A 273095-nucleotide genomic window follows, 5' to 3' on the forward strand; every position below is an offset into this window, starting at 1 on the left:
CCCGTCTGGAGCAGAGGGTGGGTTTTCCTACTTCCAGCATAATCTTCAGTGGCTCCCACTAGGGCAAGGGCAGGTTCACCCGCAGCTCACTGTAAAAGATTCCGGTTCTCCTTGTTAGGGCTCCTCGGCGGTGCTGCAAACCCATGGTGTGTGCAGCAAAACCGCTGTGTGGACCCTCCTGGGTCCCTCTGCCACCTTCTCAGGGTCTGAGGGGCAGAGGCGGCGGCCCAGTCGTGAAGCCTGTGCTGCTCGCTGTGCCAGGAGTGATCAAGTCCTTGGTCTCTGACCCTGGAGTCCCTTGTCTTCTGCCAGTGTCCACAGGAGGACCCCTTGGCTGGAACACAGGGTAAACCTCAGCGCCTACACGGTTCCGGCCAGAAGATGACTTTGTAGCTAGGGGCATGAAGAGCTGGAGCCCCCCTCTCAGAGGCACAGCAGGGATAAGAGGAGGCTTGAGGAAAGAGGTAACGTTCTGGAATCATTGTGGAGCAGGTTGAGAGCTGGAGCTAAGCAAGGACAAGGCATCGGCTGGCGTGGTGACATGTCCCCTTCTACCCTGGAATGAGACACCGGGGAGGTGGCAACAGGGGAAGCTGCAAGGCGGGTCAGAGTGTGGATCCAGGTTGGGGGGGGGGTGTCTTCTGGGCAGAAAGCCGGGAACACAAGAAAATCTGGGTTACAATGAGAGTAGCCAGGGTCCTGGCTGGATAGGAAAGATAGTTTTGGGGGGAGGGCTGATCTGCTGGGAGACAGTGGAGGGTGGAGAGACTGCAGGCAGGAAGGAGAAGCCCAGGTGGGGGACAGGAGGCCCTGTCTGAGTGCGGTATTGCCTTTTAGGCACTGGAGGTGGATCTGAATCCTCAACACGGATGGGGGAGGGTCACCCCACACAGGACGAGAGCCCTCCCCAACCAGCCGCTGGAGTCCAGGCAGGTGGAGGCTGGGCTGCGTGGAGGCCAAGTCTGTAGGTTTGAAGAGGGAAAGCTGGTGACATTAATGGTAAATCCCTTTTATTTCATGAGGTCTGTGAGGCTTTCACTGAGAGGGAGGGGTAGGTGAGGGATTTGGGGGCTCGGAGAGAGGTCTGAGGTTTCATCCGCCACCAGGAGATGGGAGGAGGTGCTGTTCAAGGGCGATTGAAAACCATAAAGATTAAAAGATAAGACAGGAACCATCGGTTCTAAGCAGTGTCCATCAGCAGGGTAGCAAGTTGTAGTTTCAAAATTTGTGAGAACTGAGCCCGGATGACCCGTTCCCGACTGGAGGCAAGGCCTCAGGAAGCTTTGCGGGAAGCACTGCAACTGGACGGACGCCTGTGGCTGCACCCAGACTGGCCCCGATATGTAAAGAACCGGGGGGCGCAGAAAGCCAGTGGCCAAGAGCGGGTCCCTCTCCGGCTCGCAGTTCCTGATAGTTGGGCTACTTCACAGTCTTCTGACGTCTAAGGCCAGGACGCTGCCCACTGGAGACTACGGTGTCTTACTTAGACTGCTCACTCCCCAGGCGGCCCCCGCTTCGAGGCATGAGCGCCGAGCGCCCCGGCCCTTCCCGACCGCGCAGCCCCTGCTACACCTTACAGGTGTCTCTGGGATGCTGAGGTCACAGGCACGCAACGCCTGGGGAGCCTGGCCAGTCCCCAAAAGAGCGGGGTAAACAGCTCAGCGCCCCCACCCATCCCGTCCCGACAGACCCCCTCCGTCGTCCTCTCGAGCTCCACCCCGGGTCTGAGCCGCTGGGGTTTGCGCCTCCACCCCGCCCCCCTCCCCGGCAAAGGGCCTCGTGGGCGGCGGGAAGCCGCGGGCTGGGACCCGGGAGGGCGCAGTGCTCAGCCCACGCGCCAGGTGGCGGCGTCTCCCCGCGCCCCGCAGCCCCCGGACCGCGCGCGCCCGCCCGCCCTTGACGGCACCGGAAAGCGCCCTGCCCAGCCCCGGCTCGCGGCGTCCTGGGCTGGGCGCGGGCGGGAGCGCCCGCCGTCCAAGCCCCTCGGGCAGAGGGCAGCGGCAGAGGGGCGCGGGCAGCTCCGAGCGCCGGGGCCGCACTCTCGCCTCCGAGACCCGCCGCGCAGCCCCCGAGGGTGCGGCGGCGGCGGCCGGCGGCCCCGCGCAGGCAGAGAGGGAGCGGCGGGGCGGAGAGGCGCCGCGGGGCCGGCCGACTCCGGTAGTCCGGCCCGGCCACCCGGGTCTCTCCCCTCCGCCCGGGACAGCGGCCGACCGGACGCCCGCGGGCCGGGGCTGCATGGGGCTCCCGCGCGGGCCGCTCTTCTGGCTGCTGCTCCTGCTCACCGCTGCCTGCTCGGGGATCTTCGTCGCCCTGTACTCCTCGGCGGTGGAGTCGTACCCGGAGCACAGGTCCGGAGCCAGGTAGGGGCTGCCGCGCGGGACCCGTCGGGGAGGGCGCAGGGGACGCGCAGGACGCCCATTCAAGGGCACAGCGGCCCTCTGTTCCCAGCGCCTTGAGCCTTCACCCCGGCGTTAAACTCGTGCTGCCCGGGCTGCACAGCCTCTGCCAGGTCCGAGAGGGACCTCGGGCTGTGGGCACCAGCGATCCGCTCCCGAGTCTGGCGTTAACTTCCCTCCAGCCCTGATTAGAAACCCTTCCTATCGTCCACATTTCGCTGGGACATCCGAATCAGATAAAAACAGTCTCCTTTTTGCCACAAATTCTCTCTCGCCAACATCACATTGTTCAGACTCTATTTTGGGGGCTGGGACCCCAGGCTTCCGATTCCAACTTTGGCGGGCTCCGCAGCGGCGCTGCGGCAGGTCGCCTCTCCCACGGGCCCTGGTCTCTGGCCTCCCCACATCCGGCTCCCTTCTCTCCCCGCGCTCTGCTCGGCTGTTTACTTTGGTAAGCTCAGCCTGGGCTCGATCTATTGAAACGGCGGACAAGGGCCCGTTCTGGGCTCCCTCCAAACTCCCCTCCCTGAGCCGCCTCCTGCGCTCTGCTCCACTGCCTCCCGCTGACCCTGGGCACCGTCCTTTCATTGGAGAGCCTGCCTTGGGTAGGTGATGGTTCCAATTACCGAAGAAACCTCGAAAGGATTTAGCTTTACTTCTGGAGGGCAAACCGAGCTGTGCCCAGAGTCTGGGTTTGTCAGGCCGCTAGGGCACCTCGTGTGGAGGCCTCTGGGCCCGGGCTTTCCCCTCCAGCTGCTTTCCCACCAGCCCAGTCCTGGTTCCAGGCACAACCAATGAGAGCAAAATTAGTATCTGCTCTAGGGAAACAAGGTGAAAGGGCATCCAAAGTTGCAAAACAATATGAAACAGGCTTGCAACTGATTATCAGTCCAGTCCCTTTAAAACAAAAGGAGCTCCAGCCAGTGATACCTGAAGTTACTTAATCTCCTTGGTGTCAGAAACTGCATAAGGAGAAGGGCTGAAAAGGATTGAGGGTATTAAGAAAGGGGATCCTTGTCAAGTTTTGTGTAAAGATACTCTGAAATGCATATGAACAGCAACTGAAGGTAACTAATATAAACATATACATATCAAGTTTGCTAAAGTAAACATCCATTATACTGCAACAAAGCTTTTTAAAAGATCTTTCAGAGTTCCCCTTGTGGCTCAGCAGTTAAGAAGCCTGACTAGGAACCATGAGGTTGCAGGTTTGATCCTTGGCTTCACTCAGTGGGTTACGGATCTGGCACTGCTGGGAGCTGGGGTGTAGGTCACAGACACGGCTGGGATCTGATGTTGCTGTGGCTGTCATGTAGGCCAGCAGCTGCAGCCCCAATTGGACCCCTAGCCTGGGAACCTCCATATGCCACGGGAGCAGCCCTAAAAAGCAAAAAAAAAAAAAAAAAAAAAAAATCTTTCAGTGTCCCCGGTGGCCTAAACTGTCAAGGAGCCAGCGTTATCACTACTGTGGCTCAGGTCACTGCTGTGGTGCAGGTTTGATCCCTGGGTACTTTCACATGCTTTGGGCTGTGGGTGCAACCAAAAAACAAAAACACACAAAAGATCTTTCATCTTCTTCTTCTTCTTTTTTTTTTTTTGTCTTTTTGTCTTTTGTTGTTGTTGTTGTTGTTGTTGTTGTTGCTATTTCTTGGGCCGATCCCGCGGCATATGGAGGTTCCCAGGCTAGGGGTTGAATCGGAGCTGCAGCCACCGGCCTACGCCAGAGCCACAGCAACGCGGGGGGGATCCGAGCCGCGTCTGCAACCTACACCACAGCTCACGGCAACGCCGGATCCTTAACCCGCTGAGCAAGGGCAGGGACCGAACCCGCAACCTCACGGTTCCTAGTCGGATTCATTAACCACTGCGCCACGACGGGAACTCCTTTTTTTTTTTTTTTTTGTCTTTTTGTGTTTTGTTGTTGTTGTTGCTATTTCTTAGATCTTTCATCTTCTTTTTTTTTGTCTTTTTGTCTTTTTGCCATTTCTTGGGCCGCTCCCGCAGCATATGGAGGTTCCCAGGCTAGGGGTCGAATCCGAGCCATAGCCACCGGCCTACACCAGAGCCACAGCAACGCTGGATCCGAGCCACGCCTGTGACCTACACAACAGCTCACAGCAACGCCAGATCCTTAACCCACTGAGCAAGGCCAGGGATCAAACCCGCAACCTCACGGTTCCTAGTCGGATTCATTAACCACTGCGCCACGATGGGAACTCCGATCTTTCATCTTCTAAACAACTAGTACATGAGTTCCTGTTGTGGCTCAGTGGTAGCAAACCCCACCAGTATCCATGAGGACTCAGGTTTGATCCCTGGTCCCGCTCAATGGGTTAAGGATCCAGTGTTACCATGAGAGGTGGTGTAGGTCACAGACATGGCTCAGATCTGGTGTTGCTGTGGTTGTGGCAAAGGCCAGCAGCTGTAGCTTGGATCCCACCCCTGGCCTGGGAACTTCCTTATGCTGTGGGTGTAGCCCTTAAAAAAAAAAAAAAAAAAAAAAGTTAAAAATAGAAATCTAGTACAACCCAAGAACCTGTCCACATCCTTGTTGCTTTGGTGATGTTTGCACTGTAGCTAAACACCAGGAGTCAGGTCCAGACTCAGCCTCCTTAGCAGGTGGATAAGCAGGGTGGCAGGTGGGATGGAAATCTGACTGGTGAGAGGAGGCTGTGTGATCTCTGCAATGGGGGACCAAAAAGGACCTTAGGGGAGTTCCCTCGTGGCTCAGCAGGTTAAGGATCTGGTGTTCTCACTGCTGTGGGTCAGGTCACAACTGTGACGCAAGTTCCATCCCTGGTCCAGGAACTTTCATGTGCCTCAAGTGTGGCTAAAAAAAAAGAAAAAAAAAAAAAGACTGACAGTGGAGAATCCAGGCAAGTGGGGCACTGGGACCAGGCCAACCACACCTTCACTGGGGGGGACCCAAGGCACCTGCCTCAGGGGCCTTAGCAGAGAGACCCTCAGATGGTCACAAGCCCAGGGGGCTGGCAAGCTTTCCTTCTTTAAAAAAAATTTAAAAAAATTTTTTTTTGGCCACGCCCCACACGATGTGGAAGTTCTCCGGCCAGGGATCAAACCTGCACCACAGCGGTAACCAGAGCCACAGCAGTGACACCCCCGGATCCTTAATCCTCTGCACCACAAGAAAACTTATGTTTTCATCTCGCCGTTGCTATACATTCCACATTTCGGCTGCTTGCCAAGGGGCTTCTTGATTTCTGGGTTGCTACAGCTAGGCAGCCCATAGCAATGTGACTATTTTGTGTGCCGAAAGAGACAGAGGAGGGCAGAAATCAGAGTATAGGGAAAAATAAAAAAGTCAGACCCTGATGGACGTTGTCAGCCCCGGCATCTAAGAGAGTCAGACAGCAGGTTCTGGGGGAGGTCAGACCCCTGCTTTACGTCTGCCTTCTCCCTAGGAACAGCACATCATCTCGAGCTTTCTTGGGACCCAAGGCATCGAATTTCTGGATGAGCAAGGTACAGGGCCCGGCTACCCCACGGCGGTTCTGCACATCCTCAAGTGAGCAAGCCGGGAGGAGGGGAAAGACGAGAGCAAGTGAGGGCCTTCTCGTGAGACCGCTGGGTGGGAGCCCCCGAGAACCCCTGGGGGAACGAGGCCAGTCAGGGTTCCTCAGACCTGACCACGGGGGCTCCCTGCAGCCCAGCAGCAGAGACCGACTCCATACGGATCCCTGGGGTGTAGCCAGCCCAAACGTTCTTAGAAGTCTTGATGTATCTTTAGAAGCTCTGTGCATGTTACATTCGAAATGTCTCTTTATGGAAAAGTCACACTTACCGGCTCGGCGTGAGTACGCACCAAGCCCAGGGAAGGTGCGTGAGAACCTCGCGGGCCCTGCTCTGTCGCAGGCCACACTGATGACGGCCTGAAAGGGCGTCCTTCCCCCTTCGGCCTCATGGGTAGCCCAGTGAGGTGGCTTTTACAGACAGCAAGATAGTAAGATGGGCTGTGGTCAGGTCCGCTGCTCTCGGCACACGTGGAGAAGAGCTGGTGCTGGGACTCCAGCCTCTTGCTCGACCCCAGAGCCTGCTCTGAACCCGGGGGCCACGCGGCTCAGGCTCAGCCCCGCTGTGCGCCGCCGCTGGACAGGATGATGACCGCGGTTCTGGGTGGATTTGGGTTTAAGGGTTGTTTTTAACACCCAAGAGACCCACTGGAACTTGTTAACTGAAGCCTCAGGGAACAAGATTTCACTGCATGCAAGACGAAGGAACTGCCGGGCTGTCAGAGACAGCAAGTAGCCCTGGGCAGAGGGTAGGGGACCCCACCCCCCAGGCTTGAGAACAGAGGCCAGGTGGACACTTGACCTGCTGGCTGAAGAGAGACCTCACGCATCTTAAAAGTGCTTGACCAGGTCATCTTTATATTTCCTCAAGTCCTTTTCATCTCCAGCTGCGTGATGCTAACTGACATATGTCCTCACTTAGTTTAAGCGAAGGATCTGAGGTGGCTTTTGGATACATTTGACAAGGCAAAAACATAAAAAAGAATAAAACGAAGAAGCAGGTGAAGGAAAAAGAAAAGTAGGAAAATTAGACAATGTCAGCCAAGTGCATGAAAAATATGCCACAAGGTGTAAGAGCTGGGCTATCTAGTTGGCTCTCAGCTTCCTGGTGGCCCTAGCAAAGAAGGAACCTTTGCCAGTGTGTCCATGAGACAAAAGCAAGTCAGCTGTCCGAGGGAAGTACAGCCTTTCCTGATACAGAGACCTGAGGGTTTTTCTCCTGGAGTTTTGTAAAGAAGGCCCTGGAAAACATATCTAAGCTAAACAACGGTTGTGAAATCAGTGCAGTGTCTTCTTTGATGCTTGTTTTGAAAATGTGAGCTTGTTCCATGAAGACTGATATATTAAGCAATCTGAGAACACAATTTTCATGTGTGTTTATCAGATATTTTGTCAGCAAGAACACTGGTAAATGCAAAAAACCATTCCCCCCCAAAGGAAGCCACACAGGAATACGCAAAAGGCACACACACGCACACTTGAGGTCACCCTCTGCTTCACCCTGCATGCTGTAACGCGCTTTCCGCCACTTCATGATAACGCACAAGGTGCCAACCCCGACACCCACGTCCCCAGCAAGTGTCAAGTCTCTTCCAAGGTCAAGTGCCATATTTCTAGTAGTACTTAAATGTCTCAAAGCCAGTGAATGTATATAAAACTGCTTCAATCTTTCCTAGGTCCCTCCTCATTTTACGCATCACTGACCAAGTTTTTGAGGGCTAATCCCTTTTCCCCAAAGCCCTGTGGTTTTGTTTTGTTTTTGTTTTTGGGGGGGTTTTTTGGGGGGGCTTTTTAGGGCCCCACCCTTGACACATGGAGGTTCCCAGGCTAGGGGTCCAATCGGAGTTGTAGCCGCTGGCCACAGCCACAGCCACAGCCACGCCAGATCTGAGCTGTGTCTTCGGCCTACACCACAGCTCATGGCAATGCTGGATCCTTAACTCACTGAGCGAGGCCAGGGATCAAACCTGCATCCTCATGGATCCTGGCTGGGTTCGTCAACTGCTGCGCCACAATGGGAACTCCAGCCCTGTGGTTTTGACTGCACAATTTTGTGCAGTGGTTTTAGGTCCTCATATGTCACACAGCAGCAGAAGTGACTGTACAGCCCTTGCCCACACTGTCCTCTGATCAAACCAGTGGCTTAACAAAGAGCCCCCATCAGTGGAAAGAAGAGCCCTGCCCGGGCCACCGCATTCTGGGGTTCTTGTATGGGGGCTGCCGGCAGACAGGCCGGGACCTGCTGGGTGCATGGCCCCCCCTCCTCTAGGCCTCGATGCTTTCCTAGGGCTGCTGGAACAAAGTACCCCAAGCTGGGTGGCATGAAACAAGAGAAGTGGATTCTCTCACTATTCCAGAGGCCAGAAGTCCAAAGTCAAGGCGTCGCAGGGCCCTCTCCCTCTGAAGGCTCTGGGAAGATCCCCTCCCAGCCCCTCCCAGCTCCTGGTGGCTCCTGGTGTCCCTGGCCGGGGCTGCATCACGCAGCCTCTGTCGCCATCTCATGTGCCCTCTTCTAAGGATACCAGTCACAGAATTTAGGGCCTGCCTCAGTACTGTCCCATCTCATCTCAATTCCCTACATCTGCAGAGGCCCTGTGTCCACGGAGAGGTCCCATTCTGAGGTTGCGGGCAGACGTGAGTTGAGGGGGGTGGGGGACGCCGTTCAACCCATTATCAGCTCCAGCCAGAAGAAAGATGTCATAAACCTTCTCAGCAGCCCTCTCCCCATGCAAATGCTCCCACAGGGACTGCCAGAGCTGGGATCTGGATCCAGGCAGACAGATTCCAAAGCCCAGGCTGGACCTCCTCCAGCACCGGGCAGGCAGGTCTTACCATTTGTGGGGAAATGCCCCGAAGTTCCCCCTAAGTGTGAGGTGAAGTAGTAGGAGGCCAGAGCCATGACGCCCCAGAGATGTGGCATCCAGAAGGGCTGGGCAGGGTAAATCCAGAAAGCCCTCCGACCCGCACTAGGCTGCTGCTCTACAGGCCAGCTTGGCTTGCAGGTGGGGGGGAGAGGGGGCCAAGTCTGGAGGGGAAAGGGGAGCTCTTCCCCTTCCAGCCTTTTGTGGGGTCTGCTGGCTCCTAGGGAGGCTCCTACCCACCCCAACTTCCAGGAACAGCCCTCTTATCTTCTCACCCACAGAGCACATCCTGCCGACACCCACTTTATCCCGCCATTCAGCGGCACCCCCACTTCAGGGCCCTGTTCGATCTCTCCACTCCAGTGCTGCTGTCCGGGGGCCTCTTCACCCAGGAGCTCTGGGACCGCCTGGGCCAGCACAAAGCCCCTTATGGCTGGCAGGGGCTCTCCCGCCAAGGTAACCTGCGCCCTCTGGCCTCAGGCCATTCTTGCTTCCGGCCTTGGTGCAGGATGGGCCTCTCCGCCCTCACGACACCAAGATGTAGGACCCCCCCCTGCCCCTTTGTCCCCGGTGGGCCTCAGCGCTCAACACCGCTGTCTTGGGGCTCCTGGCCTACCCCCTGACTCTGCAAGCACTGCAGGCTCTGCAAGCACTGCAGGCTCTGCAAGCACTCCAGGCTCTGCAAGCACTGCATGGTCAGGGAGAGGGGCTTGGCTCTCTCTCTCCAGCCTGGTGCCTCCCTGGCATGAAAGATGCCAGTGTCCAAATTCGGGAGGGGACAGTGGCTGTGGGGCCTCGAACAGCCTGCTGACGGTGGCTGTGGTGGGGACCCGCCCAGGGCACTGTCCGCATTGTCTGCCCCTCACCTCTCGTGTGCCTCAAATTCTTTTCCTTTGGAATGCAGAGTCCTGGGAGAACTAGTTATGTGAGTTCTTGAGACGGCTGCGGGCACACCCAAGCCCGGCGCCCACCATCCTCTCTTCGGCTGTCCTGACCCGGACTTTCCTTTCCCCTCCACGCCTGCGCCCCCAGGAGGGGCTGGTACCCGGCCTCGGGCAGGTGGGATGCCAGGAGCAGTCTGGGGAAGGCCCCAGTGACCCGCTCTGTCCTGCACCCCCAGCCATCGCCTCCACCCTGGGCCTCCTGAACGGCTCTGAGAGCTCCAGGCTGTTCGCCGTCTCCAGGCAGCGGCTTCCGCGCTGCATCCGGTGTGCTGTGGTGGGGAACGGGGGCATCCTGAATGGTTCCCGCCAGGGTCAGAACATCGATGCCCACGACTACGTGTTCAGGTATGTGCAGCAGGGGCCAGGGAGGCGGAGAGCTGCTCCCCAGCCCGGAGCACCCCGGGTGAGGGCCGTGGGCGGAGGCAGCAGCCGCCTCAGGCAGCTCAGCAGCCGGGATGGGCCGCGGGGCCCTGAAGACGGCCAAGGCGAGCCGGAAGGGAGGAGCGGCCAGGGGCAGCTCTGCCCACCTCACAGGGCAACCCCTGGGGTCTGGAGGCGTGGGGATGGGGCTGGCGACCGGGCACTGGGGGTGCCGTGGGCAGGGGGAGGGGCAGGACCCTGCGGTGGAAGGAAGCCCACGGCGGCCTGGAGCCCGAAGCGGGCTGACGGGCCTGCGTTGGGACCAGACTCAACGGTGCTGTGACCAGAGGCTTCGAGGACGACGTGGGCACCAAGATCTCCTTCTACGGCTTCACCGTGAACACGATGAAGAACTCCCTCCTCGCCTACGCCCACCTGGGCTTCACCTCCGTGCCGCAGGGACAGGTGAGGCCCTGAGGGGCACGCCGCTGCCCCCGACCATGGGCGCCCTTGTTTCCCGACCTACCCGGTCCCCAAGCCCCAGCCCAGTGGAGAGGGAGGTGGCTCCAGGACCTTGGGCCCACAGGACGGAGCCCCTGAGCAGGAGGATCTGGGCAGGGACGGTGTCCCGTGGTTTCAGGCAGCTGCGGACAGCTCTGGAGAGGCGCAGGAGTGGGTCATGTTTGCTGAAGGCTTGTGGAGGGCCAGGCACTTGGGAGAGGCCACGGCAGCCCCGCTCCTCTTACTGGTGCGGGCACCAGGGCTCAGGGCCCCTCCGTTCAGCAAAGCGGCGGTGGCGGCGGGGCGGATTCAGATCCAGACTCCCCCACCCCCCAAGGCGGGAGCAGAGGTACCGAGGGCCTCCTCTGCTCCCAGCGCTGAGCAGTCATCCCAGCAGCCTGTTTCCAGATGGGCAGCGGCTCCAACCAGGCCCACCCCCCAGAATCATCAAAACCCAGGCCCCTCTGAGCCCAGGCCTCGGGTTGTTTCCCTCTCCCCACGCTGCCCGCTAGAATCGTGACATGGGCCCCCAGCAGCCCTGTGCAGGAAGCCGAGGTTCAGAGAGGTTGAGGACCGTGCTCCGAGCTCGCTAATGGGGAACCGGATGCCTGCCGCCTCCAGGGTTGTTCAGCCACTCCCAGTTGCTGTAACGCCGAGCTTCCCTTCTAGAGCGGGTGGTAACCACGTGCAGCGGGGAGGTCCCAGGATAAGGGTTCTCGGGTGCTCGAGGTTCTAGAAGCTTCCTCCTCTGAACAGGGAATTGAGGAGTGTCCTAACGACAGTGTCCAGGCACCGGTAAAGGCCTGGCTTAGCTTGGGATGGAACCCAATGAAGCAGCTTCATTTCTGGTGTAGCCACAGAACCTGGAGTCTACAGTCGCATCATGAGTCACCCCCAAACTTAGCAGCTTGACACCACAAAGATGGACCATCTCACAGTTTTAATTGGATCAGGAACTCCAAGCAGCTCAGGGTCTCGCAGGGGTAACAGGACTGATGGCCGCTGTCATCAGAAGGCCTGGCTGGGGCCAGAGTCAAGATCAGAGACAAGATCAGTAGCACAGAGTCCCTGAGACGGGGCAGCCAGCTCCACCCAGAGCGAGTGGTCCCAGAGAGCAAGGAAGCTCCAGTGCCTTTTCTGACCTGGTCTCCAAGGTCACACAGCCTTCCTACCTCTTTTTTCTGTCCATCAGAAAATTCCCATTCATTAGTCACTAAGTCTAGCCCACACTCAGGGCGTGGCAGTGAGCTTCGCCTCCTGAGGGCAGGAGCATCAAAGGGCTTGTGAGTGGGTGCTGAGTCCACCAGGTCCCTGAAAAGTGGGAATTACAGGCGCACAGGGAAGTGCCCCCTGGGGGCAGATGCAAGACTGGGCGGAGGGCCGTCCACTCTGAGCAGGGGCTCGACGTGGTCCTGGTCCTGCTCTACCGGGGCTGTCTCTCTGCTGCCCCACAGGACCTGCGCTATATCTTCATCCCCTCGGACATCCGAGACTACGTGATGCTGAGATCGGCCATTCTGGGCGTGCCGGTCCCCGAGGGCCATGATAAAGGGGACAGGTGAGGAGCCACACGGGGGACAGGACATGGCAGTGCTGTGGCGGGCTCCCCTTGCTCCCAGGGCCCCCTGTCGGATGGGAAAGGTGGGTGAGGGCAGCAAGAAAGTCCCCAGGAATTCCACAGAGCACTGGGGGGTTAAGCTCTTTTTCCCTACCCCCAGGAGAGACCCGGTAACGTTGCTGGTCCCCCAGGACCCTCCTGATAAGATGGCATGTGGGTTCAGGGGGCTCCTTTCTAAATGGAGCAGGCAGGCCTGGCCGCTCAGCTTGGGGCTGCTGCCCCCATAACCAGCCCAGCCGCCCAGCTGGCAGCATCGGCAGGGCCCGTCCGCAGCTGGCTGTGCTGTCCTGTTGAGCACATTGTGTCTGGGGGCTAGGATCCATTCCACTCATCCTGGCGGGCACCCTCCCAAGACTGCCCATGAAACGAGAGAGCAGGCAACGTGGGCCCAGTGTCCTGAGCAGTGGGAACAAAGGGCCCTCTGTCTTTCTCCCCCACCTTCCTGGTGGCAGCAGGCCTACGTCCAGCTCTCTTGAACCATGTCCTGGCCTCATCTGAACCTTCTTCCTTTGGTGCTGAGACCATTTCTTGTCTCAGTCAGGTCCTTGGGAATCTATGTCATGCCTGTGGCCACAATGACCAGCCCTCCTCTCTCGGTGACCCCAGGGTACCTGCCCACCAGCTTCTGGTTGGTCCTTAGGGGTTAAGTCCTCGGAGACCAGGCCAGCTCCACCCCCACCCCCACCCTCCTGATTACCCAACAATGCTTGACACTAGCTCACAGTGCGGAAGCTGGTCAGGAGGGTGGGCTCTGTGACACAGGCGGGACTGGGCTCTTGGGGGGGCTGGCTCAAAGACACCCGGTGGACAAAAGCCTCCCCAACACCAATGAACTCCCCTCCCATACCCCTAATCCGTCCCCCACCCAGTCCCCCTCCCAGTCCCGATCCAACCACGTCAACCCGCAGCCCTACGCCAGCTCCGGCGGCTCAGGCCCTTCCCCATCCCCCACCCGGGGGTCTTCCTCCCGCCCGCCCTCTCACCCCGCTACCCCGAGTGCCTCACAGCCCTCTTCCAGGGCTTCCTCCCTGACTCCCAGCCCGCACATCCAGCCTCGAGCGTCAGCCCAAAACGCCACTCCGCCCACCTCCAAATCTCCCTCCCAATCAGGCTTAAAATCCCTGTCTCGAAATTCTTCCCAGACGCCCCCGGTGCCGGGCGCCAGGTCGCCCTCCCACAGCCCTGCCTCCTCGATCTCCTACATTGGGCCCATTCGGGGCATCCCGTCCTACATCGCCCCCTATGTGCCCCGCTTCCTGAAGGAGCCCCCCTTTTTCCAGCCTCCTACATCACCGCTCCCCCAAAACCAGTGCTTCCCCTGCGCCTTCCCCTGCCCTCCCCGGACCCGCGAGCGCACGCCCCCCAAGTCTCTCTACTTCCCTCTCCTCCCAGCCCCTCCCCACTACCCCCGGGTCCACAGCTCCTACCCCACTCCTCCCGCTCTGTTCACGCCCCCCTCCTCCCTCTCCTACTCCCCGCCCCCGAGCTCCTGGTGGGGGGGAAGCCACACGTGGTCCCCACGGTGCTGCCCGCCACCTTCTACACGCCCTTCTCGCGCTACTACTCCCAGCCCCGTCCCTACCGGTCCATCCACCGCCGCCGCCCCAGCGCCTTCCCCCTCTCCTCACTCCCCACCGGGCCGTACGACAGCCCTGGCCGCTCTGTCCACTTCTATCGTGGGTCCTAGGCCGCAGACCTACTTTGGACCAGAAGCCTCCGCCAGCAAATTCAAGCTACTCCATCCAGACTTCATCAGCTACCTGAGAGAGAGGTAGGTCAGGTGCGGGGGGAGGGTGTGCCTGGGGAACAGCTCCCCTTGCCTCCCACTTGCACCCCCACCTCCAGCACTGCTCCAGCCCCCACGCTGAAACCCACACCCAAGCCAAGTGCCAAGAACGCCTTGGAGACTTACACTGTTTCACTTACTAGTTTATTTAATAAGCGACTTGATGGGGGGGGGGAGTCCATCAGTCCTGGTAGACAGGAAATGGACAGGGAACTCAGCAGGAGGTTAACCCGAGGACGCTCACAAGGCATCAGCAGGTATAGGGGGACAATAGGAGTGGGCCTAGTACAAGCCAAGGCATCACTTTCAAGCCCAAACAGCCTATGCAGAGCCACCTTGGGAGGAGCCTGGGGAACAAGTGCCCTCAGATCTCAAGCCCCTCTCCTCCCCTCCCTCCTGCTAGGGGTTCTCAGCAGGAGCCTGGACAGTTAGTTGTCCTGGTCTGGAGACATTTTTTGTTGTCACTAGGTAAGCGTGACTGCCACTAGTGGGCAGAGGCCAGGGATGCTGCTGAGCATCCCATGAGGCCAGTCCCTACAACAGAGAACTCTGCCCAAAGTGTCAGCAGTGGCACAGCTAAGGACCCTACAAAGGCCTGGAGGCCAGCATCCCTAGACACACAGCAGGTCTGGGAGACAGACTGCAGACCACTCACCAGAAGGGGCTGAGAAGCCAAGCGATGTGTGAATTCAGGGCTGAGGCCCAGGCTGGTGGTCCCCAATCCGTGGCTTCCCTTTAGGACTGCCTGGGGGCCACTGAATGCAGTACACATGCACACACACGCACCATCTCACCAGTGATTTGTCACCGGACCTGTGTGCTCTGGCCTCATATATGGCTCCTGCTTGGCCAAAGTGTGGAAGCAGAAACTTAGGCTGCTGGTAAAATAACCAGGCCACCGACCCCCTAGGCGTTGTTTCCAGGGAGTGGGAGGAATGGGGAAGGGCCTCACTGGTGCAGCTTTAAAAGGGGCTGTTCCTTTCTCACCCCGTTGCCTAAGGTGTCATTTCAACCAAAGATTTTTGCATGTAGTTCATCTAGTCTCTTCCCAAATAGGGGGTAGATTGGCCAGAAATGCTTGTTTTCCAAACCGCCTGACTTGATGTAAGGGTACAACCATCCAGCTAGTCTGTAAGGCCAACAACGTCTTGAGTTTTTTTTTGTTTGTTTTGGTCTTTTTAGGGCCACACCCACAGCATGTGGAGGTTCCCAGGCTAGGGGTCAGATCGGAGCTGCAGCCGCCCCTGGTGTACACCACAGCCACAGCAACGCCAGATCTGAGCCAGCATCTGCGCAGCTCAGGGAAACACGGGATCCTTAACCCACTGAGTGAGGCCAGGGATCAAACCTGCGTCCTCATGGATACTAGTCAGATTCATTTCCATTGAGTCACGACAGTGACTCTAAGAAAGTCTTGAGTTTTCTTTCCTTTTTTTTGGTCTTTTTGCCATTTCTAGGGCCGCTCCCACCCACGGCATATGGAGGTTCCCAGGCTAGGGGTCCAACCGGAGCTGTAGCTGCCGGCCTATACCACAGCCCCAGCAACGCGGGATCCGAGCCACATCTGCAACCTACACAGCTCACGGCAACGCCGGATCCTTAACCCACTGAGCAAGGCCAGGGATCAAACCCGCAACCTCATGGTTCGTAGTCGGATTCATTAACCACTGAGCCACGAGAACGCCAAAAGTCTTGAGTGGTGATGCCTCTTTTTGCTTCTAGGTTTCTGAAGTCCAAGTTGATCAATACAAAATTTGGAGACCTATATATGCCTAGTACTGGGGCCCTCATGCTGCTGACAGCTCTGCATACCTGTGACCAGGTAAGAGAGCTTCTTTTAGGAGCCCACAGCAGCAGAGAAGGTGTGCACAAAACTCAACTTGAGCCATGATAATGTCCCCCACATGAGGCTTGTCAGCTAAGACCTGGGACTCCGGGCCTGTAGCCTGTGGGGCACCAGATCTCCAACTGCAGGAGTGATCTATTCTAAGGAACAGGCTGGGGGAAGTGCTCTCCAGGGCCCCTTGCAGGACAGTCTCCTGGGGCAGCCTTGCCTTTCCTCTCAAGCCACCCTCCCCAGGTTTGCTTCTTTCACCTGCTCTGGCCCAGGGCAGCCGCTCTGCATGCTGAGGCCTGTGTTACCCAGTTGCTCTTGGGAAAGCAAAATCTTCTTAAAACAGGTGAGCAGGGATGTATTTTTATGACATTCTAGAACAGAGGTGGGCGGCCTTCCATACACGGAGTCTCTGAAATCACTGTAGGAGACACTGTTGATGGGGTGGTGCCCACATAAGCCACACAGAGAGGTTGAGAAGCAATTGCCAAGGAAAGTGACCCACGCTGAATCCAGCACAAGAGCAGGAGGCTACTCAGGGCGCTGGTCTCCTTTTCCCGATTGTAGCAAGTCTCTTGTCCGCCGTCCCTGATGGAACAGGGTAGTAAGGGGTTTTCTGCCTCCGTCTTGAGCTTAATGACGACGACTTTGGTGTCACAGACCAAAAGTTCAAAACCCAACCCAGCTACTCACCAGTCTGTGACTGGACACACACGTTTAGGTAATATCTACCTAGGATTTCTAGGGCTGGGGTCAGAGAAGGTGCAGAAAGAGCACAGTGCCAGAGGTGAGGATTGCTGCTTGCCCGCATCTTCACCAAGTCACCTAGGGAGGGGGGAGGCTTCCTGAATTCATGTCACCTTACAGGAGTCTGCACTACTAGAGGCCTTGTAAGTGCTAAATCAGTGACTGTCCTTGTCCAGGTTAGTGCCTATGGCTTCATCACAAGCAACTACTGGAAATTTTCTGACCACTATTTCGAGCGAATAAAGAAGCCGCTGATATTCTATGTGAACCACGACCTGTCCCTGGAAGCCACCTTGTGGAAGGACCTGCATGAGGCCGGCATCCTCTGGCTGTACCAGCGCTGACCCAGAGGCCCCCACCCCCCCAAGATCTTTGCTCCTGCAGAGCTGTGGCCCCTGGCCCCTCAAGTGGCCAAAATTGCCTGCTTGTTTTTTTCAGCCTGAAGGGCTCCAACCATCTTCAACATCCTTCTCCCCTCCAGAGGACAGAGTGGATCTCTAACTGTCACTGAAACGTGTCTCGGGGACATCCCACCTTGTCCTTGGCCCAAGACTCCCCTCTGGTCTGAGAGAGACAGCCCAACCCGGTCAAGGAACAATGGACTGACTGCTCTGCCGCAAGACACCACTCAAGATGAGACTGTGGCCCTCGTGGGCATGAGGCACAGGCAGAGGCACTCCGGAGCTAAGCATTTCCAAGGCAGCACTGGCCCTGAGTGACAGCAGGAATCAGGGTCTCAGGTAACAGATGAAGCAGAAGCACATGCACACTCCCAGCCCTAATCCTCCCACCAGCACATCCAGCCTCACAAACTCAAGGACAATGTCTTAACAGCCCGAGAAGAGGACCGTCTTACTTCTGCCCCATGATAAAGTGGGAGCACAAGAGGCAGAATGTGATTTGCAACTAGGTAATTGCATAAATGGATGACCACTGTCTCTGTGTGTTGGGGAAAGGTGTGTACCATGCAGGATGTTTAGCATGGAGCATTCAGCATTCAAGAACCAAAGTGAGTTCCCGTCGTGGTGCAGCAGAAGCGAACCCGACGAGGAACCATGAGGTTGCAGGTCCAATCCGTGGCCTCCCTCAGCAGGTTAAGGATCCGGCGTTGCTGCAAGCTGTGTAGGCTGCAGACGTGACTCGGATCTGGCGTGGCTGTGGCTGTGGCAGGCAGCTGTAGCTCCGATTAGACCCCTAGCCTGGGAACCTCCACATGTGGTGGGTGCGGCCCTCAAAGACAAAAAACCAAAAAACCCCCTTAAGAACCACAGGAAGGTTCTGGTATTTGATGTAAGTCAACTGTGCAGAAGGCTACTTGCCTCTGATTAAAGTCCCACTGGAGAGCTATTACCACCTTGTCACCAAAAGGATGACATTACCAGGTAATGAGCCCTCACTATGGGCTGCTGATCATGGGTTCAATAATCTGAGCTGACAGGCAGTTTTATTTTAGACCATGGGGGCTTCTGTAGCAAGTGTAAACCACGTTACTTAGGCAGCTCCTTAGGCAAATCTGGGATTTACTGTCCTGATGCCTAGTCTGTGGCAACAGCCTGCAAGACAGCAAAAGGGGTGGGGGATGTCTCCACTGGGCTGGTTGCAAGAGTCCCTCACCCCCAAATCCGGCCCCTGTGTGGCTTTAAAGGAATAATCCTATCAGCATGTTTAATAAGAGAAATGAAATCAAAATACAGCTACTTTACTAATCGAGAGACTTATTAACAGAATGGACATTTAGGCTTCAACTCAAGCAGCAACTTGAGAGGGCACAGCTTCCCAATGCCTGGACTCTTTGTCAATCCTCTTTCCCTATTCCCATGACATCTGTAGTTACCAAAACCCCTCAACCCACTCGAGGGGGTATAAAAACACTTCGGGGAAAACGTAAAACCGAGAGCATCCTTCTCTGAAGGATTAGTCTCTGAATCCTTCCTTCACATAAGAACGTGCTATGTCACAGAATAAAACTTTGACATAGGCCTCAAGCTGAAATCCACAGTGCTCTTAACTCAGTTTTTAAAAATTTTTATTTGTTTCAAAGTTAAACCCAAGACCACTGACTTGATAGGAAATCCACGGAGCGCGTTCTCCGGCTAAACACCTGTTTCCCTTTAGTCTCCCCCCCCCCCAACACGTTGATCTCACAATCCCTTCGCTTCACCACCGCTGCAGTCCCAGCACCGCGAGCTGTACCTCAACACACCTAAACCGTGTTGTTCTGAATGTTCTTAGTTCTACCTAATTTCACTAACTGCCCAAGATCTTCCGAGATAAAATGTCTCTGACTACTCCCAAAGATGAAGTTCAAGTAACTCTTATGTTCTGTCTAGGGTCGCACCCACGGCACACAGAAGCTCCCAGGCTAAGGGTCGAATTGGAGGCTCCAGCCCACGCCACAGCCACAGCCACGCCAGACCCAAGCCTTACCCACAACCTACACCACAGATGAGGGCAACACTGGATGCCCAGCCACTGAGCAAGGCCAGGGATCAAACTCGAATCCTCACAGAGACTATGTCAGGTTCTTAGCCCACTGGGCCACAACAGCAACTCCTAAACCCTTAAATGATTCTCTTTGGTGGGGGAGGGTATCTTATAGGCAGTAGCAACTAGCTCCTGGGGCTGTGCTGATCCCGTCTGGCATCACAGGGAGATACCTGTAAAACCAAAGAAGAATCATTTGATGCAACAGCCAACTAGGTTGACTCAAAAGTGAAGGTTAACTTGAAAGAAAAAACTAATTTAGAGAACGGCGATCCCAGAACTCATTCCAAGCAACCCATCATTAGGCCTGCGTGTGTGTGGAAGGCACAATCAGACTGATTCAGTGCAGGCATGTAGGTCCAGCGCTCCTTTCTGGGGTTCAGGGCTGAGGGCGCAGAGTCCGGCCAGTGGCCAGTACAGGATAGCCATCAAGTCCTGGGACAGTCACATCGATCCCCCTCTGGATGAGAGACTTAAGGTTCCCGTGCGTCCCACAGAGCAGTCAAGCCCCCTCCGCAGCCAGCCGTACCCCAGCAGGCAGACGTCCCCACTTACTCACACGTCCTTTCGCACTTTGGTTTACCTCAGGCCTTAAGCTACGGGTCCAGTTTTCAGGCTCTTTAAATCTCACCCTAAATGTAGCTTCCTTACTGACCGAACAAATATGTGACCTTGGACATAAGAGCTGCACACGCTCCCCAATTTCAACAGAAAAGAAAGAATGTGTCCACGTCAAGCCTGGCATTTAAATGCAAACAAGGCCAGACACCATCCCAGCCCAGCACCACTCTGCTACTCTCTCGCTCACGTACTGGGCAACCCAGCCCCCTGCTGCCCAAGCTGCCGCCCCTTGCCAGTCATGCCACTCTGGGAGCGCCAACAGCAGGAGAGCTCCCTGGTGTTGGCAAAGCCCCAGGAAGCCAAAGGGCTCTGCCAGTGCCATGGTACCCCTCCTTTTCTGAAGGTCAGGATGTGGTAGAGGGGGCAAGAGGTCAGAATGCCAGAGCAGTCTCGCTGCCACAGTGGGCATACGTCGGCCATTCCTGGCTGTTTCAAAGAGCCCATTCATTTTCTTGAAATGTGTGACAAGCACTCTTTTCATCCCACAACAAGAGCATAAACCAAATCCAGGCCACTTGCCCATTTCTGCCCCCCTAACAGCCTGTGCCCTCTGAGCCATTAAACTGGGGGACCTAGAGCCTGACAGGGCAGTGGCGGCACTTGTCTTTAAGGTTCAGAGGGACAGTGCACCAGGACCAGGGTCTCAGCAGGGTAAGCGCAATCCCCTCTGGAATCCGTTCGACTTGACCCCTTATTAAGCCTCGACTGCCATTAAGAGCACAGCGCCAAACCCTGAAGCCTCAGAACAGATTTTCTCCCTCAGTCGAGCCTTTCAGACAGGGATAACCAGCCATCACAGGCTTGCGGGGCTGCTCGGGGCTGCTTCGGGACACGTAAGATGGAAACAGAAAGCTTACTAGTAACAGCAGGAGAGGAATCGTTTCACTTGCTCCAGGCAAAACCGTTCTGCCTCACACTGCAGACACCTAGCAAAGAAAACAACCTATGTCAAAGCCTCCAGGCCACTGAGCACAACCCAAAAGCCAGGGCAGGGGAACCAGGCACACTCCTCCCAAGCCTGTTCCAAAGGCCTCTCCAATTACACGCACAAGGGAAATTCTGCCTTGGGTCCAGGGCAGCCAGCGGGGTACTGCTGCCAGCGTCTTCTTCCGGAGCTTCCTTTTCGGCCTCAAACTGAGGCTGACACTGTACCTGGTGAAGATAAATTGCAAAAAAAACCCGTTCAAGAAGAGATACAGGTTCTCACTTTTAAATTAGGCATTTAAAAAACCACCACCATCAAAAAAAAAAAAAAAAAAATTGAGAAAAGCAGGCCTGAATTTTCCATAAAACAAATCTGGGAAACCGAGTCTCAGACATCCCAGCTCCACAGAAAGGCCTTTCTGAGCGCCTTCAGACAGGGATAACTTCAATCATCACAGACTCAGCTCCCCCATCTGCCAGCCCACGGCAGACATCCAGAGAACACGCAAACTACATTTTCCTATCAAGTTCTGCTTTCTTTCCTCCGGGAACTCACCATCTTACCCACTTCATTAGCAGGTGCTTTTCCCTCAAGGGTGAAACTGTTAACTGGCGCTCGGCTGGAGCCAGTGTCCTAGATTTGACACACGGACAGCTCCTGCCCATCTAAAGCCAGGGTCTCCTTCGGCACGAAGGGTCTCGCAGCCGAGGACAGAGTGTAGATGCTCTTCCTAGTGTCAGGAGAACACCCGAGACAGCGCAGACCCCTCCTTTCAGGCTGGAGGCCTGTGCACAGAGTACCTGATGTCGAGAGCAACCGACATCGGACAAGGTCGCTGCGCCTCCACTCACCTCTGCAAAACAACCCTGCAGAGCAACCAGGTGGCTTTCAGTTCTTTAGGACAGGATTATAGACCTGCCTTAAGAACTACTTAAAATAACCAGTACTGTAATCTTGCTGTAATAAACATCCCTGAGCTAAAAATAGATCAGATCATGGAATTCCTCCATCCTCCCTCTTAAACGGCCACACACCCCTCCCGGGCTGCACTCTACACTCTAGAGCCATCTCTTCTCACGATGGCTGGAGGTGGGGACCAGGAACCTGTATGTGTTAACTCTGCAGGTGGTTCTGAGGCACAGCCAGGTTTCAAAAGCACCACGCCTCTTTTTCACAAACAAGGGTTTCAGCCCTACTGACATTCTGGGTGAGCAGCCCTTTGTAGGGGGGCTGTCTGTGGACTGCAGGACTCCTAGGGCATCTAGAGGATCCCAGCAGCACCTTCGGCCCCTGGTTGAGAACAACTGGTCTAACTAACTGGCTGTTCAATCACATTTCAATAAAACATATATTGAATAAAAATAATGGCCCCTCCCACTCACTAAAATCAATTGGATATATATCCACGGCCCATTAAAAAAAGAAAAAAAGAGTTCTTGTCGTGGTGCAGCAGAAATGAATCGACTAGGAACCTTAAGGTTTCAGGTTCGACCCCTGGCCAAGCTCAGTGGGTTAAGGATCCAGCGTTGCCGTGGCTGTGGGCTAGGCCGGCAGCTGTAGCTCCAATTCGACCCCTAACCTGGGAGCCTCCATATGCTGTGGGTGCAACCCTAAAAAGCGAAGAAAAAAAAAAAGGAAAACCTAGTTGTGTAACTGGACAAGCGAACTCACTGAGCTGCTTACCCAGGAGCAGCACGGGGAAAACAACAACTTCACACAGGGCTGTAACCGACACTGCCTGTGAGACAAGGCAATGGGGCCTTGCAGACAGTTCCGCACTCCTTCTCTCATCCGGACAGTAACAATCCCGGGAGGCTCACAGATCCCTGAAATCTGAGAGACTAATACTTAAAGGGATCATGACCCCTGCGACTCTGACAAAGAACAAAAAATAATACCACTTACACATAAGATTTCATCACGAAGATCCTTACACTCACCGTTTTCGGATGACGGTTTTCATGGGTCTTTTTTCAAGTCTAGAGCCAACATTTTAATCTGAAAGAGAAACACGGATAACACATTTCATTCCAACAGAAACAATCTTGAGATCAAAACAGGTACTTTAAAAAAGTTGAGCCTCAGCACATGAGAACTCCTCACAGAAGATGTCCTTTCAGACAGGGATAACTTTAAATCCTCCTCAGCTCAACCAGTAACATTTCTAATCTCAGCAGACCCGTCCAACTCTCCAACCCTCCCTTTCACGGACCCTGGGCGCAATAGCATTCATTCTGGTTTCAAACAGTGACACCTAGTGGCCTCAGTTACTCCGGCACAGACCGTCCTCAGGCCTGGATTCTGAGAAGGCCCCTAAGTGTCAACCCAGATTCACAGAACTGAACTTAAGAACAGAAGTGTGAGGCGGCCCCGTGGGAGAGGCCTTCACACCAGCCTCGCTTTCTCAGTTCTGGTGCCCACCCAGGTCCCGCCTGCACCCGTTCTTACTCACTTCAAGGCTCCATTCGTCACTTTTAAGGTTCAACCTGCAGGTCTGCGTCTCACCGTTGCCGCAGATGCCACACAACGGCCTGTGGGGAGCGAAAACAGGAGCATGCTCAGGGTCGTTGTAAAACTACGGCTTCCCAAACAAGGTCTTACTAGCCCGCCGATTACTCTCGGGAGAATTAAATACAAACTGATGGGGGCTGTCCTCGAGGCACTGCAGGAGGAAGTCAGGCATTCAGACGTTAACCCGCTTCATGGGCATTAAGAACTGCCCCCGCCAACAGGCCCCCCGCAGGGACCTGGGGACCAGCAGGCCTGTTGGGGCTGCAAGCTCGGCACCGGGTGGATGTGAGGCCGGGGAGGGGGGGGACAGCTTGGAAGGCTCCCTCTCCCCCCAGGAGAGGTGCGCCGACGCCAAAAGCGGTCTTGGGCCCTCTCCCCTCCGCAATAAAGCCTCGCGCCTTCTCCTGCCCCCGGGCGCAGCTAATCCTCGCCAACACCCCGCTGCGGGAGAGAGCTGGTTTAGCGTCACCATTTCGCCTTCGAGCAAGGCGAGGCCACGTATGCTACCTCCGTGTCAAGGGAGAACCCGTTTTCCCCCCTCCACAGCCTTACCGCCGCCAAAGGCAGGAGTTTGCCGGCCTTTCTCGGACACCGCTGAGGCCGCCATGACTCCAGCCACGCGGCGGTTCTCGAAAGGAGGGCGGAGCCGCGCCCGAGCGCAGGTCGTCTCCGCGGTCTCGCCGGAGCTCTCGCGGTGCTGCGAAAGGGCTGATGGGAAATGTAGTCCAAACAGCCGCACCATCAGCGCGGATCTGCAGCCGGGGCAACTTGGTGGCCGCCACCAGGGACAGCAGAGAGCCCGGCGTGGGAGGACTGCTCTGTATAGAACCACGGTCGTTAGAAAACGAAGATGGACGGTCGTTTCAGCCAAGAAATCATTTGTCTTCTGAGTGAACAGGCTGTCCCTGGCCGAGACCGGGTCGGCGGTGGGGGTCACAGAAAGTTCGAGGGGAGAGGGTCGGGGAACTGAGAGCCGGCCGGATTTCGTTCTCAATTGCTCTGCGGTTTTTATCTGGGGCGGGCAGGGGTCATCTGGGGTGGCTGATTGCGTTAGTGAGGGAAAGGGAGATTCCCGGGCCGTTGTTCGATGTCCGGGTCAGTTGCTCTTGGTCGGGGCTGGAGTGGTGAGGCGCCGACAGCAGAGGGCGCCCGAGAGCGACGGTCCGCGCCGGGCTGTAAATCACCCGGAAGTGAGGGGCGAGCTCCGAGCCGCGAGTCCGCCACAGGGGTGTAGCTTTGATTCCAAGAAGGGGAAAAACCTTTAAATTAGGAAAGAACCGAGACTAGTGCAACACTCTCCCCTACTCCTAGTGTCATTTTCCAGGCAGCCACCTGGCTTCACTCTTGAAATAACAAAGGGGCAAAACAACCGCTTGAGTCAGAGCCAGCATGCACACGTCTTTGGGGTTTTTTAATCTTTTTTGCCTTTCTAGGGCCACACCCGCTGCCTATGGAGGTTCCCAGGCTAGGGGTGGAATGGGAGCTACAGCGGCCGCCTAGGCCGCAGCCATAGCCATGCAAGATCCGAACCGCATCTGCAACCTACACCAGAGCCCACGGCAATGCTGGATCCTTAACCCACTAAGTGACACCAGGGATTGAACCCGCTACCTCATGGTTCCTAGTCAGACTCGGTTCCGCTGAACCACCAGGGGAACTCCCACACCTCTTTGGAAATTAGTTTAAATGTGCAACACTCCGAAGCGGATTCTGCATTACTGTTTCCGACTCTTCATTCTCACCAACCCTTGAGCAATGATCTCAGTGGCACTTCGTGGGGATTAAGTTGTTCTGAATATGGTAATACATTGCGGGGACACTTATTTTCAAGTTACCCCATTTGTTACTGTTTGCCTCCCTTAATTTGATTGTGAGCTCTTCAAGGCAGAAGTCTCTTTTAATTTGTTTTTCTTTTTAATTTCCTCACTGGGCCTGGTTGGTATTCCGCTGCCTCTGCTCACATTAAGTACTTGACAAATATAATCATTAACTCACTTTGCAGTAGCTTCTTTGGGTGAAGTTGGCCCTTAAATTTCTCTGCCTTACCCTCGAAGACAGGTTATTTTGTGTAATGCCAAAAGAAAGAATGAGTTCTCTGTCTGCAAACTAAATGCCTTTTGTTTCAGACTGGAAGAGAGACTTGTACGTGTGGGATTTGCCGAAAGCTGCTTGTGTGTAGGCAGCAGATCTGCTGCAAGCAAAACAATAATGATAACTAATGCTTCATTGCATCTACTGTGTGCCACTCACTACCTGAGTACGCTGTGGATATTACTTTGGCTCATCCTCACCACTGCACAGTGAAGCTCTTTCTCACTACCCCCATTTGACAGATGAGGAAAGGGAGGCATTGAGAGATGATGTAGGAGTTCCCGTCGTGGCGCAGCGGAGACAAAGCCGACTAGGAACCACGAGGTTGCAGGTTCCATCCCTGGCTTCACTCAGGGGGTTTAGCATCTGGTGTTGCCGTGAGCTGTGGTGTAGGTCACAGACATGGCTCGGATCCTGCATTGCTGTGGCTGTGGCATAGGCTGGCAGCTGTAGCTCCGACTGGACCCCTAGCCTGGGAACCTCTATATGCTGCGGGTGCAGCCCTAAAAAAAAAGACAAAAAGAGAGATGATGTAACTTGCCCAGATTCATGCAACTAGGAACTGGTGGGGTCAGGGTCTGATCCCAGCCCGTGGAGTCTGTGCTTTTACCACTCAGTTAGACTGCACCCTGTGTATGTACATAAAATTGATCTTACTTGTAAGGGTTTTTGGTTTGGGGTGGGGTCAGGGGGAAGGAAGAGGGTTTTTGTGTTTGGCTGGGTGGTTAGGGAAGAAACTAGGGGAGAGGAATGGGAGACACCTGTTCTGTTTCCAGCCACTTTACGCAGGAGGAGTGAGGCTGAGAGGCGTCAGGAGCTGCTCCATGGGAGCCTGAGGCTCTGAGCTCTAAGAGGGTGATCTGGGGTCTCAGACTAGTTGGCAGCCAGTGTGCAGCGAGGGCCATTCATCACAGCTGGGGAAGGACCGCTGTGCCCGAGGCCACAGTGTAGCTTGCACACCTGACAGGGCACTTAGTGGAACAGCAGCCGGCTCACGCGGATACAGGGTGTCACGGGCTGCTGGGCAGTGGCCAAGAGGCTGGAGCTAAATGCAACCAGAGCCCTTGTGCCCAAGCGTGTCAGGTGCGCTGCGTAGGCAATCCAGAAATAACTGGCAAAGACTTCAGAGAATGCATCAGATTCCTGAATGAGCAGGCAAGGGCTCAGAGCTCTCAAGACAGCAGTGCTACTGTTATTAGTTGTGACTTTGCTTTTGCACTCGTGGCTCATGAGGTCGAGGACATCTGAGTATTAGGTTATTCAAGGCCGGTGTGGACCTATATTTATTACCTGGAAAGAGTCACAATCTGGCAATGAGTGACAGAAGTAGATCACAAGCTGAACAGGGCAGGAGTCCCCAGGGCTGTCGTGGGACCTTGGCTCGAGCGCAAAGGGGAAGCCTGGTCAGCTGGCCTCCTCTGCTCAGGCGGTCAGCTCCCCGTGTTCCACTCACTGACTGGTATCCAAACCCCACGCTAATAGAAAACAGTCTTTGAAATATCGAGGTTAGTTTCTTAACCTGGAAAGGAATCTTTCATTTTGTATTTAATTTTTTTTTACTTCACCCACGGCATGCAGAAGTTATGGAGCCAGGGATCGAACCCACACCACAGCAGCAACCCGAGCGACAGCAGCAACAACACCAGATCCTTAGCTGCACCACTGGGGAACTCCAGGAATCTTTCATTTTATTTGCAAGAACATGAAGGAGGGCAGTTATATCCCAAGCCGTTTGCTGCTGACGTCGGGAGGAGTTGCTCGCACAGCGAGCAACTCCCAGTCATGTCACAGCGGGTTCACCGTGTGCCAGGAGCTCTTGGTCCCCAGACCCACAGCTGTCCTTCCTTCATCTTAAGAGAACAGGACAGACCTACCAGGCAGCTGTGTGCTTCAGGGGAGGCAAGCTCTGCCCTGAGTGGCGAATCTTGATTAGTCTGCACCAGACCGATATGGCAAATCTATTCCCAGAGTTATCACTGCAGCTCAGCAGGTTACGAACTCAACTAGTGATCAACCCGCGTGAGGATGCAGGTTCAACCCCTGGCCTCGCTTGATGGGTTAAGGATCCGGCATTGCTGTGAGCTGTGGTGTAGGTCGCAGACGTGGCCGGATCCTGCGTTGTGGCTGTGGTGTAGGCTGGTGGCTGTAGCTCCAGTTCGACCCCTAGTCTGGGAACTTCCATGTGCCACAGGTGCAGCCCTAAAAAACGAAAAGAAAAATCTATTCCCTTTGCCGGGAATCGTTTTGTGAAAGGGTCTGTCATGCAGATCTGCCAAGTTTGGTAAAGTTTTCTCGTTTTGAAAAAATAACAGCCTCAAACAAAACAGTAGCCTCTCTTCTGGCTTTGGGACATGGTGAAATGATTCTTGAGGCAGCCGCAGCCGTCTTGCATCCATGAAGACCTGCCTCTAAGCAGGAGCTGAAGGTCTGCAGTGGCAGAGCAGAGCAAAGAACACGAGTCCTTGAAGGTGCTTTTGAACTGCTGGAGAAGCGAGTCCTGAAGGCCCCTGCCTTTGATTCAGAGACAAATATTTTTACGTTTTAATACTTCTTAAAGATGGGAGGCGTCTTTTGAGCAATGGCATCTTAGTTTCAGTGAAATACAGAAGGTGAAATTTAAAAAAGACATCTTGGGAGTTCCTGTTGTGGCTTAGTAGGTTGCAAACCCGACCAGTATGCATGAAGATGCAGGTTCGATCCCTGGCCTCATTCAGCGGGTTAAGGATCTGGCATCACTGTGGCTGTGGTGTAGGCTGGCAGCTGTGGCTCCGATTCAACCCCTAGCCTGGGACCTCCATAGGCCGCAGGTACAGACCTAAAATAAAAAATTAATTTCACAAGACATCTTGCTGGTGACGCCATCTTAAGTTGGGCATTCTGTTAAGATCAAAGTCTTTCTAAATGAGATGATTGACATTTTCCAAAAAAATTTGTAAATGATTATCCCCTGGAAGAATGGGTCATGGCAAAATAAAATGAATTGACATGATCAGATTACCCCCCCAATAACAGCCGGCATGTAGTGTTGATTCCGTGCCAGGCACTGCTCTAAACACCTTTCCCAAAAACGTCACTGGGGTCTCAGTGACATGAAAAAAGCTGCACATATTTCGTGTATACAGCCTGACTCTGAGCACCTGTGATTTGCTTTCTCGTTTGACTCTCCCAACAGCCCTGTCGTTACCCTCCCATTTTGCAGCCCAAGTGCAGAAAGGTGAAAGTGGGGGCCCTGAGAGCTGAACTCCAGGGATCCAGCCTCCAACCCTATGATCTTAACCTCGGCGCTGGACTTCCTGGAAAAATACGCTGTGACAGCGGAACGTTGCGTTAACTCCAGAAATTTTAATTCATCCAGCCCATGATAAAAGCCTAGAGGATTTTTTTCCCTTCGATTTCTCAGGTCTGTGGAAGAGGGCCACAAATCTTATTTAGCAGAAATCTAGGAAAAAGAAACAGAACAGCATGTACCCTATTTATTGAGACTAGATGACCTTCGGTTGCAGTGTTGACCAATAGCACGCATTCTACTCCCCTGCTCTGCAGATCTCATGCCTCTCATAAAATTAGTATTTAATGGATTTTTTTAAATAAGTGAATTTAGGGAATTCCCACTGTTGCACAGTGGGTTAAGGATGCAGCATTATCTGTGGCGGTGCGGGTAGCTTAAGGACCCAGTTAAGGATCCATAGGTTGCCACAGCTGTGGCTCGGATTTATCCCCAGCCAGGAACTTCCATGTGCTGCAGGTGCAGCCAAAAAAAAGAAAATGAGGAGTTCCCGCTGTGGCGCAGTGGTTAACGAATCCGACTAGGAACCATGAGGTTGCGGGTTCCATCCCTGGCCTTGCTCAGTGGGTTAAGGATCCGGTGTTGCTGTGGCTGTGGTGTAGGGCGGTGGCTACAGCTCTGATGGGACCTCTAGCCTGGGAACCTCCACATGCCGCGGGTACAGCCCTAAAAAGCCCAAAAAAAAAGAAAAGAAAATGATTTTGCAGAATATGTAATACTTCATTGAACTTTTTTTTTTTTTTTTTTGCTTTTTAGGGCCACACACCCACCACATATGGAAGTTCCCAGGCTAGGGGTTGAATTGGAGCTATAGCTGCCGGCCTACACCACAGCCACAGCAACTCCGGATTCTTAACCCACTGAGCAAGGCCAGGGATCGAACCTGCATCCTCATGGATCCTAGTCGTGTTTGTTAACTGTTGAGCCACAAAGGGAACTCCCCACTGAGCTTTTTTTTTTTTTTTTTTTTTTTTGCCACACCTGCAGCATGTGGCAGTTCCAGGGCCAGGGATTGAACCCACAACCACAGCTGCAACCTGAGCCACAGGAATGACCACCAGATCTGCTGCACCACCAGGGAATTCCCCATTGGCCTCTTTTAATACTCACTGTTTTATGATCACTTGTTTTCATGTCTGGCTTTTCCACTAGACTATGGGCAAGACAAGAATCAAGTCTTCACTCGTGTTTAACTCTTTAAATCATCTTTATTGAGGTGTAATTTACATACAATAAAATAAATCCTCTTTTTTTTTTTTTTTTTTTTGGTCTTTTTAGGGCCCCACTGGTGGTGGCATACGGAGGTTCCCAGGCTAGGGGTCCAATTGGAGCTGTAGCTCCCAGCCTACACCACAGCCACAGTAACGGGATCCAAGCCGCGTCTGTGACCTACACCACAGCTCATGGCAGCAGCAAATCCTTAACCCACTGAACAAGGCCAGGAATCGAACCTGCATCCTCATGGATACTAGTCAGGTTTAGTTAACCACTGCGCCACGATGGGGACTCCAAAATACATCTGTTTAAAATGTACAGTGTACAGTTCAGTAGTCCAATTAAGGTATAAACCTGTGCGACCACAACCCCACCATGATTTAAAACATTTTCATCACCCAGGGATCTTCCCGACCCGTTGACCCCCAGTCTCCACCCAACCCTGGCCCCAGGCAACCACTGATCTGCTTTCTGTCACCGTAGATTTGCCCATTCTAGAACTTCATAAAAAGGGACTCTTGTGTCTGGCTTCTCTCAGTTCCCCGCGTGGCAGCCCACATCAGTGGTTCATTTTCCTTTTTAACTGCTGACTATTATTCCATCCTATGACTATACCGCAATATTTGTACCCATTCGCATGTTGGTGGACTTTCAGGTTGTTTCCAGTTTGGAACTATGATTAATAAAGCTGCTGCTGTGAATATTTTTGTACAAATGTTTCCGTGGACTTAAGTTTCCATTCCTCTTGGATGACTTCAAGGGAAACTGCCAAACTGGTTTCCCCGATGGTTGTGACACTTCTACTCCTCCAGCAACGTGTTACAGAGTTACACGCGCTCAGCACCCTCTCCAGCGCCTGCTGTGGTCTGTCTTTAACGTCAGCCATTCAGGCAGGTGTGCAGTAGTATCTCATGGTGCTTTTAATCGGCATCTCCTACCGACCGCGATGCTGAGCATCCTTCTCTGTTTATTGCTCCTATGGATACTTTCTTGTGAATCAACGTATTAAACCCCCCCCCCCTTATTTTAATGGGCCTGTCTTACTGAATTGTAAAAGCTGTCTGTATCGTCTGCATGCGGATCCTTTCTCAGGTATTTGCCTGGGAGATATTTTCTCCGTCTTTCCAATCTCGATCAATTGCAGCTTGTCCATTTCGCTTTGGCGGTCGGTGCTTTGTGTCTTCGGTGGAAAGGAGTTTCCCTTGACTCGCCTTTGTCATGTCTGGCTTTGGATCCCATTGGTCTGTGTCCTCTGGAACACTGCCCTGAGCTCCGACGAGGCCTCCTCACCTGGGGGAGACCGCCGTGGTTCCCCCTCCCCAGAACCCGGGCGGGGAACCATCTGAGGTGAGGCTGAGGCGTGACGTCACCGTCCTGTGTGCTGCCTGCTGTCAAGTGACTGTTCCTTACGTTTTGCTCAGTCTTCTGGTCGTTTGTGGCGGCAAGTCTTAGTTCATGTCTGTATCCCCGGCGCCTGGCACGGAGACGGTCGGTCGCTGTCTGCAGATGCTGCGAGTCCTCGTTAGCACCTCCACACGTCATCAGCCGTGCTCTCTCGTGATTGGCGGAAGCCTTCCTTTAGGGCCTCGGCGCCAGCCCGCCTGGGTTCAGCGCATGCCCGTTAGATGGGGAGCCGGAGGGCCAGAGAAAGGAAGGTCACGTGAGGAGGCAGGGGCTCGACCGCGCTTCCCAGGCCGGATCTGGAACCGACGGCAGGGCGGGTACTGTCCCTGTCACTGCTGTCTCAGTCCACACACCTGACACGGGATCTGCGCATTGTCAGCTCACCGCGAGGCAGCACGTGCTAGTGAAATAAAGGAGCAAATGAATAAGTTAAATAGTTTCTTTGACTGCTCGGCTCCGCTGGCTTCTGCATATGCTCTTCAGTGAGCTTATGTGTTCGCCTAAGGATGGGACGGCCCATTCCTACAGGGGCTCATGGGTCGTGGTGGTCACTCTTGCTTTCATTTGCTCTCCACCCTCCAGTCTGAGTCCCCACTAGGGGGCATGTGCGTCCTGCAGGGAGCTGTGCAGTCCCGAAGTGCCAGCACTTCTCTCCAGCTTAAGTCAGTGGGTCCCTCTTGAAGCCACCTCTTTGGTCCCCACAGCCTGCACACGCTGCCACCACCCCCCCCCGCCCTTTCTCCACTCCCACGTCCAGCTGGCCTGCTGGCTGCTGTCCTCTCCCTCCAGGGCCCTGCCCTGGCTGAAGGAGGCAGCGCAGTGGCAGTGGCTGAGTGATGGCCTTGCTGTCTTGTCCCTGCCGGTGGCCACTGCTTCCTTCCTGAAAGGATGACAGATCCTGGAGAGGCCGCTCTCCTCACTCCCCTCAGCTGCAGGCAGAGACTCATCTTTTGGGGCTCAGAGACTGGTCCACCCTTGAACTACGGGCTGCTGAAGAGAGAGCACAGGAATAACCCTGGCAAACCCCGCCCAGCCCCACCTGCAAAGGCACAACCCGGTGGGCCTCAGCTCTGAGTCCTTGTTCCTGCAGGAGGGGTCACACTGGATTTCCTCACAGCCCCCGACTCCAGACTCCCCGCCCCGACAGCCTCCCAAGCTTTGGCACCATGTTGCCCGGGTGCAGGTCCTGGCTTTACTACCAGCTGTGAGTGACCTTGAGCAAATTCTGTGAACTTGGCTTTCCTTATTGGGTAAATGAGGTTAACAGCAGTTCCTGCCTCATAAATGAGACAATGCTTATAAATAAAGCTCTTGGCACAGTGCCTGGCACAGAATAAGTGTTCAAGACCTATTAGCCATTAATTAATAATATTAGTGGTATCATATTAAAATAAACCTCGGTGTAAGCCACTTGGCATTCTCCTTTTGAGGTTCACAAAGAAGCATCCCCTCCTCTTGGTGCCGGGCTTCTGCCTAACAGGGAGGCCCCTGCAGAGGGGCCCTGGGAGCCTGCGGGACCATTCGGGAACCCTGCTCTTGCAGGGTCCTCAGATCAGGCGCCATGCCCCCTCGTCCCCCAGGGCCTCTCTTCTCTGCCCCCAGCCAGGACCGTCCTGCCCACAGGCACACAGTCACACCTTTGAGATGGATGGGTACTATCCCAGGTCACCTCTGCACCCCAGGGTGACGCCCAGCAGCAACAGCCGCCGCTTCCCTGGTGTCTCTGCTCCACCCCCACCGCCTCATCAGCTCTCTGGCCTTGTCTGGATCTCCAGGAGAGACTGACAGCGGCCTGAGCCTGAGCCAGAAGCAGCAGACAGCAGCACCTCCCTGCTCCCGGCTGCTGCCCTCGGCCACCCTGCAGCTCAGAGCAGCCTTTCCCTGTCACTCAGGCTCCCACCAGCAGAGATTAGCATTCAGACAGAGGATGGAAAGCATGAGGGCAACGACCTCCTGTCTGCTCTGGGAGCTGAGATTCACTGGGCGAAGCAGAGCCCGCGGGGGTCGGGGAGCGGGGAGGGGGGGGGATCCAGGCCAAGACCTCCCCGCACTGGATGTTGGGGGGGGGTTCGAGGTGCCCAGAAGCAACAGCGGCACACTCTCTACCATCGTACCCGGTGCTGGCCCTTAGTCAGCGGCCCCCACTCCGCAGGGCCACCCTCTGCTGTCCTGTCATTTGTTTCAGAGCTGCCCATTGCCCAGCTGCCGTGGATGTGGAAAGACAGGGCAGGAAGGGCTGCGGGGAGGAGCTGAGGGACGTTAGCTGTTCTGAAGCTACTAATTATTCTGAAATTACGCAGCGTTCAGTAGTTGGTGGCTTACAAACACAATCACACGATCTCACACACACCAAACGCTTACTAAACGCGCCAAGCCCTTTCCACACATTATTTAATTTCACCCTCCAACAATCCTGTGGGGCAGGTTTACTGTTACCTCGTCTTAGAGATGAGGAAGCCGAGGCACAGGACCTTCGGGAACCTGCCCAAGGCCACAGGGGCAGGACGTGGTGGTGGAGTCGTGATTTCAACGATTTCAATGCAGTGCTCTGACTGGACTCCTGGCTCTCAGAGCTCATGCTATGGCCCAGGCCCCGGACCAGGAGTGACCCAGCTCTGACCCCCCCCCCCCGGTGGCTCTTCACCTCTCCCTCCAGGTACGGCCAGTCTACCAAACCCTGAACTAACTTTCCAGCTGCCATTTCCAAGCAGCTGCTCTTCCCAGGGAAACGGGAGGAAGGAGGACCCAGCCTCCTGGGAACACTGGGTCCACGGCTGGCTGCCGTGGGCTTCCCACCCACCATGGGGCAGGAGGGTGGTGGGCCGAGGAGGGGCCGCTTCGGCCCCGGGCAGCCTGCTGGAGACGAGCTCCAGGATGCGGGCGGCAACTCTGCAACAGGAGCTGCAAGCATACAGACTGTGCAGCGCCCAGGGCTGGGAGCGCCCCGAGCATACGAGGCGAGCGTGGGCCGGGCGTGTGGGGAAGGTGTAAACACAGGCTGCTCCCACCGAAGCCAGCCTGCTCCCTGGGGGAGCCCCTCCCGCCCAGCCCACATGGCACCCCAGCTGCCAGCGCCCGGCAGCCTCCCCTCCCACCTCCAGCCGCCCCTTCCTCCCCCTTTCCCGCCCTTCATCCGGAACTGATCCCCAGAGGAACCTTCACCTCCTGGGCAGGCTCTCAGAACAGGGCTGCAAAGGGGTGTCACTTTGTGGCCGTGCATCTGGGCTGTGAGCCAGGCCCCGGTGCGGTGGCGGCGAGGCGACCTTGGTCTGACAATTCCTCCCCCTCCGTGGAAGGAGACGGGCAACTTGGAAATGCCAAGGATGAAGTGACAGGAACCTGGCAAACAGACTGGACAACGGTCGCGAAGACAGGATCAGGGAACAGAGACCGAGCCCCGGGAACGCGGCCCTTGGCCCCCAGCCTGCGAGTCTTGTCACCAGGAAGGCTGAGGCCTCCCAGGAGAAAGACAGGCTGGGGCACCGAGACAGGTGGTGACGAACTCGTGGCCCATGTCAAGTGCGCCGTGGGTGGGGCCCCGACCGGTTCCGGCCCAGAGCTCCTTCCCTGGGGGCGACCCTGGCCGAGCCTCCACCCGGCCCTCCTTTTAGAGGCTCCCCCAGATCTGCAGCGGCCCCTCCCCAGCAAGCTGTGCCTCCTCCTCCCCCCACTTCAGAGTGGGTTCCCCGAGTCAGTGAGGCTGCATCTGGCCCTTGGCTGCTGTCTAGAGAACTCCTCCAGCTCCTCTTTCCTGAAAGTCAGGGTCGGGGGGGCCAGCCAGGCAGAGACCTCACTGCTGGGTGGGCAGGGGGGCTGCACGAGGGAGGAGAGCTGCATGTGGGGGGCAGGGGAGGGGCGCCCTGGAAGATGAACGGCCGCCAGGCAGTCGGCAGCAGCTGCCTGCAGGGTCTGCGCGCCTGGATCGCGGGGAGCAGAAGCGGAAATGTGCTTTTATCTCCGCGCTGGATTGTAAAGAGAGAGAACGGCAGAGCAGCTGGGGGCAAAGGAGGCCGCCGCTGTTACTGAGCAGTCAGCAGGCTGACAAAAACAAGTGTCGTGCTTTTTCCCCTCCCACATGCTACTGCCCATTTGGAACACAGGCACGTGTAGCGTGCAATAAGCGAGCGCGCGCGCACACACACACACACACACACACACAGAAAACACACCCAGGACAAGCTGTGAGTTGCTTCCAGCCAGCTGCAAGCAGACATGTCACACAACCAACTGGCATATCCTACTGATCATTTCGGCACAGCAGCCGTGGCAGGGTGAGCTCTGGGGACCAAGGAGAGGCAAATGTCATAGGAAGTGAGTACCACCCTCGCAAAGTGACACCACACAGCCCTGGACAAGCCAGGCCAGTGAACCGCTTTCCCCCCCACTGCCCTGAGCAGCTGCAAACTTCCAGGTGGTTTCAGGGAGGCCTGTGCTGTGGGGTCTAGGGTCTGGGTTCTGCAGCCTCCCTATGAGCCTGGGGTCCCCACTTACTAGCTGGGTGGTGCTGAGCAAATAAATAAATCTTTCTGGGTGTTTTCACTTCTTCTTCTTTTTTTTTTTTTTTTTTTTAGGGCTGCACCAGTGGCATATGGAGGTTCCCAGGCTAGGGGGCCAATCGGAGCTAGAGTTGCCAGCCTATACCACAGCCACTGCAATGCGGGATCCGAACTTCGTGATCTACACCACAGCTCACAGCAATGCCGGATCCCTAACCCCCCTAAGCTTGGCCAGGGATCAAACCCGCAACCTCATGGTACTAGTTAGATTCATTTCTGCAGCGCCACAGCAAGAATTCCTGTTTCCTCACTTCTAAACTGTGGATTATGAGCTGACCTGCCTCCAGGGTCATTGCAAGGCTTCCGTAGAGGAAAATGGGGAGCCCATCCTTCGTGAACTTGAACTATCACTGTCCCTCGGTTCTGGCCTCTCCACTCCCTGCTTGGTCCCACCTCTATCCTGGGTGTGGGGGTTGCCCCAGAGTTAAACGGGGACCCTAGTGTGTCCCTCACTGGGGCTCCTCAGAGGAAAGGAGCCTGAGCCACAGCTATGGCGACGCCAGATCCTTTAATCCACTGCGCCGGGCCAGGGATTGAACCCGCGCCTCCACAGTGACTTGAGCCACTGCAGTCAGATTCTTAACCCACTGTGCCGCAGCGGGAACTCCCAAGATCACATATAGTTCTCTTAAAACTAACCCTTGCCCAGTGGCCTGGAACATAACAGATTTAAGGTAGGAGCCCATAGGAGTCCACCCCTCCCTTAGCCTCCACAGTGCCCACAGAGCTGAAGCCTGGCACATCCTGCCGCCCTGTCCCCAGCCCTGCCCCCTGCCCTCCAGGCTGCGCACCCTGCCCTACCTGCCAGTCCATCCCAGGCCCTGGGGCTGAGCTCTGCCTGAAGAGGTGAGGGCTCACTTCAGAGGCTCTTCTCCCTAAAGAGGAAAATGCAGAGTCAGATAATCGACGCCAAAGACCCTCCCAGGCTTCCAGCCTTCCCCTTCCTCCCTCCCCCAAGCCCGTCGTTCACCCCACCATCGAGAAGCAGGAGCACCAAGAAGCCTTGGAGTTGGAGAGCAGAGCGCCACCCCTGCTGCCACCCGGAGCCAGCCCTCCATGGCGGCCCCAACAGGCCAGTCTTTCCTGTTAGCTGGGTTCCAAGGAGTTAATGGGCGACTGCTTCCTCCTGGCAAGGCCACGCCAGACCAGGCCTGGCCAGATGGTCCCAGATTTGGCCTTTTCTCTCCTGACAGGAGGTCCAGGCACATTTCATGTCTGTCAAGGAGATGGACTGTCTGAGGCAGGGACCTGTCAGTCTCACATCAGCCCCCAGCTGGGAGGACCGCCTGGAGCAAGTAATTTATATCTCCCTGTCCCTTGGCTTCCTGCGCCATGAACAAGAGATTTGAACTGCCAAAGCTTTGGGGCCATTGAGCCTTCAGTTCATGTATGCGAAACCTCTGGGGAAGGAGAAAGGGCTGGTCACCTAACAGCAAGGCAAGATCTGGTGTTTGCGGAACAGTTGCTCTGTGCTAGGGTTCTATCATCATTATCTCATTTAAATCTCCCCAAACCCTCGTAACCACTGTGATTAATGCCAGTTTACACATCAAAAGATTATATCATTTGCCCACAGTCTCTCAATGAGAGGGGAAGTAGGATTTAAACTCAGGCTGCCCCACTCCAGCTCCCCCCAAACGCAACAGGGAGGACCCTTCAGCCTTTGAGGGCCTCCTACGCGTGAGGCCCAGTCGTGTAAAACGATTGTTTTTACGTGTCAGCCCATTTCACCAGTGGCAGCAATCAGGCTCCCCGGGGACCCTCTCAACTAGCCTAGGTGTCCAGGAAAGGCATCACAGAAATGACCCTGTCTTCTGCACTTACCCTAAACTTCGAGGGGGGGCCTTTGGACATTCCGAACCTGGGGGAATCCAGGGACCGAGAAGTCAGGCCAGAGACAGAGGGAGGCCCCAGTTCTCGGCTCGCCAGGCTCCAGGTACCTAAGGGGCTCCGTGGGGTACCTCCCACAGCCTGGCAGAGAGTGGGGTGCACAGCGAGCATGCCTGTCCCAGCCGCCAGAGCTCTATGGGGAGCAGCCTCCTTCCAGACCCTGCAGTCCAAAGGCCAAGGGCCTCGCAGGAGCTTCCTGAGCAGAGAAGAGCACCCACGGGCGCAAAAGAGCATTTCCAACAGTAGGTTCTTGGTACATATTTGCCAATTTTCCCGTGTTGTGTCGGGCACGGATCTCCTGTCCTCAAAGGACACTAGGCACCCGGAGAGGGAGGAAATCCTGAAGTTCCCCAAACTTCACCCCCTTCTAAAGGCCACATGGCTTCAGCCTAGGCAAGAGTTAACTTTCTGGCCACTGGAGACAGCGTCCTGCCCGCAGGGGCTGCCCAGCCAATGGCACGCAGTGCTGATGACGTCATGCTCCTCCTGGGCCTCCTATTGGGGCCTGGACAGCGAATCCTGCCGGAGGTTCAGGCCGCGGAGCTGCTGAGCGGGTGGGGGCAGCGGCAGCGGGAGGGGGAGGGGAAGGCAGCAAAGCCACGCAAAGCGGCTTCTCCCTCACCCCTCTCTCCACTCCCCCTGCGCCTTCCAAGAGAAGGGACCCCGGGGACCACCTGCACTCGGACGAGCGAGGCAGAGCAGTTTGGGTTCCGAAGAGAGGCTGGGGCCTCCCATCCCCAACTGAAGAAAGCCCTAGGCATGCAGGGAACCGGGTAGCTGGGGCCAGGGGCACGCACACACGCACGTCCCCACGTACACCCCCCAGGCCTGGACAGGGGACAGCGGCCGTGTCCTTAGCAACACCCTCCCTCCCCCGCCCCAGACTCTTGAGTCTTACCTGCCTGAGGGTTGGAGGTCTGTTTCCAAACCGCTGCCCGAGACTGCCCCATCTACTCCACTGGACTCTCTGCGGGAGGGAAAGAGGCAGGCAGGGCTGTGGGCAGCGCCCGGACCCCCGCCCCCTCTCCTGCTTCTCTGCGAGACCTAAGCCTAAGCCACGTTGGGCTGTGGGACCAGAGGTTGTGCCCCGTGTCTTTGAAGAGCTCCAAGCGCCCCCTCCTTGGAAGGGGAGACTCTCGGGGGTGCCCCTTGTACTCCCAGCCTCCCGGGAGTCCATGCAGCCCCTGACCCCTGCAGTCCGCAGCTCGGCTATAACCCAGCCCAGCGGTTTCTCCCCCGCCCCAGCCCACGGCCCAGCCAGGTTCTCACGGTTGGACCCGGTTGGCGAATCGGCGGCGCCAGAGCATGGCCAAGGTGCTGAGCAGGAAGAGGGTGGTGCACATGGCTCAGCTGCCCCATCCCCTCTGAGACCCAGGCGCAGAAGAAGGCCAAGATGGCCCCTGCCAGCTCTCACGAGCCACTGCCTTTGTCCCGAGGTTCCTGCTGGCGATGGATTAGGAGGCTCAAGCTGATTAGCAGGGTCAGCAGACCCGACCTTGTGAAGACCGATTAACCTCACTGGGCCCAGGTTTTCCCCCGGCAGTGGGCAGCGGCAGGGTATCTTGACCTCAGTCTGCTCTGGGTGGGGATATGACTAAGCCCTGGGCTTGGCCCTCAAGGGGCTTGCGGTCTAGACAAACGCCCTGGCAAGTTAAACCGATGAGCACAACTGGGAGATCTAGGCGGTTAAGGCGCCTACAGAGCACTCTGGGAGTCGTGAGCATCAGGGGAAGCTTCAGAGAGAAGCCGGGTTGTTCTGAGTTTGCAGGGGCTCAAGGAAGGATGGGCCCGCGGACAGAAGACTCTGCCGGGGCTGTAGGCATGAAAGCGCCTGGCATGTTGCAGCAACTGGAAGTTGAGTATTGGTGGGGCAATGACGTCATGGGGGGGGGAGGAGAATATAGATGATGAAGCCAGGAAGACAGGAGAGGCCAGGGAGTGAAGGGCTGGCTAAGTGGTTCACTCCTGACCCCAGGACAATCTTTTCCACACACTTCTGATTACACGTCCTCTTCAGCAAAGGGCAGAATGTAAGTGTAATAGATACACACATCCACTTATAAATTATATGCTCTGTTACCGTGCAGACACAGTCCTCTACCAGCGACACCCATAGAACTTGTAAAGGATGAGATAAAAGCAAGCAGAAATAAGATTTCTCCTACTTCCTGTCCACTTCTGGGTGGAACCTCTCAGGGAGCTGTTTGGAAGGCCATGGTGCTGGCTCTGAGCCCGTCAGAGGAGTTGAGTGGGGGGACCCAGCACAGTGTCCTGGTCCAGGTGACGTGCAGAGCACAGATCAAAAGCCAGGACGTGGCGGAGTTCCCATTGTGGTGCAATGGAAATGAATCCAACTAGGAACCACTAGATTGTGGGTTCCATCCCTGGCCTTGCTCGTGGGTTAAGGATCTGGCGTTGCCGTGAGCGGTGGTGTAGGTCACAGACACGGCTCAGATCCTGCATTGCTGTGGCTGTGCTGTAGGCCAGCAACTGTACCCTAGCCTGGGAACTTCCATGTGCCAAGAGTGTGGTCCAAAAAAGCAAAAAAAAAAAAAAAGCCAGGACATGGGTCTGAGACTAGTGAAAGAAGCTGAGCCCACCAACCCTCCTCAATCCCTCTCTAAGACCCCAGAAGGGGGCACTGGATTTTCCCTCTCTCAGCTGAGCTCTGAGCCACAAGAGGCCTCTTGCCCTGGGTTCCAGTAAAGGACCTGAACGCTGGGCTCCAGCGAGGCCCGAGCTGGGGCTGTGCCAGGGCTCTCTGTTCTGACATAGGGTATTTTTTCTCGTCACGCTTGTGGCATAGGGGAGTTCGAGGGCCAGGGATCAAACCTGTGCCACAGCAGCACCCCAAGCTGCTGCAATGACCACACCAGATCCTTAACCCACAGCGCCACAAGAAAACTCCTGAAATAGGTTTTTTAAAATAGGCACATAAAGCAGAGCCAAAGAGGAGCCACCACCTCTTGCACTACTGGAGCAGTGGACACAGAGCTGGAAAGGGCAGGATCACCAGGGAGCCTTGGGGAGAACTGGACACACCCCGCATGCGTGGTCACGTGTTTCAGCCGCTTGCAGCCGCCGCTGTGGGCCTCAGGCTTCAACTGGGACTCAGAGGTGGGACCCGGCCATACCGGGACTGAGCAGCTGCTTGCAGGGTGGGGACTGGGTGGCTCTCAGAGACGCAGTCCCCACCTCTAGTCTAATGGTGGTCCCACCTCCCGGAGAAGAGCAATTCTGTGGTGGACACGGGATTCCATCCACAGAACCCTTCCCTAATCGGGGCCTTGCTGGCTACGATGTCTCCAGCGGCCTGGGCCTCCCGAGACTTCTTCACACCGCTCCCCCCCAACCCAGGTTTGGGGTGCCTGGGACTTTGCTCCGCCTGGGCTGGTATTAGGGGCCACTCGCCCCCTGCTTTGGGCCTGCCTGTGTCATTTACAAGCCACCCGGGGCCTTCTTTCTGAGGCCACGTGCTGCTCCGAGGGGAAGGAGCGCTGGCGGGAAGGAAAGGGGGGGCGCAGGCCTCTGGTGATCAAGTTTGACAGCCGCCCCCTCCTCATCCCCGCGGCGGTGTTTTCCTCTAGGGTTCTTCCTCTAACCCCTCCGGAGTCTGGGGTCCGGAGCCCGGGCGAGAGCGCCGCGGACCCCAGCGGCTGGCCCGGGAGAGGCCGGGAGCGAGGGGGAGCTCAGCTCGGGTCGCGGGCGGGCGGGCGGGCGGCCACGCCGCAAATGCCTGGCAGTGTTTGACTTCGAGTCAGTTCCCCGCCGCGGGAAGGGTGCTCACACGCACACGCCCCGACACCGCCCGTCTGGGGAGCGGGGACCGGGGCCCCCAGACCCGCACCCGCCGCGGCGCACTCCTGCGTGGCCAGCGCGGCCCTGCGCCGCGTGACCGCCCCCTCCTGCCGAGACCCCCGGCCCCCTCGCCACGCCCACGCCCCAGCCCCACCCGGCGGTCCAACTCCGCGGTGGCGAGGAGGGCGGGCGGGTGCCCGCCGCGTCGCCCCCACCCCGCCCAGCCTTCACCTTGCCGGAACTGGCTCGCGGACGCGGGCTGGAGGGGTTGGAGCGGATTTATTTTTTTTCGCATTTTTCCAGCAGACCACATCCCCGCCCCCCGCTCGCGGTCCCCCGCCCCCTGCACATATACCCTGCACAGACACACACACACAGACACACACACACACACACACACACACACACACACACACACAGAGCCGGCGCGCACAGACACGCTCCCTCCCTCCGGCGCGCTCTGCCACTCGCCCGCCCGCCCGCCGCGCACGCAGCCGGCCCCGGCTCCCCGCGCTCCGCGCTCCGCGCCCCGCGCCCCGCCGCCGCCGAGCGAAGCCGGGCTGGGCTTGGAGCTGCTCATGGAGAAAGTGCCGGGCGAGATGGAGATTGAGCGCAGGGAGCGGAGCGAGGAGCTGTCCGAGGCGGAGAGGAAGGCGGTGCAGGCGACGTGGGCCCGGCTCTATGCCAACTGCGAGGACGTGGGGGTGGCCATCCTGGTGAGGTAGGTGTCACCCCGGCTCGGCCGGGCCCGAGGACGGACGGCGGCAGCGGCTCGGGCAGAGGCGGGCTCGGCTCGGGTCCGAGCTGCGGCGCCACCTCCCCTGCTGCGATTGGGGCCCGGCCGGTCGGCCAGTCGGAGTGCGGGCAGCGGCGTGGGGCGCCTTGGGGTGGGCGAAGCCCCGGCCGAGGCTTTCCTAGCTCTGGGTGAGGGGCTCCGCAGGAACTAGGGACCAGAGCCAGAAGGAGGGCACCTCCATGCGTCTCCTCTTGCGACCTCACAACTCCGGCTCTGCCGGCCAGCCGTGCCTTCCTCACCAGTGACCCCAGCCCCCCAACCGAGCCGAGGTGGACACACATTTACCAGCCTCTCCAATGGGGGTGTTGGGGGCTCCCCATTCTAGAGACAGGAACACTGAGGCTCCACCAAGAAGGACAAAGAGGAGCAAACCCTTTCTCCAGCTCAGCCCCCTTCTGCATCCAAAGACTCTTGGAAGAACAGAGCAAAGGGCAAAAGAATAGAGGGCGGAGGGGGCAGACCCCAGAGGTGTACTTTTCCCAGCTGGCCCCTTCCTGCTCCCCGGACCCGGCCAGCAGGGAGCTCCCAGGTGAGGCGCAGGTGAATGCAGAAGCCTACTGTTCCTGCTGAGTTTAGGGAAGGGAGAGGCTGCAGGAGACAGGGCCCCACCCCGAAACCCCCATCTGGGGAGGAAAGGGGTCGTTCAGGCCCCTCATGCCCCAGAGGAATGCAGAGGAACTCTTAATCACACACCCACACGCCGGGGCATATACACACCATTCCTATACAGTTAATGTCCCCGAGCCGCACCAGCCCGTAACTGGTACAGCAGCGGCAGATCCATGCTGGCTTCCCACACGTGCTGATCCCTGGAAGTGCAGGCAGGGAGGCCCCAGACCACGCTCGCCCTCAACCCTCTGTCCTTGGCAGAGGGAAGCTGTCAAATCTGGGACAGATCGAGGCATCTCGTTGCGATGGGGTGAGACCTCTCTCGTGGAAGGGACCGTTGACGTTCACGCCTGTCTCCCAGGCTTGGCCCCCTTTCTGGCTCCTCTTTCTCTCCCACACTCTCCCGCCTGCCTCCCCCAAGCCTGGGACTTACCCAGCTTCATGTTGGTGTGCCCTGATTCCAACTTAGAAGCAGATTCAGGAGGAAAAAGAGCAAGACGCACTCTCCAAGAGTTCCAGGAGGATGTCTGAGAAAGGGACAGCTGTTTTGGCAGCTCCCAGGCCCAGAAGCACAGCCGGGGGTGGTGGGGAAGCCAGGAGGGGATTTCAGATCCCAAAGCCATCAGACACCGGGAGGTGCAGATTGGCACGTGCCAGCACCCACACAATCACCCGGTGGGTAGTGGAGTCCCAGATGCGCCAGACTGCCTCCCCGGAGGGCGGCCCTCAGCAGTGCGGGCCCGTGTGGGCCACCAGGCCTCAGGATGCAGCCAGGCACGCACTTGGGTCACCAAGAGGAAAGGAGGCAAAGTCCACAGGACCTTGGAGATTTTCTGTCCCGATGCCCTGCCATTTGCCATGAGGACAGGTCCAAGATCCGGCTCCCGGGGTACCACCCAACCTCCCCAGGAATGGGGGGTCCAGAGGCAGGAACCAAACCCAGAGGTGTTTTTGGAGAGTCTGAGACCTTGGCATGGTTTCCTTTCTCTCCCTGTGCCCCTCGAATTTCCCACTCCTGGCTCCTGAAGGGAACTGGATCTGGGCTGGGGAGGCCATTAGCCAGGGTTCAGGGGGCAGGGAGGGGCCCACAGTCAACCTGATAAGGCCTGTGATGGCAGTGAGGTCTGGCTGGCCGAGAACCCCAGCCACACTCCACCTGCCCCCACCTCCGTGTGCATGGGGGCCCGGCCCAGCCCAGCGGGGAAGAAGCCGGCCCAGCACCAGGCCCCCAGCCCCAAATCCCACCAGCCCCCCTTTCCTTCTCCCCCTCCTGCTGTCTGCCCCAGAGTGGGGGATGTGGGGGGGCAAGACTAAGCTTCTGGGGTGTCCCAAAGGCCCCTCCCCAGATCCTGTGCCCCTCAGTTTTGTCACAACCCCGTCCTGCCTTCAGGCACCCATTCACAAGGACAGACCCCACAGAGCCTGAGACAGTGGCCCTAGACCCTTTGATCTCCCCTCCTGCCTCCCCGGCTGGGCTGGGGCCAGCCGCACCCCATGCCGCTCCTCTGAGGAAGTAGTAGCCATAAGGGTGCTGGTGGAGGAGCTGCCCAGACCCCATGCTTCTTCCCCCTGCTGGGAGGAGACCAAGGGGGAACCCCCATGCTCTAGGAAGGCTCCCCACCCAGTTGTAACTGCCGCCTTCCCCCTCACACTCAGACAAGCCTGTCTCAGGCTCTCCTGAAAGCCCAGATGCCTCTGGAAGCTGAGAAACTCCCCGGGCTGACTGCTGAGGCTTCTCCCCAGGAGGGGAGCACAGACCTGGACTGGGAGGGTCAGGAGGGGCCGGCGAGAGAAGCCAGGATGCAGGGACAGGGCCCCAGGTTCCAGAATCCCCTGGCCCAGTAAACTGTCTTTCCTTAGGGCCATGGCATGGCACTGGGTGTAGAGCAGGGGACCCACTGGGTCCCAGGCCACCATCCCCTGGCTGAGCAGCCTCGGAGGCAGCTTTGGGGAAACCATCCGAGCAGGGGCTGCCCAGGTCCTTCCTGGTCCTGCCACCCACTCTGCTGGGCAAGCTTGGGCATCAATTCCTAAACTAGAGCGTGGGGATAAAACAGTGTCAACTTCAGGAGGCCGTGGCAAGGATGAGATCGTATAACTAAGTGTTCCGTGCATCTTTCCCGTTGTTTCATCAATAGTAAAATGGATGCGATACCCACGCTGTTGTGACATTAAGTAACCAGTGGAGGGGCTTTGCATGCTCGCTACGCACCAGCCAAACAGAAACTATTGTTTTTAGGAGCTTCCTGGTGGCCCACTGGTTAAGGATCTGATGTTGTCACAGCTGTGGCACGGGTTCGATCCCTGGCCTAGGAATTTCCGCATGCCACGGCCATGACCAAAAAAAAAAAAAAAAAAGAAGCATATATATATATAATTTTTTATTGCAATGTAAAACCACGAAAGTCTGAGGTCCCCATTTAAATCCAGAGTGGATTTTTTGTATCTGTCCTTCATGACGCTGCTTCTACAGAGAAATCCATGGATTTTCAGACTCACCGCCTCATTGGTCCGCGCCCGTGCATCTGAGAAGTGGAACGCGGGGGTGTGGGGAACTCCTCTCACACTTTGCAGATAGGAGGTGGTGAAGTGATTTGCTCAAGGTCACACTTGGCCTCCGCGAGGGGCCCTCCGGGCTCTCCACGCAGACTGTGTCCCGGTCACTCCTCCGCCAGCCTCAGCCCTGTTGCCTGAAGGGCTGGCCCAGGCCAGATGCTCTCAGTGCATCTGTTCCTGCTCATGGATCTAAGACCCGAGCCCTGGCCAAAGGGCTGCTTTGGTAAATTACCAGCCTTCTCTGATGCCAAAGGGGGACCCTCCAAAGGTGTGAAACCACCCGAAAAAAAACCTGGATCCAAGACCTTCTATACACTCTCTGAGGCTCCAGTTAGGTTACGTAAGTCCCGAATGAGTCTGATCACGTACCTCCCACCCGGGTTGGGAACGAGAGAGCAGATCTCATCACCAGCCTCCCGCAAACCTGCAGGGCCCCGAGCCAGAACGATGGGTCAGAGGGTGTGTGAGACCCAGACTCTGCCCTTGGGCTGTGGGACCCGGTCAGACTGCGGAGAGGGAAGAAGCCGGGAAAGGTGGCAGGGAACCCGCGAATGGTCTTGGAGGGAAACCAGTGGTCCTGGGCCAGGGTGGGCACGTGGGGAGAAGCACGGCCAAACCAGGGGAAGGGGCAGGAGGGCGGGCCACTCTGGGGGCGGGCAGGCTGGCACGCGCCAAGTTGGAGCGAGGGGCAGAATGTGGACTCGGTGCTGGAGGAATGGGTGTGAGACAGTTTGGGAGAATCCTGGAATCCCAGGTGAAGGAGTTTAGACTTGGTCCGGTAGGCAACCGGGAGCCATGGAATGTTTTTGAGCATGAGAGCGACCCAGTGAAAGTGATATTTGGGGGGAAAGAGACAATTGCAGACAAATGGGAGGGGGCGGGAGGCGAAGGCCCTGGGGTCTGTGCCAAGAAGTGCACGGGCTGGTTGGAGAGGTGATACGTGTGGATGGGAGGCTGGGAAGGACTCCCAGAACCACAGTAGGCAGGTGACATCAATCTATATCTTTAATTAAATCAACCGATGACCACTGACTGCAGGCTGAGGAGGAGGCAGGGCAGTGATAAGAGAAAGGAATCAGCTGTGAGGAAGATAAGTCTCATTTCTTCCCCTCCGCGCCACCTAAGCTAAGTCACCAGGGCTTCACTTTGTTTGTAAAGAGAGGTCTGACTTTATCTGAACAAAGGGTGGCATTTACCGAGCCTCCTGTGTCCACACTCCACCCAGGACTCCACACGCTGCTTCTCATTTCATTCCCACGACAACCCACGGCAGCTTACATTAAGATAGGAACAGTGATACCCAGGGAGTTCCCGTCGTCTTGGCTCAGTGGAAGCGAATCTGACTAGGAACCATGAGGTTGTGTGTTCGATCCCTGGCCTCACTCAGTGGGTTAAGGATCGGGCATTGCCGTGAGCGGAGGTGTAGGTCACAGATGTGGCTTGGATCTGGTGTCACTGTGGCTGTGGTGTAGGCCGGCAGCTATGGCTCTGATTTGACCCCTAGCCTGGGAATCTCCATATGCCGTGGGTGTGGCCCTAAACAGAAAAAAAAAAAAAAAAAAGAAAAAAGGATAGGAACAGTGATGCCCATTTCATGGATGAGGAAACTGAGGCTCTGAAAAGTTAACTTGCCCAAGGTCATCAGGGCCTGTGAGTCCAGACCTCAGGCTCTTACCCTCTCAGCTGGGACGGGAGCAGGTCTCGAAGGGTGTGTAGGGTTTGGAGAGGGGACAAGGAACAAGGAGGGCAGAGGCCTGGCAGAGGAAGCTGCCCGCCTGAGCCAGTCTGGCGGGGAGAAGTGGCAGGGACCTGGGGAGAGGGCTTCATGCGGGCCGGCTCGGCCAGAGGAAGGGTCTGTATTTGAAGGGCAGCTACGGTGGTGGGGTGGGGGGGGTCCCGCCTCTCCCTCCTCTCCCACCTCTGCATCCCGCCATCGTCTTGGCCACTTCAGGGTGGGGTCTGAGGCCACCCCCCACTCAGTGTTCCCCTCCTGCCAGGTTCTTTGTGAACTTCCCGTCGGCCAAGCAGTACTTCAGCCAGTTCAAGCACATGGAGGATCCCCTGGAGATGGAGCGGAGCCCACAGCTGCGGAAGCACGCCTGCCGGGTCATGGGGGCTCTCAACACCGTGGTGGAGAACCTGCACGACCCCGAGAAGGTGTCCTCTGTGCTCGCCCTCGTGGGCAAGGCCCACGCCCTCAAGCACAAGGTGGAGCCCGTGTACTTCAAGGTGCGTGGCCGGCCCTGTGCCGCTCCGGAGCCCCCCAGCTCTGGGAAAGCCCCCGGGGCAGCAGAGGTGACCACTGGCCCACCTGCCTCTGCCCTGGCGTGGCTGTGACCGGGAGGGGCAGCGGGGTAGGCACTGGATCTCGAGGGTGTCTGGTTCCCAAAGCGGTTGGTTGTGTCACCAAATTCGCCCTGGGCCACGTGAGGGATAGAAGAGATGCTGGGGGCTCTTGGGGGTGCAGGGGGCCAGGGGGCCCTGCACTCAGCCCCCGCCCCCCTTCTTTCTTTCACCCCCAGATCCTCTCTGGGGTCATCCTGGAGGTGATCGCCGAGGAATTTGCCAACGACTTCCCACCCGAGACGCAGAGAGCCTGGGCCAAGCTTCGCAGCCTCATCTACAGCCACGTGACCGCTGCCTACAAAGAAGTGGGCTGGGTACAGCAGGTCCCCAACGCCACCACGTGAGGAGGCAGCCTCCCTGCCGCGTCCTGCCCGTCCCCTCGGCCCCTGACCTCCTACCTCTCCTGGCACCCAGGGGCTGACCCCCCGGGGCAGGAACACCTCCAGGAGGGTGGCTCCGGGCCCGACACAATTTCAGAACAGGCACGATAGGAAAAGGCCCCACGCTCATTCTCCTCGGGGCAGAGCCATCCCCTTCCCGAGAACCGGGGAGCCCTCAGGACACCCCGGGGACCGAGGCTGCCCGGGCAGGCAGGCTCGAGGGTTCCCGGCAGGAAGGCGGGAAGCTGGCTCCTCAGGGCCGGAGGCAGCCCTGGCCAGCTCTGGCCACTTCCTCCCTGGGTACCAACCACATGGGGCTGTTTTTCGTCTCGTGCTGATCAGCGCTCCCTCCGCCTCGGCCTCCACCAGGCTGGAGCCAGGAGAATCACGAGGACACGTGCACGTGCCCCAGTGCACTCGGGGCCCACGTGCGTGTCCCTCCCACGCACACCAGCCCCGGGGTTTACAGCAGGGCTCAGGTTCCCAGTTCTGGGGCGCGGGCTCCAGGAGGGTGGCCGGCCTGGTGACTCCAGCTGACGCGGAGCACGGGGGGAGGGCTGGCCCCCAGACGTGGCGGCTGGGAACACTCCGGCCTCCCGGGGCCCCCAGGGGGCTGGGGCTCTGGGAGCTCAATGGAGGGGCGGAGGCAGGGCCGCAGGAAGGAGGAGGGCGGAGGCGGGAATGGGAAGCAGGGGTCAGCCAGCGGCTCAGGACACGCGATGGAGAGAAACTTTCCCAGCAGTTTCCCATGGAAAAGGCAGCGTCTCCTCCCGGGGCTCGAGCTGGCCCCGCGGAGCCACCGGACCTCCTGCGCGCAGGCATCCCCACGCCGCTCGGCAGAGGCGGTCCCCCGGGGGGCAGCCTGGAGCGGCCAGGCCTCCCGACCTTCCTGCCGCTGACCACGCTGCCCCAGCTGGCTCCCGCTCCCTTCCCGGTGACAGCACCTCCTCAAGAGAGAGAGAGCAGAGCCCCCGAGAAGTGCTGGCTCCAGCCAGGCAGCTACTCCAGCTGTGCACAGCTGGCCGGGGCCTCCCCAGACCTCAGGGTGGACGGGAGGCAGGTGGGTGATTTTTACCTGCCTGGGGTGGCGCTGGCAGAGCCGGGGGAGAGCTGCTGCCAGAAGCAGCCAGAGGGTCCAGGGAGGGGTGAGGGGGGAAGGGGGCTTGCCCTCCCACGCCTCTCCCTAGGCAGCCTCTGCCGCCAAAGATGAGTTTGTTTACAGCCAGGAGACAAGACTTCCTGCTTCTAGAGAAAAGGGCTTTTTTACAGGGGCCTAGAGGGACGGGGGAGAGAGCTGGCCAGTGCAAGCCCCTGTGAATCAGAAACACATGGACAGCACTTCCCGACACGAAGCCCTGCCCCCTTCCCTCTCTTGCCCCGGCTGGACCCCAGGGACCTAAATCTCGCCAAACCCCAAACATTAGCAAACCGCTGAGGCCTCCTGCCTGCCCGTTGCTGCTCCGGGTGGCCTGAACGGACGTGGGCTACAGTGGGGACTGGTCCGGGGGGCTGAGCACCCCCACGTTTGCGTTACCCCAGCTCTGAGCCCTGGGGGATTGTCCCCTCATCCCTTGCCACACTGCCCCACCTCCGGTCTCCTGGGGGCAGGGGTATGACCTCCCAAAAGGCTGGGTCTCCCTGGGCCCCGGGGCCCGCAGACCCAGCCACTGGCAGGGTCCAAGTGGGTTTGGAGGGTGGGAGGGACTCACTGGGCAGTCCTAGGAGGGCTCCCTCCAGCCTCTTATCAGAGATGCAATAGTGGACCAGACGCCACTGTTTATGGGCTGTCTCTGCTCCGGGGGTGTGTGGGTGTGTGGGTGTGTGGGGGAGTCAGGAGGGGGTGTCGGGGGGGGAGGGAAGTGCAAAGAGAAGGCCTAGGAGTGGCCAGAGGGGGTGCCACGCTGAGAGGACGAGCCTCTTGAATTAAAGAGAAAAGAGCTCACGGTCCTTTGCAGTTCGTGAGACACTCGCAGCAGTTCCGTCACTCAGTTCTCACTGCGGTCGGCACGGCAGGGTCACATTTCAGAGAAAAAGATCTGAGGTTCGTTCGGATGAGCCAGTGGAGGGCACACGGCAGGATCCTGGCAGAGGAGGGCCTACAGGCTGGTCTAGTGGGCTGCTTTCAGTGGCCCCGCGTGGGTCTCAGGGCGGGTAGTGTCCAGCCTTGCCAACCCCTGACCCCTCTCCCTCGGCCCCTCTCCACCCCGTCCCTGGTCCCACTCTGTGGCCCTAGTAACCTGTCACCTCCATCCCCTCTCTCGTCCACAGCCCCCCAGCCACGCTGCCCTCTTCGGGGCCGTAGGACCCTCTCTCTCCTCCCCCGTTCCTGGCAGCACCTTGAGCAGAAGGCTGAGTTCTGAAGACCCTCCACCTCTGGGTGCCAAGGAAGCTGGAGGAATCCCTGACTCGTCTTCCCGGAAAGACGCCACCTCCGCCTCGGCCACAGTCCCCCTGGAGCCGCCGGGAGGTGGCTCTGGCTGCGGACCCCAGCTCGGGGGCGCGGCGGGTGGCCTGTGGGGGTGGGGGACCCTTCCTCCTTGAAGAGCCGGGCACACCCTTCTTAGCTTTTCTACTCACTGTTAGAGACGCAGGCGAGCGGCTGGCAGGAAGCAGGGACAGGTCTGTGAGTCACTCGAGGAACAGAGCAGCCCTGTTTCTCTCTGCCTGGCCGCACGCAGGTCTCCATGTCACTTATCTAGAGCACCACGCACACACGTCTACCGTATATCGGATATATTCTATATACAATCTATATAAATCTCTCTATATATACACTGCATATCTATACTGTGTATCAGTGGGGCCCAGGGGCACGTGTAAGGCCTCGTTCTGCCCACCGAGGGGTCCTGGCAGCTTCTGGGCAGAGACCAGAGGGTTCTGGCAGAGATGGGAGGGGGGCTCCCACATCAGCCGAGAGGACCTGGGCAGGGTGGGAGGGACCCAGCTTGCGGGCTGAGCACAGCCCAGGGTTCTCTCTGACCAGCTCCCCTCCTTCCTGCTTTTCCACTCCAGGCAAAAAGGATTTGGCTTTCCCTACCTCTGCCCCCCACTAAAGGGCGTGGCTCCCTGACTTGCCCCCAAACAAGGGCAAGGGCAGACAGAGGGGGCCAGAAGTTCTGGTTGCAGGATGACCGCCCAGGGGAGGGGCCAAGGTCAAGAAGCCTCAGAGGCCGCCCGCTCCACCGCCTGTGTGGCTAAGACCGCCCGGCAGGAGGGGGTCCAGGCTGCGGTCAGAGGGGCCTTCCCTCCCCGGCCCCTCCCGGCTGCCGGCCGGCGGTCGGTCCCGTCCATCCATCTGGCTGGCGTTGCTGGGGAGCCCTCCACGTGTGCCCCCTGATCACGTGCATCTCCCTCCAGGATATTCTGCTGCTGTGGCTACTGTGCCTGTGTCTCCCCTGTCCCCTCCTCGTGCAGCCATCTGTGTAACGGCCTGTCCTCCTTTTGTAGTTTCTGATGTTTGTAACCAGACCCAGCCGTGTCATTAAACAGACTCGTTCTTCCTGTGTCTGTGCAGGCTCATTTGGTCTTTTCCTGCCACCTGCCCCTCGCCTCTGTCTCTCCCGCTTCGTTCCGGACTCGGAGCTCTGTCTTGAAAGGCTCCCCCCCTCCAAAGGTCCCCCTCACCTGTGTCTCAGCCTGGGCCGGTCCATGGGGCCCTTTGCCTGGGGCTCAGGGCTGGAGGAGGCCTCGCCTGCTTAGTCGGGAGCCACTGGGCTGGGGTGACTCTGGGCTTGGGGTGGGGGGAGGGGCGGGAAGGGAATCCGTGCTTGTTTAAAAAAGTCCAAGGGCTTTTAATCTTTTGTTGTGGAAATCTCCTCCCTGGCGAGGATAGGATGCGAGAGGGAGGAAGCATGAAGGAGCTGATCCGAAGGGAGGTGGGCCCTGCTGGTCTCAGAGCACAGCCACCCCAGAATCCCACCTTGACCTTCTTGACCTGAGCTGGGCGTCCTGAGCCGGCGAGAGCTGAGGCCCATCCTGCTGCTCCTGGTGTCTGAGAAAGGAAGTCCAGGAGTTCCCGTCGTGGCTCAGTGGTTAATGAACCCAACTAGTATCCATAAGGACACAGGTTCGATGCCTGGCCTCGCTCAGTGGATTAAGGATCCAGCGTTGCTGTGGCTGTGGCTGGCAACTATAACTCCCATTTGACCCGTAGCCTGGGAACCTCCACACACCACGGGTTTGGCCCTAAAAGACAAAAAAAAAAAAAAGAAAAGAAAAGAAAGTCCACTCTCACCGCCTTAACCCCAACCCCTTCCCTGAGCCCCCAGCCCCTTGTATCTTCCACCCCACAGCCAGGCCTGCCCACCGCCCCCACCAGTCAGCAGCAGCAATTCCCCCGAGGAGGGACCAGGAGGTCACCACCCCCGGTGGGCTCAGGAGAAGCAGGAAGCAGCCTCTGCCCCTTGGGAGGGCTCCCAGCTGCCTGGGAAGGCTCAGCCGACACACAGGATAAGTCTTGTCTCCCAGGCTGTGAACTCCTTGAATGCAGGCTGCGCAGCACAGGAGCTGGGTAGAAATCCAGAGAATAAATAAATACCACTCTTAGAAAGCAAGACCAGTACCCGGGGCCAAGAGTGAGCTGCGTGCACTGACACGGCCATGAGAGCAGAGAGGCCAGGCTGAGGACGTGGCCTTTCCAGGGAGGCTGCGCTGCAAGAGAGCTCTGGGCTCTGGCTCAGACTGTCTCCCAACGTCCCAATGCTGTGTGACCTTGGACAAGTCACTCAGCCTTTCTGAGGCACGGTCACCTCTAATTTTTTTTTTTTTTGCCACACCCATGGCACATGGAAGTCCCCAGGCCAGGGATTGAACCCGTGCCACAGCAATGATAATGCCTGATCCTTAACCCATGAGGCACCAAGTCAGACCAGCCATCTGGTCACCTCCGATTTAAAATAGGAGAGAAAAAAAAAAAAAGAGAGAGAGAAAAATATAAAATAAAATAGGAGAGAACATGAGGCTTGTCTCGTGAGGTAGTTACCAGGAGCAGGAGGATGCAGGCCACAATGCCAGGGACATGGGAACGCTCAGGACAGAGGGACCGCCAGGCCATCCGAAGCGAGAGATGGGAGGAGGAGTGGGGGTGGGCTGGGCTGAGCGAGGCATCTTGGGAGACCTCTGGGTCCTGGGCCTCATGGCCCCTGTGGGGCGCAGGCTGAGTCAGAGCCAAGGCGGGTGGGGGCCGCAGGGCTGTGAGGACTGAGAGGAGAAGGAGCCTCTGTCGTGGGGGGTGGAGGAGAGCGTCTGGGAAGAAAGCCCCCTCCCCATTCCACTTCAGGTGGCTTGAAAGGGGGGAAGGGGGAGTGGCTGTTGTGGCTCAGCGGTAAGGAACCGACCAGTATCCATGAGAACGTGGGTTCCATCCCTGGCCTCGCTCAGTGGGGTAAGGCTCTGGCGTTGCCATGAGCTGCTGTGTAGGTCGCCGACGCGGCTCGGATCTGGGGTTGCTGAGGCTGTGGCTGTGGCTGGTAGCTGCAGCTCCAGTTCGACTCCTAGCCTGGGAACCTCCATAGGCTTTGGGTGCGGCCCTAATCAGACAGAAAAATATAAAACAAAACAAAACAAAAACCACAACGGGGGCGGGGCGGGGCCTCAGAGCTGGACTCATTCTGGAATGCGGCCCTTGAGAAAGGATCTCTCCACTGCCCACCTGGAAAGAGAGGACATTGGCATAAGTGATTCAGCCCACACCTGGCCAAGGGGTGCTGTGAGGGGGGAGGTGGACAGGGTCCAAACAGGAGCAGATGCTGGGCAGGGGCCCCCTTGTCCTGGTGGGCTGCAGGGTACGGGACTAGCGCCTGGGGTTTTGTTTTAGTGCCGTCAGCTCAGGGATAACCTTGTCTCCGAAGAGCGGAGCAACTGGGTCAGCTCCCCGTGGCCTGCTGGGGCTGTGAGTGATGGGGTGTCAGGAACAGGGGGTGCAAAAGCTGTGAAGCTCCTTCCCGGCCAAGCGGTCCCAGCTGCGCAGCCCCACAGCGCCCCCTGCTGGTCATACCGAGAACCTCACCCAGGAAGCCGCAGCCTGAGAGGCTGTCTGAGGTACCTTCCTACTTGTCTTCCTGTGGGGCTCATCTTCCTCCTTTGCTTTGAAAGAGGTAGTGCCCCAGCAGAACCTGTAGCAAAAAGAGAAAATGTGGGCTCCGTATGTATATTTCTGAAAACATTCTCCCATATTTGGAACCAGGTGGTAAAAGTTAATAAATACTCTATTTTTATTTTCATTTCCCAGATGAATTCCTTCCTTCTTCCTTTCTTTCTCGTTTTAGGGCCGCACCCATGGCATATGGAGGTTCCCAGGCTAGGGGTCTAGTCAGAGCTACAGCTGCCGGCCTACACCACAGCCACAGCAACTGGGGATTCAAGGCACGTCTGCAACCTACACCACAGCTCACGGCATCACCGGATCCTTAACCCACGGAGCAAGGCCAGGGATCGAACCTGCAACCTCATGGTTCCTAGTTGGATTCATTGACCACTGAGCCACGAAGGGAACTCCAAGAGACCTCAGTTTAGAAGCAGCTCAACTCTGAACACAGGGTGGGCGAGTGAAGGTTAACAGTCAAGGAGCAGGGTGGGGGGTAGGGTTAGGTTTATCAAGAGGCACCATTGGGAGAGGACGGTCTGCTTAAATGACCTATCAGGGTTCTTGCCAAAGGCAGCCTGGGGGCTCACACAGCCCCTGGGGGCAGCGCGTTGCGGAGGATGCGGAGCTTGAGGCGGGATTCTAGCTAAACCAACTGAGCAGGATTCTCCCCCAAAACGGACAATGCGGATGAACAAAGCCAAAGGTGAGGCCTGGTGGGCAGATCAGGCAGCGTGAGTAGAAGTCGATTCTCACTGTCACTTCCTCCCTCTGGCCACAGGGGGGCAGTCCTGAGTAACCGCAAGGCGCCGGCGGTCAGGCCTAGCGCTGGGTCCGCCAAAAGGACGGGTCCCTTGGAAGGGGCGACACTCACGGCCCAGAGCGTCCCCAGAGCCCATGCAGTCATATGGGGGCCTGAGGAACCCATCCCTCTGCCCTGCCTCTTTCGGCCCTTTCTTGCAGCCGATGTGGGGCATGTGGGTGGGGGAGGGGGCGGGGGTGGGGGAGCCTCTCGGGGCAGGTGGGAAAGTGAGCTCTTGACCTTAAGTCCGAAGACAGAATGTACAATCCTGTTCACTGTTACAAACAACAGTTTGGTTATGCAAAGACAAAAAAAATGTAACCGCACTGTAGAAAAATTTAGAAAAGAACTCACCCGTAATCCATCACCCGCACCCCATCTTCCAGATGTCTTTTGTTCGCATTAGAAACTTTATGATGCTTGAAATTTTTATACATAGCTTTAAAAATAGCACTCATGGGGTTTTGCAGGATTACAAAAGCACTCTACGATCGCTGCAGGGAATTTGGGGACAAAAGAAAACACAAAGAAGGAAAAAAAAAAATCACCTGCGGCTCCTCCAGGCAGAGGCCACCACTGTTAGTGTTTTTGGTCCAAATCTTTGCAGCTTCTTCCCTGTGCTCGTGCATATTGCACTCAGCGTGTATATATTGTGCTTTATATTAAATTGGGATCTTTTTTCTTTGACCCAAGCCACAGCAGTGACAATATCAGGTCCTTAACCGGCCGAGCCACCAGGGAACTCCTTAAGTTGGGCTCCTATAGTACATGTTGGTTTTAGTGAGATCTTGGCTTACTTGGAAACTCCTGGTGCTTGCACAGTAAACAGTTTATGTCGGGGTCACACAGTGATGGCAATGACAGCTGCTCCATGATGGCACCCGTGCGGGGGACCTGTTCCTGGGGATTCTGGCTGGTCCCCAGTTTGAGATGACTCAGGGAAGGAAGTCACTGTCTCCTCCCCATTCTGTGGCTTCCACTCTGGCCCCCTGCCTCCTCTTCTCCACTCAGTGCCCAGAGGATGCTCTTTGGTGTGTTGAAGACTCAGGCCTCTCCTCACCCCATTCAAACCCTCTGCAGTTCCCCCCAATCATAGACAGGAGCCAGAACCTTGGTCTGGCCCGCTGGGTGGCACGGTTTGGCCCAGGGCCCATCTCCCCAGCCTCATTTTTTTTATCTGTGTTCTAGCCCCACTGGCCTCCCTGTTGTTCCCTGGAGACAACTGCACATTCCTGCCCCAGGGCCTTTGCATCTGCTGTTCCCTGGGCCAGAATGCTCCCCTTCCCCCACTCCGTCATCTGGTGGCTCTCTCCCTCCCTTCACTCAGGTCTCTGCTCAAATGTCACCTCCTCAGAGAAGCCTTCCCTGACTACCTCTCCAACAAGGCAGCCCCATCCCTCACTCTTTGCCCTGATTTCTGTTTCCTGTGGCTCTGACAAGGACCTCACAGTGCACTTTTGGATCATCCGCTTCCCTTGTTAGCACAGCCCTTCCAGGAGGGTGTGGAGCTCACCTGTGAGAGCTGGAGTAGGATGCAGTGAGCCAGGCCCTCGCCTCAGGGGCAAAACTTCAGGAGGCACCCAGACCCCCAAGAGTCAAGAGAAATCATGTTTTCATGCAGTATTTTTGAAAATAGAAATTATGCCCACAAAATCCAGGATGACAAAATATCAACATTTCAAACAACGGCAGGATCTGTTTTCCTTGCCCTTTTATCCTGTTTAGAGATCCAGCCACAGCTGATACTATGAAACATTCGCTGAATAAATTAAGAAGTTGGGGGGAGAGAAGGGAGTTGGGCCGAAGCAGGAAACCTGAAGCAGGTGGGCCGGGACTGGGGGGACAGGTGGCGGGGGGGGAGGACCCTCAGAGGAGCCAGGCTGGGAGCCCTGGGAAGCACCCTGCCCAGGGAGGTAGTGGGCAAGGCGGCCAGGTGGGGCCCTGAGAACAGGGCAGGGATCAGAGGCAGTGCGTTCAGTACCCGAAAACTGGATGTGGCTTTTTGGTGGATGGGGAGCCAAAAGCTACAACCAAGCCAAACAGCGGGAGAAGGAAGGATTTATTATCCAAAGCGAGTAAAGAGAACACCATAGATCTTTCCCCAAGCAGTGTCTCCCCAAGAGCAAAACTGGGGAAGTTTTTTTGTTTCCTGTTTTTTGGCCACTCCTGTGACATATGGACGTGACCTGGTCAGGGACTGAATCTAAGCTGCAGCTGCAGCAATGCTGGACCCTTAACCCATTGCACCACAGCAGGAACTCCTAAAATTGGGGAAGTGGTTTTTTTTTTTTTTTTAATTTTTATTTTTAGGGCCACACTCATGGCATATGGAAGTTCCGAGGCTACGGGTAGAATCAGCGCCTTAGCCGCCAGCCTATGCCACAGACACAGCAACGTCAGATCTGAGCCACATCTGCCACCTACACCATAACTCATGGCAACGCCAGATCTTTAACCCATTGAGCAGGGCCAGGAATTGAACCTGCAATCTTATGGATACTAGTCAGGTTCATAACCCACTGAGCCACAATAGGAACTCTGATACAGATGTATGTTTTCTTAATTGGGGAAATTTCGAGCTAAGAGTCATGCACAGCCATGAAGGGACTTGAGCAGAGGAGAGGTCAGCATTACACTGGGGCAAAGTTTGACCAGCTTTAGTTGATGAAATCACAGGGGTCAGAAAAGGTCAACAGCCTGATTCTTTAGGTTCTGGTGAATCAGGTGGTTGAGCCCTCGAGGGGGATTTATATTCTACAAAACAGGAGAGGGACGGAGTTCCCATTGTGGCTCAGTGGTTAACGAATCCAACTGGGAACCATGAGGTTGCAGGTTCGATCCCTGGCCTCGCTCCATGGGTTAAGGATCCGGCGTTGCCATGAGCTGTGGTGTAGGTTGCAGACGCGGCTCGGATCCTGCGTTGCTGTGGCTCTGGCGTAGGCCGGTGGCTACAGCTCTGATTCAACCCCTAGCCTGGGAACCTCCATATGCCGAAGGAGAAGGCCCAAGAAATGGCAAAAAGACAAAAAAAAAAAAAAAAAAAAGCAGAAAACTCAGCAGTGGGATGAAGATGGCGAAGGGTCAGAGGTGGTGCCCACCCCACACACACACAGCAAAATGGAAAAAATCTGCAAAACAGCTCAAGAACCGTGCTTCAGGCTAATTTTCAACTAACAAAACAGGTCCTGGAAGCTTTACAGGACTTAGGGTCTTTGCTCATGTTTCTTCTCTCGCCCAATAACCGCGGTTTGTTCCTTTTGTTCCCTTAAAGAGACCTGTTCAGGAGCGGGCACTGTGGCCAGGCCCGGATCCCAAAACAGCTTAGGGCACAAATGGCTTCTCTTATGTCAAGGAAGCCGCGCCTGCCTCCCTTGCTGCGGGACCCCGCCCTTCTCTGCTTTCGGGGGGGGGGTTCTGCGTGCGGGAGGGAATGGGTGGGCGGTCTGCTAGAGTGGAGGGTGCTGGTCGTTGAAAAGCTTGGACAACTTGTGTTGGTTTCCTGTAGCTTCTGAACCAATGACCACAAAAGGAGAGGCTTGAAAAACAGCCAACTCGTGTTCTCTCACCATCTGGGGGCCAGAAGCTCAACATCGAGGTGTGGGCAGGGGCAGCTCCCTGACGGCTCTGGGGGAGGGGCCTGCGAATGACTGGGGGTCCCCCCACCCCATATATTGAAACCTCATCCCCAAGGGAACAGCGTTTGGAAGTGGGGCCTGGGGAGGCGATTAGTCAGGAGAGTGGAGCCCTCGAGATGGATTAGTGTCCTTATCAAAGGGACACCAGGAGTTCCTGTGGTGGCTCAGCGGTAATGAACCTGACTAGTATCCACGAGGACGAAGGTTCGATCCCTGGCCTTGCTCAGTGGGTTAAGGATCCGGCTTTGCGGTGAGCTGTGGTGTAGGTCGCAGATGCAGCTCAGATCCTGCATTGCTGTGGCTGTGGTGTAGGCCAGCAGTTGTAGCTCCGATGTGACCCCTAGCCTGGGAACTTCCATATGCCGCAGGTGCAACCTTAAAAAAAAGAAAAGGGACAGCAGAAGTTCCTTGTCCCTTCTGCCCAGTTCCCCTCCCCGTAGCCTGTCTCCACCCAGCAGCCCATCAAGGCTCTCCAATCATGTGGCCTCAGCTCAGACCTGCCAATGGCTTCCAGGTCTTGGATGGGCCTAGAAGACCCTACAAGAGGAGCAAGTGATGGGGGGGTTGAGGAGGCGTGTGAGGGACCTGGCGGCTGGGAGTGAGGGGAGCTGGCGGGAGGCAGTCAGTGGTCACAGACCTCACATGCTGAGATGTGGGCCCAGGTGAGGCGCCCCCAGCTGGTCAGACCCCGGAAGCGCCATGGGGCCCAGTTCAGCCTGCTTTTCTGTGGAGGACTAAGCCCACCCCTTCTGGACCGTGGAACGGCCTGGGGGGGCCTTGAAACAGCGAAACTCCTCAGAATGAAACCACACAACTCAGATTGGGACGTGAAGACACTGTGGGTTTTTTGGCCTTTGATGGTCGGGGCCAGAGACTGAACCTGAGCCATAGCAGTGTCAACTCTGGATCCTTAACCGGCTGAGCCACCAAGGAATTCTGAATCTGCTGTTTTTTAATGAAGATCACACATGTGGCTCCAGGACTTGCTGAAGTTCAGGTTCTTTACATCTCAGCACAGAAGGAATTCGGCGAGAGGCAAAGAGATGGGTAAGAAGTAGATTTATTGCGAGAGATAGAATGTGTGCCATCTCAGAAGGCCAGGGGCCCCCACATATGGGCTGGTGAGTGTTTAGGAGCTGGGTGATTTCATAGGATAATGAGGAGAAGGATTATTTCAACTATTCCTGGGAAGGGGTGGGGCTTTCCAGGAATTGGGCCACTGCCCGCTTTTTGGCCTTTGATGGTCGGCCTGGCAACTGGCAAGGGGCCTGTGGTGTCACTTAGAGGCTGAGTCTTACCGAGAGCACAGAGCGAGGCTGAAGCTCCCCTGGCAGTTGATTCACCCACCATCTTGGGCCTCGTCAGTTGTAACCAGTTTTTGTCGTGGCCTCGACGTCTAGGTCATTCTTTCAAAAGCTTGTGCCCTGCCCCCTTCCCTCCTGTTTCAGGAACAGGCCACTTCCCAGGGACAGACGGTGGGCCGCACAACTTCAGACCAGCGTCAGGAGACCCAGGCTGGGTCTCCCCTGACCTCCTGTGCGACCCCGAGCAAGTCTCACCCTCCCGGTTAAGCCTCCGTTACCGCAGCCTAAGAGGTCAGGTGATCACTGGGGGGGCCCTGCTGGCTCTTGAACGGTTCCTTTTTCTGCGGAACCAAGAGTCTGCCTTGGGAGTTTCTTCAAGAGGCCCTGGGGAGCTGCAAGCCAGGTGGTGACAGCATCCCTACCAAGCACAGGAGGGGCTGGGGGAGGGCTGGGGAGGATCGGGCCCAGGAGGAAGACACAGACCAGGGATTTCGTTCTTTTTTCCCGTTTTTCCTTCCTTCGTTTCTTCCTTTACTGTTTTTTTCTTTTTTTTAAAATTATGTACACATTTACATAGCCTCATTGTAAAAGATTCCAAAAAGTACGCCAGGGAGTTCCTACCGTGGCTCAGTGGTTAACAAATCCGACTAGGAACCACAAGGTTGAGGGTTCGATCCCTGGCCTCGCTCAGTGGGTTAAGGATCCAGTGTTGCCGTGAGCTGTGGTGTAGGTCGAAGATGCGGCTCAGATCTGGTGTTGCTGTGGCTGTGGTGGAGGCCGGCAGCTGTAGCCCCGATTAGACCCCTAGCCTGGGAACCTCCATATGCTGCATGTTCAGTCCTAAAAAGACAAATAAAATAAAAGTACACCATCTCTCCAGGACCTGCATAAGGCAGTGCTCAAGGGGACAGGCTCCACTTGGCAGCTGCAAGGCCTTGAGCAGGTGACCTGAGTTTTCTGTGCCTCGGTTATTCATCCGTAAAATGGGCTGTTCGGAGGGTCAAACGAATAAGTACCGAATAAGTACCATAGAGGAATATAGAGGAAGCATCACAGCTTCAGACACAGCTGTCCACCCGCTCCCCTCACTCCTTTCCCCAGAGGCAACCCACCAACACATACACGCATGTCTCCCTGGTTCTCTTCCTACACCGTTGCATTCGCGCACGCGTCTGTGCGTGTGTGCGTGTGTGTGTGTGTGTGTGTGTGTGTGTACAGCTTAGGTAAATGGAATCATACTCGAGGCATTATTCTGCACCTTGCTTTTTTCAAATTTTTTAAAGCTTTATCGAGGTGTAGTTTATTTGCAAGGTTGTGCTAACTTCTGCTGTCTGCAACTTGTTTTTCCGTTTCAGCTGTGTCCATCTGTGTGGGAGGTTGTCTTAGTCTGTTCAGGCTGCTGTAGCACAAGGCCCTGGACCGGGTGGCTTACAAACAGCAGCAATGTGTTGCTCACAGTCCTGGAGGCTGGAGGTCGAAGAGGTGAAGCAGGTGCCAGCCTGGTCAGGTTCTGGAAGGCGCCCTCTTCCGGGCTGAGAAGTTGGCAAACTTCTTATTGTATGTGCCCCCCTGTGGCAGAAGAGGGCAGGGGGGGTGCTCGGAGCCGCTCAGGAAAAAGGCACAGATCCCACGTGTAAGGACTCTGCCCTCAAGACCCGACCACCTCCCACAGGGCCCACCTCCAAATGGTGCCACCTTCGGGGTTAGGCCGCAGTGTATGACACCGGGGGGAACCCACGTGTTCAGTCTAGAGCAGAGATCTTTCCAGCTCAGTGGGTAGAGTCTACCACATGCTGTAAAACGGCTGCCGTGTACTTCACTGTGCATGTGCTTTAGGAAAAACTCACTCACTTTTTCCCTCCACTCGGGCTTGCTTCGGATGCCAGACGTGTGGGTTTTCACACCAAGCAATTCTGACACTAACGGCCTGGAGTTAGCCCAGACCCCACACATCAAAGGCTCAGCCCCACAAGACTGCCCTCCCTTCAGACGCCAGTTCCAAGCACCGGTCCCCAGTTTACCTACAACTTCCGTCTGACTTGGCTGCAGATCAGAGGTTCCTGGGACACCTTCTTTGGGTGTGAGCATTTGCTGGAGGCTCAAAGAACCCAGGAAAACAGTTTACTCACTGTGGCCAATTTATTACAAAGGATATTTGTGTGTATACGTGGCCATGCCCACAGCATGTGGAATTTCCCAGGCCAAGGATCAAACCCACGCTGCAGCAGCAACCTTGAGCTGCTGCAGCGACAACACTGGATCTTTTTTTTTTTTTTTTTTTTTTTGTCTTTTTGCCTTTTCTAGGGCTACTTTCCATGACATGTGGAGGGTCCCAGGCTAGGGGTCTAATTGGAGCTGTAGCCACCGGCCTATACCACAGCCACAGCAATGCAGGATCCAAGCCGTGTCTGCAACCTTCACCACAGCTCACGGCAACGCTGGATCCTTCACCCACTAGGGAAGGCCAGGGATCAAACCCTCAACCTCACGGTTTCTCGTCAGATTTGTTAGCCACTGAGCCACGACGAGAACTCCAACTTTCACTCTTAAACATGCTGCAACAAACATTTTTGTGCTTAGAAGTCCTTAAAGTGAATTGTTCAGTCAACAGGTACAAACACTGTAAGTTTTTCAAGTTGCCTTGGGTACCATTCACACTTACAATAATTTACAAGGGTGTCCATTTACCCATATCTTTTTTTTTGTCTTTTTTTTGTCTTTTTTTGCTATTTCTTGGGCCGCTCCCGCGGCATATGGAGGTTCCCAGGCTAGGGGTTGAATTGGAGCTGTAGCCACCAGCCTACGCCTGAGCCACAGCAACGTGGGATCTGAGCCGCGTCTGTGACCTACACCTCAGCTCACGGCAACACCAGATCGTTAACCCACTGAGCAAGGGCAGGGACCGAACCCACAACCTCATGGTTCCTAGTCAGATTCGTTAACCACTGCGCCACGACAGGAACTCCCATTTACCCATATCTTTGACAGCACTGAATATTACACATTTTTAATTTTTTTATTCTTATTTATTTATTTATTTATTGCTTTTTAGGGCTGCACCCACAGCATATGGAGATTCCCAGACTAGAGAAGCTCCTACTTGGAGCTACAGCTGCCGGCCTAGGCCACAGCCACAGCAATGCCAGATCCAAGCCTTGTCTGCAAACTACACCACAGCTCACAGCCACGCCAGATCCTTAACCCACTGAGTGAGGCCAGGGATCGAACCTGCAACCTCATGGTTCCTAGTCGGATTCATTTCCACTGTGTCATGGTGGGAACTCCTTACGCATTTTCAAAATTGTTATTAGTGTTACAGGGTAAAATTATCGCACCATAGTTTTTAAAATAATTAAGAGATTTCTTTTTTTTTTTTTTTTTTTTGGTCTTTTGTCGTTGTTGTTGTTGCTATCTCTTGGGCCGCTTCCGCGGCATATGGAGGTTCCCAGGCTAGGGGTCTAATTGGAGCTGTAGCCACCGGCCTATACCACAGCCACAGCAATGCAGGATCCAAGCCGTGTCTGCAACCTACACCACAGCTCACGGCAATGCCGGATCCTTAACCCACTGAGTAAGGGCAGGGACTGAACCCGCGACCTCATGGTTCCTAGTCGGATTCGTTAACCACTGCGCCACGACGGGAACTCCGAGAGATTTCATTTTTTAGTACAGTTTTAGACCTACAGAATAACTGAGAAAACAGTACACAAAATTCTATATAAACCACCCCCGATTCCCGCAGAGTTTTCCCTGTTCTTACCATCTGTGTTAGTATGACACATCTGCTACCCTCAGGGAATCAATATCGATACATTATTATTACTGTTATTTTGTTTTGGCCCTGCCTGTGCATGCAGAAGTTATGGGGCCAGGGATCGAACCCTCGCCCCAGCAGTAAGAACGCCAGATCCTTAACCTGCTGAGCCAACAGGAAACTCTCACACATCCTTCCTACTGTAAGGATAGACCCGTTTAGTTATCCATTCACTTATTGAGGGATTACCATAGGTTATTTTTATAATTTTAGGATTCATTTTTTTTTTGGCCTTGCCCACGACGTGCAGAAGTTCAAAGCTATGCCACAGCAGTGGCACAATGCTGCATCCATAATCTCCTGAGCCACCAGGGAGCTCCTCATCCTGGTGGTTTTTATTTGCTGTTTAATGTCATTTATCGATGTCATTTACTTGAAAACAAAATTTTAAGTTATTAACATGATTCCACTGTTCATTTTTTTTTTCTTTTTAATGGCTGCACCTGCAGCATATGAAAGTTCCTGGGCTAGGGGGCGAATGGAAGCTGAAGCTGCTGGCCCACTCCACAGCTCACGGCAACACCAGATCTTTCACCCACTGAGCAAGGCCAGGAATGGAACCCACTTCCTCACAGACACTACGTGGGGTTCTTAGCCAGCTGAGCCACAATGGGAACTCCCACTGTTCATTTTATATTGTGCAATGACAGCTTTTAAATGCTAATGTGAAAGCGCAAAACTCACATGCAGAATCATCAAACTTACGCAATTGCTGTTTCATAGTTTGTACCCACATATGACTGTGTGTCATTCTCATTAAAACAGAAAAACGCTGCTGCGCAGAACTAATTAAACTGTTTTTCTTCCTTTTTTTTTTTTTGGCCACACCCATAGCATATGGAAATTCCCAGGCCAGGGATCGAATCTGAGCCTCAGCTGTGACCTGCGCCACAGCTGTGGCAATGCCTGGTCCTTAACCCACTGTGCCACAGCGGGAACTCCTAAACGTTTTATTTCCTGTCTTCATTCCACGGAGATGGATGTGGATATGGAGCTGGTGGTTCCCTCAGCACATCCTGTATTCGTCAAGACTCTGGTTTAATAAGTGTCTCTCTCACTGGGACTCCAGGAGATGCTCTGGATGTCTAGTGTTTGAGTTCCTGGGACCACATGACTTTTCATGAGCTCAGTGTGCTGGGATCACCAACCATCATTTTTCTTTTTGATGCTCAAATTGCTACAACTGGCCCGTGGTACTCCCTTCGAGCTGCTTCCTGTGTCCTCTTGACATGACTCCATTAATCTTTGAAAGCTTCCTTGCTTTCTGCCACAAACGAGATGTCCCATGCTTCCCAGGAACTTTCCCTGCCCCAGACCTGGGGTGGCCGTTTTTCCAGGGAGTCCTGGTTCCTGAGGTGGTGACTTCCTCGTAGGCACTGAGACCTGGATGCTAGGGCTTCTCATAGTTTTAGAAGGTTGGGCATCTTCTACATTCACTGACCATTTTTACTTATTCTTCTGCGAATTTTCTGTTCTCAGCCTTTATCCAACTTTCTCTTAGACTCTTTTGTAGGGTTTTTTGTTTTAGTTGTAGTTTTAATGGCCGCATCTGCAGCATATGGAAGTTCCCTGGCCAGGGATTGAATCTGAGACACAGCTGTGGCAACACTGAATCCTTTCACTCACTGTACCTGGGCCAGGGATTGAACTTGTGCCTCCAGTGACCCTAGCAGCTGCAGCTGGGTTCTTAACCTACTTCGCCACAGTGGGAACTCCTATATTATTTTGTAGTTTTAAAATTGATTTGTAGGGGCGTTCCCTGGCCTGGGAACTTCCATATGCTGTGGGCGCGGCCATTAAAAAAGCAAGTAAATAAAAATTGATTCGTAGGACCTCTTTTTTAGTTTCTAGATATTGATCCTTCAGTTACACTCAGTGGAAATATTTTTGGCTATATTTTACATTTTGGAAATCTGCCTGGCTTTTACCTTTGTCTAGGGTGTCTTTATGGTACAGACATTTGCAGTTTTTGCGGTTTTTATTGTCTTCAAACCCATGGATCTTTTCACTTATGGTTCCTGGGTGGGGTGTCTATTTCTAGGGAGGCTTCATTGCCTCAAGATTAGGCAAGTTGGAGTTCCCATAGTGGCACAACGGAAACAAACCTGACTAGGAACCGTGAGGTTGCCAGTTTCATCCCTGGCCTCACTCAGTGGGTTACGGATCTGGCCTTGCTGTGACCTGTGGTGTAGGTCAGATGTGGCTTGGATCCTGTGTTGCTGTGGCTGTGGTGCAGGCTGGCAGCTGTAGCCTCAATTCGACCCCTAGCCTGGGACTTTCCATATGCCGCAGGTGTGGCCCTAAAAAGCAAAAAAAAAAAAAAAAAAAAAAAAAAAAAAAGATTAGGTAAATTGCCTAAGTCACAGCTAGTTAATTAAACAACTAGTTATTGGTGAGCTGGGTATACCCGAGTATTTGTCACCAAAGCCAGCGCCCTTTCCCCGGCAGCTTCCCATGGTGGGGGGAGGAAAGACAGAGCAGCGACAGGTCTGCAGGTTGAGCCCAGCTGGGACAGGGGAGGTGTCTCGGGCTCTGAAACAACATTCAAAATCCATCTCCAAAGACCAGGCCTTAGCTGGGACTAGGATGACCCAGAGTGGGGGCCCTGATAAAGGGTGAGAACTGCATGTGTTTGCATTGAGGAGGCTGCTGGGAGGGAGGGGGGGGGAGTTTGAGGCTGCCATGGGGCAGGGGGTGGCAGCAGGAGGAGACAGTTGAAAAATATCCTTGGGGCCCTAAAGTGTGACCACATCAGCCCTCGGGACACCTGACATCCCAGCTTTTCCCTTGGGCGGGAGGCAGCACTCAGGGAGCCTAGGGTCTTACAGCACGGAGCGCCCTTATAGAGGGTCACATGACAAGCGGAAAGGCAGGCAGGATGGCAGGGAGGAGCTACATAGGCTTGAACATCTTTCTAATACTCACAAGCCCTCTGAAGATTAGAGCCCCATGAACTCTTGTGGCACAGCAGGTTGAGGATCCGGTGTTGACACTGCAGTGGCTTGGGTCACTGCTGTGGCACAGGTTTGATCCCTGGCCGGGGAACTTCCCAATGCCGCGGGAGCAGCCGAAAAAAAAGTGAGCTCCAGGCTTTAGATGGAACTGCCAGGTATTCCGGGAAGAAAGCCAGTGGAAGGAGCCGAGGAATTGTGGATTCTGAGTCCCCAGGTGGCTAACTGCAGGGTGTGTCTCTTGGTGCAGTACCTCTTACTGCCACTAGGTGACGACTCTGTATCATCAATGCCAGTTGTCGGCGCACGGGTGATGCTGATGGATTCCCTTTTCTAGAAAACCCTCAATTTCACCCCCCCACAGTCTATTCTTTCCTGACTTCATCCGCTTGGAGCCCATGAGTGAGGGGAGGTAAGCCTGGAGCATAAATGGAAAGGAACTCTGGGGTCTAGTGTGGGCCAGTTTCTGGAGAGAGGGGCTGCCTTTCTCAACAGTCCTCTCCGCCTCGTCTGGGTGACCTGAGTAGCCCTTTCCCTGGCCTCCCCATCTTCCCCCAAACCAGTCTGTCCTAAACACAGCCAGCATGACCCTTCTCATATTGGGTATGGTCCATGATGGCTGGACAGACTGTGGGCCTTGGGTCCGGCCCCCACCTCTGCCCCCTGCATCCCACAAACTCTATGGCCTCCGGTACCAGCCCTGAACCTTTCAGAACCTCCACAAAAAAGCTGGCATCCCTTCATTCAACAGAACTTCACTGTGTTCTAAAAATGCTTAAATCTCAGCTAACAAGGAGTCCCTTAATATTTTACTCCCCAGGATAAGGACAGGAACGTCCTTGGGAGGAAGATATCAGAGCCTTTCTGAGTTTGTGAAATTTTTTTGGGGGGGTCTTTGTGTCTCGTAGGCCGCACCGGCAGCATATGGAGGTTCTCAGGCTAGGAGTTGAATTGGAGCTGTAGCCACCGGCCTACATGCCACAGCCACTGCAATGTGGGATCTGAGCTGTGGCTGCGACCTACACCACAGCTCATGGCAATGCCCGATCCTTAACCCACTGAGCAAGGCCAGGGATCAAACCCATGTCTTCGTGGATGCTGTTGGGTTCGTTAACCACTGAGCCACGACGGGAACTCTGAGTTTGTGAACTTCTGACTTCAAGGTCCTTTGCCCTTTTCTCCTGGGGGTCACAATGTCTCATGTTTTGATCTGAATGTCACAAGAGGGGGTCTCAAGATGATTCGGCTGTGAAAGGAAGCCTGTCATTCTGCTGGGTTGGGGAACTGGCTGGTAGTTGCACCTCTCTGCAAAGCAGTGCATACAGAGGACGAAGCTTCTCGTTAAAAGTGTTTTTGATCAAAGTATAGTTAATTTACAATGTGTTCATTTCTGCTGTATAGCAAAGTGATTCATTTATACATATGCGTATATAAATATACACATTAAAGATTAATTTTTTCCATTATAGTTTATCATAGGATACTGAATACAGCAAGGGGGTTGGGGGAGGGATGGAGTGGAAGGTTGGGGTTAGCAGATGTGAGCTATTTTACATGGAGGGGATGAGGACAAAGCTTCTCACTTTAAAACTCCGAGTGTGTGGTTTTTATTCACAAAGCCTGCTTCCTCATGGTACAGCTCATCCCACCTACCTTGCAGCGCTGCTGTCAAGATTTGCAAATGTAATCGTATCTGAGAAATCCACTTTTCCCAGACGGCTCCGTAACTGTAAAATATTAGGATGCACTGTTTTAAAAACCCTCCATCAAGTGGAACAGACAGTTTTTGAAGGCACCAGCCTGCTCTGTCCCCCTTTGCCTGGCAAAGCAATAAAGGTATTTTTTTTTTTTTTTTTTTTTAGGGCCGTACCTGCGGCATATGGAGGTTCCCAGGCTAGGGGTCAAATCAGAGCTGTAGCTGCTGCCCTACACCACAGCTCATGGCAAAGCCGGATCCTTCACCCACTGAGCGAGGTCAGGGATCGAACCCGCATCCTCATGGATACTAGTCAGGTTTCGGCTGCACCACCACAGGAACTCCAATAAAGCTATTCTTTTCTCCTTCATTTAAAAAAAAGGGGGGGGGGAGGAGTTCCCGCTGTGGCTCAGCGGAAATGAACCCGACTAGGATCCATGAGGATGTGGGTTCCATCCCTGGCCTCAGTCAGTGGGTGAAGGATCTGGTATTGCTGTGAGCTGTGGTGTAGGTCACAAACACGGCTCAGATCTCAAGTTGCTGTGGCTGTGGTGCAGGCCAACAGCTGCAGCTCCGATTCAACCCCTAGCCTGGGAACTAATATATGCCACACAGGCAGCCCTAAAAAGGCAAAAAAACAAAAAACAAAAAAAACAAAAACAAAATGAAACAAAAAACCCCCAACTCTCCATTACTTGTAAGATTAAACAAAAACACCTTATCTTGATCCATCAGAGCCTCACACCCACCTGCCTTCCCAGGCTTGTCACCACCCATCACCCTCCCAACACTTCCTGTGATACAGCCAAACGTGGGACCAGAGGTTTCCCTGCCCATAACCAGAATTCCTCACTCCTGTGCCTTCTTGTTCTTTCCACCTAAAACTCCTCCTTCCTACCTGTCAAGATCCTCACTCCACTTTTAGGCCCATTTAAAAATAAACATTAGGAGTTCCTGTCCTGGTGCCGCAGAAGCGAATCCGACTAGGAACCATGAGGTTTCGGGTTCAATCCCTGGCCTCGCTCAGCAGGTTAAGGATCCAGTGTTGCCCTGAGCTGTGGTGTAGGTCACAGACGCAGCTCGGATCTGGTGTTGCTGTGGCTGTGGTGTAGGCCAGCAGCAATGGCTCCAATTGGACCCCTAGCCTGGGAACCTCCCTATACCGCAGTGTGGCCCTGAAAAGACAAAAGACAAAAGATAAATAAAAATAAACTTTAGGAGTTCCCGTCGTGGCTCAGTGGTTAACGAATCCGACTAGGAACCATGAGGTTGCGGGTTTGGTCCCTGCCCTTGCTCACTGGGTTAACGATCTGGCGTTGCCGTGAGCTGTGGTGTACGTTGCAGACGCGGCTCGGATCCCGAGTTGCTGGGGCTCTGGCGTAGGCCGGTGGCTACAGCTCCGATTCAACCCCTAGCCTGGGAACCTCCATATGCCGCGGGAGCGGCCCAAGAAATAGCAACAACAACAACGACAAAAGACAAAAAAAAAAAATAAATAAATAAATAAACTTTAGACTGGGTGTGTGTGTGTGAATTATAAAAATAATGCAGGCCCATGGCATGAAATGAAAAGCAAGTCCGTTTTTCCCCTCTTCGTGCTCTCTTCGTGCTCACTCCACAAACATACTTCCAGAGAGGTTTCTGTGGCTCTACCAGCATTTATATATATAATGACCCTTTAACTGTAGGTAAATGCAGTTACACTAAACGTGCCTCTTGCTCCTTGACACTTAACGCATCTAGGCTGTATCCAAATCAGCAGAGAGCGAGTGAGCTCCCCACTGTTCACAGCTGAGTGACATGACTGCAGATTATCCCCTGCTCTGTTTAATGCCCTGCCTGCCGGCTGGACAGGTGCTTGCTGTTGCAGCCAAGCCTGTGATAAGCAGCCCAGCACCTGCACGCTGGGCAGCGTGCCCTGTTTCTTTCTTTTTTTTTTTTTTTTTGTCTTTTTAGGGCCGCACCCGCGGCCTATGGAGGTTCCCAGGCTAGGGGTCGCATCAGGGCTACAGCTGCCGGACTACCCCACAGCCACAGCCACACCAGACCTGGGCCCCATCTGCCACCTACCCCACAGCTCACAGCAACGCTGGATCCTGAATCCAGGGATCGAGGCCGGGGTCGAACCCGCATCCTTATGGATCCTAGTCAGGTTTGTTAACTGCTGAGTCACAAAGGGAACTCCCCAGCGTGCCCTGTTTCTGATGGGACAAATCCATGACATCGGCCGCCACCTGGAATCCCTCCACTCCTCCTGGGGGCTCCTGCAGGACCACTCGCCAGAGTCTACCGTCGGATGGTGACTGAGTTAAGTCCAGCTGCTCGACCTCTCTCTCTCTCTCTGCCTCCTCTGTCTCAGCCCTGCAATGGAGGTGATAGAAAGGGTACCACTTCTGGAGCTGTCTCAAGGGTGGCGTGTGCTAGATAACGTGTTAGACCACAGGGGTCAGGGGAAGGATTCGGGACGGCTTGCTGCCCTTCCTGTCATTGTTCCTTGAGTGCTTCATCTCCCCGGCAGAACACCGGCTCTCCTCGTGGGGCTCTGGTCTTCTCTGTACCCCGCAGCTTCCCAAGATTTGGATGCTGTGGGTGCCAGATACGTGGTCCCCGCTTGTGCTCCTGCCGAGGGATCCTCCAGCTTCGGCCCACCCTCCACTCCCCAAAGCCTTTCTCTGGCTGATCTTCCTTCTCTTTACTCCCCACCCCCACCCCTACCTGCCCTCTCACCCCACCCCCCACCCCTGTCCAGGTTAGTGATAACAGGGGTGCTGGGGGGGTTCCTCAGGAGCTCTGCAAAGGATCAAGGTCTGGACCCACCCTGAGACCAACACCATGGCCAGATTCCTGTCCCCAGGCTTCCAGACCTTGCCCCTCTCCCCGGAGGCTTGAGTATCACATCAACCTCTGGTCCTCCAGGCTGGCGAGGCCTGCTCCAGGGGGAAGGCGAGATGATAAGAGCCGGCCCAGGGCTGAGAAAGGGACATCTGGCCTTGGGAGCTCAGCCCGGATCCCGCCCCCAACACACCCACCCACACAATCGTTTAGTTCATCTAGTCTGAAGGGGGAGGCTAGGCGGGTCCTTGGCCTCCAAGGAGGGAGATGGGTGCCCCCTGCCCCTGGAGGTAGTCAGACCCTGAGCAATCCTGGCACCAGCAGGGGTCAGCCCGGGCCACAGCTACCCAGTGCGTCAGAGTAGATGGGTCTGCACTTGCCTCTGGGAGCGGGGAGGTGCAGGAATTTTTGGCTCAGGCTGCAGGGCAGCTGCTTGAGGGACTCTGCAGGGGTGGGGCCAAGTGGACTGTGCCTGCCCCCACCCCAGGGAAGCAGCAGAGCTAGGGGAGAAATTGCAGCAGAGGAGGGAGATCAAGAGTCAGAGCAGAGCTTCTCTGGGCTGAGAGCAAATAGAGACTGGCTTGGAGGAGACATTGGGGACCTCCTGTGATAACAGTAAGAGCAGTCTGAGTTTCAACGGCAGCTGCTAACAATTAGAAGTGAGTACCCTCTAAGGGGCTTCTTACAAAAGCCCCATGTTTTTTTTTTTTTCCTTTTTCAGCCACGCTGGAGGCATATGGAAGTTCCCCAGCCAGGGTTCCCATACCAGCCACAGCTGCAACCCCCCACTACAGCTGCGGCAACACCTGATCCTTAACCCACTGCCCCACAGTGGAAACTCCTACCTCTATTTTATTTTAGTTTTTATTTTTACAGACTAGGGAAGTTTTCAGGCTAGGCGTCGAATTGGAGCTGCAGCTGCAGACCTACGCCACAGCCACAGCAACACTGGATGGGAGCTGCATCTGGGACTTTTCCTGCAGCTTGGGGCAACGCTGGATCCTTAACCCACTGAGCAAGGCCAGGGATAGAACTGCATCCTCATGGATACTAGTCGGGTTCTTAACCCGCTAAGCCACAACGGGGAACTCCGGAATCTCCAGATCTTGACATCTTTCCTCTGCGTCCGTGGCAGGAATCCATGCGAACCAAGATTCTGCCCCATCAGGAAGGTTCTGCGTCATTGGAGCAGAGGCAGCGCGGGTGTTTTACTGAGTCTGCCCTAAAGAAGATTCCTGTGACTCGTCTAGAGACCCCGCCGTCCACCCAGGCACCCAGCCAGAGCTTCTCCCAGCGGCAAACCCTAGGCACGCTTCTGTCATTGGCACCAGCTCTGGACTTAATGCCGAGGGAGGGTGGGGGCAGGGGAAGTTGAGTAAGACCCGTCCTCAGCCTTGGAAGGCGCCTCCGCCTCGGGAGGATGCGGAGGAGGGCGCGTTGGCGGTAACGGAGAGTCGCGGGCAGGGGCAGAGATGAGAGAAGGCTTCCTGGAGGCAGAAGCTGCAACAGGACTCACAGGCGAGACCTTCCAAATGTGTTTCAAGGAAAGGGTGAGGGCTAAAAGGTCCGGGGGAACAGGCTTGTTTGACCTAAGGATGAAGGCGCTGGAGGGAGGGTATGGGAGATGGCTGTTACTGGAGTGGTTTTTCTAGAGGGTTGACGTGATCGTGGCACTTCGGACCTAGATTTTTCTCTTTGTCGGGGGAGGAGAGGATGGCGCCCGGAAGACGAGCTCCAGCGGAAAATAGGGCTCTGCCCGGGCTGAGACACCACTGGATCCGTCGCTGGGCACCGCTGCCCCAGGAACCGCAGAGCAGGACACTGGCGTCCAGCGCGGACCCGGCCCGGGCCGGCCCGCCCCGCCCCGCCCCCCGGCACCAGGCCCCGCCCCAGGCCCCGCCCCCGCCCCGCCCCCTCCCCCGCCGCCCCGCGCAGGTAGGGAAGAGGCGGAGCGCCGGGGCCCCGCCCCCAGGAGCCACCGCCCAGCCGCTGGCCGGCGCCGCTCGGAGCTGCGTCCTGGGGACTTGGGGCCGCAGGGAGGTGAGCGCGGGGCAGCGGGCGGGGCCGGGCTCGCGGCAGCCGGGCGGCCGGTGCCAGAGGGGCCGCGGGATTGCGCCGGAGCACGCCTTGGGGCGGCGGTGCGCGGCGGCGAGGGGGCCGGCCTGCGGAGTTCTCGGGCCCCACGTGGGCCAAGCCTGGGGCCAGAGGCCAGGGCTGGACTTCAAGGGGCCGCTGGACCGGGTGTGCTGGCTTCTTGTGCTCGGCTGGGACGAGGCGCCTAAGGGGTTCGTGGGCCATGGGTCACCAGAGATGGGGGCATGACAATTGGGCCGAAGTTTAAAGTCCCGGGAGGAAGAGAGGGGACAGCCCTAGGGCCGGACCGCGCCGTCCCGCCTTCGTCCCAGAAGCGCCTGGAATTCATACCTTCTGCTCCCCTCCCCTTTCTCCTGGGTGAGCAGTCGCGGCCGGGGCGGGGTTTTTCGGTTCAGCCTGCCGCCGAGGTGGAAACAGGTGCGGCCGGGGAGGCTTCTTGCCAGGCTGGTCCAGAGCTCAGAAACTGGACCCCAAAGTCCTGATTTTTCGGCAGAGAGGCTTGGGAAGGCTGCCCCGCTCCGGTTCCCCCGGGGCTCTGCGTTAGGTTAGGGAGGGACTCGTCTTTAGGTCGCAGACTCTCTCCACCCCCACCCCCCCACCCCCCGCCAACTCCAGGGCAGAGGGGACCCTAGGTATCAGCCTAACTGGGTGAAAAGCCAAGGGGGAGGGCCTAGAGTTGGAGCCCCTGCGAGGGAATGTCTAAGGAGCGGAGGGATTGCAGGATCGACCCCACATGCGGCAGCTGTTTGCCAAATGGCTAGATTTAAGACCCTGTGTGGGTGGCTTTTGCTGGTCATATAAGGAGCCCAGCGGCTGTGTTATGTCTCTCACTCCCTGTAGGAAAGGCAGAGGGAAGAGTGGAAAGTGAAACTTGTTTTAGAGCAGTAGTCTTCAGCCGGGCATTTTTTTTTCCTGCCAGGGAACATTCAGCAATGTCTGGAGACCTTGTGGTTGTCACAACTCAGGGGAAGGGGCCAGTGTTGTTGCTACTGGCCGCCGGTGCATAGAGGCCAGGGAGGCTGCGAATCATCCTACGGGACGGCCCCCACCGCAAAGAATCCCCCAGCTGTCCATAGTGCCCTGCTGTGGTTGAGGGACCCCGGTGCAGCCCCTGGTCCGTCAAGTTCTGTATTGACTGCCCCACTCCCTGCCTCAGTTTCCCCAGGGGTTAGAGAAGGAACTTGGAGTATAGCCTAAATGAGATACATGGTTCCCAGCTTAAACCACGGGCCCTGCAGGAAGCCGGTCTGGGTGCTGTGGTGGGAGGAGCTGAGACCAAAGGGCTGCGAACTGGGGCCCTCTCACGGCTCTGTCCTGGAGTGCTTCACCCCCAGGGCGCTTCCCACGCAGGGGGGAACCAGGACAGCCCTGGAGTTCAAATATCCCCATAGGGTCTGGTGGGGGGGGGTGGTGTCTGTTCTCATACATTTTCCCAGCACTGGTTTGCTGAGGCGGCCGTGGACGCCTGGCACCGTGTGACCTGCTGTGATTTTTCCCTTCGGAATCCACACCTAACCCCTTGGGCACTTAGACCAGGAAACTAATATCCAAGGAATAACAGGATGCTAATTCCTCGTGGCCCCCCAGTCGACCTCCCTTCTGCGGTAAGAAGTGCCACTGTGCCACTGGGGACCCTGGGTTAGACAAGAGGCCCACGCTGGGCCCAGCTGCTGGTGGAGGGTGGTGCCCCCGCTCGGGGTGTTAGCTGAGCACCAGTGAAGATGGAGGGTACCAGGGCCGCAGGCCAGGGAGGCCCCCCCGTACGGGTGCCCCTGAGTTATTTGAGTTGGGCTCAAGGAGTGTGCTCCTGCTTTTTTGTGGTGGCGGGGGGCGGGGGCGGCTGTCACAGAGGGGCTGGGCGGGACGAAACAGCCCAGGCCACCAGGCCACCTCTTCCACTTCCCAACAGTAAACATTACCTCCCGCACCCCCGTCCCGTTCACTTCGGGACCTTGGCCTCCTGGCCTGGACCCTTTGGTCCCCTTGGGCACTTTCTACTTTAATTTTTGCTTTTTCGGGCTTCTTTTGGCCTTTTAACTTTAAAAATCTAATGTGAGACTTCCTCCCTTTCAGCTAAAAACAAACCAACCCATAATAGCGGCCCCCATAAAAAAAAAAAACCCATAAGAGTGGTCCCCATAAAAAAAAGCCCGTAATAGTTGCCCCATCTCTGTGTGCCTCTTAAGGCACCAAGCAGCACCCAGACTTGCATAGAGATGTTCAGGAAGTGACCTGGGCTGTCCATTCCCAGGCCCAGCCCTAAAGCCTTGTGCCACTTGCGGGCAAACAGACTGGCAGGTGACTCCTACCGGGCTCACTCATTTCTGCGCTGCATCAGTACCTGGTGTCACACACACACACACACACACACGCATGCGCAGGCTCACTGCCCAGGAGGGGACATCTCTCCCTCTAAAAGGAGGAATAAATCACATCACAAATGCATTGTGGGGAGTTCCCATCGTGGCTTAGTGGTTAACGAATCCAACTAGGAACCATGAAGTTGCGGGTTCGATCCCTGGCCTCGCTCAGTGGGTTAAGGATCCAGCATTGCCCTGAGCTGTGGTGTAGATCTGGCGTTGCTGCGGCTATGGTGTAGGCCGGTGGCTGCAGCTCCCATTAGACCCCTAGCCTGGGAACCTTCATGTGCCAAGGGTACAGCCCTAGAAAAGACCAAACAAACAAAAACAAATGTGGTGTGGGGTGGCTGGGGTTCAAGCCCAGCTCTGGGTCAGTGGGGGTGTTTTCTCTGTGGTCCGAGCTCTTCGCAGGGTTCCTGTCAACTTGCTGTGTAAACTCTTCCCCAGGCGAGACTCCAGATGCAGCAGGAAGTCGTGGGGTGAGGGTGGGGGTGGACTTGGATGAGCCACTTGGCACTTCCCTGGGGGCTGGGATGAACGGGGGCAGGTTGGGGTGGAGCAGGACGCCACATCAGGGGACAGGTCCTGTCCCGGCTGCCTGTCCCCTCAGGTTCCTGTGCCACCGGCTTTGGAGCAGGCCTCCGTGTCACCCTGGCCACCCGCGGGGATTTCCAGAGTGAGCTCACACATCTGCCCCCAGTCGCCTACCGGCTGGGCCAGGCTGGGAGAGGGAGGAGTGGCGAGGACACAGTGGAGGCTGGCCTGGCACGTGGTGACCAGGGCGGGGAGGCTGCCAGGCCAGGGCAGCTCTCAGGACCGGCATAAAGAGAACTTGCTTTCTTAATTTCGGGGAAGTCCAGACAGTTCCGGGGTCCATCTTCCCTCATTTGGTCGGTTGATCTGGGGACCCAGACGTGCAGTTCCCCAAAACTGCAGGAAGGAACGGGCAGAGCCCTCTAGGGAGGTGGCTGGAGTTGACTGGGCGGGCAGACCAGGTGAGCGAGGTGGCTGATCGGATGCTGGCCTGGAGGGTCAGGGGAGCGGTGGGCACAGGGGGTCCCACTCAGCGGAGCCTAGAAGCAAGGCCCGGAGGCTGGCAGGCACGTGGTCTCTAAGAGCGTGGCCAGTGCACAGTCCGAGCCTTCCTGTCCCCCATGGGGAGCACAGCGGGGTCCCACCAGTCTGATGACCTGGGGAGGGGGCTGCTCTGAGGAGTCCAGCGGCCACCCAGGGAACGCCTCGGCAGGGGCCCCGCTGCACCAAGAGCGCGGTGAAGGAGCGTCAGGGTGATGAGAAGGCGTCCGTGTGCCCTTGGCACAGACGCGTGGTGACGACAGAGGTCTTGTCTCACGGGCTGCGGGGACTGGGTGAGAACAGGCCGCGGAGTGGCAGCGCTGCTCTTATTCTGGAGCAGCCGCTGGGTCTGAGGTGGGGGAACCTCAGCGCCTGCGAGGCCCCGGGAACAGAGTGGCTTTCGATCCGGGAGTGGAGGAGGATCGGGCTGTGGGCTGCTGCCTCTGCCCCAGGGCAGCACGTGCGTCATGAAGGCGGGGGTGGTCCTGGCGGCCGTGACCCTCGGCCCTGCTCCCTCTGGCTGGGCCCCTTGGAGCCGGGAGCCGGGTAAGCTCGGTTTCTTTGCCTCCCACACCGGGGCCCCGAACCTGTGCCAAGAGCATCCTCGGGTGGTCCTGCCTGGTCGCCAGCGAGAAGCACCATTTCCCTCTCCTGATGGCTCTTCCCAGGTCCTGCCTCCGGCGTGGGCCCCGAGAGACCTGGAGGAGAAGGTGGGAGTCCCCGACCCATGGGTCGGGGCAGAAACGGGACTTGGAACCGCTGTCTGGCCTGAGCGCCGACTGTTAGCTCACGGCCTTATCAGCCAATGACATTGGTGAGATAAGGGGTGAGGATGGGCGAATGTTTGGGAAAGTCCTTAGATAAGCTGAGAAGTGCCACTAAGCGCTTAGGAGATGTCACTTCTGCTTAAGAGGCTGGGAGGGCTCATGAGTGTAAGGCCTGTGCACAGCACCCCCCCCCCAATCTTTTAGCGCTTTGCCTGCCAGTTCCAAAGTGGCAGGAAGCCACAGCCCCCCACCCCAACTATGCAACCTTGGACGGGACTTTACGTCTCTGAGCCTCAGTTTCCCCACCTGTCGAATGGAGGTCTGTACCTCGGGGGCTCCTGGCTCAGATCTGGAAACCAAGTGAGCGAGGGGAATAAAGGAAGCTGCCAGTGAGCGGCCACCGGTTGTGTGGCAGGCGCTGTGCTTTGGCAATTGCACGTCATCTCTGCTGGACCCCTGGAGGGGCTGCCTTACCCCATTTCATGGCAGAAGAAGCGGAGGCTCAGAAGTGATCATTTGCCCAGTCGCCGAGGGGGTAGTGGCTGTGCCAGGCTTTGAGCCCTGCCTCCCCGCCGCCAGCCCTCAGGTCTCAACAAGAGAACCCAGGGGGCACCAAAGTGGTGGGGGGATGGGGTTGGCGGTGTACAGGGAGAGCTCCCCTGGTCTGAGTGGCCTGGGGGGCCCGTGGGCCCCTGGCAGTGCTTGGGGCTGGGCCAGCTCTCCTGGGGAAGGAGTAAGCCCCAGGGCAAGGTTCTGGGAAGTCTAGTTTATTAGCACCTTATGACTGTTTACAGGCTGGGGAGTGTTTGCCTGGCATGTTCCCTCCCTGCTGAGGGCCCATCTGCGCCTCCAGGAGTGGGGGGCACCGAGGCTTCTGTCTGTGAGCGTGTGGAGGGGAGGGACCCAGGGCCTGAGGTCTGGCCGAGTGACATTGGGCGAGGTGCTTACCTTTGTACAATCAGCCGGACTTTGTCCCTCGGCTGTACTTACTCCCAGGGCAACCCCTAGCTAGTGGTGACAAAGTCACCTGGATTTTAGGCCCTTGGGAGGCTTCTTAGCATCCTATGCATAAACGCAATGAAGCTCAGAGATGCCAAGTGGCATGCCCAAGGTCACACAGCAGTTAGGGCCGGGCCTCTGACCCTGTCTCCCTCCTCTGGACAGTGTTTTCATTGTCTGGAGCCAGGCCACAAGGAGTGGGTGGACACTGGGTAGACCCCACCCTGGCGAGCACAGCACAGAGGCCTGCTTTGTGCTGAGGCTGGTCACACCTCAGTGTCAGGGAGCCCCCAGCAGGAGTGGCGTGGGCCTCCCATGTTCTCCCACTCCTGCTGCACCCCATCCTCCCCACCCCCAACCACTGAGCACGTGCCAGCCTGATGCCAGTTCCAAGGACCTGACCCCAACATCCCCAGAGAGGCAAATCCACAGGGGTGTTTGGAGTGAAGCCTGGTTCACACTGCGCCTGGGTCAGTGTGGTGCCCAGTGGTGAAAGATCCTTCTCCAGGATCCCTCCTGGGCCCAGAGCCTTCTGAGGCTACTTGGACTCCTCTCCTTCTGCTCAGGGAGCAGCAGAACTGGGACAGAATAGGCCACCTTCCCCAAGGCGGCCAGGCTGCTGGGCCGAGCATCCCGGGTCCCAGCCTCTGCGCTCCAGTCCCGCTGTGGTCAAGCTGCCGTCGGCCCCCAGGCTCTGGAAGCCGTTGCTGCTGGCCTGAGGTCTGGAAGGACACCTGTATTTCTGCTCAGCTGCCAGCTCCTTGTGTGCTTCCATCAGACCCCCAAGGGAGCCTCTCAGAGGGCACCATGGGGAGCATTGTGGCCAGCTGGGAACATCCGGTGGCACTTCCACTTCTAAGAATGCCTGTCCCAGTATATTGCTGGCACTTGCCACACCTCAGGATGTGGGGACGTGGGGCTTGGGCTCTCCCAGCTCAGCTGACTTGGTGAACTCGGGGTCCCCCGCAGAGGATGGGGCAGGCACCTCTCTGCCAGGCCCACTGGCATGTGGTCCTGAGAGAGCTTCTGGGTGGCCCAGAGGCGGGTTGGGGTCTGCATCACTCTATGAACATGGCAACCTGTCCTCCTTGTCCCCACACGCCCTTGGCAGCAGCCTAGCCCCAGGGCCTGCTTCCTGTGTCTGTGGTCACAAGCCACTCTTATCTGGGTCAGGAGGAGTCCAGAGCCTGGGGTCAGATGGGGAAGAGCCAGTGGGTCACCAGGTCCCTGAACCTGCCCCCAAGTTCTTCATCTTCTAAAAGTGAGTTTGAGCAAAGCCCTTAAAGGTGGAAGAGTAATCGCGGCCTCCCCAGGCCAGGGCCCTGGGGGAGGGGGCCTCCGCCCATGGTTGGGGCCCAAACCCACAGGTAGTTTCACTTTTCCCCTGCTGTGGGGGCAGTTGGGCTGAAGTGCGTGCCCCAGGGCAGCCTGTGAAGTGCATCTGCCAACTGGCACCTCCTGGGGAAGTGGGTGCTTGGTGGGGGGGGGGGCACCGCGCGAGCTCCTGCTGGCTTCTGGAGACATCGGCATGCCTGCCCCCCCTTCCCTGCTCGGGCGCTGAGGGTTGGTGGGGTCTGCAGCCTCCTCCGGGACCCCTAGCTTCCTGCCCTTCTGGTCCGTGCCTTTTTCTGTCTTCCCAAATCCCTCCTGACCCTCAGCCAGCCTCTCTCCTGCCCCGCGCTCCTGTCCCCGCTGGCTCTCGCTCCTGTCCCCGCTGGCTCTCGCCAGGGCCGGGAGGCTTGCAGGGGGTGAGTCACTGGCTGGGACGAGGCGGGAGACCGGGTTAGGTGACAGCCTTTACATAAGCTGCTCCTTCCGGGCCGCGTGGCAGGCCGGAGCAGCTCCCCCGCGGTCAGCAGAAGCCGGGCTTCTGCCGGGGATTGCACCCTGGGCGAGGGCCAGCTTCCTCTTTGCAGCTTTTCTGAAAACGGCCCGTCTCCCAGAAAGGGCGGCTGTGGGCAGGAAAATCGGGTTTCGGTTTCTGTGCCGGGGAAGCAGGGGAGAGAGGCCCCTTCCTCGCCCCCCAGCCTCCCCCTGACATCCTGTGATTTGAATGGTTCTCCCTTCCCTCCAGAGCCGCCGCCTGCCCGTGGGGAGGAGGCTGGGCCAGGTGGCGGGTTCTCTCCTCCCTGCTGGGCGTCCTCTAAGCTTCCTGACCACATCCAGTGCTTCATAAAGCTGCTTCCCCCTCCCCCAGGGCGGGGGGGGGGTGCTCCTCCCTCCTCCAAGGGCCCCTCCCTCCCCATTTCTGGCCACACACAGGCTGGGCCCTCATGTCTGGAACCAGGACTCCTGAAGTCCTCAGAGCCTAGGGCTTATGGGGAATCCATCCATCATCAGCGGGGCCAGCGGGACCTTCAGACACCTGCCAGCGTGTGTCGGCGGCGGGCAGGGGAAGGGGGTGCGGTGCTGGAGCCAGGCCTCTCGGGTTGTGGGCACCCCCGCCCAGGGCAGGTAGGGAGAGGGCCCCTTCCATCACCCTGCTTTCCTGTGCCCTGGCCGTGCCCCGGCAGGGGAGGCCTGGCTTACCCCAGCTCTGGCTGTCAGGACAGGGCTCGGCTGGCCGGTCCAGCCCCACCCTTTGTGGGAAAACCGGATTCTCTGGCGTTATCAGTGCATAGCTTCTCAGTCTGCGTTTCTGGCCTACGTGCTTGATCCTGGCTGCTGCCAGCTGTGTCCTACCCCTGGGTGTGGGGGCAGTGGGGTTCAGACCCTGGGTCAGGTGGGGTAGCTGGTGGCCGGGGCTGACTGGAACTCTGTGCTGCGCTGTTTCTTGGATGTGGCCCGCTCTGCCCCGAGCTGGACCCCTCCCTCTCCCCAGGCCCCTTTGGGGTCTCCTAGGTCCCCTGGGGCTGAAGGCCCTTTTCTGGGGAAGGGCCGACGGAGGCCGTGATCCTTGTGGGCAAGTGGCCGTGGCCCGGCCGGCTGGGGCAGGCCCTCAGACCTCGCCCCCACCGGTGGGCCGGGCACTGTGGCCGGCCTGGGGGTCTCAGAGAGTGGCGGATGTGACTGGGCCAGGAGGAAGCCTGCTCCCAGGATGGCACAGTTTCCTGTGCAGTGAACAAGCGCTTCTGGGGTGCGGGAGATAAGGGTTGGGCGGGGCCGGCGCCTGGGGCTCCAGCAGTTTTTCTGCCTGGTGTCTGCCTCTGGGCTCCTCCCCGCCTTGGACTTGGGTTACGCAGGTGCCCCGAGTGGGTCTGAGAAGCCCTGCATCTGCCCCAGGCACCTGCTACTACTGCACCCCCTCCTTCATTGTGCCCCATGGCGGGGGCTGGGCTTCTGGAGCACCAGCCCACTCTTTCTGTACAACTTGGGGGCGCACGATCTCCGGGCAGGCCCTTCCTCTGTGGGGGGAATGGCTGGGGGAAAGGGGTGTTTTATGCTGTATGTGTGGGCCTCATGGACATCAAAACTGGGCTGTCAGCTTGTCCAACCTCCTTGTTTTAACAGAGAAGGAAGCTGAGGCCGTGGGGGTCAAGCCGCTTCCAGGCCAGGGCTCTCGGCACTGCCCCATGCAGGTGGTTAAATGGTTCTCCTGGCTTCTGGGCTTCTCCCCCAGGAAAACATGCCCCGCCCCTGCCTCAGTTTTCCAGGGCTAGACTGCTTCTCTCTGGGACCCTCGAGGATTTCCCTGCGGCTGGTCCAATCTCCCCGGTCTTGCAGCCTTGGACTAAAATAATGGAGTTCCCGCTGTGGCTCAGGGGGTTAAGAACTCAACTAGTATCCGTGAACACGCAGGTTCTATCCCTGGCCTCCCTCAGTGGGTTAAGGATCTGGTGTTGCCATGAGCTGGGGTATAGGTCACAGACGAGGCTCGGATCCTGCGTGGCTGTGGCTGTGGCTGTGGCGTAGGCCAGCAGCTCCAGCCCTAAAACAAAACAAAACAAAACATCTAAGGAATTGGCCCAGATGCCAGCAGCACTGTGGGTCCCAGGCCAGGGGTCCCAGGCAGGGGAGGTATGGCCCTGGGGTGAGAGGGCTAGTTGGGGGTCTGGGCTGTGCCGGGGAGAAGGGGGAAGCAGGAGGTCCTCTGGGGCCCCATCCCGGGGCAGCATCCTCCCTCCTTGGCCCTGCGGGGATCCCGGACCTCGGATGGGGCAGGGAGCGCTCGGTAGAGCCTGCCCGGGCGAGCCGCTTCCTAGGCTGGCTGGGACTGTGGGAGACGGTTTCTGTTCAGGGTCCGTGGGGATTGACTGTCCGCCACGAACGGGGCTGACTCTGTCCCAGCCCGTGTCCTGCCCAGGGGCGGGGCGGGAACACCTACGTGGTGGCCATCTCCCAAGGGTGCTGTGAGAGAGCAGGTGAGAAAGTGGTTGGTGTGGACTGATGGTGACACAGCAGGCTTCCTGGAGGAGGCGACATTTTACCCTCAAAGCAGCTGGTCGGTGTTGGCCAGGCAGAGGGGTTGGAGCCTGGTGTGCCAGGCGCAGGGCCTCAGCTGAGAAGTGGGGGCTTGGGGAGCCGTGGGGGACGTTCCTTGTCTGGTGGGCTGTGAGGCAGGTTCTGAAGGGCACTGGTGCTGATTCAGGGAGAGGGGATGAGCTCTGCTTGGTGATCTTTCGTGAACTCAGGCCTGGCAGCCCCACATTCACCCCCCTGGCTTCTTCTGCTCCCTTCCCTCCCTCCTTGGTGCCAAGTTTCCAGGGCAGTGCCCACCCTGTGCCCTCTCCTTGCACCCTGGTCTCCAAGGAGGCCAAGCTGGAGAACTTTCCCTGCAGGGGCCCCAAGGTGGCTGTTGTCTAGGAGCTGTCCCCAGACTGGTGCAGAGTGGCGTCGGAGGCGCCAGCCAGTCCAGGGCTGAGTCCCGTCCGCCCTGGGGTGTGGGGGCGCAGCTCCCCGCGCCTTTGGGCAGAAGGAAAGGTGGCCGAGTCGGTCAAGCCCGAGGCAGGAAGTGTCCTGGTCCCCCGGCTCTGCTCAGATCCCTCTCTGGCACCCCCTCAGCACCCAGCGTTCCCTCATCTATAGACAGAGGACTTTGGCTGCCAAGTGAAAGGCCCGTTTCAGTACAGAAAGCCAGAGGGGTACTGCCCCATGGGATCAGAGGGGGCCCAGCCTCCTGGTCACCCCACGGCGGCCCCTGGGGTACCTCTTGGTAAGCCCAGGCCCCTGAGGAACACATTTTGTAAAGTGCTGAGATGCTCGCCCAGGTTTCCCTCCAGGCTGGACTCTGTCTCCTGGATAAGGGGCTGTCCAGCCCAGAGTGTACCCCAGCTTTAGGGAGAGGGGGCGCCTGTTTCCCGAGGAGACTTCACACCTGTAACCAGAGCAGCTTGAGTGCCAGCTGCTCCGTTTCCTGGCTGTGTGACTTTGGGCAAGTTACTCAACCTCTCTGAGGCTCCATCCTTATCCACAGAATGGAAGCGATGATAATGTCCACCTCGAAGGGTGTTTTGAGGGCAAAGTGGGATAATGCACATGAGGGCAAAGCAAGGCTTGGCCGCCTGGGTCCCTGCCCTTGTCCTGCCCGCTGTGGCCCTCAGGGTTCTATCAAGGAGGGCCTGAGGCCACCCTGGCAGAGAGTCCTCTGAAGAACTTCTCTAAAATAAAGGCACACCCTCAAGCTATTCACTTTCTAATCCTTTTATGTTGGGTGGATTTCACCTTAAAAGTGATTAATTTGAAGAACCAAGGAGTTCCTTGAAGTGGATTAAGAATCTGACCACAGGGAGTTCCCGTCCTGGCACAGTGGTTAACAATCCGACTAGGAACCATGAGGTTGAGGGATCCCTGCCCTTGCTCAGTGGGTTAAGGATCCGGCGTTGCCGTGAGCTGTGGTGTAGGTTGCAGACGAGGCTTGGATCCCGCGTTGCTGTGGCTCTGGCGTAGGCCGGTGGCTACAGCTCCGATTTGACCCCTAGCCTGGGAACCTCCATATGCCACGAGAGCGGCCCAAGAAATGGCAAAAAAAGACAAAAAAAAAAAAAAAAAGAATCTGACGACAGGACAGCCGCTTGGGTTGCTGCCGGTTCGATCCCTGGCCGGGCTCAGTGGGTTAAAGGATCTGGCGTTGCTGCAGCAGCAGCATAGCTCATATCTGGGGCTCAGATTCAATCCCTGGCCTGGAAACTTCCTTAAGCCACCAGTGTGGCCATAAAAAAGAGAGAGAGAGAAAAACCAAAACAGCAGGAAACACTTCTGAATCATTTGAACACTGCCTTGACTGTCTGACTTCATCTGATTGAAAAGAAATCTTAATCAGAAGATAGCCAGTAATGCCTTTATTTATTTATTTATCTTTTCAGGGCCGCACCTGCAGCATATGGAGGTTCCCAGGCTAGGGGTCAATCGGTGCTGCAGCTACCAGCCTACGCCACAGCCACGCCACAGCCAAGCCACATCAGATCCTTAGCCCACTGAGCGAGGCCAGCCATCAAACCCGAATCCTCACAGACGCTATGTCGGGTTCTTAACCTTCTGAGCAACAGCAGGAACTCTGGGTCCCGAATAAAGTCAACTATCCCGAGTAAAGTTCTGTTGAAACAGAAGAAGAAAGCAGAGACCGTCTTGATTTGGGGTCCCCAGCCCAGAGCACAGGTCTTTGGGTGGTTTCTGGGTTTTTAGGTGAATGTCCTGAGACTGCTGGCTTCCAGGCCCTCTGAGGTCCCCAGCTCAGCCCCACCAGGGCCCTGACTCCAGGGGAGGAAGACATACCTCCTTCATCCCTCTCCTGTGAAGCCGGCGGAGTGACCCCCGCTTTACAGATGAGGAGACAGAGGTCAAGAAGCCTAAAGATGCAGTGGTCCTGATGTGCCCCCCCGAACCTGCCCTCCCTTTCTTATAGGCTGTGAGCACCAAGGGAGCCGCCCTGCTTGACCTGGAGCCATCTGTCTGTCTTTCCATCTGTCTCTGCATCCATCCACCTCTCGGCAGAGCTGGCGGCTTGACCCCAGAGCATCTGTGCAGAGTGAGGAGAGGACTAGAACATGCTGTAAAGACCTCTGCAACAAGACCCAGGAAGCTGCAAGCTCAGCCTAAACCCTGAAGGTAGGAAGCTGGGTGGCTGAGTGGGCTGGACCCCAGGTACCAGCTGCTTTGCTTGCTCGTTTATCTGATTTTCAACCGTATGTCCTGATGCTACCCGTGGGCTGGCACTGTTCTAGCTGCAGAGATGCAGCTGTGAAGGAGGCAGAAAGAGGTTCAGCCAGAGAGGCGAGCAGGGCGACGTGATGGAGAGACGTGGGGGTGGGGCGCTGCTTCAGGCAGTCAGGGAGGGCTCCCTGGAGGAGGTGGCATTCTAGCTGGGAAATCGTTGATGATCTGATCTGGGGAGGAGGGGACCAGTAAGGGCAGAGGAGCACCAGCTAGAACGTTTGTTTGTTTTCTTTTTCAGCTGCACCCGCAGCATATGGAAGCTCCCAGGCCAAGGATCGAATCCAAGCCATAGTTGCATCCTACACCACAGCTGCGGCTGTGCTGGATCCTTAACCCACTGTGCTGGACTGGGGTCCAAATGGCAACGCCTTAGAGACAAGCCAGATCATTAACTCATTGCGCCACAGTGGGAACTCCGAGACTTTTTTTTTTAACCAGATAGAGTTCACATTTAATTTATGGACGTCACATAAAACTCATCCATTTAAAGCATACCGTTCAATGGTTTCTAGTATCTTCCTAGGTATGTGTAACTATCACTCTTGTCAACTTTAGAACATTTTCAGCATCTCAGAATGAAAGCCACGCCCTTTAGCTGTCACCCTTCCAACCCCTTCCCAGCCGTGAACCACGACTCAGCCGTCTGTCTCTATAGGTTCGCCTCTTCTAGGCTTGTATTTCGACCCTGGTGTATGTGGTCTTTGGTGTCTGGCTTTTTCTCACGCTCTCTCTCTTTCTTTTTAATATTTTTTTTGGCTTTTTGTCTTTTTGCCATTTTTGGGGCCGCTCCCGCGCCATATGGAGGTTCCCAGGCTAGGAGTCCAATCAGAGCTGTAGCCACCAGCCTACACCAGAGCCACAGCAACGCAGGATCCGAGCCGCGTCTGCGACCTACACCACAGCTCACGGCAACGCCGGATCCTTAACCCACTGAGAAAGCGCAGGGACCGAATCTGCAACCTCGTGGTTCCTAGTCGGATTCGTTAACCACTGAGCCACGACAGAATGCCTCTTTTTAATTTTTAAAATTAAAATATAGTTGATTTACAATGTTCTTCAATTTCTGCTGTACAGCACAGTGACCCAGTCATACGTATATAGACAAGCTTTTTCTCATACTGTCTTCCATCCTGTTCTATCCCAAGAGACTAGATATAGTTCCCTGTGCTGTACAGCACGACTCCATTGCCCATCCATTCTAAATGTCAAAGTTTGCATCTCCTAACCCCAAACTCCCCGTCCATCCCGCTCTTCCCCCCATCTTGCTTGGCAACCACAAGTCTGTTCTCTAGGTCTGTGAGTCTCTTCCTCTTCTACAGATAGGTTCATTTATGCCATACTTTATTTTTTTTAATTTTTCTTTGCTTTTTAGGGCCCCACCTGCGGCATATGGAGGTTCCCAGGTTGCAGTTCAAATCAGAGCTGCAGCTGCCAGTCTACACCACAACCATAGCAATGTCAGATCCAAGCCGCATCTGCGACCTACGCCTACCACACACAGTTCACGGCAACGCCGGATCCTTAATCCACTGAGTGAGGCCAGGGATCAAACCTGAGTCCTCATGGATCCTAGTTGGATTCGTTTCTGCTGTACCACAACAGGAATTCCTGTGCCATATTTTAGATTCCACATATAAGTGATATCATACGGTATTTGACTTTCTCTTTCTGACTTACTTCACTTAGTATGAGAATCTCTAGTTGCATCCATGTTGCTGCAAATGGCATTATTTCGTTCTTTTTTATGGCTGAGTAATATTCCATCGTGTGTGTGTGTGTGTGTGTCTGTGTCCATGTGTGTACCACATCTTCTTAATCCATTCATCTGTTAGTGGATGTTTAAGTTGTTTCCATGTCTTGGCTATCGTAAATAGTGCTGCAGTGAACATAGGGGTGCAGGTATCTTCTTGAATTGTAGTTTTGTCCAGCTCTGTGCCCAGGAATGGAATTGCTGGACTACATGGTAGCTCTGTATTAGGTGTTTTGTTTGTTTGTTTGTTTTGTTTTGTTTTTCTTTTTAGGGCCACACCTGCAGCATATGGAAGTTCCCAGGATAGTGGTTGAATCAGAGCTGTAGCAGCCAGCTGACATCACAGCCGTAGCAACGTGGGATCCAAGTCGAGTCTGCGACCTGTGCCACAGCTCACAGAAACACCAGATCCAGCGATCCAGCCCATGTCCTCATGGATACTAGTCAGGTTCATTACTGCTGAGCCCCGATGGGAACTCCTTTGAATTAGTTTTCTGAGGAACTTCCATCCTGTTTTTCATGGTGGGGACTGGGCGGAGAAGGGGGACCGGACAGACTTGGAACAAAGGCAGCTGCTACATGGCCCTGCCCTCCCCACCTTGGCCACACGTGCCCTTGCCTGGAGGGCTCCCGTGGGACTCTCCACGCAGCCTGTGCACACCTGGGGTGGGTGATGGATCTAGAGGCCCCAGCCTTGTGCGAGGGGAGGAGAGATCAAAACTGCCCCAGTAGGAGTTCCCACTGTGTCTCAGTGGTAATGAACCCTACTGGTATCCATGAGGACACAGGTTTGATCCCTGGCTTGTCCAGTGGGTTAAGGATCTGGCGTTTTCATGAGCTGTGGTGTAGGTCACAGACTTGGCTCAGATCCCGTGTTGCTGAGGCTGTGGTGTAGACTGGCAGCTACAGCTGCGATTCTGCCCTGAGCCTGGGAACTTCCATATGCCTCAGATGTGGCCCTACAAAAGGGAAAAACAAAAAACGAACAAAAAACACTGCCCCAGTAGCCTTGGGACATGAAAAGAGGAAACAGTTGAAGATTTGAGCAAGAAAAAGGTCACGGGGCAGAGTGAGTGATGAAATGGAGAGAGGAGATGAAACAGAGGGCGTTAATTAATTCTCGTGGCATCACAGGGGCTGTGGGGGTCGGCGCCACCAGCACGTGTGGAAAAGCCCCAGATGGGATGAATTGCCACCTCCCCCTGGCTGGGCCGTTTGGTGAGATCCTTTGAAATTCAAGATACACTTACTCTTCAATCCAGCCATTCCTGGGAGTTCCCTGGTGGCTCGGCAGCGTAAGGATCCAGCGTTGTTACTGCTGTGACTCAGGTCACTGCTGTGGCGAGGGTTCCATCCCTGGCCCGGGAACTTCCATGTGTGATGGGCGCAGAAGAAAAAAAAAAAAGAAAATCTAGAAATTCTACTTCTAGCAGTTTGTCTGGTGATACTCCTGGAACAAGCAGGCACAGCATAGGCCAAGGTCAGCGTTCATGTGGGACACAAACCTAAGCAACCATCAGTCTGGAAGCAAGTAAATCTGGGCACATTCCGCTCGGTGAAACCTTCCCAGGCTTCAGGAAGGATCCGGTAGAGCCGTCCCCAAGCGTCGACAGGGGAGGGCGTCCCCACTGTGAGCGTGTGTAAGACGTGCAGTCCGTATGTCCTTCCTGGGTGCAGAGAGACATCTGGACGGAGGCACGTCGAGCTCTTTTATCGTTAAGATGTATTAGTCTTCAAAGTTCCCACTGCCGCGCAGTGGGTTAATGATCGGGCTTGTCTCTATGGAGACACGGGTTCGATCCCCGGCCTGGCGCAGTGAGTTAAGGTTCCAGGGTGGCCGCAGCTGTGGTGTAGTTCACAGCTCCAGCTCCGGCTAGGATTCAGTCCCTGGCTTGGGAACCTCCATGTACTGCAGGTGCAACCAAAAAAAAAAAAAAAGATATAATAATCTTCCTTCAGGAAAAGAAAAAAGTATGAGACAGCTGGTAGTTTCACTTACCTTTGAAAGAGGAACCAGGCGGCCGTGGGGGACAGGGACCTGCGCGGTGGCTTCCTCATCCACCTGGGAATGAGGCTGAGCTGCCCCTTCCCTGCGCGCAGCCCGGGAGTCCCTCCCCCGAGAAGCTCCTGCTCCCCGCGCAGCGGTGGGCCCCTTGTTCCTGGGTTACCCGGGAGCCTTCGCCCCGTCCTCCCCAAGCCCTGCTCCGGGGACAGAGGCAGAGCTCTTTGGCCGAGGAAGCTGCCTTTGGGCCCCCAGGCGTGCCCTGGCCAGGCTGACGAGGGGACCTTGGGTGACGTCTCTTGCCCTCGGGTTCCTGTCTGGGTGCGGTCCTTGCCTGAAGGAGAGACACCAGAAATGGAGTAAGGTGGCAGGCTGGGGCCCTTTGGGACCTCTGCTAGCCTGGAATGCAAATGAAAGGCAAAAATAGACCATCTCACCTGACCCCACCCAGCCCGGATTCAGTCTGCTACATGGGTCAGTGTCCAGAGTTAGGTGTGAACAGACTTTCTGCAGGGGATTCTCTGTCCGGGCTGCCTGCCCTGGCTCCACCCTGACACCCTGGACTGTCCCCGTTGCCCCTCCTGTCCTGCCGCCTCTCAACACGACGGCGCCCCCCTCCCTGTTGCCATTCCAGCGGCCCTGCCCCCCCCGCCCAGCATGGCCTCCGAGGACAAGAATGGCGAGAGCATCTCCTCGGGGTCCAGCAGCCGCCTGCAGAGCCGGAAGCCGCCTAACCTGTCCATTACCATCCCTCCGCCCGAGACCCCGGCCCCCAGCGAGCAGGCCAGCATGCTGCCCCAGGTAAGGGGGCAGCCGGGGCTTGCTGCCCTGCCACAGGCCACCGCACATGGCACCATGTGGGCGCTTTCACTTCCCCAAGGAGGCCCCTTTCTGAACCGCAGCCGCCCTGTGACCCCTGCCTTAGGCTGCACCCCCTCCACGGGTGCCAGACATCCCAGGGTGTGGGGCCTGAACTCTGGAGCTCCGTCTCTCGGGGGGTGGGGGGTGGATAGGGAAAGCTTGCCAGTTGCGCCTGGGATCAGCTGTCTCCATTCCCTGCCCCGGCCCTTCTGCGGGAAGTGGACTGTCCGTGACCTGGGGGAAGGGGCGCCAAGCATCTGAGCACCTGCAGCCTGGCCTAGCAGCTCCTGTGGGAGAACGGGGACCAGTGCTCCATGCCAACCTGAGAACCAGTGCCAAGCAGCACAGGCTCCTTCACAGCCCCAGGGGGGCTGTCTCTGCTGCCCGCTTACCCCGAGGGCTCTTTCCATCCAGACCAGAGCTGGCCAGGGGATGTAGGGGAATGCATGCTGGGGTCATGGGACACAGGACACACCGGAAAAGGGAGAGTTTACACTCGGAATGAAAGCAGCTCAGGGGAGGAGTTCCCCTTTGACTCAGTGGGTTAAGAACCCGACTAGTATCCATGAGGGTTCAGGTTCAGGTTCGATCCCTGGTCTCAGTGGGTCGGGGATCTGGTATTGTGAGCTGCAGCATAGGTCGCAGACATGGCTTGCATCTGGTGTGGCTGTGGCTGTGGCGTAAGCCGGCAGCTGTAGCTCTGATTTGACGCCTCGCCTGGGAACCTCTGTAGTCCATGAAAAGGAAAAGAAAAAAGCAGCAGCTCAAGGGAGATCGGGGTTGAGGATTGCGCCATCTGGTTTTCACATCGGGGGTCAGAGTGGAGCCAGCCTAGGACCTGGGGTCCGCGCTGTCACATCCCGGCCCCCCGCCCTCCTCCCACAGAGGCCCAGGAACCCCGCCTACCTGAAGAGCGTCAGCCTCCAGGAGCCACGGGCACGATGGCAGGAGGGCGGCTCGGAGAAGCGCCCTGGCTTCCGCCGCCAGGCCTCGCTCTCCCAGAGTATCCGCAGGTGAGCACCGCCCCTGCGACCCGGTCACCCCCAGGCACCCGGCCACACGCAGGAGGTGTGGGCCAGCAGTGATGAGCCAGTCTCCCTGCAGGGCGGGCAGAAGGATCAGACCCTGTGTTACAGGCGGGGCTACTGCAGCCCAGGCGGCTCTGTGCCCCGCGGTGGGAAGCCAGAGGGGGGAGGCTGAGGACGTCCAGGGAGCTCAGCCCCTCAGGCTCTGTGCTTTATTCCACCGCTGCCCATCCGGTCACTGGGCACCAAACCAGGGGCTCAGCTCCGCCCCTCCCACGGCAACACACGTGCCTTGTCACCTCCCTGCACACAGGTGCCCTGTCACCTCCTGTCACCTCCCCTGCACACACAGGCACATGCCCTGCCACCTCCCTGTGCACACCCCGTCACCTCCCTCACAGACACGTGCCCTGTCACCTCCCTTGCACACACACATCCTATTACCTCCCCTGCATACACATGTGCCCTGTCACCTCCCTGCACACACATGTACCCTGTCACCTGCTGTCACCTCTTCTGCACACACACATCCTGTCATCTCCTCTGCACACACACACACACCCTGTCACCTCCCGGAGCACACACATGCCCCATCACCTCCCTGTACACACACGTGCCCTGTCACCTCCCTGCACTGGTGGCCTTTCTCGGCCTCAGTGTAGTCGCTCCGTGTCACACCCACCTGTCCCCTTCTGCTCCCCCAGGGGCGCTGCCCAGTGGTTCGGGGTCAGTGGCGACTGGGAGCTGAAGCGGCAGCACTGGCAGCGCAGGAGCCTGCACCACTGCAGCGTCCGCTACGGCCGCCTCAAGGCCTCGTGCCAGAGGGACCTGGAGCTGCCCAGCCAGGAGGTGCCTTCCTTCCAGGGCACCGAGTCTCCAAAACCCTGCAAGATGCCCAAGGTGGGCGCCGCCAGGGGGTGGGCAGCAGGTGGCCCAGGGGCCCGGTGAACCCTGCTCACCCCCTGCCTCCCGTCCAGATTGTGGACCCCCTGGCCCGAGGACGGGCCTTCCGCCACCCGGACGAGGTGGACCGGCCCCACGGCCCGCACCCACCGCTGACCCCCGGGGTCCTGTCCCTCACCTCCTTCACCAGCGTGCGCTCTGGCTACTCCCACCTGCCCCGCCGCAAGCGGATGTCGGTGGCCCACATGAGCTTTCAGGCCGCCGCCGCCTTCCTCAAGGTGAGGGCGCCACTGGCCCGCCTGCTCCGTCACCCTCTCCCTCTCTCTCCAGAGCGTCCCCCAGGGGCGCAGCCTGGCGTCTCCCGCTGCCAGGAGCAGGGGGTACACTGGGGCTCCCGGGCGGGGAGGGGCCTGCAGCCCAGCAGCCAGGCGCACATCCTCCCGGCCCCGGCTGGCCTGAGTGTGGGCAGCAACTTCGGCATCAAAGCATGAGCCGGAGAAGAGGTGAAACGTGCCGCCCCCACTCGCTGACCCGTGTCTTCCGAGCTCCTGTTCTGTGCTGGGCACGGGGGCTGCAGAGTGATCTCAGTCAACGTGACTGCTCCAGAAGAGCCCTTAGCTCGGGAGCGGGCGCGCGTCACTGTTCAGTGTGACAGGTGCTGGGGCCTGGCCGGAGGAGCGGCTGCCCCATCTTATCCAGGAAAGGGGCTGGCATCAGGGAGTGTGCTCGAGCTGAGCCTAGAAATATAAGGAAAGGTTTGCCAGGGCGGGAACAGCATTCTCAGCCGTGGGAACAGCCTCGACAAAGGCCTAGAGGTAGGAGAGGCAGCACTTCGGGGGAGTAGCAGGTGGTTTTAGTGAAGGGTGGTTATGAGGAATAGCAAGAGATGGGATCAGAACGGTGGGCAGGGGGCTGGTGTGCTGTGCCAGGAAGCCGAGCCTCGGGAGGGAGGCCGCAAGATCAGCTGTGGGGTGGCAGGTGCCCAGGCCAGAGCGCTGAGGTCACCAGGGAGAAGTGGAAGAGCCAGCTGTGGAGAGAGTGCTGCGCCCAGGGCCACGGAGGAGCTGGATCCCAGTCCCTGGCCTCTTGCAGACACCCATGCTCCGGGCGGGGTCCCACCTCCCCAGGCGGATGGGGCTCAGCAGACTCCTTTGGTGGGGTGGACGAGGGCCCTGACCTGGGCCTGATGCCCATGCCTCTGCCCTGGCCCAGGGGCGCTCGGTGCTGGATGCCACGGGACAGCGGTGCCGCGTGGTCAAACGCAGCTTTGCCTACCCCAGCTTCATGGAGGAGGACGCAGTGGACGGGCCGGAGACATTTGACTCCTCGTTCTTCAGTAAGGCAAGCATGGGGTGTGCGGGCCCTCGGGTTGGGGGCCCGGGGTGGGGGGCGGGACAGGAGCTCCGAATGGTGGGCTGGCCTCCATCCTGCCTTGCTAGGAGCCCCTGAGACATTCACAGGCCCGAGGGTGGGACAGGGGTACCACCTCTCAGAGTCCCCGGGCCCCCATCTTCAGGTCGGCAGGTCAAGGATGTGGGGTGGGAAGGGTGCCAGCCAGGAGAGTTGCCATCAGGGCCCCCAGACATGTGCCTTCCACCTTCTTCCCTCCCGAAGAGGCTCTCTGGCGTTGTCCTGCCCTGGAACTGTGCTGCTGGGGGCAGAGCTGGGACAACGAGTCCTCACACTGTCTCCTTTTGTGTCGTTCCCCCCCCCGCCCCAACCCCAGGAAGAAATGAGCTCCATGCCCGACGATGTGTTTGAGTCGCCCCCCCTCTCTGCCAGCTACTTCCGGGGCCTTCCCCGCTCGGCCTCCCCCGTCTCCCCGGAGCGGGCGCAGGTCCCTCTGTGAGTTCTGGGCCATCCTCCTCCAGGCGGAGGGGGCGGCACGGCAGGGAAAGGGCTCCGCAGAGGCCAGCCACCCTGACCCCCCTCGCGGGACGTGGGGGAGGGAGCACCAGGCTGAGACCGCTGTCCCTGCCAGGAAGGAGAGTGGCCGAGCGCCCGTGCCCACGGCCAAACGCGGCAAGCGCATCGCCTCCAAGGTGAAGCACTTTGCCTTCGACCGGAAGAAGCGGCACTACGGCCTGGGCGTGGTGGGCAGCTGGCTGAACCGCAGCTACCGCCGCAGCATCAGCAGCACTGTGCAGCGCCAGCTGGAGAGCTTCGACAGCCACCGGTGAGCCGCCGTCCTGGCCCGCCGGCTCCCCAAGGGCAGGGCTGGCTGCCACCCCAGAGAGCTGCTCCTAGGGGTGAGCGGGGGTGGGCACGGAGAGCCACCCAGAAGGGTCTGAGAGCTGCCCGATTCCCCTGTGCCCTCTCCTGAAGTGCCCATTGTTCAGCAGGCTTTTGGTGAGCACTTTCTATGGGTCGGGAGAGCAGGGACAAGTCCCCGGGGCCACCTACGAGCATGCGTGTCACCTGGAGAGGGTCCCTGGGTGTTGCTGCCTCTTCTCCATCCTCCCTGCTTTCTGGGCCTGTGTCCTCGGCTGGGCTGCCTGATGCAGCCCGTCAGCAAGCATTCACGGAGTGCCACCTTGCAGGCCCTGGAATAGCACGGAGCAGGGCAGGCAGGGTGGGTCAGAGACCAGTTAGAAGCTGTGACCATGAATAAGAGAGCTGGAGAAGATCTGCAAAGCCAGGCCGTTCTTGAAGAGTGTATCGTTAGCAGCAACCCGACAGACCCTGGGCCCCAAATTACAAAAAACTAAGTAATAGCAGGTGCGGTGAGGGGTCCTGGGGAAGGAGAGCAGAGGGGAGCGAACAGCTGCGGGGGAGGAGTACCCTCGGCATGAGAGGCGTGAGCTGGGTGAAGTGCGATGAAGGAGCATCCCAGGCAAAGCAAGCGTCATGAGCAAAGGCCCTGGGGCCGCAGGGAATGGCATTTGTTCCAGGAACCATGAGAGAAGGGAGAGAGGGTAGGGAGGCGGGCAGGTACAGGGACGCCTTGCGACCCATGGGAGGGGCCCGAGTTAGACTTTATCCCAAGGGCAGCCACAAGCCAGGGAATGGGTTTAAGCCGGAGAGACGGGTTGCATTTCAAGAGGAGTCGCTGTGGTGGAGGATGGGCTGGACGGGAGTCGTGGAGGGTAGGGCGCAGGTGAGCGCCGATGCCGGCTGGGTGCGGCTCGGCTGGCCGAGGCTCTGCTGACCCGAGGCCTCTGCCTGCAGGCCCTACTTCACCTACTGGCTGACCTTCGTTCACGTCATCATCACGCTGCTCGTGATTTGCACGTATGGCATCGCGCCCGTGGGCTTCGCCCAGCACGTCACCACCCAGCTGGTGAGCAGGGCTAAGGAAGGGGGCGCCACCCCGGGCGTCGTAGCCTCTCCCAAGGGGCGTCAGCCTCGTGGGCCACCCAGTGCCCCATGGTAGCCCCCTGGCCCAGGCAGGCGGGTGCTCTGGGCTCACCGCTACTTTGCCTCTTAGCCGCTTGCCGGGGGGCCCTTCCCTGGACGGAGAAACCCCTGATCCCCCTTTTTCCACCTGTGCGCCAGGTACTCAGGAACAAAGGTGTGTATGAGAGCGTGAAGTACATCCAGCAGGAGAACTTCTGGATCGGCCCCAGCTCGGTGAGGGTCCCAAGCAGGGATGGCATCTCAGCAGGGTCACCCCCAGCTGGGCAGGGAGGGGCTTGGCTTGCTGGAAGCTCCCCTCCTCCAGGGAGAGCAGCCAGGTCTGGACCCAAGCTCACCCCCCACCACCTCCTCCCCAGATTGACCTGATCCACCTGGGAGCCAAGTTCTCGCCCTGCATCCGGAAGGACCGGCAGATCGAGCAGCTGGTGCTGCGTGAGCGAGACCTGGAGCGGGACTCGGGCTGCTGCGTCCAGAACGACCACTCGGGCTGTATCCAGACCCAGCGGAAGGACTGCTCGGTGGGCCAGGGGCCCTCTGACCCTGCCAGTCCCATGCTGGTCCCCTGCGCCCCCCTCCCCTTGCCCCAGGCTGGGGGAGGGGCCTTCCGGACGGTGTCCACCCTGCCTCCCTCCTTGCTCTGCTCTCCCTGGCCTCGTGCACCCCTGTCCAGCACAGGGAGGGTGCCGACCTCCCCAGCTCCAGAGACGTGGAAGCTGGGTCTTGGGGGTGTCAGCTGGGGGGAAGGCTCTGGGAGGTGCCTCTGAGCCCTGGACAACGGGAAAGAGCCCCTGCCCTGGAGGGGGCCTCTGCCCACTTTGATGGGGTGACCTTGTCCTAGCTGTGACCAGCCTGCCTCCATCCTCCAGGAGACTTTGGCCACTTTTGTCAAGTGGCAGGAAGATACGGGACCCCCCATGGACAAGTCCGATCTGGGCCAGAAGCGGACATCAGGGGCCGTGTGCAACCAGGACCCCAGGTACAGTCCCAGGGGGACCCAGAGCTGAGCCGTCTGAGAAGGTGGGGTTGAGCGTCATGTGGTCTGTGCCACCCATGGCACGTCGGCTGGTGGGCATGGCAGCCCGGGGGTGCCACAGCCCTCATTTTGCCCTCTCCGACCTCTGCCATCAGAACCTGCGAGGAGCCAGCCTCCAGTGGTGCCCACATCTGGCCCGACGACATCACCAAGTGGCCGGTGAGTGTCTGGGGGTGGAGAGCGGTCGGGGAAGGGGGCATGGGGGCGCCGCGCCTACTGCCGCGCAGTCCGAGCCCCCGTCGTTCCCCTCCCGGCAGATCTGCACGGAGCAGGCCAGGAGTAACCTCTCGGGCTTCCCACACATGGACTGCCAGATCCGGGGCCGCCCTTGCTGCATCGGCACCAAGGGCAGGTGAGCTGGCCGGGACCTCTGCCCCCTTCCCCGTGGCTGTGGTTCCCCCTCCCCGACTCCCCCGGGGAGCAGATCCCTACCTACAGCAATGACGCCTGCCGTGGCGGGTGGGTGGGCAGGAGGACTCGGGCTCCTGACCTACGCCCCTGCCTCCCCGTCCCCAGCTGTGAGATCACCACTCGAGAATACTGTGAGTTCATGCACGGCTATTTCCACGAAGAGGCCACACTCTGCTCCCAGGTGAGGCAGGGCCCTGGGCTGGAGCAGCGGGCACGGCAGCCTGCTGGAGCCGACTTCGTGCGTCTCCTCCCCAGCAGGTGTCCGGTTCTGCCCCCCACATCAGGCCTCTGGCCCAGCCGGGTCCCGGGCACTGACCACACGCCCACCCGCAGGTGCACTGCTTGGACAAGGTGTGTGGGCTGCTGCCCTTCCTCAACCCCGAGGTCCCGGATCAGTTCTACAGGCTCTGGCTGTCTCTGTTCCTCCACGCCGGGTAAGAGACGCCCCGCTGCCACCCTCAGCCCCCGGAGGAGGTCCTGGGCCAGGGTGCAGCTGGTCCGACCTGCCAGACCCCACTGCTCCCAAGGTGCCTGGCCGGTGGCCAGGGGCAGACGAGGGGAACTGACGTCTGGTGTGTCCCCCACCCAGCGTGGTGCACTGCCTGGTGTCCGTGGTCTTCCAAATGACCATCCTGCGGGACCTGGAGAAGCTGGCCGGCTGGCACCGCATCTCCATTATCTTTGTCCTCAGTGGCATCACTGGTAACCTTGCCAGCGCCATCTTCCTCCCGTACCGGGCGGAGGTAGGAACTCAAGATGGGGCAGGGAGGGCCAGCCTGGGGCTAGCCAGACGGAGGGATGGCCCCTGCCATGTCAGGCTCAATCGTGGCCTGACAGCTAAGCTGAGGGATTACTGGTCAATCCTTCCATGCCTGGGCAAGAGGGAGCTGCAGTGCCCCTGAGTCACACAGAGATGGCACCTCCAGAAGGACCTTTCCAGACCCCGCCCCTCCCTCTGCTTCTTCTCGGCTTCATTTCTCCCTGTGACTGTGCCCACTGCCTGCCAGCAGGCCCCTTAGCTACCAGTTGAGCCGTACGAAATCGCCCCCTGCGTGACCGTTCTTGACGCACAGAAATGGCGATGTCTTGACCAGCTCGGCCCGACTCCTTCGGCTGGTTCAGTGTCTGCCCCTCCCCAACCCGGAGCGGGCTGTCCATCTTGCTTACTCTTCCTGGCGTGCACATAGTAGGTGCTCAGCGTTTGCAGGAGGGGTGGGTGGCACAAGCCTGGCTCTGGCCCAGCTGCCCCCACCCGCCCTGGCCCTTGGCTTAGGGGTCCCCACCCGGGGATGGGCTCACGGAGAGGATCCGGGTCCCGGGGCTCCGGGCCGGTTGTGCCCACGGCTCCCTTCGGGCACCCCCCCCCCGGCCCCTGGACGTGACCCTTGTAACCCCCCCCTCCACCGCCCAGGTGGGCCCGGCAGGGTCGCAGTTTGGCCTCCTGGCCTGCCTCTTCGTGGAGCTCTTCCAGAGCTGGCAGCTGCTGGAGCGGCCCTGGAAGGCCTTCCTGAACCTGTCGGCCGTCGTGCTCTTCCTGTTCGTCTGCGGCCTCCTGCCCTGGATTGACAACATCGCCCACATCTTTGGCTTCCTCAGCGGCCTGCTGCTGGCCTTCGCCTTCCTGCCCTACATCACCTTCGGCACGAGCGACAAGTACCGCAAGCGCGCCCTCATCCTGGTGTCGCTGCTGGTCTTCGCCGGCCTCTTCGCCTCCCTCGTCATCTGGCTCTACGTCTACCCCATCCACTGGCCCTGGATTGAGTACCTCACCTGCTTCCCCTTCACGAGCCGCTTCTGCGAGAAGTACGAGCTGGACCAGGTGCTGCACTGACTCCCCGCCCGGCGGGGCCGGCGCGGCAGCGGCTCCCACCCAGCGCTGAGCCCAGGGGCCTGGGGCCGGGCCCGGGCTGCCCACCTGCACGGCGCCCCACCCGCACTCCGAGACCCCAGGGGGCTGGGCCCTGCTCCCAGGAGCCCCCCTCCACCACCGAGGCGAAGCTGAGTCTTCTGGAGACGGCCCCGCTTCCTCAGCCCTAGGCTGGGGCCCCCACGCAGCGTGTGCTTCTCGGAAGCTCGGGGCCCAGGCCCTGGTGTTACTGCGAGCCTGCCTTTCCCGGGGACGTGGCACGAGCTCCCCCTTGCCGGGGGTTCCCAGCCCTGCACGCCGTCACCCTTCCCATCCCTCCTCCCCTCTCTGCCCTGAGAACCCACGCCCGCATGCCTCAGGGGCCTGGTGAGCCTGGCATTAATGCTCCCTGCCCCAACACTGTGGGCGAGGCTTTGGCCGGGGTCTGGAGCCGAGAAGGGGCAGAGACACAGCAGACGAAAGCCGAGAGGCTGTGCCGCTCTTAGCAGACAGGCCGTACCCGCCCCCTCGGCCCCCACCCGGACTCAGCGTTCTGCCTCGTGGGGCTGGTCTGACGCCTGCCCGCTGGCTCTGCCACCCTCTGCCTCACTCCTGCTCCCATGGGGGCAGGGCCGCCCCAAGGACATAACTCTCAGGGGTCGCCTAAGGTCAATTGGGTCCCCCACCTTTTTTTTTTAAGCTAGTTTATATTATGGTCCTAATTTTTTAAAGTAACGCTAACTTCGTATGGATGATGTCTGAAATATATTAAATGATCTTCTTTAGGGAAATACCACCTTCTGACCGGAGGCCTCAGGTGGAATGAAAGCTGGAACTTTATTCGGCGGGTGGGGTGGCAGGTCACCCACGGGCAGGGGCGTGGCCCAAAGACCGTGGGAAACAACGGAACTTCCTGGGGATTTGGTTGGACCAGAAACTGGGTCGTGGCCATGTAGAGGGGCTCAGGGACTTCCTGGGGAGGGTGGGGTCGGATCTTTGGACTCCTGTGGTCCCCCAACCTCACCTGGTGGGGATCCTGAGGGGCCAGCCCGGCCGAGGGAAAGGCCTTCCTGGCAGAAACAGTGCCAGGGGTGGGGGCTCAGCATCTGTCCACTCCCTGGGCCTCCCTCAGAGCCCTTCAACCCACAGCCCTTCAGCCCACGCACGATGGGGCACGACCACTGTCACTGGGGGCAGAGGACTCAGGCTGCCTGGGGTGGGGGTGAGCTGGGGGGCGGCCCTGCCCCTCTCTGCGCCCACTACCCCCATTCCAGGGCTGAGGCCGGGAGGGGGCAGCCCTGGCTCTGGGGGGGTGAAGGGCCCCCGAGCACCTGGCTCCTTTGGCGAGGACACCGTGGCAGGGCTGCAGGAGGCCTCCCAAGATCCCCAGTTAACCGGCACAGCCACACACTGGGGCACCGTTTGGCATGGGGGGGCTCCGGAGGGCCTGGTGCAGACAGACTGGAGGACACGTGACTCGGGCCCCAGCAGGGCAGCCTGGCAGGAGCAGCGGCCCCCCCCATCTCTTTATTTCAGTCCCCAGCCTCTCCACGACCCCCTGGGCGTCCCCGTCTCCCTTCGGGCCGGGGCGAGTTGGGGGAAGGCCAGGGCAGAGAAGGGGACACCGGGACAGGATAGGACCCCCCAGCCTGCCTCCCCACACCTCAGGCAACCGGCCGTGGGCCCCCCACGTGGCGGCCAGTTCAGCAGTCACTGTTCCTGCGCTGGGAGACGAGGTCCCGCATGGAGCACTGCATCTCCGTGAAGACCACTGAGCCTATGGAGACGGCACTGGGGCCCACGGGCCGGAAGCCGAACCTCTGGTAGAAGGGCACCAGCCTGGCCTCACACATGAACACGGCCCGGCGCACGGCCGGCTGGCTGCCCAGGTGGTGCAGGTAGCGCCAGAGCAGGACCGAGCCCTTGCCCTGCTGCCGGAAGGCGCGGTGCACGGCCAGCAGGTGCAGGTGGGCTGTGCGGCCCCCGGGCCTGTGCAGCGTCAGCGACTCCTGGGGGCAAGAGTCCAGATCACCTCTGTGGACCCTGCATCCCAAGCCACCCCCACCCGGGCCGAGGGCAGGTGTTGCCTGGGTGCCTCCAGTTAGCTTCCCCGTCCCCCAAGGAGGGCTCTCAGTGGGCCCTCCATCCCCAGCCCCATGGCAGCCCCTTCAAGGGCCTTGGGACCCCAGAGCCCTGGAGGACCACGCCTGTGCTCATCAGCTTGCTTTGGGAAGGAGGAATCCCCGCCCCTCTCCCCGACCCAGTGCCTCTGTGAGAACAGGAGGAGCCAGGGGCCGGGGGTGGGCTGGGGGCAGTGGCCCCTCTTCCGGGCCTTTGCAGGGCTGGGCATCTCTGCCCCCCTGTCCTCACCTGAGTGATTCTCTCCTTGTCCCACAGGGAGCCGATGATGAAGGCCAAGAGGCGACCCTCCAAGAACCAGCCCATGGACAGCTCAGGACACAGGGTCAGGAAGTACCGGATCTCGTCCACGTTCAGGGGGCAGGTGCCCAAGACAGGGATGAAGGCTGTGGAGGGAGGAGGCTCTGGCGGTGCCTCTGTGGTCACTGGGCTGGGTGCCCAGGGTCCAGGGCACACCGAGCACCTCTCTCCAGCCCCCAGCCCCCAGCCCCTCCCCCACAGCAAAGGAGACTCCAGGGTCTTCTCCCCACAGGCCACGGGGGCAGAGCCCAGCAGGGACCCGGACCTGCAGGGGGCTGCTCACCTTCTCGCTCGACCTCAAACACGCCAGCAGCATCCTCCGGGGTGAGGCAGCGAAACTCGCTGGCGGGGAGTGTGTGGCGCCGCTGGCGGCTTGGGGACTCTGGGATGGTAGGTGGCAGGCTCAGGGGCCTGGGCTTCAGGTAGTGGCGGTCTGAGTGGACATCCTGGCTGCTGCTGCTGCCGCCTCGCAGGGGTGGCCCAGCTTCAGAAGTGGCCTCTGTGGTGAGGAGGGCCCCTCGGCACCTGCTGGCGAGGAGCGATGGTCAGGGGTCTGGTCCTCATTGCCAAGCGTCCAGGGTGGTGGGGCATCTGCCCTCTTGGCAGTGACCCTGGAGCAGGGCCAGCCCCAAGGGTCGTTGGGGCTCTCTCCTGCCCTCCCTCTGAGCCAGAAGCCCCCGGGGAACAGCCCCTCCAAACCTACAGGTTTTGACCTCCCCACCCTCGGGGTACATCTGTGCCCCAGGAGAGGGCAGGCAGCGCTCAAGGGTGGAGCCTAGGGCACCCAAGTCTGCTGCCCAAGAAGGAAAGGAGCCTGAGCCTCCGCCACGTCAGTGCAACAGTGGGCTGGGAGGTGGGTGTCTTACCCGCCCAGAGCGAGACTTTCGGGCCCCTTGGGTGCAAGGTGGTGTGGCTGGGAACTTTTTAGGCAGCGCTGGAGCAAAAGCCCCTTCCTCAAAGTGGGTCCTCAGGGACCCTCCACCTTACCCAGATGGCCTCAGGCTGGGCCCTGGCCACACAGGGCACAGAGGGCATAGGAGACACTTTCTCCCCTGTCCCTGCTCACCGGGCCCCCAGGTCACCCTTTGGGGTCTCTCCCATGGCCCCCTGCAGATCTGCAGTCCCCCCATGACAAAAAGCGCCCCGGGGCCTCCTTGCCGCCCTGCCCTTCCTCTGCCACCTTCTTCCCACATCCCCAAGCCCCAGGCCAGTGCTCCCGTGCCTGCAGCCTGGGAGACGGGGACAGGATCCCACTCTCACCAGGACGGCAGGGCCAGTAACCCCAGAGGCTGTGCGCGAGCGCCGGAGTCAGGTGAACGCAGGGCTTCTGAGTGAGAGGCTTTTGTAGCAGGTGTGGCTGGGCAGCCCGTGTCATGGTTCTCAGAGATTTTGAGTATAAACGCCCACCTCCACGTGATGTCGGGCAGGACGAAGCCAGCAGGCCATGCCCTGTCCCTGCCTTGTAAGGATAAGACCCTGGATGCAGGAGGGGTGACAGCGCTGACCGAGACTCCAGCGTGTGTGGGGAAGAGCACTGGGGGCTGATAACAAACAAACACCAACCGGGTCAGTTCTAAGATCAAACTGGGGTATTCCCGTCGTGGCGCAGTGGTAATGAGCCTAACTGGCATCCATGAGGATGTGGGTTTGATCCCTGGCCTCGAGCCCTGGGTTAAAGATCCAGTGTTGCCGTGAAGTGTGGTGTAGGTCACAGATGCGACTCAGATCCCGCATGGCTGTGGCTGTGGTGTAGACTGCCAGCTGGGGTTCCTATTTGACCCCTAGCCTGGGAACTTACATATGCCACTGGTGAGGATCTAAAAAGACCAAGAAAAGAACAAACTGGCATTATTCAGGCACTCATGAGTCAAGCAGCATCTCATCTAGTGAACACAGAGGAGGTTCAGGCCTCACACAAAAGACAAGACTTTCATAGGCTGGCGGGGCCGGGAGCAGGGGGTCAGGACAGAGCAGGTACAGTCTGTGGGGCAGATTTTAAGACTCTGATACTGACCGGGAAATTCCAGACTGACTGGTTTCCCATTACAGTCCTGAGAGGCTGAAACTGCCGTGGGCTTAAGTGTCCAGCCTTCGCTTGCTGACGCAGGCTTAGCCTAAGAGACTCCATCTGGGGCCTGTCATTTCTTTCTTAACACAGCTAAGCCTCATGGATCTGACTCAAGCCCCGGCTCTGGTACTGACAAGTTGGTACCAGTGTCCACCCTCTGTCCCCGGGGGCCTGGGCAAGGCCACCTCGGAGGGCCTTGCCAGCTCTGGCAGCCAAGAGAGCTACCATTTATAGCGCTTGCTAGGTGCTGACCCCCGGCTCAGAGTTCCCTTTAACCCACATGACAGCCCTGCCCCATTTTATTTATTTATTTATTTGTCTTTTTAGGGCCGCAGCTGAGGCATATGGAGGTTCCCAGGCTAGGGATTAAATATGGGCCGCAGCTGCCAACCTACACCACAGCTGTGCGGGATCCGAGCCACATCCGTGACCTCCGCTGCCACTCGTGGCAAGCGGGATCCTTAAGGCCTGGAGCGGGGCCCAGGATCAAACCCGCATCCTCAGACACTGTGTCAGGTTTTTAACCCGCTGAGCCATAACGAGAACCACAAATAATTTTTAAAAGACGAGTGTGTCTCGTGATGCTCGGGACATCCACAAACTAAAAAAGAGTTTATCTGAGATTGATTTCGCCGGATGTCCTGTAGTTTATCTGGCCACCCTATTGTAAAGGTCTGAGAAGGGAAGTGGCCAGCAGAGGCCTGAGAAAAGGCAGCCAGGGAACCAGGATGAACCGCAGGCCTGCACCAGGGCGCAGGGAAGAGGCTGGCTGAGCCTGGGGTGGGCCGGAACCCCCGGCTCCCAAACCCTTTCCGGGTACCCCCCTCTTTTCCAAAGTCCACATGATGCCACTTGGCTCTTCCAGAGACCTACACTAGCGTCTGTTTTCACTAACCAAAAGAAGATTTTTGCTTTTATGGAAAAAGGTGAAAATAGCATTGAGCCGTTGTTGTACAGCCGGCAGACTGAACCCAATAAGTAAACTCAACACAAGAACAAAAGCCCAAGTAAAGACAAGCAGGAGATGGGAGTTCCTGCCATGGCACAGCAGGAAACCAATCCAACTAGGACCCATGAGGTTGCAGGTTCAATCCCGGGCCTCGCTCAGTGGGTTGTGGATCCAGTGTTGCCGTGAGCTGTGGTGTAGGTCACCGTGTCTACGACCTTCACCGCAGCTCGCGGCTCGGATCTGGCATTGCTGGGGCTGTGGTGTAGACCCCTAGCCTGGGAACCTCCAAGTGCCATGGGTGTGGCCCTAAAAAGACAAAAGACAAAAAAAAAAAAAAAAAAAAACAGTGTTGCAAGAATTGCAGAAAAGTAGGGCTTAGATTTTGAAGGGCCACGTAGGTTTCGGGAGGATTTGCCTGATGACTACCTACCCAGAAGTCAAGTATCCTGTCCTGTTTCGAATCTTCCTCACCAGGCACATCAGCCACACAGTGACCTTTAACCTTCGACCCGAAGGCGGGCAGACACATCCGTGACCCGCCCAGCCTGATGCGCTCAGGTGGATGGTGAGATGTTAACAGGTGACCTTCCTCTCTCTCCGGCACGCCCGTCTCCCATAACCTCCCAACCCCCCGTGACTCAGCCCAGCACCCCATCATCATCACCCCTCGGCCTCCCCGTGCGCTCGCCGTCTTCCCCGTGCTGGTGAGTGAAACTAGAGTGCGTACATTATTTCTGTTTCATACAGGCGGTGTAGGCATCCGATCAGTCCTGCTTTGACTGTGTGTTAGTGTCATTTTAGGTTTTGTGTGTTATTTGCTATGACTTGGTAGGTTATTTTGGGGGTCTGAGATCACTCAGAAATTTTTCCATATCAATTAATGGTAAATACTTCTTCACTTTATACTATCTGTGGCTTATGAAAAATTGCGGAAGAACTCTCTACTTTCGGATGGCGGGGGAAACCTGTAAAATCCATCCCGGTTTGACCTCACCGGCCATGCCTGGGACCTGCCCAACACTCCTGCTTCAGACCAGGGGTTGTGGTGCCTGGCTACACATTGGCATCCCGCGGGAACTCTAAAAAATTTGAATACCTCTGTCACCCCCAGAGACTTGGATTTTAAAGTTCTTGAGTAGGACCTCAGGAGGGAAGACCCTCCCCAGGGGATCAGCCTGTGCAGCCAGGGCGGAGAACCAGAGTATGAGCTGGAGCAGGTGCTGCACTGACCACCTGCCCGGTGGGGCTGGCACAGCTGCTCCCACCAAGCACTGAGCATAGGGGAATGGGGCTGAGGCCGGGCTCCCCACCTGCACCCCGAGACCACAAAGGGCCAGGCCCTGCTCCCAGGAGCTCCCCTGCTCCAGGAAAGGCTGAGTCCTCAGGAGATGGCCCCCCTTCATCAGCCCCAGGCTGGCTCCCCCCCAACATGTGCTTCTCCAAAGCTCAGGGCCCAGGAGTCCCCCCCCAGCTGGGGTTCCCAGCCCTGCACACCACTACCCCTTCCTGTCTCTCCTCCCCTCCTAGGATCCGGAGGGGCCAGCTGGACCCAGGGAAGGGCCTTCCTGGCAGAAATAGTGCCAGGGGTGGCTCAGCATCTGTCCACTCCCTGGGCCTCCCTCAGAGCCCTTCAACCCACAGCCCTTCAGCCCACGCACGATGGGGCACGACCACTGTCACTGGGGGCAGAGGACTCAGGCTGCCTGGGGTGGGGGTGAGCTGGGGGGCGGCCCTGCCCCTCTCTGCGCCCACTACCCCCATTCCAGGGCTGAGGCCGGGAGGGGGCAGCCCTGGCTCTGGGGGGGTGAAGGGCCCCCGAGCACCTGGCTCCTTTGGTGAGGACACCGTGGCAGGGCTGCAGGAGGCCTCCCAAGATCCCCAGTTAACCGGCACAGCCACACACTGGGGCACCGTTTGGCATGGGGGGGCTCCGGAGGGCCTGGTGCAGACAGACTGGAGGACACGTGACTCGGGCCCCAGCAGGGCAGCCTGGCAGGAGCAGCGGCCCCCCCCATCTCTTTATTTCAGTCCCCAGCCTCTCCACGACCCCCTGGGCGTCCCCGTCTCCCTTCGGGCCGGGGCGAGTTGGGGGAAGGCCAGGGCAGAGAAGGGGACACCGGGACAGGGTAGGACCCCCCAGCCTGCCTCCCCACACCTCAGGCAACCGGCCGTGGGCCCCCCACGTGGCGGCCAGTTCAGCAGTCACTGTTCCTGCGCTGGGAGACGAGGTCCCGCATGGAGCACTGCATCTCCGTGAAGACCAGTGAGCCCACGGAGACGGCACAGGGGCCCACGGGCCGGAAGCCGAACCTCTGGTAGAAGGGCACCAGCCTGGCCTCACACATGAGCACGGCCCGGCGCACGGCCGGCTGGCTGCCCAGGTGGTGCAGGTAGCGCCAGAGCAGGACCGAGCCCTTGCCCTGCTGCCGGAAGGCGCGGTGCACGGCCAGCAGGTGCAGGTGGGCTGTGCGGCCCCCGGGCCTGTGCAGCGTCAGCGACTCCTGGGGGCAAGAGTCCAGATCACCTCTGTGGACCCTGCATCCCAAGCCACCCCCACCCGGGCCGAGGGCAGGTGTTGCCTGGGTGCCTCCAGTTAGCTTCCCCGTCCCCCAAGGAGGGCTCTCAGTGGGCCCTCCATCCCCAGCCCCATGGCAGCTCCTTCAAGGGCCTTGGGACCCCAGAGCCCTGGAGGACCACGCCTGTGCTCATCAGCTTGCTTCGGGAAGGAGGAATCCCCGCCCCTCTCCCCGACCCACTGCCTCTGTGAGAACAGGAGGAGCCAGGGGCCGGGGGTGGGCTGGAGGCAGTGGCCCCTCTTCCGGGCCTTTGCAGGGCTGGGCATCTCTGCCCCCCTGTCCTCACCTGAGTGATTCTCTCCTTGTCCCACAGGGAGCCGATGATGAAGGCCAAGAGGCGACCCTCCAAGAACCAGCCCATGGACAGCTCGGGACACAGGGTCAGGAAGTGCCGGACCTCGTCCACGTTCAGGGGGCAGGTGCCCGAGACAGGGATGAAGGCTGTGGAGGGAGGAGGCTCTGGCAGTGCCTCTGTGGTCACTGGGCTGGGTGCCCAGGGTCCAGGGCACACCGAGCACCTCTCTCCAGCCCCCAGCCCCCAGCCCCTCCCCCACAGCAAAGGAGACTCCAGGGTCTTCTCCCCACAGGCCACGGGGGCAGAGCCCAGCAGGGACCCGGACCTGCAGGGGGCTGCTCACCTTCTCGCTCGAGCTCAAACACGCCAGCAGCATCCTCCGGGGTGAGGCAGCGAAACTCGCTGGCGGGGAGTGTGTGGCGCCGCTGGCGGCTTGGGGACTCTGGGATGGTAGGTGGCAGGCTCAGGGGCCTGGGCTTCAGGTAGTGGCTGGTCTGAGCGGACATCCTGGCTGCTGCTGCCAACTCGTGGGGGTGGCCCAGCTTCAGAAGTGGCCTCTGTGGTGAGGAAGGCCCCTCGGCACCTGCTGGCGAGGAGCGATGGTCAGGGGTCTGGTCCTCATTGCCAAGCGTCCAGGGTGGTGGGGCATCTGCCCTCTTGGTAGTGGATCTGCAGTGGGGGCTTGGGTGGAGCAAGCTTACAGGTTGCATGGATCCCTCCTGCCCTGTCCCTTCTCACTGGGTCCCCAGGTCTTTCTTTGTCTCTCTCCCACGAACCCCTGCAGAGGGACAAGCCGTAGAGGAGTCCTTCCCTGCGTCACAAAGCTGCATGGTCTGCACAGTGTCTGCCCTTCCCCCTCCATCTTCTTTCCCCGAGTCTCCAAGCCCCAAGCAGGGCACTCTTGTTCCTGAAGGCTGGGAGCCAGAGACAGGGGTCCCGCTTACCAGGACTGTGGGGCAGGGGCTCCAGCGTTCCCACCACACAACCAGTCCCTCCTCAGCTGTCCACAGGCTCAGGAACCAGAAAAATCTGGACTCCCGGGCTCACGGCTGGTGCAGCTGAGTGGCCGGGCGGCACGTGACATTGATCTCAGAGATGTCTAATCCCCCACCCACCCCGCCTCTGCGCTACAGGCAGGACGAAGCCAGCGGGGCTGCGGCAGCCTCATGCCCTGGACCCGCACGCAGACACTGCGCACAGAGGATTACGGCGGTGGGCTGAGGTCCCAGGGTTTGGGGGGAAAAGCTCGGGGCTGAGCCTCGTGGGCCCACTCTAATGCCTGCCCTGCCGCCAACTGGCTGGCGCGGGCACTCACTCTCTGCCCCCTGGGAGCCTGGGCAAACCCACCTTTGAGGGTCCTTCCAGCTCAGGCAGCCCGAGAGTACTACCATCTACAGCATTTGCTCAATTAGAAATGCAGAACTGTGGAGTTTCCACTGTGGCTCGGGGGTTAAGAACCTGACTAGTATCCATGAGCACGCAGGTTCAATCCCTGGCCTCAGTCAATGGGTTAAGGATCCAGCATGGCTGTGAGCTGCGGTGTAGGTCGCAGATACAGCTTGGATCTGTCATTGCTGTGGCTGTGGCTGTGGCTGGCAGCTGCAGCTCAGATTCAACCCCTCGCCTGGGAACGTCCATGTGCCACAGGTGCGGCCCCAAAAAGCAAAAAAAGGAACAAATTCATAGTGACAAAACAGAGTGACAGCAGGGTAGAGGGTGGTGGTCAAAGGTATAATGAGCCACTGGAGGGTCTGGGGGCCTGGAGACATCTTTCCCCGCCCCCCAACCTCATCCCACCTGACCCCACCTCCAGTGCAGAGTCTGGGGTAGCTCAGATGCATCTAGAAGGCGGGGTGTGGGGTGGGGCTTCCAGGAACTTCCCACTTGGAGCCCCACCTGCTCCCCATTCCCACCTCCATCCTGCCCGGTTCCCACTGCAGGAGATGAAGTGGCAGGCCCTGGGGGTCAGGGGGTCCCCAGTGCTGATGATGCCTCCAAGACCCCAACTTTCCAGGCAGAGCAGCCGAAAGGCTCCGACAGGCAGGGAAGGCAGCCCTCCGTTCAGGTGCTTGAGCATCTATTTGCATTTTTCCGCGGGTTTGGGGGGCATCCTTCTCTTCGCCCCTCCCCTGCTCTGAACATGTGCCCCACACACCTGGCACCGAGCACATCTTGCCTAATCGTATTTACCTTAGCAACCTTAATCTGTCACTAGCAGGTTCCCTGGGGACAGAGACTCAGCTGGAGAATTAAGTGCGGGAGTCTCACCCCCCCACACCTCCCCACCCCCGCCTCCATGGCGGGGAGCAGGGGAAGCAGGGCTCGGCAGAGGGAGAAGTTGGGCTGTGATGACGCCGTTGCTACAGAGGCCTCGGCTCACAGCAGAAGGAGCCAAAAGCCCCTCAGAGACGCCTGGATGGAGGCAGGGGGCAGGGGGCAGGCCTCGTGGCCCTGCATCCGTCCTGCTGAGGCAGCTTCCTCCAGCGGAGCGCAATTCCCGCGTGAGAACCTAGGGGGTCTCAACAGATGCACCGGATGGGACATCGGGATCCCTTCCTCCAAGCTGTCTGGAGCCACCCTATCAGGAGGGGCGCAGTCACAGCAGCCAGATACCCGCACCTGTCTCGGATCCCTCTTCTTCCCAACCAGGAAGCCCCTCGGCTTGCCTGACTCCCTAAGGTTGCGAATTCCCCTCCCCTGGGGCTCTGTTACTTTGGTTCCGTCCCAAGCCTGGCCCGCTCCTTCTCTCACCGCCCCCAACTTCAGGATGTGAGCTTCTTTACCTGCTGCCAAGGAAACACTCTGGATTTTACCCCAAGCCCAGGCTTTTGCTGTCTGTGCCCAGGGTGCCTGTCCCCAGGAGTGGCCAGGTGCACCTACAGTTCTTATACTGACATGCTCCTGAAACACCTGAGATTTTTCTCACACTGCTGCCTTTCCTTTCGCTGCTATCCCATCCCAGTTCCCTGTCCGTGAACGTTGTAATGATTGTACCCCTGCAGCATGCCAGGGGCCAGAATATTCTACCCACCACTGGCGAGGGAGGTCCTCCTTAGCAGGCCAGGATCAGGGACAGACTCCATTATAGTCTGTTCCCTGGGACCACGGCCTGAGGCCAGAGGGCCACACTTTGTTGCTCCGTAGGGACAGTCATTGGCTGGACGAGGCATCTTCTTTCAGCCAAGAACCATCTCTGGGGAGGAACTGCAGCTGTGAGCCTCAGCAGGTGGGACGTGTTCCCTGGACCTAAAGGTGGACTTGGCCTGGGCACCACAGTGTGTCCACTGCATGCCCATCTCCTTCAAAGGCCTAGAAATGCCTGGAAAACAGCGATTTCACTGAACACGTGGTAACGCACTCGGTACCTAGAGCAAGAATCTATCAACTAGGTGTTGATTCTTCTGTTGAGGAAGGTGGCACTTAGCTCCTTGACTTCCTGTGGGTTTCTTTTGACGCCTCCTTTGCGTGGATAGGCTGACATCACTGCAGGGCTGACTGTGGCCCTGTCCCGTTTAGGGTTCAATACCTGCTTTGTTACACAGGCCATTTCCCCAGGAACTTTCCAGACCTTTCTAGAATGGAGGTGTCAAAAATGGGGAGAGACCGCCACCTCCTGGAGAAAGAAGGCACCTATGGCTTCCTGAGCATCTGGAGCCCCATCGTCCAGCAGAAAGATCCTGGGACCACCCCCCATTTGTGATTTTCAGTTTTCTAGTAGCCACAAGAAAAAAAAAAGCCAAAGGAAACAGGTGAACTTGACTTTAAAATAATATTGTATTTAACCCAATATATAGAAAGTATTTTCATTTCAACAAGTCATCAATATAAAAATTATTGGAGATATTGTATTTATTTATTTATTTATTTTGCCTTTGTAGAGCTCCACCTGCAGCACATGGAGCTTCCCAGGCTAGGGGTCGAATCGGAGCTGTAGCTGCTGGCCTTCGCAGGATCCAAGCCACATCTGCAACCTGCACCACAGCTCACAACGCCAGATCCTTAACCCACTGAGCAAGGCCAGGGATTGAACCCGCAACTTCATGGTTCCTAGTCACATTGGTTTCTGCTGAACCACGACAGGAACTCCTGGAGATATTTTATATTCTGTAGAAGCAACACCGAGTAGTTATGTTGTGAGCCACATGGGAAGTCCAAGAGATATTTTATATTCTGGTTTTTTTCTCCCCTTCCACTGAGTCTCCCAAACCAGTGCTTTTTTTTTTTTTTTTTTTTTTTTAATTTTAGGACCGCACCTGTGGCATATGGAAGTTCCAGGATAGGAGTTGAAACAGAGCTGCAGCTGCTGGCCTATATCACAGCCACAGCAACATGGGATCTAAGCCACATCTGTGACCTATGTCGCTGCTTTCAGCAACACTGGATCCTTAACCCACTGATCGAGGCTAGAGATGGAATCTGAATCCCTATGGACACTGTGTCAGGTTCTTAACCCACTGAGCCGCAATGGGAACTCCTTTTTGTTGTCATTGTTGTTGTCTTTTTAGGACCACACTTGAGGCCTACAGAAGTTCCCAGGCTAGGGGTCAAATCGGAGCTGCAGCTGCCGGCTACACCACAGCCACATCGACTGTGATCTGAGCTGCATCTGTGACCGATGCCACAGGTTGTAGCGATGCTGGACCCTTAATACACCAAGCGAGGCCGGAGACTGAACCCACAACCTCACAGACACTGTGTTGGGTTCCTAACCTGCTGAGCCACGACGGGAACTCCCAGTGTGTTTTTACACTTATAGCCCATGGCAGTTCAGACAAGCCACATTTCAAGTGCTCAAAAGTCACATGTTTTTGGGGGGCACTGCAGTGGGCAGCCCAGATCTAGAAACCGAAGGCTCATAGTGGGGGAGGAGGAGAGCACATGTGCGTGAGTGTGCAAGCGCAGAGGAGCAGGGCGAGAGTGGGTGTGTGTGTGCTGGGAGTGTGCCTGTGGGGGTGGGGTGTGTCTAGGACAAATGGAGAGCTGGGACTTGAGGAGGGACAGAGGAGTCCCAGGGACTGTTGGCACATCTGGGACCTTTGAGAGAGGTTAGCTCTCATTCAGTCATTCCACAGACATCTTTTGTGCACCTACCGTGGGTCAGACCTGTGCTGGACGTTGGTACCAACGTGCAAAGAAGATTTGGTCCCATAGGAGAGAAAGGCATGCAAACAAATGGTTGGAATAGAGGGAAATAAATTAATCAGACGGGTCTGACCAGGGAAGTGGGGAATAAGTGGGAGAAACGGGGCTTCCTCATGGATAAGAAGCGCCCCCTTGGGTATTCTAAGATGAAAAGGGGTTCTTTAGGTAAAATCTTGGGTTGAAGCAGAGGGAAAAAAAAATTCCAAGCAGACAGGGAAGCAAAGGCACAAAGGCACCAAAAAGTCGGGATCCTGGAGTGAGCAGCTCCGGGCACTGGGTGCAGAAGTGGTAGGTAGGTTGGAGGTGGGTGGAAGGAATGGGTTTGTGAAGGCCTCTCCCTGCCTCCGTCTCGTGTCCCGTGGAAAGCCACGGGAAAAAGCTCAGCGGTCAGATGATCATGCTTACATTTTCACTCTCCTGGGAACGAGGTGGCGAGGAAACGACAGGAATGTTTAGGGAAGAGACGGAGGTGAAGGAATGGCAGCAGCTAATGTTGATCAGGCTTGTACCTGGCACGGGCAGGTGCAAAACACCTTCTATTCATCATGTCAGTCAAATTGGCCACAGCCCTCTCAGGTAAGCACTGTTTTTTGTTTTGTGTGTGTGTGTGTGTTTTAATGGCCCCGCCTGCAGCATATGGAGGGTCCCAGGCTAGGGGTCGAATCCGAGCCGCAGCTGCCGACTTACACCACAGCCGCAGCAACGCCAGATCCCAGCTTTGTCTTCAATCCACATCACAGCCCACAGCAACACCGGATCCTTTAACCGACTGAGTGGGGCCAGGGATTGAACCCGCGTCCTCATGGTTACTAGTCGGATTCATTACTTCGGATCCACAACAGAACTCCTAAGTAAGTGCTGTTATTAGTCCCTTTTTACAGAAAGCAAACCAAGGCTCAGAGAAGTAAAATAACTTGCCCAAGGTCACAGAGTGAGTCGGGGGCAGCACAGGCTTCAAACCCACATTCATTTAACTGCAGAACCTCACCCTTCGCCACTGCTCCAGCTCCACCCTCTGACACCCCCGTGGAGCTGCTCCTGGCTGTTCCAGGTCTGGGAGTGTGTGAAAAGGGGGTAGATGGACTGTGACCTGGGCTTTGATGACTTGTGGGGCTCAGTGTTGAGGGCTGACTCCCAGGTGGCCAATTTGGTACCCAGGTGGGTGATGCTGCCGACCAGCTGGATGAAGGCTCTGGGAGAGAAGGAACAGGTGGGGGAGAAGATGTCTCTTTGCACCTGGGGCTGGCTGGTGCTGGCAGTGGCTGGCGAAGAGTGTGGCCTGGTTAGGTCATAGCGGCCCTACTGTGCTGCAGGCTGGTCTGGCGGATTTGCTATCCTTGGCGCCCCTGTATCCTCAGGAAGGAGGAAAGAAGGATGAGCCTGCCAATCTTCGGCTCTCACTCATGGCTCAACGTCTCCACTGTCGCCCCAGCACAAAGTTTTCGCCCAGTGGAGGGCCGTCCATCCTTGGGGTCGGGAGTGAGAATGGCCAAAGGCCAGCTGCTCTGAGGCCTGATTCTGACTCTACTCCAGGGTGACCTTGGGCAAGGTCCATAGTTGCTTCTCCCAGGGCATCAGTGCAAGGAGGGGTAAAGCTCCAGGAACAAGAAGAGCCCTTTTATTTATTTATTCATTTGGCCACACCCATGGCACGCAGAAGTTCCCAGGCCAGGGGCTGAACCTGGGCCACAGCAGTGACCAGAGACACAGCAGTGACAACACCAGGTCCTTTAACTGCTAGGCCATCGGGGAACTCCAAAAGGAGCCCTTTTAACTCCCAAAGCCCGAGATTCTAGAGCAACCCAGAGTGGGAGCCTCAAAGGCATTGCTCTGGCCAGCTGCTGAGGGTTGGCAGTCCCTGGGATGGTTCCCCTCCCACCCGCCTTCCTGGCCAAAGCCCCCAGCGCTGAAGGCAGCCTGGAGCCCCCAACACTCACTGCAGGGTAGAAGGAGCTTCAGGCCCCTCTGGATTTGCTCCTCCAGGAGGTTTGCAGAGGCCAGGCAGGGTGGGGCTCCCCCAGGGGGCAGTGTGAGAGGCGCCCAGTGGCTGGTTAAGATAGGGGCGAGATGTGGCCTGCTTCCCCAAGATCAGTTCACTCTGCTGCCAGCTCTGCTGCTTCCAGCACCGGGCCAGCCCCTTCGCAAGGGGAGTGGCCAGGCTGGCTCAGTTTCCAGCAGGCACATTTGTAAATAAGCAAAATACTCCCCAGAAGCATCTCTGTTTCCCAGGAAGGGCTAGGTGGCGAGGCCATGGAAGAAGGGGGTTTCTCCATTGGGGAATGAAGGCTTTTTTTTCATTCAACAATTAGGAAATCGAGGCATTCCCACTGTGGCACCATGGGATTGGGAGCGTCTTGGGAGCCCTGGGACGCAGGTTCAATCCCTGGCTGGGCATGGGGGGTTGAGGATCCAGTGACCCTGAAGCTGTGGCTTAGGTCACAGCTGCAGGTCAGATCTGAACCCTGGCCAGGGAAACTCCATATGCCGTGGGGCAGCCAAAAAAAAAAAAAAAAAAAAAAAAAAGAAAGAAAGAAAAATTAGGAACATGAAAATTAGGCAGGGGCTTCCATCCCGGCTCATTCCACCTGCCAGCCTGGGTGTGCCGAGACTGTGGTTGGGAGCTTGGGGTTTGGGAAGTGGTCATGCCTTATCTTTTCTGGGGCGTCTCAGGTCTGAGTGAGAGCACTGAAATGGGGAGAGATGTCCTGAGCCTGTCTTGGTAAAAGGGCTCGGAGGTAGCTCAGACAGGAAGATGATCTATCTCTTGAAGATGGCAAGGGAAGGGGAGGGCCAAAGAGGCTGCTCTCCCCGACCCCAGCTTCAGCTCCTTGGCCGTATGTGGGAGAGGATGGGGAACTGACCAAATGGAGGTGCAGGAACCTCAGAACTCTGATGTACCCATCAAGATGGTACATTATTTTATTTTATTTTACTTTTGTCTTTTGTCTTTACAGGGCCACACCCTCAGCATATGGAAGTTCCCACACTAGGGGTCGAATCAGAGCTGTTGCTGCCAGCCACACCAGATCCAAGCCACATCTGCAGCCTACACCACAGCTCACGGCAATGCCAGATCCTTCACCCACGGAGCGAGGCCAGGGATTGAACTCTCAACCTCATGGTTCCTAGTTGGATTTGTTTCTGCTGCGCCACGACGGGAATTCCAAGATGGTACATTACTGAATGTCAGTGCTGTGCCAGGCACTTACTAGGCACCGGGGTTACTTGCACAAATACAGGATGATCCACCTGCTCAGACCAGGTTTAGTCAGGGAGAGACCAGAATTTGAAATTGAAGGCTCTTGGAGGTCCTGTTGTGGCTCAGCAGTTAACGAATCTGACTAGCAACCATGAGGAAGCAGGTTCGATCCCTGGCCTTGCTCAGGGGGTTAAGGATGCGTTGCCATGAGCTGTGGTGTAGGTTGAAGACGTGGCTCAGATCTGGCGTGGCTGTGGCAGTGGTGTAGGCCAGTGGCTACAGCTCTGATTCATCCCCTAGCCTGGGAATCTCCATATGCCTCAGGTGCAGCCTAAAAAAAAAAAAAAGAAAGAAAGAAAGAAAGAAATTAAAGGCTTTGCCTACAACTTAGCTCATTCTTGATGGTGGTGGCAGAGGGGGGCCAGCACAGTCTGGCACAGTGGCTTCACCCAGTGGGGGCTCGCACTTCCTCCCTCACAGGGGGACAATCTGTGTAAAGGTGCATAATCTATGTAGAACACTTATTATAGTGCCTGGCATTAAGTTACAGCTCAATACATGGGAGCTATTATTAGCCATCATTATCAGAAGCTGCAGAATAAACTTGGCACATCTTCCTGGAGTAGCAATTTTACTCAACCATTAGAGAGGAAAGGACATTCTTTTTTGGGGTTTTTTTTTTTTTTTGGTCTTTTTAGGGCCACACCCAAGGCATATGGAAGTTGCCAGGCTAGGGATGGAATTGGAGCTGCAGCTGCCGGCCTATGCTACAGCCACAGCAATGTGGAATCTGAGCCTCATCTGCTACCTATGACGTTGCTTTCGGCAATGCCGGATCCTTAAACCAGAGTGAGGCCAGGGATCGAACCCCAATCCTCATGGATACTAGTAGGGCTCTTAACCCGCTGAGCCACAATGGGAACTCCCCTTTTTCTACATTTAGTGTTTGAGTTTTCTAAGACACGGGTCCATTCACAACCATCCCAAGCCCAATATTGCCTCCATACTCCATAAGTATCTACTTGGCTCAGGGCATCTCGTGCACCCAGACTGCCATCTGTGCTTCACGATGTTATTTGAACTTGTCCATGCGTGTAGTTCTGTATTCTCGGCAGCCTATAAACTACCCCATGCCTTTTTTTGAAGAATCCAAATACTGTAATATCGAATCATCTTACTAATCTATCATTGATGGTCTTGCAGAAAATTGTGGAAAAAAATGATTTTAACTGAAAAAAGTGAAGGCTATTTCTTGAATATTCTTAACTTCCTTTTAACAACCCATTAAGAAGCTGTCCTCTGAGAATGCATCTAAATCTTTTGGAACTTACTTAGGAGACACATTAGTATAATTACCTCTGATATTTTGAAATGGCAATCTGGAGCAGATCATAAGTATAATAGTCATGCCAATCTAGACTTTTAATCTAGGCATGGGGGTTAAATATTATAATAATTTAATATTGTTGAAAACGTTCCTTTATTCAGGGAAAAATATGCCAGGTGCTGTTCTGTTTCACTTATTCCTCTCAATTCCCAGATGAGATAGGTACTGCTATTACATCTCCAGTTTTGCAGATGAGAAAATTCAGGTAAAAAGTTTATCAGCTTGCCAACTTTATAAGATTAGTAAGTGGAAGTGCCAAAAGTTGGAATCTATGGCTTCCATTCTTAACTATCTTTCTTACCTCGTGCCATGCATACTAAGCCTCAAGGATTTTTGAACACATCTGGATGTGTTTAAAGCCAAACCATAGGGGCCAGTAACACTTGCTCATCTTTTTTTTTTTTTTTTTTGTCCTTTTAGGGCTGCACCCTAGGCATATGGAGGTTCCCGAGCTAGGGGTCAAATCAGAGCTACATCTGATGGCCTATGCCTCAGCCACAGCAACGCTGGATACAAGCCACTTCTGTGACCTACATCACAGCTCACGGCAAAGCCGGATTCTTAACCCCCTGAGCAAGGCCAGGGATCACACCTGTGTCCTCATGGATGCTTGTCAGTTCGTTTCCACCGAGCCACGACGGGAACTCCTGCTTATCTTTCTCTGGGACTCCTTCATGCCTTGACCCGTCCAAAAGGGGTCATGACCTTCCAGGCTTTGCATGGAATTCCCCAATGCGTACTCTAGATACCCTCTCTATATAGCCTCGCTTACAAGCTGCCTTGGAGTTGTTTTTTTTTGGGGGGGGGTCTTTTGTCCTTTTAGGGCCGCCCTGCAGCATATGGAGGTTCCCAGGCATCTAATCCGAGCTGATGCTGCGGCCTACACCAGAGCCACAGCAATGCAGGATCCAAGCCACATCTGCAACCTACACCACAGCGCACAGCAACACCGGATCCTTAACCCACTGAGCGAGGCCAGGGATCAAACCCGAAACCTCATGGTTCCCTGTTGGATTCGTTTCCTGTGCGCCACAACGGGGAACTCCTGGAGTTGCTTTTAAGCTATTTAATGTGTGTATGTTTTGTCTCTCTAGCTAGATTGTAAACACCTAGAGGACAGGGACCTTATCTTGTTCTTTCCGTATCCCTCCTAATGTCTTGGACAAGACTGGAGACGCCAAGGGAGCTCATTAAATGTTGTTGACAGTCTTCCAACCATCCTCCAACCCACCTTGGCCACACCCCTTTTCCTCAGCGACCACTCCACTTCTTCCTCCTGGGTCCCCACCCAGCCCGCTCCCCCTACTTTTCTCCCATCTGGCCCCGCCCCTCCCTCGTGGATTCCTTCTTTTCCCACCCCGCCCCCTGCCCCCGGCCGAATCTCCAGCGTCCCCTAGCGACGTGTCGGTAGCCCCTAGCAACCGCATCTTGGTCCCCTGACGACGGCGCACGTAGGCCACGTCAGCGCGCAGTGGCCCCGCCCCCGGCGCCGGCTGGCCCCGCCTCCCCGTGCCTCTTTCGCCGCCGCTGCCGCTGCCGCCGCTGCTGCCGCCGCCGCCGCCGCCGCTGCTGCCGCCGCCGCCGCCGCCGCCGCCGCCCCGAGACTCGCGCAGAGCAGTTATGGCGGATCCCGCAGCGCCAGCGCCCGCAGCCCCGGCTCCCGCCCAGGCCCCGGACGCGGCTCCAGACGCGGCCCCGGCCCTGGACGCAGTCCCCGCCCCGGCCCCGGCGCCAGCGCCCGCCCCGGACTCGGCCTCGGGGCCGTCTTCGGACTCCGGCCCCGAAGCCGGCTCGCAGCGGCTGCTGTTCTCTCACGACCTGGTGTCGGGCCGTTACCGCGGCTCGGTGCACTTCGGGCTGGTGCGCCTCATCCACGGCGAGGACTCGGACTCAGAGGGCGAGGAGGAGGGCCGCGGGAGCTCGGGCTGCTCCGAGGCAGGGGGCGCGGGCCACGAGGAGGGCCGGGCCAGCCCGCTGCGCCGCGGCTACGTGCGCGTCCAGTGGTACCCGGAGGGCGTCAAGCAGCACGTGAAGGAGACCAAGGTGCGGCGGCTGGCGGGCGGGGGCCGGGGCCGGGGCTGGGGGCCGACGGAGAACCGAGTTGGCTGCTAGAGCCCTAGGCCGGGAGGGGAGGTGTGCGAGGCGCTGCCCGGAATGGTGCAACTGCAGTGGGCCGAGGTGGGAGGACAAGCCTTAGCGGAGGGGACGCCCCGGTGCAAAGTCATTGCACCAGCTCTGGGCCACCGGGCCCCGGGCTTCCCCTCGCGAAGGACTGGCAAGCCGTGCCAGGCTGCGGTGTGGGCCCAAACATTATGTACGTGGCCCCACTCCAGTGGCACCACCTCGGGCTCTCAGGCATGCTCGGCTTTACACCAGTGCGGCGTTTTGCTGACCCCCGAGGAGCTATATACTGCATTGTGCTTCCAGAAAGGGAGGCCGTCCGTCCTGCGGGGAGGGGTTGTGGGCATTCCAAAACAAAGATAGAGGTGAAAATCTCGGCGGACGTAAACCCCCAAGAAGTTCACTAGATGATAGCATGCGTTCTTGTGGGCGAAACCCCTTTGTGGTCTTGTTGCCCGATTTTAATTGCTGCTGGGAACTTTGAGTAAAATCATTAACAATCAGAGCCCTGATATTAATAGTACTAGGGGTGGGGGGGGGTGACAGCTGCTGACTGGGCTTGATGACTCTTAAGTACAGTTGGACTTCTTGAAAAAAAAAAAATACTATAGACCCTGGGTGGAAGAGACCCACCCATTTGGAAACCTGAAGGATTTTTTTTTTTTTTTTAACCTAAAGGCATTAGGCAAACATCAGATGCCCCTATGCTGTTGGTAAATATTGCAGTTTAATAGAACTGCAAGACATTTATCATCATAAACCCGAAACCGTGAACCAAGGTTGGTTTGGTGGCTTTTCGTGTCTTGTTTTCCTGAGTGTGAATTCCTATCAGTGATTCACACACACACACACACACACACGCCCCCTGTATCTTTCACTCCTTCTTCATCTCCTCCTCCTTCCCTTCAAGAAAACATTTCTAGGCAGCGATCAGGCCTGAGCTCTTTTAGCTGCCCAAGTTGTTGAGAGGTCTGATTTCAGAGGAGGACACTTGAGAAGTTAATCTGGGTTTCTCGCACGCTGGGAGACAAAGGCCACCTGCACAAGGGGTCTGTGATGACAGCTCAGGCGGGGAAAAAGGCCCCACACGTAGGAAGAGCCTGCGATCTATTTCCGAGGGGCAGAAGTGACTGTTGATACCGGCAGGGTCTTCTTCCTGGCCGGTGCATATGCGTCCATCCCCAGACACAGAAATCTGCACACAGGACCCCTGGCTCCCCTTCAGAGAAACACACATCTGGTGGTAGCTACTCTGACCCAGAGAGAAAATGGTAAGTTCACGCAAAAGTATGTGGAGAAGATTACCTTTTGTCACGAATGCCAGTTAAAAATTGCCCCCTGTATAGCTATGTTGGGAAGAGAAGGTTTTTGCGCTCTGCTCTGTCTTTGTGCCTTGTCACACTAGCAAATGGTTGCGGGCATCTTTCCATGGGCTCTTCAAAAGTGTTTTTCCCTAGCCGTCTTCTCTGGAGGGTTGTGACTTCTGGAATGGAACTCATTTGATTCTGTCATGGCCTCCTGCCCTGGGACTCGGGGCGGCAGGCCCAGCTCACTGCCAGGAGCTACCATGTTTATCAGTTGCTGTTTCTGTGCATCTTGACTTTGGGAGGTTAACTTTGTTTACAGTTGTGCTCCGTCTGTCTCCCCCCTCCCTGGGTCATTGTATGAAGTTTGACTTCAAGTACCTATTTTGAAATTACCCAGAAGATAACTTGAAGGCATCGGCTCAGATATGTTTTGAATTTGTTGAGATCCGTCGTGGCTCCAGGGGTGATGTTTTCTTTGCCAGGTAGTTTGTGCAGCTTCTGAACGTAGCAGAAGCTAAGGGCGTATAGGAATTGGAGGAGGTGGTGATATGTTGTGTCCATTTACGGATGGCAGGACCCAGCGTGTCTTTTAGGACTTGAGGAAAGGTTTATTGGGTGGCAGAGAGAGGGGAGTTTTACCTGATGGGTACCTCTGTTACCCAGCTCAGCCGAATGTCTCTCTTGCTTTGCTGCTGGCCACCGTCTAAGGTGGTGGCCTGGGTTCCTTGCAGCGTTGTGGTTTAGGAAGATTTTTCCTTCTCACCTCCCACTCCTCACGAGTTCATCAAGGTGATGGTGTGTTATCAAGGCAGCACCATTACACCAAGACTGAATGTTGAGGTTCTGATTCCTACTGCATCGCTCGTCTGGTTGGGAGGTTTGAGAGCCCAGTTATTGATAGAATAAAGCAGTGACAATCTTGAGAAACCTATTTCTTTTTTTTTTAATGATTTTTATTTTTTTCATTATAGTTGGCTTACAGCATTCTGTCAGTTTTCTGCTATACAGCGAAGTGACCCAGTCACACACACACACACACACACACACACTTTTTTCTCACATTGTCCTCCATTATGCTCCATCATAAGTGACTAGATATAGTTCCTCGTGCTATACAGCAGGATCTCATTGCTTATCCATTCCAAAGGCAATAGCCTATTTCTTTTTAAACAGCCTATTTCTTTTTAAAGTTGCCATCTGTTGGAATTTTTTTCAATAGTGTCCTTTTATTTTTCTTAAATTTTTTTTTTCTTTTTTTTTGCTTTCAGGGCTGCACCCACAGCATATGGATCAAATCAGAGTTACCACTTCTGGCCTATGCCACAGCAACGCAGGATCCGAGCCGCACCTACACCACAGCTCATGGCAACGCCAGATCCTTAACCCACTGAGCGAGGCCAGGGATCGAACCCGCAACCTCATGGTTCCTAGTTGGATTCGTTAACCACGGAGCCATGAGGGGAACTCCTTAGTAGTGTCCTTTTAATGTGAATTGTTTAGTAGCCAGTGGAGTGTTTTTGTAGTTTTTATGTTAATATGGTAGACAATGAGTAAAGTCTTAATCTTAGTCTCTTAATTTCTTTCTTCTTTTTTTTTGGCTTTTTAGGGACGCACCTGCAGCATATGGAAGTTCCCAAGCTAGGAGTCGAATCAGAGCTACAGCTGCTGGCCTATGCCACAACCACAGCTCACAGTAATGCCAGATCCTTGACCCACTGAGTGAGATCAGGGATCGAACCTGCATCCTCTTGGTTGCTAGTCAGGTTCATTACTGCTGAACCACAACGGGAATTCCTCTTAATTTCGTTCAAGATTTTTCTGTACAGGAGTTCCCATCGTGGCACAGTGGTTAACGAATCCGACTAGGAACCATGAGGTTGCGGGTTCGGTCCCTGGCCTTGCTCAGTGGGTTAAGGATCCGGCGTTGCCTTGAGCTGTGGTGTAGGTCGCAGACACGGCTCAGATCCCACGTTGCTGTTGCTGTGGCTCTGGTGTAGACGGGTAGCTACAGCTCTGATGAGACCCCTAGCCTAGGAACCTTCATGTGATGAGGGAGCAGCCCTAGAAAAGGCAAAAAGACAAAAAAAAAAAAAAAAAAGATTTTTATGTACAAATTCAAAAAGAGAGATGAAGAGGCTGGCCGGCAAGTCCTAACCCCTTCCTGGCCACTGTCTTGACAATTATCAATGGAAATAAATAAGTAGTTCTTCCTGGAAACTGCGGAATGTAGGGTCCAGTTCCCGAGGCTTCAAGCAGTGAAGTTAGGCTTCTCTAGGACTTCAAAGAAGTACAGTTTATGTTGCTTCCTTTCCTCAGTCTCCTGAGCCTTCAGTGTGGTGGCCGATTTACCCGCCTGAAACTTTTCCCATTTGGCCACGGATCTCCTATGTGGAGACTTGCCCCTTCCCCAGCGGTGGTCAAGCCAAGTGCTGACAGCCTCTTCGCTTTCCTGAGCTTTGGCTGGTCTGGGGGGCCTTTCTGGTGTGCACCTGTGCCGGGTGCACAGCGAGGCTGCGTAAGGAAGGGCACCAGCTGCTGTGTGTCCAAGTGGAGGGCCTTCCTGTCTACACTGCTCCAGCTTTCCTTGCTGTCCCACCTCTTAGGTGTTGTCTTGTGCTCCGAGCGGCCCCTCATTCGGAGTCTTGCCCAGCTGGAGATTTAATATCTCTAAATTAAGGCTGTCTGTTCATGATCATCTTGCTTTTGTGAGAGGGGGGTGTGTGTGTGTGTGTGTAGCATCCCTGATGACAAGTCCCTTAGGAATTGGCTTTCTGGTTTATTTTTGGCTCCTACTCAGACCAGCATTTCCACGAGGAAAGCTATTTAGGTGTAGCGTCATAGCCTGTGAAGTTTGCTTGCCTTGCTCGTCCAGGTGCTGGACCCATTAAAAGCAGTTGTTCTGGTGATGCCACAGGAGGAAGTTCCGTAAGGTTAAGCAAGGCGCCGGACTAAGTGCATCTAATTGCATTTTATTCAGGTAGGAGCACAGTGCTTGCGGCATCTCACCACGGTTCTGTGATTTAGTCTTCGTCCCTCGGCTTTCTGCTTCTAACTCCTAGGCCTGAGTGCCTTGGTGGTGTCATATCTGGCTTGACACCTGACTCAAGGGCACTTTCACCAGATGGGGGCGGGGGGGGGGGCTTGTGTTTGTGTCCTGTGATTGGAAGTCAACACCTTTGGGTGCCCTTCCTGGCTGTCACCTACTCGAAATGACCTTGGCCTCGTCACTGCCTCATTTTCTCTCTCTGCAATAAAATGCAAGGTCGGTCTTTCTAGCCCCGGAAATGGGCCTGCGCAGGTGGAATAACCAGAAGCGTAGCTGGGTGCTGCCTAGAGTGGCCACTTGGCTGTTAACAGACCCTGTTCCGGCACACAGAGCCGGCCCTGGCCCTTCAGGAGAGGGCTTCCATGTGTCCCAGGGCGGTGCTGCACCTCACTGGTGATGTTGCTGCTTGTGACCTGGCGGGGTATAGATTTGACTTCTTTATTAAGCCTCTTCTATAAATACTCATGAACTGCACTCCTCTGATACCTTATAAGAGATGCAGTAATGCATATTTAGAGTAACATCTGCCAAAGGCCACCCGTCTCCAGGAGAGGGATGGAATGAATGTTGTGTCTGTGTGTGTGTGTATCTCTGCCATAATCTGGGAGGCATCTTTTGAAATTCCCAAAACACAGGTAATGAGATTATGAGTTACAAAGATGGCAGAGTATTGCTTCTGTATTTGAAGATTGCATAATGAGGAGTTCCCGTCGTGGCGCAGTGGTTAACGAATCCTAGTAGGAACCATGAGATTGCGGGTTTGATCCCTGGCCTTGTTCAGTGGGTTAAGGATCTGGCGTTGCAATGAGCTGTGGTGTAGGTCACAGACGCGGCTCGGATCCCGCGTTGCTGTGGCTCTGGTGTAGGCTGGCGGCTGCAGCTCCGATTAGACCCCCTAGCCTGGAAACCTCCATATGCCGAGGCAGCAGCCCAAGAAATGGCAAAAAAAAAAAAAAAAAAAAAAAGATTGCATAATGTTCGGAGTTTCCTTGTGGCACAGGGGGTTAAGGATTCAGCGTTGTCACTGTAGCAGCTTGAGTTGCTGCAGCAGCTTGGGTCCAATCCCTGGCCCAGGAACTTGCCACCTGTACAGCCAAAAAGAAAAAAAAAAAGTACGTCATGTCAGTGTTTTTATTATCATCGTCTTGCTATGTGCTAGGCCCTCAATAAGTGCTTTGTGTGTATTTGCTCACTTTATGCTCACAGCACCCTAGCGAATTGGATACTGTTATTAACCCTCTGAAAGGTGAAATATTTCAGAGGAGGAAACCAAGGAACAGAGAGGTTAAGTAATTTGTCCAGTGCCACACTGCCGATGAGTGGAGGCGCCCAGGTAGGAATGGAGGGGAGTATGGGTTGCTGTCTGTCGCCTGAGGATTCACAGACGGTTACTCTGTCGAGCATGCTGAGCAGACGTGAGTCCCAGACCCTGTGGTTGGCGACACTCGTGCAGTCTTTACACACTTAGAGGGCGTCGTGGATGGGAGGCGATGGCAGGTGCGGAGAAGGGCAGGCGTTGGGGTAGGTGGAGGGGGCTCCCGGGGCCAGGAGGGAGGGTGGTGGTGGCCGGTCTGTGGGAGCGGCCCCCCCACCCCACCTTGCACGGCGGGGCGCTTCCGTTCTCCAGTGTTCATTCCCTAGCCCCTCAGTCATTATCAGAATGACTCTCAGAAAACTCTTTCTGTTTCTGGAGAGGCTGCGAATACCCCTCGCTGTTGAGTGGAAGCACCGCAGTGAGCCTGCTTCCCCACTGCCACCCCCAGCAGCCCAGGTCCCCGCGTGGCCGGCTGGCCTAGAGGAGGTTGGTGTCAGGAAGTCCAGCTTGACCTCCTGCCCTGTCTCCTGCTGCTGCTGTCACCCTCCTGCTGGGAGTGCTGAGTCACAGTCCGGAAGGACGCCTTGGAGAGGCTGCAGCCGCATCAGTCCCACTCCCTCGCCCGCCAGGCCCACTCTGCTCCCTGGGTTTGCTTCGGACATCGAAGGCCTCTCGTGCTTTCCCTGTCCCCACCCCACTGGTATTCCTGCTCTTCTCTTTGTCATTTTCCCGTTCTGTCGAGAGGAACTTTTTCTCCTTTTCACTGTTTGACCCACGGGCCTCATGGAATCCGGCGGAGCGTCTGTTGTGCAAAGGCCGCGGGTGCAGCGTGTGGTGTGAATTGCCGTCGCAGCAGCGCTGGGCCCGCGATCAGTGCGAGCTGCCCCTGTGGTCCCCTCAGAGCCGAATCGAGGGCGGTTTCTGTGTTGAGTGGGCTCCTTTTTAAAGAGCCTTGACCCTTGGAGACATAGTCTGTGCTCCTCTTCGGACTGAGAGGCGCCTTCGGAGTTTGCCGCCCAGCGCTTAGCCGGCTTCTGGATGGGCCTGGGGGCTGCCAGGCGCTACTCAGAAGGGGCAATGGCCATCGGACCGGCTGTCTACAAAGAGCTTTTTTGTTTGCGAGAGGCCATCATTTCTCTTGACCAGGGGTTTGCTCTTTTACCCGTAGCCCCTCCCTAAGGCTCCATTTGCCCGGCAGCGGCTGGATGCCAGGCCCGAGAAGGTCAGGTCTTCCCGCGACTGCATCCGTCCTCGGTGGCAGCTCAGACTGAGCGGGATCGCACAGTGGCTTCTGTTGCTGACATTTCCACCAGCCTCAGGGGGTTCTGTTAGGAACTGCCTGACGTGTGCGGTGCCAGGCAGGGCAGGGCAAAACGCTTTATGGGAGTTTTTTGCCGTTCAGAATAAAACTGAAGCCTGTTAATGGCTGAGCCTCTGGCTGTACCTCCTCCACGGTTACTCGCCCTTGTTTTGCTCTTCGGCTGCACTCCGAGGCTGAGGATGTCCTGTCCCTCCGCCCAGGCTGACTCTGCTGAATGGATCAGTCAGTTTTGCCCACAGGTAGACCGTGTTCTTGGGAAGCAGGTAGTGAAAAAGCTTTTATAATTTAAACATTGAGGCAGGTGATACACTGTTCAGATTGAGCTGGGCAGGAAGTACTGGCGTGAGTGTCCGTTTGGGGTTTAGTCCAGCTGACTCTTTGGTTGAGGGGTTTGGGGTTTGTTTACATATTTTGAAAGACTGAAACATTTTATTTTCTGCAGCAGAGGCAAAGGACTGGGACACTTATGAGGTCACTTCTGGTTTAAATTGATAGCGTAACTGTATCTGGTAAAAATTCATTCTGACTGTGACAATCCAAACAATTTAAAAAATTTAGGATACTGAGTAGTGCTTAAAAAAAAAAAAGCCATCGGATCTTATTTAACGATAAAACGAAAACCCCCAGCTCCTGGAGAGGCTTCCGCAGTCTTACGCGTCCTTCACTTGCGTCCTGCAAGTGAGAGCTGGTCTTGCGCTCAGCAGCTCTGGTGAGGTTCTTCCTCCTTGTCTTCCTTTTGATCCTTTTCGTGGGAGATGCTGCTGGGACGAGGGCTGGTGAAGCCGGCTTGACAGGCACAGCCTCGGGGCTGCCCTCGCTGGCCCCTTAAGTGCAGGTGGAAGGACAGACCGACCCACAGCTGGGAGCCTCAGGACCCGACATCCTCCGAGCTGAAAGCATCCTCGCATTTGTCTGCTCTGGCAGCTTAATCACTTAAGGGAGTTGGAGGGCCCCGAACGTTGATGACGTCATCTTCAGGATGAAGAGGGAGGCGTATCCCCCTGCCCCAGCCTGCTTGGGGGGCATCGCGCAGCCCCACCTCCCGCCCCCACCCCCCGCTGGTGGGGAGGGTGCGACCTGCCCACCCCTAGCCTTCCTCCCCCTGGCCTCACACCCCTGGGTGTGAACGGCCCTTTTGAAGGTCGCAAAGGACTAGCGAGTCCTGGTCCCTGACGTTTTCTCAATTCCCGTCTTCCGCACCGGCCGGCCTTGTTCATACGGTCCGTCACCCTCTTCCTGGAAACGGTCTTCCATCAGGCTCTGCTGCTCTCTTGCCTTTTTTTTCGTTGCACCCTCTCGGGAGACCTCCCTCTCCTGTCTTGTCTTCGGCGCTGGCTCCGCTCTGCAGTGGCGTCTGCCTGCCCCGGCTCGTCTGTAGCACGTTCCAGGCCACTTGCTGGCTCCATCCTGTCATCTGGAACTTCAGACGTTCCGGGTAGAAAATCTTAGTCTGTGGAAGTTTAAAAATTTCTTTTCCCACCATTTTTTCCTGAAAACCTTCAAACATATAGAAAAGTGAACGCCTAGGCCAGTGATTACTAATGACCACGCCTCCTGAGTCAGCAGGCTGCCTCTGCTTTATCTGTGTCCCTGAGGTCATGTAAACATCTTTCCTCCTGGGCCGGTGGTAGGTCAGTAGCAGAAACACTCAAGCACACATCTGCTAAAAATCAGAACATCTGCGATTATTTTAAATTTACCTGTGGGCTCCCATTCTAATTTTTTGTCTTCAGAAAATTTTTCTCTATTGTGGTGAAATACACATAGTCTAAAATTTGCCACCTTAAGCACCTCTAAGTGTGTAGCTCAGTGGTTTCAAATGCATTCACATCGTGCGACCATCACCACCACCCGTTCCCCAGAGCTCTTCATTATGTGAGGCTGGAACCCTGTCCCCGTGAAACAGTAACCCCCACTCCAGCCTCACCCCAGGCCCTGGCAGCCACGTGCTACCATCCGTCTCAATGATTCTGATGCTCTAGGCACCTCAGGTAAGTGGAATCATACAGCATTATTTGTCTTTTTGTGACTGGCATATTTCACTTAGCGTAGCGTCCACGAAGTTTATCCCTAGTGTAGCTTATGTCAGAATTTCCTTCCTTCTATTTATTTATTTTTATTTTATCTTAATTTATTTTTGGCCACAGCTGTGTCATTTGAAAGTTCCCAGGCCAGAGGTCGAGCCTGCGCCACACTAGTAACCAGAGTCACAGCAGTGACAACGCTGGATCCTTAACCCTCTGAGCTACCTGGGAACGCCAGAATTTCTTTCCTCTTCAAGGCTGAATAATATTCCATTGTGTGTTTATACCAGGTTCTACTTACCCTGTTACCCTCATAGACACTTGGGTCGCTTCTGTGGTTTAGCTGTGGTGAAAATGGGTGCACACATATCCCTTTGAGATCCCATTTTCAATTCTTTTGGGGACATTTACCCGGAAGGGGAATTGCTGGATCATAGGGAATTCCTTTTACTTTTTTGTGGAACTGCCGTACTGTTTTTCTATAGCAGCTCTACCGTTTTACATGCCCACCAGCAGAGCACAAGGGTTCTAATTTCTCCACATCTGGTCAACATTTTTTTTTGTTTTGTTTTTTTTTTTTTTTGCTTTTTGCTTTTTTGGGGGCGGCAGAGTGGTGGTGCACATGCTACATGCAGAAGTTCCCAGGCTAGGGGTCAAATTGGAGCTGCAGCTGCCGGGCTGCACCACAGCTGTAGCAACTCAGTCGCACAGCTCACAGCCACACGGAATCCTTAACACACTGGGCGAGGCCGGGGATCGAACCCGCATCCTCATGCATACTAGTCGGGCTCATTACCGCTGAGCCACAGTGAGAACTCCCAACATTTGTTGTATTTATTTATGTATTTATTTTTGCTTTGTAGGGCCACACCCACAGCATATGGAGGTTCCGAGGCTAGGGGTCGAATCGGAGCTACAGCTGCCAGCCTACACCACAGCCACAGCCCCTTGGGATCCTAGCCGCGTCTGACCTGCACCTCAGCAGCGGACGGACGGGCGTTCCCGGACCAGGGGTCATGCCAGATCCCCGACCCACTGAGCGGAGCCAGGGATCCAGTCCACGTCCTCGTGGATGCCAGTCGGATTCGTTTCCTCTGGGCCACAACGGGAACTCCCCTTTATTACTTTTCTGGATGGCAGCCGTCCTGCTGGGTGTGAGGTGATGTCTTGTGGTTCTGATTCGCAGTCTAGCGATGTTGGGCATCTGTCACACGCTGACTGGTCTTTTTTTATTTTTATTTTATTTTTCTATTTATGTATGTATTTTTTTCCCCACTGTACAGCATGGGGGCCCAGTTACACATACATGTATACATACCTTTTCCTCCCATCGTGTCGTGCGGATGGGTCTTTTTTATGTCTTCCTTGAACAAACGTTTACTCGGGTCACTTGTTTGTTTTTCTCTCGTCGAGTTTTAGGAGTTCTCTCTCTATTCGGGGTATGAATCCTCTATCAGATGCATGATTTGTGAGTATTTTCTCCCATTCTGTGGGGTGTCTTCTTACTCTGTTGGTAGTATCTTTTGATGCATAAAACGGTTTAATTTTTCATGAAGGCCAACTTTTTTTCTGTTGTCACCTGTGCCTCTGGTGTCAGGCCCCCACTCTTAACTGGTCATCACAGCTTTGTTGGAGATGCCTCTTGCATGCTCTCATTTCCTCTCTTCTGCAGTGGTTCGCTCTCTGAGTGCCTCCGGCCTGGCCTCGTCTGTCCTGGCTCCCTGCCTCTGGACCCTCCTGCAGCTCGGCCTGCGGCACCACAGGCCCCCCCCCAGCCTCCCGTCACCCCTTAACTTGGCTTCACGGCCGCTCCCCTCCCCGTCACACAACCTCTGTCTCTTGAGTTGACTCCAGCTAATCTGACGGTCTCCGCAGTCACGTTTGCTGTTCCCTGCCTCCAGCGCCCCACAGCTCTTCGACCTGGGGTCTCTCCCTGGATTGGAAGCTTCTTGAGAAACAGAGCAGCCTGTGAAAGCGTCTGTACTGAGCGATTCACGCTCAGGAGCGCGGAACTCCTTCCGCTAAGAACGGAGCCGGCCGCCCTGTTTCTCGGTGGTGCGGGCGCGGGGAGGGCATGGCCCAGGGAGGGCAGCGCTTGGGAAAGGCTCTGGGCGCCGAGGCGCCTGGCTCTTGTTAACGTGCAGTCTTGTGAAGCAGTCACCCTGGGGTGGGCCAAGGACCCGCGTGTGGAATGTGCCCCGGAGGCGGATCTGCTGGTTGCGACGAACTGCCCTTCGATTGGGACCGATAGATACGCTGTCCTTGAAAACCCCTCCTGCCCCAGGTTTTAGGTATGTAGGTTGCCCCCAGAGCCACGTGGCCGGCTGCCCCTCAGAGACTCTATCATGCCTGCTCTGTGTATAAAGATCGTTGAATGATGGACTCAGGAGTTGGATTTTTTTTTTTTTTTTTTAATATAATGAGGAGCTGATTCAAAGTTTGGGGTGAGGCGTTCCCGTTGTGGCGCAGCAGAAACGAATCCGACTAGGAGCCATGAAGTTGCAGGTTCAATCCCTGGCCTCGCCCAGTGGGTTAAGGATCTGGCGTTGCCGTGAGCTGTGGTGTAGGTCACAGATGCGGCTCAGATCCCACGTTGCTGCGGCTCTGGCGTAGACCATCGGCTACGGCTCCGATTCGGCCCCTAGCCTGGAAACCTCCGTATGCTGCGGGTGTGGCCCTAAAAAAACAACAGACCAAAAAAAAAAGTTTGCAGTGAGTGATCTGGTAGCAGTTGAGTTCACAAGATGGATTAGGTGGGGGAGCTGGGAGGCCCAGAGACCAGCTCAGAGGCTTTTGCACACAGTGCGAGTGAGTCGTATCTTTTGTACATTTAATCTGCTTGACATCACATGTACGTGCCTGGCGCAGAGTATTGAAAGTACTGATCTTTCAACCAAGATGCCCCCCAAGTGTGAACCAGTGACTTCCCGGGGTATTCAGTGCGCGCGGCCTGTTCCAGCCCTGGAGGGGAGGCTGGTGTGATGCACTTAGTGACCTCAGAGAGGTTTGTTCCAAGGATAATTCTGATGCTGCTCGTTTGACCTGGGGGCCTACCTCCCAAGTGAAGTTCGGGCTCTGTTGGCTCTGAGGGAGCAGCAGTGAAGCTTTGAGTTAGGGTCGTGGGCATAGTCACGTGAGAGACGTTTCTCAGCCGGTTGCAAAGCCACGAGAGTCCCCTGGGGAGTAAGACGTGAACGGGAGTAGCATTGGCAGGGCTGCCAGTGGGTGTCGCAGGCCTGGGCCTTTCAGATGACTGAGCGGGAGTTGCGGAGCCGTTGTGTTTTTCTTTGTTATGGTGGTCAATATACATAACGTACAGTTTACCGTTTTTAAGTGTGCGGTTCGGTGGCATGAAGCACAGTTGCGTTTTCGTGCACCGTTATCCACCATCCTTCTCCAGAACTCTTCCATCTTTCCAAGGTGAAGCTCTAGCCTCATTAAACAATAACTTGTTGCAGAAGTAATAGCCGTGCCCTGCAGACACGGGGTCCCCGAAGTTCAGGGACTTCGAGGACTCGGGCGGAGTCCCAGGCTTCCTGAGGGCGTGGCAGGTGATCGGCAGCCTGGACAGAGGGTCAGTTTCGGATGGGCTCAGGTGCCTGGAAGCATCCACGTGAAGAGAGACGCCTGCTTTGGAGATGTGCCTTCAGTCTGTCCTCCATCTTTCTCAGATTCTTGTTGCTGTCTTCTCTCTTGCCCTCGTAATTGCACTTTAACAATAAACACTATTTAGATTTACAGAAAAGTTGCAAAGATCATGGTTTACCCTTCATCCCTCCTTCCCCGGTGTTACCGTCTTATGTGACGTGGTCTATTTCTTTCTTTTCTTTCTTTTCTTTTTTTTTTAAGGGCCACACCCTCAGCATATGGAGCTTCCCAGGTTAGGTGTCGAATCAGAGCTGTAGCTGCTGGCCTAGACCACAGCCACAGCCACAGCCACGCCAGATCTGAGCCGTGTTTGCGACCTACACCACAGCTCGCAGCAATGCCAGGTCCTTAACCCACTGAGCGAGGCCAGGAATCGAACCTGTGCCCTCATGGATGCTGTTCGGATTCGTTTCCACTGAGCCATGATGGGAACTCCACGGTCTGTTTCTTGAAAGTAAGAAGGTCACAGCACCACACGATTAGCTAAGCTATACACTTTTATTGGCTTGGTTTTCCTCTGGTGTCCTTTCTCTGCTTCAGGACCCAGACCTACAATACTGCATTGCATGTGGCCTAGTTGCCTTTTGAATGTTAGGAAAACCCTTCTGATTGACCTTTCTCTTTGTCTCATCTGCACTTCATCCTCTGCCCTAGGAGTTACCTTAGTGAAGAATTGTACTCAACAGCTCTTGACGCCAGAGAGAAGGGGTCAAGCAAGATGCTGTCTGAAAAGAGGCCGTCGGAAGTGACACTCACTGGCGCAGCGCCCTTGAGAGAAGCGGGAGCCCGTGGGGAACGAGGAAGGGCCCGGGACGCGGGGAGCGCAGGCTTCACGGCCGCTTGTTCAGCCTCCCGCTTGTTCAGCCTCCGGCTGTTCAGTCTTCAACTCTGAGGGCAGACTGGGGGGATTATTCCCTTATTTGTCTTAGATTGATAGCCACCCCCCCCCCGCCAGCCGATTGTGAGTTACGTTAGGTCGTTTATACCTACATAACGTACAATTGCAAGAACATACAAAAAGTGGGTTTTAAAAAAAAAGTCACGTCGAATGCTGCCACTCAGGTAGAACTGCCTTTTATCATTTCAGTGGAGGTTATTCTAGTCTTTTATGAGCACAGAGATTTGTCTACAAAAATATAGCGTGCTTGCCCCCCGCCCCACTGCTTAACGAACTGAAAGTGGGTTAGGTTCCAAAGACTGTTTCCAGGTGTCCCAAGAGAGTTCAAGTTCGTGGTACCCACGTGTCGTTCCACAGAGCGGCGGAAGTTTAAACCCAGACAGCTCCTCTTGCGGGTCGGTGTGCTAGTGTCCCCGGTGGGCAGCCCACCTCGCTTTGACAGACGCATGAACCCGAAGACTCATTTCCACGTGTACTTTAGAAACAAAGACCCCTGATGACAAGCCCTGCTGCCCCTTTTGCCTCCCTCCACTTCAGGGTCCCGGTTCCGAGGCTGCTGCTGACCCCGAGGCAGACCTTGTCTGAGGAGGCACCCTCACCTCTTCTCCCTCGTGGAGGCCGGCGCCGTGGGCACCTCGCAGGGGCTGGCTCAGCCCTTGGGGATCCTTGCCTCTGGCGCTCAGCTCACCCCCTATGCTCCCCTTCAAGTATGATTTGTTGAGCTCTTTCTGCATTCTCTTTATTGGAATTGTCATCTCTCCCTTGGGGGCCTGCGTACTCCTTCTTTTTCTTCACAGCAGTGGTGGTGCCCCTGCCTCTGCCCTTTTCAGATGTGATGGGGTAAACGTCTGTGAAACACATGCAGATTAAGTGCCCGCACCATTAGAGGACACGTAGGGCTGCCGTCTTTCCGGAACCTGGCTTTGGGCCTGTCTGCAGTTCCTAAGTTGGATGTTCAGAGGTGGAGGCATTTTCTTGCCGTTTCTAAGAAACTTTTTTCTTTTGGCTGTGCCCGTGGCATGTGGAAGTTCCTGAGCCAGGGATCGAACCTGTGCCACAGCAGTGACAACACTGATCCTTAACCTACTGCACCATAAGAAAACCCCTGCAAAACGTTTTGATAGTGTGAATTTTTTTTTTTTTTTTGTGCCGCACCCGAGGCATATGGAGGTTCCCAGGCTAGGGGTTGAATTGGAGCTGTAGCCACCAGCCTATGCCACAGCCACAGCCACGCCGGATCTGAAACTCGTCTGCACAATAGCTCACGGCAACACCGGATCCTTAACCTACCGAGCGAGGCCAGGGATCAAACCTGCGTCCTCGTGGATGCTACTCAGATTCGTTTCCGCGGAGCCGCGATGGGAACTCCGTGATAGCATGATTTTTAATGAATGCCTGTAATCCCATCAGATAGATGAACCTGAGTTTCTTTGATCAATCTCCTCTTTTGACCAGCTAAATTGTTGCCAATTTTAAATGACAGGACTGCTGTCTTACCCTTGGTCTTCTATCTCTGTACACCTTTAAAGTTTCTTAGGTTACATTCCCAAATGAAATTGCTGATCAAGGGTTAGAAATACATTTTTAAGTCTTGATTGCTTTTACTCAATTGTCGTGCCTAAAAGTGGCACCAGTTACACTTCCATCTTAAGAGTGCCCGTTTTCCCAGCATGTTGGCAGCATCTAGAGGATCAGAACTCACGTCCACTGAAGGGGCCTTTTTCTTACCGCTCCCCTAGTGCCAGGAAATAAGCCCTTCCTGTGCCCAGGGAGCCCCTGAGCTCTGTGGGACAGGCAGGCCTGTCTGTCGTGCCTTCAGCTCAGGGTGTGCATTCCCTGAGCAGAGCTGGATGAGGGGGCCATGCGTCAGGGGCGGGGGGCAGGAGGTGGTTCGGACCCAGGGTGTGGAGTCGGCATGTTAGACCTGCAATTGCTCAGTGTCCACAGCAAGACCCGTAGACAGACTCCTGTCCAGTTGCTGGGAATTGGACGAGCTCACCCTTGAGCACCACTCAGCGTGGCACTGGCCAGCGGTCCCCACTGAAGGGAGCTGTTCGGCTCTGCCTCGGCTTCCTTCCTCGTCGTGTTTGGGAGCCTACACGGTGGACGTGATTGCGGGTGTAGGGGCAGTAGTGCTCATTAGCTTGTCTGTCCTGTAAGACAGACTTTAAATTGAAATCTTCCTCCTTGTGTGTTTAAAGAGATCACTTTTGGAGATGGAACGTTCAAAAGTCTTAAAAGACTGTGTGATGAAGTGTTTGTTTCCGTCCTACCTTTTCCACTCCCCGGAGACCATGCCTAGGACCAGATGTATTCTCTGCCTTCCATTCTGTGTACACACACACACACACATTTATACTTAAACAGTGTAGGCATATATTAACACCCCGTTCAGAATTTCTCTGTGATGGTTCTGTAGCAAAACAATTAAGTAGTTTTTTTAAACTATTCACATAGAAAGATGATTTTGAAAATGTGCCGCTGGCCCCCCCCCCCGTTATTGCGCTGTAACTGGCGCACAGCGCGGTGTGTGTTTGAGGTGTGGGGTGTGACCTAAGTGCATCATGGGGTGTAACTCTGTGAGCATCCGTAATCTCCTGGGTGTTTTCCTCCTTGTGACGAGGGCTCTTAGGAGTCGCTCTCTACCCGTCCTATGGACACAGAGCTGTGTTAATTGTATTTCTCACCCTTAGTACTAATTTATCTTATAACTGGAAGTTTGAGCTTTTGACCACCTTCCTCCAGTTCCCCCTCCCCTCACCCCTGCCTCGGGTACCCGCAGATCTGGTCTCTCTTTCTGTGAGTTTGTTTTTGTCTTGGCCATGCCTGCGGCAGGCAGCAGTTCGCACCTGCCGACACCTGTTCTGTAACCTGCCGCACCACCGGGGAACTCCTGTATGAGTTTGTTTTGAGGTGTAATTGACCGGCAGCCCTGTGGTCGTTCCTGGTGCATTGTGTGGGGCTTTGATATTTCCATCCGTGCATTTCAGAATGATCATGTCTGTTCTGTGCATTATTTGACATATTCTTCCCTTCCTCTGCGCTGCCCCCCTTCCCCCTGTGTTTTCTGTTTTTGTTTTTTTTTGCCATTTCTTGGGCCGCTCTCACGCATATGGAGGTTCCCAGGCTAGGGGTCCAGTCGGAGCTGTAGCCACCGGCCTACACCAGAGCCACAGCAACGCGGGATCCGAGCCGCGTCTGAGACCCACGCCACAGCTCACGGCAACGCCGTATCGTTAACGCACTAAGCAAGGCCAGGGATGGAACCCGCAACCTCATGGTTCCTAGTTGGATTCATTAACCACTGCGCCACGACGGGAACTCCCTTTTTTTTTAAAAAAAAAACAGGGCAGCTTTCTGGGCAGCTGTTCTGCCCTTGCCAGGCGACAGCTTTGGATGCAGGCGAGCCAGGGTGGGGCGCTGCCTCCCTCCTTCATAGCCTCGTGGCGTTGAGTGATGGACATAGCGTGTCCCATCCCGGCCTGTTGCTTCCTGCTTCTCTCTGAAGGGTTGCCCTTCCTGCCGGGCAGCGTGCCATGTGGAGTTGGGTTCAGTGTGGTGCCGCGTCGGGCAGGGGCCGCTCTGCCACTGGGGGACAGCGGGGTCTGCATTTACTATTCCTTGGCACCTCTTCTGTTCCAGGGGTGTGTGCGCGTTTTGGAAGAGAGGGAAAGGGCCGATTTAGTGAGAAACCACAAACTGACCTGCAGTGACAGGAGGCCGGGTGGTGGCAGCGCGAGACCAGGAGGGGTAGCCACCAGATACTGGGTCTGAGGGAGCAGGTTCACAGGGGTGCCACTGGGGCGGGGGGCGCTCACGGAGATACTTGAATCAGAAGACCCTTGTCGGGAGCGGAAAGTACAGTTTTTTAAGAAGTTTAGGTGGTAAAGTGTCCCCAGAAACATCCGAAGAGCCTCTCATCTCCACTTTGGCGTGTTGTCCCTGTTGGGGTCGCTCACTAGGTGTGACAGTTTGGGCCAGGGCCACCCCCGGACTCCTTCCAGAAGCAAAGGCTAATCTCTGAAAGGACGCAAAAGCAGCCTGTGGCCCCTAAATTGGTCTCCGTTTCCTTTCTCCAGGGGGAGGGAGGCATTATCCTGGTCAGTGCTCGGAATCCCGTCTCTTTCCTCTTCCTTTTTCTCAGAGGGCACAGCTCGTAGGGAACTGGGACTCTGTCCCTGACGGTGGTTCTCTAGGAAGGTGTTGTGTTTCCTACATAGGGGCTTCCAGCTCCCTGCTCTGTGCACCCCAACCCCTGGCGCGGCTCAGCTCTGGGCTAGTAGCACGGCCTATGAGGGGGTGTCAGGGACGGAGGCCCTGGATGACTGATAGTGGGTGTGCCCAGGTTATAGAGTGGGTCTAGGCCCGTTGTGGGGGGTGCTGGAGGGACGATTTGGTTTGACCCCCTTGTAAGGCCCCGAGAGGCTAAGTGGGTCAGATTAAGGGTGATATGGCGTTTCCATGTGGCGCAGCGGCTTAATGATCTGGCCTTGGCTCTGTTGCAGCACCAGCTCCATCCCAGGCCTGTTGCAGTGGTAGGATCTGGCATTGCCGCAGCTGTGGCTGGGATTCCATCCCTGGCCCAGGGACTGCCGTGTGCCGCAGGTGCAGCCAAAAAAGGAAAAAGAAAAAAAAAAGCAAATTAAGGTTGATGGAAGCCACAAATGGACAGAGACACCAGGACATAGGAAGGAAACGGCCGCAGAAGGGCAGCCGTCTAATTTCTAAGAGCAGAAGTGGGGGCGCTAGCAGCGCTGACTTTAGTTCCCTGGTGAGACTTACTTGCAGTGGAGACAAGTTCTGGTGTTTGACTTGAAAAGTAAAATCTATGATACGGAGGATTTAGGGGTTTACACCATGACTTAGGAGACATATTTCAAGAACACTGCCTTCTCAAGACCGTAGAACGGGGCGGCTTAACCTGGCAGGATAAGAATCCAGCTAGTATCCATGAGGATAACGGTTCAATCCCAGACCTTGCTCAGTGGGTTAAGGATCTGGCATTGCCGAAAGCTGCGGTGTAGGTCTCAGGTGTGACTCGGATCTGGCGTTGCTGTGGCCATAGCGTAGACTGGAAGCTGCAGCTCTGATTCTGCCCTTAGCCTGGGAACTCAACCTGTGCTGTAGGTGCGGCCCTAAAAGGAAAAAGCTTTACTGAGATACAATTCACATACCATACCGTAATTTTCTCTTTTTTGGGGGGTAGGAGGGTGAGCTGTGCCCATGGCATATAGAAGTTGCCAGGCCAGGGATCAGAACCTACACCACAGCAGTGACAACGCTGGATCCTTCACCCACTGTGCCAAGAGAGAACTCCAAAAGTTCACTCTTGCAAAGTACACAATTCAGGAGTTCCAGTGTGACTCAGCGGGTTAAGGATCTGGCATCATCACTCTAGTGGCTCAGGGGCTGCTATGGCATGGGTTCAATCCCTGCCCCAGGAACTTCCTCTTGCCTTGAGTGTGGCCAAAAAAAAGTAGGCAGTTCAGGTGGTTTTTAGTTTATTCAGAGATTTGTGCAGCCATCATTGCTGTCTAAATTTAGAACATTTTCATCACCCCACCTGAAGCCCTGTACCCACCAGCAGTCGTGCCACAGTCCCCGCTCCTCTCAGCCCCCTGGGTAACCACTCTGTCTCTGCGGCGTTGCTTATTCTGCACATTTTATAGAAGTGGAGACGTAAATGGTGTGGCTTTTTGTCCATTTATCCATTTTTAAATCGGGTTATTTGTTGGCTTGCCTCCAAGACCCTGCATCTGCCTGTCCTTTAGGATCTGGCAGGTACCCTGTCCGTGAATTAGGGTCTGTGCCAGTGTCCTGCATTACAGTGGGATTTCATCTCCTTTCCTATATAATAGGCCCTGGGGGATTTGAGAGCCTTAAAAACTGAAGTCTTTTTTTTTTTTTTTTTTGTCTTTTTGCCTTTTGTAGAGCCACTCCCACGGCATATGGAGATTCCCAGGCTCGGGGTCGAATCGGAGCTGTAGCTGCCAGCCTACGCCACAGCCACAGCAACTCCAGATCCGAGCCGCGTCTGCAACCTACACCACAGCTCACGGCAACACCGGATCCTTAACCCACTGAACAAGGCCAGGGATCGAACCCGAAACCTCATGGTTCCTAGTCGGATTCGTTAACCACTGCACCATGACGGGAACTCCAAAAACTGTAAAGTCTTTACATTCCAATCTTTCTAAGGACAGGCCCCTGGTGGTTTTGCATCTGGTGCTCTGCACTCACCCCAGAATAAGACAGGGGTTGCTGAATGGGCTTCTTGGACCGAGGGCCAGGCTGTCACGTGTTTACCAGTTACGGCAACTATGCGGAGTATGCCAGTTACAGTTGAAGTTGAAGGCAGAGACTATACCATCTTTTCTTGGCTTGCCCTTGCAGTGTGGAGTATCATATTTATGCAGGAGGTGATGAAATGCTTGTTGCTTGACATGCATGCACTTTGGTACCCAAGTCGTTTCAGAGCTCTTTGGCAGGTTGCAAGCCTGGTTGTGCTGAAGTGAGCGGATGCCTGAGTGTGACAAATGAGGCTCCAGGCTTCCTGAGCTTCTTGGCTGCGGCTCCTCACAGGCCCTGCCTCCTCAAGCAGGGTGGCTGTCTGCTGAGGGGCCCATGCCCGCTATTTATGTCCTGTGACTTTCTCAGGGATTGTTTTTAGTTTAGCCTTTAAGCGTCTGATTTCGCTTTGTCAGTGTGTTAAGGGTTGATTGCCCCTGCCTGGCGCTTGACACTGACCGTGACGAGTCTCTTCCACGCGGAGCCCAGCTTTGTCCTGGATCAGTTCTGACTCTTAGCAACCTCTGGAATGGAAAGTTTCTTTCACATCTGAAACAAAAAGCCATTGTAGGAGCAGACAGGTGGCCCTGGCAGATGACTGGGGGAGTTTCTCATGGCCTCGTGCTCTTTTCCCTTCCCACCATCCAAATCTTGGAGTAGCAGCGTGGACACTCCCGCGGAGACGCATCGGTCTCTAGTAGGTAGTGCGCGGTGCTTGCAGGTGAAGGTCGGAATGAAGGGCTTTTAATTTTGGAATTTGGGATTTCTTGGTTTTGTTGGCATATTAGCATCTCTGTCATCAAATACGTCCCTTGCTTGTATGTAAGGACTTTGCAAAGTCCGGTTAAAGACTCTGGCTGGCACAGTGGCCTCCAGGTAAACCCAGGTGATTGAAGACATGTGTTTATTTCCACTTCCTCCCGAGACCCTTCCAAAATGACAGCAGAAGAATCTTTTAAATGTCTAAACCCCGCAAGGACAAAGAATGGGAGAGAAGACAATAGACAGTAGGAATAGGCTCCAGGTTCTGGAAGGCGGGAGGCGACTGCAGCAGAGCAGGAGCTACCGGGCGGGGGCCTCCGAATCGGACGTTGCTGGTGTCACCCCCGGCCGGAGTGCAGTTCAGGCCGCAAGACAGAGGGCGTGATGGAAAGTGTGCCTAGGGAGAAATCCAGCTCCCCATGTTACCTGCCCACTTGTCCCACCCAGCGGGCACGCCTCCCCTCTGCCCGCAGGAGAGGAAAGAGGCCGGGTGAGGCTCCTCGGGCGGAGCAGAGGACGGCATCACCCCCGGCTGGCAGGACTCATGAGCCTGAAGGCACTGAGGCTGGCGTGAGGGCTGCCAGAGAGGGACCCTCCCTAGAAGAAGCAGCAGCGTCAGGACGGCCCGAGCTCGCTAGCACTGGGCGTCCCTCAAAGCAGAAGCTGTCCGGAGTCTGCCCGGTGCTGGGCCAGAGCCCTGCCGTGTCCACAGGTTGACGTTGTCCATCGTCAATGTTACTGCCTCAGGTTTTTAAAAAATAAGTTTTATCGGAGTGTAGGTGACTCGCAGTGTTGTCCAGCAAAGCGAGTCAGCCCTGCGTGTGCACGTGCCCATTCTCTGTCAGATTCTTTCCCCGGCGAGGCCGTCCCAGTGCACTGATAGCGTCCCCAGCTGTGAAGCAGGCCCTTGTTACGGGTGGGTTTGTACATAGCGGCGTGCATATGCCAATCCCGACCTCCCAACCCATCCTTCTCCTAGTGTTTCCCGCTTGGTAGTCCTAAGTTTGGCTTTGGAATCTTCGAGTCCTGTTTCTGTTTTGTGAATGAGTTCTTTTTTTTTTTTTTCCTTAATGGCTGCGCCCGTGGCATATGGAAGTTCCCAGGCCAGGGACTGAATCTGGGCCACAGCTACCAGCAATGCTGGATCCTTTAGCCCCCTGCTGGGGATCAAACCTGCGCCTCCTCGGCAACCCAGGCAGCTGCAGTTGGATCCTTAACCCATGGCACCACAGCGGGAACTTCGTTCTTTCGAATCTCTCTTTTTTTTTTTTTTGTCTTTTTGCTATTTCTTTGGGCTGCTCCCGCGGCATATGGAGGTTCCCAGGCTAGGGGTCGAATCGGAGCTGTAGCCACCGGCCTACGCCAGAGCCACAGCAACGCGGGATCCGAGCCGCATCTGCAACCTACACCACAGCTCACGGCAATGCCGGATCGTTAACCCACTGAGCAAGGGCAGGGACCGAACCCGCAACCTCATGGTTCCTCGTCGGATTCGTTAACCACTGCGCCACGACAGGAACTCCCGTATCATTTTTAAATTAGATTTCACATATTAGGGATTGCCTAAACTTTTTTAATTTTTAATTTTGAAATAATTATAGATTGATAGGAAGTTGCAAAAATGGTACAGAGAGGTTCCTGACACCTTTTCCACCGGTTTCTCCCAGTGGTTACATCTTACATACCCTTGGGCAGCATCAAAACCGGAAATGACAGGTACACAATGCGTATGGACAGTCCTGTGCCATTCTGTCACTTGTAGGTTCATGGAGCCACAGCGGTCAAGGTGCGGCACTGTGCCATCACCAGAAAGATTTCCTGATGACTCGCTTTCAGGTAGGAGTGGATAGCCGGGGATCACTGAACATGACTCGGAAAGCTCCCGGCGTGAAGGGTAGAGACGAGAATAAACAGAGAGAAAGACGCATCTGAAGAAACCTTTAGAGCACACAGTGCACAGCCTCAGAGAAGCGAGCCAGTATTTTGTTGATGAAATACAATGGGATGCAGAGTTTCCATTGTGGCCCCGTGGGTTAAGGACCTGTCGCTGTCTGAGGATGCAGGTTTGATCCGCGGGCCTCACCCAGTGCCTTAAGGATCCGGCATTGCTGCGAGCGGGGGTGGAGGTCGCAGCTGTAGCTCCAGTTCAACCCCTGGCCCAGGAACTTCCATATGCTACAGGTGCAGCTGTTGAAAAAAAACCCCAAAAAACAAGATACTGTAAAAATCAGAACAAAAACCAATTTTGGGAAGTGAAAAACATAATATTAGAAGAAAAAAAAGAGTTGACAGAGCCTCCTGGGAAATAGAGTAAAGCATCTGACATCTAAGAAATCTCTAAAGAGAGGAAGGGAAAACAGAGGGCAGAAACATGTCCGGGAATCAGACGTGCTTCCAGAATTGAAGGTCCTGAGGTTCCAGGATGGCGAGCGGAAAACCCTAATGGGCACATTGTGTGATTCCAGAGCACGGAAGACAGAGCTTCCCAAGAGAGAAAACAGCCACATAAAAAAGATTGGGAATGAAGAGGCGTCAGACTCTCAACCTCCCGGGAAGCCAGGAGGCAGGGGAATGGATTTCCCGTCTAGCGTGGTAGATGGAGCTCGTGCAGTCACTTAGAAGAGCTTGATAAAGTGAAACAAAGGCCTTAAATGTAGCTGAGCTGAAAAGAAAGAAAAGGGAGAACAAGATACTAAAAGAGGGAGCTCAGAGCCTGACCAGCGTAGGCTATGGATGTTATGGCCACTCTGGGGGGTGTTTATCGGGCCCTAAAACAGCCCCCGGCAGTATTAGAAGTTTGGGTTTTAACACACTTGTATAGAATTGAAAGAAATGCCCCCAAAGGGCTGCTGCTTAGCACAGGGAACTCTATCCCATCAACTTGTGGTGGAACACAATGGAAGATACTATGAGAAAAAAGAATGTATATATATATGTGTGTGTGTATAACTGGGTCACTTTGCTGTACAGCAGAACTCGACAGAACATTGCAAGTCAATAATTTTAAGTTAAGGAGTTCCCGTCGTGACGCAGTGGTTAACGAATCCGACTAGGAACCATGAGGTTGCGGGTTCGGTCCCTGCCCTTGCTCAGTGGGTTAAGGATCCGGCGTTGCCGTGAGCTGTGGTGTAGGTTGCAGACGCGACTCGGATCCTGCGTTGCTGTGGCTCTGGCGTAGGCCGGTGGCTACAGCTCCGATTCGACCCCTAGCCTGGGAACCTCCATAATGCCGCGGGAGCGGCCCAAGAAATAGCAACAACAACAAAAGACAAAAAGACAAAAAAGACAAAAAAAAAAATTTTTTAAGTTAAAAATATAAAAATAAAAAGTAGAAAAAAAAAAAAAGAAAGAAGTGCCCCCAAAAGGCTATATTCCCTGATAAAAGGGAGAAAAGGGATGAGCAAGTCTCCCCCTTGGAGCCAGAGAAAGGGCGAGGCAGGTGTCAGGTGCCCCCACTCTGAGGTGTAGGGTGTGTCGCCTTGAGTGACGGCAACACCCGCGTTGGAAGCCTGTGTTTTTAGTTCCCACTCGTGTCAGGAATCCCCAAGCCCGCACCCGGCTGGTGACCCTCCTGGAGCTCCTTGCGGAAAGAAAAGCGAACGCTTTCGTGAAATGACCCTTCCTCCGCGAGAGCCGCTTGCAAACCTGTGATCTCTCCGCACGTGAGGAGCTGGTGCTAAGACATGACGGAACACACAGAAATCGCCAGCAGGAGTCAGCGTCACAGCAAACAGGAGGATGCCCAGCCTGAAAGCCTCAGATGGCAGACGCAGTGATAACCCAGCGTGCAGAGCGCCTGAAGGGCTTAAGGAAAGAAGGAACACCAAGGGCAGCGTGCGACACAGTCGAAGAGGCTGATTTAAAAGAACCAAATAAAACCCGTGCAGTGAAGGTGCTCATCACTGAGAACAAAACCCAGTGGAGACGCCGCATGGCAGGACCGCCGCGCACAGGAGGGCGCCGTGTGGACCGGAGAGCAGGTCGGAAGAAGGGGAGTGGAGTTGGCCCGAGGACTAGGGACGTGCTCTAGAGGGAGCGGGCCGGGCGCGGGGCCGGGCTGAGTCTGATGCGGCTCCCGCGGGACAAGGCGTCTTCGGAGCAGCTCGAGAGAAAGACCAGCGACACCCCGGGTCGGCCGTGAGACGCAGCAAGCGTCCGAGGCGGGACCGGGATGGAATGAGGGCGTCCCTGTGCTGAGGAAACAGAAGTCGTGGCTTCGTTTTCAGTGCTCAGCGTATCGTTCTGTCGTGAGGACCCAACACAGGCATCTTCAGCAAAAGAAGCACTTGGTTTATTCGCTAACAGACCTTCACTGAACTCCAGCAAGAAGGACGCGGAAGCCTGGGGAGAGAGAGGAATTTGCACAGATGGGTGGTGGCGCGAACGTCAACCTCGGAAACAGTGCCCAGTACTGACGCGGGGAGAGTGGCAAACTACAGTCCTGGCGTTTCCCGACAACGGCAGGGGAAACCGGGGAGGGGTGCGGTGGCGTGAACGCCGTCTGAGGTCGCTGAACTGTTCGGGAGGAGGGGAGGTACTCACTTGCTCGAGACCGCGTTTCTGCGTCAAGTGGACGTAGTGACATATTAAAGGTGACGTTTCAAAAACTAGCGATGGGATCGAAGGCCCTCAGACCAATAGAGGGGAGACACTGAGGATTATAGAACTAGGTCATTCCCCAGCAGGCCCTCTCCGGGGCATATGTGGGGACCACACTTTCTTTGAAAAAACACGTGCTCCCCTGTGTGCGCCGCAGCACTCTTCGCAACAGCCAAGACCTGGAAACAGCCTAAATGTCATCGACAGGGGAGCGGGTGGAGAAGATGTGGGTGCACACACAGTGGAATACTCCTCGGCCAGCGAAAAGGACGAAATAATGCCATTTGCAGCAACGCGGATGGAACTAGAGACTCTCATGCTGAGTGAAGTCAGTCAGAAAGACAAATGCCTGATAGCACTTATATCTGGAATCTAATATGCGGCACAAATGAACCTTTCCATAGAACAGAAACTCATGGACTTGGAGAACAGACTTGTGGTTGCTGAGGGGGAGGGAGTGGGACAGACAGGGAATTTGGGGTTAATAGATGCAAACTATTGCCTTTGGAGTGGATAAGCAATGAGATCCTGCTGCACAGCACAGGGAACTATATCCAGTCACTTGTGATGGAGCCTGAGCGAGGAAGATGTGAGAAAAACTATATGTGTGTGTGACTGGGTCACTTGGCTATACAGCAGAAGTTGACCGAACACTGTAAATCAACTATAATGGAAAAAATTTAAATAATTAAAAACCAACATAAAACTAGGTCATTTCCCTAGAGAAAAAGTGAGCACAGAAAAAGTGTGGTAGGTGGAAAGCACTACAGGCAATGGAAATAAATCTGCCCGGATCGCAGTGAATATAAGCCGAGCAGAAGTCCAGTTCTGACCGAGGCCCTCAGGTCGGAAGGCAGCAGAGCCCTCGGCACTCAGCGGAGCGTCACATCCAGCCCGTGGCCTGACGCCCGTGGGGGGTCTTTCTCGGGAAGCTGGTGGGAGTTTTCTGGGGTCAGGAAGCGAGACCCCACGCAGGCAGGCTGTGGGAGAGGCGGGCTGGAATCCTGCGGCCGAGGGTCTCCAGGGAAGAGGCAGGCCCAGAAGCACCCGAGGGCTGCTTGAGCGTGTTTGGCGAAGCCGCGGCTAGCTCTGACAAAATCGTGATGGGTACACGGCTGGCGTGTGTCCACGGAGCGCTCGGTCCCGCTCTGCGCCTTCTTTGCTCCGTTCCAGCCCAGGGACGTTGCTGGAGTCAGGGCTGTAGCCTTGGACAGACAGGCTCAAGGTACGGGGTTGTCAGGGGACAGACAGGTAAGAAACAGAGGGGGCTTAGCGGTGCCAGCATATCATTTATGTATATGGGTAAATGTGCAAACTAATTAGAAAATGGCTGTCTTGAGAGAGCACTGTTGAGACGGTAAAACAGGGCATTGCTGTTCTGTGTTGTTAAGCCCTGTGGTACTTTTCTTTTTTTAAGTATTTACTATTTTTAGGAGTTTCCTGGTGGCACAGCGAGTTAGAGATCTGGCGTTGTCACTGCTGTGGCTGGGTTGCAGCTGTGGCCCTGGCCCAGGGACTTTCACATGCCAAGGGTGTGGCCAAAAAAAAAAAAAGAATTTACTATTTCAAACCAACACTGTTCAACAGAATACAGTATGAGCCACTGTGTCATTTAAGATTTTTCTTAGGAGTTCCCGTCGTGGCTCAGTGGTTAGTGAATCTGACTAGGAACCATGAGGTTGCGGGTTCGATCCCTGGCCTTACTCAGTGGGTTAAGGATCTGGCGTTGCCGTGAGCTGTGGTGTAGGTTGCAGACGCGGCTCGGATCCCGCGTTGCTATGGCTCTGGCATAGGCTGGCGGCTACAGCTCCGATTCTATCCCTAGCCTGGAAACGAAGGAGCAGCCCAAGAAGTGGCAAAAAGACAAAAAAAAAGATTTTTTTTTTTAGGAGTTCTCGTCGTGGCTCAGTGGTTAGTGAACCTGAGGATGCAGGTTTGATCCCTGGTCTTGCTCAGTCGGTTAAGGATCCGGCGTTGCCATGAGCTGTGGTATAGGGTGGCAGTTGTAGCTCCAATTAGACCCCTAGTCTGGGAATCTCCATATGCTGTGAGCATGGCCCTTAAAAAAAAAAAAAAGGGAAAAAAAAGATTTTTTTAGTGGCCACATTTAATAAAAAGTTGAAAAAGCAGGTGATATTGGGAGTTCCCATTGTGGCACAGTGGAAACATATCCAACCAGGAACCATGAGGTTGCAGGTTCGATCCCTAGCCTCACCCAGTGGGTTAAGGAACCGGCATTGCGGTGAGCTCTGGCGTAGGTCGAAGACTCAGCTTGGATCCCATGTTACTGTGGCTGTGGTGTAGGCCAGCAGCTGTAGCTCTGATTGGACTCCTAGCCTGGGAATCTCTATGTGCCACAGGTGTGGCCCTAAAATAGCCAAAAAAAAAAGCAGGTGATATTAATTTTAAAATATTTTATTTAAGTCCAGATAGAGCCAAGATACTGTTTGAACGTGTACTGAATATAAAAAAATGTTGCCGAGGTAGTTTGCGTTCTTCATCCCATCCTGTCTGTGTTAGAGCAGCCAGGTGGGGCCCAGGGCGGGTCTGCCCCCGGAAGGGTAGACCCTGAGGCTCCTGGGGGGTCTTGACGATGTGCAGACTGAGCCTGAAGAAGCCCATGCTGGAGGGTGGTTCCTGACCCCGCGCTCTTCCTTTTGCCCAGACACCCCTGCTCTTCAGCTCCCCGCTGACGCGACAGCTCTTCTGCGTTCTCTGGGAAGTCACAGTCTCAAAGACAGAAGCTGCGGTGCTGGGCTTCTCCTCCCTCCTGGAACTTTGCTCATAGATCCCGTTGGCAGCACTGCTCAGCATCTGCCCGGATTTCCCTGCGTTCTCTTAATGTAGTGATCGGAGCTGGGCTTAAGGTCTTTGAAAGGCTGGCGGGCTCGAAACCGAATGGCCAGACGGCCTCACCTTTCCGAGGAGCTCTGGCTTGTTTTCCGAATCAGCCTGGTTGCTGGCTCTCAGGTCCCTGTGCCCTGTGTGGAGCAGTTCTTTTTCTGAAGTGTGTGTGCCCAGCCCTGCGTCAGAGTCCTGCGTGGGCCCCCACCCCCACTACCCCCGTAGGCTGCTGCTTAGCAGCCAGTGCTTTAGAGTTCGGGCCCCGGAGAGGGCGTGCCTTTTGCCCAGGTCGCATCACCTCCATGTGTTGGAGGAGCCTTTTCTGCCCACCTTCTTCCTGGTGGCTTCAACCCCCATTGGCACAGTCTTGATGGAGGGAACGTGATTCTGTGCCCCGCCAGATAGAGTTGCGAGGAGAATTCCATGCGCCTGGATCTCGGATCATCTCTGATGGGTTCCCGAGGCCAGAGGAGGCTGGTCTTTGTCTTGGGGATCTGGGGCCAGGAGAGGTGGTTACCCGGCACCCTTCTGCAGATAATGGAAGTTTTCATCCTGTGCCCGTGTCTGCTCTCCATCTGGCAAAATATGAGCATCGGCAGAGAAGAAAGCGTTCCTGACTGCTGGGCTTTCTACCCCAAATCCATTTCCACGCATCTTCTATCATAACACAAGCCCCCACATTTTGTATTTAGCTCTTAGTTAAATGAAAAAATTGGAGTTCCCTGGTGGCTCAGTGGGTTAGGGATCCAGCATTGTCACTGCTGTGGCACAGGTTCAGTCCCTGGCCCAGGAGGTTCCACCTGCCGTGGGTGTGGCCAAAGAAACCCTACGCATAAATGCCTTAGAAGAGTAGGTAGGTTGTGTTCGTCCGTGGTGTTCAAGCAGACAGGCTCCTCTTAGGATGTGTTGGGCTGCAGTCAGAACCTCCAGAAGTCATGGTGTTTCTCTTGGTTTTGAGAAGGTTAGGAACTTGTGGTGTTAAGAGTGAAGGTTGAGGTATATGTATTTTAATGTCTGTTTCTTTTTCTTTTTCTTTTCTTTCTTTTTTCGGCAGTGCCCATGCCATGTGGAAGTTCCTCAGCCAGCAGTGACCCAAGCTGCTGCAGTGACAGTGCTGGATCCTTAACCCACTGGGCCACAAGGGAACTCCTTAATGTCCCTTCCTTCCTTCAATTTTTTTTTTTTTTTTTTCATTTTTGGCCACCCTGTGGCATGTGGAGTTCCCAGGCCAGGGATCAGATCTGAGCTGCAGTTGTGACCTATCCTGCAGCTGCAGCCACACCTGATCCTTACCCCCTGGGCCAGGGATCAAACCTGCCTCCCAGCACTGCAGCGACACTGCCAATCCCATCATGCCACAACGGAGACTCCTTTAATGTCTGTTTCTTGAACAGTTGTTCTGTCTGGATCCTTGGAACTCCGCCCTCAGGTTTCAATCAGCGGAAAGCTGTGAGGGTTTAAGGGGCTGACGCGGATGCGTGTCTTGACGCTGTTGGTAGCTCCTCCCTCCCATTTCTTTCATTATCCTACTTAGATAACGTCTGAGAGTCGGGAAAGGCTGTATGGTCAGTGGGTTTTTCCTACCACACGCACACACGCTCACACACAGGCCCCTAGGAGGCTGCTTTTCCTTGCTTCTCCTCCCACTTCCCACCCCTTCCGCAAAGGACCCGGTTTGTGTAAAAGCTGCCGTTGTGTGAGCCTGGTCTCAGAGCTCTGCGTTAGGGCTCGGGGTGAGGGAGTCCAGCCGGGCGATAGCACATGAGGAAGGGCGGGCGGCTCCCCACCGCCAGCGGCTGAGGGTCCTCAGTCCTGCCCCGCAGGACCCTAGAAAGGGTGCGGGGCTGTGGGCCCTCGGTGCCATGCCAGCAGTGCCCGTGCCTGTGGGTGTCAGATAACCACCCCACCCCGCAGAGCTGTCCTGTGATGTGGTGGGCTGCTGTGCCTGGGGCTGGGGAGCTGAGCCGCTGGGCCAGGGTGCCAACCGTGGTCAGTGCACAAAGACTTAGGTGTGGTGAGAACCTACCCTTGAGCAGCGGGTGCTCTGGCTGGGGAAGCAACTCATGTATTAAGGGGTGACTGCCAGCTGGGAGTCTCTTGCCAGGAAGTGGCTGCTCACAACTCCTAGGTCTAAAGCAGGGGGCACAGGTGGGAGCAGAGGCCAAGACCCTTCAGCCTGCCTGCTGCCAACAGAAGTGCAGAGGTGGCTCAGCTAGGGACTCCAGATTGCTGTGTGAGACCCCTGGCCTTCTAGAGGGGGCCAGGCTTCTGGCTCCCCTGTTCTGTGCTGTGGGCGCCTCCCAGGTTATCTCTGAATCATCAGACTCTTGGCAGCATCCTGCCTGACCAGTTTTCGTTTTGTTTTGTTTTGTTTTTTAGGGCCGCACCCATGGCATACGGAGGTTCCCAGGCTAGCAGTCGAATTGGAGCTGTAGCTGCCGGCCTACACCACAGCTCACGGCAAGGCTGGATCCTTAACCCACTGAGCAAGGCCAGGAATCGAACCCTCAACCTCGTGGTTCCTGGTTGGATTCATTCCTGCTGTGCCAACAATGGGAGCTCCCCTAGCCAGTTTTGAATGTCTGAAAGGGGAGCCCTTCCTCAGCCTCCCTCCACTGTGGCTGCCGCCTTGCAGCCGTGGTTCCCAGAGGAGCCACCCCACTCCAGTCCCTGCTTCCTGTGTGGCTTCCGCCCACATCACTCCCAGCTGCTGGGCCTCCCAGCAGTGTGGGCACTGCCGACCACTCCTTTCTGCCACCTGTCCCCATAATCGTGGCCCCTCTGGCAGCCACTGCCCAGGGCACACTGGCCTCCGTCCTGGAGCGGAGGCCTCACTGAGGAGGGGCATCTGAGCACTGACTTGGGCGGCTCTCTGGGCAGGTGGAGAACCGTGCTCCCTGCGCCTGCTGTGTCCTCACCCTCCTCTCGGCTCGTCCTGGCCCGATGTGTCCTTAGCGCCAGGCACAGCGGCTGACCCCTAGAAGGTGTGGAGGTGTTGAGGGAGCGTGTGGAGGGAGGGTGGACGGGCCACCGACCATCCCCGAGCAGCAGCAGCATTTAGCAGATGTCAAAGGGGGCACACCCAGACCTCCCGCGGGGCGGCCTCTGTCCCTGCCCAGCCCCGGGGGAGGAGAGGAGAGGCGTGTCTGGGCTCAGGCCTGAGAGCGGCCTCCTGTCGCACCCTCTCCCCGTGGAGTCCCGGCTTCGTTCATCCTCGGCCGGGCCGGGCCGGACAACTGATGACCGAAGGAAGCGCTGGGAGAGTTGGGAGCGTGTGAGGGAGGTGGGCCTGGGAGGGCGAGAGAACCGCTGTTTCCATGGCTCGGCACGTGCCACACACACCCCGGGGCCTAGCCATCAACACCGGCGCCACAGGCCTGCCGTCACCCTCCGGTGGCTCGTGGCCCTTGCGGGAAGGGCCGTGGCAGAGCCCTCGGGGCGTCCTCATGGGCTCCGTCTTCCTCCACGTGGGCTCGCTGCACCGTGAACTCGGCCCAGAAGGGGGCTGCTAAGTACTTGTGCTGGATTTTGTCAGAGCTCTTGGCTCAGAGGCCCCATCCTCTCCTGACCCGCTCCTGGCCGAGGGAAGGAAGACGGGCCTGTCGAGGCTGCCGACCCCCGGCGGGGCCGCCAGTCTGGGGCCGTGACCGTGACCCCGATGTGCGGATCGGGCCGAGTCAGACGGCTGTCAGCAATCTGGGACCCGCTGGCCGGTAGACCGTTGCTCCGACGCGAGGCCCCGGCTCGCTCTCCGTCCCGGGCGCCCGGGGTCTCTTCCTCCTTGGCTTTCTGCGCTGTCCCCCGACTCCTGCTTCCCTGGGTGGGGCTGGGGGGCCGTGTTTGCCTTGGCAAGATGTCATTTTGGAATCGAGGCAAGTGGAGACGCGGCACTGTTCTGGCACAGCCGTCCTGGGGAGGGTCCCGCTTACCTGCCTGCTGGGTGGCTCCGGGAGGCGGCGGGGCCCCTGAGCTCGCAGGTGCGCGGGTAGATGAGCCACCCTGCCCTCCTGCCCCCACGTCACTGGGGACCTGGCCCCTGAGGAAAGACTCGGCCCTGCAGGGCTCTGGTGTGTTATTTTTACTGCCTCTTCCTCCCATATCTGCATGTTCAGAAATAGCAGTGCTGAGTGAATCCCTCTCAGTCTGAGTCCGCCTTGGAAGGTAGGATGCATTTTGCAGAGCATGGCTGTCGGTCAGCAGCTGATTCTCAGCATTCCGGCGTGTGGACCGCAGGAGCCCCGGATGTTCTGGGTGGAGGTAAGGCTCGGTGTCACGAGCCCCTGCGGGGCCGCTGCGGGAACGAGGCCCCAGCTCTGCTGACCAGGGATGATGTCATCCTGAAGATGACGTCATTTTTCTGTGGGTTTGCAGTGGGGAAGGTGAGGAAGAGGGAGCAGCGGGAGCCGAGGTCCCGGTCCTCTTGGAGGCTGGACCGGGCAGGGACCGGCCTTCCTGCCGGGGCAGTTTGCTATCTGGCTTGGGGTTCTCGCAGGCGGGGAGAGCCACGCTTTACACACCAGCTCTGTCCCGTCCAGTAACCCAGCTCGGAAAATCACATTCTTGTGGCCTCCTTGTGGGCCTGGAGCTGCCTCCCCTGGAAGTCCTTGTGGTGGGAAGCGCGCATCCTGGGCGTCCAGTGATGCTTGCTGGCAGATTCTGCTCTCTGCCGTTTAGGTAGCAGCTGGCTGGGCTGGACCCATGGCTGTTGGTCAGCAGGGTCAGGTATCCACAGCTGTCCCGGCGCTGGGGCTTTGCTCTCGGTGTCTGGAAACTGACCTAGACTGGGGTCTGGGCTGCCTGAGCAGAGGTCACAGTTGGAGCTGCATCGTTTGCAGGCCCTGGAGCCTGTGCGTCTCTTCGGGCCGAACCGCAGGAGGAGCGTGGCGGGGATGCTGAAGGGTGGACGTTGGCTGAAGCTCACTTTCCTGGTTATTTTAATCCACTTGATTTTGCACCTTGATCCCCAGATTTCGGCCTCAAAATTTTTTTTTTCGTTAAAAGCAAATGTCCCTAAGTTGTCAGGGTCCTATTTTGTTTCAGGAGAAAGGGAAATATATAGTTGAAATAAAATTATTTTAACCAGACCGATATCAGACTCACCCACAGAGGAAATAGATTCCTGGCTTTACCCAGAGATTCATTCAGTAGGTTTTGGGGTTAAAAAAAAAAAATCAAGAAAAAATCTGTTGTTTTTGTTTTTATTTCCTGAACTGTACCTACAGCATGTGGAAGTTACCAGGCCAGGGATCAACCCCTGGCCACAGCTGCAACCAGAGTCACAGAAGTGACAACACTGGTTCCTTATCCCGCTGAGCCATGAGAAGCTGTACTTTTAGAAGAGCTGAGTCGTCTCTTAGCTGCCTTAAACCTAGTCCTGGTCCCAAGGGACCTGTGGGAGCCGCCTCCGCTTTTCTTCATACTCCTGCTACCTCAGCGCCGCGAAGTCGCGTGTCCAGACACCGCCCTTCTGGGCTCACGGAGCCGTCAGTTGGCGTCCACCAGTTGCCCTTCAAAGTCCAGGCGCAACCCGCTACCTTGGGTGTGTGTTGGCCAACCCGCTGCCTTGCGGTTGCTGATTTTAAGGCTTGGTGTCTAGAAGTGCGTGTCCAGGAGTTCAAATAAGTGTTGCTCTTGCACTCTCAGGAAGTGTGTGCTCCTCCCGATATGTGATAATGTGAATTCTGGCTGAGTCCTCCCTGCGTAGGACCTGGAGGGGCCCAGAGGAAGGACGGACGTTTCCACCTAATTGTACAGAGAAGGTAACTGCGTCCTGGTGTCTGTCCACTGGTTACCCCCCACCCCCGGCACCTGCGGGCGTCGTGCGCCGGCGAGGCTGTCCTGGGCTCCCTCCCTCCTTCCCTCCCTCCCTCCGCGTTCACCCCAGCCTGAGAGCACCCAGAGCCCTGGACAGCACCTCCTCTGGGGTGGCTGCCCTGCCCCCAGCTCAGCACCCTCTCATTCACTCCTGACCATACCTGCTCATCGCCCAGGTGGGTGCACCTGTGCGCATTGCAAGGGGAAGAGAGGAGTTCTTGCTGTGGCTCAGTGGGTTAAGAACCCAACGTAGTGTCCGTGAGGATGCAGGTTCCATCCCTGCTGAGTGGGTTAAGGATCTGGCGTTGCCTCACACTGCGACATGGGTCACAGAGGCGGCTTGTGTCCAGTGTGGCTGTGGCCATGGCCTGCTGCTGCAGCTCCAGTTCCATCCCCAGCCTGGGAACGTCCCTGTGCTGCAGGTATGGCTGTAAAAAGACAGAAAAGGGGGTGGGGGAGGAGAAGGTCGACCATACAAGCCAGAGGGTGGTCATCTACGTGGCGTCAGAGCTCCTGTGGGGGCTCCCGAACCAGCTCCCTGACACTGAAATCCTTCCAAGTTAGTAATTTAGACTTTCTTGTAATGACATCTAAATCAAGAGGCACCTGTACATTCATTTCTGCATCTTGTTTCAGTCTTCGTGGATGTTACTTATTTCACGGGTGTGTTTTCTCTCACTGGACTCTAAGTTCCCAGGGAGAGAAACCATCAGGGGCCTGGTCCAGGCTTTGCCCTGTTGCTCTTGTCACGGGGCCTTCTCAGGCCAGGTGGGCCAGGGCCATCTTCTCCTTTCCGCCTACCCCTGCCCCGGGTTGGGGTGGGGTCTGTGGGGATGCACATTCCGAATTGACCAGCTGCATGGCCCCTCGGCAGGGACACAGGGACAGGTGCTGGGCAGGTCGACTCTAGGGCTCCTAGAGATGTCGCGGGGCTGGAAGGGCCTGGGGCTCATCCCACCCAGGGTTGCCCCTCTCAGGTGAGGCGTCTGACGCCCACGGAGTCAGGGACTTACAGCTGGGGAGTGGCACCGCGGTGGCCCCTGTGGGACCCGGTTCTTGTCTCACGCGCCTGCAGGGCTGGAGCGATGCTTCCTCTCAGCCTCGGGGTTTCTGCTTTTTCACTCCTGAGGATCAGTCCTGCTGGAAGGAGCCGGCTTGGGTGAGCTTTGCAAGAAGCGGTGGCGACGGGGTGGTTGGTCAGGTGTTTAAGACTTAGCGGTCAAGCCAAGAGGTAATAGCAGCCCCCAGGAGCCATTTGGTCTGTGCCAGACACCAGGCCAGTTGGTGCCCGAGTAACAGCCACCACCCTCACTGGCTCTCTATTTCATCTGCCTTGAAATAGTAACTGCAGGTGTTTGCGAAACAAGCAGAGGTGCATGTGGGTTCAGGCGGGTTGTGTTCCTTCCACGTGGGGTCCCTTAGAGTTGAGGTGGGCCCAGCCTGCCCCACTGGGCTCAGACACAGTCCCCTTTTTGCTGTTTTTCTCTCCCCTTGCTGCCTTTAAAATGCCAGTCAAGGGGTTCCTGTTGTGGCTCAGCAATAACAAACCTGACTAGTATCCACGAGGATGCGGGTTCGATCCCTGGCCTCGCTCAGTGGGCTAAGGATCCGGTGTTGCCGTGAGCTGCGGTGTAGGTCACAGATGAAGTTCGGATCCCACATGGCTGTGGCTGTGGAGTAGGCGGGTGGCTACAGCTCCAATTGGACCCCTAGCCTGGGAACCTCCATGTGCCGCTGGAGCGGCCCTAAAAAAAAAAAAAGCAAAGAAAGAAATCCTGCCGTTCAGTTTCCCCTTTTAACCGTGCCCCTTTCGGAGGGAGGCCTCAGTCTAAAGCTCCCCGTCCATGCCCTCCTGCTAACGCGGGAGTCCCAGGCTGTTCTGTCCTCTGTCAGGCCAGGTTGATAAGCCCAGGGCCGAGACAGCGGGCACAGCGCCGGGTTCTTTGTCCGGGTCAGCTCTGGCCACCGGAACGCACGTGCCGCACCCCAAACTGCAGCGTCTGCAGAGACCCAGCTCTGCGGCCAGGCTCCAGCTGACCTGCTGCTGGGCATGGCTCCCGGTCCTTCCCCTCACTTGGCAGGCAGCTGGACTCAGTCCCCTTGGACAGGCCGTGCCTCTGGGCCATCCAGCAAGCTGGCAAGCCGAGCTGCAGTTTCCAGGCAGTGATGCAGTCATGCTGCATTGCCCGACCCCAGCTACAGGCTCTGGTCCGCAGTGTGCCGTCAGAGAGAGGTCCCTGGGGACGGGGCTGTCCTTGGGGCTTGAGAATATAGAGGCCTGGCTGATTCTCACCTGAAGCGGGTGGGGTGGCCCTTGCCCGCATCTCTGAGGGACATTTCCCACATGCAGCCTGGCCCTTCCTGCCCTCCCCCACCTGCCATTTAGAAACAGGAGTGGTTTTTTTTTTTGGTTTTTTAGGGCCACAGTCGTGGCATATGGGGGTTCCCAGGCTGGGGGGTCGAATTGAAGCTATAGCTGCTGGCCTACACCACAGCCACAGCTACAGTAACATGGGATCTGAGCTGCATCTGCGACCTGTGCCACAGCTCTTGGCAACGCCAGATCCCTGACCCACTGAGTGAGGCCAGGGATCGAACCCACGTCCTCATGAATACCAGTCAGATTCATTTCTGCTGCGCCACAATGGGAACTCCCTAGAAACAGGAATTTTTGTGTCTCTCCCCAGCTCAGCAGTGTATTTATTTGTATAAATATTTTTGGGTATTTTCATTTTATCTCCCCCATCTAAATGTAAGTTCTGTGAAGCCAGGGCACATAACCTAAATATTTGTATTCTTGTCTCATTCTGAATCTATAGAAAACACTCAAAAACTATTGAATTGATTGACCTTAGTCTTTGGTTTTAGCAGAGCTTCTGTTGAATGGTTTCCATAGCATGTGATTGACAGAAGTTTCCAGTTAGGGGCCCCAGCGTTTGTCTTTTCTTCTGCTGCCCAGCCGTTTCCAGCTGCCCAGGCATGTCAGGCCTCTGCCATTTGTGTTTGCTGACAAAACCTTCCATCCTCAGGTGGGCAGCTGGCTGATGGCTGGGTTATTAGGGACGCAGTCACGCGACGGTCACGAAAGTTAGTACACTGGCAGCCGCTGGACTCACTGGCCCGTCATACCCCCAGATCCGTTCAGAACTGGAAGCTGGGGCGTAGGGAGAAGCTGGAAGAGGAGCCCAGCATCCAGCCCACAGTTAGTGCTGTTTCCTGCCACTCCCCGTTTGACTGTCCCGACGGCAGCTTATTGGCATTTTAAGTAATGCCAGGAGGTGAAAGTCCCCCCCCTCCCCCCGCAGAGTCTCTTTGTAAACTCTGGATCCTAGGGGTTTGGATTGTTTGCTTGTTTTGGGCTCTGGACCAGCTTCCGAGGAGGAGAGATGCCTCTGTCAGCTTGATGTAACTGGCCGAAACCCTGGCCGGAGAGAACCAGCTGAGCAGATGGGCAGGGCGGGGGCTCTCAGACTTCTTGGAAGTGACCCACCATTGAATGCTCGCCTCACGCCGGGACTCAGGACCCGTGCACGCTATACGTCCAACTGGAAACGTTTTCCCAGAACAGCGCTTAGCTGTCCTGTCTGCGGTGCACTCGGGTATCCCCTCCCCGGCCCCCCGGCCCCGCAAGGGTGGCCGTGACCCGCCACACTGATTTCATGGCCCGCTGACGGTCACAGTGCTCCAGGGAGCATTCATTCCATTCAAGGGTTTCCGCGGCTTCTCCAGAATTCTCGCTGTGGGATAAACGTCCCGGTCTGGCCTCCTCCTGCGTTGGCCGGCGTTGGAGGGAGGGCGTTGGGGTACCTGGGCTGCCCCTCCGCCCTCCCCCCTCGTCTCTACGCCAGATCCTTCTAAACTCTTTGAAGACTGTACATTCCTTATTTCACAGTTGTCGTCTTCTCTAGCCTTGACTCTAGAGCAAGCACCAAAAACATTTCCTTGACCTTAGTGCTGGGTGTTAGCAGATTTCCTGCTGAAAGCTCTCCTCTGCTGCCACCCCCAGAGCCGAGTTGGCGTCTCAGCCAGTGACAGACGCCGTGTGCACCCCACCGGCGCGTCGTCCTCCCTTTCGTACTTGGATGCTGCCGGTGGCTCCCTGGCCCCACTACTGGGACCCAGGGGCGGCGGGACTGGGGCCTCCTTCGGCATCTGCGCCCTCGGCCCTTCAGCCCCTCAGCCGAGGGACGGGGCGGAGCTGGTTGGGAGGCCCTGACGTTCCCCCCGCCCCCTCGGTGACCACTGTCCAGGCCGAAGCGGCGTCAGGGCCGGGAGGGATGCTATTTCTCAGGCTGTGCTTACCCCTTAGGAAGCAGGAAGCCTTAGGAATTCCTAGCACTGGTTGACCGCGGACTCCTTTCAGGAGTCTGTCCTTAGTCCTGGTCTGGGTGGCCCGCCTCGTCCCCGGGTGTCTGCTGGCCTTGCCACGTTGCTCTCCTCCTCCCCCAGGAAGGGCCCGGCTCAGTCCACGGAGCACAACCCAAACCGGGGCCGCAGCCAGCTGTCCCCCGTTTTCCACTCACTGTCCAGGGCCACGGGGCTGGCAGACAGCTTGTCCTTGGAACCTGAGACTCTGGGTGCTGGACCTTTTGTTGGGAGCTGCTCCCGCTGTCGGTCGAGGCTCTGGCCTGGCGGACCTCTCTCACCCCGGAGGAGACTGCGTGAAGCTCTTCCTTGTGGGGCTGAAGGACACCCGCCTCTCCTCCCCTGGGTTTGGCCTTGCCGGGGGAGTGACAGGAGATGGCAGTGGCAGGCAGATGGCTTCCAGCCTTGACACAAACGCTCGGGCTCCTTTAAGGGCCCTCCTTTGCCTCTCGTTGGGCTCCCTGCCACTTCCCCCTTCACACGGGGAGCTTCTCACAGGGCGCTGCTTGGCCTCCCCTGAGCAGGCCAGCCTTGGGGCCACCCAGTCCTACAGGATGTGACACTTAGATCCACTTGAAAGTAGCCTCTTCATCTTCAACCAGTTGATCAGCCTCAGTTTGCCTTTTTCTGTCCTTGGAACATTTTTATGCAGTGAACTCGGGTTCTTCCAGGTCAGCCGGGAGCAGTGTTAGCAGTGCGGACCTGGACCGAGAGCCGGGGACCAGCTCGGCGCTCCCGCTGTGCTGTCAGCCTGGGGCCGGGGCAGTGCTGGGCCTGCAGGCCGAGCTCCCGGGAAGGGCCCAGCCGCGCTGCGCCACTGCCCGCCCCGGCGGTTGTCGCCATGCCTTCCTGCCGCTGGTCTGCTTTCTGACGCGCAGCTCCTCGGTAGCTCTGCCTTCAGACAGGGTCTGGAGGGCGAGCCTTTCACCCACGTCCCGTCGCAGCGCGACAGGCTCTCCTGGGAACAGCCTCGGGCCCCTCAGCCTCGGCCCTGCTGACGCTTTGGGCCAGATCACTCTCTGTTCGGGGGGGCCGGGGGGCGCTGTCCTGTGTTGTTGGCTGTTTAACAGCATCCATGGCCTCTGCCCACCAGAAGCCCCTTCCCCCGGCTGTGACAGCAGCCAAAAGTGTCTCCATACGTTACACGTGTCCTCTGGGGCAGAACCACGGCGTGTCCTCTGCCGACACCCAAGCCCTTCGGCATCGCCCTCTGCTCAGAGGCCTGCGGGACCTCCCTCTTGCCCGGGAGGACTCCCGGGTCCTTCCCTGGTGCCGTCCCCAAGGCCCACACAACCTGGCCCCGCCTCCTGCTCCCCTTGCTCCACCTCGGCCCTTCCAGCCTCTGCTGGACAGCCAGCCCTCCGGACACACCACCAGCGTCCTCACGGCAGCTCTCCTGTCTGCTTGGAGAGCTCACCCCCCAGTACACTCAGATCTCTGTCACTTGTCACCTTGGGATGGCCTTTCCTGATCACTCACCTAAAGTAACTCTCTCGTGCTGCCCCCTGCTGCCAGCCTCTGCCAGGCACCCCCCCAATCGCCTTGGTTTTGTGTGTGACGTGTCGCAGCGCCCGGCCTGTGTGTGTGTCTGTCCTGTTCCTCGCTGCACTGGAACGAAGCACGTGAGAGCACATCTCAGCAGTGCCTGCCCTCCTCCCACAGCAGGTGCAGGAGTCCTCTCCAGGGGCCAGATACGTTTGCTCCTCCTGTTTCCAGGGGAGGAGAGGATGTGGGTTCCGGGGTTCCCCGGGCTCGTCCTGCAGGTGTGGCACAGAAGTGTCCAAGCACAGGGAATTGTACTCCATATTTTTCGTTGTTGTTCTTGTTGTTTGTCTTTTTAGGGCTGAACCTGCAGCATATGGAAGCTCCCAGGCTAGGGGTCACATCGGAGCTACAGGTGCTGGCCTGCGCCGCAGCCACAGCCACAGCAATGCAGGATCTGAGCTGCATCTGCGACCTACACCACAGCTCACGGCAACGCCAGATGGCCAACCCACTGAGCGAGGCCAGGGATGGAACCCGCGCCCTCACGGATACCCGTCAGATTGATCCCGCTGCACCACAGCGGGCGCTCCTGTACTCGGGATCTTGTGAAACCTGTAATGGGCTGTGATCTGCAAACCCCACAGGAACCGCTGGGCTGTGTGCCTGAAACTAACGCAACATTGTAGATCGGCTCGACTTCAATTTAAACTCATTTCTAAAAAGCAGCTGCAGCCCTCTTCACTCAACATTTTAACGTTTCGTCACGGTGTCTTTCTTGTCCTTTCTCTGTTGGGACCCCTCTCCTAGCTGCAGCTCTCCCTCAGAAATGTTCAGCGGTCGCCCGCCACCTCCGAGCTTGTCCACATCCTGGAGCCTTTATTGACTCTTAAAATCTGTTCCTCTTTCAGCTCAGGTGCCACCCTCGTAACAGGTTTTTAAAACTGCATCCAGGGTGCACCTAACAAAATAACGTGGTTGTTTCATGACTTTGTCTGACTCCAGAATCTGGCATCTTCCTAGAGGGGGTGCAGTGCCTTCTGGTGTCAGCCTCCGGGTGGTGGTGCCTGTGATCTGGGTACGTGGTCTCCCCACGATGGGATGGGAGGAGCGGAGGAGGCGGGCTGCTGAGACCTGGTGGCCTCTCCCACCTGGTGGGCTCGGCAGGTGCTCAGGGCCCTGATGACACCCGCAGTCACAGGCCACCACAGCTGCCTGCCAGGAGCCCAGAAATGAATAGAGCATTTACTGCGTTTGCAACCAGGAGAATTGCTGTCTTTCAGAGTGTGTGGGCCCGCCAGGACTGTGTTTTACTCTGGTCTTCTGCTCCAGCTCTGGGGAGGGAGGGGCTGGGTCAGAATGGACTCTGGAGCTCAACTCCCTGAGTTCAAGTCCCAGCTGCACCACTCAGGAGCCCTGTGACCCTGAACAAGTGACTTATTTCCTCTCTGTCTCAGTTTACCTGCCTGTAAAGACAGTGACAGCATGCTGGCTTCGTGGAGTTGTCGGGGGGTCTCGGGTTAAAACACCCCAAGTGCTGGAAAACTGCCCGGTGCATAATACATAGCAGCCATGCTGTCGCTGAGAAGAGGAGACTCCAGAGCAGAGGTGCCTTCAGGGGCCGGGGTTCTGAAAGCCTGCGTGGTGCAGGGAGTGCATGCCCAGAGCAGGGAGTGCATTCGTGGGGCGGCGCTGGCTGATTGGAGAGGGCCCTGCCCGCTGCGGTGGGAGGGCAGCTGTGGGCGAGAAGGCTGGGCCTTGCAGGTCTTCTGAGCTTCCCAGGCAACCGTTCTCCTCCCTGCCCCGCACTGGAGGCCCCACTTCACGGTGGAGAGGAGTCAGACTCTGGCCAAGGCCAAGCCCAGGTCAGGAGAGCCACACCCAGGGGACATGTCCTCGGGAACCCAGGGACCGCCTGCCCGCCAGCCTCTCAGAGGCTCTGCGAAGGAAGGAAGGAGGAAAGCCGGCTCTGGCCTGGCTGCAGCGCCAGCTTTCTCTCGCTGTGCTGTCTCCGCTTCGGCCTCAGAGTGGGGCCTCGGTTGCCCCTCCGCCTCCAGTGTCGTGTCAAAGCCGGCACTGATTTGGGGCTTGTGCCTGGGCTCCTCCCTTTCTCTCCTGGCAGCTCTCGGGGACCGACCCAGACTCAACTCGGTCTCCTCTCAGGGTCCCTGGGCGGGCGAGGCAGCCTGTGCCCGTTGCCACAGCTCCACCAGGCCTGGCGTCCCCTCCCGCCCCACACAGCTCAGTGTCTCTCCTGGTGGACTTTCCCTCACTGCAACTTCTGGTTTCTATGGCAACTTGGAAAGACCTGCAATTGTGGTGTTTGGAGGTCTAAAATGGGAGCAGAGGTTTGAGACAGGGTGGGGCAGCACCGAAAATACCATGTCCCAGGCCAGCGATGTGGGCCCCGAGGGTTTCAGGATAGGAAGGTCTCTGCATTAGAGAAGTGGCACCATCAGCCCAGCACACCCTTAGCAGAGCTCCCCTGGCCCCTCGCAGCCTCCTGGGATCTTGGAGCAGAGGAAGAGGCTGCACTTGTGTGTGTAGGGGTTGGGGGGTCTTCCGCCCACGCCTGGGGGCCGGTGGGGGCCGGTGGAGCGATCGCGGCCCTTGCTGGCGGAGCGCTTGCTGTGTGCCAGGCGCCTGTTAATCCTCTGAGCCGCTCGGAGATGGCTGCTCTCACCCCAGCGTATACACGGGCGCTTCGCTGAGGCTCCGGTGCCGGCCTGGGTAAGTGTCCGGCACGTTCCACACCGCGGCTGGCTGTCCTTGGAAACAGGGGCTTGTGTCCCTATAGGAAAATCTGTCGCCTGCTGATGGCCAGCCGGCCCGCTGCTTCCCCGCAACTTCTTTGTAAGTCACGTCCCACTGAGAGCAGGCTTGGTTAGCACCACTGCCAGGATTTCAGTGACCTGGAGCCCACGTCCCCTTTTCAGTACCAGCTCTCCTCTCGTGGAGGGCCCCTTCCAGGCCCTGGGGCCTGCGGTGGAGACAGTGATCTGTGGTCTTCGGTTGGGTGTTTGTGAGAACAGCTCTTCCATCCCTGTAGTCTGAGGTCTTAGAGGTGCCTGTGCAAAGGAGGTGGGCTGTCACACAGCCCCACCTGTTACCAGGACCCGGTGAGGCGTCCCAGAGGAGCGGCCCCAGCAAGGAAGACGCGCTGGCCCCGTGGAGAAGCGTCTCCTGCCCGGGCTGCTGGTGGAGGGATGGTCAGTGCTTGCGGTGCGCCGAGCCGGACTCCGGAAACCACGGTCCCAAGAGTCACTCGGCAGCCTGCAGGCCCCGCCGATAAGGAGCAGCCCGCGGCTGGTCGGAGAGATAGCCCAGATTAGAAGGTGGTGCGGGTGATAGCAGCCTCACGGTGCCCAGCATTCTGCGCTCCTTCCACCGCCCCCCCTTGGTGCCCGCCAGCAGGGGCGAGGGCCAGGCGCTGGCGGAAGCTGGAGCAGGGGTTCCACTCAGCCCGCTGGAGGACGGCCGTTCTGTTGTGAATCTAGACGGGGCCGTACGTGGTCTGGCTTGAGCCACACTTGGCGGAGTGGTCAGGATCGCCTCCGGTGAGCGTGCTGTTTGCCTGGCGAGCACGCTGGTGCCGCCGTCTGAGCTGGTGCGGTTAGAGGGGCTGTGCCGACTGGGAGCCAAGCTCGGGCCTTGGCGTTTGTGCACTTAGCTGTGTAAGCGCCACGCTTCTCTACGTCGGGGGAGCTGTGCCCTCGTGACTTCGGAGGCCGCGCTCTCACCCCTGGGCTCTCTCCCACAGCTGAAGCTGGAGGACCGCTCCGTGGTGCCCCGCGACGTGGTCCGGCACATGAGATCCACTGTGAGTCCCGGGGCCTGGGGCTGGTCTGGGCGGGCCTCCAGGTGGCCGGCGGGGCTGGCCGGCCGGCGTGGGCAGGGCCTGGATGCCGTCTCCTCCCCAGGACAGCCAGTGCGGCACTGTGATGGACGTCAGCATCGACTGCGCCGTCAAGCTCATCGGCACCAACTGCATCATCTACCCCGTCAACAGCCGGGACCTCCAGCACATCTGGGTGAGCCGCCCGCCCGCCCTCGGGCCTCCGGTCCTCTCGGGCCGCAGAGGTCCTGCACCTTCCAGGTCAGACGGCAGAGCCCAGCGGCCGGCTCGCTCCCTGCAGCCTGGTTGGCGCCTCTCGTGCGTCGGCCATTCAGACCCGAGGTCAGGACACGTCTTTCGGTCTCCAGCAGAGATTGCTGCTTTCCTCTCTCCTCAAGTGCCTTGTTTTGGTGTATTTTGTTTTTTCACATACTTTTTTTTTTTGGTCTTTTTTTTTTTTTTTTTTTTTTTTGCCGTTTCTTGGGCCGCTCCTGCAGCATATGGAGGTTCCCAGGCTAGGGGGCGAATCGGAGCTGTAGCTGCCAGCCACAGCCACAGCCACAGCAATGCAGGGTCTGAGCTTCGGCTGTGACCTGTATCACAGCTCACAGCTATGCCAGATCCTCAACCCACCGAGTGATGCTAGGAATCGAACCCGCAACCTCATGGTTCCTAGTCGGATTCGTTAACCACTGCGCCACGATGGGAACGCCTGTGTTTTGTTTTTAAAGAATAAGTATCTTTCCAGTAGTTTATTTTTTAAATGATTTCAACTTAACTGAGAAATTACAGGTCCAGCTTCCTCAGCGCACACATTTCGCTCCGTTTGCTCCGGCACCTGTCCCCCCGCCATCTCTCCCTCCCTCGCTTGCGCTCTCTCTTTCCCACTTTGCTGAAATACTTGAAAGCAAGCTGCAGGTAGGATGCCCTGTGACCCCTAAATACTACCGTGTGTATATTTCCCCCAAACAGGAACAGTCTCTTTTTTTTTTGCTATTTCTTTGGGCCGCTCCCGAGGCATATGGAGGTTCCCAGGCGAGGGGTCGAATCGGAGCTTTGGCGACTGGCCTATGCCAGAGCCACAGCAACGCAGGATCCGAGCCGCGTCTGCAACCTATACCACAGCTCACAGCAACGCCGGATCGTCAACCCACTGAGCAAGGGCAGGGACCGAACCCGCAACCTCATGGTTCCTAGTCGGATTCGTTAACCACTGCGCCACGACGGGAACGCCAGGAACAGTCTCCTCTTTAACCACCCTTCAGCCCGCAGACCGGGACCCTAACCCTAACCCTAACCCTTCCTTTTCAGTTGTCCTGGTGACAGACATCCTTTTGCCCCGCCGAGCCAAGGATTCCATCAGGAACCCTTCTTGCCTTTAACTGCTCCTTAATCTCCTCCAGTCTGGACCAGTCCCCCAGTCCTGTTTGTCTTCCTTATCCTGGGTGACCCTGTGTGGGGAGCTGCCTGCTGGGGCCTCGTGTCCAGCCTCGGGCCCTACATTCTCAGCAGAACTGGGCTTTTCCCAGGCTCAGAACGTCCCACAGCCACACTGTAGGGACATGCTTTGCTCCTGGGTCGTGTTGGGCTCTGCCAAGCCTCTTCAGAAGGTCAGCATTCGCCCCTTTGCAAGTGGTAGTATCAGTTCTGAGGGGAGATGCTCAACACCTGGCCCTTCTCCAAGCCCCCCCCCCCGCCTCGCTTCCACCTACAGTCCCCCCCGCACCAGCCCGCACTCGGATGGCCGCTGAGGGGTGGTGTCCTGCTCCCGTCGTCGCCTGCCTGCCTTTGTTAGTCTGGCGCTGATGATTCGGTCTGCTGTGTGGAAGAGCTGTGTCCTCTGTCCCACTTAATGCCTTTTTTCTTGTCTTCTTTTTTGGCTGTCCCACGGCACGCGGAGTCCTGGGCCAGGGATCAGATCCCAGCCATAGTTACCACCTGCGCCGCAGCTGCGGCGGCTCCCGATCCTCTCACCCGCTGCACTGGACCGGGGTTGAATTCGCGTCCTGGCGCTGCGGAGACGCCGCCTATCCTGTTGCACCACAGCGGGACCTCCTGCCCCTTAACTCTTGTTTTTTTTACATCAGTAGGGTGCAGAGACACCTGCCTTACTCAGTTGGTTGTGAAGTTACTACCACTATTTGTTTTGTTGCATAAATGATCTCAGAGTTGGCCAGTAGGACCCCCTCCAAGCTGGCACCTGTGCCCTTTTGACAATGTCCTCACCATTTTTTTCTTCGGCACCTTCTTCCCGTCTTGTATTGTTTTCTGATCCAGCCTGGCATCAGCCGTTTCTCCAAGGAGCCCCGGTTCCTTTCAGAGAAGGGCCTTGCAAAGGCCAAGCTCTGGCTGCAGGCTGGGCGTGCTGATTGCCACTCGCCCCCTTCAGGGCAGCACTGAGGACACACGTCTGTGTGTACACGTGGGCACACGCATGTCTGAGTATGTCCCTGCCTGCTCTGTGTATGCGTTGAGACGTGTGAGTTCGTCTCAGTCCCTCCACCTCCAGTCCAGCACCTCAGACTCCGCCCCTGCCTTTCCCGGTGGTGAGGGGCTCGCCGCTGGACTTCTCCGTGTGGCTCTCTGTGTACTCACACCCCTCGTCTCGTTGGTCGGTGTAAGCCGCTCCCACTCACGTGGCCTCTGTCCTTGGACACCGTCAGGCTTCTGCCTCTGAGTGGGACGGGAGCTGGGGTGCGGCTGACCTTTGTGGGGAAAGCCTGCTGCGGTGGCTGGCGGGTGCAGCCCATCTAGAGCCTTGCTCTGCCAGGAGGCGTGGGTGCCCTGGACACCGGCGCCATCGGCCGTCGCTCAACCCCTGTCCCCTCGGTCTGCAGCCCTTCATGTATGGGGACTACATCGCCTACGACTGCTGGCTGGGGAAGGTCTACGACCTGAAGAACCAGATCATCCTCAAGCTGTCCAACGGCGCCAGGTGCGGCTCGCGTCGCCACGCGCCCTTGTTCGGCGGGGCAGCCTGGGCAGGGGGCGCGGTGTCATCTCGGGGCCTGCGGTGACGGGTTTCCTCCAGGGCCGAGCCGGGCTGCCTCCCGGGCCTGACCCTCTGACTCGGGTTCTGGGCTTCGCTCCACCCTGTCACCCAGGATGCCTGGCAGGGGCTGCCGTGGGCACTTCATGCTCGTGAAGACGCAGCTCTGGGTTAGCGGCTCTTTGTTTTAGGAGAGTCGCTTTTACCAGAGGATGAATCGTGCCTCTTTAGGGCAGCTGACACACTGACGCCCCTGGGCCACCCCGTGGATACCGACCGGCACCGCGTGGGGCCCTGGCCTCACCTCCTGTGAGGTGTCCCCGTGCAGACCAAGCCCTGTTCCCTGTTGCAGGTGCTCCATGAACACAGAAGACGGCGCTAAGCTCTACGACGTCTGCCCGCATGTCAGCGACTCTGTACGTCTGCTTATCCAAAGGGGGGCGGGGGGGCACCCGCAGAGCGCTGGGGTGGGGGGCAGAGGGGCACACCCGCAGAGAGCTAGGGGCGGGGGGCAGGGGGGCACCCGCAGAGAGCTGGGGCAGGCCCAGGCCGGCTGGCCAGGGCTTCTAGGCCAGTAGGCCAGTGCTTTCCCAGGAAAGGGCGGCTGTGTATCTGAACGCGTAAAAGCAATTGCCTGGTGGCACAGGTTCAAGCCCTGGCTCGGGAGCTTCCACACACCAAGGGTGCAAAATAAAAGGTGTAAAAGTTTAGGTGTAGAAAGTAGAACTTTGCAGCTCGTTAACTTTTTATCTCATCCTTTCAAGATCTCCCTTTCTCTTAGTGTGTATGCAGTATTTTACTACAGCATGACTTTTTTTTTTTTTTTTTTTTGGTCTTTTTTCCATTTCTAGGGCTGCTCCTGCGGCATATGGTGGTTCCCAGGCCAGGGGTCTGATTGGAACTGTAGCCACTGGCCTACGCCACAGCCACAGCAATGTGGGATCCGAGCCCCGTCTGTGACCTACACCACAGCTCCTTAACCCACTGAGCAAGGCCACGGATCGAACCTGCAACCTCATGGTTCCTAGTCGGATTTGTTAACCACTGCGCCACGACGGGAACTCCTACAGCTCCAGTTTGACCCCTGGCCTAGGAACTTCCATGTGTGGCCCTAAAAAGAAAAAAGGATTTTTTTAACTAAAAAATAAAAAGGGGAGTTCCCGGCTCAGATCCCTTGTTGCCGTGAGCTATGGTGTGGGCCGGAGGCTACAGCTCCAATTGGACCCCTAGCCTGGGAACCTCCATATGCCACAGGAGTGGCCCTAGAAAAGGCAAAAAGACAAAAATAAATAAATAAAAAGGAAAGAAAATACAGGGGCTCAGACAGCTTCAAGGACCCCTGCCGTCTAGAGCTTTGGTCCTGAAAGTGTTGCCCCTGGGACAGTGCCGTTGTTGTGGCCTGAGAGCTCGTTAGCAGCAGGACGGTTCAAACGTGCGTTTTATAGGCTCCGCGGGCATTATTTGTATGCATCTGAGGCCTGGGAGGTGCTGCCCTGGAGCCTTAGGGAGGTGGCGTGTGGACAGCATGGGGTGCAGGTGGGGAGCACCGTCCCCCAGGAGGACCGCTCACAGGGACTTTCCTCCGGCCCCGATCCTGCAGGGCCTCTTCTTCGATGACTCCTACGGCTTCTACCCAGGCCAGGTGCTCATCGGCCCTGCCAAGATCTTCTCCAGCGTCCAGTGGCTCTCGGGGGTCAAGCCGGTGCTCAGCACCAAGAGCAAGTTCCGCGTGGTGGTGGAAGAGGTAGGGCCTGGAGCGCCTCCCAGCCGGAAGTGGCCTGCTCTGAGGACAGAGGGACCCGGGCTGTGGTCAGGGGGGTGACCAGCAGGCCAGTGACCCCCAGCCTGACCCACCTGGGCCGAGCAAGGTGGGAGGGTCTGCTGGGCCCGACTGGTGGCGAGGAGGCCGCGGCGACCCCCTGGGATGGGGCTGCGGGTACAGGCGGAGCCTGCTGGGGGGTCCAGTGGGCCCTGGACGGTGCTTAGAGAGAGAGGGTTAGACCTGGGCCTCTCCCGCCCACCGTCCCCAGGTGCAGGTGGTGGAGCTGAAGGTGACGTGGATTACCAAGAGCTTCTGCCCAGGGGGCACAGACAGCGTCAGCCCCCCGCCCTCTGTCATCACCCAGGAAAACCTAGGCAGGTGAGCGGCTCCAGCAGGCCACCCGCCCCGCGGCGTCCCCTGAGCAAGGCTGCGGGCTGCAGGCCCCAGTGTGGGGGGCCGAGAGCGCCGTGACCCAGCCCCCGCGTCTTCCCGCTTGCAGGGTGAAGCGTCTCGGATGCTTTGACCATGCTCAGCGGCAGCTGGGGGAGCGCTGTCTTTATGTCTTCCCAGCCAAGGTAGAGCCGGCCAGGATTGCCTGTGAATGTCCAGAAAAACACTGCGCCCAGGGGGAGGGCTCTATGGCCAAGAAGGTATGTCCTCGGGGCTGGGGTGTGGCGGGCGTGTGAGGAGCTGGCCCTGAGCCATTCCCACGGCCGGGAAGGTCTGTGCTCTGGGCCTTGGGGGGCAGTGCCGACGACCCTTGCAGGCCAGTTAGGTATGGAGAGCTGTCGCCCCCCGGCCCCCGCTGCCTGGGGCCTGGCCGCGCCGCCCTGCCCTCCGCAGCGCCGCCTCCCCGCTCCGCCCCGCAGGTGAAGCGCCTCTTGAAGAAGCAGGTCGTGAGGATCATGTCGTGCTCCCCGGACACCCCGTGCCCCCGGGACCATTCCGTGGAGGACGCGGCGGGCAAGAAGGGGGGCGCCAAAGCCAAGAGCGAGACGGGGTCCACCAGCCCCGAGGGCACGCCCGGCGGGTCCGCCAGCCCCGAGGAGATGCAGGACGAGGGCCCGGAGGAGGCACAGGAGGCCGGCGAGCAGCTGCCCCCCTTCCTGCTGAAGGAAGCGGGGGACGACAGGCTGCACTCAGCCGAGCAGGACGCGGATGATGAGGCCGCCGACGACACGGATGACACCAGCTCCGTGACCTCCTCCGCCAGCTCCACCACCTCCTCCCAGAGTGGCAGTGGCGCAAGTCGCAAAAAGAGCATACCCTTGTCTATCAAGAACCTAAAGCGGAAGCACAAGCGGAAGAAGAATAAAATCACTCGCGACTTCAAGCCAGGGGACAGGTAAGCTCGGGGCTCCCTCCGTCCCTGCAGAGCGTCCAGCCGGAGACTGGCCCCGGCGCCCATGCCCGCGGGTGCGCATGTGGTCTGCAACCTCTGTAAGGGCTCGGGGTGCCCAGGCAAGGCGGCTTAGGTGCCTGGGGCTGGCGGGGTGGAAAGGCGAGACCTGGCAGTGGGGCAGATGGGCCGGGGGCCGGTCCTGGAGGAGACGCAGGGCGGAGGCACGGCAGGTGAGCCTCCGCTGGCTGGTTTTCTTCCCTCCTGCCTGGGGTCAGGAGCCTCACCAAGCCCACAGGGCGGGGCGGTGGGGAGCGAGGGTTCCTGTCCTTTCCTCTGGGAGGCGTCCCGGTGGCCCGGCTCACTGGGCCCGCGCTGCAGGGTGGCGGTGGAGGTGGTGACCACAATGACCTCGGCGGACGTGATGTGGCAGGACGGCTCTGTGGAGTGCAGCATCCGCTCCAACGACCTCTTCCCCGTGCACCACCTGGACAACAACGAGTTCTGCCCCGGGGACTTCGTGGTGGACAAGCGAGGTAGGGCCAGGCAGAGCCTGGGAGGAAGGGCCAGAGGTCTGGGGTCAGGGAGGCTGCCCCGCAGAAGGCGCGCTCTCGTGAAGACGGGAGAGCCTCCCTGGCCTCCAGTGGCCCAGCCAGGGAACCAGTGGGTTGCACGCCCTGCCGTGGTCGACTGGAGTTGGGGGGGTGCCCATGGCGCCACCAGGGCACCTGAACGAGGCGTGTCCCCTCCTCTGGGTCCCCAGTCCAGAGCTGCCCGGATCCCGCTGTCTATGGCGTGGTGCAGTCCGGGGACCACGTGGGCCGCACCTGCATGGTCAAGTGGTTCAAGCTGCGGCCGAGCGGAGACGACGTGGAGGTGCGTGTGTGCCGCCCCTGCGCTCCGTCAGGGTGGGCTCTGGTGGGCCGCGGGTGGGGCCCCGGGCTCACCGCCGTCCGTCCCGACCCAGCTGATCGGGGAAGAGGAAGACGTGAGCGTCTACGACATCGCTGACCACCCTGACTTTCGGTTCCGCACAACCGACATCGTCATCCGAATTGGCAACACGGAGGATGGAGCACCTCACAAGGAGGATGAGGTACGCCCGCCGCTCGCCCTCGGGTTCCAGCCCGGACTCCTCCTCACTGGCCCGGGTGGCAGCTGCACTACCTGATGGTGCCACCAGGGGGCGTCAGGAGCCCAGGCCTGTGAGTCCTCTGGGCGGCCTGTCCCTAGCACCTTCCCCAGGAGAGTGGCCATCCCAGGTGGGGCTGCCCCTCGGCCTGACCACCTGCACGAGGACTCCCCAGCCTGCCAGGATCAGACCTCGTTCACTTAGCTGCTCCCTGAGCTCCAGAAGTTAGCTATTAGGGAAGCCCCGCTCCTGTCCGAAGTGAGTGAGCACAGGAGAGGCCTGCAGAGGTGGCCTCTGAGCTGGGCCCTGGAGAAGAAGTGGGACACTAGGTGGGGTCAGGCAGAAGCAGGGGAACCAAAGTCCGAACCCCTGGAACCCCATCATGGGGATGTCTGGAAACCCGGAGAGACCAGGATGCCGAGAACAGGAAGGGAGTGAGTGGGGGCTCGGGACAGCCGGCAGTGGGGCTGTTTCAGCCAGAGGGTCCCATGCCCCACTTCCTCACGGGGCCTCTGGCGACCACCCACATCCCTCTGTTCTCTTGGCCTGGCCCCTGCCCCCACCCTCGGAGAGCTGCACCTTTGACCCGGTCCCATTTGCCCTGCAGCCGTCGGTCGGCCAGGTGGCCCGCGTGGACGTCAGCAGCAAGGTGGAGGTGGTGTGGGCTGACAACTCCAAGACCATCATCCTGCCGCAGGTAAGGCCCTGCTCGAAACTGGCAGCTGGGCCGCTGGGCGGGGGTGGGGAGAGTCGCGGGCCTGCCTGGCTGGGCTGTCTTCTTTTGGGTAGGGGGTCTCGGGGAAGCTTGAAGGGAAGAGTGCAGGGTGAGGGAGGAGAACGGAGGGCAGCCCTCAGCTGGCCCGTCAGTCTCAGCCCACCTGGCGGGCTCCCTGGGTTGCCAGGTGTGTGTAGATTTTCACAAAGCTCTCGGCCCTGCCTTGATCCCCGTCTCACTGTGCTAAGAAAACGCAGGTTGCAGAGTTCCCCCTGTGGCACAGCGCGTTAAGCACCTGACTGCAGTGGTGCAGGTCACTGCGGAGGTGTAGCAACAATCCCCAGCCCGGTGCAGTGAGTTTAAAGGATCTGGCGTTGCTGCAGCTGCGGCGTCGTCGGCAGCTGCGGCACAGATTCTGTCCCTGACCCGGGAACAGCTATATGCCGCAGGTGCAGCCATTTAAAAACAAGACAAAACAAAAACACAGGGTGCTTGGAGGAGTTCCCATCATAGCGCAGCAGAAGCGAATCCGACTAGGAACCATGAGGTTGCGGGTTCCATCCCTGGCCTCGCTCAGTGGCTTACGGATCCGGCGTTGCCGTGAGCTGTGGTGTAGATCACAGACGCGGCTCGGATCCCACATGGCCATGGCTGTGGTGCAGGATTCGACCCCTAGCCTGGGAACCTCCGTATGCTGCAGGCGTGGCCCTAAAAAGAAAGAAAGGAAACAGGTTGCTTCCTATAGGGAGCAGAGCCTTCCCACCAGCACCTCGAGGAGTGCGTTCACAGACCAGGGAAGGGCGCAGATGGGTCCTGCGCGGCGGGACTGTTCGGCGCCGTTTCTTTGCCCCTCGTCGGAGCTGATCCTCACACCCCGGCTCACCCCTCCCGGTGCTGGCATGGGGGGGCGGGGGGAATGGCGCACCCCTCATCCAGGAGGCCATTCCGGGGATGGGAACAGGATGCGACACAGCCCAGCAGAGTGAGTGCACTTGGTGGCCAGGAGGCCAGACTAGACTGTCGGCTGGGCCTCGGGTCCTGGGCGGGGCCGGGCAGCGGAGGTGCCTCCCGGGGCCTAGAGACCACCTGGCACAGAGGCCCAACTACAGAGCCAGGGCAGGAAAGGGAGGAAGGGCCGAGGGGCTGCCGAGGGCCGGGGTCCCCAGCAGAGCGCCCCTCTTCCCCCAGCACCTGTACAACATCGAGTCCGAGATCGAGGAGTCAGACTATGACTCGGTCGAAGGCAGCACCAGCGGGGCATCCTCGGATGAGTGGGAGGACGACAGTGACAGCTGGGAGACGGACAATGGGCTGGTGGAGGACGAGCACCCCAAGATAGAGGAGCCCCCCCTCCCAGCCACCGAGCCGCCGGCAGCCCCCGAGGAGGACAAGGGTGTGGTGATCAGCGAGGAGGCCGCCACGGCCGCCATCCAGGGGGCCGTGGCCATGGCCGCCCCTGTGGCCGGGCTGATGGAGAAGGCTGGCAAGGACGGGCCCCCGAAGAGCTTCCGCGAGCTGAAGGAGGCCATCAAGATCCTGGAGAGCCTCAAGAACATGACCGTGGAGCAGCTCCTGACGGGCTCGCCCACCTCCCCCACAGTGGAGCCCGAGAAGCCCACGCGGGAGAAGAAGTTTCTGGATGACATCAAGAAGCTGCAGGAGAACCTCAAGAAGACCCTGGACAACGTGGCCATCGCGGAGGAGGAGAAGATGGAGGCGGCGCCGGACGCGGAGCGCAAGGAGGAGAAGCCCGAGGGGCAGTCGCCCGTGAAGGCCGAGTGGCCCAGCGAGACGCCCGTGCTCTGCCAGCAGTGCGGCGGCAAGCCCGGGGTCACCTTCACCAGCGCCAAGGGCGAGGTCTTCTCGGTGCTGGAGTTCGCGCCCTGTGAGTTCGCCCCGTTCGCATTACAGATCCGGAGGCCGGGTGGCCGGGGCGGGGCACCACGTCCCGGGTGAGGGCACAGGAGGGCTGCGTGGCGAGCCTGTGGGTGTGTCCCCCCCCCCATCTGGGACGTGCTCCCGGCAGGTGCTCCCTTGGGGCCACGTTTCCCTGGGTAGGGCGGCAGCTGCACTTGAGACAGAGTCCCAGGCCTCGCCGCCAGGGACTGACCCCTCTGTCTTCCCCTCCAGCAAATCACTCTTTTAAGAAGATTGAGTTCCAGCCTCCAGAAGCCAAGAAGTTCTTCAGCACAGTGCGGAAGGAGATGGCGCTGCTGGCCACCTCGCTGCCCGATGGCATCATGGTCAAGACCTTTGAGGACAGGATGGCAAGTAGTCCAGGCTGGGCCGGGCCTGGCAGGTGTGCAGGCTGGGCGCCTGGCACCCGAGGGGCGGCCCCCAGCCCCTTAACAGGGCGGGAAGGAGGCTGTCGGGAGAACCATGGAGCTCTCAAGAGTCTTACCCTGTCACTCTCTTTTTTTTTTTTTTTTTGTCTTTTTGTCTTTTTTGCTATTTCTTGGGCCGCTCCCGCGGCATATGGAGGTTCCCAGGCCAGGGGTCTAATCGGAGCTGTAGCTGCCAGCCTACGCCAGAGCCACAGCAACGCGGGATCCGAGCCCCATCTGCGACCTACACCACAGCTCACGGCAACGCCGGATGGTTAACCCACTGAGCAAGGGCAGGATCGAACCCGCAACCTCGTGGTTCTTAGTCGGATTTGTCAACCACTGCGCCACGACGGGAACTCCCTGTCATTCTTTTAAAAGTTAGTTTAAATGATATAATTATTACCTGAATCTTCTCCCCCCCCCCTTTTTTTTGAAAAATTAGAACGTTATAGAAAAAGTTAAAGTTGCCTTTCTGGTCCTCGCCCTGCTGCCTGGGCCCGTGCGTCTCCTTCCTGATGATCCGGGGGCGTGTTCACCTGGTCACGCACCGCTGCAAACACGTCCTGTTTCGTAGGATTCATTTTACACACATAGCGCAGTGTCATCGTTTACATCATCTGTAACTTCTTTTCACCAGCAGGGTAACTTTGGAGACCTGTTGGGGTCGCTTCACATCGATGTCACTCATTGCCTTTCGGCTGCAGAGTGGCCGTGTCGCACCATTTCCCACTCCTCTGTCTGTGGCGTGGGCCCTGAGTTCGAGTCACGCTGGTGGAGGCGTGTCCGTGCTTCCTTGTTTGTGCCAGGAATGGCCCAGTCCACCCGCCACCTTCTTTGTTCAACGGGCGTTCACTGGGCCTGGCTGTGTGCCAGCCACCCCTCGAGAGGCTGAATTTGGGTCTGAGGGAGCCCCGGCTCTGGCCCAGCCCTAGAGCGAGGGGCCAGCGGGGAAAGGGACCACAGAGGGGGATGCTGTTGAGAGGGCCCCTGGGCGGCCAGAAGCCATGGGCAGGGCCCGGAGCACACGCTCGAGCTCCCTGGTTTTAGTAAAAGTCTTTTTTTCTTTTTTTTTTTGGTCTTTCTGCCTTTTCTAGGGCCACACCTGCGGCATGTGGAGGTTCCCAGGCTACGGGTCTAATCGGAGCTGTTGCTGCCGGCCTACACCACAGCCACAGCAACGCCAGATCCGAGCCTCATCTGCGACCCACACCACAGCGCACGGCAACTAGTGAAATTCTTTTTGAAAGTTCCAGCCTCCTTCAGCTCTGCTGAGTGAAGAACTGTTCCATTCAGTTTTTCCAAATCTCACTCAGAAGGAGAGGGAGGTGGTGTTATCTTGAGGCCCCCGGCGTGGCTCCACTCACGAGTACACGAGAGGATTCTGATGCTCCAGCTGGCCACTCACCCGAGCATGTTGCCCTGGCGATGGCCCCCTGTACCCCAACACAGCGTAGATCTCTGATGCCTGGAGGGTCTCGGGTGGTCTGCCAGCATCTCCCGAGTTCACGACCTCTCTTCTCTCCCTTCCCTCTTGTTCCCTAAAAGCAAGTGCAGCCTTCCCATCCTGGAAGCCTCTTCCATCTTCTGATTGGTTGTCATTGTAATTTGATGGAGGTGGGGCGGGGTCATAGCAGGTGTTTTGAGGAATGTGGCTTACAAGGAAGTGATTGGTAAAGGAAAAAGCTAGTGGGATGAAAACCAGTTTGGAAAACTCCTCGTGTGCCCAGCGTTACGAGGTGCCAAGAAGGTCTGCACAGAGGTGTTTGCGCTGAGCTTCCTGTTGCTGCAGTGTCTGAGTCCCCGGGGCGGCTCCTGCCCCCGGGGAAGGTTGGATCCGGGCGCTGCGTGCGTGCGGAAGGCCGCCGCCAGCCTCGCCTTCCCTCCCTGCCTCCTCCAGGACCTCTTCTCGGCCCTGATCAAAGGCCCCACTCGCACCCCGTACGAGGACGGCCTCTACCTGTTTGACATCCAGCTCCCCAACATCTACCCGGCCGTGCCCCCCCACTTCTGCTACCTCTCCCAGTGCAGCGGCCGCCTGAACCCCAACCTGTATGACAACGGGAAGGTGTGCGTCAGCCTCCTGGGCACCTGGATTGGAAAGGTGGGTACGGTGCCGCCCCCGGTCAGGGCGGGGGAGGGCCCGTCTGGGCAGAGTGGCCGGAGCGCGCTGTGCGTGCCTGTGTTTCAGGGGACAGAGAGGTGGACGAGCAAATCCAGCCTTCTCCAGGTGCTCATCTCCATCCAAGGTAGGCAGGCGGGGCAGGGGGGGTGACAGCCGCCGGAGGCACAGCGACGCGGGCTCTTGCCTCCTCCGCCTCCTGTCCGAGCTCTGGCCCCCCCACAGGGGTTGAGGTCAGGCCGGCCCTGACGGGCTGCTCCTTGCTCCTCCCAAAGGTCTCATCCTGGTGAATGAGCCCTATTACAACGAAGCTGGCTTCGACAGCGACCGCGGCCTGCAGGAGGGCTACGAAAACAGTCGCTGCTACAACGAGATGGCGCTCATCCGAGTCGTGCAGTCCATGACCCAGCTGGTGCGGCGGCCGCCCGAGGTCTTCGAGCAGGAGATCCGGCAGCACTTCAGTACGGGCGGCTGGCGGCTGGTGAGCCGCATCGAGTCCTGGCTGGAGACCCACGCCCTGCTGGAGAGGGCCCAGGCGCTGCCCAACGGGCTCCCCAAGGACAGCAGCTCGCCCGAGCCGCCTGCTGCGGCCGAGCTCTCAGACTTCGGCCGAGAAGAACCTGAGGACGGAGGGCTGGCCCCTGGAGAGGCCTCCCAGGGCTCAGACTCGGAGGGCGGCGCCCAAGGCCTGGCCTCAGCTGGCAGGGACCGCACAGACCAGACTTCGGAGGCAGCGCCTGACACCGCGGTGCCACCCAGTGTCAAACCAAAGAAGCGGAGAAAGAGCTACCGGAGCTTCTTGCCTGAGAAGAGTGGCTACCCTGACATCGGCTTCCCCCTCTTCCCGCTTTCCAAGGGTTTCATCAAGAGCATCCGGGGGGTCCTGACGCAGTTCCGGGCCGCCCTGATAGAGGCGGGCATGCCCCAGGGCGCCGAGGACAAGTAGCCGCCAGCCCGGGGGACAGCGCGTCACGCGGGGAGAGGCCAGCTGCTGCCTGCTCACTCCCTCCCCTGGAAGCTCCCCCCTGCCCCTTCCTCCTGCGTCCCCCACGCGAGCCCCGCCCCTGCCCTCTCCTTCCCAAGGTGAGTTTGATGCTGAAGTGCAGGAAGTTCTTGCGATGCTGCCGTTTCTGCCCCGAAGCAATCCTCCAACAGGTCGGTCCCTGTGACGAAGGAAACCTGAAGCTCGTCGCTGGTTTTCCTCTTGTCGCCCCAGGCGGACGGTCCCAGCACTTCCTCCCCTGCCGCCTCCACCTCGGGTCGGAGGTGGGCTTTTCCTGGGCCTGGCACGGAGAGCTCTGGGCCCGAGCGCGTGCAGAGCGGCGGGACGAGTGGATGTGCCTTGCATGAAGTGTGGGTTGCTCCCGGGCTCGCCTGGTCCCCTTCTTCCTCTTCAGCTCCACCACAGCTTCCTAGTGTCCCAGGCCCTCCCGCCGCCACCACCAACCACGTCCTCCCTCGCCCCCCAACATCAGCACTCCCCCTCGGGAGCCGGAGCTGCTGTCACCCACGCCTGGCTCCGCTCCGGCCCGTCCACGCAGGAGAGCCCTCAGGCCTGTTGAACTTGCTCTCTAAGAGAGGTTGGGACCAGGCTGGGTTCAGGGTGACACCCAGGAGAGGTGGTGGCCCTCACACGCTGACACGGAATGAGGACCAGGGAGCTGCTGGGAAAGAAACAGCTGTAGGTGCCTTGCTCTTCTGTCCCACGGGGCTGGGGGACAGCAGCTCGGGCTCTTGGGCCTTGGCCGCGCAGACGGAAGCCGACGTCTGTCCCCGCTCAGCCCCACCCCAGGGCCCCAGGAGGCCGGGGCAGCAGCACACACAGGCCAGGGCAAGCGCTGGGGCCTCTCCCATGGACTCTGCCCCTCCCTCCATCGGATGCTCAGGCTGGGAGGCGGCATGTAGCTCACTGAACACAGAGCCAGCCAGCCCCTCTCAAAGGAGAGCGAGGCCTCCTGCCAGCCCTGGGCTGGCAGGCTCCATGCGGGAGGGAGGCGGCCGGCGGGGTCCTCCTTCCTCGCAGAGACAGGCCCAGAGGTTTACACGTTTTCTAAGCGTTTGATAATGTGAAGCTCCAGGCTGAGAGGATGCTTTGAGCACACTGCAGCTGTGTAACTTGGGGTGTATGTATGTAATATTTAAGGTTGAAAGAAAATAAATCTCAAAAGCAAAGATATTAACTCTTATTAGAAAAAAAGACAAAATAAGAAGCCAAAGCATGATGCGTCTTGTCCGCCTTACGCTGGCTCCACGCCTGAGCTGCCACGACCACGCAGCCGGCAGCAGCGAGGGAAGGATGGGGCCGGACCTCGGGCTGCAGCCTTGGGAGCCCAGAGTCGGTGTCCTGTGCGAGGGACGGAACGTCCCGAGTGGCTGGTGGGACTGCGCTTCCCGGTGCGCTGTTGACGTGGAGATGTGAATGCCTACTGCTTAAGATATCTGTATAAAGTGCTGTGTGATTAAACTTTTTTTTTACTTGCATTTTTTTCGTTTGGCTCATTACAATGTACAAAAAAGACAAGGTGGCACCATTAAACCTGCCTCTGCCATTCCTCTGGGCTGTGTTGCCTTTCTTCCCCTCGGGGGCACCTCACACACCCTCCCCAGGGGAAGGAAAGATGCGCCTTCCCTCACGGGCCGGTGGCTGGCCCGGAGCCTCTGCGTTTCCCGGGTCAGAGGCCTCGCGGGCGCAGGGCCCGAGCTGAGGGTCTAGGAGTTGAGAGGGTCAGTGCTCTGGTCTCTGAGCAGAGCCTACGTTCTGTTCAAGAGCCACCTTGTAGCACTGTGTCAGCAGCAGCTGGGGGCCCCAAGGGCTGTGACTGACCCGTTTCACCAGTTCAGCTCCTTCCAGGTGCCGGGGAAGCTGACCTGACAGCACCCGGTCTGGGCTTTAAGCCAAAAGCGTCCTCCTTGGGGAGATTGGCATCTGCCCTCTCTGCTTCTTCCCTTTAACCCCTGCCCCCACAAGGAGGAGGGGGAGCACCCTGCCTGGGGGGGTGACAGACACCTGGTGAAAGGGAACAGCTGCCTGCCGTCCTGACCTCCGCTCTGCGCCGGTTTTCCCCAAGCCCCCAACTCAGACACGGTCCCCTTTTTGCCGAGAGCCGCTGGCTGTGCGGCCCTAGGTGGCACACCTCGCTCTGAGCCTCAGTCCTCCGTTGGCTCCAGGCCAAATGTATAATCATCACCCCACCCCCTGCCAAAGCGTCCTGGACCAGCCCTGGTCCTGTGCCCACCACCAAAATGACTGTTTTCAGGCCAGTACCAGGCGGGGCTCAATCTAGGAGGCACCATTGGGCTTCGTGTGAAATGCAGACCCCTGGCAGAAGCAAGACCCCACTCCCTCCCCACCCCTGGGGTGAGACCGGCAGGCTGGAAATGTCACTTTATTTGGACTTATTCGGGGGGGGGGGGTGCTCCTGGGACAAAGCAGAGTGGCTTCCACGCTCCTGGCCCGTCCTTCCCGCACCTCCAGGAGCCCAGGCGTCGTCCTCCCCCCCGCCCATGCGAGCTGTGGCCCGGCCCTCCAGTCCTGGGGGAGGCGGGAGGGCAGGCCCAAGCTCAGAATGAACCGAGTAGACTAAGGCACGGCAAGGCCCACAGAGTCATGAGCGCTCTTCCCGGGGTGGCCTCTGCTGAGGCTTCTGGCTGAGTGAGGGCTGCGGCTCCCGGGAGGGGAGGGACTCTGAGCAGCCACTGACCATCCAGAAGTAGTTTGGGTGCACCTGGCCCTGCACAGCCTCACTAACCAACATTTCTCCGTCCACAGCAAACACACCCTTCCCGTCCTTGGGCTCCAGGCGGAAGGCAACCACCGGTACGTACACCAAGTGGGGACACTCACACTCCATGTGCCTGCCTTTCTCCATGGCCAGGAAGAGGCGCAGCAGCATGGCCCGAGACACGCCAGCCCGCACATAGAACAGGTGCATGGCGCCGGCCGTGCAGCGGCCCATGGGTGCAGCGAACATCTCGCTGCCCAGGTGTGAGTGCAGCAGCGCCAGCACCAGCACAAAGTCCTGCTCCGGCACCACGGTCCAGTGGGAGGGCACCGGCTCCTCCAGGGGCACCAGGTGGGTGTCCACAGGGCCCTGCTGGGCCCACTGGGCCGGAGCGGAGGCGGGGGGCATCTTGGAGACCACCGTTTCTACAGGGAGGTAGGCCAGGCGACCCCGGTAGGTGCGCAGGGTCACCAGGCGCAGGAAGGTGCCCAGAGTGAACCGCATCTCGCCCAGGCCCCGAAACTTCTCACTCTCCAGATCCACGTCCGCGATGAAACCCCATGTCAGGCTGAGCACGGAGAAGACGCGCAGCCCTGAGGCTGTCTGCAGGGACAGCAGATCCATGGGCGACAGCACCCGGCGACACAGCAGCCGTGTGCAGTTGGTCAGGAGGTCTTCATTCGTCACCTGCTCGTAGCTGCAGGGGAAAAAAGTCAGATGGGGGCGGGCAGGAGCCCTCACGCATCCTCCCCTTCCTCCTCCTGGGGAGTCGGGGCAGGCAGAGTGATGCTGAGTCCCTAGGGAGTTAGCAGGAGCGACAGATGGAGCAGGTGGAGGCAGCCAGCTGGAGTCACCAAGAGAGGGCCCCAGAGCGGAGGGCCAGGCTCCAGAGAAGAGGGAATGGAAACCTGGGAACTTATAACAGAAAGCCTGGCCGTAGGGTGGCACTGAGGGGAAACGGAGGCCCACTCTGGCCCTGGGCTCTCACCCGGCATAGTGGTTCAAAGAAGCTGCCAGTGCATTGCCAGAGCCGGCTGGGAGGCTACACAGGGGCTTCTGCATGGCGGTCTCCCAGTCCGGCCGCTCCATGAGCCCGTTCACCACCTGTTGGAGCACAGGTGGCCTCAGCCCCGCCCCTCGGCCCCGGCCCCGCCCCCGCCCCCGCCCAGCCTCCTGGTGCAGGTCTCACCTCATGCATCAGCCCGTCTCCAGACATAATCACCAGCGCGTCCCAGAGTCTCAGGTCCTCCGCCCTCACCAGCTCCCGGGCGTGGTTCCGCCGGTCTGGGAGAGACAGGGTGGCCATCAAGGTGGGGGTGGGGAGGTCCCTGGCAGGGGATGCGCCCTGCACCCCCTCGGGGAGGCACTCACCGGTGAGCATCAGCGTGAAGGAAATGTCGGCCTGGACCAGCAGGGGCTGCACGTGGCTCCGGAAGAGCTGCAGGCCCTTGCCTTTGCCCCCGCGCGGATTTAACAGCACCAGCACGCGGCAGGGCCGTGGGAGCAGGATCCGGGGGCCGCCCGCTGTAAAAACAAACCCCAAAAGGCCGTGTCCCCAAACGGCCGCTAGGGGGCTGATGCCCACAACAGGGGCACGGGACCGAAACTTGGGGCCTGAAACCCCCGGGTAACTGATCCAATAGAGTCTGGCCCGCAGCAGACTCGGGCGGGGAGCTGCCGCGGGGGCACCGCGCAGGATACCCGGCCAGCTTGGCTTGGCTCAGGCCCGGCCACCTTCTGGTCTCGTGGGAAAAGCGCTTCTCTCGAGCGGTCCCAGCCCCTCTCTCTTGTCCAGGTGACTCTGGCCAACCTTCCTCGCGCGGTGGGGAAAAGGATCCTCCTAAAAGTCTTCCCAGCCAGGCCCCCACAAACCTGCATCCATAACCTTGACCCGTGGCCCCCGCTGCCAGGGGGTCCCCGGCGCTGTCCGGGCGCTGTCCGCGGCCTCGGTTCCTGCCTTCAGCTCCTTATCGGTGCTGCCCAGGCGGGCGTCGCGGTGCCGACTGTGGGGCTCGCCCTCCCCGCCCGGAGCCGGGGCTGTGGAGGCACCCGCGTCATTCCCTGCGGTTGCTGGATCTGAGGGAGAGGAGACAGCCTTGGTGGCGTCCGGAGCGGCCCCCTGAGGTAGGGGGCGCCCCGCTAGATCCTTGGACCGCGCGCGGGGAGCCGCGCGCTCCGGCATCGCCTAGTTTTCCGAGAGATCCAAAGAGCCGAGCTCCAGTGCCACCAAGGGCTCTCCTGTCCTAGAACTGGGCCCCCACCCCCAGAGCGAAGGGTCCTGAGGGGCTTTCTTTTCTGGGGCCTCGGGTTCCGGCCCGACGATGAGTCAGAGCCCTGTGGTTCCCGCCGAGGGAGCAGCTCCTCACTCCCAGCGGGCTGCCAGGAGGAGGGGAGTCCAGATGCGTAAAAATTCCAGAACTTGAGTGGACAGCGCAGGGCACGAAGTTCGGGACAAGCGGTCCCCTCCCCGAAACAGCCGGGTCACCGGGTCCTCTACCCCGAGCTCCGGAGCGGTCCGGGCCGCTGAGCGCCTCCAAGAGCCCGGCTGTGCAGCGCCGCGCGCAGCGCTCGTGCAAGTAGCGCCGGAGTCGCGCAAGGGCTGAGCCGGAGCCTGGCCGCGAGCCGCCGCCTGCCTCAGCCGGAGCCGAGTGAGCGCGGAGGCCCTGCAGTGCACGGCCAGTTTCCCCGGCCGCCCAGGAGCCACGAACCGCGAGAGGGCAGGGCGGAAGGCCAGCCCTACCCAGTCGGTCCGGTTTGCCGGGGAAGCGCCACCTCCGTTCCCCACGTGGCCTAGGGCGGAACGCAGTTCTCCCTGGGCTCAGCCTCGCGACAGAGGGACAACTGGAGCGCCGGGCAAACGCTGACCGCCCGGCCTCGCTGCCTCGGGCCTCAAAGTTTTCCCTCAACTTCGGGGAGGGCGCTGTGCCCCGACGCCCGCCCTGGCCACGCCCCGCGGTCGCGGGGGTGGAACCCGCGCCAAGCTCGGCCCGGGCCAGCCTGCCCCCGGCCTCGCCGCGCCTCCTCCCGCACTGTCCGCGGCCCCGGCCCGGCCACGTGCAGCCCTTTGACTGAGTCCCGGGACGCTGGGAGCAGGCGACCCGTGAGAACGCGGCGCCGGAGGGGCGGAGGCCGTTGACAAGGCGCCGAGCCCCAGGCCCGGCCACGAGAGGCGCACCGCGGGCGCAGCGTCTGGAGCGCGCGGGTGTGAACGCGCAGCGCGGGCCGAGGCACAAACTCAACGCGGCTCCCAAAGTCCGAGCGGCTCCCGGGTGGGGGCTTCCGGCGCTTGTGGCTCAGGGCTCCGGGCAGACCCTCGGCTGCCTCTGGACGCTGCGACCTTTCGTCCCGGAGTCTCCTGGCAGAACTGGCCCCGCCGCCCGCGCCCGGCAAGCAGCGCCCCCTTCGCGCGCTCCGCCCCATCCCACCTAGAATTCAAGTCCCAGACTCCGGCCGAGTGCCCCCCGCTCCGTGCCGGGGCGTCTCTCCAGCGGCTCCAGTTCTCCCCCCCAGGGAGTTATTTTTAGCCTCCCGACCCGCACCCGGGCCACGCAGCCACCCCGCCGGAGGCAGCCGCCGCGCCGTCCCGGGGTGGGCGGGCGACCGGCGCTGGGGGCTGCGGTTGGAGGAGGGGGCCTTGTCAAGAAGCTCAAAAGCTGGATCCTTTTCCCAGAGGGCAACATCGAAGCTCACCTGGGCCTGAGAAGCTGCCCCGCAGTGGGGCGCCCCTCACCCACCTGAGAGGAGCTTGGTGGTGTAAGCAGACCCAGGGTTCCGCATCCGGACTGGAGAGCCATGCATGGGCGGGGGGGTCCCCGTCGCCCCCACTGGCTCAGCGAGAAGATGCCAACGGGCCCGGGAGTTTTCACTTTAACGGAGGCAACGGGGGACGCGTGTGTCAGTGCGTGTGTGATAAACATATCACGGGCAAGTAAGTGTCTGACCTGAACGTGTCCGCGACCAACACGAGTAAAGTCCCTGGGAGGTAGGTGGTTTGCGGCGACCCAGAGGAGGAAGTTGCTGAGGCCGACTGGGTGACCTGAGCAGGTGGGGCCAAAGTTAGAAAAAACCAAGCCGCCGGAGGAGGCTGAGACCGTGCAGGCCCGGACTGCAGAGGGCTCACGCGCCCACACCTGCTCTCACCCGACCACCGCTCGCTCACACCTCTCTCTTCCCGTGGCCCCTTGAGGTCGAGAAGAGGCGGATGCCGGCGGCGCGAGTAACTCGGACACGCCTCCGCGGCATCTTCTCTTCCGGAGGACCCAGGCGGCCCGGCCCCGTTTCCCAACACCTCGGGGTGGCGGGGCGATGGAGGGGGGGAAGGCGGAGCCCAGGTCTCCCCAAGTAGGAGGGAAGCGCAGGCTGGGACGCGCAGGTCCCCGGGCCGGTCCCCTGGCGCTCGTCCGGGTCGTGGCCACCTTCGCCCTGCGCGGCCCGGGGTCAGCCCTGGCTGGGTCCTGAGCGTCTCGAGCGCGTTCCGGGAAGGTGACTCAGCGACGCTTTCACGGGTCGAGAAACCGCGAAACTAGGAACCGCGGCAGGGAGCGGGGGCAGGGCGTCATCACCCCTCTCGCAGCGCCGCAGCCGGGGTCCGCCGAGGTCTGGTCTTGAACCTCCAGGTCCCCTACCCCCGCCCACCAGGAATCCGGCGCGGGGAGGGGAGCGCCGAGCTGCAGCCGCAGTGCCGCGGTCACGCGATGCGGGGACGCAAGCGGCGGCGGGAGGAGGGGGCTCGGTGCGGGAGCAGGAGCGCGATCCCTTTTCTCTCATTTCGCCTCCCACCTCGCCTATCTTCTCCTTCCGCGAAGACTACGGTCAAAGTCAGGGCTTTGGCGCCTGGAAGACGCGGGACGCGGTGGGGAGAGGCGGGGCGCGCATCCCGAGAGCTCAGGCTTGGAGGGAGGTGGCCGCAGAAGCAGCCTCCTCCTTCTGCCTCGCTCGGGAGAGCACCTCCATCACTCCTGAAAAGCCGCTGTCTCAAACCTTGGAGGCCGGTGGGAAACTGAGCCCCCGGGTGGAAGACCGTGAGTCCGTAGTGAGAAAGCCCACGTGCCGCAGGGTCCCGCCTCCTCCTCCTCCCGGCGCCCCAGGCTGGAGCCCCAGGGGTCTTGGGGCCGGGCGGGGGCGGGGTTGACTGGAAGCCGGGCAGCGAGGGAGGCGGGGCAGCCTGCTGGGTTCGTTATCTGGCTCCGGGGGCCCAGTGGGAGGGAGGTGAAGGGCAGAGCCCTCTGGCCCCGGTTCCACTGGTTCCACTCGGCACAAAGGCTCCTCTGTCCTCCCTGCCCCCTCTCCCCCTGCCTCACCCCCCCCCACCGCCCCTGCTCTGCCCTCTTCATTCTTGCCGTCACCTCCCCCTTCCCCGGCTGCCTCCCTCCAGGCCCACACCGCCCTCATCCCCTCTCTGAAGAGCTTCTCATCTCTGGAAGCTCTCATCAGCATCCCAAGAGATGGGATTGGGCAAGAGCAAGATGCTTGTCCCTTTTGATGACCGGGGGAACTGAAACCCTGAGAGATGAAGGGTCTTGCCTAAGCCACCCAGCCAGCGACGGACAGAGAAGCAAAGCAGGCCCCAACCCCAAGCCTGGGAGGCCTAGCTGGCATCTGAGTATCTGCTGGCCTGGTGGGTTGCTTGCCACCAAGTTGCGCCAGTCACCCAGCTGCTCCGTCTCCCCCAAGAAAGAGGAAGCATCCCGAAGCCCTGGTCAGGCTTCAGCATCCAGGTCCTAATTAAGCAGGTAGCTCCTGTGGCCACGGGCCTGGCATCAGGCTTGAGCTGCCCTGATCACCAGCCCACAGCTCAGCGGGCAGGTAACACCTGTCTCACAGGTGAAAGAGTCTGCCTTTCCCTCTCTAGCTAACCCCCTTCCTCCGTGAGGGCAGCCTCCCCAGGTGGACACGCCTGAGAACCCTTTTTTGTCCTTCTTTGAAGAAAGCAAGCAGGCATTCATTGGGCCTGGCCCAGCTCTCTGGAAACTTGGTAGCCGAGGCCGCCAGATTGCAAATGACTTGCTTTTATTAGCTTAGGGTTCCTGCCATCTCACCTTCCCTGAAGCTACCCTCCCTGGAGGTTTCAGCTCCCCAGCTGAACTGCAAGGCTCCGTGGCCTCCCTTGACCTCAAGGCCTTTCTGCCTGCGTGGCTGCAAGGACAGGGGAGGGAGGTGTCCGGCGCTGCAAACTCTCTTTAAGACTGGTGTTCCGGGACTCCTCCGGAAGTGGCTTTCCATTCTGAGATCCTGGTGACCGTGCCAGACACTGAGGCTGCTGGGCTGAGGATGGAGGGGCATGCTTCACAGGGGCATCCAGAACAGCCTGGTCCCACAGGATTCTTGGCTCCCTGCAGGGAGGGAGAGTTTCTGTTTCTGGTGATTCAGCTCTGGGTGTGATGGGGTTAACCTAGCCCTATCTCTTGAGTGGCCTCTTTGTTCTCATGGGTGTCCTTGGGGCATCTGGGAACCAAGGTCTCTTCTGGGCCTCTGGTTTCTGCCTCCCACACACCCCCACCTGCAGGCCTGCTGAGGCATTTGTCATGGTAACAAGGTACCTCTGGGTGGCATGTCGGGAGTTCCCGTTGTGGCTCAGCAGGTTAAGAACCCGACCACTATCCGAGAGGATTCGGATTCCATCCCTGGCCTCGCTCAGTGAGTTAAGGAGCCAGTGTTGCTGCGAGCTGCAGTGTAGGTGCACGGCTCAGATCCTGAGTTGCCGTGGCTGTGGTGTAGGCCAGTGGCTGCAGCTCCAATCCGATCCCTAGCCTGGGAACTTCCATATGATACAGGTGCAGCCATAAAAAGAAAAAAAGACATTTACCATTTCACTGTTCTCAAGAAATCCAGGAATAAGATGTCGGCGGGGTAGGTTCCTTTTGAGGACTGTGAGGGAGCGTCTGTTCCAGGCTTCTCTCCCGGCTTCTGGCGGTTGGCTGGCAAACTTTGGTGTTCCTGGTCCTGCGCATGCACCACCCAGGCTTTGCCTTCACTGTCTCATGGCCCTCTTCCCTGTGAAATTAATGGACTGAGATTTGTTCTTTTGGGGTCTGGATTATCTTCTGTGGGCATGTTCTTTTTTGAATGCAAATTACCCTGGGAGAGGAGTTCCCTGGCAGCTCAGTAGGTTAAGGACCTGGCCTTGTCACTACTGTGGCACAGGCTGGATCCCTGGCCCAGGAAGATGCGGCTGGGATCCCATGTTGCCGTGGCTGTGGCGCAGGCCGGCAGTTGTAGCTCCGATTGGACCCCTAGCCTGGGAACCTTCATATGGTGCAGATGCGGCCCTAAAAAAAAAAAGAAAGAAAGAAAAATTTAAAAAATAAAATAAAATAAATTAAAAAATTGCAATACTAGCTGTCTCAAAAGAGGACAAAAGGGCATGTTTACGTGGGTGCTGGAGGAAAGTGTGTCCAGAAACTGGACCTGCCCACCTCCCAGTGCTGCTGGGACAAGCTGTGGCGAGGAGTTGTTTGTGTCTGTGCTGGCTGCCAGGTCACTTCGCCCTTGCCCACCGGCTGCCCTGACCTTCGCGTCTTACTTCCCATCTCTGTTTATGGGATCTTTCGCTTCCTGAGCAGATGGGTTTATTCCCCCTTCCGATGAGAGAACAAAGCTGAGTTCTGTGTTTGTGTATCAGGTTCCTGTTGCTGCAACAGTATTACCTTGCAGTTGTGGAGGTCAGAAGTTTAAAATGGATTGGCAGGGCTGGGCTGCCTTCCTTTTCTATCTTCTAGAGCCACCTGCACTCCTTGGCTCCAGGACCCCTTCCTTCACCTCCAAAGCTTGCAGCATAGCATCTTCATCTCTGACCTTTGCTTTTTTTTTTTTTTTTTTTTTTACTTTTCTAGGGCCACTCCCACGGCATATGGAGGTTCCCAGGCTAGGGTTGAATCGGAGCTGTAGCTGCCAGCCTACGACAGAGTCACAGCAACATGGGATCCGAGCCACGTCTGCAACCTATACCACTGCTCACGGCAACGCCGGGTCCTTAACCCACTGAGTGAGGCCAGGGATTGAACCTGCAACCTCATGGTTCCTAGTCAGATTCGTTAACCACTGAGCCACAACGGGAACTCCTGACCTTTGCTTCTGTTGTCGCATCTTCTCTGACTCCGACCTTCCTACCTCCCTGGTTATAGGGACCCCTGTCTGTGAGGACACTGGCCCCACCTGGCTCACCCAGGATAATCGCCCCATTCAAGAGCCTTAACTCAATCGCATCTGCCAAATGCCTTTTGCCACATATTCAGGGCCCCGTGGATTATGACACAGACATCTTGGGGGGCTGCTATTCTGCCAACCACAGTTAAGGAGGGATAGTCTGGGAACCGTGTCTCTGGGAGTTCCCGTCGTGGCTCGGTGGAAACGAATCTTACTAGCATCCATGAGATTACAGGTTTGATCCCTGGCCTCGCTCAGTGGGTTAAGGATCCAGCATTGCCGTGATCTGTGGTATAGGTTGCAGATGTAGCTCGGATCTCACGTTGCTGGGTCTGTGCCGTCGGCTGGCAGCTGTAGCTCCAATTCGACCCCTAGCCTGAGAACTTCCATATGCTGCTAGTGCAGCCCTAAAAAGCAAAAAAAAAAAAAAAAGAACCTTCTTTCTAACATTCGCCATCTCCCCAGTGCTACCAACTGAACTCAAACCAGGAACCTCATTTCCTCTAAATAAGTGTGTCATGTGGGGACGGAAAACACTCATGCTGACGTCGGCATGTGATTCTGTAGACTTCATGATCTCAGACTCAGCAGGCGGAGGCCCCTCCAAAGAAAACTGGTTCCCATTTTTAAAAATTACCCAGGGAAAAAAATTACCCAAGAGGGAGCAATGAGCATCTTTGCTAAACGGAGAAATTGCAGGATTGCAAAACCACAACTTTTCACCTGAGGAAGGGGTGGGGAGCGGACCAGCCCAGCCACTTCCATCCTGGCAGGATTCCCAGCTGCGCTTTGTGGGAAGGGGTGGCCACAGGGCACAGCCTGCTAGGTGCCACACAGAAATGTGGGGCCCTCTCGGCTCCTGTCATATGACCCGACAGTCCAGCTACTTCTATTCCTCTGTGGTGAGGCTGGACCAGGCCGGCTACATGGAGAACTGTGGCTCGGAACATTCCACAGCCTCCTGCTGACATCAGCTCCAGTTTGGGCCCAGTCTGGGCTCTGGCCTGGTCTCCAGTGTCCAGTCCACCATCCTGGATGCCTGTGAGGGAAGAGCTGGTCCCCCTTTCTGAAGCTGCAGCCAGGCCCCCACCCCACCCCACCCAACTGTGCTTTGGCACCTGTGCCCTTGTCTCATGGTCACCACCACGTCATTTTGTCATTCAGATGTCCTGCACAGTACATCTCTGGTTCGGAGATGCTGTGACTGGTGAACATTCTCCTGCAAGGGAAGGGATGCCCCCAGCCACGTGTCACATCGCTTTGGGTGATGCCCAAAAGGCCAACTTCTGGAAAGCAGGAAGAGGGACCAGGCGGGCACCCCTGCAGTCAGGGAGCAGGAAAGCCGAGCTGTTTTATCCAGCGTCCAGGCGGAGGGGATGGGTGTGGACGCAGATTTCCGGGGGCTTTTTATTGTGCGGTGTTTTCCACTTTCACATCTCGCACAAGCGAAGCCGTGTCCTTGGGTGGGTCCCAAAGCAAACAGACGGTGAGCTGGACGCAGCGCATTTGCGCTAAAGGTCTGGTGTGGCTTCTTCCTACCTGCGCATGGACCCCTTGCTCAGAGCAAAGGTGAAGTCCTCTCTCACCCGCGCTGGAGAGGCTCACGCTGCCTGGGGGTTGCCCTTGGGAGGCGCCCTGAGGCCCCTGGTAGCCACCCAGAGACGCGTCCCATTTATGTAGCCACTTCAGCCTCCTTCACAGATGCCCATTCATTGGAGGTGAAAGAGGGGCCGGGGCCAAGCGGCAGAGACGTGGGGCCTGGAGCGGGGCTTGCCTGCCCCTGAGGCTCATTATCTGCATCCCCAAAATAGAAATTCCTCTTCCCTGGAGGCTGGCCTCCTGAAGGTCAAGCCCTTCGATTCTTTCCAGACACAACTCTGGTAATTTAAGGAATGATTACACAGGATGGGCTGGGCAGCGGGGGCCGGGAGCGGGGCCCGGGCCAGGGACACTGTAACCTCATTCCACACGTGTGCCCCTAAAGCTTTGTGCAGCCAAGGGAAAGATGCCGTGCTGACCCCAGAGGAGAGGCACTTCCAAAAGTGGCTCCTTGTTCTTTGTGCTCCTTGCCCTGACGCGCTCACCCCGGCACCATGAGCAGCATCCTGAAAATGAGTTCAGATGTCATTTCTCCTTCAAGGCGCCATGAGATCATCCTACGAGTGGCCTCCTCTGAAACGCCCCATTTCAAAACGCAAGGGGGGAGTTTGGGTCGTGGTGCAGCGGAAATGACTCTGATAGACACCATGAGGTTGCGGGTTCGATCCCTGGCCTTGCTCAGTGGGTTAAGGATCTGGCTTTGCCATGAGCTGTGGTGTAGGTCACAGACAGGGCCTGGATCTGGCGTTGCTGCGGCCGTGGTATAGGCCGGTGGCTACAGCTCTGATTCAACCCCTAGCCTGGGGACCTCCATGTGCCGTGGGAAGTGGCCCTAAAAAGACAAAAAGACCCAAAAAAAAAAATACAGTGGAGAGCCAAGTGATTACCTGTCAAATTTACAGACTAGTTAGTGCAATTATTTAAAAAAAAAAAAAAAAACTAGTATTGGGGAAATAACAATTTAAAATATATATATATATATAAAATAAGTTCTCTTCTGATCCCTGCAAAAAAAAAAAAAACAACACTAAAAATGCAATGGGCTTGGGGAATGCGCCTGAGCAGCGAGGAGCTTCTCGGGGGCGGCTGAAGAACCTAACCTCTCCTTCCTCTTTCTTTTCCTTCCTCGAGCTGCACTTGGCAGCGTTCTGCACACAGAAGTCCTGGAGAAATGCTTGCAGGCTGACCTCTGCCAATCACAGCATCCCTCCGGCAGATGCAGCAGAGCACCCAGGGGAGGGAGCCCCATATGGGCGCCAGGTGGCTGCTGTGCGATGCTGAGAGCCCAGGAAGGGTACAGTCCGACCCCTGCCTCCTCCTGGCTCCGCACAGCAGGCTGGTGGGTCTCGGGAGGGACAGACCGACGGCTCTGATGCAGAGTTAAAAGGACACCTCAATCTTCCTGACTCGGCATGACCTAGAAAAACCCACAGCATCAGAACTTGGCATTTACAGACAAGCGCAAAGATCCTACCGTTTTGGGCTGAGTTCCAGTTGCCATGTGACCGGTATCTGTGACCACTCTGTTCTCAGATTGAGAACTTGGAGCATTTGAGGAACACTTGGGAACAGCAAAATGTGATTACCGTGGAATCGGATCAGCTGCCTTCATCTCTTGGCAGGAGTGAGTGTTACTCCTAAGGAGAGGGGTGTGCTGAGTCTTCCGGGGTGGATCTGTTACCCCCATTTGCAGCCCTTCATAGGGCGGGAGCCACACTGGCTCGGGCTGGGGGGCAGGCTGAATGGCCGACAGGAGGCAGGTAAACCCCAAGACAGCAGGGGCCATGTCTCTGAGGTCAAAGGAGGTTCTGAAATGCCAAGGACCCTGAGTGCAACAGCAGGAGCCTACTTCTAATTCTAAACGGGACTGGGGAGTTCCCGTTGTGGTGCAGCAGAAACGAATCCACCTAGGAACCATGAGGTTGTGGGTTCGATCCCTGGCCTCGCTCAGTGGGTTAAGCGTCTGGCGTTGCCCTGAGCTGTGGTGGAGGTTGCAGACGCGGCTCGGATCCCGCGTTGCTGTGGCTCTGGCGTAGGCCGGTGGCTGCGGCTCCGATTCGACCCCTAGCCTGGGAACCTCCATGTGCCGCAGGAGCAGCCCAAGAAATGGCAAAAAGAAAAAAGAAAAAAAAAAAAGAATGTTCATAGCAGCCCTATTCACAGTAACCAAAATGGAACGACGCAGGCATCCTTCAAAGATGAATGGGTAAAAGAAATGGACTCTGTCCATATTAAGGAGTAGTATTTGGCCAGGAAAAGGAATGAAGGGCTGATCTGTGCTACCCTGTGGATGAACCCCAGGGAGACTGTGTGAAAGAAGTGACAGAAGCCAGATGCAAAAGTCCACCTGTTGTGTGACTCCCTTTCAATGAAATGTCCAGGAGTTCCCGTCCTGGCGCAGAGGAAACGAATCCAACTAGGAGCCATGAGGTTGCGGGTTCGAGCCCTAGCCTCGCTCAGTGGGGTAAGGATCTGGCGCTGCCGTGAGCTGTGGCGAAGGTTGCAGACGCGGCTCGGATCCCCAGAGTGGCTGTGGCTCTGGCGGCGGCCAGCAGCTGTAGCTCTGATTGGACCCTTAGCCTGGGGACCTCCATATGCCGCGAGTGAGGCCCTAAAAGAAAGAAAGAAAGAAAGAAATGTCCAGAGTAGGAAATTCCATAAAAACAGAAAGCAGAGTGGTGGTTTCCAGGGGCTAGAGGAGGGGGCATGGGGAGCAACTGCTTAATGGATGTGGCTTTGCCTTAGAGCAGATGGAATGCTGTGGAATGAGACAGAGGTCGTGGTTGCACAACACTGTGAGTGTACGGAATGCCACTGACTTGTTTATTTTATGCTTTGCGCATTTCATTCCAATTAAAAAAATTTTTTTTTCCTTTTCTTTTTAGGGCTTCACCCACAGCATATGGACATTCCCAGGCGAGGGGTCGCATCAGAGCTGCAGCTGCCAGCCTAGACCACAGCCAAGCCACAGCCACACAAGATCGGAGCCACGTCTGCAACCTATGCTACAGCTCACGGCAACGACGGGTCCTTAACCCACTGAGCAAGGCCAGGGATTGAACCTGCATCCTCATGGATACTAGTGAGGTTTGGGTTCATTACTGATAAGCCCCAACAAGAACTCCCTAGACTCATCCTTTTGTGACGTACAGAAAGTCCATTTCTAAGGCTGCTGTTGATATTCTGATTTGAGTGGTGTTGAAGAAAGAATAATTCTAGGCACTTGGTAAAGAAGGGGAAGGCAGACTTTCCTCAGGATGGGGCAGGGTCTTGCAGTGGAGCAGGAGGGAGGAGCGTTTGGGCTCAACTCCAAATGCAAGGAAAAGTGGGAACTTACAGCCAAGGAGCAGGGTGGGAGTTCATGCATGGAAAATTACTAGAGGAAACATCAGGGGTAAGGGAGGATTCTGGTGAAACTGGCCTAGCGGAGCTTGCTGAAGGCCGGCCAAGGGAGGCCAGATGTCCTCGGGGATGGCGAAACCCGAGCAGATACTACAGGTGACCAGACGTGGTAGAGGATGGGGCTGAACTGACTTAGCAGGATTCTCTGGGTGTGTGTGCATTTTATTTATTTATTGGGCTGCGCCCTCGGCATGAGAAAGTTCCCAGGCCAGGGATCAAACCCTTGCCACAGAAGTAACCAGTCCTACAGCAGTCACAATGCCAGGTCCTTAACCTGCTGAGCCACCAGGGAACTCCCAACAGTGTATTTTTACATTTGGGAAAAAAATATTTAAAACTCTGTTAGAAATGGGGAACATTTTTTATTTTTTTGCTTTTTAGGGCCACACCGACGGCATATGAAAGTTCCCAGGCTAGGGATCGAATTGGAGCCGCAGCTGCCAGCCTACACCACAGCCACAGCAACGCAGGATCCAAGCCATGTCTGTGACCTACCCCACAGCTCACGGCAACACCAGATGCTTAAACCACTGAGCGAGGCCAGGCATGGCATCTGCCTCTTCATGGACCCTAGTTGGATTCATTATCGCTGAGCCATGACAGGAACTCCCTGGAAATGGAAAAAATTTAAATCCAGCCTTTTCTATTTGTGAAGGCTCTCTCAAATGGATTGGAAATGATACATGCTAAAGACTCTAACTGGGTTTGGCCTTGGAATATCCCTAAAGGGAAGCAGAAGGAAGCAGCTGGCAACATCCATGGGATCGGCTGATGGCCCCATCTCCTTCCTGGCCGTCTGGCACCACGATTCCCAAACTAGGCAGTGCCCGGAACCCCCTGGCTTCAACACTATGGAGGCCTGAGCCCCACCCTCAGAGATTTTGACTGAATGGGTCTGGACGGTGGCTGGGAGCTTCAGAATTTTTCAAATCTCCCCAGTGATTCTCATGGCAGACAAAGTTGGGAACCACTGACTTAGCATAAAAGGAGCATCTGAAGCCTGTTTTCCAAGCAGGGGGGCAACTCACAGAAATTCTGTAACTGCCACAAAAAGACTTCAAGGGCGTCGTGAAGCGTCATGGTCCCAGAGATTATTTCACGTCTGGAAATGAGTCAGGCATAGTACAAATATGACACATACTATTACAGTGGCTCCCCACATCCTCCCAGGCAGCAGCGTGGGAATATGGGAAGAGTGACAAAGCTGGCTGCCACCCAGGCTCCCGGCAAAGGGGGAGTAGGGGGGGGGGTCTGCTGTTATTACGGTCACTCCCGCTAGATGGTGTCACAGCAGACGCTCCCGTGAATTAAAAAACTCAATTAAATCTCCTTTCCCTGTTGAACGGCAATACGAGTTTGAAAATGCTCTTTTAAAATATCTAATGGGTATTGAATTACCCGGGGATTCTGTTTTTCCGGAAAGGAAAGATGACGTTAGCGTCCCATCACGAGGACCCATGTCCCAGTGGCTGGCCTCAGGCAGTGCCACTCCCTCCCCCTGACTGCACTGTGCCTTCGTGAAATCGGTCAGATGTCCACCTGGCCGTGTTTGTTTCCATGGTGGTTGTTTTGGAATCGTGGCTTCGGATTTACAGAAGAGTGGAAACGAGTGGCAGGAAGAAGAAACGGGCACATGGGGAAAGAAGGCGGCTGGCGTGCTGTCCCGTCAAGGGTTGGGAATTGCGGCTGCACTTGAGCTAGAACTTGGCCTTGAATGGTGTTTGTCTTGTATCTTTCCACCAGCTTGGAAATCTCACTCGTGCAAATCCTTGCTGGACAGTCACTGGGAAAGACAATTAATTTTTCATCCAAGCAAGGAGCACATGTTTCTAAAAAGTACTTGACTCCCAAAGGAAGTGTTCCAATTATGTTTCAGGGTAATAATAAATCGCCCTCAGATGTAGTGGCTTCTGTGAAGCAATAATTTATCGGGTCCATGGTGGGTTGACTGGGCTGGGCTGGGTGGTTCTCAGCGGGGGACTGGAGGGGTTATGGTGTCAGTGGGCTGAGCATCTGAGACGGGTCCCTCCCGTGGGACCGTTGAGGAGGCTGTCAGCCAGAGCACCTGTGTGGCCCCTCCATGGGGACATGGTGGCTGGGTTCCCAGAGGGAATGTCCCATAGCAGTCAGTCCAAGACACCCGGACAGAAGTCGTGTGGCTTCTCACGCCCTCGCCTCAGAAGTCCCAGAGCATCACTTGTGGCACATTTTACTGCTCAAGCAAGTCCCTGAGGCCAGCCAGGGTTGCCGGAAAGGGAACCAGGTCCCCTTCCCGTGTGTGGGGGCAGAGGGTTGATGGAGGCTGTGTCTTGGGGGACTCGGTTACCCATGTCAGAAAGTGAGAACTGGGACAGCTTGAGGGAACTGCTTCAGTCTTCGGGAAACTAGTTTGTAGCTAAGATCAGATCCCTTCGAATGTGTTTTCAGGACCCCCGGTGCCTTGCTGATCAGCTTCCCAGCTTCTCTGGGCTCCAGGCTTCAACTGAAACCAGCTACTGGCATGACAGGGTTTATCCGTAAGCCCTCCCTCTCCACTGGAAGCTGCCCATTTTCCACGTCCCTCGTATACACGTGCTAACATCCATCAAGCTCTTTCTCTGTGCCACACATGGTGCCAAGCAACGCACACACACAGCCAGCTTCACCAAGGAGACTTGTCTTGCGGGGGTGCCCATTAAGGAAAGGTTGCTTCGGAGTTCCTCTCGTGGCGCAGCCAAAACGAATCCGACTAGAAAGGCAGCCCCACTTGGGCGTTCAAGACTTGTCCACTTAAAAAGTCATAACTCGGAGTTCCCTTAGTGGCTCAGCAGTAACAAACATGACGAGTATCCATGAGGTTGTGGGTTTGATCCCCGGCCCCACTCCATGGGTTAAGGATCCAGCGTGGCAGTGAGCTGTGGTGTAGGTGGCAGATGTGGCTCGGATCTGGCGTTGCTGTGGCTGTGGTGTAGGCCGGCAGCTACAGCTCTGATGCGACCCCTAGCCTGGGAACGTTCATACGCCATGGGTGCGGCCCTAAAAAGCAAAATAATGGTAATAAAAATTAAAAAAAAAAAGTCACACTCTTATCCTAGACCCGAGCAGTGAAGCAGACACACAGCAGCTCTCAGATGCTGCCCGCTCCTCTGCCCTTACTGCAGGAGGTTGAGGCAGCAGGGGACAGAAATGGAAAACAGATGTATTTCCTGGGGTGACCGCCTGGGCAGGGACAAGGCGGTCCTGGGCTCTGGGTCTTTAGTGCTGACCCCGCTCATTCCCTGAAGCGGGGTTTCTCATCCTAGCACCAGTGACATGTGGGGCAGGATTAGCCTTTGTTGTGGGGGCCCGTTCTAGGCATTGTTTGCCAGATTCCCTGGCCTTGGCCCACTCAGTGCCACAGCACCTCCCCCACGCTGTGCAACCAAAAACGTCCTGCAGGCATTGCCAGTGGCCCCGGGGGCAACCTTGCCCTGGCTGGCTTGAACTTGGTGTGGACAAGTGGGGGGCCCCCAGGCCTGCTGACAGATGAGACACCCTCGCAAGGGGGTCCCCGGGTTACCTCTTCTTGCTGACCCTGGGAGGTGGCCTCTTGCCACCAATCCAAACCCCAGAATCTGCAGTTCCAACCATGCTCTGGATCCCACTCTGGGCTGTGGGGTGGCGAACTCTGAGAGGAAGGAGGCCCCCGTCCTTTGCCTCCTGGCTCACCGCCCACCCTGCCAGCTCCTCGGGGCGCTGTCCAAACTTCAGGAGCCCCAGGGCAGACCCACCGGCCCATGGGCAAGTGGACAGCCAAGTAAGAGACGAGGTGTTCCTTTTAGTGTCCCACACACTTTACAACGACTCCACTGTGTCCCCAACCACCCCCTCGCCCCCACCTGGTTTCAAGAAAAGCCAGTCAAGCCCCCATGAAGAAGGGGCCTTCCCCCGCCTCGCTTTTCCCTCCGGGGCGGGATGCTGTGACGCCAGCTACCCCCCCCCCTCCACAGGTTAAGGCCACCATCCTCACTCAGACACCAGCAACAAGTCTGGGGGTCCCCAGGCCACCTTCACTTTTGACCAGCTGACAGCAAATTCAGGGGTTCCCACGGCCACTTCAGGTTCAACAATTCCTAAATGACTCAGAACCCAGGAAAGCCTTGCACTTGCTATTGCAGTTTAAGGACAGCGAAAGGATTCAGCTCTGAGCCAGGCACGGGGTGACACCTCGGGTGAGGCCTGGGAGGGTCCCCAACTTGAAGCTTCTGGTGTCCTCAGGGACATGTCACCCTCTTGGCACATCAGTGTGTGACAATATGCAGCGCCTTGCCAACCGGGGACACGCACAGAGTTTTGGTGTCTAGGGTTGGTTTGTTAAATTTTTGTTTGTTTTTATGGATGCATATACCATGCAGAAGTTCTCCGGGACCAGGGACCCAACCTGTGCCACAGCAGTGATGATTTGGGGTCCCTGACACACTGCACCACCAAAGAACTCCTGGTGTCTAGAGTTTTTACTGGGGTCTCATTATATGGGTGCAATTGATTGAGTCATTGACCACTGATTGAACTCAGTTTCCAGCTCTGCTCCAATCCCCAGAGGCTGAGCTAATATCATTTGGTTTATCCTAAATGACTGGGTAGATTTAGAGGGTCCACCATGAATAACTGACCCTCCAATCATTCAGGAAATTCCAAGGATTTAGAAAGAATTTCGCAGGAGTTCCCATTGTGGCTCAGCAGTAATGAACACCGCTAGTATCCATGAGGACGCAGGTTCGATCCCTGGCCCCTCTCAGTTAGGGATCCAGCATTGCCGTGAGCTGTGGTGTAGGTCGTACACACGGCTCGGATCTGGCCTGGCTGTGGCTGTGTAGGCTGGCAGCTACAGCTTTGATTCGACCCCTAGCCTGGGAACCTTCATATGCCGTGGGTGCAGCCCTGAAAAGATCAAATGAAAAAGAAAAGAAAAAAAAAAAAAAGGGAGGAGCCTCCCAGGAACCATACAAAAGCCAGCCAGATTCTTGATTACACACAGGATTTATGGAGCCAGTGCTGCGTGGCATCTCCCAGCCTATCCTCAGGTTGGAGTTCTCTGAACTCAGATGTGGGTGCGTTTTATTCTTGAGAGTGGGCTCTGGCACTTCTTGGAAAGCAGGGGCGATCCCACGGGCCCCTCCACCGCCTCGTCACACACACCCAGCTCCTTTAGTCCTCTCCCCTCCCACCACGTAGGTAGGTATTACCGTGCTCGCTGTTCCGCAGCTGAAGAACAGGTGCAGGCAGAGGGCCTCCCCCAGGGGAATCAGCAGAACAGGACTGAGTCCAGGTCTGACTCCAGAGCTGCCTCCTCACCGAGCCCTGCCTCCAGCCACCCCTTCCATCCCACCCTCACCCCCGGCCCCATTGCAGCCTCCAAACCACCTCCCCTCCTCCTGCAAAGCCCTCAGGGGTCTGAGCCTCTCTGAATCTTCCCCTGAGGTCCCATCCCCTCCTCCTCTGGGACGTGTCGTCCAGGGTCACAGTCTTCTTGGCTTCAAGTTCTGAGAACGTGGAGAACCTTGAGATCTGGGAGTTGGACCCCTGCCACAATCTCTCTGCAAACCAGAATGATTTTCATCCCTGTCTGACCCCAGCCCCCATGCCCCAGCGGCCGGCAGGACCACTGCCCCCTTCTAAAATCCACGTGCCAGTCTGTCCTGTTTTTCCCTCCTGCGGCCACACTGTCATTCAGGCTTGCTTTAAAACCTCTGGCCTTGAGCACCGCACCCTGTTCCTCCTCCTGTCCGCTGTTCCGAGGGTGTAGGGAAGGAGAGACCGGGCAGCCTCGAGAGGGGGGACCTTACCCAGCTCCGTGATCCCACGGGGCGGCTGCTCCCTTCCAGCCTCTGCCGCCAGGGGCGCTAGAGGGGCCCGCGCCGCTGGAGGAGGAGGGGGCCGCCGCTTTCTGTCTGCTCCCTGGTCTCCCGAGCATCCCCCTGGCAATGGCGACGTTTGGTTCCAGGCTCCGGTGTCCCTGCGCTCCCAGAACCAGCCCCTGTGCCTCTCAGAAATACCGCAGTGCCCTCTTGCCAGACATCTGAGTCCAGCTCCATGGGACGCCCTCCTCCAGGCTCTTAGACCCTATAACCCCACCTGTCCCCTGGGCCCCCGGAGGGGTGGGGGTGAGGGTGGGGTGGGGCAGCTGCTTCCTGTGGTTCCCGGGTGTCACCTTTCTGGCCATCCATCCTGTGGTACCCACTTAGGATCCATGAGGACTAAGGTTCAATCGCTGGCCTCGCTCAGTGAGTTAAGGATCTGGCATTGCCATGAGCTGTGATGTAGGTCGCAGTTGCAGGTTGGATGCCAAGTTGCTATGGCTGTGGTGTAGGTGGGTGGCTGCAGCTCCAACTTGATCCCTAGCCTGGGAACCTCCATATGCCACTGGTTCGGCCCTAAAAGGACGGGGAAAAAAAAAAAAATATATATATATATATATGGTTTGGGAGTTCCCATTGTGGTACAGCGGAAACGAATCCGACTAGGAACCATGAGGTTGTGGGTTCGATCCCTGGCCTTGCTCAGTGGGTTAAGGATCTGGCTTTGCCCTGAGCTGTGGTGTAGGTCACAGACGCAGCTTGGACCCTGAGCTGCTGTGGCTGTGGCGTAGGCCAGCGGCCCCAGCTCAGATCGGATCCCTAGCCTGGGAACCTCCATATGGTGCAGGTGCGGCCCTGAAAAGACAAAAAAAAAAAAAAAAAGAATATGGTTTGTTTTCCTGGTTGCCTTTGACTAATAAATATGGACAACAGTTCCCATCCCCCTTTACCAAATAGTTCATACATGCCCTGCCCTGTTCCTGTTCTAACTGCTCAACATGTATTAACTCACTTAACTCTGAGAAAACCCTTCTAGGTAACAATTGTTATTGCCCCCACTTTACAGGGGAGAAAATGGAGGCCAACGAAGATGTAATTGCTGGCTTAGGGTCACACGGCTGGTAAGAGTTGCCTTCAAGAGCCAGGCTCCTGAGCCAGCACTCACGTCTACACTTCCTGCAGCCACTCCGAGTGTCCCGGTGTGTGGATGGGCTATACTATTGTGGGACGTTTGTATCGTGTGGGGGTTCTCACTGGTCGAGAGCCTGGATCCCCTTGAACTTGACAGATCTGGCTCGCCTGAGCCAGGAACCTTGTGACGTTCTGCATTCTTTGGGCCACGATGTAACCAGTCTCCTTCATGTGTACCTCCCACCTTTGCAGCCCCTACTCCCCCTTTTTCCTCCATCCGTGTCTTCATGAGCCTTCCTTGCCAGTGCTGTTATAAACCTGGAGATGAGGCTCCTGTTTGGCAGGAGCTTCTGCAGGACCCGGGAGGGCAGCACTAGAAGGCACTGTGGTCTCACCTTGAACCAGTCTTCAGCCAAGTATGGTGATTTGTGATGCCCCGAAATGCTTCCAAAGGCCTCCACCCAGAGTTCCTGAAAAGCCCATGGCAGAGAAGGTTCTGTCCTCCTGAGACTCTGCATCGAGAGTCCACTTCAAATTTTCCAGCGGCTGTCACAGCAGCTGCTCCCCTACCACCGTCCTTGCTGAAGTTGGGGAGGGTCACTCCCGGGGTGCTTGGCTCCGTCTGCCCAGTATCTTGCCCTCGCCCCCAGCATGGTTTCTAGCATCCTATGGAGAGAAGCAGCTTAGAGATCCAAGTCGGTATTATTTTTAGAAAGAAAGATCATTCAGTCTCAGCTTGCTTAGGCCTGTTCAGGGAACGAAACCAGGGGAAAGTCTCCTATTTTTCCAAAGCTCAAGTCAGAGCGATGCAAGGTGGAGATAATGCTTCTGAATTGTTGCCTAGAATGTTCTCCTCTGTTGCAAAGTCCGACCTTGTCTTCCAAAGAATTCATCCCCCAGTGACAAGGCTGAGCAATTCCAAACACACCCCTCTTTGTCTTGTGGGGCCTGTTCTCAAACAGTTCTTCATGCCAAAGCTTTGTCTCCTAGTTTCTAGAACAGATGAGATTATGTTTCCATAATTCGTGCTGAACCTGCAGCCCGGTGAACAACAGGACCATTTTTTAAAAAACTGAAATCTGAAATCGGGCTGAATATGGAAAATGCCCCTTTGTGCTGAGCAGAGCTGGGTTTGTTTCTGCAGGAAACATCCAGCAGGTCTGGATCCTCAAGGATCAGCCTGTTCTCATAGAGAAACATTGTGGAAAAAAAAAAACCAAAAAAAACTGAAATAGGTCATGAGACGTCTATTTCAAACTGCAAAAAAATACCGATTTTTTTTTTTTTTAACAAAAGGAGCAGGGTCACGTCGGACCCTCTATTAGTTTAGTTGGGGTTCCCCAAAGGAGAAACAGAACCAACGTGGTATAGGTCTATCTAGGAAGCCAGTGTCGAAGAACTTGAGAATGAGACCTGTTGAAAGACCCCTGCCAGAAATAAGAGACCAACAGCTGTTGGCTGTATCCCTCCCTGGACACATGCAAGCAGAACCTCACTCCACGCCTGGCGGCAGGGCAGCCTCTAGGCCTGTAGGATTGCTTCTCCCGCATCTATTTTGGAAGCCACCCTGCGCCACACAGGTGATTATACATAGGTCTTCAACTGGGAAAACTTCTAACTATGCAATCCCCGTGTTCATTTTTTCTGAAGCTTCCCATTAAAACTGAGCACGGCTCTGGAGTTCTGGATTCCAGGCTGAGATTACATTTGCCTCTAGCCTGAGGACCCTTCAATCTCAGCTTCCTCGCTGCACGCCTGAGCAGGTCTGGGGGAGCAGCTGTTTCTCATAAGAAGGACCCCAAATGGTTATCGCAATTTGTTATATGGCCCTTCCTCCCTCTCTTATCGTTGGAGAAATAAGGAAGTTTGTAGGAACATAGACAGGGAGCCTTTGCAAAGGTGAGTACTTCCAATCTTCAGGTTTGTGATTTCTCAGAGTTCTTATTGTGGCTCAGTGGATTAAGAATATGAGTAGTATCCATGAGGACACAGGTTCAATCCTTGGCCCTCCCTCAGTGGGTTAAGGATCCAGTGTTGCCGTCAGATGCAGCATAGTTTGCAGATGCACCTTGGATCTGGCGTTGCCATGGCTGTGGTGTAGGCCGACAGCTGCAGCTCCAATTCGACCCCTAGCCTGGAAACTTCCATATGCCATGGGTGCGGCCCTAAAAAAAGAAAGACAAAGAAAGAGAAAAAAATTGTAATTTCTCAGCAGAGACTCCCCAGAATGAGATGGGCTGGCCCCACCAGGTCTGTCTAGTCCAGAGATGCAAGGACAAACACGGAGTCGGTCCCTGCCTTTTAGAATTAACAGTCCAGTGGGAGATAAATACATAATCACCCAACAAATAGGGACCAGTTGGGGACTGGCTAGAATGCCCTAAGTCCCCAGCTTACAGTCCTTCCTGTGTGACAGAGCAGAGGTAGGTGGCCCAGGGCTGGCAGGGCAGCTCTGTTTCCTGAGGTCAGCCACTGACCCAGGAGGTAAGTTGACCCCGTTGTGCTCAACACATGGCCTCGGTCTCTGGGTCCACAGGGGATGCTCCAGTGGTTGTCATTTCCTGGCAGTGGAAGATCTGGGGCAGGAGATGCCTGGGCGGTGCACACGGCACTCCTGTTCTTATTCCCTTGGCCAGATGTGGCCACCTGCCTGCACCATCTGCAAGGGAGGCTGGGATATGACACTCGCGGCGCTGACTCTAGTACTGAGGAGGAGAGAGCCTGGATGCGGGGTCACGATTGGTGGTCCTGACAAAATACAAATGGGCAAGTACGACCAGTGGATAAGACAGGAGAACAGACTGAGGGGAGAGCCAACTCCAGGGGCCTTTGCTCTCCTCAGAGAGGTCAGAGAAGGCTGTCCAGCGCTGAGGATAAATGAGAGTGGACTGGGTGCTGAGACGGGAAGGAGCTTCCCAGTAGAAGGAACAGCACGTGCGAAGGCTCTGGGGCAGCAGGGCACAGGGCCAGTGCAGGACAGAAAGAAACCCATCAGGTCGATGCCGAAGGGGAGAATGTGAGGCATGAGACTGAAAACATAGGTAGGAACCAGATCACAAGGCAAGGCCTTCCGATTGTGTGAAGGCTTGTCTCTAGTCTAAAAGTGACGGGGAGGAGTTCCCGATGTGGTGCAGCAGAAACGAACCCGATTAGTATCCCTGAGGACGCGGGTTGGATCCCTGGCCTCATTCAGTGGGTCAAGGATCTGGCGTTGCCGTGAGATGTGGTGTAGGTTGCAGATACAGCTCAGATCCTGAGTTGCTGTGGCTGTGGTGTAGGCCATCAGCTGTGGCTCCAATTCAACCCCTAGCCTGGGTACTTCCATATGCCATGGGTGCAGCCCTAAAAAGCAAAAAAATAAATAAATAAAAAATTTTAAAAATGGGAGTTCCCATCATGGCTCAGTGGTTAACGAATCTGACTAGGAACCACGGGGTTTCGGGTTCCATCCCTGGCCTTGCTCAGTGGGTTAAGGATCCGGTGTTGCTGAGAGCTGTGGTGTAGGTTGCAGACTCAGCTTGGATCCCGCGTTGCTGTGGCTCTGGCGTAGGCCGGTGGCTACAGCTCCGATTCAACCCCTAGCCTGGGAACCTCCATATGCCGCAGGAGTGGCCCTAAAAAGACAAAAAGACACACAGACACAAAAGATGAAAGTGATAGGGAGTCACTGATAGTTCTCGAGGGGAGTCACTCTCAGATCTGTATGCTGCTTCACGTGGACAGTGGATCACAAAGTGTTGCCCGAACTTGTTGAGTCATAATCATCAGAAGCACAGACTCTGGTCCTCCAGGTAATTCTCACGTCAGGTAGATGAGGGGCAGGCGACTGAGGACAGAACCCAGCAAGGAGACCCCAGCTACCCCAGTGAGAGACCTTCGGCAGTGGAGAAAGTGGGAGGGCTCCCAGAGGTTTCAGAAGGTGGAATGCTGGATGGTTAGCTCACTCTAGAACCCTCTTCCTCTGCTCTTTTTTTTTTTCTCTATATGGCTGCGTCTGAGGCACATGGACATTCCTGGGCTAGGGGTTGAATGGAAGATGCAGCCACAGCCATGGCAACCCCGATCCAAGCCACATCTGTGACCTATGCCACAGCTTTCAGCAATGCTGGCTCCTTAATCCACTGAGCGAGGCCAGGGATCGAACTCGCACCCTCCTGGATGCTCTGTCCAGTTCTTAACCCACTGAGCCACAATTGGAACTCCTTTCTCCAATTTTTTTCCTTCTGTGGTAGGAAGACGAACCGTCCCCCAAAGATGTGACATCCTGACCCCCTTGTCAGTGAAAATCATCAATAAACAATCTGTAACAGGAATAGAAGAGAGTTTTATTGGAGCCAAACCAAGGACTACAGGCTGGAACACAGCCTCCCAGATTTCTCTAAGATACACAGTTTTATATCTTCTCAGAACAAAGAACATCCAACAAGTCAGGGCTACATTCCTTCAAGGTTTAAAATGAAAAAAACCCAAAAAACAGAGCAGCACAAACACTTCGAGTCCGTATGGCCTTGGCACCCAGGAAGGGAGTCTCAGCATCAGAGGAGGAGCAGCGCTGGCGTCCCTGGAAGGGAGGCATTTAATCTCTTTCAACATGGGCAGGCTTTCCTTCTGGTCAGTGCGCCCTTCTCTGGAATAGTTCAAGCAGATGTGCGCGTATGTTGGTAGACCATAAACCAGGCTGTTTTAGCGTAAAATTCAAGATAACTCCTGTGTAGAGTTACAGGAAATAGAATAACTTCCCATATTTTAATATGGGAACATTTCTTTATTTCTTTTTCTTTTTTTTTCTTTTCTTTTCTTTTTTTTTTTTTTTTTTTTTTGTCTTTTTAGGCCCCCACCCATGGCAGATGGAGGTTCCCAGGATAGGGGTCGAATCGGAGCTACAGCTCCTGGCCTACACCACAGCCATAGCAATACCAGATCTGAGCCGTGTCTGCGACCTACACCACAGCTCAGGGCAACGCTGGATCCTTAATCCACTGAGCGAGGCCAGGGATTGAACCTGCGTCCTCATGGATACTAGTCAGATTCCTTTCTTTCTTTCTTTCTTTCTTTCTTTCTTTCTTTCTTTCTTTCTTTCTCTTTCTTTCTTTCTTTCTTTCTCTTTCTTTCTTTCTTTCTTTTCTTTCTTTCCTTCTTTCTTTCTTCCTTTCTTTCTTTCCTTCTTTCTTTCTTTTTTTTTTGTCTTTTTGCCATTTCTTGGGCCACTCCCTTGGCATATGGAGGTTCCCAGGCTAGGAGTCCAATCGGAGCTGTAGCCACCCGCCTATGGCCAGAGCCACAGCAACTCAGGATCCAAGCTGCAACCTACACCACAGCTCAGGGCAACGCCGGATCCTTAACCCCCTGAGCGAGGCCAGGGATCGAACCCGCAACCTCATGGTTCCTTGTCGGATCCGGTCACTGAGCCACGACGGGAACTCCCCTGGTCAGATTCTTTCTGCGGAGCCGTGACAGGAACACCAGTGAACACTTCTTCCATTATCCTGAGCCTGCAGGTTGATTACCTTACTCGGTAAAAGCGACTTTACAGGTGAGATGGGTTTAGGTCCTTGGGATGGGGAGACTAACTGGATTATCCAGTTGAGTGCAATATAATTCCAGGATCTTCATGAGAGGGAGGCGGGGGAGGGGAGCAGACGTTGGTGAAAGTCACGTGAACGGAAGCAAAGATCTGAGAACTTTGAAGATGCTCTGCAGCTGGTTTTGAAGACGGAGGATGGAGATGCCCCGCCAAGGAGAGAAGTGGCTCCAGAGAGAGGAAAGGCAGGGAAACGGATCCTCCTCCAGAAACTCTGGAAGGAAATCAGCCCGCTACCACCTTGCTTTTAGGATTTCTGACCTCCGAACTGTAAGATCATACATTTGTGTTGTTTTAAGCCACCAAGTTTGTTGTAATATGTTACCGCAGCAACAGGAAACAAATATACCTTTAAAATACTATAAATTGGGAGTTCCCGTCGTGGCGCAGCAGAAACGAATCTGACTAGGAACCACGAGGTTGTGGGTTCGATCCCTGGCCTTGCTCAGTGGGTTAAGGATCCGGTGTTGAAGTGAGCTGTGGTGTAGACTGCAGACGCAGCTCGGATCTGGTGTTGCTGTGGCTCTGGTGTAGACCAGCGGCTACAGCTCCAATTGGACCCCTAGCCTAGGAACCTCCCTATGCCACAGGTGCAGCCCTAAAAGGAAAAAAGACAAAAAACAAACAAACAAAAAAACAAACAAAATACTATAAATTGAGTAAATTATGGATAAGCAATGAGATCCTGCTGTGTAGCACTGGGAACTATGTCTGGTCACTTATGATGGAGCCTGATAATGTGAGAAAAAGGAATGTACACATGTACGTGTGACTGGGTCACCTTGCTGTACAGTAGACCATTGACAGAACACTGTAAACCGGATATGATGGAAAAAAATAAAAATCATTATAAAAATAAATAAATTGAGTAAACTTCATATCATGATGTGCATTTTTTTTTTTTTTTTTGTCTTTTCAGGGCTGCACCCATGGCATAGGGAGGTTCCCAGGCTGGGGTCTAATCGGAGCTGTGCTGCCGGCCTACACCACAGCCACAGCAACACCAGATCTGAGCTGCGTCTGCAACCTACACCACAGCTCACGGCAATGCCAGATCCTTGGCCCGCTGAGTCAGACCAGGGATCAAACCCACAACCCTCGTGGTTCCCAGTCAGATTCGTTTCTGCTGCACCACAACAGGAACTCCATTACTCCATTACGTGTATTTTTAAAACCCCTCTCTATGGTAGGAATTTTTTTTTTGGCCACAGCCACGGCATGCCAAAGTGAAGTGAAGTTCCAGGGCCAGGGTTTGAGCCTGCACCACAGCAGGGACAACGCCAGACCCTTAACCTGAGGAGCCACCAAGGCCTTCCTTGTTGTTGCTGTTTTCTCTAAAGTATTCCAAACACTTCACATGGGGCTGGCCAACAGTGGGTGCTCAGTCAACGTTAGCGTGTGATGGAGAAAGTGAGGGAAAGAGGAAGGGAGTCTCCAGGGCTTTACAGATTGGGAACCTCAAGGTTATGTTCACCCATAGAGGGAAGAGACGGGGAGGGCAGCTGGGGAGAACTGACGAAATGCAGATGGGTTTGGTTTGGGCTGTATTAAGGTTGGAGGGGTTCTGTGGGATACACATAGGACGAATGTGAAGGGAAGAGGTTTCCCTACATTTTATACTATTTTATTTTAGGCTGCACCCACCCACGGCATATGGAGGGTCCCAGGCCAGGGGTCAAATTGGACATGTAGCTGCTGGCCTACACCACAGCCCCAGCAACGCAGGATCCAAGCCTCGTCTACAGCCGACACCATGGCTCATGGCAACGCTGAATCTTTAAGCCACTGAGCAAGGCCAGAGATGGAACCTGCGTCCTCATGGATGCTGGTCAGATTCTTTTCTGCTGAGCCACGACGGGAACTCCTCCTTACATTTTAGAAGGTAACACAGCCTATGGCTGGGCCCATAGGCTGAACCTGTGTACAGTTAAATAATTTGGCCTAGGCTATTTACCCTATAATCCATGGGTACGTCCCTTCCTATCCTAGGAGAGAGGATTTGGGAGGGTCAGTCATTCTAGAGAGCCAGCTGGAATGTGCGTCAAGCTGCTACAGGCTAGGGCAGTTCAATTTCCAAATCCTAAAGCTTCAGGCTTGTGAAGCTTCAGGACACAGGAATCACAGACAATTGCTCCCTCAGGCCCAATGTCGCAACAGGCAGAGTCCTCAGAAGATGATACTGTCAGTGTGAGAAGCTAGAGAGCAGCCCCCTCGCCCTAATCCTGCAACAGCAGATGGCAGCTGACCCAGACGCTTCCTGCCCTTCACTTGCATCTTGGATCTTAATAAGTATTGATTGCATACCTCTGGAACCCCTAACACCGATCTGGGCACTGGGAAATACGAAGTACCACGTGATATTGTGTGATCTTGCCCTAGAGGACTTATATTCTAGTTGGGAAGACAGACGTTCACAAAGCTAAATAAAAATAGAAGCAACGATCCACGGTACCCTGCATGGTACCGTTCGGCAGGTGAAAGCGGCTTACTGTGGCTGCGGTATCTAAAAAGATTTAATGAACAGATGTTACACGAGTGGGTCTTCGAGGGACGCAAGCACGTGGAAGCGGAGGAAGCAAGGCTCTCCTGATGGAGAGCTAAGCAAAGACTGGCAGAAGTGCCTTGAGTCATTCAGGGAGCCTTGCCTTATCTGCAGATGCAAGGCTGGGGTCTGTTCGGGCAATAAAGATCACGTCCAGGAGTAGAACACCTTTTGGGCATTTTAGTATCGCAGGTAACCGGCGTGAATCACCCCGCCCTCCAATTTTCAAATCAATTCCAGCCGAGCGCATGCGCCTCGCAGGGCCCTAGCGCTGAATTACCATAGAGGCGTAGGGCTAGATCGTCTGCGACGGCGAAGGCCGACATTTTGGGTCCTGGCAGAAAAGTTGAAAAGGCTGGCACCGCCACCAAGTCAGGCTGCACTGCCCAAGAACGTGAGAGAAGAAGAGCTCTTATGGAGCGACAAAATCTAGCGGCGGGAAGCTCTGCGATGCTTCTCTCGGAAAAACAAGCTTTTAGAAAGTTGCCCACCGCCCTGCCCTCATCTAAGATGGCGACTGTGCGGCGCTCTAGCCGCGCCTTTCAGATGCCCGGAGGGGGCGGTGCCCGGGCCACAGGTTTGGAGGTGGTTGCGGCGCAGGTCTCAACAAGCTCCGGGGGAGCCAGAACCCCGGTGGCCTTTGGGACGAGGCGGGTAGGGGTCTCGGGCCTCTCCGCTCCTGTGCCGGTGCCCAGCCGGGCCTCGCGGCCGCCTCCTCGCAACCGCTCCCCCGTGCAGTCCCGCGCGGGCCCGCTGTAACTGCGCGCCGGGCCGGACGATGCCCAAGAAGCTGCTGCTGCTGCCCCCGCTCTCCGTGTCCTCCGCTTTCCGCGCCCCGCGAGCCTGCCCTGCCTCCCGCCCGGCCATGAACGCTGCCCGCACCGGCTACCGAGTCTTCTCGGCCAACTCCACGGCCGCCTGCACCGAGCTGGCCAAGCGCATCACCGAGTAAGAGGCCCGGACCGCGGGTGTCCCGAGGGGCCCCTCCCTCTTGCTCCTCTTCGCCCTTATGTACCCCTGACCCGAGCGAGGGCTAATTTGGCCCCGTCACCCTGTCCCTGGGGGAGGGAGTCGCAGAATCCTGCCGTTGCAGGGCTGGACAAACCCTCGGAGGTGACAGAAAGTACCCCCACCCTCCAATTCTGTAGCTGAAAAGCGTTCGGAAGACTCTTACTGGTTTCTCCCCACCCCCGGGTCCTTGGACCGCTCGCTTTCCTTCCCCCCGACCCCCGCCACCTCCCCTTCCCGGGCGGTGGTCAGGATCCTGTAGCCCCCTGAGTGAGCGCCTGCCAAAGAGGGGCTCTGGGTTTGGCTCCCTTTCCCGCGGTTGGAATTGACCTCTGAATCCGGCCATCGCCCCTCCCAAGTCTCCCCCAGGAGACGGAGGCCGGCTTGCAGTTAGTTGCAACACCGGGGACAGGACGGTTGCAGTTGGTGGCGGCAGGAGGGCCTTGCAGGTTGAAGGCCCTGGAGGGGCAGAGTGGGCGGCAGAAGCAGAGTCGCAGGGGAGGGCAGAACTGGCAACCCTAGGGAAGCACACTTGTCTGAGATGGTGATGCAGGTGACAGGTCTAGGCGTCTTTTGTAAGTCAGCTTCAGATGCCCTCAGTCTAAAGTCTTTGCCTCTCCCTGTCTTTTTAACCTGAGGAAGCCTACAGCCTTCAGTGGCCTTTGGCATCTGTCTGCCCTCCCCGTCTTGCCTTGGGCAAGAGATTTGGTTTTCCTGAAATTCTTTGGTAAAATAAGGATGATTTCATCTGCGGAGCCTAGAACATTGTGAGCAGGAGCAAAATCATGTAGATCTGGCCTCCAGCAGAGCCAAGGCTCCTAGTGGACCTCTGAGCGAAACATGTGTACTAAATGGCCTCTTTTCCACTTGGCTCCTGAGAAGAATTCCAGAGCACTAATGTCCAGGAAGGGTCGTAGGCATCCTCTGCAAATAAACTAGTTAAAAATAAGCTTGTCTTTTAACTTTTAAAGTCATTTTCACATTTTAAACAACTTACATTAGCGTTCTGTGCATTTTGCAGAGTTGATGAATAATTGCGTGGATGTATTTAAAAATTCTAGATGGCAGTGGAGAAGAAAGGTGAAACTTGAGTCATGTTTTCTCTGTAAGGCCTCTGTTCTTTTCCGAGTTTTAAGTGAGATTAGAAGGGGGTAAAACAAACAAACAATCCTTTTTGCAATCTACTACCTCGTTTCTATTTCTAACCCCTGATTATTTGTCTTTCTTTGTGAGGCCAACTGAAAATATTAATTTTAAATATAAAGCTTGTGTTTGTTTTGGGTCAGATTTATCACAGTGACCTTGCTGGGAGGGAGCAGAGGGAGGAGGGCACATTTGAAAAGCCTGGTTTTTCAGAGTTCCTGTTGTGGCTCAGAGGAAACAAATCCAATTAAGAACCATGAGGTTGCAGGTTCGATCCCTGGACTCTCTCAGTGGGTTAAGGATCCCGTGTTGCCGTGAGCTGTGGTGTAGGTGGAAGACGTGGCTCGGATCCCACGATGCTGTGGCTGTGGCGGTGGCGTAGGCCAGCAGCTGCAGCTCCCACTCGACCCCTAGCCTGGGAACCTTCATATGTCGTGGGTGCGGCCCTAAAAAGACAAAAAAAAAAAAAAAAAAAAAAAAAAGTCTGGTTTTTCTATTTTGTCTTTTCTTTCTCTCTTTTTAAGGGCCACACCCACAGCATACGGCGGTTCCCAGGCTACGGGTTGAATCCGAGCTGTGTCATTGCTACACCACAGCTCAGCAACACCAGGTCTGAGCCATGTCTGCGACCTACACCACAGCTCACGGCAACGCCGGGTCCTTAACCCACGGAGTGAGGCCAGGGATTGAACCTGAGACCTCGTGGTTCCTAGTTGGATTCATTTCCGATGCGCCACGACGGGAACTCTAGTTTTAACCACTTTTAAGTGTGCGATTCACTGGCATTAAGGACATTCGCAACGTTGTGCAATCATCACTGCTGTTCATTTCCAGAATTTTTTCATCATTTCAAGGAGGCGCCATACCCATTAAGCACTACCCCCCCCCCCAGTCCCTGGGAACCTCGGTTCGACTTTCTGTGAGTGTGGATTGACCTGTTCTAGGTACCTTGTATAAATGGAATCTTGCAACATGTGTATGTTTGTGTCTGACTTGTTTTACTTAGAATCTATCAAGGTTCGCCTGTGTCGTAGCATGTACCAGAATTCCATTCCTTTTCCAGGCCGACTAATATTCCATCGTGTGCCCTGGCTGGAGTATTTTTAAACAGATTCCATCCATATCATATCGGTCCTAAAAATGGTGATGTTGTGAGTTCTCGTTGTGGCCAAGCAGGTTAGGAACCCGATAGTATCCATGAGGACACAGGTTTGATCCCTGGCCCTGCTCCGTGGGTTAAGGATCTGGTGTTGCGGTGAGCTGTGGTATAAGTCGCAGACATGGCTCGGATTCTGGAAGCTGTGGCTGTGGGGTAGGCCGGTCGCTGCAGCTCTGCTTTGACCCCCTAGCCCGGGAACCTCCAGCCTCCAGCCGCTGGTTCGGCCCTAAAAAGAAAAAAAGTAATGCTGGCATTCCTAGTGGTTCCGGACTCTGCTGTGTCACGTCTGTGACTCCAGTTGGATCCCTGGCCTCTGGGCAGAGAAACAGATGATGTTGCCAACTGATTAGACCTAAAAACAAACACACCTACCACACCAGTAATTCCTCACTATCCAGTGTCTGGTCCTTGTCCACATTTCCCAGATCGTCTCAGAGACGGGTTTTTACACTTGGTCTGTTCTCATCTGCATCCAGATAAGATTCACACTGCACTTGGTTACTGGCTCTGAAGTCTGCAGTGCTTGTGACACTTGGGGCCTTTACCTTGGGCTTGTGTGTTGGGAGTTGGGCTAATAACCAAATATTTGGCCTTGATTTTCTAAGAGAATTATTCAAAAAACAAAAGGACTAGACATTGCTCTTTGGTTGTTGGCTCTTTCCAGTGCGGCAGCGTGTTACCGGAGGATGAGCCCTGGAGATGCCTGTGGAGTGACAGCGTATTTTCAGTCTTAGGGCCACAGGCCATATGGAGGTTCCCAGGCTAGGGGTCAAATCGGAGCTATAGCTGCTGGCCTGCACCACAGCCACAGCAATGCCAGATCCAAGCCACATCGGCGCCCTACACCACAGCTCATGGCAATGCTGGATCCTTCACCCACTGAGCAAGGCCAGGGATCGACCTGTAACCTCATGGATACTAGTCAAATTCGTTTCCACCGAGCCACAAGGGGAACTCTGACTTTTAGTTCTTAATACATTAAATTTTCTAAATTGTTGATTTTTGTAAAAGAATGCTGGTATATATTTTCATCTTTTTGTTAAACACATTCTTGGGAATTGGAGTTTTTCTAAGAAGAGCGTTCTTAATTGCCCTTTTTTTCCCCCCAGGCGTCTTGGTGCTGAACTGGGAAAGTCTGTGGTTTATCAAGAGACCAATGGAGGTAGGTTAAACATATTTCTTAGTTGCCCTTTGTTCTTTAGATTGTTTGATCAGCCAGCATGTTTTTAAAAGGCAGATGTTACTCATGTTTAATACAGAAATGGTTTTCTGATTTCCCGTCGTGCCACAGCGGAAATGAATCCACTAGGAACCATGAGATTGTGGGTTCGACCCCTGACCTCTCTCAGTGGGTTAAGGATCTGGCGTTGCTGTGAGCCATGGTGTAGGTTGCAGACTCGGATCCTGCGTTGCTGTGGCTGTGGCTCTGGCTGTGGTGTAGGCCAGCAGGAGCAGCTCCGATTCTCCCCCTAGCCTGGGAACCTCTATATGCTGCAGATGCCGCCCTAAAAAGCCAAAAAAAAGAGACACATTTTTCTTTTTCACAGTAGAGGTAGAAGTCATTCTCTCTGTCCCTCTAAATCTTGACCTCTTGTCTCCTTCTTCAAGTCTCCTTTCCTCTTTTCCAAGATAATGCAAATATCCTGTCATTTTACAATAAAAAAAAGAGAGAGGTAGACAGTGAGTTTTTTCGTCTATATTTTGCTACATTTAAGAAATTCTTTTTACGCTTTTGTCTCACTAGGTCATCAACTGGCATTTAGAGCAATCCAGCTCTAGATAGTAATGACATTTTATTTCTTAATTTTTTTTTTGGCTGTGCCCAGAGCATACGGAAATTCCCCAGCAAGCCCACACCACAGCACTGACCCAAGCCACGGCAGTGGCAATGCTAGATCTTTAACCTGCTGAGCCACCAGGGAACTCCCATGTTCTTTTTTTTTTTTTTTTTTTAAGAGCTGAACCTGTAGCATATGGAAGTTCCCAGGCTAGGAGTCAAATCAGAGCTGCACCTGCCTCCCTACGCCACAGCCACAGCAACACGGGATCCTTTAACCTACTGGCGAGGCCAGGGATCGAACACGCCTTCTCATGGGTCCTCGTCAGGTTCCTTACTGCTGCGCCACCTCGGGAACCAGTCAGATTCGTTTCCTCCGAGCCGTGACAGGAACTCCTCCCCATGCTCATAATTTTTTTTTTTAAGTCTTTCTTTTTTTTTTTTTTTTTTTGCTTTTTAGGGCTGCACCCGAGGCATGTGGAGGTTCCCAGGCTAGGGGTCAAATGGGAGCTACAGCTGCTGGCCTACACCACAGCCCACGACAACGCTGGATCCTTAACCCACGGAGCGAGGCCAGGGGTCGAACCCGCAACCTCATGGTTCCTGGTTGGATTCGTTTCTGCTGCGCCACGATGGGAACTCCTGTTTTAGATTCCTCACGTTTCATATCGTATGTGGTGTTCGTCTTTCTCTCTCTGGCTTTTACCTCGCCTGGCATGAAAATCTCTAGGTCTGTCCATGTTGCTGCCAATGGCAGTGTAATGACTAAGGTTAAAACCCTCTTTGAGTTCCTTTTCTCTCTCCTTTTTCCCCCTCCAGTCTCTTGTGGACTCTCACCCCGGGTTGGTCACCACTTTTCGCTGCTGTCTGGGTCTCCGTGGAAAAACTGTAACATTAAGGATAATGCTTGAGGGCACATCGTTGCTGGCCCGCGCCCTGGGCATGCTGCCTCGGCAGCCCCCTAGCAGGGCGGTGGGCTTCCGATGATCACGCCCTCACTTCTTGTGAAGACAAGTGTGTGTGTAAAACAATTTGGACTTATTTCTTTTTGCAGCGTTGAAAGCCTTGGATCCATGAGTCATGCTTGCTTTCCCCTTTCTAAGGCCTAACTGTGGTATAACGAGCTTGAGATAAATCTTTTTTTTTTTTTTTTTTTTTTTTGGTCTTTTTGCCATTTCTTGGGCCACTGCCTCGGCATATGGAGGTTCCCAGGCTAGGGGTCGAATCGGAGCTGTAGCCACCACCCTACACCAGAGCCACAGCAACGCGGGATCAGAGCCACGTCTGCGACCTACACCACAGCTCACGGCAACGCCGGATCCTTAACCCACTGAGCAATGCCAGGGACCGAACCCGCAACCTCATGGTTCCTAGTTGGATTCGTTAACCACTGCGCCATGACGGGAACTCCTTGAGGAGATAAATTATTAAGACAGAATAGATGTTTGGGGAGCTCAAAATGTGAAGAATTCGGAGGGAAAGACAGTTTGATGGGTGATAACGGAAAGCACTCCTGGGGTGGGTACAAGAGGCGTGTGTGTCGTAACCAATCCTCAGACCCCCTTCACCAGCCTCCACACTCACCGCTCTTCTCTTGGTGACTTGAGAAATTTTACCTACTGCCAGGGCAAGTCAGGAGATGTGCTTCCGATTTACAAACTGGAAGATGTGCGAGACAGTCCCTTGAGCAATAGCCATAACAGTGGTGACAGCCGTAGCACTAGGCGTGAACTGACTTAACTCAGTGCTGGCGTTCGGGGCTCATGAAAGACAAGGGGAGGGTGGTTGATGAAGATTGCGGCCCCGGGCTTCCGCGGCTCCCTCTCCTGCTGTTCACCTGGCTTCTTGACAGGTCTGCCTACCTTCACTGCCTGCCTCTTCTAGTCTCTCCTTTTCTCCTCCATCCCGATGCTTGCAAAACGCAAATATGTTTCTTGCTACTGCTTCACTTTTTATAGGCTGGCGTCCCAGCTCTGTAACCATCACCCAGGGCCCTTTGGGGTCTGAGGGCTGCCCGTCTCGCTTGCTCCATCTTTGATCACATCCACCAGCACGTCTCATGCACTCTGATTCAATAATCCATCTCAAATCCGACCGCTTCTCACGGCCGCCTCTGCCCTCGTGCTGTCCACGGTCTGTCGCTTGCCCCGACTCTTTCAAAAACACCTAGAGTGGCTCCCGCCAAGCAGCCACTCTTGCTTTGCTACTGTTTTCGTCACACGATAGCCAGGGCCCCGCCGAGTCCTCCGGTGGCTTTCCCTCACCCTTGGAGCAAAATCCAGATCGGCATGGGCCAGCCCCTGACGGCTCTCGACCCCGTCTCTGTCTCCTGCTCATTCACTGTTTCCAAGTGGACGGCGACGGCCCCTCTGCTGGGCGCGCTGTGCCCACATCTTGGCCTGTTGCCGCCCCTGTTCCTCGCTGCACGGTCCCACTCGCAAGGAGCCTGGTGTCCCCAGGCCTCTTTCTCTTTTTTCACAGCTGCTCTTTCTCCAGCACAGTGGCCTGGAGGGCGGGCCAGCATCGCATCTTCTCTCCTGGATCTGTCTTTGTCCCCTTGGTCCAGGTCCTCCACCTTGGGACCCCAGCACAGGGTCGGGGACAGAGGACGCCTCCGCCTTCGTTGAAAGACTAGTGGGATATGAACCTTGTGCCTCTTTATTTGGGGTGCTTTTCTCGAAACGTCTTGTCTTTATTTTGGTGATGAATTTTCTTTTCTGGACCCTGAGGTTTTAGGCAGACCCGTTTGTTGCTTTTGCCTTTTTTTCCCCTTAGCTTGACTATTTTTTATATAAGTACATGTCATTCTGGGTTCTATTAAGAACTGGTTTGGGGAGTTCCCGTCATGGTACAGTGGAAACGAATCCGACTAGGAACCATGAGGTGGCAGGTTCAATCCCTGGCCTCACTCAGTGGGTTAAGGACCCGGCGTTGCCGTGAGCTGTGGTGTAGGTCGCAGACGAGGCTTGGACCTGGTGTTGCTGGGGCTGTGGTGTAGGCCGGCAGCTGTAGCACCGATCAGGCCCCTATCCTGGGAACCTCCATGTGCTGCAAGTGTGGCCCTAAAAAGACAAAAAAAAAAGCCGGTTTGGGTTCGTCTTCACTCCCTCCAATTGCTGCATTTATTATAAAATGCTGGTTTTGGTTTTGGTTTTTTTCAACTCTGTCTGCTCTGCAGCCTGTGGAGCCCCCGGGCCAGGGATCCTATCTGACCCATGGTCACAACCTAAGCTATAGCAGTGGCAGCACCGGATCCTTATCCCACTGTGCCAGGCTGGAGATTAAACCCACGTCCCAGTGCTCCAGAGATGCTGCCCATCCGTGGTGCCACGGAGGAAACGTCTGCTTTTGTGTTTTGCAGGTTTTTGGGGTTTTTTTTTTTTGGCTGCTCTTGAGACATGTGAAAGTTCCCAGGCCAGGGATCGAACCCGAGCCACAGCAGTGACAACGCCGGGTCCTTAACCACTAGGCCACCAGGGAACTCCACAAAGTGCTTTTCTTGAAACTATAGAACATTGTTATTTTTCAGAAACAAGAGTTGAAATAAAAGAATCTGTTCGTGGCCAAGATATTTTCATTATACAGACGATCCCCAGGTAAGAGCCCAACTTTATTTATTAATCCCTTTTCCTCTAAGCCTCTTAGTGTCGGAACTGCCTCTCCGTCCATGTGAACATCTGTTCCATTTTCCTTCAACTGTAAACGTGTCTGCGTGTTGAAATGAATGCTTCCAAAAGACGCACATGGGCAGAGGTACAGTCTTTTGGAATTCCAGCCACGCTTGTCACGCTGTACTTAATTATCACCTGTTCTCTTGGATCCCTTCTTCAAGCTTTCAATGCCTCAAGGGCAGAATATCTTCCCTCCATCACGGGAACCGACGCCGGTGTCGGCTGCGTTCAGCGGAAAAGCCTTCGTCATTCAGGGCCCGGCGTAGCTGTTCCTGGTTCTGAGCTGTCCTGAGAGGCGCCTGCACTGCCTTTTGTTTTGCGCAGTGGCCCGGGGTCCTGGGGCCTTCTAGCGAGTCCCTGCTGCAGATAGCATCTGCTGCTCCCTGCCTGCGGCGGGAGGGCCGGCCCTGGAGAATCCTGGCGTACCTGAGAGTACGGGTCCTGCAGGGTTATCTGCTCTCAGCCCCTCACGGGATGTGGGCTGCTTAGGTTATGAGTGTCTTTGAAAAATCCAGCCCTTCATGTCTTGATCAGCTTACATTCCTGAGACTGTGTTAGTTAGCACAGTGGCATGGGGTGCCAGCAGCTTGGGGACACTTTTTGTGTATCTTTTTTTTTTTAAATGGCTGCGCCGGTGGCATATGGATGTTCCCAGGCCCAGGATTGATTCTGACCCAAAGTTGTGTCCTACACCACAGCTGTGGCAATGCCAGATCCTTGAATCCACTGTGCCAGACGAGGGATCAAACCCACACCTCGTCAGGCAACCTGAGCCACTGCAGTCAGGTTCTTAACCCACTGTGCCATGGTGGGAACTCCTGTATATATTTTAATCCTTATATGTCAGTCCCACATGGCAGCTATTGTTGGCCTCCACGATACTGTGATATGTGTGTGTGTGTCTTTTTAGGGCCGCACCCTCGGCATATGGAGGTTCCCAGGCTAGAGGTCTAATCAGAGCTGTAGCCACTGGCCTACACCAGAGCCACAGCAATGCCAAATCCGAGCCGCGTCTGCAACTCCACAGCAACTCAGTATCCTTAACCCACTGAGTGATCGAACCTGCGTCCTCCTGGTACTAGTTGGATTCCTTTCTGCTGAGCCACGACGGGAATTGTCTGTCTTTAAGCCATCTCAGCCTTAGCTTAACCTGCATCTTCACCTGGCATTTGAGCTGACTTTGAGCTTTTCCTCTGGGATGGGCGCAGACTTGCTCGTGGGCAGTCGTGGTGCCACAGCAGGCGAGCCTCTCTGGGAGGCTTTGTTCTGGTCCACGAAGTCAGGGGTCATCCCTGAGTTGGAGGAGGAGCTAGAGGTTGTGGCCTCTTCGTGTCGGAGTCGGCATCGTGTCAGGTGTCCCGGATGCTGCCAGTGACCGAGGCGTCGATGAGCCGCCTTCCTGCCGTGTCCAGCTGCTGCCCAGCGCGGTCAGCTGGCACGGTGGAGGCTTTGATGCCGGGGTGAAAGTGTAATCTTTTTTAATAAATGTCGTAATTGTAGGATTGGCTTTGATAGCACGTTTCTCCAAGGCTCTCAAGTATTCTCTTCCCTTGACTTTTTGCTTCTTTTTTTTTTTTTCCCCTCATTTTTCGCGGCCCGGGCCAGGGATCAGATCCGAGCCACAGCCACAATTAAGCCACCACTGTGGCAGTGCGGGACCCTTAGCCCACTGTGCCGGTCCGGGATTGCACCTGCGTCCCGGCGCTCCCGAGACGCCTCCCATCCCGTTGCGCTGCAGCAGGAGCTCCTCTGCCTTTGCCGTTTCCCTGAGTCTGGGGAGTAGGAAGAGGTGTAACGACAGCAGCAGCTGAGTCTGCAGGGGCCGGTGTGGGAAGTTGGTGCCGCGTGTGAGGCTTTAGGTGGCTCATCCCGTCCAGGTGGCACCCCCCCTCTGAGGCAGGTGTCACCATCACCCCGTTTTGTGTCCTCTAACCACAGATTGCCACGTTTGGGTATCACTGTATGCGTGTTCAGGCCTGTAGGGTCGAGGGACAGCTGTACCCACAGTTTCCCTTTTTGCTATAATCCCTCCCTCCCCGGCTTTAGCTCTGACTTCCTTGAACCTGTCGTAACAGTGGAAACTCACAGTCTGTTGGGGGGCAAAAGAGCGCTCACGGCCAACAGCCCCCCTGGGAGCTTGCCACAGCGTGTGGCGCGTCTCCTTGGCGGTGGAAGTGTGTGCTTCCTCTAGTTCTTGGGTTCCAGCCCTCGCGGTGACCAGGAAGGCCGTAGAAGTATTTAATAATGCGTCGGGAGTGACCCTGGGGCAGGGATACTGACCGACCTTTACAACCCGCCCGCGTTTTCCAGGGAAAGGTGAGCGGGTTAATGGCTAGTTAGGAGGCTTTTGTCGCTTGTCCCCGCCCCCGCCCCCCACCTGTGCTTGGGGTGATGGAAGATTTGACCAAAGGAAGAGGAAGGGGGTCGTCCGTGAAGTTGCAGCAGAGAGAGCGAACCTTGTGGAATAAGCGTGAGGGCAGTTGGACGTCCTTACTATGCGGACGGCTTTCTCTTTAAAGCAGCTGCACAGAGCCCTGTCCTGAAGAGGGGGCCGTCGCCTTGCAAGGACGTGCTTTGAGATGCCCTAGAAGCCACCCTTGTCCTCCTTGTGGCTCGGTGGGTGGGGTGGCATCAAAGCAAGCGCGGCCTCACCTGGCAGTTCCCGCATCTCTTACGGGACGGGGGAGGAAAGGCTTGGAGGAAAAGGACCGAGGGGATGCGCGTGTGTGTCCCACAAAGAGGGCGACGTGTTTGTGGTTGGGTTTGTATAAACTACTCCTTGGTCTGCTTGACTGCCGACTGTTCTAGTGACAGCTCAGTGCTGGCACGTTAGCAGGGAATTCCGCTTTCGAGTACTGTCTGCTACAACCCCTGCCGTAGATGGTCCACTCAAAACGCACAACCTGAAGTTCACGTCAGGTTTCACCGGGGGCTCTCCCTGGGGGCTGCAGCCCAGGAGGCAGCCTTCCAGAAGCCTCCGAGGAACCACTCCCTGGGGACGGCGGAGCCAGGATACATAGGAGTTCTTGGCTGGGGGGGAAAAGCCATTCAGTGGGTCGGCAAAGATTATTGCTAATCCCGAAGAACAGACGGCTCAGGTTAATGATTTCCTGTGTGTGAGAAGGGGCAGGGGTCGGGATCTTTGAACTTATCCCTTAGATAGGCATCGTCCAAGGGTGTGCTGTTTCAGGAGCCAAAGCCCGAATGCTCCCTCCTGGACCTGGGTGCCAGGCTGCGGCTCCTGGAGATGCACCAGCTGGAGGAATAGATGGGGGAGGTTTTCCTCTCGTGGAGGAGGAGAGGCTGTTACCCAAAGTAATAAGGCTGATCTCAGACCAGCAGAGCGAAGCTTGGACATTCCAGTACCTTCAGTCACCTTTCGAGGCCTTTCGTTGGTGCCCTGGTCGCTCAGCTTACTCACCTGGCGGGACCTCCCGCGGCCGCAGCCGGGGAGGGAGAGAGGTTTGGGGCAAGGCTTGGGGTCCCCACCGAGCTTTCACGCCCTCTGCAGGCTGCCTCTGGGTTCTTGTGGAGGCTTCTTTACATAGATTAGATAGGATTGATCACCTCCTCAGCCTTTGGCGACTGATTCACATTCCAGAGGTCACGAGGCTGGGGCTGAAAGTTCTGCCCCTCGAATCACCTGGTGTGTCTCCTGCCAACCAGTCCCCTCCCTTAGCAGCCCCAAGTCACCTGTTAACGTAACTCGGGACACCTTTATCCCTTTGAGGACATTCCAGGGGCTTTGGGAATGCCAGAAATGGGAAAGAAGTCCAAAGTCGTATTTCTCAGGCTCCCAGAGACGCCGTGCCGGGACCAGGCAAGACGGAGATGAGGCTTGCAAGGTGTTTGTGGAAGGACGGTTTTCATGTTTTACGTTCCAGACTCAAGCATGTTGGTGCAACAGAAAACTCATTAAACGAGCTTTACAGCTCACACGCTTCGGGCGATTGAAGTGTTGGCGTTGGGGGCACAGTAAGTCCGCCACTACTGCCGTGTTATCAGGACCCCCCTCTGTGGTGGTGGGCTGCTTTGCGGTCCCGGGCACTTTAATTGGTGAATATAGGCCTTAGCTGTTTCTTCTCCACTCTATATTTGTTTTTGCCTTTCAAAAATGAGAGCGCTGGGAGTTCCCGTTGTGACTCCGCGGGTTAAGAACCCAACTCGTATCCATAAGGATGTAGGTTTGAACCCTGACCTCGCCCAGTGGGTTAAGGATCCGGCATTGCCGTGAGCTGTGGTGTAGGTCGCAGATGTGGCTTAGATCCCGCGTGGCTGTGGCTGGGACGTAGGCCTGCAGCTGTAGCTCCGATTTGACCCCTCGCCTGGGAACCTCCATGTGCCTCCGGTGCGGCCCTTTGAAAAGAAGAGAAAACTAGTTGGGAAACAATTAAGAACGTTCTAGTTTGATACAAAGACACAGGCACCAGGCAGGATGTGCTGGGAACAGCCTGAGGGAACAGATAAACAAAGCCGAGGCTGCCAGCCAATTTCTCTTCACGCTGCTCTCCCACAAAGTAACGGCCTGGTGTCCAGTTCGTCCGGTGGCCCTCAGTGAATGGGGAAGGCCACTGTGACAAAAGCCTTTTGTCGCCTTCCTGACCAATGAGGGGTGGGGCGTGGGAGGTTGTCTTTAGTCCTGGGCTGAGCCTGTCGGATCCCTTGGCGTGGGTCACCAGGAAGGGGAAAAAGTGAACGATAAAAACCTCACGGGAGAAATTAGTAATTAACGAGGGGAAAGTTACTCTGAAATCCAGGCTCCCTGTAAAAGGTTCTTTGTTCCATTAATATCTTACCATCTGGGCCTCCCTTGTGGGCCGTCCAGACCTCACGGTCCGTGGTTGTGCCTTAGAGATGCTGTCACAAAGCCAGCCCCCAACCCACCACCCGGACAGAGACTCTCCCAGAGTCTCTTGTGTTCACTTCAGCTCTAAAAGTATGGTGGGCATGGCAGTTGCTATAAGAAACCAGGTCCCGTGGAGCTTGTATTTTATTTTTTCTTTGCCCGCCCTGTGGCCAGGGCCCAAATCCGAGCCGTTGCGACCTGAGCTGCAGTTGGGGCTGCAGCAACACCTGATCCTTTAACCCATCCTGTCAGGCCCGGGATCGAACCTGTGTCCTGGCCCCGTGGAGATGCTGCCGATCCCATGGGTTTAAGTCTCTACGCGGTCTCCAGAGGTTAACTTCAGAGCCACGGGCACCAACCCAGATGACCCGATGGGGAAGGGAAGCTCTCCCCTCGGGCATGGAGGATAAGCCTGGCTGGGAAGGGGGTTGGCCCCGCGCCCCTCCTTGGGACCGGGGATTACGGGGGTGATCCCGGCAGGTCTGACCCCCCCCCCACGACCACGACGACAGCGAGGTCAGCCTTGCTCCCCGAACACAGTGCCTGAATCAAGTTGCTCAACCAGTATTTGCTGAGTGGCTGACCCAGGATGAGAACCCTTGAAAAGGGTTGGAAACTGACCAAGTGCTATGAATTCCTAAGTACCTGGAAAGGGTTCCATGAGTGGTTTGTCCTGATTATACCAGGTCGTGCGTGCCCTAAAAAAAAAAAGGGAAAAGGGAAAAAGAGGTCGTGCGTGCTCGGACCTTTCGATGCCAGACCTGGGACATGATTGATTTGGGAGCCGGAGAGAGAAGGACGGTCCAGTTTATTTCAGACAAAGGAAGTGGTAACCGGGAAATGATGTCACCTGTCGGCAGCCTGGGAGGAAGGTCTAGTTGACTTGAATCTCCGAGCTGAGCCCAGAATCAGCTGCGCCTCCCCTCCCCTCCGGGAGCCACGTCCCCGGCAGAACGTTGCGACAGTGGTGACAAATGGCGACTACAAAGGGGGTCGGAAGTCGCATGCGGATGCGGAAAAGTCAAGAGTCAGAGTCAGAGTCAAGGGATGTCTTAGCGTCCCTGACTCTCGGGGGCACAGGTGCGAACACAGACTGTCTTTGCAGAGGCTGGGATGAAACGGCCTGACTGCCCTTCAAGCTAAAAAGCCTTTCGTGATGAAAGTTTCATCCTCGTGTTTACGCAACCACCACTTACTAAGTCTCTGCTGTGTGGGTGGTGGGCTTTCCATTGTGCCCTGGGTCAGATCATTCAAGAACTGAATTATCTGAGCGGAATTATCTCAAGAGCCTGCTCCTCGCTTGAGACTGAGACGTGGGGAATGGTCGTCTTTATCCGGGGAGGGAAGGGAGATATGCAAAAGAGAGTATCTTTTTTTTTTTTTTTCCGAACGCAAAAGAGAGGGTGTTTGCAGATGCTTGGATCATCTGAAGGGGAGCGAGGCAGGGGAGAGAGAGATCGTTGAACTTTTTGGAAGATTATCCTGAAGGATTTCAAGGCCCTTAACTTTCGTTTCCCTTTTTTTTTTTTTTTTTGTCTTTTCAGGGCCACACCCACGGCATATGGAGGTTCCCTAGGGGTCGAATTGGAGCTGCAGCCACCGGCCTGCACCAGAGCCACAGCAACACTGGATCCAGGCTGCACCTGTGACCTACACCACAGTTCACTAGATCCTTAACCCGCTGAGCGAGGCCAGGGATCGAACCTGCAACCTCATGTTTCCTAGTCAGATTCGTTTCTGCTGCGCCACGATGGGAACTCTGGCTCTTAACTTTCTTAACGGCAGAGCCCATCTGATGCTTGATCAGCCCTGGCAAAGGTTAGGAGTCAGCATTCATTAAAATGTATCTTTCAGATTCCTGTGTGCTTCTTTGTCTCTGTTCAGTTTCTTTTCTTTGCTTTTTTTTTCCATTTTGGCCACCCCTTGGCATATGGAATTCCCGGGCCAGGGATCATATCTGAGTTACAGTCATGCCCTAATCTGCAGTCACGGCAGCACCGGATCCCCAACTCACAGTGTTGGGCCGGGGATTGAACCTGCGCCCCAGCGCTCCCAGGACGCTGCCAATCCCATTGCACCACAGCAGGAAGTCCTGTTGGTTTTCTTCTTTGTTAGGAATCTGTGTATCTCAAGGAAAGAGGGAACGGGGGAGGTCTTTGGAAATTCAGTTTCAAGACCTCCCTGCCCCCACCCTTCTCTCCACCCCCAAAAGGAAAACCGGCAACTACTTAGAAGGGCAGGTGTGCTCCCAGGGGGGGCGAGGTGCACGCACCTCAGCCTTAGAAGACTCCCTCCCGGGGATGTGCCAGCCGGCGTGGGTTAACTCTGGTCATGAGCCAAGCACGTCTGCTTCACCTGCCACTCCCGTGACCACGTCAGGGACAGGAGAGCCGCAGTGGATAACTGAGCTGTGAATTTAAGCAACCCCGAGTGTCAACCGGAGCTGGTGCAGCCAAAACAAGAGTACCAGGCTCTGTCCCGCATCCCTGAGGGCCGCCCGAAGGCAGCGCAATGATCTGCGTGACCCACACCTTGGCAGCCCCGGTTGGCCCGGTCTCTTCCGGGGGTTCGTCCGCGAGACGAATCCCAGAGGGCCCCTCTCGTCTGTTTCAGAGACGTGAACACGGCCGTGATGGAGCTGCTGATCATGGCCTACGCGCTGAAGACGGCCTGTGCCAGGAACATCATCGGCGTCATCCCCTACTTCCCCTACAGCAAGCAGAGCAAGATGCGCAAGCGGGGCTCCATCGTGTGCAAGCTGCTGGCCTCCATGCTGGCGAAAGCCGGTGAGTGCGGCCGCCCCGTGCCGGCTCCGGCCAGACCGCGGCTGGCCGGCTTGGTCTGAGACCTGCTCCCTCTCAGTGTCGGCCTGGCTCCCTTCGCGTAGCTCTGCTTGGGGGCGTAGGTGTCCATTCTTTTCCTGTTCTCTCTGTCCTGCTTCAGAGCGATTTGCTTCAGTGTTTTCTCCTCTTCTCTAATCTTGTTGGTTTTTTTTTTTTTTTTTTTTTTTTTTTTTTTTTTTTTTTTGTCTTTTTGCCATTTCTTGGGCCGCTCCCGGGGCATATGGAGGTTCCCAGGCTAGGGCTCCAATCGGAGCTGTAGCCACCGGCCTACGCCAGAGCCACAGCAATGCGGGATCCGAGCCGCGTCTGCAACCTACACCACAGCTCACGGCAACGCCGGATCCTTAACCCACCGAGCAAGGGCAGGGATCGAACCCGCAACCTCATGGTTGCTAGTCGGATTCGTTAACCACTGCGCCACGACGGGAACTCCATCTCTTCTCTGATCTTGGACTTTTTCATCATTTTCTCTGCTTTTGCATTTCATCTTATCCTCGTTGAAATTTTAGCTGGCGATCTTGGCATTCAGAGGAAAGCTCTGGGTCTCGATTTATTTAAACCTTCACTAAATTCTGTTTACGTACATCCGAGGAACGCTGGACTTTTTTTTTCTTTTGTTTGCTTTTTTAGGGCCACACCACCGCATATGGAGGGTCCCAGGCTAGGGGTTGAATTGGAGCTACAGCTGTGCCGAGGGTGTGTCCCTAAAAAGACCCAAAAAACCCCAGTCTAATACGTATTTGAGTCCCCAGAAACATACTTGAATTCTGTTCTCTCTAAAAATACACAGTGGTTTTGTAAAGAATGGGTGATTCTGGTTCTTTGCTCTGGGAATTTTGCGATAACCTTTGGCCGCGTGCCGTGTATCTACATGGTGGACATGTGTTTCGTGTAGCGCTGTCGATTGTGAGAGCCTTCCTTGTTCTTCTGCCAGTGTACCCTTCTGGACCCCTTCCTGTAGGGTGTATAGAAATTGTTGCAAACTCTTCAATCTCTTCTCCTTGCGTTTTGTGGATTTCTTTCCTTCTAGTGTGTGTGTCATTTTGCTTTCTTATTCCTTATGCCTTGACCCACCATCCTCTACCATTTCTTCCTAGATTCTTTTTTTTTTCTTCTTCTCGTACTTCTGTTTTTATTTTATTTTACTGGTAAATATCACATTCTTTAAAACTGCAGTTTACAGAGCTTACATTTATAACATTGTATTGTATTATAGGACAGAAGGAACTCGAGAGCATAAACATTTCAAATTACTTGGAGATATTTGTGCAGAAATAACACTCGTTGGGATCATTTATAGACACCTGGGAATCAGTTCTGTTATGCCTCGCATTTACATTAGACTAAACACAATTCCAAATTAAACCGTTTTGCAGAAGGTGAAGGAAATCATAGATCTAGTTATGCCCTCATATTTATTTATCCTTTAAGTTTTTCCAAGAAGGTAATCTTTTTTTTTTTTTTTTTTTTTACTATTTCTTGGGCCACTCCCGAGGCATATGGAGGTTCCCAGGCTAGGGCTCCAATCGGAGCTGTAGCCACCGGCCTACACCAGAGCCACAGCCACGCGGGATCCGAGCCGCGTCAGCAACCTACACCGCAGCTCATGGCAACGCCGGATCCTTAACCCACCGAGCAAGGGCAGGGATCGAACCCGCAACCTCATGGTTCCCAGTCGGATTCGTTCACCACTGCGCCTCGACGGGAACTCCCCAAGAAGGTTTTCAAAATCTATCTTCCTAGATTCTTGAATGAAAGGCTTACTGGGGGTTTTTTTTTGTTTGTTTTTTCCAGTCTGTTTTTGCTTCAGTATTTAATTCCTTACTCATATTTTTGCTCCTGCCGGGTTTTCTCTTCATTTTCACCAAGCTAATAATTATCGCGGCAGAAAGCCCTGTTTTTCTAGTTTTAGTTTTTTAATCCGTGTGAAGGGTTGCAGGCATCACATTGTCTTCGGTGCACTAAGTGCTGCTAACGGTGCAGAGGAGCCCAAGAGCCAAGGTGCTTGTTTACGACCCCCCCGCCCTCAGGCTCCTGTCAGGAACCAGGTGTTGGGTGTCGAGTTTGTGTCCACTGTAGCCGCTGACTTGTGGGGGCGACCTTTGTAATTTTTGGTTTTGAAATTTCAGGTTTAACTCACATTATCACTATGGATCTTCACCAAAAGGAAATCCAAGGCTTTTTCAGCTTTCCCGTGGACAACCTTAGAGCCTCGCCTTTCCTGCTTCAGTACATCCAGGAAGAAGTGAGGAGCCACCAGCCCGTACCCCACTGTCCTCAAGAGACCCCGTGCGGTTTTTCTCTGCTTCCAGGTGTCCCTACTGAAAGGCACAGCACAGCCGCAGCGGTCCTTCCCTTAGGGCGTAGCTCCCGAGGCAGCCAGATAGGGTCAGCTTTTAAGCACAGAGCATCGGATTTTTTCAGAGACATTAAAAATGGATTTCCTTCTAAGTACCTTTAGCAATCTGCTTATGTTTTCTTTTCTAAAATAAGGCTTTCAAGAATTGATAATTTTCTATTTTCTTGATGTAGCCTACTGTTGCTGCGATGCTATTGACGAGGGTTACAAAGTTTTAAACGAGTGAGTGAGATTCTAGCATCTGTGTTTGCGTGTGTGAATCATAGAGGAAAAAGACATCCTGCCAGCCTCCAGCTGTTGGTTTTTTGAGACCTTTTCAGTATGTCCTCATTTTTTTCTCCAAATCTAGATTCCAAATTACAGAAATGCGGTGATTGTAGCTAAGTCTCCTGATGCTGCAAAAAGGTAACTAAGCCAGGCATGGATTCTCTTCCCTTTTGGGTGCTTCTGAAATCAAAATGAAGTGTTTTGGGATCAAGGGTGGGCCTTAGAACAGCCCCCGAAAGCGCATGGGCTCCCGTTTTCCCCCAAATCCTATCACGTCCTGAACCCCAGCTTTACCTCTCGTCTCCAAACACCACGGGCCGTTCTCTGAAGGACTCGGTTTTCTCCAAGAGGGAACAGTAAGCTCTTCCTTCAGGTTCTCCAGGGAAAGAGAACAGGAAGACCACGGTCACTTTTCACGCAGTGTTTTGTTTGGGGGGGGGTGTCTTTTTATTTATTTATGTATTTATTTTATTTATTTATTTTTTAGGGCCGTACCCACAGCATATGGAGGTTCCCAGGCTAGGGGTCAAATTGCAGCTACACCTGCCGGCCTACACCACAGCCGCAGCAACACAGGAACCGAGCCGCAGCTGTGACCTACACCACAGCTCACGGCAACACCAGATCCTTAACCCACTGAGCGAGGCTAGGGATCAAACCTGCGTCCTCATGGATACTAGTCAGATTTGTTCCTGCTGAGCCATGACAGGACGTCCCAGGCAATGGTGTTTGAGACCTTTTTGAACCGAGTTCTTGTGAAGATGAGTGTACGAATACTGGACAAAGGGTTCCAGGACCAGAATGACCTAGAATCAGATACTAGCCTGCCTCTCACCTCCCTTGCGTTTCCACCCAGCCTAGGCCTCGTGTCCTGATCTGTAGAAGTAATTGCTTCGCACGTCCCTAAATGGACGGTACTTTCATTCTGTGGTTAACAAAACGGTGAAAAAGTGACCCTTGGGTTTGCCTTCCCGTGAATCTCTGCCTTGGTCTTCCTCTCAGGGCCCAGTCGTACGCGGAGAGGCTGCGTCTGGGTTTGGCCGTGATCCACGGGGAAGCGCAGTGCGCGGAGCTGGACATGGACGACGGCCGCCACTCCCCGCCCATGGTCAAGAACGCCACCGTCCACCCCGGGCTGGAGTTGCCGTGTAAGATCAGCTCTGCGTTTTTATTCTGTTCGTCAGTTGAACGTTTCGAATAGTACGAATGGCTAGGAGTTCATACCTAGGTGGGTGTATGCTGTCTTACTGTTTGGGGTGGGTTTTTTTTGGTCTTTTTCTAGGGCCGCACCTGTGGCATATGGAGGTGCCCAGGCTAGGGGTCGAACAGGAGCTACAGCTGCCGGCCTGCACCGCGGCCATAGCAACGTGGGATCCAAGCTGCGTCTGTGACCTACCTCACAGCTCACAGCAGTGCTGGATCCTTAACCCACTGAGCGGGGCCAGGGATCAAACCCGCATTCTCATGGATGCTAGTCAGGTTCGTTAACCGCTGAGCCACAGCAGGAACTCCATGTCTTAGTATTTTTAAATAATCGAATGGTATCACATGGGTTTTATGTTTCGGTGACATGGTGATAGCAGCCATTGCTGAAATATGAGGCTTTGATGATCAGGCCACTTTAGCACTTACTTCAGTGATGTAGCCCTTTGGCCCGATAACTAACTTGTTATTACTCCAACAGAATGGAATCTGTTTATTTTAGAGTCTGTATCTGTTTGCAGTGCCTCAGAAACATACAGGTTAAAAGGGTGGAGAAATATTAGAATCTGAGGTTACACCTCAGGCAGGTTATTTCAGACAGGCTTCTGTCTAAGATGTAAACATTAAAATTTTTTCCTCCATCCTGTAAAATTTCCATTGCTTTGTTTTCAACTTTGAAGATATTTAAATAAGAGAAACAAGTCATATACTCTTAAATATTTGGTATTACAGCATTTTGGGGAGATTTTCATAATTCAAGTTCTTGAATAGGCAATATATTCACACATTTCAAAATTCCAAAAGTATAAAATCTTGGAATTGCTGTTGTGGCTCCGTGAGTTAAGAACCTGACTCATATCCATGAGGAGGTGGGTTCGATCCCTGGCCTCGCTCAGTGGGTTAAGGATCCCCCTGTTGCCAGTAGCTGTGGTTAAAGATGTGGCTCGGATCGGCATTGCTGTGGCTGTGGTGTAGGCTGGTAGCTGCAGAGCTGTGGCTTCAATTCACCCCTAGCCTGGGAACTTCATATGCCGTGGGTGGGGCCCTAAAAAGACTACATATACATATAGACATATGAATGAAATATACGTCCTTATATGTGTCAAATCCTCGATGGTGGTACCTCCCCACCACCCACATCCAGGCTCTCCACTCAGGTGGTTTCTCGCGTCTCCACTCAGAGGCTTCATGCAAACACAGGCAGATGTGTGTTTTTTTGCCCTCGTTTTCACACAGATGGTTCTATTTCACACACATCGTTCTGCCCATTCCGTTTTTCATTCCATAGCTCGGTCCCTCTCGGTCCGTAGGCCTTTCTCGGTCTTTACAGGTTCCTGGTGCACTGGTTATGGGTATAACCCACCCCCGTTGACCTGCTTGTAGGTTTTTTCCAAGCTTGGGGTAAGAAAAACAAGGCTTGGTAGTAATAAGCACATGCTGAGTCCTTATGCTGTGCCAGGAGCCGTCCTGAGCCCTTGAGTAGGTTTTTGAGTTGGTCCTCGAACCAGAGCATGTGCAGCTGCTCTTGCCATGGTCATCGTGCCAGTGGGGGCGCCCCCGCGGCAGGGCTGGTTGGGGCCCAGGTTTGGAATGTGGCCCCTGATGCCAGAATCCACCTCTGCCTTGTTTTTTTCGCCTTTTATTTGGAACCAGCTGCAGACGTGGAGAAGAATTGAAGGAATGATACAACAGTCCTCTCCACTCTTTGCTTGCAGCCCCAAATCGGCCACATACCTATCTGGTTTTTCCTGAGGAGGGTTGCAGGCGCCCTGTCCCTTTATTCGCAAACACCTCTGCGCGTGTTTTCTGACCAAAGAGCTCACAGAACTGACGCAGATACCAGGCTGCGGATCGGGGCGTTCGGGGCTCTTGTTTCTCTGTTGTTCACAGTGTCCTTCGGAGGAAGAGCAGCCTGTGGGGTCCCCGTCCCAGTGCGGCATGACCCCCGGGGCCACTTCCCTTCGGTCTCCCTTCATCCCCGGCGGCGCCTCTGTCCTCTGGCTCCTGTGACCTGGATGCTCGGGAAGAGTGGCGGCCGCGCTTCTGCTGAGGCTTGTTTCCCATGTTGGGCTGCATCAGGCGTTACCACGAGTTCTGTCAGCTGGTGGTTTCCAGCTGCCCCTCTTCCTGACCCGTCGCCTTTCTGTCTGCGTGTGTGCCGTGTGTCCAGTCCATTGCTGCCGCTTACCTGGCTGCTCACACTGGCCCGGTGGCCTGGCGCGTTCTTGGGGCGCGTCCTTATCGTGCGGGGAGCCTGCCTTACTGCTTTTCTGTGCAGCGTGGTGTTCCGTGTTCATCTGGCACTTTCTTAGCCCTGGCATCAGCCGTTTCTCCACGGCGCCCCAGGTCCTCCAGTGGAAGGTGGTGCCTGGAAACCCAGACGGGACCTCAGCTGGACATCTGCGTTGCCTGCATCCCACCCGAGATGAACCTTGAATTATATTCTTTGATAGATGACTGAGGGTATTTACAGAATAAAGACCAAGACATCAATCGCTGGGTCAGAAGTTATTTTGATAGATATTGCCAAATTATCGCAGTATTTTATGTGGTGAGACTCTTTTTTGTCTTTTTTCCATTTCTAGGGCTGCTTCCCGTGGCATATGGAGATTCCCAGGCTAGGGGTCGAATCAGAGCTGTAGACACCAGTCTACCCAGGCCACAGCAACGCGGGATCCGAGCCGCATCTTCGACCTACACCACAGCTCACGGCAACGCCGGATCCTTCACCCGCTGAGCGAGGCCGGGGGTGGAACCCACAGCCTCATGGTTCCTAGTCGGGTTCGTTAACCACTGCGCCACGACGGGACCTCCCGTGAGACTCTTGAGAACGCTGCCTTGTCCCTCGCGTAACTCTTCCCCTCGCATCATCACCCCTTCGTGGGTCTGTCGGTGTGCTTACGTTACAATTTGTGCAATTGCCATAGGATCATTTCCTATGACTTCTTTTTAGATTGAGCCAGGAGAATTCAAAAAAAAAAATGCTATTTCTTGTATGTACAATTATACCTTACAAATTAAATAATGCTTTAAAAAAATTTTGTCTTTTTAGGGCCACACCCACGGCATATGGAGGTTCCCAGGCTAGGGGTCGAATCAGAGCCTGTGCCATGGTCACAGCAGCACCAGATCTGAGCCACGTCTGTGACCTGCACCACAGCCATGGCACGCCAGATGCTTAACTGACTGAGCAAGGCCAGGGATCACACCTGCACCCTCATGGATGCTAGTCGGGTTTGCTAACCGCGGAACCACAACGGGAACTCCCGAGTCCACTTATTTTTAAGAAAGATGAACTAGGAGTTCCCTGGTGGCCTAACCGGTACGGACCCAGCATTGTCACCGCCGTGATGTGGATCAGTGCCTGCCCAGGAACCTCTGTATGCTGTGGGTGTAGCCATGAAAGAAAGAAAGATGAGCTGTGTTACCTTCCTGGAACCTCTTCTTCTAGAGTACTAGTTCTCAAACAAGGGAGCTTTTGCTCCCCAGAGGGTATTTGGCGGTGTCTGGAGACATTCTCGGCTCAGGGGTTGGGGCGAAGGTGGGGTGCTGTGAGCATCTACGGAGCAGAGGCCAGACATGCCACTGAATGACCTTCCAGTGTAGCAGTTACCCACCCCAAAATGTCAGTAGTGCCCAAATTGAGCAACTCTGTTTTGGGGAGTTCCCATTGTCGCGCAGTGGAAACGAATCCAACTAGTAACCATGAGGTTTCGGGTTTAATCCCTGGCCTTGCTCAGTGGGTTAAGGATCCGGTGTTGCTGCAAGCTGTGGTGTAGGTCACAGATGTGGCTCCCACTACCCGTGGCTGTGGCTGTGGTATATATAGGCTGGCAGCTGCATCTGCAATTGGACCCCTAGCTGGGAACTTCCACATGCCTCGAGTGTGGCCCTAAAAAGCAAAAAAAATAAATAAATAAATAGAGGATGGTTGTAAATGCAGCATTATTTTACTTGGAAAATACTAATTTTAAAAGCAAAAGAGTTTCCGACGTGGCGCAGTGGTTAACTAATCCAACTAGGAACCATGAGGTTGTGGGTTGGGTCACTGGCCTTGCTCAGTGGGTTAAGGATCTGTCGTTGCTGTGAGTTGTGGTGTAGGTTGCAGGCGTGGCTCAGACCCACCTTTGCTGTGGCTCTGGCGTAGGCTGGTGCTACAGCTCTGATTAGACCCCTAGCCTGGGAACCTCCATGTGCTGTGGGAAGCGGCCCTAGAAAACGCAAAAAGACCAGAAAATAAAAAATAAAAAAAATTAAATTTAAAAAAGAAAAAAAGCAAAAGACAATTTCCTACTTCCCTCATAAGAACATTGGAAATCACTTGCTAATTTGACATTTTTACTGTGGTCGGTTGATGTAGTTTTAACAGTAATTTCTGGCCATAAGGCATAGTGCACAGTTCTTTTTATTTGCACATAGATTGAGTTTGTTTAACCAAATGGAGAAAGAACAGAATCTTAAACGTGGAGTAGTTTTAGCACCTTTTTCCTTGGCCTTCAGTACAATATTGCTTTTATTGAAAATTTTGAATCATTAGTGTTTTATCTTCTGGGCAAGCTCTTAGAAAATTTGGGGCGTTTTGTGGTGTGTCTGCTGTGGTACAATGGGTTAAGAATCTGGCTACAGCGGCTGGGTCTCTGCAGAGGCTCGTGTTTGATCCCCAGCCTGGTGCAGTGGGTTATAGGATCGATCTGGCGTTGCTGCAGCTGTGATTCAAATTCAGTCCCTGGCCTGGGAACTTCCATATGCTGTAGGTGCGGCCACTGGGGGGAAAAAATCAGGAGCATTTTGTAAGCCTGTGTGGTCCTATTCATTTCTCTTGGGCCTATAATGAGGTCTATCTCAGGGATTAAACCGGGGAGGCACTGAATCCTAACCACTAGACCACCAGGAAACCCCTTGTCTGTGTTTTTCAGTAACCACCAGATTATGTTTCGTTTGCCCAAACCCCAAAGCCGGTTATGAGCAGAGAATGAGCACACCAGGAGAAAGACTCCCCTGCCCCAACAGCCTTTTTTTTCTAGCCTTGATCCCAGCCGTGCCTGTTTCTCATTTCAAACTGACAGAAGTTTTTTGGGAGAGGCTGTGATGCTGGAAAGATGTTAATGGAATCGGGGTTCTTGTTCACGGCAGCCGAAGGATGAACTTGGAGAACACACAGGCAGCAACGTCTTTATTACAGGGAAGCAAATAGCTCGCAGGGCTGCTGGCGGGGGGAGAAGAGCCGCGCCCCCCCCCATCGTCCTTTAGGGGGTTTTATTCCTTAAAGATGGGGGTTACCAACGTGGGGTCCAGAGAGATGCGGTCTTCTTCCATTGGCCTTGCTCAGTGACCTACATCAGTCCTCGTCCAGTAGGCCCGAGGGGTGGTAACGTCCCGTAGGTCTCATGCTTTCATGGCCCTTTTCTCCCCGTAAACTGAGTCACAGGGTTAGGGATTCCTGTCCATCTGAGCGCAGGTGCACTCCCTGTGGGAAACAGGCCCGTGGGGATGGTGCCCCTGGAGCCCTCGAGCCACGCGTGTTCATCAACAGCCGCATCAAAAACGGCGTCGAAGCCCAGGCTCCTCCAGTGAGTCTGCTGCCTCAGCCGGCTTAGGGAAAAGCAGACGGGGTGCTGTGACGTCTTCCTGCAGCAAACTAGACCCCATTTTCTGTGGATCTTCGATGAGGGATACTGGCTTGCAATCTTCCTCTTTTTTTACAGAGAAAAGCGGTCAAGAAAGGGACCACATCCCTTAAAGAAGCGGGTAGGTCGCTCCAGCCACCTACCCACGTGGTCGCATTTAAAGACAGAACTGGAGGGAGCCTTTTCCGATGGCGGTGGTTTACTTTCTCCCCTTTTAGGTGATGCTTATGTGCAGAGCCTTTCTGACGACCTGGATTCAAGCGATTGTCTTTGTTTCTGGCAGGGGAAGTCAGGAAATGTCTGTTGAAACTTCTCAGTAAAATAGTGTTGAATTCCACCTCGGCTAACTGTTCAGAAAGGGACACTTGTTCTCCGGGGTTTGCAGAGCCTGTAGATAGGACGCCACTAAAACGGGCCGTCTGCGGGCGGATGGTTACTGACCCTGCACTTAGTCTCTCCCTCCCCCACTACTAGTTTAATAGACGTTTCAGAATAATAAAGAGCTTTCCGAAAGAAGTAGAACATTTAGCCTCTCCTGAAATATACTCCCCGCCCCCCGCCGAGGTTTATGGAGCTCCTTTTCCGGGTGAATTCCTATGTCCCTTTTATATCCTGTAGTTTACTTTGTCCACTGATGGGCCTTTTTCACATGTAAATTTTGCAGTGAGATAAGAAGCCTCTACTTTAAGGACCAGTTAAATCAGGAAAAGATATGGACTTGTGGTTATTGTCTTCAACTTCCTGATTTTCCAGGAAAGTAGTAGTGCACTTATCTGATAATAAGGTTCCATTGTCCCAATAAGGTCTCTTTGGAAGAAAACGAAGTACAGCCCGCTGTTTATCTGGCAGCCTTCCCCTGTATTTTCTACGGGAGTAGCATTTATTTACATTTCTTTTTTTTTTTTTTTTTTTTTGTCTTTTTGCCTTTTCTTGAGCCGCTCCTGTGGCATATGGAGGTTCCCAGGCTAGGGGTCTAATCAGAGCTGTAGCCACCAGCCTACGCCAGAGCCACAGCAACGCGGGATCCAAGCCGCATCTGCAACCTACACCACAGCTCACGGCAACACCGGATCCTCAACCCACTGAGCAAGGCCAGGGATCAAACCCGCAACCTCGTGGTTCCTAGTTGGATTCGTTAACCACTGAGCCATGATGAGAACTCCTATTTACATTTCTTTACCGGTGGAGTATTTCTGTCTCAAGTGGCATCTGAGGTGCCATCTCGGTGCGCTGTGCCGCTGAGATCTTTCTCGCTCGGCTCCTCTGTCCGCAGACCTGTGCTGGCCAGCTCGGGGTGTGACACTTAGTCGCCTGTGGCCCCTGAGCCCTTGAACCTGACTGGTCCCAACTGAGAATTACTGTGTACGCAGCACACACCAAATATGAAAACTTAGTATGGGTAAAAATGTCCAACACCTCTAATAAATTTGCATAGCGATGTATCAAAGTGATAATATTTTGGATATATTGGGTAAAATGAAAACATTAATTTCACCTATTTCTTTTGAACTGTTTAAAGTGGGTACAAGAAGGAGTTCCCTTTTGGCTCTACAGGTTAAAAACTTGGCTAGTATCCATGAGGAGGTGGGTTTGATCCCTGGCCTTGCTCAGTGGGTTCAGGATCCAGTGTTGCTGCAAGCTGCTGGTGTAGGTCACAGATGCAGCTCAGATCTGGTGTTGTTTGTGGCTGTGGTGTAGGCCAGCAAGCAGCTGCAGCTCTTATTCCATCCGTAGCCTGGGAACCTCCATGTGCTGCAGGTGCCGCCCTAAAAAAATAAAATAGGAGTTCCTGACATGGCTCAGAGGTTAACGAATCCGACTAGTATCCACGAAGACACAGGTTCGGTCCCTGGCCTTGCTCAGTGGGTTAAGGATCAAGTGTTGCATGAGCTGTGGTGTAGGCCCGCAGCCACAGCTCCAATTGGACCCCTAGCCTGGGAACCTCCATGTGCCGCAGGTGTGGCCCTAAAAAGATAAAAACAACAACAAGAACAATATAAAGAAAGAAAATAAGGTGGGTACAAGGAAGTGTGAGGTCATTGTCAGGGCCCACTCCCCTGCCCTTGGCCCCTGCTGCTCTGGATGATGTTTCGGAGAGGCCCCGGCTTGACTGAGAGGGAGTCTGCGAGTTTTGCATCGTCTGCCGCTGCCACAGCGTTGCCACCACTTGCCAGAGCGGGGTTGTGGTCACTGCATTTACCTGGTGCTCTGCGACTAACCAGGCTCTTGTTTGGCTTTGCCAGTGATGATGGCCAAGGAGAAGCCCCCGATCACCGTGGTGGGAGACGTCGGCGGGCGCATCGCCATCATAGTGGTAGGTCGCGGCCTTCCGTCCAGGGCGGCGGGCGTCCGCTTTGGGAGCGCGTGTCCAGGGACGACGGGGGGCGGGAGGGGGCACTGCATTTAAATGGCTCCGTCTAGCCCGTCTCCCCCAAGCTCCCTCAGGACAAGGAGTGGAAAATTGTAACTAGATGAACGGGGGTTATGAGAACCTACAGGTGTAAAGCGAGAAGCGCAGATGCTCTTGCAGCTGAACTCCGTTCTCTAGACGACCTTTGTCTTCAGGGGCCCAGGCTCGGTCACACCCCTGACCACTCGCCCTGAGGCCACACCGCCTGACCACTCGCCCTGAGGCCTGACGGGCTGTTCCATTGTCACCAATGGAAACGTGGGTCGGGTTCTCTGTTACTTTTTTTTTTTTTTTGTCTTTTTGCCATCTTGGGCCACTCATGTGGCATATGGAGGTTCCCAGGCTAGGGGTCGAATCGGAGCTGTAGTCACCAGCCTACACCAGAGCCACAGCAACGTGGGATCCAAGCTGTGTCTGCAACCTACACCACAGCTCACGGCAACCCAGATCCTTAACCCACTGAGCCAGGCCAGGGATCGAGCCCGCAACCTCGTGGTTCCTAGTCGGATTCGTTAACCCGCCACGATGGGAACTCCAATCTCTGTTACTTTTAACAGGACCATTTGCCCCCCGCTCTAGATGTCTTTGCCGGGCCAGAGGGTCAGTCCCTTACGAGAGCTCCCTTTCTCTCTGTGTCCCCCTCAATGAACGGTCTCCCGGAGGTCGGTGCCCGGGACGTGGCCGTGTGGGGTTCGTCACTTTGAAACTGGGAAAGGAGGCTTGGCATCCCCAGCCCGAGCTGCAGGTGTCCCACGTGACTGTAGGGCTGTGCCCCTCTTTGCCCCAACAGCTCCACAAAGCCCAGGGCCCGCGGCTCTGCTGCTGCTGGACAGCTGCTCTGTCTTTGACCCGGGCTGGGCCGGCGGCTCTGGTTTTCAAGGCGGAGCCTGCAGAGGGGCATGTTTACAGACGAGGGGAGGGGGCGCCTTAAACCCGAGGCTGGTGTGTCCGCAGGACGACATCATTGACGACGTGGAGAGTTTCGTGGCCGCTGCGGAGATCCTGAAAGAGAGAGGCGCGTACAAGATCTACGTCATGGCCACGCACGGCATCCTGTCCGCGGAGGCCCCGCGCCTGATCGAGGAGTCCTCCATCGACGAGGTCTGTCCGGCTGCCCGCGGTCCGGGAATAGGCCCGTGACCGGTACCGCCCGCTCCCCTCCGGGGGCTGGGAGGCCGTGTGCATGGTGGCGGCAGCCTGTCGGGGCGGGTGTACACATAATTAGGAATGTGTAGCGTAGCAGCATCTCTGTCAAGGCCGGAGTTCTTCCCTGACGATAGGAAGGTCTGGCACAGGCTGGGGCTCAGCCTGTCCTCTCTGTGCACGTCAACCATGACCATGACCTTTTGTTTTTTTTTTTTGTCTTAACTGCTTTTTAGGGCCACACTGTGGCATGTGGAGGTTCCCAGGTTAGGGGTCCAATCAGAGTTACAGCTGCTGGCCTCCGCCACAGCCATGGGGGGTCCGAGCCGCATCCATGACCTTCACCACAGCTCATGGCAACACCGGATCCTCAACCCACTGAGCGAGGCCAGGGGTTGAACCCGCAACCTCATGGTTCCTAGTCCGGTTCGTTTCTGCTGCGCCACGATGGGAACTCCAGCCATGGCCTTCCCAAGCTTATGTTTTGAATCGTGTGCCCTCTCCCCAGGGTAGAGTTGGTTTACTTTGTGTAAACTACTTGGCGGAGGGAGGCTTCTGTGGTTTGGCGCCTGGTCTGTGGGGACCAAGTGTCCCGTGGGCGTTTCTGAGGGGCCCCATCACGGCACGTCCATAACAGGGTTTCTCTTCCGTCGCTGCAACGACCAGGTGGTGGTGACAAATACTGTCCCTCACGAGGTGCAGAAGCTGCAGTGTCCCAAGATCAAGACGGTGGACATCAGTCTGATCCTGTCCGAAGCCATTCGCAGAATCCACAACGGCGAGTCCATGGCCTACCTCTTCCGAAACATCACCGTGGACGACTAGCTCTCCCCGTGGCCTTGACCCTGGAGCTCGAGGAAGCCATGTGCGCGGCAGGGCCGGCGGCTCTGTGCACGGTGTTCCCTTTCGGGGGAGGCGCGTGGTCTCTCTTGCGTTGCCAAGTCCAGTTGGTGGGAGGCGTTCAGCTCGCAGAGCGGGGGACAGCGATGATGCGTGAATGGCCTTCACCGTCCCCGGGGTCATCCTGTTCCTTAAAAGTTAGACATTTCCCCGTAGCGAATCTGAACGTCTCGCTGCTGTGGAAGCGGGCGCGAAAGGCCGACACCGTGCCTCCCTCAGGCTCCCTTAGTTGCTTCCACCACCGGGAACCCGCGTGCTGCTGCTGAACTAGGCTGGGGACGCCGAGCCCCCGGCACTGGTTCTGTTCCACCTGCCCTCTCGCTGGTCACCTCCACGCCCGTCTTTTGTAGAGACTCCTATCTTTCTTTGATGACCCGCTCGCCAGCGGCCATTGAAGGACGAAGCATTTACGGCGCTTCCCCTGGTGAGGACGTCAGGGTAGAGACCCGCACCCCGTGTCCGGGCGTCTGCATTGCTCTTAAGTTGCAAATAAAAGAAAGTTGCTGTCTTGTGAGTCTCTTCTCCACGTTGCAGAGGTGCCCGCTGACTGCGGGGTGGCCCGGGTCCACAGCTGGCCCCGGGCCCCGGACGTCCGTCCCCTTCCTTCCCACCCTGGGAGGTGAAATCCTGGTGAACAGTGTATCTAAAGCCCCATTTTAAAAACAGGCCCAGCGCTGCTTTTTCTCGAGTGATAGGTGACACTTGGGTCGGCTGCGTCGTGTCGGGCTGCCCTTGGCCCTTCTGCCCGGCGTTTTCAAGTACATGATCGTAATTCTAGTTCATGTCTCACGCCCCAGGCGGGCCTTGCTGCACAGGTGGTGTGCACTGCACTGTACCTTGCGGTCTGGTCCGAGTCGGGACCCAATGCCCCGGGCGGGAGGAGTGTCCGCCTGGAAATGAGCTGGAGCCGCCTGAGGTCCTCTTAGCTCCTGTGAGCCCGTGAAGGGCAGTCGGCTGACTTGTACAGTTGTATTTCTTTGCAAGGAAGTTTCCTGGACATTTCTCTCCCTTTTCCAATGACTAGAAAAGCTCCCAGCCCGCCGTCAAAACTTGGAGCACATGAGCCTTCTCAAGCACACAAAGAACGTTGCCTTCTGAGAATAGTCCGAGGAGAATTTTGAGGAAAGAACTTAATAAATCTGAAATGATTAGCGTGGTCATAGACAAAGAGCCGAGGACTGTTACTCGGGAGACTGGTTCGGGCAGAGGGCCAGGGCTTTCTGGGCCTCTGTCCTCTGTTGTGAAAGGGAGGTTTGGAATTGAAAGCTAAGGCCCTTTCAACCCCCAAATTCCATTTATGCCTCCAGTTAGATGTTTCCTATGTAGCTAAGAGGGGAGGTTTTAGTGTACTTAACAAAAATTTTTGCTGGTGGGTTGCGGCAGCTGGATGTGGGATCTGTTCCCAGACCAGGGATTGAACCCAGGCTACAGGTGGTGAATGCTGATCCTCACGACTGGACCACCAGGGAACTCCCTTAATCCTACTTACTTAGCAAAAGCATTTGGTAAAACAGATTTCTTGGGATGAGAATTGGCGCTTATTAGAATGTGCTCTTTCCATGGGTATTAAGTGAGTCCTGATGTGTAGCCTGGCACACTGGCAAGTCTCAGGGAGAGGAAAGTGGGAACATGAGGGCTTGGGGACCTGACGTCCTGGCCGTAGCTAGTGTGGCAGGGCTGTCACATTGCTCTGCAAAGTCACTGAAACTCACCCACCTCAGCCGCACAGCTGATGCTCAGCCCTAAGCCTCTAACTTCAGCTGTGTGATCTGGCCTTACCTTTTATATGTAAGCATCTACGTGCACAAAAGACTACAAAGAATTTGTTCTTATGATATCAACAACCACCTGAAGGCCTACTGTGTGTCAGGCTCAGGGAGTTAATCGTGAACAAAAATCCTTGGGTGTTACCCTCATGGGAATCGCATTGAACTCATTTCCAGGAAGCTGCTGTCTTGGAGGGGGCAGGGGATGGACCTGACGGCTTCCAAGGAAACCTTCAGACTAAACTGAAAAGTATTTGCATTTGAGAAGTAGTAAGAATAGTACCTCGTCACAAAATGTAGTCTTGGGTTTTCTTTAGCTTTCCTGAGTATGAAAACAAACTACCTGTTTTCTGGGGCAATCAAGCCTCAGCTGCTGAGAGCACCAAATTCCTCTAGTCCTGTCTCGTCAGTCGTGCCCTATAACCAGCGGAGATGTTGGCCCCTGACCACAGGAGTCTGTGTTGAGATAAAGAGGCCAGACGGGGTCAGCTGGTGGCTGATTGGAACTGCCTGAGAGGTAAGTGGTCTTCAGCCCAGTTCCCTCCCCTTCTGATTGAGCAGAGCCGTAGCGAACTGTCCCCAAGGGGCCAAGGTCTCAGGACTGCATCCCTTAGATAAGTCCACTGACTTGTGATGGGACCAGCTAAGACACTCAACGCAATGGCCATGAGGTCCCTGGTTCTTTGTGGCCCCCCAGGGGTGAGGGAATGGTGGGGTTTTCTAGGTAAAGGGATGGCTAGAATCCAGGTGAACCCTAAGAGGTCTCCGTGCCCCCTCCTCCCCAACCTGAACTGTTCCCTGATGTAAATGCCTCGGGGACAGCGCTCTTTGGGGAGCGTTTACTAAGAATAGCAACTGGTGGTGCCTTGGGGTCTGACCAAGGCTTCCCCGACCCCCTAGGACTGGCTCCTCTGGTGACTTTGGAGTGGCATCAAGTACAGGCAGGCCCCCGCCGGGGGGCGTTCTTCCGCGGAATCCCACGGGCGCGCGGGGTGCCACCACAACCGGGCGTCGAACGGGGCCGCGCCCCCGGTTCCAAACGTCTGTCGTCCGTGAGCCGGCGCCAGCGCGGGGCAGTCCAAGGCTTGGGATCCGACGGCGGCGGCCTGACCCCAACGGGGAGGCGGGCGCTGTTTCCCGGGAGCGAAGAGTGGGGAGCCCGGCGGCCTTTCTCTCCGTCCTCGGGGCGGGCTTCAGACCCAGGGGCACGGGCGCCCCGGGGCCTCGCAGGGGCCCGGAAAGGCCCCAGAGACGCGGTGAGCGGCGCAGGATCGCCAGAGAAGGCGCACGATGCCGCCCGCGACGCTGGCCCCCTCGGTCTCCCTCCGGGAGCTGGCCGACCTCGCCATCGGCACCCCGGAGGTGGGCGCCGTCAACTTCACGGCCCTGCACACGCTCATCGTGGCCATGCTCAAGAACCTCAACCTGCAGGAGGCGCGGATCAACTACCAGGCCCAGCTGCCCGAGCAGAGCCGCTCCTTCGAGACCCCGCGGGCCTCGAGCAGCACCCCGCAGTTGCCCGTGTCCAAAGAGAGGCGGAGGAGCAGCGTGAGCGGAGCGCCGCCGCAGGCGCTGGAGAGCAAGGTCAAGGACCTGAGCGGGCAGGTGCAGGACCTCAGCAGGCAGCTTAAGACCGTGGAGAGCCAGGTGCAGGCCATCGTGGCGCACATGCAGCACGTCACCGTCCAGACCAGCGGGCTGCAAGCCCGGGAGTGGCTGGAGGCCAAGGAGATGGACCTGCTGGCGCAGGAGAAGGCGCTGAGAGAGTCGATGAGAGTTTGGAAGGACCGCGAGCCGGTCCCGGAAGTGGGCGCGGTCCGCCAGGCGGGCGCGAGGGGGGCTGCCGGGCCGGAGGCTCCCAGCCAAGCCGCTCTCCGGCGCCCCCTGGAGCCGAGCCCCGAAAAAGCACTGCGGGAAAGCGGCCGGAGCTGGGAGGTGCCGGATGGCTTCCAGGCCTTACAGATCCTGGAGCTGCTCCAGGAGGTCATGGAGGAAGTGAAAATCCTGAAGGAAGCCCAGCCAAAGGGAAAGGAGCTCCCTGAGGTGCACCCCGAGGTGAGAACGGCGGGGACCCCATCTTGGGGAGCTGAGTAACCCCTTCTAGGGCGGCCTCCTTCCCTTGCTGGTTACACAGGGGTTCTCCCACCACCACGTGTCAGACATCCGAGCGTCCTGAGCCCACCCAGAGAGGGGCTCACGACTTCCCAGTATATTCTTTGAACGGATATCCTTGAAACTAGAATAAAGAAATAAGGCGGTGGGTGTTGAGAGACAAAGCTATTGCCGAGAAGAGGGGGGCTGTGATGGGGAGGGTTATGGGTCACCAACCCCAGCCCCCCCAACAGCACCCCCACCCCCCGCAGGCAGCACCACTCTCACTTGGATCTTTGGTTCCTTGGAGAGAGAAGCACAAATCCCTCGGTATAAGCATTTCCCAGTGAACAGCCCTCGAAGCATGTCAATTCCAGAAGATTCTAGGCAATGCTAGAATTCAAGGCCGGCTCATAGGATGAGGCTGGAATCTGGGGTTAGAGCTGGGGAAAAAGGAGGAGAAATTAGGAGGAAGCCCAGGGAGAGGCAAAGAGAAACCAGAGGAAGGAGAAAAGCTTAAAGGGGGAGGCGCCAAAACCCTGGAGGGGCTCCCCTGGATTCCCCGGCTCACCTCATCCCAGGCCTCCAGACCCCAGATGGACTCATTTTTGCTTTGGGAAATTTTTCTTTCTAAAGTGTGGCGTGGAGGTCCCTTCGTGGCTCAGCGGTTAACAAACCCGACCAGGATCCTTGATGTGGATTCGATCCCTGGCCTCGCTCAGTGGGTTAAGGATCCAGCGTTGCCGTGGCTGTGGTGTAGGCCAGCAGCCACAGCTCCGATTGGATCCCTAGCCTGGGAACCTCTAAGTGCCACGGGTGTGGCCCTAAAATAGCAATATAAATAAGTAAATAAAAAATAAAAGTGTCACGTCTGGGGACACCGTTGAAGCACCCAATCATCTTTGTCCTTGAGAGGCAAGGTCAGCCTGCTTCTGCAGTGCTAGAACGTCTCACCAGGGGGTTGTATGAAACGCATCTTGGGGCCAGGGAAGGCTCCTGTCTGCACCATCCTTGCTCTTGGCTCCCTGTCTCCCGGTGCCAGCCCACCACGCACCACTTCCCTTCCTCTTGGCTGAGAAAGAACCAGAAGCCAGGCTTACCAGACTTCTCTCGACCCTCTGTTCCTCTAAGAGCCACATACATCCCTTCCTCTTCTTCCTTGTGCCTGTGCGTGTGCGTGTGTGCGTGTGCGTGTGCACATGTGTGTGTGTGTGTGTGTGTGTGTGTGTGTGTGTGGTCTGCTTTGATCCTCAGTCTCTGAACTCTTTTTCCAGAACCTCCTGCAGCGGATCGACGAACTGGAGAGGCTAACTAAAGAGCGGGACAAATTCCTGGTAACATCAGGCAGCGCTGTGGGAAAGGGCCCTCAAGGCGGGGGTTGGGGGAGGATGGTCGCCTGAAGCCCCCCCATCCAGACTCCCACGCCAGGTGCCTGCATCCCCCTATCGTGGGGTGATGTAGGCCCTCTGCCTCTTGGGCCGCTGCCCCTGGAATGAGGGAACATTCCTTGCATCCCTACCCGGTGGTCCATCCAGGGCTCACATGGGACAGGAAACCAGTCACCCAAGACTCCTTGGTTACTTGAAGGACTGTGACGTCTCCTGGGGGCTTTGGAAGGACCCACCCAAACCCGTTAATTCTGTTCTGTTGCTACGGCTGCCTCTGATTAAACTAGGTGTGTGTGTGTGTGTGTGTGTGTGTGTGTGTGTGTCTGGTATGTTGTGTGTTCTTGGCGTGTTTGTGTGTGCGTGCCTGTCGTTTACCCTGTCAGGAACTGGTGAGCCGGAAGCTGAGTATGATGCCTTCGATGGAAGAAGCCACTATGGTCACCTGGGAGGAGCTGGAGCAAGCGATTACCGACGGCTGGAGGGCCTCGCAAGTGGTGAACAGCGGGGGTGGGGGTAGGGGCTGGCCAGTGATCTTGGGTGGGGTCCCCAAACCTCTTCCTTTCCACGACTGCACAGTAGTCCATGATGCGGGTATTTTGCATTTGTTTCACCAATTTTCTATTATGGCTGCTTTAAATGGTTTTTTTTCTCAGTCCTCAGCCGTGCTCTAATAATGATATTCACACACGGGAAGGTACCCCTAAGATAAGTGCCTAGGAACCCAATGCGCATTTGTAGTTTGCCCAGCTTTGGCCAAATTGTCTTCGTGGGTGTAGTTTCAGCTTGGGCCCCGCCCCCTCATGGGTGAGCATTTGTTCCTCCGTCACCTGCCAGCACCGTCTGTCGGTACCTCCTTCTCTTTAGCTTGGCCCGTGGTTTAGACGGAAAACGGTACCCCAGGGTAGTTTTGATTTGCTTTCAGAGCTCTTCAAAGGTCCTTTACAGTCTTTCCTGAAACGCACGAGTCCCTGCACGGTTAGTGGACAAATGAAACCCCCTCAAGGGAGCCTTGTGCTGATGGTGACTTGTACCTGCGGGTGTGTGTCTTTCCCTGGGCCGGGCACGGGACAACCAAGCTAAGCTTTCTTCCTCTGGATAAGGTGGGTATTTTCAAATGGCCCAGAGGATACGGATCGGCTGCCTTTTCGGTCTCGACATTCCTCTTCCCCTGGCTTCGTGTATCTGGGTCACTTGGAAAGATTCCCATGGATGTGCAGACACCCAGCAGGAGGAGGGCGAGCCCTTTGGCGCCACCAAGTGGCCATCTGGGTGCGCCAACTATTTTCTGGGTACGAGGGATAGCCTGCTAGTCTCCCCAGCTGCTTTCTGAGTCTCCAGTCGTTCTTCAGAGAAAAGCAGCATCAGAAAATGTTGGAAAGGAGTTCCCGTCGTGGCTCTGCAGTTAACAAACCGACTAGCATCCATGAGGAGGTGGGTTCAGGACCTGGTGTTGCCACGAGCTGTGGTGTAGGTCAAAGACAAGACTCGGATCCTGCGTTGCTGTGGCATATGCCACAGGTGTGGCCCTAAAAAGACAAAAGAGTTGGAAAAAGAGCCTGCCACAGAGAGAATGGTCTAGAAAAAGGTAGCCTCTGCTTTCATTGTTTTGGGTGTTTTCCTTAAGCTTTCTTTGCACATACGTGCCATTGTCGTTTCAGTGAGCAATGCGTTTCCCTGGGGTGCCAGGCAGCCGCAAGGCTTAAAAATAAGCTTCGATAGAAGCACCTCTGGACGTTGCGCCTTCTCCAGAGGTGTCAGGGTTCCGACAGCTGCTCAAAATCGTGAACAACCCCAGCAGCAGATGAGAATGAAATATAAATTTCTGCGAAGCAAGAGAGCACGCACTGACAAGTTGAGTCCTGCGCAGACCCCAGGAAAGCAGTGGTCTCGGGGGCGGCTGAGGCACCGTCTGCCCGAATCGAGAGTAGGAAGAGAGCCAGGGCAGGAGGTGGGGAGGGATGTGCGCAGAGAAATACGGTCTCATGTTTGGAGAACCAGACGTGGGGAGAGAGGCTGCGACTCTCCCCGTAGCAGCGCCTGTTAAAGGAGCGCAGAGCCGAGGTGGGAGAGGCTCGTCTGTCCCCACACTTGAGTGTGTGAAGGACACAGACCGCTTGCTTCCAAGGGCGTGTTCTGATGGCCAACGGGCCATTCTTGACCGCTGTGTGCAGACACCCGCAGAAGGGAGTTCCCGTCTCGGCCCAGCAGTTAATGCATCTGACTAGCATCCATGAGGATGAAGTTTCCATCCCTGGCCTCGCTCATTGGGTTAAGGATCTGGCAGACTCAGGCCAGTGGCTCCGATTCGACCCCTAGCCTGGGAACTTCCATATGCCGCAGGCGCGGCCCTAAAAAGCAAAGAAAGAGGAAGTCAGCAACCATCAGCAATGGGAAAAGACAGGGACGCAGAAGGAACCGAAGCAGCCCTGCCTTCGCCTTGACTTCAGCTCAGTGAAACTGCTTGTGGAATTCTGACCCCCTGAACGGTACGGTAACACGTTGGTGTTGTTTTGAGCCGCGGAGTTGTGGCGATTTGTGACAGAGCCACAGGACACTTGTCCATAGCGTCCTCTTCTCCCTCTTGAGACAGTTCGTGAGTGATGGCCTCGTCTTGCAACTTGAGCTGGAATTTTTCTGCCATCTCCTAATCTTGTTTCTGAACACTGGGCAATAATCAGAGCTGAAGTTGCCTAGAGAATGGGTTTCTTTTCTTTTTTCTTTCTTTTGTCTTTTCAAGGCCGCATTATGGAGGTTCCCGGGCTAGAGGTCGAATTGGAGCTGTAGCCGCTGGCTTACACCAGAGCCCCAGCAACGTGGGATCCAAGCCACGTCTGTGACCTACACCACAGCTCACGACAATGCTGGATGCTCAACCCGCTGAGCGAGGCCAGGGATCAAACCTGCAACTTCGGGGATGCTAGTCAGGTTCATTACCACTGAGCCAGGATGGGAACTCCAGAGGGGGCTTCTGACATGGGCAATGTCAGAATCTTTCCATGGCTCAGTTTCCTTATCTCGTTTATTTCGTCTGCAGTGACTAATTCTCAGTCCAGGAGGGCCTTTCCAGGGCACAGGAGACAGGCAGAACTCTTCGGTAACTGCCAAGATTCCCGCCCCCAGTGAGGGCAGAATCTTGGACGGGGTGGGCCGTCTCTCCATGATGAGATTGCCAATATAATGATTTTGAATAAATCCAAGGGAAATTATTCCAGGTGGCCCTGATCCAATCAAGAGAGCCCTCCTAGGAGTTCCACTGTAGCTCAGCGTGTTAAGAACTCGACTAATGGGAGTTCCTGTCGTGGCTCAGCGGTTAACGAATCCGACTAGTATCCATGAGGTTGAGGTTTCGGGTTCGATCCCTGCCCTTGTTCAGTGGGTTAAGGATCCGGCATTGCCGTGAGCTGTGGTGTAGTTTGCAGACTAGGCTCGGATCCTGTGTTGCTGTGGGCTCTGGTGTAGGCTGGCAGCTACAGCTCTGATTCGACCCCTAGCCTGGGAACCTCCATATGCTGTGGGAAGCGGCCCTAGAAAAGGCAAAAAGACTAAATAAATAAATAAATTTATAGATGCATATGTTGTGGCCCAGTATATGGTCTGTCTTGGTAAATTTCTGTGCACTTAAAAAGCACTGTGTTTGCTGGGACCTAATCAAACTTCAAAGTTTCTACACAGCAAAGGAAACCCTAAACAACACAAAAAGACAACCCACAGAGTGGGAGAAAATCTTTGCAAGTGAATCAGCTGACAAGGGATTAATCTCCAAAATTTAGAAACACCTTCTGCAGCTCCATACCAAAAAAACAAACAACCCCATCCAAAAATGGGCAGAAGATCTAAACAGACAGTTCTCCAAAGAAGACATACAGATGGCCGAGAAACACATGAAAAGATGTTCAGCGTCACTCATTATTAGAGAGATGCAAATCAAAACCACGATGAGGTACCACCTTTCACCAGCCAGAATGGCCATCATCCAAAAGTCTACAGACAATAAGTGCTGGAGAGGGTGTGGAGAAAAAGGAACCCTAGCACACTCTTGGTGGGATTGTAAATTGGTGCAACCACTGTGGAAAACAGTATGGAGAGTCCTCAGAAAACTAAACATAGAACCACCATTTGATCCAGCAATCCCACTCGTGGGCATCTACCCAGAGAAAACCACAACTCGCAAAGACACATGGACTCCAATGTTCACAGCAGCACTATCTGCAAGAGCCAAGACATGGAAACAACCTAAATGTCCATCGACAGAGGAGTGGATCCAGAAGAGGTGGTCCATATACACAGCAGAATATGACTTAGCCATTAAAAGGAACAAAATACCGGCATTTTTTGCAACATGGATGGACCTAGAAACCATCATGCTAAGTGAAGTCAGCCGTACAATGAGACACCAACATGCAATGCTTTCACTGACATGCGGAATCTGAAAAAAGGACAGACTGGACTTCTTTGCAGAACAGATGCTGACTCACAGACATTGAAAAACTTATGGTCTCTGGAGGAGACAGTTTGGGGGGTGGGGGGATGTGCCTGGGCTGTGGGATGTGAATCCTGTGAAATCCGATTGTTTGATCATTATACAACTACAGATGTGATCAATTCATCTGAGTAATAAAAAATAAAAAAATAAAAGGACAATATGAGGAAAAAAACAAACAAAAAAACCCCAACAATGTGTCTTCTTCGGGTTAAACTGTGTCTCCCCCACCCCTACTCAACATATGCTGAGTCGTAACTGCCCAGGCCTGTGAACGTAAACTGATCTGGAAACAGTCTTTGCAGATGATTAGGATGAGGTCATTCGGGTGGATCCTGATCCGGTAGGACCGTGTCCTCATAAGAAGGGGAAATTTGGACAGAGGGACACACACAGGAGGAGATGATGTGAAAACACAGGGAGGGACCTCCCGTTGTGGCTCCCGGGGGATCCCGACCAGCATCCGTGAGGATTCGTGTTTGATCCCTGGCCTCGCTCAGTGGGTTAAGGACCTGCTGTTGCCGTGAGCTGTGGTGTAGGTCGCAGACGTGGCTTGGACCTGGCGTGGCTGTGGCTGTGGTGTAGGCCAGTGGCTACAGCTCCGATTAGACTCCTAGCCTGGGAACCTCCATATGCCGCAGGTGTGGTCCTAGAAAGACAAACAAAACTAAACAGAAACAGCTGCTACAAGCCAAGGACCACCTGAGACCAGAAGCTAGGCGAGAGCATGGGTCAGAGCCTCTCACCAGCCCCAGGAGGAACCAGCCCTATCGACAGTTTAATTTCAGATTTCTAGCCTCCAGAACTGTGAGAGAACATGTTTCTGTTGTGTGAGTTACCCAGGTGGTGGCACTTTGTGGCAGCTCCTGAAAATGATTACAACATACTTGCCAGTTTCCTGCTTATTCCTGTCTGCTGTTGAGAGAGCAGGGTTGAGATCTCTGATGACAATTGTGGATTTGTCCATATCGCCTTGCAGTTCTGTCCGGTTTTGCTTTATGTATTTTTAGCCCTGTTTTTTGGTACATAAACATTCAGGATTGTTGTGTCCTCTTTTTTTTTTTTTTTCTTTCTTTTTATAGCCATGGCTGCAGCATATGGAAGTTCCCAGGCTAGGGGTTGAATTGGAGCTGCAGCTGCTGGCCTACACCACAGCCACAGCCACACTGGATCCAAGCCGCATCTGCCACCTACACCACAGCTTGTGGCAATACTGGATCCTTAACCCACTGAGCAAGGCCAGGGATTGAACCCACATCCTCACAGAGACTACCTCGGGTTCTTAACCCCCTGAGCCATAATGGGAACACCACTTTTTTTTTTTTTTTTTTTTTTTTTTGGCCTCGTCCATGTCATGCAAAAGGTCCTGGGCCAGGGATTGATTCCACACCACAGCAGTGACCCAAGCTGCTTCAGTTGACGACACTGGATCCTTAACTCGCTGCACCGCAGGAGAACTCCTGTGCCGTACATTTTATGTCATTATTTATTTATTTTACATTTGAAATATGCGGCTTACTTGCCCTGCCGTGAACCCTTCCACCCTCAGCAATAGGTCAATGATGGGGGAGACTCTATATTTTATTTTTTCCATGATAGCTGGTTTAGGGTGTTGACTTTGTATCTTGAATTCGATACTTTACTCCCGTCCTTGATTTGCAGACTCAGCAAGAGTTGAGGTCGCTCAGTTGTCTTTTGTGGTTTCCGCATGTCTTTCATGAGGGAAACGTCATATGACCATGTCCTTTACGAATGTGCAGCTTCTCAGACACCTGAAGAACCACCCTGCACGAATGTCAGCGTCGGTCTTTGTGTCCAGCTTCGTTCGGGGGGGACCGGAGGGTGTTTTTCTCCCAGGGGCGCTCAGTCCTCTTCCACACTCCAGACTTCTTTCCCTCCCGCGGCACATGGAGGTTCCCAGGCTGGAGGTCGAATCGAGCTGTAGCCGCTGGCCTACGCCAGAGCCACAGCAGCGCAGGAACCGAGCTGCGTCTGTGACCCACACCCCAGCTCACGGCAACGCCGGATCCTTCACCCACCGAGCAAGGCCAGGGATCGAACCCGCAACCTCATGGTTCCTCGTCGGATTCGCTAACCACTGAGCCACGACGGGAACTCCCCCTCCGACTCTTATATCGAGGATTTTCACTTCCAATGACTGATTTCTTCCTTCCTCTTGCACCAGGTCTCGGAGTCATCAACAGGCCTTCCTAAGCGCAGAGGGCAGTCCTCCGTGACATCAAATGATATAATTATTCCAAGCGGAGCCTCCACCAAGCGTCCGAGTCTTGACCAGGCGATGGAGTCTGCCACTGGTTTGATCACAGATAAGACCTTTTTGGGGACCAGTGGCATAGGATACCCCTCTGAAGGGGTTACTGGCAGGGACCGAAGCAGAGGTACCCCTGCTCCTGGGTTTCCTGGCAGAGAACAGCACTCCAGGGCCTGGGATGAAGCTGGCCCAGCCAAACCCTATCACCCCACAGTGTCCCAATTCAGAATAGAGTCAGATCGTCACAGATCATCTAGAGAGCAGCACGGCTTAGCACATCTACGCAGAGAGGAGCAAGATGCACACCTCGGCCCCGTTTATCAGGGTTTATCCCCAGCCACCTTGGCCAGAGACTGGCATAGGGGAGCATACATTAGCCAGGGTCCAATTTTTGCAAGGCCAGATCAATATGGACTCGGATTACTAGCCACAGATCAGCTTGCTTCGCTCACTCCTAGCACTTACGCACAAGGCGTGGTACCCCTCTATGTGGGTCAGCTTGGAGCGGTACCCCCTGGAATGGATGAGCAGGAATTGGTACTGCCTGACATGGTTCAGAGGGATGTGGTGCCACCCTTGGCACCCAGCAGAGATGAGCAAGGATTGGAACTATCTCGTTCAGATCAGTCTGGTGTGGTTCCACTTCGCACACCTCAGCACGGTGTGATAATTCCTGGTACAGACCAACGTGGTATAAGACAGCCTGGCGTGGACAAGAGTGGTATTGGACCACTTGGCAGGGATGAGCGTGGATTAGTACCTCTTGGCATAGATGAGTATGGATTTGCAGTGTTTCCCATGGATCAGCAAAGATTGTTATCAGCTGGTTTGATACACGTAGCTGCAGGTCCGCAAGGTTTTGTGCAGCCCGGTTTTGGAACATCTGGCTTCATACAACCTGGCACAGAGCAGCCTGGCTTGGTCCAGCCTGGTGCATCTCAGCCTGGCCTGGTGCAGCCTGGCGTAGGTCATCCTGACTTGGTGCAGCCTGGTGCAGCTCAGCCGGGCTTGGTGCAGCCTGGTGCAGCTCAGCCGGGCTTGGTGCAGCCTGGTGCAGCTCAGCCAGGCTTGGTCCTGCCTGGTGCAACTCAGCCCAATTTGGTGCAGCTTGGTGTAGGTCAGCAAGGCTTGGTCCAGCCTGGTGCACCTCAGCCTGACTTGGTCCAGCCTGGTGCAGCTCAGCCTGTCCTGGTGCAGCCTGGCGCAGCTCAGCCTGGCTTGGTGCAGCCTGGCGCAGCTCAGCCTGGCTTGGTCCAGCCTGGTGCAGCTCAGCCGGGCTTGGTCCAGCCTGGTGCAGCTCAGCCTGGCCTGGTCCAGCCTGGTGCAGCTCAGCCGGGCTTGGTCCTGCCTGGTGCAGCTCAGCCTGGCCTGGTCCAGCCTGGTGCAGCTCAGCCTGGCTTGGTGCACCTGATGCAGCTCAGCCGGGCTTGGTCCTGCCTGGTGCAGCTCAGCCTGGCCTGGTCCAGCCTGGTGCAGCTCAGCCTGGCTTGGTGCAACCTGATGCAGCTCAGCCTGGCCTGGTCCTGCCTGGTGCAGCTCAGCCTGGCCTGGTCCAGCCTGGTGCAGCTCAGCCTGGCCTGGTCCAGCCTGGTGCAGCTCAGCCTGGCCTGGTGCAGCCTGGTGCAGGTCAGCCTGACTTGGTGCAGCCTGGTGCAGCTCAGCCTGGCTTGGTCCAGCCTGGAATATATCAGCCTGGCATGGTGCAGCCCGGTGCAGCTCAGCCTGGCATGGCGCAGCCCGGTGCAGCTCAGCCTGGCATGGCGCAGCCTGGTGCAGCTCAGCCTGGCTTGGTACAGCCTGGAATATATCATCTGGGCTCAGTGCAGCCTGGTACAGCTCAGCCTGGCGTGGTGCAGCCTAGTGCAACTCAGCCTGGCATCATGCAGCCTGGTGCAGCTCAGCCGGGCGTGGTCCAGCCTGGTGCAGCTCAGCCTGGTTTGGTGCAGCCTGGTGCGGCTCAGCCTGGTTTGGTGCAACGCAGTGCGGGTCAGCCTGGTTTAGTGCAAGCTGGTTTAGCTCCACATGGCTTTTTTCAACCTGGTGCGTCTATGCCTGGCTTGTTTCCACCTGGTCTGGTACAGCCTGGTGCCCATCCACGTGGTTTCATGCGGCCTGGTACGGATCAGCGTGGTTTGGTTCAACCTGCAATAGATCACCGTTGGTTGCGGCAGTCTGCTACAGATCGAGGCTTGATACCACTGGGCACAGAGCTTCCTGGCTTTCCAACAATCCATGCAGATCCTCCAAGTTTCCTATCACCGAGCCCACACCAGCACGGCGTGGTATATCCTGGCAGAGATCAGCATGGCTGGGGGTCACCCTTCCTAGCCAGTCAAGGTTTGGCATTGAGAGGTACAGACCAGGAGGGTCTGGAACCACGAGAGGCCTATCAACAAGGGTTGATGCCTCCTGGCGGAGCCCAGCATGGCCCAACACCGTTGCGCACCCGCGTGGGTTCTGCAAGCCAGGATCCACAGCCTCTGGAAACACCCGAACCGGATGAGCGTGGTGACGTGGCCCCAGCTGCAGAGCCGCCCGACCAGGCACGGTCTAGCCCAGGTTCCCAGGACCTCGGGCATCCCGGCCCTCGTGGCCCAGGGTACCCGGGTGTAGACCTGTTCTTCCAGGTGGGTTTGGATCCACATGAAACGTATGATGCAAGCCACCCTCGCATGTCTATTCAGACCACCCCAAGCCACGAGGCCGCCTTTCTCGGGGACACACCCCTGCCTGACAGTTCCCACCGCGCCTCGTCCGACAGGAGCAATATCCAGACGGAGCGGCACGACTCCCTGGATAAACTGGCTCCCAGCTTCCCCATGGCAGTGGAAACGTTTCGTCTGATGGGAGAGCTCGTCGGCCTCTACGTGGAGCTTAAGGAAAACATGAAGGAGCTGGATGAGGAACAGGCCGGCCAAACGGACTTGGAGAAGCTCCAGTTCCTGCTGGCGCTGATGGGTGTGTGTGCGGGGCGGGGAGGCCGCTGTCCCCATGCTCGTCCTTGTCCTCGAGGGGTGGCCTCCTCTTCTCCCCCGGGCCTCAACTCCCGGCCACTGGCCCTCTGCCTGGGGCCCCGAAAAGCATTTCCCCCGTGCTGGGTTCTCCCATAGCCCACAGGGCCCCAGAGATGGAATTAAGCCAGTCGGAGTGAAGGAGCCTTAGCAGGGAAGGAGGCGGGTTCTTAGGCCTCTGCCAGACTCTGGGGAGCAGCCGGGGTGAGGAGCAAACAATCGCGTTGAACTCATCCCCTGAAAGGACCCTCCTGTCTTCCCATCCCCTTGCTGCGGCCCCAGGAGAAGCCTGGTGGAGGCTGCGGAGGGCTGGAAACGGGCCCGGGAGCCCCTGGGCATCTGACCTTTCCGGCTCTAAGGTCTCTCTTCTCCGCAGTCAGGAAGTCCATCCCCGCCGACCTGCAGGAGCAGGTGAAGACCTTGAAGGCCTTGACCAAAGAAGTTTGTCAAGAAAAAGCCAAAGTGAGTCAGAGAGGCTCCACCTCCTTTGCCTTTGAGCGCCAACAACCCTCCTTGCGGCTTCTGTTTGCGGCTTCTGCACCACCCTTTCACGGAGATTAGTGTCTTTATAGTCCCCGTGTTTATCTCCCAGACCTAAAATCTGACGTTCGGAGTTCCCGTCAGGGCACTGGAAACGAATCAAAACACAAGGGGGCAGTTCCTGTCGTGGCACAGCGGAAATGACTCCGACTAGGAACCATGAGGGTGAGGGTTCGATCCCTGGCCTCGCTCAGTGGGTTAAGGATCCAGTGTTGCTGTAGCTGTGGTGTAGGTGGGCAGCTGTAGCTCCAATTCAGCCCCTGGCCTGGGAACCTCCATATGCTATGGGTGCAGCCCTAAAAAGATCAAAAAAAAAAAAAAAAAAAAAGGAAGGATTCAGTTGCACCAACCAAGAGGCCTGAGCAGCTTTCATCACTCGGAGCTGTGGGACTGTCTGGGACCAGTGATCATGGCAAGATCTTCAGCCCCCACCCCCCCACCCCCGCTCCCCTCTCTCCCCTTCTCCCCCTCTCTCCTCTCTCTCTTTCTCTCTCCTCTCTTTTTTTTTTTTTTTTTTTTTGTTTTTTAGGGTTGTACTTGAGACATAGGGAGGTTCCCAGGCTAGGGATCCAATCAGAGCTGCAGCTGCCAGCCTACGCCACAGCCACAGCAATGTGTGATCTGAGCTGTGTCTGTGACCTACACCACAGCTCACGGCAATGCTGGATCCTTAACCCACTGAGGGAGGCCAGGGACCGAACCCGGATCCTCATGGATGCTAGTCGGGGTCGTTAACTGCTGAGCCATAATGGGAACTCCTTTTTTTTTTTTTTGCTTTTTAGGGTTCAGCCCTTCTTAGTGCCAGCTCTCTACCCCCATGGGATAGAGGGGTGTTAAGAAGGGAGCTTGGGCTTTGTCACTTTGTCAGAAGGTTGGATTAGGATTCAGGAACAGAGAGCTCCCATTGTTGTTCAGTGGAAACAAATCTCACTCGGATCCACGAGGACGCAGGTTCGATCCCCAGCCTTGCTCAGTGGGTTAAAGATCCAGAGTGGCTGTGAGCTGCAGTGTAGGTCACAGATACGGCTCAGATCCTGCGTTGCCGTGGCTGCCAGCAGCTCCAGCTCCAATTTGACTCCTAGCCTGGGACCCTCCATATGCCATGGGTACGGCCCTGAAATAAAAGAAAAAAAAAAAAAAAGGGATTAGGGAACAGGGGAGGGGCTTGCTCAGGCTGCAGAGGTCAGTTCAGAGAGCAGCGCTCTCAAGCCTGCCTGACCCTCCTCTCGCACCGGATTTGTAGCTGGACAGGGTGAACAAGATCCTGGAGGGCGAGCAGGAGCAAGAAACGGGAAAGGACGTGAAAGCTGGCCCGCTGAGCCTGCAGCTGGGCATCCTCAGGTAAAACCCCTGTGTCCTCCCTCCTGGCATCACGCCTTCCCGGACGAGGAGACAGAAGCCTTCGGTTCACTGTCTTTGATCCAGATCATGTCTGTTCTCCGCCTTTCCATAGCTAATCCCCGTTGCTGGGGGAAGTCGCCCAGGTCCTTAAAACAGCTCAGGAGTTCCCTGGTGGCTCAGCAGGTTAAGGTTCCATCTGGTGTTGCTGCTGCTGCATCACAGCTTCGATCCTTGGCTCCAGAACTTCTAGCATGCTGCGAGCGTGACCAAAAAAATAATTTGTTTAAATTAAAAACAGGAGTTCCCGTCGTGGCTCAGTGGTTAACGAATCCAACTAGGAACCATGAGGTTGTGGGTTCGATCCCTGGCCTTGCTCAGTGGGTTAAGGATCCGGCATTGCCGTGAGCTGTGGTGTAGGTTGCAGACGCGGCTTGGATCCCACGTTGCTGTGGCTCTGGCGTAGGGCAGCAGCTACAGCTCCAATTGGACCCCTAGCCTGGGAACCTCCATATGCCGCGGAAGCGGCCCTAGAAAAGGCAAAAAGACAAAAAAATAAAAAATAAAAAAAATAAATAAAAACAAACAACCTCCTGAGATACTGTCTCCACTTGGAGAATTCAGGGCATTTGCTAGGGCCCCTCAGAGCCGTCTCTTTTCCGGTCTGACCCCCAGAAGCCTCTCAGGCCAGCACTCTGGGCCGTCACCTGTGGGACAGGCAAGGCCTTGGACTCCCAGCCAGAGGCTGCTGGAGGCGGGTGGTGAGGCTGGAACCTCTCTCGTGCCACAGAGTCACCGTGGCCGACATCGAGAAGGAGCTGGCGGAGCTCAGGGAGAGCCAAGAGCGGGGCAAGATCAGCCTGGAACATTCGGTCTCCGAAGCCTCCCTCTACCTCCAGGATCAGGTGAGGACTCCACACTCCTCAGCCGCAGAGACCAGGGCCCTTCTTGGGGTTGGCTGCAGACAGACCAGCCTGTTTTATTTTATTTTTCCCTTTTTTGACCCTGCCCATGGCATGCAGAATTTCCCTGGCCAGGGATCAAACCCATGCCATAGCCGTGACAACGCTGGATCCTTAACCCACTGAGCCACAAGGGAACTCCCCAGATTCTTCTCTGATATGTAATTTGCAAATACTCTCTCCCGTTCTGTGCCTTATCTTTTCACTCCCTGGATAGTGTCTGCGTTTGCATCTTTTTTTTTTTTTTTTGGCTGCGTGGTGCGGTGGTGGCTTGATGTAGGATCTAAGTTCCCGACCAGGGATTGAACCCAGGCCACAGTGGTTAAAGTGCTGAGCCCTAACCACTAGATCACCTGGGAACTCCCTGCCTTTGCTTCTTGAAAGTTGCTATTCTCAGTTGCCCCCGAATGTTCCCGGGGGGTATCCGGAGGAGGAAGAGCCCTCTGAGTGCCGGCAGGGGGATCAGATGGGCAAAGGCACGGGGCCCAGGGGCCTTGTCCAGGAGCTCCGACCCCGTGTGCTGAAGGCCCCACTCTGGTCCCCCTCGCAGGTGTGCAGGATCAGTGGCATGTTCCATTTCGTGACCAGGAGCTGATTGTCCCCAGTAGGGCAGCAGTGGACAGTGTGTGCGAGGGTCACTTGCCATCCCAAAGCTCATCCCTGAGCTTAGCGGCCTCCAGGGCTCCCTGGGGCCACACCTGTGAGAGCGTATATTCCCCTCCCTGCTTCAGGCCCGGCCTCCTGACCCTTCCCAGGAGTGCGGGCTCTTCCAGTGGCAAGAGGCTTGCTGGGCTCAAGCAAAAGGGAGCTTGGTTGAGGGTAAATACAGAGGAGTTCCCATCGCAATGCAGTGGAAACGAATCCGACGAGGAACCACGAGGTTTCGGGTTCAATCCCTGGCCTTGCTAAGAGGATTAAGGATCCAGCGTTGCCGTGAGCTGTGGTGTAGGTCACAGATGTGGCTCGGATCCCCTGGTGCTGTAGCTGTGGGGCAGGCCGGCTTCTGTAGCTCCATTTTGACCCCTAGCCTGGGAACCTCCATATGCTGCGGTGTGGCCCTAAAAAGCAAAGAAAAAAGGAAAGTAAATACAAAAATTCTCACTGTGGCTCAGCAGTAATGAACCCGACTAGTATCCATGAGGACTCGAGGACTCGGGTTCGATCCCTGGCCCCACGTAGCGGGTTAAGCATCCAGCAAGGCTGTGAGCTGCGGACGCAGCTCGGATCGGGTGTGGCCGAGGCCGTGGAGTAGGCCGGCAGCTGTAGCTCCTACTCTTCTCTTTCTCTGCGTGATTTTCTCTGCTGTGCAAACGCTTCTAAGTTTAATTAGGTCTCTTTTTTAATTTTCGCTTTTGTCTCCTTTGACTTAGGAGACAGATCCAAAAAAAAATATCGCTGTGATTTACAGCGAAGCGTGCTCTGCCTATGTTTTCCTCTAGGAGTTTTTTCATTTCTGGCTTATATTTAGGCTTCTAATCCACTTTGAGTTTAGTTTTGTATATGGTGTAAGAAAATCAGGAGTTCCCGTCGTGGCGCAGTGGTTAACGAATCCGACTAGGAACCATGAGGTTGCGGGTTCGGTCCCTGCCCTTGCTCAGTGGGTTAACGATCCGGCGTTGCCGTGAGCTGTGGTGTAGGTTGCAGACGCGGCTCGGATCCCGCGTTGCGTGGCTCTGGCATAGGCCGGTGGCTGCAGCTCTGATTCGACCCCTAGCCTGGGAACCTCCATATGCCGCGGGAGCGGCCCAAGAAATAGCAACAATAACAACAACAACAACAAAAAGACAAAAGACCAAAAGACAAAAAAAAAAAAAGAAAATCATATTCTCCTATAGTTAGTTGCCTGCCAGATGGGGACAGACAGAGCATGTGTGAGCCCACCCTCATGTCCCCAGACCTGAGGAGCAGGGCCTGGGTGTCATCAGGGTCCTCGAAGTGTTTGTTGACTGACTAACAGACATCACCACTCCAGGATTTAGCTAGAGGAGCCATGTTCTCACCCTGCACCAGCGGGCTGGCTGGAGACCCTCCGTCCTGTGAGGGCTTTATCAGCATCAGTGCTACCCTCCCTGGGAACTCTGGTTACCATTTAATGGTACCTCCTGCGTGCCGCATGCCCTGCGAGACACTGAGGCTGGAACGACTGCCTGGATCACAGCAGGCCAAGGGCAGCAAGCACACGCTGGCAGTGACAGCATAGACGCAGCGAGTGTGGCTGGGCCTCGCTCACTGCCCCGCCCCTGCCCTCTCGCCCGTGCCCAGTTGGACAAGCTCAGGACAATCATCGAGAACATGCTGGCCTCGTCCTCCAAGCTGCTGTCCATGAGCATAAGCGTGGCCCCCCAGAAGACCCTGACAGCCCTGACGCCCGGGGAGCTGGACCCTGAGGCCACCTGCCCGGCCTGCAGCCTGGACCTGAGCCATCAGGTCAGCATGCTGGTGCAGCGCTACGAGCAGCTCCAGGACATGGTCAGCAACCTGGCCGCTTCCCGGCCCTCCAAGAAGGCCAAGCTGCAGAGCCAGGTGATACCATGGTGACGGGAGCCGCTCTCGGAAGCCCCCGGGTCAGGGGGATGCTGGGGCCTAGGGGCCACTTGTCCATGGCTCTTTTCAGGGCCCTGTGGCACCCTGATGGAAAGAAAGAAGTCCCTGGTCTTTCCATCAGGTCACAGCAAGGGCAGCCACAGAGCTGGCTCTGGGGCCAGGGAACCAGGGGGCAGAGCAGGCTCCAGGGGTGGGGACAGCACCACTGGTGGGGGGTGGAGCCGTGCCATGGCTTTAGGGTTCTAGGTCTTCTAGCTCCCATGCCTATCCCCTCTAAAGGGCAGGCCTGCTGGAGGGGCCGGAAGTGCCACAAGTCCCTGAGGCCAGCTTCTTCGACCCCAGAGTTCAGGTTCAGCTCAGGGCAGCTGGGGGAGCTGGTGCCCACACCCAAAGCCTACAGGGCCCCAGGCAGCTCACCACTCCCAGGCGTCAAGACCACCGGTGGGCTGGGTCCCCTCGAGGCTAGTCCATGGGGAGGTGGCAGTTGGCGGCAACCAGAGCAGAGCCAGAACGGGGTCCAAAGTTGTCCTATCTGCTGGGTGATGCTTCAAGAGCCCGCTTCCAGGGACGGCAGTACCCCCAGGGGTGTCTGGGGGAGCCTGACTTTGTCTTTCTGGCGCAGGACGAAGAGCTGCTGGGCCACATCCAGGGCGCTATCCTGCAGGTGCAGGGCGACTGCGAGAAGCTCAACGTCACCACCAGCAGCCTCATCGAGGATCATCGGCAGAAGCAGAAGGACATTGATGTGAGGGGGGGCGGGGCGGCGGGGGGCCGAGGCACAGCCCCGGGTCCTTGCTCCTCATCCTCTGCGCCCTCGGCCTCCCAGCTGTTGTACCAGGGACTGGAGAAGCTGGAGAAGGAAAAGGCCAACCGGGAACACCTGGAGATGGAGATTGACGTGGTAAGGCCAGGCCCTCATCCCGAAAGGGCGGCTGGGGAGGGGAGGCCGAGGGGGCGGGGTAGGTTCAGGGAAAAGGGTTGACACCGCAGGGAGTGGGGCCCCTCCATCCAGCGGGCGCTCTCCCATCCTGGGGCCTCGTCCTCTCTCTCTGGGCAGAAAGCCGACAAGAGCGCCCTGGCGGGCAAAGTGAGCCGAGTCCAGTTTGACGCCACCACGGAGCAGCTGAACCACATGATGCAGGAGCTGGTGGCTAAGATGAGCGGGCAGGAGCAGGACTGGCAGAAGATGCTGGACAAGCTCCTGGTACAGATGGACAACAAGGTCAGGGGCAGAAGGAGGCTCCAGAGGCCCCGGGGCGGAGACAGCACCCCCCTCTCCGGGCGCCGCAGCCCCCACCTGCTTCCTGGATGCTCACCGGGTCCCCCGGCCCCGCCCACAGCTGGACCGCCTGGAGCTGGACCCCGTGAGGCAGTCCCTGGAGGATCGGTGGAAATCCTTGCGACAGCAGCTCAAAGAGCGCTCCCCCCTCTACCAGGCGGACGAGGCCGCCGCCATGCGGAGGTGAGGGCGGCCGGGCTTTGGCTGGAGGGTTCCCAGAGGAGCAGCGCGCTCCTAGCCGAGACCATCGCAGAGTAGGAGCGAGAGTTTTAGAGCCAGGACAACTCTCCTAGCTCAGGCCAGTCCGCATTACCGCTGAGAGCGCGAGGGGTGGAAGCGGATCCAAGGCCCCCGGAGCTGAGTGGGGCGCAGGGCAGCTTGAGTCCCAAGATTTCCATGCATGGCCGCCAGGGGGCGCCCGAGGCTTACGCAGGGCACCCCTCCTGGCTTGGGGTTAGGGTAGGTGGGTGCTGGATGTGTGCCAGAAGTGGGCACATCCTGGAGCTGTGAGTGCCCCAGGAGCCTGGCCCAGTTCTGGCTCTGGTGGCCTGTGTCCTGCCACCCTGAACACTGAGCGTCCAGCCTGCCTGGCCTGCAGAGAGCCAAGCCCCCGGGCTCTCCATCTCTCCCGTTTGGTACCCTCTGGGCACAGCACTCCCCCTCCAGGTGTATCCCATTCTTCCCAGGCAGCTCTTGGCTCATTTCCACTGCCTCTCATGTGACCGCCCCCTGGAGACTCCTGTGACTGGACAGTGAGTGACCCCAGCCATAACGGGGGCAGGCACAGCAGGGCTTCCTCTCCCCTGTTCCCTGCCTGCCTCCGTCTCCTGTCCTATCCTCTCGCGGGTCCACTGCCTACCCCTGGGCTGCTCCTATGCCTCATCTTCAGCCCAGGCCCGGGCAGAGAGGCTCCTCGGGCAGGGGGCGGGTGGGGAGTGGGCGGTGGGTTTGGATGATGGGGTTTCTCACACCCCGCCCCTGCCTGTCTGTCCCTGCCCAGAGTCATCCCCGTGACTCCTGTGAGCCCAGGCCTGCCTGGGCACCGGTCCATCCGCCCCTACATGGTTTTCGAACTGGAGCAGGTCCGGCAGCAGAGCCGCAGGTATGGGCAGCGGAGTCCTGTGCAGGGTGGCTCTGGAGGGTGAGACTGGGGGCTCCCCCGGCTGGGGTGGGGAGTGGGGGTGCTGCTAGGGTGCTGTCTGAAGGGGCTCCTGGCGCTCCCTAGGGCCAGAGCATCAGACGAGAGCACGGGCCTAGTCACACCCGCCTTTGGGGCCCTGCTGGGTGTCCTGGTGGGACCCTGCCTCTGAGAACCCCCCTCCCCTGTGCTTGGGAGGATAGGAGGGGCTGACTCTCGTGGGGGGGTGACAGGCAGGGGCGTGTTTCATTCTCCCTGGGGCTCCTGCCCTCCTCCCCGCAGCCTCTCCACCTCCTAAGGTTGGGGCTTCAGTGGAAAGGGTGGTTTCCAAACTGCACTTAGAGCTCTAGGGGTGCCAGGGCGGCAGGGCAGGGAGGGGGGGCCTGGCCCCAGCTCCCCCACCAGTGGCAGCTGGCAGAGCTGGGCTTCTGTCCATCCGGCTCCCCTGCTCGTTCCCTGCCCAGACCTTCCTGGGCAGGTCTGGCCCTGGTCCCTCAGGTTTGTAAAGGGGTCCTGCCCACACAGGGTCCTGTTTCAAGGGGAGGGTGGGGGGGTGTGGGCTCACCCCTCCGCTGGGCCCACGCCCCGCAGCCTGAAGCTGGGCAGCGCCGCCTTCCCCCGGGGCGACCTGGCGAAGACGGAACGGAGCGTGGGGCGCCTGCGCAGCATGCACTCCAAGATGCTGATGGACATCGAGAAGGTGCAGATCCACTTCGGGGGCTCGGTCAAGGCCAGCAGCCAAATGATCCGCGAGCTGCTGCAGGCCCAGTGCCTGAGCTCCCCCTGCTATAAACGGTGGGCGGCCAGGCTGGGCCGCGGGAGGGCTCCGCGTCTGCCCACTGGGCGTGTGTGTGTGTGTGTGTGTGTGTGTGTGTGTGTGTGTCCGTGTCCCCTTCAGGGTGGCCGGGCCAGGGGGCCACCCCACTCTCTCACCCCCTGGCCTTTCCTTGGTCCAGCTGTGGCCCCGAGACCCCTGCGAGTGCTGCCCCGCCCCCACCCCTCTATTCCCCACCGCCGAGCCCGACCCCACCACAGGTGTGTCCCAGGCCACACCTGCTCCTGTGACTCTGCTACCTTCGCCACAGGGTGCCGGAGACGGCCGACTACACCTACTCGACGGTGCCCCGGCGCTGCGGGGGCAGCCACACCCTCACCTACCCCTACCGCCGCAGCCGCCTGCAGCACCCGTCGCAGGGCCTGTGCCCCACCGAGGAGATCCAGATTGCCATGAAGGTGGGGCGCTGCCTGGGAGCCACGAGGGAGGGGCCTGAGGTCGCTCTGGAACACCCACCAGAAGTCCCCTCCGCGGCCCTCGGCCTTGGGGCCGTCTCTTAATCAGACCCTGTAAAAGCCTCTCCTGGGAAGGAGGGTGCATGCCGGCCACCCGCCCACCTGGGCATCCGCCTCCACCTCGGGCCCCCTTCCCCGTCCCTGGGCCCTGGGGCCGCCCGGAGCCCCCTCGAGGGCTCCCAGGAGGCAGGCCTGGGAAGCCCTGGGTGCCCGGTGGTCATGGGACCCGCCCCCCCTGCGCAGCACAACGAGGTGGATATCCTGGGCCTGGACGGACATATTTACAAGGGACGCATGGATACGAGGCTGCCAGGCATCCTGAGCAGAGACAGTGAGTGTCCAGGTGGCCCAGAGGCCCCTCGGGCTTGGCTTGGGTCCCACAGGTCTGCCCTGCTCCTGGAGGCCCAGGCAGCTCCGCCTTCCTCCTCCACCTCCCTGACTCCAAATGTTCAGGTCCCCGAAGCCCCCGGGGTCAATGTTTGCCGCTCCCAGTCTCGGCCCGTTAGCGGGGATGTCGCGGTGGCCCCATCTTTTCTAGCCAACCTTCACCTGCAGGCCGCCCCAGTTTTCCTGCTGCATCACCACGGCCAAGTCCGACCCCTTTTTCTCCTGAGCCCTCGAGCACTTAGTGACTCTCCTGTCCCCGGAACGTCCTCCTCTGGGCAGCCGTCCTGAGGCGTGCGGTCTGTCACGTCCCACCGCCACTTAGAGCCACGCGTGCACATTTCCAATTGCCTCCCTGCCCCGCCCCCGCCCCGAACCACAAACCCGGGTCAGAGCGCACCGGGCCCCAGGCCCCGGGCCGATGCGGGCAGGGGCCTGTCCCAGTGAGTGGCTGGATGGGCGGACGGACAGACAGACCTGGGAGTGAGTGACGCGCGTCCGTCCGAGGGGCCGTCCAGGAATTCAGACCCGGGGAGGCCAGCTGCGGCTGGCGGTGACCAGCAGCCCTCGCCCCGTCCCCACGGGTCCCCCAGAGCTCCCACTCGCTCCCAGTCCCTGTCTCTGACCCTTCCCGCCACTGTCTCCCATCAGACTTGGGGATTTTAAAGCCCAAGCCCAAGCAGTTGCGGCCCCACGCACACCAGCCGCCGTCCCTCAGCGACAGTGGCCAGCGACTCTCCCGGCCCCAGAGCGCGCGGATGCTGGCGGGCCACAACTCAGGTAGCTCCCTCTGGCGGGAGGGCCCTTCTGGGTGGTCTCGACACTGCCCCCGCCTCTCCTCCTCGCCCGCCTGGCCCCTTTCCCACCCAGGGCTGGCACATACCTTCATTTCCTGGCGAGAGGGAGGGCCTGGGAGCTGAGTGGTGGAATGCGGGGAGCAGAGAGCCCTGACTGAGCTCGCCGTGCGCGGGTCTGTGGGGCAGACACGGTGCCTGCCCCCATTTCTCAGGACGGGAAGCAGGGGCAGGGCTGCAGCCCACGCTGGCTCCAAGCCCGAGTCCTTCCCCGGCCCACCTGCACCCCTCTCCTCCAGCCAGGCCCCCAGGCCTGGGAGACCCTCCTGGGACCCCTGCTCTCCCCTGAGCATCTAAATCCTGCCTGAGAGTCAGGGGACTATGGGCTCCCCTGGGGTTTGGCCAGACCTGGGAGCCAGAGAGGGACACTGGCCTGGAGCCATGAGGCTGGATCTCTTCCACATGACTCCGAGCACGTCTCCCCCTTTTCCAGACCAGCCACCTCATCAATACAGGGGTGCGGGATCAGGGCTGCCTAGAGTTAGGCCCCCCCCTTGACAATCTAGGAAAGACGCTGACTTTCTTCCCATAAGAAGTTAGGTACCCACAGTGCTTTGCAGATGCCGGCAGGAAGGTCAGGACCCCCCTCGTCCCCTGCCCAGGTGACGAGCCCAGCCCTGGGGGCTCCTCACCGCCCCTTCCAGCTCCCGCCTTCAATGAGTGCCTGGAGGAAGCGGAAGCCAACCGTGGTGTGGCCATGCCCCTGGGCTCTACTGAGGGCCCCTCACCAGCCGGGTGCTGTTGAGAGGCTTCACACCTGTGAGCCAGTTTTAATTCTCACGCGCTAAAAGGGAGGGACCATCATTCGTTCCCACCTACAGCTGAGAACACTGCCCAGAGTCACACAGCTAGGAAGCAGCAGAGCTGGAGTTCAAAGCCAAAGCTCTCTGGCCCCGGAGCCAGCCCTGGTGACCAAGGGTAAGGTGTGTGGCTCTGGCTCTCAGCACTCTTTTCTTGGAGGTACTGAGCTTTTTTCTCCTCAGCACTCCACCGTCTATGCCGAGGGCACTTAAAACATTACAGAAGCAGGAGCAAAAGGGAGGGCGTTCTTAGGGGAAATTCTTGCACCTGCTTGTGGGAATCGTGCCTGAACTGTCCCTGCTTTAATAGAGGGAACATTACCAACGAGGTAGGCTCTTGGCCCCGACGAGGGCTTATTTTTAACTCAGATTATAAAGGAGCTTCGCTTAGGGGCGCCTGGGAAGGCTCACCCCTGCCCACTGTCCAGCTCGCTGCCCGGCCGGCCCCAGCTCAAGGGGCTGCTCTGGACACCTCTGGGCCTCAGGCAAGCTGGGGTGGGGCCCTGGGGGGCGTGGGAGTGATCCCGAGCCCTCTCGGCCCCTCTTGTCCTGCAGCTCCTTCCCGTCAGCAGCAAGAAAGACCAGTCTCCTCAGGGGGGAACCTCTCCCAGCCCAGCGCGGGCCACCTGCCCAGCCCCAGCGACATGGCAAACCTGCCGGCAGCACTGGAGATGCAGATGGACGTGCCTCCTGGGGAGGGGATGGAGGAGCCCACCCGGGGGCCGAGGTCCACCGCTGCTCCCTGAGCAGAGCTATAAATAAACGTTTAGGGGCTGTGAGTCTTCTCTAGCGCTGGTGAGAGGGAGGGGCCGCGGCAGGTGGATGGCAGACCCTGGTCGCCTGGGAATTAGGCCACAGGCCGAGCTGTTCAGCGAGGGCGCTGCAGAGGGCTGCGTGTTACACCAGAGCGAAGAGGCCGCAGTGCAGCCCAGACCCCAGGCCCCCAGGGCTGGTGGGCCTGCAAGGGGTCTGCCTGCTCCCAACTTCCTGTTCTCGCGTCGGATCCCGCACTGCATCCCGTGCCGAGGCTTCTCTGGCACCGGCCCCGCCTTCCATGGGGGAGGCAGGCCTGGAGGCTGGCCCCGCTGCCTGGCGTCTGTGCTCCTGCTCGGGCTGAACTTTGGAACCAAGGTAAGGATGGCAGGTCTGTTGCTGGCTCAGGGCAACGCCCGGGTCCTGGCACATCCAAGGGTGGGGGAGCAGTGCCACCAGTACCAGTTAGTTCCCAGTGGCTGTCCTCGGTGGCTCAGCCTTGAGCGGCTGCTGCAGACGCACACAGGAGGGGCTCAGACCACGGGCTGCCCCCCAGCCCAGGAAGAGAGAGCAGAGGTGTGTCTGGTAGTTGCCCAGCGGCCTGGAGGCCTGGCCCTTGTCCTGCTCCAGCCCACTTCCCTCCATGTACTTACCTCCAGGGGCCCCAAAGGGGCACGAGGGCTCCTCACTGTGTCCCGAGTCAACTGTAAGGTACAAGCCCCTGTCCCCCATCAAAGCCCCGGGGTCAAGGGAGAGCTGCCCCCCCGGCCCCCCCAACCCAGAGGCCTCTAAAGTCCCCGAAGCAGTTTTCTGCCTGCAGATTTGTTCTCGTGGGCTCCCTCCTCTAAGGTGGGGTTCCCGCCCCCCACCTTATGCAGGGAAGGGAATGCCTGGGGCAAGAGGCCTGCTTTAGGGTGTGAGGGGAGGGTGACAGTCACACAGGAAAGTGTGGCAGGAAGTAGCCCAGAATAGGGTTTCTCCCCATCCCTGTGTGGGCAGAGGTGGGCAGGTGCTCCCTGCGGGAAGGGGCACCCCCACCCCCACCCCCCAGTCTTGCAGAGGCCCATTCATCGTGGTGTGGGACAAAATGCTTGGGCTGGGCAGGAGGGGGCAGCTGGCGGGCCAGGGCCCCAGTGGGCACCCTCCCCCGACACACACCCTTTTCTCTGCAGCTGGGAGGCAAAACCAGGGCCCGCCCCTCCTCTGGCCCCAGCTGAGAAATGTCGGAAGGTGGGGCTGGTCGCCGGCCTAGGATCCAGACTCAGCAGCTTGGCAGGGAGGAGCCGCAGCCAGGCCCCCCACCGCCGCCGCAGAAGGGCAAGGACGTCCCCCAAGCAGCCCGGGCCACCTCCGCACCCCTGCACCTGGGCCCGGCCGCCCAGCACCCAGCGCCCACGCGCCCCAGAGGGGCTTCCCCTCCAGCCTGGGAAAGCACAGGTGGGCAGGGTGAGGGGCCTGGGAGGGAGGAGTCTCGCGTTTCCAACCAGGAAACAAAACTGAAAGGACAAACCCAGCCTCAGAGCACAGGGACGGTCACACACGGAGGGACCAAGTTGTGCCAGCCGGCCCCACGCCACTCCCGCAGGGGCTGCCCCAGGCCACCTTGGGCAGATGTGAACAGGCTGGGGGGCCGGGGGGCCTCTGGCCTGCCTGGTGGGGCCCTTCCCAAGTGTCACAGCACCTGGGGCCTGAACCTCCGGACCCCGCAGCCCTGACGGCCAGCAGCGCCCACTGCAGTGCTGGGGCTGCCAAGACAGAGGGAACAGACCATAGTGTGGACGGGGTGGGGCTGGGGCCAAGGGGCTGCAGCACGAGGCCCGAGCCTGGGGTGGGCTCCTCACCCACCTGTTCCAGAGCCTGAGAAAGGGCCCCACTGGGCCAAGAATCGCCACCACTGCCTGGCCCCCCCGTCCTGATGCCTGGAGGCTGAGCAGGGAAAGGAAACCAGTCCCCTGGGGGGCCCACCCCGTCTCTGTGGCTCCAACAGCCCCGGTGGACCTTTGGAACAGGCCACCCCAACGGAGGCCGAGGGCAGGAAGACTGGAAATGGGCTCAGCGGGAAGGTGCCTGGGGGGCCAGCAGAAGCCTGGAGCCACCATCGGGCCCCCAGGTGGGGAGGCAGCCCCCCGCCCACTGCAGACAGGCCCCCCTGCGTGCTGAGGCCTGGCCTGTGGGGAGTTGTGCGGTGACGGCCAAGGAGGGGGTCGCCGGCGGCAAGCCAGGACCAGCCCTTCCTCCCCCCCCCCATCCAATCGGATCCAGCCTGGCCTATCAGCCGCCTGGTCTGGATGCCCCGGTCCGAACATCCAGACCAGCCGTGTGACAACGGTGGCCCCAAGACCGCACCACGGCGAGCCCCCCACCCGCTTCCCAACCCACCGAGGAGGGCCTGCCCCGCACCAAGGTAAATAAAGCACCGCAAACCAGGGAAGTTAGAAAAGTCTCTTTTAAGTTTTAAATTAAAATTTCACCCTGGTGAGATGATTGACTGGGGACCAAAACCCAAAGGAAAGCTCTCCACCATCGCCGCAGACACAGAGGAAGAGAGGCAGGGTGGCTGCGGGGTCAGGCCCCCGCCAGCAGAGCCTGGGCCTTTGGCCGAGCCGGCTCTTGAGTCCCACACAAGCCCTGCACCCCTAGCTGGAGACGGGCGACACCAGGAGAGGTGACAAGAACTGGAGAGTGACAGAGGAGCCAGCCACCAGCGGGGTGGGGAGAGCCTCTCAATGGCCAAGAGCCCCCCACCTGCGGCCACCGGCACCTCTGGGAGCCCCTCCTGCAACCCCTCATTGGAGTGGAGGGGTGATCATCCTTCTGCTTCTAGAAGGTGTGACCTCTGAGAGGAGGCAGCTAGCAGACCCCAAGTTCGGGCCCCCTGGCTTTCCAGCACCTGCCCTGGGGCTGGGGGGAGGATCCCGACCCTTCCCCGCGGACAACACCCTGTCAGCCAGCCCCATACTCACATACATTAGTTATTTTTATATATTCATATATATTATCGTTATATATTAAAAAGAGAAAAAAAAAAAACTTGCCTGAAGAGAAACTCCTGAAGGACCCAAGTGGCTCAGGACGTTTACTGCCCCCCACCCACAAAAATTCTCTTATAAAATCTTCCAGTGCGATCTTCAGGAAACCCCCGCCCGCCCCAGCTCCCCCGACGGCCTCGACGGCCCCGGCTGCAGCCCCGCGCCCGGCGGCATCGAGTCTCATCTCTGGCCGTCCACCGCAGCCATGGCTTTCTGCGGGGGGCCCGCCTGCTGGGCTCCAGGCGGCCACGTGGGCTGTGGGTGGTGGAGGTGGTGGAAGCTGTGGGCCGTGGGGGAGGAGGGCGGGATCCAGGCGGCCTGGTGGCTGGGCGGGGACGAGGCCCAGAAGGGGCTGAAGTTGGCAGGAGGGGAGCAGGCCACGGCGGTCATGGGGCTGCTGCCGTTCTGCAGGCCCTCGGAGGCACGGAGCTTGGAGAACATAGCCAGGGCGTCGGGGAAGTTGGGCGGCGTGGCCGGTGTGTTGCTGGGGGTGCCCATCTGCTGGGAGAGAACACGGGGGGTCAGAGGGCTGCCACCACCCCCGCCACGGCACAGCGGCCTGCAGGGGGCCTTCCACAGGGCCCCTTGTCTCTCCCCGAGTTTCAAGCCACAAGCAATCTCAACAGGACAAAAGCGCCCTTCACACCCTGAACAATAAGAAAGTGGAGAGAGATGTCTACAATTTTTTGGCTTTTTCTTTTTAGGGCCGCACCTGCGGCATATGGAGGTTCCCAGGCTAGGGGTCAAATTGGAGCCATAGCTGCCCCACAACCATGCCAGATCTGAGCTGCATCCGTGACCTACACCACAGCTCGTGGCAACGCCGGACCCTTAACCCACTGAGCCAGGCGAGGGATCCAACGCGCAACCTCGTGCCTAGTCGGATGCCTACAATTTTTGTCAAAACCAGAGCCTGTTCCCTGATGCTTGGGGATGACGCCCTGGGTGCCAGGAGTCAATGGTTCATTCCGGCTAGAAGCCAGGGTGTCCAATTAAAGTGAGGACAAGGGAGCAGCCCAGGACACCCCTGCTCAGCGCCTCGCCCTGGCGCAGAAGCCAGCCTGCTTCCTCAGTCAAAGGGCCTCAGATGTTCCCAGGTTGTTGGCTGAGGCCAGATCCAGGGTCCCCCCACCAAGCTGGCCCAGGGGAAGCCCCACCATTCTCCCCGCGGACAGTACCAGCCAGGGGGGTCTGTCTCCACTGCCTCCCTTCTCACAGATGAGGAGACTGACCCAGGGCTCAAGGCACTTGGCCCGAAACACAGCCCTACGGGCACGAGCTGAACGCTGAATTCCAGGCTCCCAGGCTGCAGGCCCAAGCTCATCTCCACCCAGCACCTGCCCCCCTGTGCATGGAGCCAGTGTACCCGCCTGCCTGGGCCCCTGAGGACAAAACAGTGATGCCGGTTTCCTGTGTCCCCGGCATCTACCCCCGGACTGCCTTGGCCAGATGCTGCCAGCGTCTGCTCTGCCCCTCCCAGCACCTCTTGTTGGGGGCAGCTGCAAACACCCCACATCTGCTCTTCTCCGCCACCACCCCGAGCATGGACCCCAGCCAGGAGCGGCGGGGGCTGGGCTGCCGGGCTACAACTGGCACCCTCCCTGCAAACACCCAGGGGACCCGAAGGCCCCCCACCCGCAGCATGGGGATGTCATCTCCCCAGCGCACGTGGAGGAGGCAGCACAAAGCCAGATCTGACCTCGCAGCAGCGGCTCCCCTTCCCAGGAAGCCATGGGAGACCTTCTTTGAATTTCTCCTAATTTTAGCAACACGGGCCCCTCCCCCAGGCACAGGGCTGGGGAGCAAGATTCTAGGGCTCTTCACCTGGCAGGGAGGCAGCTTTCATAGCCCTGCAGTTAAACCCCAGCCCTAAATGGGGACAGGCCCACGGGAGGGGGAGAAACCCCCTCGGGTTAACCAGGCCGGCCCCACGTCAGCAGCGGGGGCCTCCAACCATTGTCCTTGGGGCGGGGGGGGGGGGGGGGGGGGCAGCCACAGGACCTGGAGCAGTCCCCGCCCCACCCAGACCATTTCCCTCCTCCCTCCACCATTCCCCGCCTCCCCCCCCACCCCAGGGCTGACTTCTCGGCAGCAGGAAACAATGAATGGGGGGGCGGGGGGAGCAGTTGCATCACAGCATCGTGACCGACTTCCCCAGTTCACCAAGCCAGCCACCCGGCTCCGAGAGCAGCCCGGATCAAGAGCAGGCCCGTGCCCGCCTGCCTGTGTGAGCCCGGGCCAGTTCCTCAACCTCTCTGGAGGTCTTTCAACTTGCGTACAACCAGGGCCTGTAAAAGCCCCTCCAGCACTGCTTCTAACAGTTAAGGATGGCGCCTTCCAGCTCTCAAGCACAGCCAGCGTCCCTGCTCATGCGAACTTCCTGGCCCTTCCCAATCTAACCCGGGAGCCCCCCCTTATCTAAGACGCCTCCGGCTGTGTGTCTCTCCAGAACTTGATGGGACAACCACAGCCTGGGCCACCTCTGGTATGGCTTTCTGCCATCTCTGGTCTCTGCTGTCTTAACATTGTCCTTTGACTTATTTCTCTTAAAAGAAAAACCAATCAGATGGGTACACTGATCATAATATCTGCTACAAAGCCAGCCACAGCCCTTGAGGGAAGCTTCAAGGGGATTACAACCCCTCGGGATTTGCAGGGACGGAGCAACCCAACCTAAAAAGGACCGCCAGCCCCAGCGCTCACGGGCACACCTCCCTGGTGCAAGGCAGCACACCGTGGCTGTGCTGGAAGCCTGGGCCTTTTGAAATGACCGCAGTTGGTGGAGCAAAGCTCAAGGCCCTCCTGAGAGGAGATGGAGGCAAGATGTTTCCAGACTCGGCTGGAGTGTTCTCATGGTCAGGTGCGGGGGAGGGTCCCCCTTGGGTTCACCAAGAGCCTGGCCTCACCTGCCGAAGCCCCGCAGCCGGCATTTTCACCCATCATATTCCGATGCATTTTTGGTTGTTAATTTATACCCAGCGTGGGCCATTCCAGGAGAAACGTGGGATCAGAGGGTCAAGACAGACCCGTCTCGAAGGGTCCTTTGCAACTAGGTGTCAAGGACGAGACACCGCAGAGAACTATTTGCAGCTTCTCCAGACAAGGCGGCAGCTCTGAGAAGGGGGCCATGGGCAAGGACGCCCAGTGTCAAAAATGACAAAAATGCTCTCCAGAAGCCACCACAGACCGTCTGGGCAATCGTGTTCTACAAAGCTGTCTCGGGGCCCAGTCCTGCCCCCTCAGCAGGGCTAACAGGCAACCAGAGGGGTAGAGAAGGCATTCAAGCCTCTAAAGTGAAAGGAAAGTTCTGTGCCGGTGGAGAGCAGGATACCTTATGGCCAGGAGGGCAAAGGCCCAGGCCTGGGGCCAGCTCGGGAAAGAGAAGAAACCAAGCAAATCCAGCCCTGAACCACTTCTGTTTCCTGGGCTGTACGCATCTTCACCTACTGAGATTAAATGCATTCTTGGCTTATCTTGCCAAAAATCTGAAAGCCTTCCACTCTCCCAGTACGTCTTTTTTCCAGACCTGAGCAGGAAAGAGTGGATGTAATTGTCTGGGTAGAGCCCAGCTCTCCGGGGCCGGGTGGTGGTGGGGGTGTACCCCCTTCCCGTTCCCTGTAGAGCTGGGTTGTTTGGCGGGGGGCTGCCACTCCATCAGCAAGAGGGGACCCCCGTAAACAGACACCGCAGGGGTCCCAGGCCCTTCCCTCGGGCTTCCAGCTCCCCAGACGGCTGGTTTCCGTCCCTCGAGCCCCCTCCCCACTCCCTGCCGCCCAGCTCCTCCTCCGGCCACCCTCGCTGCCCTCCAAGCCCCTGGCCCAGCGAGAGTTGCCGGGCATAGGCTTCGGGCCGAGCTGCAGCAGCCCGGGGGCCGGACCACCAAGTTGGGCGAGCCGGCGGCCGCGGGAGCCGCTCTTTCCTGGAAGACATTTTGGCTCTTTGTTTACATCGCGGCGCCGCGCTCCCCGGCAACATGGCTGTCACCGCCGGCTGCTGACAGCGGCCCCGGCCCGGCCGCGCGGGGCTGCGGCCGCGGCGAGGCCCGCCCTCCGGCCCGCCGGCCCTCCCGCCGCGGCCCGGCCGCTCTTACCATCTGGTGGTGGTGGTGGCTGTTGGGAATGTTGGTTTCTTGGAAAAACGTGCTCAGGGCGGTCTGCAGACAAACACAGCGCCAGGGCGGCGGTTAACGGGGCCGGGGCAGGAGGCCCACCCGCCGGCCCTGCCCGGGCGGCCGGGGCGCCCCCGCCGCCGGGCCCGACCCCTCGGGGCGGGGGGGGGGGCGTCCCCGGGCCGCGCGCGGGGTCCCGGGCGGCAGGGCCCCGCGCCCCACGCGAGACCGCGCGGCCCCGCGCGCCTGCCCTCGCGATATAAATAGTTTCCCTCTCCACCCCCCCAGACGACTGCGCGGCGCGCGGCTGGGCGCCCCGGCCCGCGCCCTTGCCCAGCGCCGGGGCCGGGGAGCGGGGCTCGGCCCGCACGCACCTCGAACTGCCAGTGCGCCGCCTGCAGCAGCTGCTTCGCCTGGTCGGCCGCGCAGCCCGCGGCCAGCACGAACTGGTTGATCATGACCTGGTGCCGCAGCTCATCCATGTTCACCGACATGGCTCCGGCCGGCGCGCTCTCCCGGGCTTGGCGGCCGCGGGAGGCCGGCTGCCCTCGGCTCGCGCTCGCCGCCTCCGGCGGCCCCCGGACCCTCGGCCGCCCCGCCGCCCGCCGGGCGAGTGTTGTGGTCCGGCTCGCGCCGCCGGCCGACACCACAAACAACAGCGCGGGGCGGGGCCGGGTGTCCCAACGTTCGGGGGCCGCGAGCCGCCGCCGCTGATTGGCCGGCGCCGCTCGGCCGGAGCCCGGCTCCGGTACAGACGTTCGATTCGAATCCTGCGGCCTGTGGACCCGCACTGTTTCTCTTTTTGCCCAGCCGCGCCCATTGGCGGATGTCGGCGCCGTGGGGCTCTCCCGTATTGGCCGGCCGCTGTGTTTTGGCCTGTCCGGGCTCGCGATTGGCCACGGCCGTGCGTTTGGGGCGGAGCCGCACTCGCTGATTGGTCTCCCGTGGGTCCTTTTGAACTCAACTTGAAAACCTTGAGTGCCTGCTGATTGGCTGAGCCCCCTCTGTTTGCTGTTGTAGGCTTGGGGGTGGTGCGGCCAAGTTCATTCATTACTTCATTGAAACTGAACATGCTCAGCTGGAAAAGCAAGACAGAGTGGCTTTGACTCATTTCCTCTGAAAGATGTGGTCATCTCGAGAAACAGAGCGATCAAAATAGAAAACAGACAGAGCCTTTGCAGCTGCTCGAGTCTCAAAATTGTTTATTTTTTTTAAACTTTCAAGCAGCTCTACTTTTAAAAAGCTTTTTATTGCCATGTATCCCTTTCAAGCCTCTTTCCAGCCACTACCCACCTCACGGGCCAAACAGTTTTCCTACGTTTTTAGACCAAAACTTTGCTCTGTGAAGTTGGAAGACGGTGTTAAGGGACACTAAATATAATGGCAAAGAGGAAATGAGACTTTCGCAGACACTAATATCCCAAGCTGAAAAAATTATTTTCCCTTAAATTGTTTGACCTAACTGAAACTTTAATTTCTACCATCTTTTAAAAATAGAATAGGAATTCCCTCTGTGGCCCAGCGGAAGCGAATCTGACTAGTATCCATGAGGATACAAGTTCAAGCCCTGGCCTCGCTTAGTGGTTAAGCATCCAGTGTTGCTGTGGCTGTGGTGTAGGCTGGCAGCTGCAGCTCCAATTCAACCCCTAGCCTGGGAACTTCCATATGCTGAGGGTGTGGCCTGGAAAAACACCCCCCCCAAAAAAAAAAAAAAAAAAAAGAGTACGTCTATTCAGGTACTGGATCTCAACTCTAGACATTTAAAAACAGTTTGTTTATATGCAGGGAGCTTCTATCTTTTGGATTAAGATTTAACCTTCAAGGTTTGTACTTGGGAATTGTGGGGGTGGAGAAAGAACAAGGCGTTTAAGCAGATTGAAGAAGGGCCAGAGTGCTTAGTAAGGCAAACACTGCTGGAATTCACTGTTAGAA

The 273095-nt window shown here is 56.6% G+C and overlaps 11 protein-coding genes and 2 long non-coding RNA genes across 43 annotated transcripts; 6 read left to right on the plus strand and 7 right to left on the minus strand.

The window, feature by feature from the left end:
- On the plus strand, positions 1936 to 17927 carry ST6GALNAC2 (ST6 N-acetylgalactosaminide alpha-2,6-sialyltransferase 2). 3 transcript variants are annotated; one of them, XM_013989864.2, is made up of 10 exons: positions 1936 to 2360; positions 5819 to 5879; positions 9069 to 9243; positions 9908 to 10076; positions 10418 to 10556; positions 12047 to 12150; positions 12752 to 12838; positions 13898 to 13981; positions 15719 to 15818; positions 16754 to 17515. In XM_013989864.2, exons 1-10 carry the CDS (start codon positions 2236 to 2238, stop codon positions 16919 to 16921), a joined length of 1212 nt encoding a protein of 403 aa, XP_013845318.1. In that variant the 5' UTR covers positions 1936 to 2235; the 3' UTR covers positions 16922 to 17515. The 3 variants fall into 3 exon arrangements, with proteins under 3 accessions (XP_013845318.1, XP_003131225.2, XP_013845321.1); XM_013989867.2 differs by having other exon boundaries at positions 1985 to 2360; positions 5819 to 5922; positions 9151 to 9243; XM_003131177.5 differs by lacking the exon at positions 12752 to 12838 and having other exon boundaries at positions 16754 to 17927.
- Positions 16840 to 23805, minus strand: LOC100517116. Of its 2 annotated transcripts, none has more exons than XR_299228.3 (5): positions 23671 to 23805; positions 23060 to 23138; positions 22548 to 22605; positions 20732 to 20834; positions 16840 to 20608 (listed from the first exon to the last, which is right to left on the minus strand). It is a non-coding gene; the product is annotated as an uncharacterized LOC100517116 (long non-coding RNA). The 2 variants fall into 2 exon arrangements; XR_001304374.2 differs by having other exon boundaries at positions 18587 to 20608; positions 22513 to 22605; positions 23671 to 23781.
- Positions 29894 to 39961, minus strand: PRCD (photoreceptor disc component). 4 transcript variants are annotated; one of them, XM_013989871.2, is made up of 5 exons: positions 38830 to 39961; positions 38459 to 38527; positions 36472 to 36545; positions 34277 to 34465; positions 29894 to 31514 (listed from the first exon to the last, which is right to left on the minus strand). In XM_013989871.2, exons 1-3 carry the CDS (start codon positions 38901 to 38903, stop codon positions 36530 to 36532), a joined length of 159 nt encoding a protein of 52 aa, XP_013845325.1. In that variant the 5' UTR covers positions 38904 to 39961; the 3' UTR covers positions 29894 to 31514; positions 34277 to 34465; positions 36472 to 36529. The 4 variants fall into 4 exon arrangements, with proteins under 4 accessions (XP_013845325.1, XP_005656966.1, XP_013845326.1 ...); XM_005656909.3 differs by lacking the exon at positions 34277 to 34465 and having other exon boundaries at positions 29896 to 31514; XM_013989872.2 differs by lacking the exons at positions 29894 to 31514; positions 34277 to 34465 and adding an exon at positions 31521 to 32104.
- Positions 40512 to 51550, plus strand: CYGB (cytoglobin). 3 transcript variants are annotated; one of them, XM_021066574.1, is made up of 4 exons: positions 40512 to 42079; positions 47317 to 47548; positions 47842 to 47979; positions 50314 to 51550. In XM_021066574.1, the coding sequence occupies exons 1-4, from the start codon at positions 41937 to 41939 to the stop codon at positions 50584 to 50586; spliced, it is 786 nt and encodes a 261-aa protein (XP_020922233.1). In that variant the 5' UTR covers positions 40512 to 41936; the 3' UTR covers positions 50587 to 51550. The 3 variants fall into 3 exon arrangements, with proteins under 3 accessions (XP_020922233.1, XP_003131227.2, XP_013845322.1); XM_003131179.5 differs by having other exon boundaries at positions 41335 to 42079; positions 47842 to 48005; XM_013989868.2 differs by lacking the exons at positions 40512 to 42079; positions 47317 to 47548; positions 47842 to 47979 and adding an exon at positions 48012 to 49105.
- On the plus strand, positions 71801 to 99545 carry RHBDF2 (rhomboid 5 homolog 2). 9 transcript variants are annotated; one of them, XM_021066584.1, is made up of 19 exons: positions 71801 to 71820; positions 85237 to 85439; positions 89934 to 90100; positions 91046 to 91173; positions 91890 to 92085; positions 92163 to 92366; positions 93301 to 93429; positions 93815 to 93933; positions 94070 to 94264; positions 95257 to 95368; positions 95584 to 95658; positions 95802 to 95963; positions 96312 to 96421; positions 96574 to 96637; positions 96736 to 96830; positions 96995 to 97070; positions 97223 to 97323; positions 97479 to 97632; positions 98301 to 99522. In XM_021066584.1, exons 3-19 carry the CDS (start codon positions 89957 to 89959, stop codon positions 98718 to 98720), a joined length of 2484 nt encoding a protein of 827 aa, XP_020922243.1. In that variant the 5' UTR covers positions 71801 to 71820; positions 85237 to 85439; positions 89934 to 89956; the 3' UTR covers positions 98721 to 99522. The 9 variants fall into 9 exon arrangements, with proteins under 9 accessions (XP_020922243.1, XP_020922237.1, XP_020922238.1 ...); XM_021066578.1 differs by lacking the exon at positions 71801 to 71820 and adding an exon at positions 72566 to 72711; XM_021066579.1 differs by lacking the exon at positions 71801 to 71820 and adding an exon at positions 73127 to 73201 and having other exon boundaries at positions 98301 to 99545.
- Positions 99693 to 102682, minus strand: LOC110255264 (serotonin N-acetyltransferase-like). The gene is given in 5 exon segments (XM_021066585.1): positions 99693 to 100744; positions 101106 to 101260; positions 101458 to 101604; positions 101607 to 101699; positions 102435 to 102682. Coding segments are annotated over 5 exon segments (816 nt in total). The 5' UTR covers positions 102550 to 102682; the 3' UTR covers positions 99693 to 100438.
- LOC100518330 (serotonin N-acetyltransferase) lies at positions 106164 to 110893 on the minus strand. 2 transcript variants are annotated; one of them, XM_005656911.3, is made up of 4 exons: positions 108007 to 108571; positions 107406 to 107645; positions 107054 to 107208; positions 106164 to 106692 (listed from the first exon to the last, which is right to left on the minus strand). In XM_005656911.3, exons 2-4 carry the CDS (start codon positions 107566 to 107568, stop codon positions 106387 to 106389), a joined length of 624 nt encoding a protein of 207 aa, XP_005656968.1. In that variant the 5' UTR covers positions 107569 to 107645; positions 108007 to 108571; the 3' UTR covers positions 106164 to 106386. The 2 variants fall into 2 exon arrangements, with proteins under 2 accessions (XP_005656968.1, XP_005656967.1); XM_005656910.3 differs by having other exon boundaries at positions 107406 to 110893.
- On the plus strand, positions 118358 to 177394 carry UBE2O (ubiquitin conjugating enzyme E2 O). Of its 4 annotated transcripts, none has more exons than XM_021066586.1 (18): positions 118358 to 118833; positions 162385 to 162444; positions 162545 to 162655; positions 165297 to 165394; positions 165801 to 165864; positions 167049 to 167192; positions 167479 to 167588; positions 167710 to 167860; positions 168080 to 168555; positions 168931 to 169085; positions 169313 to 169425; positions 169517 to 169645; positions 170289 to 170378; positions 171585 to 172281; positions 172527 to 172663; positions 174621 to 174824; positions 174912 to 174969; positions 175118 to 177394. In XM_021066586.1, the coding sequence occupies exons 1-18, from the start codon at positions 118411 to 118413 to the stop codon at positions 175786 to 175788; spliced, it is 3891 nt and encodes a 1296-aa protein (XP_020922245.1). In that variant the 5' UTR covers positions 118358 to 118410; the 3' UTR covers positions 175789 to 177394. The 4 variants fall into 4 exon arrangements, with proteins under 4 accessions (XP_020922245.1, XP_020922246.1, XP_005656970.1 ...); XM_021066587.1 differs by having other exon boundaries at positions 167710 to 167785; XM_005656913.3 differs by lacking the exon at positions 118358 to 118833 and adding an exon at positions 148902 to 151220 and having other exon boundaries at positions 175118 to 177391.
- On the minus strand, positions 178213 to 185847 carry SPHK1 (sphingosine kinase 1). Of its 8 annotated transcripts, none has more exons than XM_021066591.1 (6): positions 183545 to 185847; positions 180437 to 180640; positions 179936 to 180088; positions 179754 to 179848; positions 179553 to 179668; positions 178213 to 179261 (listed from the first exon to the last, which is right to left on the minus strand). In XM_021066591.1, the coding sequence occupies exons 2-6, from the start codon at positions 180444 to 180446 to the stop codon at positions 178448 to 178450; spliced, it is 1188 nt and encodes a 395-aa protein (XP_020922250.1). In that variant the 5' UTR covers positions 180447 to 180640; positions 183545 to 185847; the 3' UTR covers positions 178213 to 178447. The 8 variants fall into 8 exon arrangements, with proteins under 8 accessions (XP_020922250.1, XP_020922249.1, XP_005656973.1 ...); XM_021066590.1 differs by having other exon boundaries at positions 183344 to 185847; XM_005656916.3 differs by lacking the exon at positions 183545 to 185847 and adding an exon at positions 182299 to 183350.
- LOC110255966 lies at positions 192264 to 197986 on the minus strand. Its single transcript, XR_002336985.1, has 3 exons — positions 196915 to 197986; positions 192739 to 192812; positions 192264 to 192320 (listed from the first exon to the last, which is right to left on the minus strand). It is a non-coding gene; the product is annotated as an uncharacterized LOC110255966 (long non-coding RNA).
- Positions 204490 to 237650, plus strand: PRPSAP1 (phosphoribosyl pyrophosphate synthetase associated protein 1). Of its 3 annotated transcripts, none has more exons than XM_021066595.1 (10): positions 204490 to 204508; positions 211200 to 211252; positions 215397 to 215463; positions 222998 to 223170; positions 225357 to 225472; positions 225936 to 225991; positions 226856 to 227001; positions 234927 to 234997; positions 236048 to 236194; positions 236903 to 237642. In XM_021066595.1, exons 4-10 carry the CDS (start codon positions 223017 to 223019, stop codon positions 237059 to 237061), a joined length of 849 nt encoding a protein of 282 aa, XP_020922254.1. In that variant the 5' UTR covers positions 204490 to 204508; positions 211200 to 211252; positions 215397 to 215463; positions 222998 to 223016; the 3' UTR covers positions 237062 to 237642. The 3 variants fall into 3 exon arrangements, with proteins under 3 accessions (XP_020922254.1, XP_003131222.1, XP_005656978.1); XM_003131174.3 differs by lacking the exon at positions 204490 to 204508 and adding an exon at positions 207325 to 207728 and having other exon boundaries at positions 236903 to 237650; XM_005656921.3 differs by lacking the exons at positions 204490 to 204508; positions 215397 to 215463 and adding an exon at positions 207325 to 207728.
- QRICH2 (glutamine rich 2) lies at positions 237798 to 267064 on the plus strand. Its single transcript, XM_021066596.1, is given in 20 exon segments — positions 237798 to 240957; positions 242268 to 242327; positions 242765 to 242875; positions 249047 to 250535; positions 250538 to 252091; positions 252521 to 252606; positions 253928 to 254025; positions 254813 to 254927; positions 257247 to 257507; positions 258151 to 258429; positions 258586 to 258750; positions 258869 to 258990; positions 259494 to 259559; positions 259808 to 259909; positions 260537 to 260740; positions 261031 to 261178; positions 261479 to 261566; positions 262271 to 262399; positions 263829 to 264404; positions 265199 to 267064. Coding segments are annotated over 19 exon segments (6033 nt in total). The 5' UTR covers positions 237798 to 240192; the 3' UTR covers positions 264020 to 264404; positions 265199 to 267064.
- On the minus strand, positions 266455 to 271940 carry UBALD2 (UBA like domain containing 2). 2 transcript variants are annotated; one of them, XM_003357957.4, is made up of 3 exons: positions 271538 to 271940; positions 271146 to 271208; positions 266455 to 267553 (listed from the first exon to the last, which is right to left on the minus strand). In XM_003357957.4, the coding sequence occupies exons 1-3, from the start codon at positions 271655 to 271657 to the stop codon at positions 267236 to 267238; spliced, it is 501 nt and encodes a 166-aa protein (XP_003358005.1). In that variant the 5' UTR covers positions 271658 to 271940; the 3' UTR covers positions 266455 to 267235. The 2 variants fall into 2 exon arrangements, with proteins under 2 accessions (XP_003358005.1, XP_005656979.1); XM_005656922.3 differs by having other exon boundaries at positions 266455 to 267556; positions 271538 to 271804.

This window comes from Sus scrofa, chromosome 12, assembly GCF_000003025.6.
Source record: "Sus scrofa isolate TJ Tabasco breed Duroc chromosome 12, Sscrofa11.1, whole genome shotgun sequence".
In the NCBI taxonomy this organism is placed as follows: Eukaryota; Metazoa; Chordata; class Mammalia; order Artiodactyla; family Suidae; genus Sus; species Sus scrofa.

Excerpts from the sequence above, each read along its gene's own strand:
- ST6GALNAC2 (XM_013989864.2), top strand. The coding sequence starts at position 2,236 with ATGGGGCTCCCGCGCGGGCCGCTCTTCTGGCTGCTGCTCCTGCTCACC. Across the intron at positions 5,880-9,068 it reads CGAATTTCTGGATGAGCAAG|AGCACATCCTGCCGACACCC; the intron begins GTACAGGGCCCG and ends TCTCACCCACAG. Across the intron at positions 9,244-9,907 it reads GCAGGGGCTCTCCCGCCAAG|CCATCGCCTCCACCCTGGGC; the intron begins GTAACCTGCGCC and ends CTGCACCCCCAG.
- PRCD (XM_013989871.2), bottom strand. The coding sequence starts at position 38,903 with ATGTGCACCACCCTCTTCCTGCTCAGCACCTTGGCCATGCTCTGGCGC. Across the intron at positions 38,528-38,829 it reads TTCGCCAACCGGGTCCAACC|AGAGTCCAGTGGAGTAGATG; the intron begins GTGAGAACCTGG and ends TCCCTCCCGCAG.
- CYGB (XM_021066574.1), top strand. The coding sequence starts at position 41,937 with ATGGAGAAAGTGCCGGGCGAGATGGAGATTGAGCGCAGGGAGCGGAGC. Across the intron at positions 47,549-47,841 it reads TGGAGCCCGTGTACTTCAAG|ATCCTCTCTGGGGTCATCCT; the intron begins GTGCGTGGCCGG and ends TTTCACCCCCAG. Across the intron at positions 47,980-50,313 it reads CCTACAAAGAAGTGGGCTGG|CCCCCCAGCCACGCTGCCCT; the intron begins GTACAGCAGGTC and ends TCTCGTCCACAG.
- RHBDF2 (XM_021066584.1), top strand. The coding sequence starts at position 89,957 with ATGGCCTCCGAGGACAAGAATGGCGAGAGCATCTCCTCGGGGTCCAGC. Across the intron at positions 90,101-91,045 it reads AGGCCAGCATGCTGCCCCAG|AGGCCCAGGAACCCCGCCTA; the intron begins GTAAGGGGGCAG and ends CTCCTCCCACAG. Across the intron at positions 96,831-96,994 it reads TGCATCGGCACCAAGGGCAG|CTGTGAGATCACCACTCGAG; the intron begins GTGAGCTGGCCG and ends CCCCGTCCCCAG.
- LOC100518330 (XM_005656910.3), bottom strand. The coding sequence starts at position 107,772 with ATGCAACCTGTAAGCTTGCTCCACCCAAGCCCCCACTGCAGATCCACT. Across the intron at positions 107,209-107,405 it reads GTTTGAGCTCGAGCGAGAAG|CCTTCATCCCTGTCTCGGGC; the intron begins GTGAGCAGCCCC and ends CTCCCTCCACAG. Across the intron at positions 106,693-107,053 it reads ACAAGGAGAGAATCACTCAG|GAGTCGCTGACGCTGCACAG; the intron begins GTGAGGACAGGG and ends TCTTGCCCCCAG.
- UBE2O (XM_021066586.1), top strand. The coding sequence starts at position 118,411 with ATGGCGGATCCCGCAGCGCCAGCGCCCGCAGCCCCGGCTCCCGCCCAG. Across the intron at positions 162,445-162,544 it reads TCCGGCACATGAGATCCACT|GACAGCCAGTGCGGCACTGT; the intron begins GTGAGTCCCGGG and ends TCTCCTCCCCAG. Across the intron at positions 169,086-169,312 it reads CTTCGTGGTGGACAAGCGAG|TCCAGAGCTGCCCGGATCCC; the intron begins GTAGGGCCAGGC and ends CTGGGTCCCCAG.
- SPHK1 (XM_005656915.3), bottom strand. The coding sequence starts at position 180,746 with ATGCCGGAGCGCGCGGCTCCCCGCGCGCGGTCCAAGGATCTAGCGGGG. Across the intron at positions 179,849-179,935 it reads CTTCACGCTGATGCTCACCG|ACCGGCGGAACCACGCCCGG; the intron begins GTGAGTGCCTCC and ends TGTCTCTCCCAG. Across the intron at positions 179,262-179,552 it reads TCTTTGAACCACTATGCCGG|CTACGAGCAGGTGACGAATG; the intron begins GTGAGAGCCCAG and ends TTTCCCCTGCAG.
- PRPSAP1 (XM_003131174.3), top strand. The coding sequence starts at position 207,559 with ATGCCCAAGAAGCTGCTGCTGCTGCCCCCGCTCTCCGTGTCCTCCGCT. Across the intron at positions 207,729-211,199 it reads CTGGCCAAGCGCATCACCGA|GCGTCTTGGTGCTGAACTGG; the intron begins GTAAGAGGCCCG and ends TTTTCCCCCCAG. Across the intron at positions 225,473-225,935 it reads TTCAGTACATCCAGGAAGAA|ATTCCAAATTACAGAAATGC; the intron begins GTGAGGAGCCAC and ends CTCCAAATCTAG.
- UBALD2 (XM_005656922.3), bottom strand. The coding sequence starts at position 271,657 with ATGTCGGTGAACATGGATGAGCTGCGGCACCAGGTCATGATCAACCAG. Across the intron at positions 271,209-271,537 it reads CGGCGCACTGGCAGTTCGAG|ACCGCCCTGAGCACGTTTTT; the intron begins GTGCGTGCGGGC and ends GTTTGTCTGCAG. Across the intron at positions 267,557-271,145 it reads GCCACCACCACCACCAGATG|CAGATGGGCACCCCCAGCAA; the intron begins GTAAGAGCGGCC and ends GTTCTCTCCCAG.